General features: G+C 46.8%; 20 protein-coding genes and 1 long non-coding RNA gene across 58 annotated transcripts; 8 read left to right on the top strand and 13 right to left on the bottom strand.

Annotated features, from left to right (window-relative positions):
* The first annotated feature begins 3,176 nt into the window (after positions 1-3,176).
* ptpn23a (protein tyrosine phosphatase, non-receptor type 23, a) lies at positions 3,177-17,306 on the top strand. 3 transcript variants are annotated; one of them, XM_086036969.1, is made up of 25 exons: positions 3,177-3,421; positions 5,872-5,946; positions 6,013-6,140; positions 6,278-6,354; positions 7,158-7,207; positions 7,279-7,410; positions 7,484-7,564; positions 7,636-7,767; positions 7,865-7,912; positions 8,011-8,067; positions 8,130-8,188; positions 8,267-8,346; positions 8,850-8,964; positions 9,044-9,109; positions 9,183-9,328; positions 9,768-10,079; positions 10,156-10,310; positions 10,422-10,753; positions 10,972-13,564; positions 13,955-14,139; positions 14,240-14,344; positions 15,331-15,469; positions 15,547-15,660; positions 15,737-15,760; positions 16,606-16,741. In XM_086036969.1, exons 1-24 carry the CDS (start codon positions 3,338-3,340, stop codon positions 15,746-15,748), a joined length of 5,277 nt encoding a protein of 1,758 aa, XP_085893095.1. In that variant the 5' UTR covers positions 3,177-3,337; the 3' UTR covers positions 15,749-15,760; positions 16,606-16,741. The 3 variants fall into 3 exon arrangements, with proteins under 3 accessions (XP_085893095.1, XP_085893093.1, XP_085893094.1); XM_086036967.1 differs by lacking the exon at positions 15,737-15,760 and having other exon boundaries at positions 16,606-17,306; XM_086036968.1 differs by having other exon boundaries at positions 15,737-16,757.
* Positions 17,307-17,653: 347 nt separating this feature from the next.
* On the bottom strand, positions 17,654-34,690 carry scap (SREBF chaperone). Of its 7 annotated transcripts, none has more exons than XM_086036976.1 (23): positions 34,469-34,690; positions 30,385-30,594; positions 29,945-30,065; positions 29,317-29,474; positions 28,733-28,953; positions 28,342-28,447; positions 28,053-28,225; positions 27,284-27,410; positions 26,245-26,357; positions 25,534-25,628; positions 25,348-25,446; positions 25,070-25,279; positions 24,619-24,989; positions 24,407-24,556; positions 23,429-23,621; positions 23,221-23,336; positions 22,280-22,739; positions 22,115-22,197; positions 21,966-22,048; positions 20,695-20,861; positions 20,545-20,625; positions 20,267-20,473; positions 17,654-20,061 (listed from the first exon to the last, which is right to left on the bottom strand). In XM_086036976.1, exons 2-23 carry the CDS (start codon positions 30,504-30,506, stop codon positions 19,816-19,818), a joined length of 3,702 nt encoding a protein of 1,233 aa, XP_085893102.1. In that variant the 5' UTR covers positions 30,507-30,594; positions 34,469-34,690; the 3' UTR covers positions 17,654-19,815. The 7 variants fall into 7 exon arrangements, with proteins under 7 accessions (XP_085893102.1, XP_085893101.1, XP_085893099.1 ...); XM_086036975.1 differs by having other exon boundaries at positions 30,385-30,591; XM_086036973.1 differs by lacking the exon at positions 34,469-34,690 and adding an exon at positions 32,339-33,291.
* A 360-nt stretch (positions 34,691-35,050) lies between these two features.
* elp6 (elongator acetyltransferase complex subunit 6) lies at positions 35,051-40,427 on the bottom strand. Of its 4 annotated transcripts, none has more exons than XM_086039171.1 (8): positions 40,288-40,427; positions 39,930-40,019; positions 39,146-39,224; positions 38,947-39,017; positions 38,035-38,159; positions 36,868-37,069; positions 36,659-36,811; positions 35,051-36,051 (listed from the first exon to the last, which is right to left on the bottom strand). In XM_086039171.1, the coding sequence occupies exons 2-8, from the start codon at positions 39,981-39,983 to the stop codon at positions 35,929-35,931; spliced, it is 807 nt and encodes a 268-aa protein (XP_085895297.1). In that variant the 5' UTR covers positions 39,984-40,019; positions 40,288-40,427; the 3' UTR covers positions 35,051-35,928. The 4 variants fall into 4 exon arrangements, with proteins under 4 accessions (XP_085895297.1, XP_085895301.1, XP_085895298.1 ...); XM_086039175.1 differs by lacking the exon at positions 40,288-40,427 and adding an exon at positions 36,390-36,463 and having other exon boundaries at positions 39,930-40,224; XM_086039172.1 differs by lacking the exon at positions 40,288-40,427 and adding an exon at positions 40,186-40,222.
* Positions 40,428-43,723: 3,296 nt separating this feature from the next.
* LOC147142896 (chondroitin sulfate proteoglycan 5-like) lies at positions 43,724-61,027 on the bottom strand. 7 transcript variants are annotated; one of them, XM_086037715.1, is made up of 7 exons: positions 60,620-61,026; positions 56,553-57,408; positions 53,496-53,684; positions 49,793-49,946; positions 47,067-47,123; positions 45,932-46,021; positions 44,302-44,451 (listed from the first exon to the last, which is right to left on the bottom strand). In XM_086037715.1, the coding sequence occupies exons 1-6, from the start codon at positions 60,819-60,821 to the stop codon at positions 45,935-45,937; spliced, it is 1,545 nt and encodes a 514-aa protein (XP_085893841.1). In that variant the 5' UTR covers positions 60,822-61,026; the 3' UTR covers positions 44,302-44,451; positions 45,932-45,934. The 7 variants fall into 7 exon arrangements, with proteins under 7 accessions (XP_085893838.1, XP_085893842.1, XP_085893839.1 ...); XM_086037712.1 differs by lacking the exon at positions 45,932-46,021 and having other exon boundaries at positions 43,724-44,451; positions 60,620-61,025; XM_086037716.1 differs by lacking the exon at positions 45,932-46,021 and having other exon boundaries at positions 43,724-44,451; positions 49,871-49,946; positions 60,620-61,025.
* A 2,558-nt stretch (positions 61,028-63,585) lies between these two features.
* Positions 63,586-77,763, bottom strand: LOC147142895 (SWI/SNF complex subunit SMARCC1-like). 3 transcript variants are annotated; one of them, XM_086038330.1, is made up of 28 exons: positions 77,504-77,763; positions 76,021-76,140; positions 75,854-75,939; positions 75,685-75,766; positions 75,189-75,281; positions 75,032-75,104; positions 74,890-74,959; positions 74,741-74,816; positions 73,384-73,509; positions 72,327-72,421; positions 71,760-71,890; positions 71,607-71,669; positions 71,493-71,530; positions 71,291-71,412; positions 71,142-71,213; positions 70,651-70,764; positions 70,289-70,442; positions 70,085-70,192; positions 69,641-69,700; positions 69,278-69,536; positions 69,037-69,198; positions 67,527-67,582; positions 67,125-67,278; positions 66,498-66,676; positions 66,298-66,432; positions 65,521-65,839; positions 65,321-65,446; positions 63,586-64,999 (listed from the first exon to the last, which is right to left on the bottom strand). In XM_086038330.1, exons 1-28 carry the CDS (start codon positions 77,675-77,677, stop codon positions 64,908-64,910), a joined length of 3,339 nt encoding a protein of 1,112 aa, XP_085894456.1. In that variant the 5' UTR covers positions 77,678-77,763; the 3' UTR covers positions 63,586-64,907. The 3 variants fall into 3 exon arrangements, with proteins under 3 accessions (XP_085894456.1, XP_085894455.1, XP_085894454.1); XM_086038329.1 differs by having other exon boundaries at positions 72,327-72,448; positions 77,504-77,762; XM_086038328.1 differs by having other exon boundaries at positions 70,085-70,442; positions 72,327-72,448.
* A 1,484-nt stretch (positions 77,764-79,247) lies between these two features.
* On the bottom strand, positions 79,248-87,190 carry cmtm6 (CKLF-like MARVEL transmembrane domain containing 6). The gene is made up of 5 exons (XM_086038337.1): positions 86,936-87,190; positions 85,235-85,358; positions 82,489-82,665; positions 81,761-81,859; positions 79,248-80,538 (listed from the first exon to the last, which is right to left on the bottom strand). The coding sequence occupies exons 2-5, from the start codon at positions 85,349-85,351 to the stop codon at positions 80,353-80,355; spliced, it is 579 nt and encodes a 192-aa protein (XP_085894463.1). The 5' UTR covers positions 85,352-85,358; positions 86,936-87,190; the 3' UTR covers positions 79,248-80,352.
* A 422-nt stretch (positions 87,191-87,612) lies between these two features.
* On the top strand, positions 87,613-106,792 carry cpne4a (copine IVa). 4 transcript variants are annotated; one of them, XM_086038332.1, is made up of 16 exons: positions 87,647-87,817; positions 91,714-91,910; positions 92,655-92,837; positions 92,922-92,993; positions 93,623-93,697; positions 93,834-93,917; positions 94,005-94,094; positions 95,363-95,461; positions 98,215-98,301; positions 100,211-100,270; positions 101,037-101,170; positions 101,303-101,357; positions 101,626-101,677; positions 102,745-102,878; positions 103,058-103,294; positions 103,579-106,792. In XM_086038332.1, exons 2-16 carry the CDS (start codon positions 91,737-91,739, stop codon positions 103,705-103,707), a joined length of 1,665 nt encoding a protein of 554 aa, XP_085894458.1. In that variant the 5' UTR covers positions 87,647-87,817; positions 91,714-91,736; the 3' UTR covers positions 103,708-106,792. The 4 variants fall into 4 exon arrangements, with proteins under 4 accessions (XP_085894462.1, XP_085894457.1, XP_085894459.1 ...); XM_086038331.1 differs by having other exon boundaries at positions 87,645-87,817; positions 93,834-94,094; XM_086038336.1 differs by lacking the exons at positions 103,058-103,294; positions 103,579-106,792 and adding an exon at positions 101,880-101,979 and having other exon boundaries at positions 87,613-87,817; positions 93,834-94,094.
* Positions 106,793-117,359: 10,567 nt separating this feature from the next.
* Positions 117,360-123,220, bottom strand: cmtm7 (CKLF-like MARVEL transmembrane domain containing 7). The gene is made up of 5 exons (XM_086038849.1): positions 122,934-123,220; positions 121,669-121,845; positions 120,851-120,949; positions 120,469-120,550; positions 117,360-120,275 (listed from the first exon to the last, which is right to left on the bottom strand). The coding sequence occupies exons 1-5, from the start codon at positions 123,042-123,044 to the stop codon at positions 120,262-120,264; spliced, it is 483 nt and encodes a 160-aa protein (XP_085894975.1). The 5' UTR covers positions 123,045-123,220; the 3' UTR covers positions 117,360-120,261.
* Positions 123,221-123,399: 179 nt separating this feature from the next.
* On the bottom strand, positions 123,400-128,104 carry siglec15l (sialic acid binding Ig-like lectin 15, like). Of its 3 annotated transcripts, none has more exons than XM_086038846.1 (7): positions 127,728-128,104; positions 126,458-126,832; positions 125,864-126,241; positions 125,750-125,791; positions 125,092-125,184; positions 124,324-124,377; positions 123,400-124,049 (listed from the first exon to the last, which is right to left on the bottom strand). In XM_086038846.1, exons 1-7 carry the CDS (start codon positions 127,867-127,869, stop codon positions 124,018-124,020), a joined length of 1,116 nt encoding a protein of 371 aa, XP_085894972.1. In that variant the 5' UTR covers positions 127,870-128,104; the 3' UTR covers positions 123,400-124,017. The 3 variants fall into 3 exon arrangements, with proteins under 3 accessions (XP_085894972.1, XP_085894973.1, XP_085894974.1); XM_086038847.1 differs by having other exon boundaries at positions 125,092-125,181; XM_086038848.1 differs by lacking the exon at positions 127,728-128,104 and adding an exon at positions 127,380-127,718.
* On the top strand, positions 127,868-128,917 carry LOC147142890 (sialic acid-binding Ig-like lectin 15). The gene is given in 7 exon segments (XM_086037763.1): positions 127,868-127,874; positions 128,176-128,239; positions 128,241-128,335; positions 128,338-128,441; positions 128,496-128,600; positions 128,602-128,805; positions 128,807-128,917. Coding segments are annotated over 7 exon segments (690 nt in total).
* A 116-nt stretch (positions 128,918-129,033) lies between these two features.
* Positions 129,034-133,755, bottom strand: LOC147142889 (IgGFc-binding protein-like). Of its 2 annotated transcripts, XM_086038842.1 has the most exons (6): positions 133,660-133,755; positions 133,125-133,171; positions 132,520-132,587; positions 131,101-131,852; positions 130,522-130,918; positions 129,034-129,703 (listed from the first exon to the last, which is right to left on the bottom strand). In XM_086038842.1, the coding sequence occupies exons 3-6, from the start codon at positions 132,584-132,586 to the stop codon at positions 129,285-129,287; spliced, it is 1,635 nt and encodes a 544-aa protein (XP_085894968.1). In that variant the 5' UTR covers position 132,587; positions 133,125-133,171; positions 133,660-133,755; the 3' UTR covers positions 129,034-129,284. The 2 variants fall into 2 exon arrangements, with proteins under 2 accessions (XP_085894968.1, XP_085894969.1); XM_086038843.1 differs by lacking the exon at positions 133,660-133,755 and having other exon boundaries at positions 133,125-133,203.
* Positions 133,756-134,592: 837 nt separating this feature from the next.
* Positions 134,593-155,342, top strand: LOC147142887 (sodium bicarbonate cotransporter 3-like). Of its 4 annotated transcripts, none has more exons than XM_086038841.1 (25): positions 134,593-134,821; positions 136,498-136,573; positions 136,653-136,790; positions 137,269-137,407; positions 137,520-137,680; positions 138,696-138,884; positions 139,444-139,553; positions 140,035-140,192; positions 141,094-141,181; positions 141,248-141,394; positions 141,661-141,764; positions 143,132-143,306; positions 143,419-143,552; positions 148,724-148,969; positions 149,636-149,744; positions 149,847-150,008; positions 150,213-150,326; positions 150,662-150,823; positions 151,819-152,070; positions 152,157-152,225; positions 153,221-153,394; positions 153,456-153,629; positions 153,755-153,849; positions 153,975-154,082; positions 154,508-155,342. In XM_086038841.1, exons 1-25 carry the CDS (start codon positions 134,777-134,779, stop codon positions 154,581-154,583), a joined length of 3,405 nt encoding a protein of 1,134 aa, XP_085894967.1. In that variant the 5' UTR covers positions 134,593-134,776; the 3' UTR covers positions 154,584-155,342. The 4 variants fall into 4 exon arrangements, with proteins under 4 accessions (XP_085894967.1, XP_085894965.1, XP_085894966.1 ...); XM_086038840.1 differs by having other exon boundaries at positions 134,594-134,821; positions 139,441-139,553; XM_086038839.1 differs by having other exon boundaries at positions 149,636-150,008.
* LOC147142888 (complement C1q tumor necrosis factor-related protein 4-like) lies at positions 144,558-147,643 on the bottom strand. Its single transcript, XM_086038845.1, has 8 exons — positions 147,475-147,643; positions 147,327-147,377; positions 146,778-146,906; positions 146,433-146,712; positions 145,975-146,063; positions 145,854-145,904; positions 145,646-145,774; positions 144,558-144,888 (listed from the first exon to the last, which is right to left on the bottom strand). Exons 1-8 carry the CDS (start codon positions 147,608-147,610, stop codon positions 144,605-144,607), a joined length of 1,149 nt encoding a protein of 382 aa, XP_085894971.1. The 5' UTR covers positions 147,611-147,643; the 3' UTR covers positions 144,558-144,604.
* A 196-nt stretch (positions 155,343-155,538) lies between the features above and the next one.
* pik3r4 (phosphoinositide-3-kinase, regulatory subunit 4) lies at positions 155,539-170,196 on the top strand. Of its 3 annotated transcripts, XM_086037396.1 has the most exons (20): positions 155,539-155,702; positions 156,785-157,507; positions 158,223-158,356; positions 158,414-158,621; positions 159,980-160,369; positions 160,460-160,597; positions 161,308-161,529; positions 162,209-162,382; positions 163,406-163,551; positions 163,654-163,857; positions 164,656-164,857; positions 165,153-165,256; positions 165,344-165,569; positions 166,522-166,852; positions 167,324-167,535; positions 167,642-167,773; positions 167,859-167,959; positions 168,521-168,609; positions 168,710-168,830; positions 169,745-170,196. In XM_086037396.1, the coding sequence occupies exons 2-20, from the start codon at positions 156,790-156,792 to the stop codon at positions 169,913-169,915; spliced, it is 4,023 nt and encodes a 1,340-aa protein (XP_085893522.1). In that variant the 5' UTR covers positions 155,539-155,702; positions 156,785-156,789; the 3' UTR covers positions 169,916-170,196. The 3 variants fall into 3 exon arrangements, with proteins under 3 accessions (XP_085893522.1, XP_085893521.1, XP_085893523.1); XM_086037395.1 differs by having other exon boundaries at positions 165,153-165,569; XM_086037397.1 differs by lacking the exon at positions 169,745-170,196 and having other exon boundaries at positions 165,153-165,569; positions 167,642-167,778; positions 168,710-168,831.
* Positions 170,197-170,548: 352 nt separating this feature from the next.
* On the bottom strand, positions 170,549-208,704 carry col6a4a (collagen, type VI, alpha 4a). 2 transcript variants are annotated; one of them, XM_086037393.1, is made up of 41 exons: positions 208,678-208,704; positions 199,060-199,150; positions 196,361-196,969; positions 192,843-193,430; positions 190,739-191,311; positions 189,218-189,838; positions 188,319-188,879; positions 187,685-188,242; positions 186,815-187,393; positions 186,075-186,653; positions 185,110-185,471; positions 184,668-184,746; positions 184,433-184,578; positions 184,225-184,317; positions 184,077-184,130; positions 183,457-183,528; positions 183,355-183,381; positions 183,235-183,279; positions 183,090-183,143; positions 182,934-182,996; positions 182,795-182,860; positions 182,471-182,524; positions 182,319-182,354; positions 182,146-182,208; positions 182,003-182,065; positions 181,859-181,921; positions 181,735-181,797; positions 181,338-181,388; positions 180,908-180,943; positions 180,751-180,813; positions 177,226-177,288; positions 176,650-176,685; positions 176,516-176,552; positions 176,381-176,392; positions 175,071-175,564; positions 174,019-174,109; positions 172,306-172,956; positions 171,743-171,827; positions 171,556-171,662; positions 171,260-171,304; positions 170,549-171,190 (listed from the first exon to the last, which is right to left on the bottom strand). In XM_086037393.1, the coding sequence occupies exons 2-41, from the start codon at positions 199,133-199,135 to the stop codon at positions 171,024-171,026; spliced, it is 8,085 nt and encodes a 2,694-aa protein (XP_085893519.1). In that variant the 5' UTR covers positions 199,136-199,150; positions 208,678-208,704; the 3' UTR covers positions 170,549-171,023. The 2 variants fall into 2 exon arrangements, with proteins under 2 accessions (XP_085893519.1, XP_085893520.1); XM_086037394.1 differs by lacking the exon at positions 196,361-196,969 and having other exon boundaries at positions 208,678-208,700.
* Positions 177,756-204,848, top strand: LOC147142885 (uncharacterized). Its single transcript, XR_015087772.1, has 6 exons — positions 177,756-177,916; positions 178,105-178,187; positions 199,075-199,166; positions 202,403-202,568; positions 203,198-203,291; positions 204,116-204,848. It is a non-coding gene; the product is annotated as an uncharacterized LOC147142885 (long non-coding RNA).
* A 1,286-nt stretch (positions 208,705-209,990) lies between the features above and the next one.
* Positions 209,991-216,387, top strand: rpp25l (ribonuclease P/MRP 25 subunit-like). 4 transcript variants are annotated; one of them, XR_015087964.1, is made up of 3 exons: positions 209,991-210,106; positions 211,028-212,482; positions 216,242-216,387. XR_015087964.1 is itself a non-coding variant. In XM_086039153.1 (2 exons), exon 2 carries the CDS (start codon positions 211,028-211,030, stop codon positions 211,622-211,624), a length of 597 nt encoding a protein of 198 aa, XP_085895279.1. In that variant the 5' UTR covers positions 209,991-210,106; the 3' UTR covers positions 211,625-214,013. The 4 variants fall into 4 exon arrangements, 1 of the variants encoding a protein (XP_085895279.1); XR_015087963.1 differs by lacking the exon at positions 216,242-216,387 and adding an exon at positions 214,405-215,129; XR_015087965.1 differs by lacking the exon at positions 216,242-216,387 and adding an exon at positions 214,400-215,129.
* Positions 214,287-215,879, bottom strand: LOC147142883 (transcription factor HES-2-like). Its single transcript, XM_086039154.1, has 3 exons — positions 215,817-215,879; positions 215,629-215,715; positions 214,287-214,730 (listed from the first exon to the last, which is right to left on the bottom strand). The coding sequence occupies exons 1-3, from the start codon at positions 215,859-215,861 to the stop codon at positions 214,401-214,403; spliced, it is 462 nt and encodes a 153-aa protein (XP_085895280.1). The 5' UTR covers positions 215,862-215,879; the 3' UTR covers positions 214,287-214,400.
* Positions 216,388-219,444: 3,057 nt separating the features above from the next.
* On the bottom strand, positions 219,445-221,268 carry LOC147142881 (uncharacterized). The gene is made up of 4 exons (XM_086038363.1): positions 221,170-221,268; positions 220,912-221,049; positions 219,707-220,410; positions 219,445-219,633 (listed from the first exon to the last, which is right to left on the bottom strand). The coding sequence occupies exons 1-3, from the start codon at positions 221,212-221,214 to the stop codon at positions 219,916-219,918; spliced, it is 678 nt and encodes a 225-aa protein (XP_085894489.1). The 5' UTR covers positions 221,215-221,268; the 3' UTR covers positions 219,445-219,633; positions 219,707-219,915.
* Positions 221,269-224,300: 3,032 nt separating this feature from the next.
* Positions 224,301-227,570, top strand: zp3d.2 (zona pellucida glycoprotein 3d tandem duplicate 2). The gene is made up of 9 exons (XM_086037856.1): positions 224,301-224,961; positions 225,579-225,694; positions 225,776-225,879; positions 226,019-226,193; positions 226,277-226,382; positions 226,462-226,547; positions 226,712-226,785; positions 226,907-227,215; positions 227,347-227,570. Exons 1-9 carry the CDS (start codon positions 224,458-224,460, stop codon positions 227,550-227,552), a joined length of 1,680 nt encoding a protein of 559 aa, XP_085893982.1. The 5' UTR covers positions 224,301-224,457; the 3' UTR covers positions 227,553-227,570.
* Positions 227,571-227,581: 11 nt separating this feature from the next.
* Positions 227,582-243,626, bottom strand: fli1rs (Fli-1 proto-oncogene, ETS transcription factor-related sequence). 4 transcript variants are annotated; one of them, XM_086037857.1, is made up of 10 exons: positions 243,423-243,624; positions 236,212-236,390; positions 234,974-235,143; positions 233,790-233,993; positions 233,511-233,603; positions 232,283-232,342; positions 232,149-232,208; positions 231,199-231,246; positions 230,920-231,006; positions 227,582-229,033 (listed from the first exon to the last, which is right to left on the bottom strand). In XM_086037857.1, exons 1-10 carry the CDS (start codon positions 243,438-243,440, stop codon positions 228,486-228,488), a joined length of 1,467 nt encoding a protein of 488 aa, XP_085893983.1. In that variant the 5' UTR covers positions 243,441-243,624; the 3' UTR covers positions 227,582-228,485. The 4 variants fall into 4 exon arrangements, with proteins under 4 accessions (XP_085893983.1, XP_085893986.1, XP_085893984.1 ...); XM_086037860.1 differs by lacking the exon at positions 233,790-233,993 and having other exon boundaries at positions 243,423-243,626; XM_086037858.1 differs by lacking the exon at positions 230,920-231,006 and having other exon boundaries at positions 243,423-243,620.
* Between the last annotated feature and the right edge of the window lie 2,183 nt (positions 243,627-245,809).

Genomic DNA, 245,809 nt, shown 5'->3' with positions numbered 1-245,809 from the left:
GCCGCCATCATCACGCAGACTGCGCCGCTCTCTGGTATGCTAATGAGGCCAGCGCCGCCGTCGGCTAACTCGGCCGAGTGGCGCTTAAAACCGACGATACTCTTGTCGCCGCGGTTACCTTGGCAACCGCCGCGCGTCGTATTTGGTAGCGCAACAGGACGTCGAGCGTATCGATGAGGTCGAGCCGGCGATTAATTGATCAAGTGTCGATTGGGAGCGTTCATCGATCGTGTCGGCGAGGTGTCGATCGGGCCCGTTAAGTGCTCAAGGGTGACGATGAGGTGTCGATCAGGCCAGTTCATCGCTCGTTCATCAATGAGGTGCTGATCAGGCGATAAAGTGTTTGTTACGCCTATTAATCGATCAAGAGAATCGATGGGATGTCAGTCAGGAGTTTTAATCGATAAAGGGCGACGATAAGGTGTCGCTCAGGCCCGTCAATCAAACGGTAGATTCAAAGATGTGGCTTGTTTATCGTTTCGAGTGTCGAGGAGGTCTCGATTAGAAGTCGTATTCGATCAAGACTGTCAACGTGACGCGCGATCAGGCCCGTACCCGTTTCCGTTTGCGACTGTTGTCTGGACACGAAAATCTACATCGCCCGGTGATTCGGGATGATCAGGATGTCGCATCTGCTCAAGCGGGTCACCTTGGGCCGGAGCCCAGCTGAGGGCGAGACCTTCCTCCAATGCCAAAAGCTGCCGCGCGTGCGCTTGTACGATAAGATCAATGGGAAAACATGGGAAGATGAAAAAGGATGTGAGCTCAACCTCCCACAGAAGAGCGACATCTTCCTGTGCGCGATCGGCTTGCGTATCCACGGCAACCTGCAACCACACGTGCTGCCTTGCAGCTACACTCTCCTATTCCTTATCATAAAGCACACGCATGAACTAGCCAGGCCGCTACTCGCATTAGATGGTAGTCATTGAGTGCGTCGCAAATTTGAGATGAATCTCCATACCGGTCGATTAAGGACGGGTTCATTTGAAAGAGGAACCGTTCGGTCATTGATTGATTCATTCTTTCAAGAGGGATGACGCAATCAGCTTCTTGTCGTCCATTTGCTTCCAAGATATATTTCCAGCCAACCTAAGACGCCGCAAGACGTAATCTCGATGTATTCGAACAGAGGAACGCTTCAAATCGTTTCGATTTGATGAACGCGCATCTTTTAAATCAAAGCCAATTTTCCGATTCGTTCTGAAATGTGGGTGTGCGCGCCCCTGGGGGTACGTGGAGGTGAGATTTGAACATATATTTCAAAAGTAGCACGGACGCAGAAAAGGAGCTGGATCACAGCAGTTGCCACCAAGAATGATGAAGTCCAAGTGGCTCACGTGATCAGCGATTCATCATCGAATTGATATTCGAACATGCTTTTATTTAAAATTAGCTTCACGGTTTGGGAACTGATCTGTACAATGATCCCAAAGGAGGAGACTTTGTTGATAAAGATTTGTATGTATGTTTATCATGATTTTTTTTTCTATCTTTTTATTTTCAAATAGTTTTAGAGCTACCACTACAAATGGAATTTAATAAATCAGACAGTGATGGCGCTGCACTCTATTTTTAAGTCTTAATTTTAATCCAAAATGTTAGAGGGTACTCAGGTAAAAAAAAAAAAAAATGCACAGGGAGTAGCTACATGGAAAAGCCACTGCACCGCTTGATCGTGTGATGGCTTATGAAGTGATGTAAATTATGTTGAAAAAACAAAACACGTTTCAGACTTGCACGGCACAAAAGAATTGCATTTTATATGTACGGGAATGAAATATTGTGACCAAGGTGCTGTTTGTCTGCCTTGACACTGTGAGGTGAATACGTAAACGTCAGCGTGACAGCGAGAAGATCAAGTAACCATGGCAACAGCCCTGGGAAACATCTCTGCAATGACTCTTCTTTCACTTTCTTGCTCGCCTCTCCTCATCATCGTCTTCAGTCTGGTGAACTGGCTCACTAGTACGAGTCCTTTTCTCTGTCTTTCTTTCACATTCCTGCATCTTGTTTCTGTGCATGTCTCCCTCCATCTTGTTTGCTGTCATCCTCCTTAGCGGGCCGTCTTCTTCTTCTTCTTCTTCCTCCTCCTCCTCCTCAGTCTGTCTCCTGCGTGTGTGTGCGTGTGCGTGTGCGCGCGCCCACCTGTGGCTGCATCAGCATCCTGAGCTGTGGTCGCCATGGTAACGGGATGTTTCTGGAGACGTCTGCCACTGAGTCGCCGTCGCGTCTGCACCAGCGCACAGCGACCTCCAGTGGCGAGAAAAAGAAGACAAGCCACGTGAGGCACTTTCATGTGTGTGGAATCCACTGCTTGCCAACCTTTCTTGAGCCAAGAAAGTCGAAAATCATAACGTTACACTCTTCACTTGGAAAAATATCACTTTATTCTGGTCAAATAAGAATCCCAACAAAATACAACGGTATTCTTGTAAAGTAAGGCACCTTTATACTTACAAAATCCAATTTTATTCTCCTGGTATTCAAAATTGTTATCTTGACAAAATACAACTTCCTTCTTGTCGAATTACAACTTTGTGCCTGACGAAAGCTGACTTTATTCATGTAAACTTCAAACTTTTTATTCCATAAAAATCTGACTTTATTCTGGTGGATTACAGATTTTAATCCTGACAAAATCCGATTTTATTCTCGAAGGTTACTCTTTTTCATTTCGGGAAAAGCCATCCTTCTTCTTGTATTCAAGGCATTCAGGAGTACAGTTGGTAGTTGATGTTTAATTGGCGTTGGGGCCCTTGGGAAAATTTCTTGGACCAAAAAGGTTTGGGAGCCTTATCGCCTCATCGATGTGTATTTCTAGAAAGTTGCATCATCATCACGCACTCCCGTGTATGCTCAACTGCAAGTGACGCACTGAAGAAGAATCAATCAATCTTTACGATGATGCGCGTTCAATAAAGCTTTATCTTAGCAATGCATTATGCAGCACATTGAATTATCATTGGCCATATCATCAGATTTATGTTGTGTTTCAAAAGACATTTATTGTCTCCTTGTGCAACCCAAGAACGCGACAGAATGAACACAATATATTACGTATCACTTGCTGCGGTCCCAAGGTCCAGAACGCAAGAAAAGCTCCGGTTGAAATATCGACTACATTTCCCACAATCCCAAGCGCATGTTACTCCTTGGCTTTAAACGTGACGCGTGACGTCGACGCACTTCCGGTTCAAGCGTGGACGGCTCCATGACACAGTTGTTTGGGGAAAAGAACCGAGTGCGTCTTTGAGAGCCGCCTGCCTCCGTCATCCCGAGGCCGACATCGAGCGACATCCTCGCGGCCTTGAGGGCACCGCCAGCAGCCGCCGCGATGGAGGCGGTCCCCCGCATGCCCATGATATGGCTCGACCTGAAGGAAGCGGGAGACTTCCAGTTCAACTCGGCCGTCAGGCAGGTGAGCTGGGCGGGGACCCGTGGCGAGCGAGCGAGTTGGGCAGCAACTGGCCCCAAAGTGGCCGTAAACAATACAGCTTTGACCGGAACCGAGCCAAGCGGCGGAGTTTGTCCGGCTCAACATCCGAGAGAAGTTACCAGAAGGCCGAACTGCTCGGCTAGCATCAGCCTGCCTTTTGTTTGCTATGGATAGCTTCGTATTAGCCAAGCGCTTGACCGAGCCTTCGGTGTCATCTGCTGATGGCTAACGAAAAAGCTAACACGGCTAATAAGCGGACTCAAGGGGACCAGCACGGGCCGGTACGGCCCAGCTGGACCGGCTCTGATCCGGCCGAGTTAACGTCAACTGTCACATGACTCAAAGCGGCGACGCCATGACAACAACAGCTAGCAAGTAGCAACAAGTGGCCATGAAAACACAACAAGTTTGTACGTGAATTTCGGTTAGTAGACCTTCAAAAAGTCTCTCTCGTCAAATAAAAAACAAAATCAAATAAAAATACAAATTGTGTTGAAAAAAAGTGTCGAATTCAGCTTTTATCGGTCTCCTTCCTCTTGTAGATAAAGTTCTTTACCTTTGATCGCTTCCTCGTTTTTCAGAAACATTATAAACACGTCGCCATCACTAAAACCAAATGGACAAAAGTCAACAATTCCCCAACCAACGTGCGGTCGGACTTAATCGGGCGCAAAGCAAAAAATTCACCTAATTTGTCCAAAAATGATTCATTCATCTTTTCTCGATCAATCACTGCCAGCGACGTTTCCAGAAAGAACAATGAAATGCTCATCCACTAGATGCCCATGAATCAATTGATCTCCTTTTCTCGCTGACACGTTTGTTTGGTGGTGTCTTGTGAGTTTTCCTGATCTAAAATGTGACGATGAAGGATGTGAAACACTGTGTTCCATCATCTATTGGCACTAGAGCTGTGCAGCGCATTAATGAAAGGCCATTTGATACATATTTCGATACGTATCGTTTCAAGGATGCTTTTAAAGCAGAATGATTCAACTGGATTGAGCAGGGTTATGATATGATTGGTTATGCTACAGCTCAGTTGGAGAGGGCACGATGTAATGTGTCTTCTTGTTGTCATACACATGAATGACCTTGGCACTACTTTCAATGTGGCATTTCTTCCATTGATGTATCGCTCCAATAAAAGACCATTCGCTACATGCCTCGATATATTTTAAAGTGAACGTTTCGGATTGGTTCAAATTAAAACCGGGCTCTCCACTAACTGGGAGCACTGGTTGCTTGCACCGGCACGGGATTAGGGAGCACCCTTTTTGGAACCATATTTGCCGATGTCTTAATCGGCGTACCGATGGTCGTAAAGGCTGACGGTGACTCAAGATGTGATATTTGGAAAATATTTTACTGCAACAAGCAGTGGCTGATAAAACAGCTTGATTGTTTTATGTCATTTTCCAAGATGTAATCCCAAAAACACAAAGGCTTTGCTTTTATGTGAACATTTTGTTCAGCTGACAGGGGCCCGCCGTTATAGTGCAGGGAGAGTAATTGTTCACAGGCCGGGCATTGCCATTTAAAGCCATTCACATTCAAAGTCATAGTACAATGTAGATGGGAAGGATGGCGATCCTGGGCGGACAAAATACCTGCACCTCACATGCTCATTTGGTATTGGTATTGTTTAATGACGCAATATGTATTTTGATGTGATTCATCAGTGGGATAGTCTGTAGAAAACTCCATTCGTCAGGTATTTGATCAATTCGGTCCTTTTTTGTCGTATTGATGTGTCCGAACGGCGTTCGGTGACGTCTGCGTGTTCCTCTCGTACGGTTGCGACGTGTTGAAATGTTGTTGAACGTTGTGCGACGTGGTCTCTTGTGATGTGTTTGCATACTTTGAGAGCGTCTCGCTCATTTTGACATGACGAGAATGTTCTGTGACGTGCTTGTCTCTCTCTGACGCGTCTTTGGGAATGTTGGCACCTTCTTGGATGCTACGTTCAAGAATGGCTTGTAAGTTGCTCACTTTTTCGGTTTAGAAAATGCTTCATTTTAGTTTAGATTCTATTAGTTGTAGTCTTTTTGAATATATGGAGTATTTGTCGAGTACAAGACAAAAAAAAAAGGGTAACTAGGCAATAAAGTAAAGTATAATTGAGTGACTTCTGTAGCTACGAATGTACAGCAATACCAAAATAAAAACATTTCAAATAAACCCTGAAATCTCCTCTTATGATCTTGATTGACGAAGAACGCAAACGAAGCGGGCGCTGCCACTATAGTTTAATAAGCCTGGGACGCGGTTTCACTTTTTGTTTTTCATAAGCATGTGTCATTTTTGTTACCAAAAAGGTTTTTTTAAATGTGAGTTATTTCCTGTTTTTTCGCTAACTCCAAAAACCTTGTCGCGAATGTGTTGTCCAACGTGTAAGGATAGCTGCCTGCCGTTTGTCTGGTGTCTTGCAGTACATCTTGAAGAACTACAACGAGAATCCCGACAACTACAACGAGCAGCTGAAGAAACTGGAGACGCTGCGGCAGGTGGGCTGGCGCTCGCGTGAGCGCGGCCGGACGCAGCGCCTGAAACGTGTTTGCGTGTTTCGCCAGAGCGCCGTGAACGTCACCAGAGACTTTGAGGGATGCAGCACGTTGAGGAAGTACTTTGGTCAGCTTCATTACCTCCAGGGCCGCGTTCCCATGTCGGCGGGACAGGAGGCCGCTGTGGCCATCTCATGGTACACACACACACACACAAAGTTGTGTCACATCATTTTCCCCCCGAGACAACAACAGACTGACTCAGTCAAGCGACGCAACAACAGCTGATAAAGCTGCTGCATTATGTCAACTGTGTGTGTGCGCGCGCGCGCAGGACTGAGATCTTCTCTGGTAAAACGGTGAGCCATGATGACATCTGCTACGAGCAGGCGTGTATTCTCTACAATCTTGGTGAGTTGAATACGTTTGGTTGTCTGCTTGACACAATTTTCACTGCTAAAAAAAAAAAAAACCACGTTGCTCATTTCTCCATTCAAGAAGTAGTCACCATTTTGATTCATTCTCAGGCTTTGACCAATAGGCAGTGCAAAGACTTTCTTGGAATCTTTGTTTCTTCTTTGTTTCTTCTTCTTCTTCTGAAGCCTTTTTGTGGGTGTCCTTTTTTTTCTTCTGAAAGCTCACCAATGTTTGCAATTGTTTGTATCCTAGTGAAAATGCGTTCCCCCCCAAACTTAACCCTTGACACCAGTTTGACCGATGGACACAAAATTGGTTGGACGTGTCTTAACAGACCAGGATGAACCCCAAAGTTTCAAGCAACAATGACTGAAATTCAACAGGAAGTCGGCAATTTTGGTTTGAAGCGGCCATTTTGGATGACCTCCTTGTAGGGGAGTCAGCCAGGAGAAATGTTTCATTTGCCATACCTTTTATTTTTATTGTTTTAACCTCCGTCATGGGGACAACACTTGATGTGTCATAGTTTGATGATCATTTTCAACCACAATCGCCTTTATTGGCCAACTATGTTCAAACACACGGACAATTTGTCACGAGCACTTGGAGCCACTCTAGAATTACAGCAAGCAAGCCACACTGTCCCCAAACACACTTTTTGGACATAAACCAAAGCACAGAGAGCCACGAAGCAACAGAAAGTGTCCGGTAGCCACCCCTGGCCATTTGTTGGATTTCATTGAAGAAAATGTTGGGGGGAAAAAAACCCAAAACAAATCCTCTGTGTTGACTTGCAGGCGCTCTGCATTCCATGTTGGGAGCCATGGACAACCGCGTGTCTGAGGAGGTATGATGCATCCAAACACATGAACCAACACACACACACACACACACACGCTCACACTGTTGGGGTTGCAGGGCATGAAGGTGTCATGCACGCACTTCCAGTGCTCAGCAGGAGCTTTCTCCTACCTGAGTGACCATTTCAGTCACAACTTCAGCGTCGACATGAGTCACCAGATCCTCAACCTCAACATCAACCTCATGCTGGTAGGAAACGCACGCACACGCATGCACTCACTCACTGTCGTAAAACCTTTGTGTGTGTGTGTGTGTGTGTCAGGGTCAGGCTCAGGAGTGTCTTCTGGAAAAATCCATGCTGGACAACAGGAAGAGCTTCCTGGTGGCTCGCATCAGCGCTCAGGTGGGCGTGTCCACGCTCAGTCCTTCCAATGTCGCGACGTCACGGCCGCTAAGCGCCTGCGCTGCCCCCAGGTGGTGGATTACTACAAGGAAGCCTGCCGGGCTCTGGAGAACTCTGAGACGGCCTCCATGCTGGGGAAGATCCAGAAGGACTGGAAGAAGCTGGTCCAGATGAAGATCTACTACTTTGCCGCTATCGCGCACGTGAGTGTGAAAGCGCACGCCGTGCTCGTTTGTGTGTGTGTGTGTGTGCGCGCGAGAGATCCCGATCAACACACAACTCATTGTCGCTCCTCAACAGTTCCACATGTGCAAGCAAGCCGAGGAGCAGCAAAAGTACGGCGAGCAGGTAGGCGTGCACCTACGCCACAAACGGTTGCAGGCCATACCTACGTACTCGATTGTGTTTGTGTCTGAGAGCGCCTGGTGGTTTGTGTTTGTGCGCAGCTGGCGTACCTTCAAAGCGCCTTGGACAAACTGGCTGAGGCGATCAAGCTGGCCAAGGTACCCAATTTGTCAGCGCCGAATCACACCGGCGCTCTTACGAGACATGTTTGTGTGCCCAGGGTCAGCCGGACACGGTGCAGGAGGCCCTGCATTTCACCATGGATGTCATTGGCGGCAAGTAAGAAAGGCTTTTTCAAAACTCCTCCAGTCTTTTCGGTTTGCCCAGTTTACTCTTAACTGACTGACCTACTTGTAGATACAACTCTGCCAAAAAGGACAATGACTTCATCTATCACGAGTCCATTCCTTCTCTGGAAACATTGACGTCCGTCAAAGGTAACACGGAAGCCGCCAATGTGCGCCGTAGCCAGTTAGCACAGTGCGCTAATAGGGCTGGGCCAAAACACGCATATTATTTGCTTTCGCTAGGAGGGGGCAAAATGATCAAAAATCTGATTTTTCTGAAAGAAAATCTGAAATTTTAGTGTGACTGCTTTCTAGATGAAGCTACTCTTCAGATGGTAGAAATGTCACAAAGCCCAAAATAAGGCACTTGCTTGATATGGCTACACAGGAGGTATTTTTCTCTGGATTTTGGCCAAGCGGCTGAATTTCTTAAAACTGTGCTAGAGAATCATTACTAGAAAATGCAAAAAGGTTGAATCAACAATCGATGTTGAAAAAAACAAAAAAAAAAAACAATCATCAGGTACAATATTGTCTTTGTCTTTCAAAATCTGTCAAAATGCTGTAAAATTGCTCCAGGCTCGTGATCAGCGTGAATGGCTGCCATTGACTGAGTGAAGAACATAATGACAAAAGTTCCCTAACGTGTGCAGGCGCCCCCCTGGTCAAAGCGCTGCCCGTCAACCCCACGGACCCGAGTGTCACCGGACCGGACCTCTTTGCCAAGCTGGTGCCCATGGCGGCCCATGAATCCGCCTCCCTCTACAGGTGCACACCAACACCGTTAGCACACCAACACTGTTAGCACTTTAACACATGAGCTCCCACACAATGTTTGTGTTTTCAGCGAGGAGAAAGCCAAGCTGCTGAGAGACATCATGACCAAGATCGAAAGCAAGAACGACATACTGGAGTGAGCGGCGTGCACGTGTGATGATGGCGTGTCGCTAATTGCTAAGCTAACACGTGTCTTCTCTTCCCTGCAGGCAATTCATGGACTCTCTGGACGTGGAGGCTGAGTCCGTAGACAACCTAGACATGTACAACCACATCCCGCCGGTGCTGATGGCAAAGTGTGCTGCTCTTAGCGTGCGACCTGACACCGTCAAGAGTCTGGTCCAGTCCATGCAAGGTGCGTAATGCGCCTGTAGACCAATTACTCCCTACTTACCTTAGCTTTGGGTCAATTAAAAAGTCCGATATGATTGTGACGTAAGTACGACCCTGCACGAATGAAGTAGTCTTTTTGAAACTGCATGTTATTGCAGGAATAAAGTCCAAACTTTTTTGCATCGAGAGAAAGTACACTATGTCGTCTTGTACAGATCACAACTTCTTGGAAAACAAGGTTATTCTCAACATTCACTTTTTTTTCCTCCAAAAGTGATGTCATTGTAATGTTAACAAAATGTGCAACTTTTGAATTCTTCAGGAATTTCAGGTCACACCCGGCAGTTACATTTAATTGACGTTAGAATGATGTGTTCCTCTGAAAAAGTTCTCCCTCTTGGGTCCCTGGACCCAAAAGGTTGGGTCAAAGACTATCCTCAATTTTGTGTTCTATGCCTCAGTCCTCTCGGGCATCTTCACCGAAGTGGAGTCGTCCCTGAGAGAGATCCGAGACGTTCTGGACTCAGACGAGGTGGCCGAACGGACCCTTTCGGAATCGGGCGGCTCAGCCGAGGCCCGCCCGGCCGCACACGTTCAGCTTCTAGCAGAGTTCCGCAGGGATCTGGAGAAATACATGGAGGCCCACGAGAAGGCCAGCTTCACCAACACGGAGCTCCACCGGGCGATGAACCTGCACATCAGCAACCTGCGTCTGCTGGGCGGACCGCTGGAGAGCCTGAGAGACACCCTCCCGCAGCCTCAACTTAGCGAAGGTAAAAATGGGCATGAGGGACTCGTTGCACTTCAGTCTGAGCAAAAGTAGCGACGACATTGTGCTGTGTTGAGCAGAGGACATGGCCGGGCTGCAGTGCATGAAGCGCATCCTGGGGAAGGTTCAGGAAATGAAGGACCAGAGAGGCAATTTGGAGAAACAACTGCGGGACCTCATCGAGCAGGATGACATCACTTCCACCCTGGTCACCACCGAGAAAGCCGGCATAAGGGTATGTCTTTTTGTTCCGGGCCTTATACGGTGAGGCACCAAACCAGGAAGAACATTGCTGTACCCAGTACCAGACCTCACAGAAACTCACAACCACACCTTATACTTCCAGGACGTGTTTGAGGAGCAGCTGAAAAAGTACGAGCCGGTGAAGGTCTACATTGACCAGAATCTGTCAGCCCAAGAGAACATTCTGAAGGCTCTGACCGAGACCTACGTTCAATACGCATCGGTCCGCAAGAGCCTGATCGAGACGGAGCAGCAGTGGACCGGCATGGTGGAGGGCCTGGTGGGCTCGTACGAGGCCTACGAGGACCTGATGAAGAAGTCGCAGGAGGGCAAGGAGTTCTACGATGACTTGGAGGCCAAAGCCTCACGTCTGCTGGAGAGAGTAAGGACTTTGTGCCAGAGCAGGATGGAGGAGAGGAAGCACTTCCTTGAGAGGTAGGTTTTCTACTTCGGTTTACGTTGCAACTACTCAAACTATCGCATATCGTCGCTGTCCTGTGAAAAACACTTATCTCCAATTTTGGAAACTTTTTTCATTTTCATTTTCATTTTAATGTGATGACTCAGTTAAAAATAAGTGAATGGGAAAAAAAATGGAGAGAAGTGTTTTTCACACGACTGCCACGATATTCATAACTCTACTCTCCTTGTAGAGAGGTCAACAAGAAGCCTCCAGCGAGACCCACAGCAGCAAAGCCGTCCTTGAAGCCCAAATCTCAGGATGAAGACTCCAGTCTGGAGGATCCGGAGTTAGCCCAAATTAATGCCGCCATCTTGGCCTTATCAGAAGACAAGCCAGAGGCGCTCCGCAGCCTCCCACCGGACATTCCTTCGCTTGCCACCTCTGCGGCTCATCAGCCAGGTCCAGAAGCATTCCTCCCCCCGGGTGCCAACCTGGGCAGCAGCAGTAGCAGCTCGTTGCCTTGGCCTGGTCCCTCAGCTGCCGGTCTTCCTCGCTTCCCGGCCAATCTCCCGCCACCTGAGCTTCTTGCTCGGATTGCTAATTTTCCAACATCTGGTACTCTGCCCATACCAGGACCCATGGCGTGTAGACCTATTCCGCACGTGGCCCCCCAGATGCCCCCACAACAGGCGGCTTACAGGCCTCAAGTCCCCCAAGCCGGCCCAGTTTGTCCTGCCCCAGTCCGGCCTTCAACCACCACTGTGGACACAATTCAAGCACCTATACCCAGCTACACTCCGACACCCCACTACCCCGGTCCACCTTCAGCTTCTCCTGCCTACACCGGACCCCCCGTCCCACCCTCAGTTTCTACTGCCTACACTGGATCCCCACAGATGGGTGCCACTGCCTACCCCCAGTTTGTGCCTCAAATGGCACAGCAGAAGCAGTTGCAGCATCAGTACCCACTCCCCATGGGGCAACCCCTGTCCTCTGGCTACCAAGCTGGACCGAGAGGGCTTCCGACCCCTCACCTTCCGATGCAGGCCTACCCACACGGATACATGCCTCCGCAGCCTGGCGCCCCTCCACATCTTGGCCCCCGTCCACAGCCCGGCACCCATCCGCAGCTTGGCCCCCCTCCCCAGCCAGGCACCCACCCGCAGCTTGGCGCCCCTCCGCAACTTGGCCCCCCCCTGCAGCCTGGTGTCCCTCCACAGCTTGGTGCCCCACCAAGGCCTGCCACCCCTCCACAGTACCCACAAGTGTTCCCAGGTCACAGGCAACCACAGCAAAATGGCTATACAGCTCCCCCCCAGATACCCCAAGGCTACCAGGCCCCTCAGAACTACAGCCCCCAGCAGCACCCCCAGGTGTTGCCAGGCCCCATGCCAAGTCCACCTCGGGGCCTGATGCCTCCACAAAATGCCCCTCTCCAACTCCCACCTACATCCCAGACCATACCACCTGTTTCTCAACCTTACCTCCCTCACCAACACCTCCCAATGCCACCCGGTGCCCAGCAACTGGGACCCCACCCACAAATACCAAGTGGCCCCAGGGGGCCGCTGCCTCCTGCCAGCCAGACAGTTCACCCCCCACATCACGCGCAAATGCCTCCTGCTTCACAAGCTCATCTGCTTCCTGGTCCTCAGGGTCATCTTCCAAGGGCTCCCATAGGCCACATCCCCCCCACGTCCCTTGCCCCACAGCACCACCCCCACCCTGGACAGCCTCCCATTTCAAACATGACTCAGCCGCCCATGTCCATGCCCAGTCACACCCATGTCCAAGCCCACCACACTGGGGGCGGTTGCTACCCTGGAGGTCTACCCATGATGCCTCAGCAGCCCCTGGCGCCACAGTCCATCGCTCCCCAACAGCCGCAACCCTCTCATAGCGTCGCCCACGCGCAGCCTTCTATGTACCCATTAGCTCCAGGCACTACTCATGTGCCCACAAGTGCCCCACTGCCGACACCTGCCCTTGGTCCACATGGTCTACATCCTCACATGCCTCCCCAGCACATGCTCCAACCTTGTCCTGGAGGTCCTCCAGTAGGACAACCAGGACAGCCAAACCATCCTCCCTCCCCGTCGCCTGCACACTCTACATCCCCCACACCTGGACCGTCGCCTCTGGCTCTGACGCCCCAACAGAGACCCACAGTTTCCCCCAACATGGGCGGCACACTGCCGCCAACAATTCAGTCTCCCTCGGCTGTCTGTCCTTCCTCCACTTCTCTGTTCCAGCTTCAGAGCGCCAGCAACCACGACCTTCTGTCCTCCAGTCCGGAGAGTCAGCCGGGAGGCACCAAGTCCCCCGCCAATGTCCTCCAGCCCATTAAAGCAGACCCCCAGGAAGGGGAGCGTCGCAAGAAGGACTCCCAGGGCATTCTTCTGATCAAAGGCGATCCGTACGCAGCTCCGGAGCTCGTAGCCCGCCTCCATACTGAGTTGGAAGCTTTCCGAGCGCGGGCAGAGTCCCTGGAGGAGCCTTCAGACGGCGAGAAGGGGATGTCAGTGCTGGAGATGTACTGGAAGGATCTTCAGGAGCAGCAGGAAAGGGACGCCCGGCAGCTATCAATCGCCATCGCCCGCTGCTACACCATGAAGAACCGGCACCAGGACGTCATGCCCTACGATCTCAACCGCGTGCTGCTGCAGTCAGGCAAAGACGACTACATCAACGCCAGCTACATCAAAGACTTGTCACCGTTTTGCCCGCAAATCATTGCCACGCAGGCGCCACTCACAGGCACCGCCGCCGACTTCTGGTTAATGGTCTATGAACAGAAGGTCTCCTTGGTGGTCATGCTGGTGTCAGAGCAAGAAGTGGAGAAGGTAACCGCCATGACTATTTTTTTTGTTGGCCTTAAAAAACAAACTCCTTCTCACACCTTGATTGATCTAATTAATCCAGATTGAGCTATTTTGTGGCATCTTGGTGCCAAGGAACTATGTTAAAGAGAGTGGAGGAGCTTCATTAAGTCTTAATGTAAAAGTATTCCATTGGCACCATCTTGTGGATTCCCGGTGCCAGGAAACTGTGATTGTGAAGCAGTGTTGAAAAGTCAAGTTGGCAACGCTGACTGCTTTTTGTAAACTAGCTCCTCTCTTGTTAGTGTAAGCAGTGCACATCAGCAGAGATGCTGGCAAAAAAATTGTCCAGACCTCGTTCTTTGTGTTTTCATACGAGTCTGCTTTGTGACGCCGTTGCTCCTTCCCTGCTAGGGAAAAGTGTTGCGCTACTTCCCGACGGAGCGTGGCCAACAGCTGTCTCAGGGTCCCATCAAGCTCAGCCTGACCACACTCAAGACCACGGCTACCCACGTGGAGCGCATGATCTGCCTGCAGTACCATGAGCAGAGCCTGAAGCGCACCGTGGTCCACCTGCAGTTTACTTCCTGGCCAGAGCTGTACGAGCACTCGCTCCCAGTGCTGACTTGGCTGCAGTTTGTTCTGTGATGCATGATTTTTATTTTTTTATTTCCCCCCCCCCCCCCCCCCCCCCACCAGGGGGCTTCCCGAAAGCAAGAGCAACCTGCTGCACTTCATCCAGGAGGTCCATGGACACTACCTGCACCAGAGACCAATGCACATGCCTGTGGTGGTCCACTGCAGGTCAGACAACAAATCCAATACAGACATACCTTACTTGGAAACGTAGACATATGTACGGAGATGTTCGAGACACAAGTGTGAAGTTTTTAGACCCTAGACGTAAGGAACCAGTCCCTAGAGGAGGAAATGTACCAATACAAGTGGTTTTAGTCCCGAGTGAATGTGCTAGACCTTAGACATAAGGTATTAGTCCCAAGTGATTGTTCTCGTGCGAGTCAAGAGCAAAGTAACTAGTACCGAGAGTCTAGTCACAAAGGTTTTGACCCCTTCCCAAAGGACGGTCACATCCCAATTGAATATACTCATCCCAAAAGAGGTACTAGTTGCTACTCCCTGGAGAAGAGTCGTAAGGGACGGAACTAGTCCCAAGAGAGAAGGTACTAGCAGGGATGAGAATTTTGCGCTGATCGCTGGATATCTGACTTTTTCGGATCAAAATGAGATTATTCTCGCAAATCACTGGAGATTTTTTTTTTTCTTGACCCACACAAGAAGGTAAGTCTCAAACAGTCATTTGAGAATTGTAGTTGACGCTATTACACAATATGTAATGGGTTTTTTTTGTTTTTTTTATTGTGCACTTGACAAGTACTCCATATATTGAAAAAAATAATACTAAAACTAATAAAAACCAAAAAATGAAGCAATTTTGGAAAAAATGAAAACAAACCTGCATTAAAAAACTAGGTATAATGATTTTTTTAAAAATAAAAGTCCAAATGAATTAAAATTGATCATGAAAAATACCAAACTATTGTAACCCTGTTCATGAGAGAAGGTAATAGTCCCCAGATAAGGTTCTAGTCCCATAAAAGAAGGCTGTAGTCCCCAGAGAGGGTACTAGTCCTGAGAGAAGTTGTAGCCTTGGGAAATGTTCCTAACATCAATGTTCATGAGTAGGCTAGTGTTTGTAGTCCAACACTCATTGGCGAAAGTCTCAACCAGAACATGCTGACCCTGTCTGTTTCTGTCTGTCTGTGCCCTAGTTCTGGCGTTGGTCGCACTGGGGCCTTCTGTCTGCTGTACGCGGCAGTGCAGGAGCTGGAGGCGGGCAACGGCATTGTGGACCTGCGAGCCCTGGTCCAGAAGATGCGGCAGCAGAGAAAAAACATGCTGCAGGAGAAGGTATGACGCCGTCCTGAAAGGTGGCCTGGCTGTTGGGCTTAAGTAACCGAGCGCCCGCGCTTTCTTGTCCAATGCAGCTGCACCTCAAGTTCTGCTATGAGGCTGTGTCGAAACACGCCGAGCAGATCTTGCTTCTACACGGTGTCTCCGTGGTGACCTACAACAGGAACGCCACTACGGCCGCCTCCAAGGTGATGACAATTACACGTTGAAACAAGCAAATGCATGCAGTTTACACAGAGATGTTTGTTTGGATCTACTCCACAGAGAAGTTTCTAGTCCCAAGAGAAGGTACTTGTCCCAAGTGAAGGTTCTAGTCATAAGAGAATAGTCTTGTCCCAAATGAAGATTCAAGTGCCGAGATAAGATTCTTGACCAGAGAGAAGAGTCTTCACCTGAGAAAGAAAGTACTTGTGTCAACAAAATGGTCTCTAAGCCCAAGTGAAGGCTGTAGTCCAGAAAGAAGTTTGAGAGAAGGTGCTAGTTTAGAGAGAAAGTTCTTGTCCCAAGAGCAGGTTGTAATTCCAAGGGAAGGCTTTACAGTAAGTACCAAAGAATGGTCTAGTCCGGAAGAGAAGGTTCTACTCCTGAGAAAGGCTCTCAGTCCAGAGAGAAGGTTAAGTGCCAGTAGAATGCTCTAGTGCCAAGGGAAGGTTCTATTCTGAAAAATGTTCTAGTCAAGGGAAAAAATAGTCAAGTCAAATTTATTTATGTAGCCCTTAATCACGGGAAAGTCTCAAAGGGCTTCACATATGCACCAGATCATAACCCCCTTAAAAATTCTAGTCCCAAGGTGTAATGTTCTATTCCTAAGATAAGGTTCTGGTCCAGAGGTACGGCAATAGGCACAAAGGAATGTAGTTTTCCCAAGAGAAGGTACTTTTGTTGTCAAAGACTGTTCTCGTTCCGAGAAACGGTACCGAGTCGCTAGAGTCAAAAGTGAAAGCCGTAATGCGGAGGTAAGATTCTCAACCCGCAGGAAGGTGGTACTCCCTAAAGAAGGTTATAGTCAAGCGAGAAGATTCTAGTCTTCGGGGTATGGTCCAAAGTGAAGATTCTTGTGCCGAGAGAATGGTGTGGTCCCACAATGGTTTACAGCAGTAGTTGCCACGGTGACTTCCTGGTCTTGTTTGCAGTCGTACACCCGCCAGGATTCCCAGCAGGACCTGGTTCTGGGTGGTGACATGCCCATCAGCTCCATCCAGGCCACCATCGCCAAGCTCAGTGTACCGCCCTCCGGCGACCCGGACCTGGATGACGGCGGCGACGACGACGACGACGATGATCCACCCCGCTCCTTTTCGCCGTCCATTCACTCGCCAAGTGACGCCTGCCCCCCTCTGGAGCCTGTCGCTTTGCCGGGCTCACCCTTGTCACCCCTGTTGCCCCCCGACAGTTTGGGCTCGCCCCCTGCCGTTATGTCCCCTCCGCCACCCAATGGCCTAGATGCGGCATCGCCGCCACCAGAGACGGCCACCCCGCCGCCGACCTCGTCTTTGGAGCTGCTGGCCTCGCTGGCCCCCGAGGCCTTCTCCATGGAGGGCGGTGGCGGCGGGGGGGCCAAGCAACGGGTGACCAAGCAGAGTTTCCTGCAGCCAGTGGAAGGCCAGGGTCTCCATGGGACGCGGGCGGCCGAGAGCGCAGACCCCCTCAGTGGTCTGGACCCCCTGTGGAGCCTCAACAAACCCTAAAACAAGTCACACACACACAACAAATATCTCCGCATGCACCGCCGTCATTATTCACATGGTGGCGCTTTAAGTTGACCAATCAAGCGACTGTATTTGTATATATTTACGTTTCACTAATAATTAAAAATAAATTGAGTTAGATGTCACGTCTCATCAAAGCGAATGTTCAAAAATGAGCATGACGTTCACTATGGGTCAGAAAGTTTGCCCGCTCAGCCAGCCAGCCAGCCAGCGAGGGAGGGACGGGGGGCGCGGGGGACAGCATTTACTGCCTCTATTCACTGAAGCGGTTTTTGTCTGTTTGCGGATCCCCGGGATCCCTGGCACCACCACAACTTTGTAAGTCGCACCTACAACTTTAGTATCTCACGAGCGCGACTTTGTGCTTTTGTGTTTCGCAAGCACAACACAGTAAATTGCATGCGTGCTTTTTATCTCACAAGTTCAACTTGGTCGCACCTGCAACTCAATAAGTTGTTCTTGGGCAAGTAAGTCAATTGAGAAATCTCAAAGTGTCTTTATTGGAAAATTAGTAAAAAGTTTGTTACAAAACAAGTCAATAAGTTATGTCACTATTTAAGCGCACACAGCCAGCCAAGGGGGTTGGGGGGGGGCCTCTATGCAATAACAGCATTAATTTGTTGGGCCCCTCACATTTGTCTGACGTTACATGGAGGAGAAAAAAAAAAAACATTGACAAAATGTGCTAGCACAAAAGTGCCTAAAGTAAGTTGGCGTGTGAAACGCGACCATAAAATACATTCTTATTCTACGTTTGCTTTGTTTGGTCCAGAAAATCCACACGAGTTCAGCAGTGAAACTTTAACACATGGGGGAACATTTCATTTTTAAAAAGGACATGGGGTATCGTCTTGATATTTCATTAAAAAAAAAAAAAATGGTGCAAATGTCTATGTAATAGTTCCTTTAGTAAACCATAAGCTTTTCATTTAGCTCGCAAAATAAGTTTAACCGAAAGTTGAATTGTAGTTAATCAATTTAAATTATTGGTTTAATATTTTATAATTGTATTTAATAAATGTAAATTGTTGGTTTCGTATTTTTAGTATAAACAATACATAAATTAATAAAAATGAAAAATGTAGATGAATGCTAGAAATACCAATGCACTTAGCCTACCCCTGCGCTAAAGTGACGAAGAAGCAAAGCGGGGGTGAGTCAATGTGACCTCTTCAAGTTTCGACTGCACGTCATTTGTCGCAGAAACGTGTGTACTGCAGCTTCCAGTTGAGCAACATCCTGCCCCGGCCGCAAACCGGGAGAAAAATCTGCTGTGTGCGAGATGCCTTGCTAAGTTGCAGTTGCAAGATACGGACGGGGCCAAGTTACCAAGTTTCACGCGTGAGATATGAGCGCCGCATGGGCAACTTGGCAAGTTTGAAGTATTTCGCCATTGCACCTGACATAAGAGTCCTGAGTACGGAAAGGTAGCAGTGTGACTTAACGCCAGGTTTCACGCTAACCTAACTTACGAACTTGCATGTGTGACTTGGCAAATTCACGCACAGCTTGGTAAGTCACGCGCCCCCCCCAACCCTTTTTTTTTCTTATATATCTCGCATGTGCAACTTTGCAAGTTTCGTACCTTACGCGCAACTCAGTAACTTGAACCCGCATCTTATGTATTTTGCACGCACGCCTTGTAAGTCGCACCCCCACCTATGTTGCGTGCAAGTTGGTCCTCCGCCTTTCGTATCATGCACATATAACTTCGGATCTTGCGAGTGCAACTCAATGTGTAAAGCAAACATGCGCCTTAAGTAACTTGCGTCAGTTGCGCCCGTGCCGGAAGATCTTTTGCCATTGCAGTTGGTCTTTACCGCGGGGCCGCGCGTAAGGACGACGGCGCGCAAGCTTGCCCGTATTTGTGAAGCAACGAAAGGCTTTTGCCGCTGGTTGGCGTGGCGGTGGTGTTAGCGCTCTGAAATCGACACGACAAAACACTCCGTCCTCGCGCCTGGGCAACACAAACGATTAAATGGGTTTGTCCTGTCCGCGTCATCTCTAGTGATTTGTCCGTATAGTCACACGCGGTGATGACATACTCAGCTTTGCGTTCAATAGCGATTGAAAGCCGTTCATTTAGTGGCCGCATATGCCACTCTTTTGTGCAGTTGAACACATCGTTTTGGTCATCGAGCTCCATTTGTTCCATCGTTGTCATTTTGTTGCGTAACGAACGAGGCCATGAAGTGCAGCGGAAACGCCACCCCGCGGTGTGCTAACCGATAGCGGCCGTAGCGACCGCGGCGCGCTTTCCGAACAATGCGCGTGGGTTCTGCGGGAGGATAAAGACAAACTGTATGGAGAGGCTTTGAGTTGTCCATGCAACTTATACGTGGCGCAAGTCTGTTTTCTAGCTACTAGACGCAAGGCAAAACTAAATGACCATGTCTCCCAGGTTTCAAAAGAAAGAACTCAAGTACCTCGAATAAATAATTGATGTATACAACACAACAGCGCCCCCCGGAGGTGTACATAATTGGCAGCAGGTCATATGTTCGCACACGATGCGAACGAGGCAGCAGGGTTTTTGTCGTTTTGTTTTGTTTGAGTGACAGTTTGCGCCTTCCAATGAGGGTGGGCGGTTCAAGCAGCATACAGGGCGTTAAATCAAAGATGGGATCACAGACCTCAGTCCAATTTCTCCAGAACCGACGGTACGAAAACCAGACTGAGCTCGCTGCCAAAGTCGCATACGATGGCGGCGTTGTTGAGGACTAGGAGCTGCCTCACGCCCTGACCGTCGCTACTTGGACCCAAGTAGACCGTCTGGATCAAGTCGCCGTAGTTCAAGTCCCAGAAGGAGACGCAGCCCAGACCGCCAGTCACCAGAAGGGAATCTGAGATCAGGCCCAGGCTGGAACCGCAGCCGGCCTCCTGGGAAGGAGAACATTTATTCAAAGTCAAAGGAAGCCCGCGTGCAGTCGCACAGGGTCACCAATGCACACAGAGCCACGCAGCGGGTGACGCCCACACACGCAAACTGTCAAACGTCCACAAACACACACCAGACAGGACACGCACACAAACTGACAAGGGCAAAATGACTCTCTCACACATTCTGTCACATGGTCACACACACCTGCTGTATACAGTATAGTTTAATGCCAGTGCTGCGGTCCCAGACGCAGATGAGGTCGTCCAAACCCGAGCTGATGATGCAGAGCGGCGTGCACACCAGCGAGGTGACGTCGCCGCGGTGACCGTAAACATGGCTGACGCGGTTGCCCGTCAAGACGTCCCACAGGCAGATGGCGCCGTCCTGGCCGCCACTCGCCAGGACCATGGTCTGAGGAAACAAGGGGGGGACATCGCTAACGAGGGCGTGAGCGCACGCACTTCAAAGAAACAGGAAGTGACCTCATCGATGTAGACGGCGGTGATGCCTGCCGAGTGGCCCTGCAGCGTGAAGAGGCAGCACGAGTCTTCCAGGCGATAAACCTGAGCGCATGCAAAACATTGGGTACGTCGCGCCATCTTAGTCGCTCGCTTTGGCGGGCGCGGCCTTACCCGCACGGTGTGGTCGTGGCTGCCGGTGACCACCCTGCCGGCGGCGGCCCTCAGCACCGCGATGGGCTTCTGGTGGGCGCACTGCACCGAGCGCGTCAGCTGGCAGCTTATGGCGTCCTCGCTGCTGCGGCAGGGCGACGTGGGGACGCCACCCCGGCAGGGCGTGCCTGAAACGACCAGGGGAGAAAAGAAAGGAGTCATCCCAAAATCCAAACACACGACAAAATTGCGAATATCCGATGCGTTAAGAAACACCTTAACTTTCGATAAATGTGAACATTCTTCTTGTGTTTGAATTCGTCACACTTTCCCATCATTGGCGAGCTATTTTGTGCGCTACTCGTTGTCCTTGGGGCTAAATAATATTAGAAAAACATAATAGTACTGCTCCGTGCGTAACTGCTCAGGCCTCCCCTCTCTGCCCAGAAGGAGATTCCATGGTCTTCAAAGCCGGTTTACTTGACTGCAAGCAGCCAATCCTATTGTGTCCTGCACAGAAGGACTTCAACTCAGCGGTTTAGCGGTTATGGAAAGCTCGGCTTTTTGAAACCACTTTTTTAAGCGGCAAACCGGAATCCGGCCCATGGCTACTCTTACACGTAGTCCAACTTTTGTTAATGCTGACTGACTAGGACAATCATGAGTTGCTCTCAATAGCTTCAGAGTTGCTCAAAGTAGCCGCAGAGTAGCCAAGAAAAGCTTTTCGGTCGGCAACGCGAGCGTCACAGTTGCAAAAGGTTGCCTGGGAGTTGGTAACATTACTTTTTCATTTTGTACTTTTTGTGTTTTTTTTTTTTTTTTTTTTTACTGGCACAAACTGGCTTTCATATTTTTCCATTTTTTTGCATCTTGCGTGTCGAGGAAAGCTCTAATTACAACTAGTAACAGAATTTCTAATTATAACGCCTGGATAAATAAAGATTTGTAAAATACATCACTTTGCGATCCTAATAAAGTAAACACTCCATTAGGGGGAACTAAGCTAAGCTTCCTTTTTTTTTTTTTTTTGCATGGTTACATTGGATGTGCTCACACGGCTCTAAACGTTTGTGGAATAAGAATGAAAGAATTCATCAAGAATTCACTTTAAAAATGTTCATCTTAGTACCGATTGCTCGCGAATGCGAAGATGTGATTCGGCTGCTGCTGCGCGCAGGCTCACACAAATGCTCGGGGCGGGCTTGCGCAAAGCTTGCTGACGGATCGGTTTTAGCGCGTTTAGAAAACTGACGGCGAAGAATGTCAACGCATAAGAGGTGACACAGCCTCACCTCGATACTGGAGCAGCGCCAGAGGTTTGTTGACGTCCACGCTGAAGAAGTCCAGAGAGCCGCTCAGACGCGCCGCCACGATTCTGACAAAGACCAGCCACGCGTCAGCCGAAGGTGTTGAAAAGTTTGAAAAAGGTGCAGCACACCACCTGTTGTTGAGGAAGGCCAGCGCCGTGATGCCCGACGCGCCTTCGCTGCTGCAGCGCAGGCGCCCGTCGCTGGTGTCCCACAGCTACAAACACCGCACACAGCGTTACACGGCGACACAAGCGCGCTTGCACGCACTCACGACAAACACACACAAACACACACACCTCCAGTTTTCCGTTGCTCCGCCCAGCAGCGATGAGATTTCCTCTGAGCTCCAGCGCCCACACCGAGCCGGCGCCCAAGTCCGTCGCGTCGAAGGCGTCCCCCAAGCTGGGGCGGCCGCGGGGCGGTGCGGCGGACGGCGGCGAAGACGACGACGGGGAGAAGAAGTTGGGCGGCGAGGGCGGCTTGTGCGCCATGTAGGCGTCCGCCACCAGCTCGCCGTAGTCGAAACCGTCCCTGGCGGGCCGCGCGGCGCGGGGGCAGGTGGGCGCGCAGGTGAAGTTGGTTTCGATGAGCGGCGTCAGGTCCGGCTGGTCGTTGAAGAGCGGCGGCCGGCCGGGCGCGGTCCGGTGCCTCACCTGGTAGCTCTCGTCCTCAGAGGGGCTGTCGCCGCTCAGGGAGGGGTCGGGAGCCTCGGAGCCAAAATTTTCCCAGCAGTCCCTGCTGCTGTTCCGCCTCAGCCTGGAGGGGGGGGAGGGGTGGGGGAGGTGACGGGGGGGTGGGGGGTGGGGGGGGCAAGCCACATGCTGAGTGGCCGCAAAGGCAGGCGGCTAAGATGCGTGGCAACTGGTGTGGCATCAAAGGGGGCAAATGAATTGCGTCAAAGTTGGCATCCACGCTTGGTTGCGCCTGAAGTGGCATCCTAGATGACCTCCAAAGCGGCAACTAGCGTGGACACTAAGATGGCATCTACAGCAAAGTTTACAACTGAAGTGGCGGTCAGAGACGGCCATTAAGTTGGTGGCTAGTAGAGAAGCTAAGATGGCATCTAAGGTGACATCAAAGTCTCACATGTTAGTCAATAAATAACACGCGGGCAGTAAATGACGGACGGCATCTAAGATGGCGGCTAGCATAGGATGCACAGTGGCAACAAAGTGAGCATCTGGCTGGCAGCCAAGACGTAACGCGGCGGGCCGAAGAAAACGCGGGCCAGTCTTACCCGTGCTTGGGGATGACAGTCAGGCAGTCTCCCGTCTGGGCATCCCAGACGCGAATCTGTCCGGCCAAGCAGCAGCTGGCCAGCAGCATCCCGTCGCTGGCCAGGCACTCAATGTCCTGCAAGACGTCAAAGCGTCGAGATGAAATTCTGCAGGCGGGGCGGCGCGGCGGAGGAGGAGGACGCGCGGCCAAGCGCCGCTCTTGCCCACCATGCCGTGGCCCCGCAACAGGAGCGGCGAGATCTCGCTGACGGGCGGCCAGTATCCGTAGCCGTCGCACGGCCGGTCCCCGCGGCGCCGGCGCCCGCCGTTCTGGCCGTAGTTCCTCGGGCACAGAAGGCGGTAGAGGCAGAGGAGGAGCAGAACCAGCAGCACGCCGGCCGCCAGGCCCAGCGCCGCCACCCTGCACCCGAGGACACAAACGCATTCGTGGGCTCCATCAATAGGCCGGACGGCGGCTTCATTTTACACCCGTCCCTTGCACGTGTGCGCTTCTTTCGTCACAAAATCACATTTTCAAGCTTTTTCCTTGAAACGTATCCAAGGTGTTTGTTTCAAAAAAGCATGCCCAGGTTGACCATTCAACGGTTCTGCCCGTCACTCTCCATCGTCGCTCGGGATTAGGGAGGGACCAATTATCGGCTGGGACGATTATCGGCGCCTATATTTGGAGTTTTGACGCATATCGGCATCGACCTTTTTAAAAATCCGACGGCCGATAATAAATCGAATAAATCAACACAAAGGTGTGTGAAAGTTGAATATGACATTTTTGAAATGTGGGAGCAATTCATTTACTGTAGAAAACTCCATGGAGCTAGCTCCCTGAACCTTTTGTTAGAATTTTATAACAAAGATGTATATTGTCAAACATTTATTGTAATAATAATTTAAAAAAATAAATATTTAAACATTTCAACGTTATGCAAATCGGAAAAATTGTCCAGTAAATGTATGCCGTTTCAACAAAGTTTTATTTTTTTTAGATTTTGACGCCAATATTTTCCTTTTGCTGAAAGTGAACATCGGCACCAAATATGGGCCATCGGCCTACTCGACTACCGATAATGGGTATCGGCCCTGAAGAAAAAACGTATCTCTGGCAGACGCAGAGGGCGCAGAGGGAGTCCTGCTGGGGATCGTGTAACAAGCTGCAGTCATATGAGTGGCGTGCGCGACGCTACTAACTTGTAGAGCGTCAGGTCCGTCTGGAGATCCGCCGCCACCTTGGGAATGGGCGGCCGAGGGTGCAGCGTGTCCTGAGGGTGGCGGCCCTCGACGGCTTCCTGAGGGCTCAGGTGAATGGTGACGGGGATGACAGGCAAAACGCTGATGTACCTGAAACGCGGCATGCGGGAAGTCAAGACGAGCTCGCCCGCAGTCGGTGGCGGCGTACTCGCCTCTTGGCCAACGTGATGTTGTAGTAGCTGAAGAGCGAAGGCCAGTGCCGGAAGGAGAGTCTCCTCCATCCCTCCTCGTCTTCGGCGCCCCAGGTGATCTGGGGTACGGCCGGCGGGGACCGGGGCAGGGAGCCCGCCGGGCCCGGCGCTCGGTTGTCAGGCAAAGGCGTCGGGTCCGGCGCCAGGCGGTCCCTGAGGGTGCTGGTGGGGTCTCCTCCGCGGAAGACGGACGCCGCCTCCAGGTGGGGCGTCAGACCTCCGCCTCCGTCGTCTCCCAGGGGACTTTGCTCCGACACTTGCGCAGCCAGGTAGGTGCGCACCCCGGCCGGGTCGGTATAGACCAGGATGCCGATCCAGATCACCGTGCTGACCTGCAAAGCAGGCGGCGGCGGCGGCGACGACAACGGTGACACGCGGTTGGACCGGTGGTCAATTGAAGCCGTCTTCTTACCATAATGATGCGCTGAGCCAGGCGCGTGCGCGCCAGGAAGTAGACCAGTCGAAGCCTCTTGGGGGGTCGTAGGTTCCTGGCGGAGGTCTGCAGGGTGATGGTGTGAGGGAGGGGCCGCGGGGGAGGAGGCGCCGACCGCGTTCGCAGAGGGGAGGGCTTGGCCGCCGGCAGGCTGTCCTCGGCGCGCATGTGCCCGTGCAGGTCCACCAGCTGCGAGGGTGTTTTCGCCCATGACTGACGAGCGTGACGCAATGTCTTCTTACTTTCAGGTTACGCACCTCCATGCGGCGGATGTCGATGGACAGCACGGTGGTGAAGAAGAACATCTGGAGGAAAAAGTCGGAGACCAGGCCCACCACGGCAAAAAGGCAGAACTCCTACGAGCATCGGCGCCGTGCGGGCGGTCGGTCGGTCAAAAAGCTTCCACAAGACGGCGGCTGTTGAAATGCACAAAGGCTGCAGACCTGGATGGCTGGCACCAGGGTGAAGTAACCAATGAGGATGATGCACAGCTCGGTGGCCATGTTCTTCATGATGGACCAGCTCTCGTTACTCAGGCCTGCGGGGATACGATCCAAAGACAAAGCGCAGCACATCTAAATCACATCTCATGAGCGCCTTCGGTCATTCAAAGCCTGCCCCTGCTGCCGTGCACGACTTACACTACAAACACGGAGAAAAGTTCAGTCGCTGTTGCCAGGACGGAGGGCCACTTTCAGTGACTCTTTTTCAAATACATTTTGAAAACGCCACCAGCTGCTGAAAAGCATGCTAAGAAACAGAAAACGTGAGCGCGGTCATTTTCGCCCAGTTTTGCCGATGATCAAACTGCGGAAGGCAGTTTTCAAGTCGTTGAAGTTGCCCGACAAAAAGTGTCCGTTTTTAAATCGGGATTGACCGATTATCGGCCCGGCCAATATTCGTCAAATTGACGAGCTTTTTTTTTTTTTTTTATTTACAAATTTGATGGCCGGTAACTTCACAGAAAACACTTATCCTACGATTTATCTATTCATTATACGATTTTTTTAGCGTCAGGAGAAACAAAGCTTGTTGTGACTAATCCCATCGTCATTTGCTTTTTTTGGGAGTAGGAGCAATCGCTCCAAATGGGGAATTGAGGTTTTGTGTGAGAAAAAGATCATTTGCAGGCAATTTTGCCCAGCCCTGCGTACCTTGAGCAATGCGCAGCTTGACCTCCAGATCAACCGGCGTGGACACCACAGACTGGGTGAGGACCAAGACGTTCTCCACGCCAATCACCACCACCAGGTATGGAAAGATCTCCCTGTCGCAACAAAAGACACGTCCATTCAAGAGCGATCCACTAACCGTTATTTTCACCGTCGATCAATAGGTCGATTTTTTTTTTTTTTGGGGCAGATTGTGTTTCCATCTCTTTGATCGGATGAGAGGACATCAATCCAAATTGTCGTCGCAGAAAACGCACAAAGAGAAATTGATTATGATTCGTTCCTGCTTCGGTCCGTAAATATACCGAAGCAAGAGCGCTCGGGTCACGTGATCGGTTGTGTCGCGATGCGTATGACTTGGCGGGAAAGCGTGTTTGGAAAGGGAGGAGAAGCGCGCAAACGGGTCCACGCTGGCGGTCGGTCCGAGTCCGCCAAACGACGCGGGGGACAAAGTTAACCTGAACGCGGGTGCCGCACTCCCGAGACGCGGCCAGGTAAGGAACAAAAATCCAACAGCGTCGTGTACCTTGCGGTCGGTCCCACAGACGTAATGTTTTGATTTCACCCGTCACCACGCTGTGCGTGCGTCCGTTGTTTGGGTTTGATCATTTTGCTTCGTTTGGCGCCCGCTCGTGACGTGAAGATTTCGTTCTCGACGCCGATCGGCCGTCGGTGACCAGGGACGGTCGATGAATTATGCGGGGCGGAAGGCGGTGGCGGTTAGGCCATGCCCAACTCCGCAAACGCACGCACACGCACACCCTTTCCTCGCTGTGCGCGCAGTGGCGTGTGTGCGCGTTTGGGCCAATGGCGGACAAGCGCGGATGTTTGGCTCAATTGTTGGACGGCCCTCGTCACGCCACGCCATCTGCTTTCCAGGCATTCTCACATGATTGGACGGACGTGCAGCGTCAATATCAGGATAGCAGACCGCTAGTAAACATTGACACAAATCACTGCGCCTAGGCCACTGATAAGCCCTTTGTGTGTGTGCGCGCGCGCGCGTGTGTGTGCGGCATACCCTCCGTTGAGAGTGGGCGTGAGGCCAAAGAGCGTGCACAGGCCGACCGACATGAGCAGCGAGCTCAGCACGGTAACCACAGCTGCCAGAGCCAGACCCCACTTGGACTTGACCATGTCGATTTTACCTGCGGGGGGGAGGGGGGAGGGGGGTGGGGTTGAAAAAGACATGTTAATGCTGGCAGCTGTAGCGCGCCTGTCCACTTACACAGGGTTAAACTCAACAAGCAAGTCAATCTGGAGTAAATCTTACCCGACTAGTTCTACAAACGTCTGCGAGCAAGACATTGACGTCAACTGTGATGTAACAGTAGGACTGGTTTACGTAAGCCCAAAGCAACACCCGGTTACTCCACCCGTGACATGGCCATTTTCTGAGATTTGTGGCTAGTTGTTTTTTTCAAAACATGTTGGAGTTTAAAAAGAAAGAAAAAAAAAAAAAAAGTAACTAAATATAGCCAGAGAGTTGCGTGTTACGTGTGTTACGTGCGCATTTGGGAGCTCTCTTCAATGGTGCAACAATGACAATGACAAAAGTACGTATGTCTCTCCTTTACTACAAGGAGGTGTTGTTCACGTTCCTCATCATCAAACAAAGTTAATCGTCTTCAAGTGGTGTACTTTGGCAAGTGAGCTTGTCCTGGCAGCTCGCGGCGGCGGCCAAGCGCGGGAGATTATCCTCCCCGCCAGCAGCAGCAGCAGCAGCCCGCCACCCAAAAGGCCACCAAGACGCGCGCGAGCAAAGGAGAGCGGCGGAAGCGGACACTGACGTGTGGAGAAGTAGATGTAGGCGAAGAGGATGATGTAGGTGGTGACCAGCGGGATGAGCTCGGCCACGCCGATCTCCTCCTTGAAGTGCACGTGGACCATGCGCTCGCTCCGCAGGCTGCAGTTGGTGGACGGGTGCAGCTGCTTCAGACGAGCGCCGAGGCCGCCCAGGAACCTAAGCGGGCGGTTTTTTTGCTCAACAGTTGCCAGTTTACCGAGCCGTTGCCTTCCCATGGCGCCCGCTTGGTCCTCCAACTAACGTTACAGTCGCTCTAGTACAACAAAGGTCACCTGGCGTCGTAGCCGGACAGCACCAGGCTGACGGTGTACGTCACCACCCGCTTCCTGTTGTAGTGACTCGCGCCCGTCAGCTTCCCTGGAACGCCGAACAGGAGGTCTGCAACGCAAAGGCACAAAAAGCCGGATCGCGCACGGACAATCGCATAGGAATAAGAACGCATCAACAGCATTCAAACCAAAACCTAACACGCCCACCAAACAAACACTCACAAAATGACAAAAACAAAACACACACAAACAAAAACATTAGACAAACATAACACACATGCACCAGACAAAATACACACAAATACGCAGAGAAGAAGAAAAAAAAACCCAAAAACACATGCAAACGACACAAAAATGAATCGATTTGAAAACAAACGCGCGCGCAAAAGCGCACCTCTGAGCGTGGCCGAGGTGTGCAGGCCTTTGGGCTCGTGCTTCTGGACGGTCTTCAAGGGGTTGGCGTCGGCGTCAAACAGCTCGCGTTGGTTCTGCCAGTAGTTGGCGGGCGAGAGCAGCAGGCAGCCGTGCTCGGGCAGCAGCGAGCGCATCCGCCGCAAACCCGGCAGCAGGTCGGCCACCCGCAGGCACAGCGACTCCAGACTGCGGACGCCCGAGCTGCCCGGCGGGACCAAAAGGGATTCATTTGCACATTTTATGACGGAACTACCGCCGTACCTTGATGGACGACTTTCGTTCGGTCAAACTCGAGAAATGCCAGGAATGCCTTCGCTGAAGCCAGGTTGGCCCACGCATGAACGGTTAGTCTGGGCGAGTTTGTGCCTACTACAGCTCCTTGCCAGTGTTCTCATTTGGTGTTTGTGTGTTTGACTATTTCTTCTATTCAATAAACAGCTGAAAGTGTATCGGAGACGAGGTGAGGAGAAGATTTTTTTTTTTTTTTTTAAATGGCCCCAGCGACAGCTCCTGTCTCAAAGAAGTCGCGAGTCAAGGTAGCCCCGCCTAAGACGCGTGGCCAACCTGTCGGCGTGCACGTGGTTGCGGATCTCGTCCAGCAGGCCGAAGACTCGCCCCAGCGGCGAGCGAAAGACGTCCGCCGGCACCAGGCTGCTGTCCCATGGCGACACCGCCGCCTTCACCAACACTTGCTGGATGTACGCCACCGGAGCTCCCTGGTACTGCGCCAACAGCAACATGTCACTCAACTAAAAACGCTACCTCGCCCACACCTCTTCTTCTTCCCGACACTATCAGCAGTTATCCTGGGCTAGTCGCCGGGTGTGGGGAAAACTGCCCGTAAATGCCACAAGGTGGCGGCAAAACACTACTTCTCTATTAGACAGGACTAAATGTTTCATTTGTTTCTTGACCTCGCTCGCATCTGAAATTATCTTTCCCTCTTGAAATGAATAGAAATACTGATCATACTGTTCATCCATTACAGCCCGCTCGCCCCCCCCAAAAAAATAATGGTAATGTCTTTTTAATGAGGAAAAACAGCACTCTATAAAATAAAATAGAATAGAACAGAATACTCTACTTTGTAAAAACACACTTTCTCCTTCAAAGCACATTGTCACCACTCCTTTCTTTACAGAGGATAAAGAATATATGACTGTGATTACTGTCTAGTCAAAAGTGTGGATACCCAGTCAGGCCGTTCTCCGATGTCTCCTTGAGGCTCGTGAGAAGGGACGCTGTAGTCCCGCACGCTTGTGCTGAACTCCACAGGACCCGTGCCCGGGAGGGGGAGCCTCAGTAACGGATAGCTGCCAGAAAGTGTGGGGGGGCATAAAGGGGGACATGTATTCTGAATGAGTTAACGCCTTCAATTAAAGTACAGCATTTCCCCGCGGAGCCCTGCCACAGATTGCCAAAGCTCCAAGAAACTTGGCCCCGGCCCAAAGTTGAATGGCCTAATAGATGTTGGCAAAGGCTTGCGCACAAAAACACGTTGTGATGCATTTATATGATTTTCCCCCCACGAGAAACCATAACGGCCATGCTGCCCGTGATGAACAGGACTTTGACGCCACTGGTGTGCGTGCGTGCGTGCGTGTGTGTGTGTGTGTGTGTGTGTGTACGCACCAGCAGGTGAGGATGCTGACCGAGGTGAAGAGGATGATGGGCACCGGGTAGGTGGCACACAGCAGTCCGTGGCGGTAGAAGGCCGCCGAGATCTTCTCCCGAAGATGCTCGCGCAGCATCATGGCGGCGGCGGCGGGCGGCGTCAACTCCCGGCCACCGGGGGGCGCCGGGCGCCCACCCAGCAGTCGCCGCGGGACATTCAGGTTCCTGCTGAGCAAAAAAGAAGATTGATCCTTGATATGAATATGCATGGGAAGTCCCCATTTGCTACAAATCACTAACATTGATTTATTGAGCCATGTTTAGTATCTACAGCACCGAGCGACCTTGCGTGCTCAACTGCGCATGCCGTGTGGTTGCGTTGTGTTGGTTGCGCATCCCGTTTATGCAGCAAAAACGTGAGGTAGGCGTCAACCTTTGGTTGATTGTCAGTAATTAGCATGAGACGCTGGTTAAAATGTTCCACTGGCACGTCAAACTGGCTAAAAGCACCACAGAGTGACACAAGTGAAAATTCTGAGGACTTGATGGATGATTGTGTCGTGTCAAACACAGCGTGAATAAACAAACAAACAATGTGACAAACTAATTGACAGATGAGGTAACGCATACAACATAGATGGGACAAGTTCGCCGTAATTCGAGTTGTAGTTAGTTTTATAAACGTCAGATGCGGTTTCAGTTCGGTTTTTTGGGGTTTAGTTTTCGTTAACTAAAATAACCTTGGTTACAGCACAATGCTAACACAACACTCTTGCCACTATGCAACTTCTAAAACACTTGCAAAAAAAAAAAACTACCCGCTAACTAACACGTCTCGCTTGCTAACGTATGGGCTAACATCCTGCTAACACAATACATGTACTTACCAACAACACACTTGCACAATATATGTGCTAACGCAGCCGCTAACATATCGGCTAACAGAATCGACATGCTTGGATACATGCTAACGCAAGATAATAATTTGTATTTGTTGAGCCAAATAAGGCCTTTGAGAACAGATTTCCCATTTGCTTCAGTGGCTTGCCCAAGCTCACTCGGGTATGGTAACGTAGCGCGGCCAACGGCACTTTGCGCGTACACTTGTCTCGCCTCGCCGGCATCAACAGAAACTCTGGAGGGAGTTCCCTTCAGGAGCGCCAAGCAGGCATGTTGCTATTAATAGATGACACAGTCATCACAACATGGCCACCTCAATAGCCTCCTTTCAGGTGTGTTTGCTTGGCGCGCACGTGGAAGCCGGCGTGCTCGTGTCCACATTCCTCATTAGACAAAAGGCCGTGAGAATGAACCTTCGCCACCGCCGTGCGTTGAAGGGCCTGCTGGGGGGGGGGGGGGGGGTTCAAAGTTCAAAGTGCGTCCCCGCTGACATACAGCACGCACATGCGAATTATTGCCGGCAAAGCGAACGTTTGAAGAACCCCTCCGGTTTATATCCTGTGGCCACTTTCTTGGCGAGCGAGCGAGCGGCCATTGTGTTGAAATGGCTTCAGTTGTGGACACAGCCGTGCAAGGCAGCAACAAAAATAAACACCAACAACAAAGTCGCACAAACACCATCCCACCAACGTCAAGCACAAAACACACAGAAAGCTACAAAGTTTCATTCGATTGTTCATCAGAATCAATGACAAATTTGGACGATTGCAGGTATGCGGATGAACCAGGTCAACAAACAGTGTCATGAAAATCTCCAGAGCAAAAAAAATAAAACAAATTTAAATCAACAGGATAAGAAGAACATTTCCAATTAAGCTTTTCCAAAATCATTCAGCCCTAGTAATTATTCCAAATTAATCGCCCAGACCTAACAGCGCAAATAAATATGAACAAGAAAGCTGCATGAACACATCGACACACACACACAATTAGTCAACATAAGCAACATGAAATAAAGAGCATATGAATATTACAAAGTGAGTGGGTGGGCATGTAAGAAGAAGCATCGTACCTCTTGTCAAACGCGCTCCCTAAAACGGCAGCGCTGAAGCCATGCGCAGGTTTCAGCAGCATGACAATTCATGCGGTCATCAAAGTAATTGAAGGGCGTTGCGCATGCGAGTGCGAGTCTGCTCCTCCTGTCATCGGATGTGCTGCCGCAAGTGAGGCAACGCTCCGCACACACTTCCTTCCTTCCATCTATCAATCATTAATCATCCAACGACATGTGGAACTCACTGTGCACAAGATCTACACTCCGACACACACAAACTGGATCGCAACTCTCACCCAAATTTGCTGACACACACATACTCAAATATTCTCTCACATGCACAAATGCACTCTTTCGCTCTCACACGCGAGCCCTCACGAGCACACGTTCACTGGCACTCACTTTCACTGTCACACCACTCTTACACCTGCACACTCGCTCACATTCACCAACACACACATTTACACCACTCTAATTCGCTCTCCCACAAAAACAAACACGCGCATCCCCTCACTCACCGATGCACATTCACTCCGCTCTCTCTTACACACACACACAAATTATCTCTCATGCAGACATAATTACTGACCCATATTCACTCCACTATCTCACTCTTTGACACACACTCAGTGTCAAATTCTCTCGCTCGCAAGACACATTCGCAGACTTACATTCACAGTTTCACACCACTCTCTCTCTCACACACACACTGACACACATGGGCTGCTAAACTCACACACAAGACCTCTCTCTCGCACGCACCACACACATACTGTATACTGTATAGACTCTCTTTCTCACTCACACCCAAATTCTTTCTCTTGCTCTCATCGACCGCCTCACACACAAACGCCCTCTCTTCTTACACACAAACTCACTTTCACTCTAGTGAGAGTGGGATGACTAGATCTCGGCGTAGAAGGGCACATGGATTGGATAGATGTATCGTGTTTTCACTCATGTTCAGAACCCGTTTGGCTTCATTTGTCAGGAATTACACAACCCATAAATCCTTTTTAATGCTAGCTTTAGTGTGCAGCGCAAAGCTAACCTGAGCTTTATTTAACCTCCAGCAGGTTATTACTGTGACGTCAAGCATGTACTTAATCGCGAAGTTTCCGGCCATCATTAACGAGCAAGTAGACAGTTCCTTCTTATTCGCTTGAGTTACAACAACAACAGGACCGGAGGTAACAGGGGGTTGCAGAACACAAACAAAAACAAATGAAACGATAAGTTCACACGCAGGAGGCTGCAGCCGTGCGACTCATGCTAATGCTGACGTTATAACCCAATATGTGTATTTTGCACCCCTTCCGTGTCTTAACTCGTCAAACACTGTCATGATACGATGTCACCGCGCACATCTTAATGCTAATGATAGGAACAATGTCAAAAAGAAATCAAAAATGTATGAAAGAGTGCGTCTCGTGTGAGAAAGTTTGCCTCCTGACGTGGGTTAGCATTAGCCTGTTAGCTCCTCAGGGGATGCTACAATATCCCTTTAAGTCACATTAAGTAGCGTTACCTGGGGGCAAATCTAATTCACGACTATTTAAGGGATGAATAAAGTGGATCTGTCCATTCATCTGCCAGCTAGGTTAGCATTGGTAGGCTAGGAAGCTGTTAGCATCCTTCGCCTCAACTCATCACATGGACGAATGGTACAGCTAGAACACAATGAGTACATTGACAAATACATTTCACGAAAAACAGCGTCAATATTTATGTTAAAATTATGCGGATGAATACGCAGCTCATGGGTGACAATGTCGCGTTGTACCTAAAAATACTAAGTTGTTTTTTAACAAATAGGTTTGCCACACACGTTAAAGTGCTGCTTTTCAGAATCATTTACAGGGTGTCCATAAATTACATGTTTGCCCATTTATTACAAAAGCAAATAAATAGACACATCAGTGGAAAATTATTGATATATAACTTACCTCGTGAAATACACCTCTGTATGGGCACCATTAGTTGCACAAATCATAAATTAATAAATATAACATTAAAATGGAAAGATACTTTGCAGACATCCCGTATAACGTGACTAAAAGATATGTTTTAATGACTTGGTTGTGTCCTCTGAATTACAACAACGCACTCGTAGCTAAGCAGCAAGCAGCTCGAAGCTTCAACACTTGCCTGGACAAACGTCACGGTTTCCCCGCAGCAGCCTCCGCCGTGCTCCTCCTCCTCCTCCTTCGCCTGGATGCCTGGAAGTGTCAAGTGGTCGGGGAGAGCGGCTAAATGTTTCCTGGCATGTTTTTCTCCCCTTTCATTTCTTTTTTTCCCCCTTTGACGTGGTCCACAAGGAGGACCTGCACAACCTGAGAATCCTCAACAGCGTGATGCGAGCTTGTTCAGCCTACTTCTTCACGGCATCAGCGACAGGACCGCTGACGCCCACAGCGACCTTCTCGTGGTCGATCGGTGTCACTACAATTTTTTTTTTTTTTAAATAACATGGGTTTTTTTCGACGGATAAGTTACTCTTAAGGTGTGGTAGTAATATCACACTTGGGGTATATGAAAGAATTACTTTCTAAATACATTTCAGCTGAATCTAACGTTTTAGTAACATTTTTCATAAAAGTACAATATCATGCAAGGCTTAATAAATATGGCTTATCAGTTCATTAAAATATTTAAAGATCTCAAATATTCATATTTTGATGACTGTAGTTTACAGTTAAGAGCCCAAACACATAATCGCAAGAAATAAGATTTTTCAAACTAGGATGTTTAATATCTCAGTAAGCACAGCTGGCAAAAGTACTTACACTCTCTACTTAAATAGAAGTACAGATACTTGTGAAAAAATGTTTCAAGTAGTAATTATTGAACTTCTTTACTTAAGTAAAAACAAAGTACAGACTGAAAGATACAAAAGTTTAAAAAAAAAACAGTCAACTACAAAAACGTTTTGATAACATACACGAGGAAAAAAAATCTGCACATAAAATCTTTTCTCATCTATTCAAACTCACATTCATTACAATTTCTTTATTTCTTTTGGTACTTTTGAGACTCTTACCCCAAAAATACTCTTGAGATTTTACAATGAACTTCATAATTGTATTAAGTAGATGGTAAGCTGTTTGAAGAAATGCATTTTTGTCAAGCTCCCCCACCTTTTGTTAATAAATTACCGACCAGCAGACAATGTTCGCGTCAACAGCAAAATACTGGATGTGAACTTGCTGACAGGGTGGACACGATTGACTAGAGCCAGCTTTTTATGAGCACACGGTGGCCATTGGCTTGTCAACACCAGTCAGTTAGCAAGCTGACTGTATACTGCTTAAAAAATAGAATACAATATAATATAATACCGGTATACAAATATACTGGTTGAAATGTCCCAGAAAGCATCAGAAGGTTGCTGAAAAACGTTTGTAATATCATTCCACGTCTAGATTCTTCCAGCATAATGAGGATACATGAACATCCTCTGTGAGGCATAAAATAATTCTTGTCATAGTCCTTGTAGAAGTCCTAAAGGAAGGAGCAACCAGACGTGCACTAAGAACCACCAATCGTCTCGTCTGCTTCATCCGTCCCCTTTCCCAATCCCTCGCGAGGAAGGCGTTGACGTGCCGAGACTAGAGAACAGTGCTGGAAGTCCCCGGAGCGAAGAAGGAGGCCCCTTTGTCGTGGACTTTGTACTGAAAAGTCATTTTCTTCTGTTGACCGCCAGCTTGTCTCCTCCGGTCGCACATCTCCACCTGAAAAGGGACGCCAACCTATCATTGTCTATTAGAGCACAAGTGGTGCGCATGTACAATGACGCTGACTATTCTTGCTGCTTTTATTGACATTATAGTTTAGAGTATCTTTCATTTATTCATTCCAGTTGTGAAAGTGTTACATTTACTCTCATCTAATATATTCAAACATGTAAGTTACATACAATGCTGCTGACTGTTCTTGCCGCTGTTCATTCCTTTTTCCATCTATTAATTCCTGTAGTTGTCACTACACTACTGATAGTCTTTTTCATTATCAACTGTTTATAGCATGTCTTTTATATACAGTATGTGTCGTTTTTTTTAAAGATACATACATTGCTGCTGACTATTCAGGTTAACTTCAGTATCGTCTCCACTTAGGTTATGCCGCTTGTATATCGTCGCTGTCCTGAGAAAAACATGTATGTCCAATTTTGTCATTTTTAGAAACTATGGAAATAATCACATCGGCAAAGAGTCTATCGGCAAATATCAACCTTTCTTTTCACAATTACTTACAGATTTTTGCGAGTGTTCGTGTATTTGCGTGGTATCTGGAAAACTTGAATACGTTGTGATGTAACATAGCTGTACGAGCGCTCACCTGACCGTGAATGTCCCTGCAATATCCCGTCGGCAGACTTCGTACATGAAGAGCGAGGCTGCACCGGTGAGTCAAACCCCTCAGCAGCCTCTCCGAGCCGTCGTCGTCGGCGTCGTCTTCTCCGTCGCAGCGCAGCAGCATCACCACATTGCCCTGCCGCCAAAGTCAAGATGGCATCCGGAATCTTCTCCTGGGAGTCACGGGCTCACCTTCAGTCGTGAGCAGACGGCGGCGCGGCAGTAATGGCCGAAGTCCAGCACGGCGTCCACGCTGACGCCCAGACTCAGCAGCGCGCTCACGTCGTCCACCAGCAGCACGGGGGGCCCGCGCCCGCCGTCCTCTGCGCCCCTGGAATGATTGACACTCGAGGAAACAAACTGGAAGAGACTTCGCAGGCCCGCCCCGGGATTCCTGCACAAAGAAGTGAGCGATAAAATCAAAGTTTATTGCTCGGGACATTTTTTTTTTAAAGGGACACTTTTCTAATTTTGCAATTTTCAGACGTAAAATGTTAATATTTTGCCTATCGTGAAAACTTCAGTATTTTTCTGTACAATTAACATCTTTCAAAATGCATTTTGCCACTTGCTGTCGGCTGAAAACGTCATCACGTGTGCTCAGGGCTCAGGTAACGACCAATCGCGGTTCAGCTTGCGAACGTCACGTAACCAAAGAGAAAAAAGGCGGTTATCCGTACAATGGCGCATTCTCATAGAAAACATGAAATTGTCTGGGTGACCCCAAACCTTTAAACGATCGTCGATAACTCACGATAGTCGTAGCAGAATAAATTCCCAAGTCTACAAAACTGACCCAAAACATAACAAATGACTTTATCAGGGGAGAAAAAGTGGAAGCTCTTAGACTGGCCCAGTCAATCACCAGAGCTTAATCCAAGAGAGCATGCATTTCACCTCCTGAAGGGGAGACTGAAGGGAGAAACAAACAAGAACTGAGAGAGGCTGCAGAAAAGGCCTGGAAAAGCATTTAGAACAAAGAAGGCAACAGTCGGGAGAAGTCGACGGGTCGCAGGCTTCATGCAGGTAAGGATCACGACGCCAAATATTCTTCACTTCACAGAAGCATAATGTCTGTTCCAATACTTTTGCTCACTTGAAAAGTGGGTGACTTGTGACTAAAGGTGCTGTGCCATGAGTTGCTTAACACAATCTGGATGTAAATAGCATGAAATCAAAGATGGATTTCTGAACTTTCTTCTCACATTCATCTTTGGATCTGAAAGCCAAATGTCTTCAGTCTACAGCAAAAAACAAAGGAATTGACCTTGCCATTCCAAAACTTCTGGAGGAGACGATTTGTTTTCAATAAGCAAAGCAAATCTGATTTTAGTGGGGGAAAAAAGGAGGGGGTTTCACCTGAGAAAATCCATGGCCTCACTTGCTGTTCTAGCATCATGAGGACTGAGGATGGACAAGGATTCGTTGAGTCCTTCGAGGACCACCAGCTGACCTTTCTCCTTTGCCTGAGACAGACTCACACCCTCAACACATACCATGAAACATATTAGCTTTCTATTCTGCAAGTGCAGCTCCGAATATTTTGGCCATCTCATTCAGTTTAATGTAGCACAATAATTAGCGTATTATTAAATAATTACTCAATCAAAAGTCAACAGGATTACCTTAAAAAAAAAAAAAAAAAGTAATTCACAATTGAACTTCCAGTGAATACTATTTACAGTTAGAAAAGGAACATAAATGCTCCAAACTGGCAAATGGACAATGTCTGTACTTTTTGATTTACAAGTAAGGATGCAAACAAGTGCAAGGGCAATGTGAACGCCTTTCGAAAGAGCCCACTGTTGTACGGAATGCAGTTTAAAGAAATAAACGTAATCTCCACCAGAGATGGGCAACCGAATGCAAACAACTGTCGACGGATCTTGTGAAGAAGAAAAAATGTTGTCCCTTGTGTACTTTTGCACTTTTCTGCCACTCTTTGGTTCCTAGTACGAAATGCGTCACGTTACGCCAAACTAATCGCTATCGTTCAAGTGTGTTTATGTTACCCGTAGTTTGTTCAATGTGTGTCACAATCAACTGTCGCATTAAATTTAAATTCCACGTTAACATGAAAACGGGACTTGTGTGTGAAACAGTAACATCCCCGTTAGTTCCACTGAACGCTAAGCAAAGGTGTTCACTATCTGCTGTCTCAACAGTACACATGAGCATGTCCTTCCTAGTAATTACATGATCGCTGGATCACATTTTCATCAAATGGTGTTGAATACAAAACAAATGTGTTCTGGTATGTATGTCAAGTACCATTCTTTGGCTAACTGCACTGTAGTGACTCAATGACTGCGCCAGAGCCACGAAACACACCTGACAGCCAGCTGAAAGAAAACGCAACATGACGTTTTGGTGAATTATCAACGTTGTGAGGCTTATTATTCATGCGTTTGTCTTCTGTGCTGTCACGTCATGTCATATCATTCACATGTGCTGTACGTGTTGTGGTAACCTCTGAGGTAGAATCCCAGGAAGTGGTGCATGAGGAAGGAGGCATCACTTTGCCTGTCAGACAGCAGCACAAACTCTCCCTGACAACAGCAAAACAAGAACATGTGTTAGCAGCCTTCATTTATAACGATAAGCAGTTAGACTCACTGTAATTCTGCATTTTTTTCACATTTTGGGATGAATTGCTGTTGTCAAAGTATTTTTACTGCAACATACTGTTTGCTAGTGATGAGACTAATTGTGCCGAGACGTCGACGTGTGTGTCGACGGTCGTGAAATCTAGGGAGCAATTTATGAAGCACTTATCAAAGTAATTTGTTATTAAGTCACTCCATACCAAATGATCCCCCCCACCCCCTAAAAAAAACCTAATGATGTGGGCATAGGTAGTAATGTCCACATGAGTTTTGGTGGAGGAAAAAGCGTAATGGCCATAAAATCCAAAATACTGCGACGATTGTTTTGATATTTTCAGAGGTTGCAAAGGGCATAAGTAGAGGTGTGCATGGGAATTTTGATAACGACCGCTCCTTTTCTGGCATTAACAGTTTTAATTAAGCGTTTGAGACTGATCCCCTAAACATGAATTTGAATTGAGTCATACTATTCAAAATCAACAGTAGAGTAAAAATTTGCCCCCCTGTGGCTGCATGTGACCGAACAAGATTGTATTACGTGTTTGATTTTTGTCACAGTAACTTGGGAATTGCTTGAAAGTTCAGCATTAAGACTTGAGACGTTATGACTTGCACATGTGCGACTTGCTGCCACTTTAGACCTCTTACCGTGCTGAAGTGTTCCGGGCTGACGTTCAAGATGCTATTGAGCTCTGCAAACATCGTTAGCCAAACCAGCGGCTAACTAGCCAGCAGGAGCTACACGTCACAAACACACAAATAGTAGCTTAAATCTCACACCAGCGCAGTCCTCAATACTACTTAGCCTCAACGCTTCATCTTGCCATCACTAGTTCATAGAAAAAGTCAACATTATCATACATTTCATTAGCAGAAGCGTCACGACGCTAACCGCTGAGCTGACCTGAGATAGCGACGTGCGACCAAAGACACAATCCGACATGCTGCTCTCACTCTTGGTATAGAAATTGCCTCCTTTATTCACTCAAGTATTACAAATACTCACTTTTCATGGCTTCTGTGCGTCTGCTGTTTACTTGAAATGACACAAATAAACATACTTTAAAAACACAACACGTAAAATAAGTCTGTGCTACGTGAATGAAGAGTGTTGCATCTGTATTGAAGAGAAGATCTTTGTGGTGATTGTAACCCGACAGCTGTAATACTACGGTGTACTGCAGTTATTAATATTTGGCGTAGTGACATTTTTTTATTATCAAATAAATAAGATGACAGACATGATAGAGAAAACATTACATTTCACAAATAGAGAGCGAAATAACATGCGTGTGCAATGTGATGCACAGTCAGCAGGGAGCAGTGTTGAGACATGCCTCAAACAGGTCCAGCTTGTTAATGCTGGTTATGTGGCTCGTAAATGCTAATTAAGTCAACTATAAAAGGCGTGAAATATATATATATTTTCCCTTTAATTAGCAGTTTTGCTAATCAATGACTTGTACTAGCAGCACCAAGTGTGCCTCGACCGCCTACGTCTCCCGCGTAGGTGACGTAAGCATATTGCCTGAATGTTAACGTTCATTTGTCCAGCCCAGCAAAGCTTTTTGGACACTCTCGGTGGTTCGCAAAAACTTGAAAAACTCAGATTCTCAGTTTTGCGACTCAATGCGTTTTAATGAGGGGCAAAATGAAAATTTGGACTCAGAAACTGCGATGCAAAACCAATAATTTAGAGCGCTGACTATACATTGAGATTATCAGTCAAAATTTCCGGCAAGGTTTCTCATTCAACAGCATGAGCAATAAGCAAAAATACTTGCATGGTGTCAAAATGCACATTTTCTCTTCAAGCAGTCAAAATGAAAGTGAATATATCCATCCATCCATCCATTATTGATACCGCTTATCCTCACAAGGGTCGCGGGGCGTGCTGGCGCCTATCCCAGCTGTCTTTGGGCAGTAGGCGGGGGACACCCCGAATTGGTTGCCAGCCAATCGCAGGGCACACAAAGACAAACATCCGCACTCACAATCACACCTAGGGGCAATTTAGAGAGTCCAATCAACTTACCATGCATGTTTTTGGAATGTGGGAGGAAACCGGAGTACCCGGAGGAAGCCCACGCAGGCACGGGGAGAACATGCAAACTCCACACAGGGAGGCCGGGGCCGGGATCGAACCCGCGACCTCTGAACTGTGAGGCGAACGTGCTAACCAGTCGACCACTGTGCTGCCCAAGTGAATATATATATATCTTTTTTATGTGTATTTGATTTAAAAAAATGTTTCTGTAGTGTTTGAGTTGACCACATGCAAAATAATTTGCCATTATACATTTTAAACCGTTTTTACATTTACATTTTGCAAGCAGATTTGGGACGAAAATGACTCTGAACACACCCCACACCGCAGGATAATCACTCTGGTTCATCTTTCGAGACATCGTGCCTTTGGTGACTTTCATCACGAGGGATGGAAATGCTCAAATTTGGCCCGTTTGTGAGGATGTCTTGCGCGTGCGTGTGCATGTGTGCATGCGTGCGTGTGTGTGTGTGTAGCATATTAATATGTTCTTTTCTTCTTCTGTGTTCAGCCGGGATTTAGACAGCTCCTCATTGGCTGACAATGTGGTGGAATGATGTTGTTAGCATGCAGGAGGAAGTGCTGTGATTGGCTGGCTACCACACGCACACTCACACGCACTCACGTGCACTTGCACTATGCAGGCGTGCATGGATGCATAAGTGATGCATGCATGTGTGCAGGATGGCCACTCACACACGCATACGCACACGCACGCTTGCAATCACGCGCAAATCCCCACGCACACATGTACTATGCAAGCATGCATATGCATAAGTCATGCATGCAGGTGTGCAGGATACACACGCGCGCACACCCACATCATTAGTGCTGACTCAGGTTCCATGCCGGGTTTCTGGAATATTTGTTCAATGATTTTCTGTATCTCATCTTGTCAGTTTCTCATCATCTCCTCATTTCAGCTTCGCAGCAGCTCATCCTAGTGTAAGCGGTGCAGCACCACATACAAACAGAACACGCAAGATAAGAGAATCCAACATTTTCGATGTAAACGCTATAATGATCAACCAAACCATCGATTTTGGTCTGAGAAAAGTCTGCTAGCTTAATGCTAACATACAATGTGAAACGGTCATTCTAAAAGTTCAAACAACTGCTACTTGAGCACACATGGAGCATCAACACCTGCATTCAAGAATAGTCGCAGGCATACTTGATATTGTCTGTGTCCTGTGGGGAGTTGAGTCGGGGAAAACTTTTGCCTCTTTTTTTGCCGTTAATTACGCTGACTCTCTACCAGTAGACCTCATTGCTGCCTGGAATGTTGTGGCACAAGGTGGTACTACACCGTAGGCGTGCGATTCAAATTCACATTTGCCTGAATGCTGTGCCAATCCATGAAAAGAGAAAACAAAGATTGCTTGAAAACATGCGATATGGTGCGTGTGTGTGTGTGGTGTGTTGTGGGAGTGTGCGCGCGCGCGCGCGTGTGTCCCAGACAGACACTCCCCCACCCTGCCTGTTGTGCTCTGTTGGTCATGTGATGGCCACTTGTTGCCATGGCAGCTCGACTACTTTGCTTCACTTGTTTCAACTCGCATCCTCTACAGTGTGTGTGCGTGCGCACGCGTGTGCGTGTGTGAGTAACCGTTGTGTTTGTTTCCTTCACACTACAAAAGTCTTTTCTTGGTCTTCAGACTAAAGTGTTCCTTACGCACCCCCATCCAGACCCCCTTCGCCTTCTTTATTTATTTGAGGGGACACAAGGGCACCTCGCCCGCCAGTCACCAGCACCCCCCCCCCCCCTCCGTCTCCCCCCACTATAGCAGCGCCCTGGGAAGCAGCGGCGACAATAGCGTCTTTTAACGCTTTCATTTCGCCGCCGTCCACAAGAGACCACGCACAAAGAACGCCAGCCTCTTGTGTGTGTGCGCATGTGTAGTACACGCAAGTATACTAAGTATGGTGGGATGTAGGTTGACTACAAGTGCGTGTGCGTGTGCGTGTGTGAGTGTGTGTCATTGTATGTTTTGAAAGGAGCGTGTGAAGCTGCCAGATGCTTTGTGCACATATGAATGTAAGTGTGCATGTGAGCACTATTATACCACTTCAACTGAATGCTGCTATAGATGGTGTGTGTGTGTGTGTGTGTGTGTGCATATGCAAATATGTTGGGAAAGAAGCTCAGGAAACAACAACACATTGTGTGTGTGGGTGTGCGTGTGTGCGCACCGTGACCATTTTCTCATCAGCAACGTTTTTTTCACCTTCCCAATGCCGAATCCCTTCAAGAATTCTTTGAAAGCGAAAATGGATCCATTTGTGTGGTGCGTTTTGCATGAGCAAATTGCTGCGCATGGCAAGTATGGCCATGCATGTAAGTGACGTACGTCGAGAGAAGCTCGTCAACAGACGACAGACGGCCAGACAGCGGTCATGTTAAAAAGGTTTTATTTCAACAAGTGTCGGAATCTCGTTTGTTGTTCTCGTTGGTTGAAAGAGTAGAAAATCAAAAGAGTCAAAGTACATCAAAGGATTAGAAATCACATCAAAGAAAACAAGACACGTCGTGTTTGAAGTCGATCCGTCGATCTGATTTGTTTGCAATATTTATAAACACTCACTGGATTAGTCAACAAACATCAAAACCTCTCAGTAGCTTTTTCTTTTGACCACGTTTACACACGCTGGAAGTCTGGAAATCTTTTTACAAAATACAACGATGCAGGCAGGGATGTGTGTGTGTGCGTGTGTGTGTGTGCGTGTGGGGGTGTGTGCGAGTGTGTGCGTCTGTGCGCGTGCGCATATGTATACACGTGTGCAGTGAAAGAGGTAAGGGGCAGTCAAGTGACAGCAACAAGGTAGTGAAGTGATGAAGGGGCAACAGGAAGGGGGCGGGCTCGGACGGCAGTGTTGGCGCGGCTGCTCGCCCAAGCCGGCGGGCGGGCGTTTGGGGCGATGGGCGGCGGTCAGTGTGTTGGTGAAAAAGTGTATTTTTCACATCATGTTGTTCTGCAGAGAGTTGACCTCTGAGTCGTCGTCGCCCAGCAGCTTGTGGTTGTCGTGCTTGGGCGTCAGCGCGTTGTGGATGTTCAGGGCGTCGTCTTCCTTGGGCGGGGCCTTCAGCGGCTCCTCCAGCTTGTTCTGGGAATTGGGATCATCCTGACCGACGACGACGAGACGAGACGAGACGAGAGGGACCGAGTGGGGAAGGCACAACGTCAAGTTAGCGCAGGGACGGCAGGTACCGAAGTCACACCTTATCATGCCAAGCTTGCAAGGTCATGCGTCCTGTCCAGCGCGAGATCCGCGCCGCCGCCTCACACGTGCAACGTCGCGTGATAATGCGACAAAGTCGCGGAACGTGTAACACAGTGGTCGCGTCCTTGTCGTCATTACGCAACTTGCAACGTGTTACAATCGCTCAATGACACCATTTGTGTTACGTACCCAAAGTGGAAGACCTGTTATCCCATAGAACCTAACCACAGAACGTGTGTAAGCCATGTAACGTGTCATTCATTGCATGATGTTACGCCTTATGTAGCAATTGGCGAGACCCGTTATGCCATATCATGTGCAATGTCACGTATGTCAATCCTGCAACGTGAAACATCCTGCGGCGCTTGGAACGTTGTCATGAGCACCTTTGGGACTTCTAATGTGACGTCATGACGTTACAAGCATTCAATGACGTTACGCGTGTGTAACTTGTGTAAAGCCACGGTCAGCTACAAGTCACGCAGCGTGCGTAGCGTCATGTAACGCCGGTAATGTCATCACGAACCTCTTCGTCATCAAGTAATGCTGTGCAACGCCCGTGGAACGCCCGCGTAGCGCGTAGACTGTGACAATGCACGCATCGCCGCGGAAAGACGTCATGAAGCCCTTTGTGGTTTGGCGACTTGTACTCTGGTCGTGTGTTACAATTGTTCAATGATGTTACGCGCCGGTATGTAACAAGCGTGACAACATGTGACGCACGTATCGCTATGAATTGCGTGTAACCCGGCGTCACGTAATATAACGCGTGCAGCGCATCTACTGGTACGCAACAAGTCAACGTCGCGTAACATCGCGTGACGCGTGTAACTCGATTCAAAGCCGGTATGGTGAGGCAACGTCGACACGTAACACGGCTAATGTCACGTTAGGTAACTTGTGTCATGTCATGTCACGCGTCCAGTCTTGTCCCTGTTTGTGGCATGTTGTTCTGCCGTTGGAAAAGGCGAACGTCCTGAATAGAATCAAACAAAGATCCCCCACCCCACCCCACCCCACCCCACCCCACCTCAGCCTCCCTCCCTCCCTCAGCCCATTGGGACAAACCAGGAGGCACATGCACATCCACATGCAGCAACGTTAGCACCCGCAACCCAAATACTCAGCACTTTGAAAATATGGTCTCATGCAAAACCCCAGCCGTACCCCACCGCCAACACTGTTTGGCCCCCCCCCCCCGAGCGAAGACCCCTTGGGCTCTTTTGCGGGTACCACCATCACAATGTTTGAGGGACTGTTTTGTCTTGACTTTCACCAGCAGTAGCAGCACACACACATCCTCCCTCACACACACACCGACGGACCACATAGTGCTGATGTGAGTGTTGCGTGTGTGTCATGTGGCAAAAAGTGGATTTACCGGCTAGATCGTAACTTCGGGCAGGACGTGCGGGTACGTGACTTCCATGGTTACGGGGTACGAGCCTTCTTTCCTCCCGTCAGCATGAAACTGGAAAATGTTTGGGGGGGGTTTTGTTTTGTTTTGTTTTGTTTTGTGGGGTTTGGTGGCGGTGCATGTGGGCGGTGGTGGCGGCGGGGTGGGGGGTTGGGGGGGACGGGTGGGACGTATGGACCGGGTTGGGCGGCAGGGTGGGAGGCACAGAATCACGAGGACTTTCCGGTGTTCTTTTTTTTTTTTGGAGGGGGGAGGTGGGGAACAGAGATAACAACAACGTTTCGATGGAGATGATGATGAAGGCACACGCACACTTTGGGCAGAGCGACGACTCCCCCGCCCCCACCCCCATTTGAACCAAGTTGGATTTATTTATGTTCGATTGGATGCTGACTATTTTATTGGGCAATAATAATATGTTATGTGTTATTATTGATGACGATGGTGATGATGACTTGGAGGTGTTGGCATCCTGCACGCTTGCTACGCAATTCCTTTCACTTCCGTCTTTCACACTGCCCACTTCCCATCTGACTTCCTACTCGCTTCCTTCTGACTTTCTGGAAAACATTTCTGCTTGCTTCCTTGACTGCCCGTTCCACCTTAACGTCCAACGCTTACTTCCTGCCATGCTCACTCTCTGCTCACAGTCTTCTTTCTACTCACTTCCTGCTTACTCTCTGTTAAGTTCCCGCTTTTCTCTCACTTCATGCTCACTGTCAGGTTACTATCCACTCACTTTCTTCTTACGTCCTTCCTTTGTACTCCCTTCTTTCTCCCTGTTCATTTCCCACTCACTTTCTCCTTCCTCCCTGCTCACTTCTTGACCATTTCCATCTTGTCATTTCATTATTAACTCATTCCATCCCAATGACACATTTATATGTCATTTCACAGAGGGGCTGAAAAAGTCTGCTACTGAATGAGTGAAGGTATTTTTGTGTGCGTGTATTGGTGCAGTGACAGCCGAGGCGATTTATTGATTGATTTTGTTGTTGAATGTTTGATTGGCAGGTCTGTTTCAGCAGGTGTGATGGGGCAGGGCTAACTGACAGCGTAGCGGGACGGGGGGGGGTTCGTAGGGGTTTTATGGTCTTACCTCGCAGTCGGACTCCTCTTTGGTCTTACACTCCCACGTGTATCTGCTCATGGTTTTCTGAGGGGAGGGGGGGGGGTCGAAAGGTTACACTCCTCAAAGGCAGAAAGGCATCGTTGTCATGGCGACGGAGCAAGAGAGAAAAGGTGTGGCGCTTACAGCCAGAAGGACGAGGCAGACAGGAAGTGAAGAAAGAGGTAATCGGCTAATGCTATGCTAATTAAGTTAATGTTAGCTGACGATAATTCATGTAGTTGATTAGATTTTATTTCAACGAGAAAAACGTGTCGCTCATGTTTTATTGTTTGTGGTTATATTTATTGTATATGCAGTTTGCATTTGAGCTTCTGACGCTAACAATGAAAACACATTTGTTTGTTTTTACAAATGTGACAAACACAATGTCTGTGTGATGCTAGTCAGGTGAATTAGCTATAGCACAACTAGCTGGCCTCTGTGTTCAATTTTCAATCCAAATGGGGTTGCATAAACTCTTTTAAATGGGAAATGACAACATTTGTTAGCAATGAAACCCATTCAATGAATTATATTTTTTGTGGTTCAGGGATTAAGTGCGGCTTTTATTTGACAATGGTGCGACTTGTTGGGGAATGTTATGAGGGAGATGCGATGAAGATCATTTTTTCCCCAGTTGTCTTTGTGTGTGAGAGTTGTGAAAATGTTCATTTTTGCTTTTGCTTGGGAAGTTAGCAGGGAACAAAATCAGCTATGGGTGGTTAGTGGGTGATACCACTTCTCCCAAAATGAAGGGGGAAAAAAAACCCCAAAAGCTATGAAGTTGTCGCGCTAAGATGACCTAACACTTGTGGCTACCAACCACCAGAGGTGGCAAATCCAGGTCCAGAAAGTAGAACCCCTGCCACAGTTTGGCTTTAGCCACAGCCGTTTCTACTCAAGGAGCTCATTTACCTGTCGGTTGAGTAGAAGCCAAACTGTGGCAGGGTTTTGACTTTCTGGACCTGAATTTGACACCTCTGCCAAACCGTCCTCACTGAATGCCCTAAAAAACAACAAAAAAAAACATTCGAAAGAGAACATGCTACCATGTTTTTTTTTTCCTGATCCCATCATGCTAAGATAATGCTATACTAGCAGCTAACCCTGCTACTGTTTTCATGTGTGAATGTAAAGTTGTGAAAATGTCCTTTGTTGAGTTTGCTTTGAAAAGTTAGCAGAAAACAAAAGTATCAATAGGCTGTTAGAGGTGGTACCACTTCTACTAAAATGCAGACAAAACAAAAAAAATCACACCAATAGTTGTAACGCAAAGCTAAGCTAAGATAACCCATGCGGCTACCAAATGAGCTCGCTGAATGGCGTGAACAAAACATTCCAAAAAGAACATGAGAACATGTTAGCATGACTTGTTTTTTATTCTGACGCCATCCTGCGGTCCCATCATGCTAAGCTAATGCTATGCTAACCATGCTACTGTTAGTGGAATCTCAGCGTGGTCTTGCATCTCAGATGTTTATCCTGATAGGCCCCATAAAATAATGTCACCCGGCCCCTCCCCTTGCCCCGCCCATTTTCAGGATAAACAAGACAGTTTGTTAGCGTAGCAGGGCTGCAGTGGCGGGCATGGCCACCAGGTGGCGCATGTCCGACCATGACTTACCGAGCAGAGAGGCAAGCAGAGAGCGCAGGTCGGAGAGAAAGATGGCTACGGCGGCAAGGAGTAGAGGATTGAAGGAAGGGGGCAGGGCTTGACTGTGTTATAATTGGTTGTGATGCTACGCTACGTAAACTGTTTTAGGATACACATTTATCCATTTATTGGGGTGAAATTTGAGAAATTGCATCACCAAGTCAACAAATGACATTTGTCAACTCATTTACGTGTGATGCATGACGTAGCCAAACACAAATACCCCCCAAATCCCATTTCAAGAATTGAGCTGAACATTATTTTCTGAAGAAATGCTGCTAACACTGTCAGATGGTGCTAATCTGCGCTAACACTGCAGCTCCGCTCACCATTTTACGTTGACCTGGGAGTGCTTTGGGCCAAAGAACTTTCTCCAGCCAAGATGATCATGTCGTTGGCTAAGAAACTTGGTGTGGAGGATTATGTAAATTAGCCCCACTGTGATGTCACAATGTTGCAAAATTTGGAATGGCTTGCTCATAAGCATATTTGGACAAATAGATGAACTCAAGATTTACTTGGACCCCTTTAATGAAAGATGGCTATGCACTACAGCAGCGGCCTTGATTGATCGTTGCCTGGTTGTCAACCTGACACAATTGCACAAATGTTTCACTTGGGGGTCTACTCACTTTTGTTGCCAGCAGAGTTTGCTTGGCTATGTGTTGAATTACTTTGACTGGATAGTAAATGACAGCTTTCCAAGCTGTGCAGCGGCTCCTTTAAAATGCAGCTAAGTGTCATTTCTCCAGCGTTGGAATCAGATGTATCTTTTTTTAAACGGGTGGAGTGTTGTCACTTTTTACGTGAACAACTTTGTACCTGATCAGCTTTATTCATTCACTAGTCAGCCGCCATCCTCCTGATCAAACTCCTGCAGGCCTCCCCCCCCCCGCCCCTTCACCATCCATCCCCTTTCTCCCGCCTTCCCCCTGGCCTCAGACTGAGTCTCTCTACTTGGGGATACTCATGCCCATGCGTCAGGGGAGGAGGGGGTGCGTAAAGGGGGGAGGAGTCAGATGCAGAAAAAGGGAAGAAGAGAGCGGCGGGAGCACGTTACCTGACAGATAATGTTATCATAGTAAGCCAATGCACGGGCATGGGGGGCGTTAGGAGGGGTGTCGCACAGTTTCCTTACGTTTGGGTGGGAGCCCTCAGCGATGGTGGACAGGGAGAAATTATCATTGTGAGCCTCCGACGTGGGCCGGTACTTACTGCAGGGCGGCACACACCAACCAGGAAGAAGAAGATGAGGAAGAAAAGAGGAAGGGAAGAGAGCCAGAGAGAAGAAGCAAACTTTTCACCTGCGATGCAAACATCAACATTCAAAGAACCACTAGCGAACCACCTAAAAAAATACTCAGCGCTACAAGTGCCACCATGGTGACCGACGTCAAAATGCAGTCGTTGTCGTAGGTCTAAGCGTTTGTGAAAATGATACGATCGCAAGTCACTGGAACGTTAGGCAAAGTTTGAACATTAACACTGAAACGGAACACTAGTTAGCACGACTCAAAAGTGAACTCCAACTCCACTGGAGTGAGTCAAAGTAGCGCACTTTGACAATCAGTGCACTAGCGGAGCAAATCAGTCGGCCTAAGCCTCCGTGTGGCCCGAAGCAAACTTTGACCTTGGAAGAACCCCCATTTCCGATTCTGTCAAAACACTTGTATCTCAATTCATCGCCCACCATTGAAATAGGTGAAAATGCCATTAGGCCATTCCAGAACACCCCACCTCCGCCCTCCAAAGATCATATTAATCAGCACTCTCTAACATTCTGGAATGGCCATCTTGGCCACCGGGCCCTGCAAAATTCCAAATGTGCAAGAGTCAGCACTAATCTCGAACTCCTCTGCAATAATATTCGCTGAGGAGAGCAAATTTGATGGCAATGACTTTGGTGATGTTCTATTCCTACATGTGTTTGCTCCACCTTTTGTGTGTCTTTAAATCTTCACAACTCGCCAAAAGACATTTTTATTCTTTGGCTTTTGACTCAGCATGACACTCGGAATTGTTTCCGTGTTTGATGGTGTTTACTGTTTTTCTGTGGTTGTTTTTTAAGTGTTCTATAAATCAAGTTGAGTTGAGCCTCGAAATCTGTTGCTTAGTGTCGATGCTATCGGCTAGCCCGCCAATAGCTTTTTCCATGACGTGTTAGCATTAAGCTAGCAGGGGCATTTGTAAAGCAAAGTTGTTTGGTCGTTTTAAATACGCATAAGATGTATATGGTTTGTTCTACGTGTGGTTTGACGGATGACAGCTCAACTGGGAGGAACAGCTTGAAGCTTTTATTTTAAAGGAGCGTTGTGCCAAACTATTGCTGATTATCAAGTGAGACGTGTTGGGTTCAATTTCTTTCCTCTCGCTTCCTTCTCGCCTCCTTCTTCCTTCCTGCTCACTCGCTCCTCAATTCTCCTGCTCCCTACTGCCTTCGCGCTTCCATCTTACCTCCTGCTGGCTTGCTACTCTTTGCCTTCATGCTCCCTTAACGTGGTGCCCTCTCCTCTCCATCTTTCATCTTCCTCTTCGTCCGACTCTCGACGAGACTGTCGTTTCTCCATCCACCCCGCATTCCCCCCTTCCTCCCCGCATCGCCCCCCTCCCTCTCTCAAAGTTGCACAGCTGCATGTAGGTCAGCCCCACCCACCCCTCACCCCCCCCCCCCCCCACCACCCTCTCCGACTGCCCTACTTTCAGCTGGATGCGGCGAAGCCATGACGTCATCTTTTCTCTTTGTCAAAATGTCTCCTGGCTTGTTAGCGGCGTCTCCTCGCCTTCATCACCTTCATCATCATTGTCATCATGTTATACCCCCCCACCCCAGCGGTCTAAAAATATCCCCCCTAGCGTGGGAGCTGGCGTCGGCGACCGAGCGCTTTGCCACTTCACATTTGCATGTTCGATTCCAGCGAGCTGCCGCCTGGTCGCCATGGAGACGGCTGCTAAAACACTCGGCCAAGCATCCGCCCCCGCCTGCACAGAGGCTCCCCCCCCCCCGATCGTCTCAACTCCCCCCAATCTCACTGTCACCTCCCTGCATTTTACATTCAGTCCTCCTCCTCCTCCTCCTCACCTCGCCATCTTCCTCTCACATCTCGCCAACGTGAACTAGAAGACGGGGACGCCATTTTAGCACCTGGCCGTCTTCCGACATTTCCGCTATACAGAGCGTGCGTCGAGACGGATACTTTCTTGCCATCCGCCATGTTATTCGTTGGCACTGACGCCTATTGACCAATTAAGTGCACTTAAGTGGATTTCGCGGGTATCTCTACTTCAGTATTTATTTTTCCGGTGACTTTTTACTTTTAACCTGAACTTTGTAATCCGCATACAGCTGAAGTGTACTTTTGTCGTTTGGTTTGCATGTTTTGTTACTCAGCTCATAATATTAGCCAAACTATGGAAACTCATTTCAAAAATCAAGCCATTGTTACTTACTGGAGCTCTGAAACAACAAGCAGAGATTTTTTTTTTTGCATTTTGTTAAGTTAGCAAAATGGACACTGTCCCAGTAGGGCTGCGAAGTGATCAGACGGTGGTCAATTCGTGGAGCGTCGAGTTCAAAGCAAACACGGTGAAGCGGCATTTAATGCTTATGCCGCAGCCAAAAGGAAAAAGCGGCCAACAGACGTGAAGTCGGGCCCAAGGTGTGAATGCTTTGGAGTCCAGGTTAAAAAGTCTGCTTTTATGATTGAGCGCTTTGAAAGCGGAAGTCAACCCCAAAAACGTCTTGACACTAAAATGCCGGCCCACCGGTTGAAGCTGATGAATATCGCGTTTGCGGAATATGGGCTAAGCGTTCCAATCCAGCCGTTTTTGTCCATGCTCAGCTGTTTTCTGAAGCTGAGCCATGATTGGGTGATGCGCAACGGTGATGTCATTTGCAAGTGACAAAATGGCCGCCCCCCCGTCATGACGAAAAACGTCTGGCTTGTGCTGCTTCGCTCATATTCCACAAAGGCAACATTCTGGAGCATGCGCTCTTTTCAACATATTATTGGAAAGAACATTTTTAAAGCATTTTTCAGCCATCCATTTTTAAATTGCTTTTCTTTCCTTTCTATCTTTTGTTTTGAAATGACTTTAGTTGTTTTGTTTTGAAATGTTGTACTTTTAATCATGTAAAGCACACTGAGTTACCTTGCGTATGAAATGATATAATATAAAATATAAACAAAATATATTTCAAAACAGCTGCCTTTCCTTGCCTACATTATTTTTTTACAAATACTTTTGACTACATTTCAGAGTCTGTACGTTTCCAGTTTGACTCATGACTCAGTACCTTTTGGCCGAGCCTGAGCTATTGGCTGAATATTTTGGTGCTGTGTCTGTCTGCAATGCTGTCATATTCCACAAGATGTTGCTCAAGCTTTGGCTAAGAGCAAAGTAGTCTTCGGTGCTTCACACGTTGCGAAGCGACGACACACACACACACACCCCCACACACACACCGGCACCATTCCAAGAGGCAAGGAATCATCCGTAGGACATCGAGCCAGTCCAAACGGCCCCTGCGCACATTTAGCCCGCAGAAACGGAGGCCTTAGCGCCAGCCAATGGGCAGTCGTCGTGAAATTGCGACTCCTTCTTCTGCAAAAGGATCCAAATGGACTCAGGCCACTTTGATTGGCTCAAACGTTCGTTCGCCGGGGTGAGTCCTTCCTCCCCAATGTTGGATATTTGACTCAGGTCTCGGTCCCGGCGCTATTCGCCAGTCTTTTGTATTTGGTGTGTTGAGGCGGCCGCCTCACCTGCGTCTGCGCAGCTTCTTGTTCTCCGTCTTGAGTACGTGAAGCTTCTTGGCGAAGCAGACCACCATCATGAAGAGCAGCAGCAGCACGGCGGCCGACGCGCCCACCGCCAGACACGTGACCTGGAACTCCGTCACCACCGCCTCGCAGCGGGCGCCCTTGTGCCAGATGTAGTCCTGGACGTTGCACCTGCAGGGAGGACGCATGCTCACGCACAGGAGACACATCTGCCTCAGCGCCGCCGCGTTACCGCGACGACAGATCGGAGCGTGTCGCGCCGCCGTTTTGCGTCATGTGTCACGCTAACTAAGTGAGTTCTTTTGGCGCCGCGCTGACTAGCAGCGAGGTTGATTGGCACCCTGGCCGACATTGTTGCGCTGATGACACGCTTCGAATACGGCACACTGACGCGATCCGTTGTGTTACCGTGACAACGGCCTAAGCGTGTTACACTGAGTATTCTTACATTGGCGTCGGGTTGACATTTGCAGCGTGTGCCACAAAATGCAAACTGCGTTGCATCAACGTGAAAACTGTTACCATGGTGACGGGTCGCGCAAGCATGACGTTGATTGCGTCGTTGTTGGGGGTCATGAGGTTACCATGACAACGTGTACTAACGCTGGAGCACAGCTGGGCATTTTACTCAAAAGTTGCGCTCCGTTTATATCGCCTTCCGCCTCCAGCCGCCGTCCGTCTATCCGCCGTTTAATAATAATAAAGTGATACGTTTTAAACGGGTTTGCGTTCGTGCTTCTGGCGACCAACTTTGAAAAATTTGGACAAACTCCCCCGGACGATATTTCAAACGGAAGCCTGACCTCGGCAGGACTAAACGCGTCTCCTTTTAGGACCTGTTAGGAACTTTTCGGACCTTTATGGACCTTTGAGAACCTCGGCCGCAACCAACGGGAAACAGAAGCCTTGCCGCGAAAATAGACGATTACATGCGCGGAAAAAATGCGCTTCCGCCTATGCTTTGTCCCACAATTTTTTGGGGTTTTTTTTTTGTTAAGTTTCCCATCTGTGGTTTATCGCCTACAAAATGGCCGTCCGTCATAGGCATTGGAATGCCCAGCTCTGCGCTGGCTGTAGTAAGTTAGAGTGTTACCGCGACGACATAAGGACTGCGTTATCTTGCCCTTACCAATGATGCCGCGTCTACGCTGAAAGCGAGCGTGCCACCGTGACGTTTGGCGCGATAGCGACACCATCTTATTGCGACCGCGGTCACAGGTTTAGCATGTTACACCCATGTCGGCGACGTTCCACTGACAAAATGTAGTCGATGGCGAGTGTGTTACCGCGGCACGTCCCACTCGATTGACGGCGAGCGTCACCGCGACGCTCATTGAGTACGCGACGTGTTACCATGACGACGCCTTTCGGCGTTCGTGTGGTCGACTACAGAGTCGCTGACAAAGAAGGTTTATGTAAGAGTGGCGGTGGTGGCCAGGGGCTGGCAAGTAGAAAGTGAGGAGGGCGGGGGAGGTGGGGATGTGCTGGTTGTCATGGCAACTCGGCCCGAGCAGCAGATTCTTTCTCATTCCGTCACATGCAGGAAAAAAAAAATACATTTGACGTGTTTCTTCCACTTCATCTCCGCCCCTCGGGCCATCTCGTTGCTGCTGCCCCCCCCCGTCTGTCCTCCCCTCTGTCGGCCTCCCCGTCAGCCTTCGCCCCCGCCGCCCCGCCCTGTGACCGCCATTACATCAATCCGGACTGTAATAAATATATTGAGAGAGGTGCGTTCCAAATAAGAGTGACTGTTAACTAAAAATGACGAAATAGCTTTGTTTTGTTGCCACTAAAACACTCGCTATGTGTGTGTGTGTGTGTGTGTGTGTGTGTGTGTCCGTCTCCAGTGGAACGCGTCAGACATCTTTGGCAAAAACAAAGTGTGTGTGTGTGTGTGCGCGCGTCTTTTGTCGTAACCTCTCTGGCAGTCGTAACTCTCCTGTGTCTTTGACCTGTGAACTCATTGACTGGAAGTGAACCCTGACACGCACAAACTGCCTCAATGTGTGTGCGTCGTGTGTGTGTGTGTGTGTGTGTGTGGCCGTGTCCATGCAGATGGTTTTATTATTGCGCCTGTTTCCATGAAATGTAAAATGGATACACACTGCATGCAAACTTAATTATATCAAGCTGCCGGACACACACACACACACACACCCGCGCGCGCAAACACGCACACACGCGAGTGTGCTGGCAATGCTGTAAAGTTGTGACTCATTGAATTTGTACTCCACCTCTGCGTGTTTCTCATCTGTTGATGCTTTCCTCGTCTTGTCTTTCTCTTCCTGTCTAAAGTCAAAGGCCTGACTTTGACGTCTCGCGTGTGAATGACTGAATCCTCCGCAGGCGCGCGCACACGCATCGCATGTATGTGGCACGTCCGATGGCCCACATATGTCACGCGCACGGTGGGCCCCGTGTTACACTTTTGATGTCACATGTAGCAATTCACATGTATGTCAGGCATTTGGCAAGTGTATGCGCATGTGACGTGTTGGATGTGAAATGTATTAGCAATGTCGCGTGCATGATGTCACATCTACAGTACATCAAACGTATGACTTGACGTAGAGTATATCACGTGTATGTGAAATGCGTCGCGTGCAGTAAACGCGCAACATTGCACATTCAAACACGAAAACGTTCCAAGCTAACCGTATCATTTGGCCAAGGGAAAGGTCTGCTAGCTTAATGCTAACATCGAGACATGAGAAAGGTCGCAGAGGGGCTAGCAGCAACGTCATACGACACACGAAGCGGCAACACACGTCGGCTTTGCGGGAACGAGGAGCGGAGCTCGGTCGGACTCTTCTTCTCGCATTTAAATACGCCGCATCTCTTCCGGCGGATCTCGGCGCCGCCCGGCAAGTTGCGGTGCAACGTGGCGCGACACTCGAGGCCAGTAAGCCTAAATTCGGACAAAAACGGTCTGGCTTGTGCAAATGTGCGAAATGGCGGCGGGACAGGAAGGAGGAAGCGCCACACGTGATCGGTACGTTCTGCGTACGTCGCTTGTATGAGGAGAGGCGCGCGCGTTACCTGCAAAACGTTCCGGCATCTTCCAGCAGGTAACACTGTCCTCCGTTGTAGCAGAAGTTGGGGTCCACGTCGCATGGGGAGCGGCAAGTGGCGTTGACCATCCGGTAGCCCGGGCGGCAGCCGCCCGTCCCGTCAGAGCCGTCGGCCGGGGGGGCGCGCCGGGGGCCGTTTGGCAGGTAAGAGGCGGGGGCCGCCAACTTGGGGCGAGGCCGAGGCCCGCCGCCGTCGGCGTACTCGTCGGCGGTGGGCGACACCCCGTCCTCGTACGGGGTCAGGTAGTCGTAGCTGTCCGGCATGGCCCAGGACGTCGGGTCGCCGCCCTGCAGCTCGTGGGCCAGCGAGGAGGTGGGAGGCGGAGCCAAGTCCAGGTGACGTCCGCGGGAGGCCGGATCGAAAAAGTCCACGCTGAGGACGTCGGGCTGGGCGGCGGCGGCGGTGGCCGCGGGCGGCGGGGCGGCGCCGGCCGCTCGGTCCAGGTCCAACACCGAGGCGTCTTTGCCGTTGATCCACGGCGGCTCGCTCCGCGCCTCCGCGACGTCAGCCGGCAGACGGTTGCCCGGCAACAGCAGCTCCGTCTCCGCCGAATCAAGGCTGATCTGAGAGGGCCAGGGCGCGCCGCCCACTTCCGGCACCGCCGTTTCTCCAAGCATGCCGCTGCTCAGCTCCGCCTCCTCCTCCTCGCCGCCGGCGCGGGGCACGCGGCCCGCCCGGGCCGTCGCAGTGTCGATGGAAGCGCTCGGTCCGGTTCCCATGGTGACGGCACGGCCGACGTCGGCGGGAACCTCCCGCTCGCCGAGCGGGGCGGTGCCGTTGAGGGCGGCGGCCACCTCGGTGGCGTTGGTCGCCGTGACGACTCCTGTCAACACACACAAATAGGAAGTGAACTCTCGCACGGACGCACGATACGCACGCGCGCGACCCGGGTTGACATCACATGACGCCTGAGGCATTATGGGATGGATTAAAGGAGTAGTTGACCAAAGCGCTCCAAATCCCGACAGTCCAGATTAAAGATTAGCAAGGACGCCATCATCAGCTTCAACACGCGCACACGCGCACACACACACATACTCACATTACGTACACAACCGCACACATCTGAGCAAGATATTTAGCACACGTTCAAAACGTTCATTTTACTCGTACTGATTGCAAACATGCTGTACAATATGAATGCACGCTATGTACTTTGTACGTGGGCGGCATGCACATGTACAATATGTGCATATGTCTGTGCATATACAGTATGTGTATATGAAGTATGCCGTTTGCAACTGCTGTAACATGAGATCCAAGTTGTGGAAGGAGGACCAATGTTCTTCCTTCAACTTTGGCTCTTTGTCAGCTTCCAAAAATGTTTTGGGTGCGGCGGAGACGCGAACGTCGTTAACACAAAGCGGGCCCCCCCCCCACTAACGCGTTTGCTCTTTTTGGGTTTTCGAAGCGCGCGAGCACGACGGCGCGGCCTTTCTCCATCCGGCTGGATCAGCAGCATCCGTTGCCATGGAAACGCATCCTTCACATCCCAACGCGCGCACACAGAACGGAGCGGAACATCCGCTCCGCGCTGTCGGACGAGCTTTCGGACCTCTTTGCAGTCGTTTTCCACGTCCTCATTGAGGTCATTCACGGGTTAAATCCTCGCAGACGTCCCACAATCCACTGCTGGAAACTGCAGAGCAGCTTGCGACACACGATGCTCGATCGAGGATACCCGCACAACAATTGTGTCACAATCCATATCCTGCATGAACCCTCTAACGTTTCCCAATGGGACTTATTTACTACAAATAACGCATCTCTGCTTATCTATCCATGTCGGCCACGTATAGTGCCTGCCTAGCAAAACAATTCAGCTACTACTAAGTTGTGCGCCCAGGCAACCGTTGCCAGTCACACAACAGAATAATTGGTGAACATTTGAGAGGAAACTGGAAGGCGATCTGGATTTCATTGCCCTGCGTACGCTTTTCATGACATTGAACACGAGGCCAAATCGCAATAACCACGCTCGATGCGGACTTGTCGACTCTTTGTCGTACGAGAAAACAATATCGTAATTTGTCATTTTGATATGTTGATAACAAGGTATCAATACACTACAATATTGTGATATATTTCATGCTTGTATCTCAATACTGTCCGATCGTAGATCAATAGTCACACACGACATGACTACGTTGATACTTGATGTTAGTATACTGATACCGTATCATCCAAGACAACAGTGTGTTGTGTAATAGTGATATTTGATCACAGTGTATCAATGCTGTACTGTAGTGACATCACAATGTTTATACTTGTTGCAATTGCTCCCTTCTTTTTTCTCTTCGCCGGAGCGACGGCATATCTGAAAAATCAACTAAGTGACGGCTCGTAACGTGACAAAATGTGTCGACTTGTAAGTCGAGGAACCGGTGGGTCGATCTGCATGATTGTAGTTTTGCATTTGCGCTTTGAATGAACAAGGGTGCACTGAGCACACTCCTCCATCACAACTACACACAGGCGCACCAAGAGGGATGCAGTTTCCACGGCAACGGCCCGCTTCCTGCAGCAGGATGCGGATACGACCGCTCGGAGTTCACCGGGTTCCTTTGCGGCGCGACCAGAAGAAGGAGGCGAGCCCAGACAGGTGTGGGAATGACACGCACGCACGCACGCACGCACGCACACCTGAATGACACGCTCCAACCTTGAGTCACATTATTGTATGACCTACATAGCTTAGCATGAGCTTAGCTTAGTGTTTTAATCAATTCACATTCACATACACACATTGAGTCACATTGACATATTGAGTCACCCCAAGAGGCACATACTAATTCAATTACGGAGTCCAACACTAAATCACTTACAGCGTCAAATACTGAGCCAGTTCCAGTGTCACATACTCCATCACAGTCCAAGTCATATACTAAATCAAGTTATTGGGTCACTTGAGCCACATACCAAGTTACTTAAGTCATATACACTTGATCATCACTTACTGTGGTACATACTAAATCATCATCATATTGAATCACATTCACACAAATCATCTATTGAGTCATTACAGAGTCACTTACACTTACATATTAAGTCAATTACTAAGTCAGAAATAAAAATGTTTACCTCAACACAATCAGTCGCTCAGTCGCAAACTAAAACACTTACTGAGTCACTGGATTCCTGCACTGAATCACAAACTGAGTCACATACCGAGTTACTTACTGAGTCACATACTCAGCCACCAGGCAAGCCGCATACTTAATCACTTACTGATTCACATGAGTACTGAGTCACATAGACAACCACTGATTTAGTTCTTCTGAAGTCAAATACTAAGTCACTTATATATACTTATAATGCCATATGTACAGACAGGTACACATATACACACACACACGCGCGCGCACGCACACACTAAATCACTTACCAAGTCACACAGAGTTACGTAATGAGACACTTAACCAGTCACATTATAGAACTTACTGATTCATAATAGATAGCGTCAAGGGTCACTGACAAAATCACTTACTGAATAATTTAGTGAGTCAAATCACATTAAATCAGTAAGGGCAGACGCATGTCGAATTGAAATAGAAAAACGATCAACTGAAAAAAAACAACAGTAAACAAGTTCAGCATGCTGAGGCTGTCGGCGTCTCGTGCACGCGCGTGTGGTTATTTGTCATGCATGCGCGCCGCCGGCTTGGCGGACAAAGAGCCCGTCGTCGCGCTTTTGTGTGTATCAGAATGTCCGTGCGCGCCCCCCTCCCCTCATGCATTATTCATGCTCACGCTAATCTGCGCCTCGCCTCTTTGTGCCGCGCGCGTGCACGCCGACACCCATCTGCGTCCCGCAGCCGCCTCGCGAGCGCGCGTGCGCGCGCGCGCGAGCCACGCTGACCTGATTTCAAGTGTACTAATAAGTGAACATCTGTCTGGTCACGTGACCTCGTTCCCCAGTGCGTGTGCGTGCGCGTGCCGCCCGACGCAAACACTGTGTCCCGCGCGCGACCACGTTGACAAGGCGCGGACGCGCGCACGCGGGCCGCAGCGGCGTGCGCGTGAGTCTTCCTTACCGTGCACGGAGATGAAGTGCAACAGCAGCAGCAGCGGCGGGAGCGCGCGCGCCATCCGCGTGCCTCGGCGGCAGCCTCCCGTGCACGAGGTGGTCTCCATGCTCGGCGTGCACGCGCGGTCCACAGCACAGGAACGTGCGCGTGAAGAAGACGAAGAAAATGAAGAAGAGGAGGAAGAGGAGTCTTCTTCACTCAGCAGCATCGCCCCTCGGTTGGGTTCGGTTCGGTTCGGTTCGGTTCGGCTCGGCTCACGGCTCCATCACCTCCAGCCGCGAGCGGTGATGCGTTCAGGGACTTCCCTCGGTCCGATCCGGCTCGGCTCTCTCACAGTGGCGGGAATGAAAGTAGAAGACAAGCAGAGAGAGGAGCGAAGTGAGAGCGAGTGAGAGAGGCAGGGGCGGAGAGGGACGAGAGGAGGGGGTCGGGGGGCGTTGGTTCCCCCCTTTCTCCTCCTCCTCCCCCTCCTTTCATATCTTCCTCATCCGCCCTCCTCCCCTTCTCAAAACTTCCTAAACATGAGTGACAGCTTCGTCACTTCCATTTTTGTTGGGCAGCGTTGACTCCGCTATTCGGCTGATTTTTGGAGGGAAGTCTAGCCTCTAAAATTCACTTACCTGATGGCTGTTTTCAAGTACTGCCAAATACTGTAGTAGTATTCTACAAGGAATCACATGATACGGAGCAATCCTTCACAATATCAGAGACAGTATAGCTGGCTTTACGAGCGACCCGGGTTTAATCGATTTTTTTGTCCTGAGTTGTGAGAATCTTCCAAATTTTCAAATATTTGTCGAATTTAATCGATATTAAAAATACATTAGAAAAGTATGAGTGCCGCAATACATTAGTGATTTATCATTAATAGACTTTGAATGAAAGAGTCCACGGTACCTTATACTTTTACTTCTTTCTTTTACTTCTTATAAGACGACGCACCTTTTGTATTGATTTTCATGTAGTTTATTACACACTGTCTGCATAATATTATGTTATAGTTTCAGTTAAAAAAAAACCCGGGCATATTCTGTCCCCTTCGTGACTGACATTATTGCATCTTACGGTCTCAATTAGTTGTGAAACTCCCCTTCATTTGTGTATTACACTGCCCCCTGGTGGTCACAGCACACGCAGCAGAAGGAGCAGCACAACGTGAAGCATGAAATCATAAATCGCAAGCCGTTACATTCTTTATGCATTTTATAAAGCACATTATCATCGAGTGAGTGACATTTTCCTCATTCAAAACACATGACCAATATTTGTGTTGGCCTTTGTGGCGGCACTGGAATGGACGAATGGCATTTCTGTTCATTTCAATGGGGAAAGACGATTTGAGACACGCGTTTTAGGTTACACACTTGGTCACGAAATGAAACCGTAAATCAAGGCACCACTGTGTAGACGTAGAACCGCACAATATCGATCTGTCCCGCGGACAATCATGACCACACTACAAAGACCAAAACAATACACACGCATCGTGGAGTGCAGGTGTCACTATCTGCTCTGGAGTGTGTGTGCACGTGCTGGTGTTGTGATGGCAAACGCGCGCGCGCGCGCACACGCACTCGCCCCACACCGCCCCCACCCCCACCCCGGGTGTGTGTTACTTCGTGTTGTTTCTTTTCCGTTGTGTTTGCTAACCAGAGCAGAATTAATTCTTGCTTGCACCCCCTCCCTCCACACGTCTGATGCCCCTCCCCCTCCTAAAACCACTAACCATAAACACACAAACATGCTCACACACTAAGACACGTTCAATAGTAAAAAAAACCAAAACAAAACAAAAAGTCACATTCGAATAGTGTACTGTCTTACTAGCGAGGACAAAGAGCATACAGCATAGTACATGGACAGAAAAAAAGGCTCAAATGCCTTTATGGACAGTGGAAAACTGTTGGTAACTTTAAGAGTCTTTCTAGTGCAGCGCAGTCGTTTACTAGTAAGGTTTTACTGCATTAGTAGTGGCAAAAAAACATTACTCGTAAAACTGTTATTTTAGTAGTGCACTAAAGGAGGGTAAACAACCGTTGTAAATGCTCGTAGGTGCAGATTAATGACGGGTGTGGGCCATACGTCAGCCCAACCAGGCCATACTTAGACCCCCTCCCCCCCCCATCCCCCGTGTGGTAGGTGTCACACCCAAAAGAAAACAATCCACCCCCCCGGGACTCTTCAAAACGTCGTTGAGGTCAACGTGTCGCTCGTAAAAAAGATCAGCCATCAAACGCCTCGGATTATCTTCACCAGTCCACCATTTTGTTATCATCTCATGTGGCAGCTGGTCACACAACAATAATTGTTCAATCTAGATCAAAGTTGACTCCTTTACAAGTATTTTTTATTTTATTTATGACACTGATATGTAACAAATCAATTTAATGAGATATTTTTTTTTTTTAAAGTAAGAAAGCCTTAACATGATGGCAACAAATATTACAAGACTCTTGATAAAGAGTTAATGCTTATTGTGTTGGGATTTCATGTAAAATTTAAAAAACATGTAGGGAACAAACAATTAGCAGTTTTATCATCAATTTTATATATTAAAAAAAATGCCGATGCAGCTGCTCGCAGTATACTATACTTTTTGTAACAACCCCGCAGCGACCCCACCCCAAACACAATTTTTAGTGGAGTTTTATCAGTGTTTTGGGGTTAAAAACTTTTTTCCGTCGCCCCCGTGCATTTTAATTGCCCCCAAATATAAATCGATTTTTGCCATTTGTCTATGCCCCTCCGCTGTAAATTCCATAAGTACATGCATTTAAACTTTTTTCTTCTTTTCTCTTCCTCAGCTATAAACGATCTGTTTTAAAGTCTAATGAGCACAAAAAGCTGCCTATTCAATATATACTACAGCCAACACGTCATACAAGAATTATGGTCGTGATTAAAAAAACGAATCTTTTTTTTTTTTTGTGAGCTGACAGGACATTCAAAGATGTTAAAAGACTCGTGGCAGGTGCGTCTGTAGAAAAACATTTTATTGGCCAGCGTGTAGGTCCACGTAGCAAACAGACCGGATACAAAAATCAAAGGAAATGCTACAAAGAATACAACAAGTTCATCTACACAAAAAACTCCTTTAAAAATAGCAATAGTAGCGATTAAAGATCATATATGCGACAGTGGCGAAACAAACAGGATTGCTAGCCTGTCCGCGACGGCGTGCTGTGATCTCACGAGGACGTCTCACCAAAACAAAACAAATAAACCCGCAACAGGAAATAGAGGTAGTAGGAGGCTAAAGGTTCTACAAGAGAAGCCAGAGGAAGGTTCTAGAAGAGGTAGCCAGCCAGGAGGAGGAGGAGGAGGAGGAGGAAGAGGAGGTAGCAGAGATGCTAACAGTGCTAGCTGTTCAGTCACTTTGTGTGTGGACCGCACTTAACTCATACGAACTCTTATGTCATTTACAAAAGAATAAAGTTCATATTAGTGGGGTTGCTAATTGTCAACCGCCGCGCACACACGGTATGAGCGGAAACGTTTCGAATGTTTGTCCAACACGGTCGACCAATCAAAGCGCAGGAGGGTGAATGAGGGGGCGGGGCTAGCGAGGTAGGCAGCGTTAGGAGCAGAAGAGTTAGAGGGGGCGGGGCTTAGGCGCTAGAGCGAGACGTCACAGTCGCACCGACATAGACAGCCGGGGTGTGTGTGTGTTTGTGTGTGCGTGCGTGAGCGTGTATTTGTGTGTGCGTGTCAGCTCCAGTGTGAACCTCAGTTTTGTGTGCGTGTGTACGTGCATGTGGAGGGGCCGAGCGCAGATGTTTGATTCCGTCATCTTTGTTTTGGTTAACGGGTGCGGGAAAATAGGAAAGGCTCACAATGGTCAACACACTCAAACATTCAGTGTCGTGTGACACGCACGCACGCACGCACAAAGCCACCTCCACATTCACACATTCGATTCAAGTTTGACACACACCCACACACACACACAAAGTCTAAGTGTGACATGCAAGCGCACACACACACACACACATTCAGTGTAAGTTTGATGCGAGGTAGACACTCGCCAGGTTGGAGGTGGTAACTTTGTACAGTGTTTATCTGTAGCTTCCATCAGGCCCGACTCAGCAGAAACAGTGTATATAAAGTGTGCGTACGTGTATCAACGTGTATGTGTGTCGCCCTTGCCACTGAACAGAGCCCTGAGTGTGTGTTTGATGTATTCCAAGATGTTTGTCAAGTGGTGGCGTTGATGAGTAGCAAAGGCCAATAAAAGAGGCTGCAAGTGGGTGTGGGTGCGTGTGTGCGTGCGTGCGTGCGTGTAGAGGGCGGGGTCTCAGTTGTCTGCTGCACGGCCACCAGAGGGTGCCGGAGGGCCGACTGGGAGCGGGGGCACGGCCTCAGGCTGTGCGGGCGCTGGTCCTGGGTCTGGGGGAAGAAATGCAGTGAGTTCAAGTTGACAATGTGAGGGGTGGGGGGGGGGGTTGGGTGTCACATGACCACAGACAAATCACACTGACGCTGAATGGGGGGGACATGCGGTATGTCAACATGTTATAATGGCACATTGGCGACACGTCGACCGACATGTGATGACTGTGGACATGTTGCATGCTGACATCTCATGACAAGGGACACATGTAATTTGGGGGAATATGTCATATATGAGGACGTCACGTGACATGTCTGGAAATCACTTGACGGAGGACAACAACAAGTCACATGAGTGAGGGCTGATATATTACGCACACATGCCATTGGGGGCTCCCGGGTGGCGCGGGGGCATCATGGGAGGCATCCCGCCAGGTGGGGGACCGGCGGCGGGGGGGCCGGCCATCATTCGTCCAGGCAGCGGTTGTCCCGGGCCCATGGGAGCTGTGTGGGAAAAGAAAAGAAAAATGTCTCACGTGTGACACGGGAAGGTGCGACTAAGGGTCGGTCAGCCTCACCCGTTTGACCCGGGTGGAGGGGCGCCATGGGGTGGTGGCCCAAAGGGGGGTAACCGGGGTGCAAGGCGGCACCTGGCGGGGGTCCTCCGTGGTGAGGCGGCGGGGCTCCGTGGTGGGGAGGCGGGCCGCCGGGATGCAGGCCCGGCGGTCCCGGGTGGGGCCCGGGGGCGTGGCCCTGGCCCTGGCCCTGAGCCTGGGCGGCGGCCACGGCGGCCGCCTGCTGCTCCATCTGCTGGCGAGCCTTCATCTCGGCGTACTTGAGCTGCTCCATGTGGAAGGCCTGACGCTCGGTCAACAGCTGCTGACGCTGAAGCTCCAGCTGAAACGACGACACCGCCGTGTGACCAACGACATATTTGCCAGAAAGAGTCTGACGCCGGGTGTCTAAAATGTTGCCTGCCGCGCCGCCGCACCCGTCACAAGACCACGTGAGGCAAGTGACGCTTCACATTTGGTGACTGGAGCGCGTCGCTGAAGTTGCTCCAGCGGCTCAGGAGCAAATGTAAACAAATCCTTAAAAAGAACTTTGTACTGCTCTCACTCTGGAGAACAGCAGCACAGGAATGCAGCAACACGCAAGCACGCGAACAGAAGGGACGCCCGCTCACATGCGCGCGCGCGCGTGCACGAGGAGGTGTCATCCTCAGCACTTTATCTTATTCGATGGACTCTCACACTCTTCTAGTTAACATTGTTTGGCAGCACATTCAGCCTGAAATGTTAACAACACAAGCGCACGCGGCAGAATGAAGTTGAAGAGACGCTTGAGAGACTTACAGCCTCCTTTTCGCGGTCCATGATCGTTTCGAGCTCCTCAAAGTGCCTCAGCTTGATCTCCAACTTCTTCATCTGAGTCTCCACCAGCAGCGCCACCAGCGACTTGATCTTCCTCTCCTCCACGGCCGCCAGGTGCTGACCACAACGCCACATTCAAAATATTTCCAACGCCGCTACTACTTTCTGCTGCAATGTGTCACCTTGGCCTTGGTGGCGGCAGACGCCAGGGCGGCGGCCGCCGCTGTGGCGATGTTCCCTTCGCCCATGTCGTGCTCCAGCTTTTTCCTCTTCTCCTCTCCTTCCTCCGCGCCGCCTTTCTCGTCCTTCTCCTTCTCCTGTTCCGAGGACGACGTCTCCATGGACTCGTCTTCATCTTTGTCTGGCAGGAGGGAAAACAGGCAAGGTCACAAGAGTGGAAACTATCGAAAGGCAGCAGACGCATCACCAGGGACTTGTCCGGCCTAAGACATGTCCGCAGCCATGTGACAGGACATGTCACACTACCGTGGACACGTCGAATATGTCAGTGGACATCGCGTGACCAGCCGGGCATGACGGCAGACATGTTAAATATGACAGAGGACCCGTCACGTGACCGCAAACCCATGACCGGTCACGCTGCGAAACCATTGGACACGCTGGATTAATAATGAGCACGTCACATACCAGTTAACGTGTCGCAGGTCACATCGCATGACAGTGGACATGCCATGCGACCAGACGTGTCACATGACAGCCAAAGTGTCGCAACAGCACGAAGGTAACGTAACCGAGGACGCGTCACGGGACTCGAGACCGCGAGTCAAGAAAACAAGAAGCCGACCAACCGGCAGGCGCGCCCTTGGCCTCGTGTCCATCTTCGCTCTCGTCCTCTCGCTCCGACACCTCCCCGGACTCCTTCTTCACCTTCTCAGGAGCCTCCATCTTGTCGCTTTTCTCAGCGGACTCGCTGGGCTTCTCCGCCTCGTCCTTGGACTCGGCCTGTGGGAGTTTGCGCAGCGCATACAACACGCAGATGTATTTTCCCAACAAGCAAAAGTGACGTCATTGATGTCAAACAAGGTAAATAGTGCGACGGTGCAGTGCGACTCCATTTTGAGGACAATCATTCAAGTGCGAGCGTGGCTTTCATTGGACGCGGTCCCACTCCACTCGCTTTGTCCGTCAGCTATTTTTTTCCACACGCACCAAGAGAGGACGTCAATACATCAGAAATGTCATGTGGTCACCTTGTCTCCCTGCTGGGAGTCCGTGTCCGTCTCTGTCTTGTCGCCATCTGTGGCCTCTGCAGGGGACGGAAAAAAAAAAAAAAAAAAAAGTTCTGCGTCACATTGAAGTAATACTCGTGTTCACACTAAAAAGAAAAAAAAAACACCCCCAGAAAACAGTTGTACACTTCCCATAAAAAAGAGACACTGCATATTTCTAGGGAAAAAAAGTTGTACTCTTCTAGGAGAAAATATATTTTATAGAAAGAAGTTGGTTGTTTGGGGAAAAGCACATTGCCTAGAACAAAGTATACTTTCATGAAAAAAGTTTTATGTAAGTGAAAAGGTTATATATAGCAATTGTACATTTTCTAGTAAAAAGCCATGTATTTTCTGGAAATGTGTACATTTAAAAAAAAAACAACAACAACTGTCTATTATCTGGAAAAAATATTTTTGTTAAAAACCAGCTGCATATTTTCAATTTGCCTATGTAGCGTTTAAAGTGTGTCATGCATACACGTTTCGAGGGCGTAGAGAAGGATGAAGCATGTGACCTTTAATCAGGAATAACATGAGGAAAAAAAAAACATCTAAAGTGAGATTTAATCGAGAATAACATATGACCATGATGATGAAGATGATGGCAGTGGGGGGAAAAGATGATGTGCGATGACCCATTTTCCTGAAGCCCCTCCCCCACGTGTTCCCTTACCCCATCTGCTCTGTAGTTTTAATCTACTGGTTAACGTGGCAAATGTGAACCAACACGCACACACATCTGACAAACAATTGCACTGCTACAATCTGCAGCCCTCTAGTGGTTGCATGAATAAAAATAAAAGCAACAGATTTGGACTAACTACTTCAATGAAATTGCTTTAGGCATTTCAAACAGTAAGCATTATTGTATAAAACTTTACTTATTATTAACAATCCACATAAATATTCAAGCAAAAAAAAAAAAGAAGTGTTGTGCTTATTTAAGTTGGTTCAGTTGCTTATCATTTGCTAGTCTTCTTCCTGTTTACATTCTTGTGAGCAATGAGAGAAGACGCTTAATGATACATTTGGTGATCTAGCGTAGAGAAAATGTATTTTGGCTTCTGCTGTTTAAAACTGCTAATGTGTTTTAAAAAATAAATTAAAAAAAAACACCTGGGTTTTCTAATCAAACATGTTTTTGCATTCAAGATAAAACTTTGTACAATTCTGTCTGTCAGGGGTGGGTAAAAAACATTGGTTCTTTAATCCGGTTCACTGAGAATTTACATTATTATTAGGAGTCCTGTAACAGACCTTTTTGCATTCATATGTCCAATTTCGTCTAAAATTAGATCATTCTAAGTTATATAATTTTAAAAAAAAGACTGAATGAGTAAAAGTTCATTTATTAATAAAATAAAATGTATGCTAATTAATTTTTTTATTTTTAACATCTGTCATTTTTTTTCAAGTATCCTGATACGAATAACCCAAATCATTTTGGTCACACGAATGTTGATGGCGTTTTGTCTTGTGTGTGACCCACCCGTCTTCTCTGGCTCCTCGGGGGCGGTGCCAGCGATGCCGCTGCTCTCCAGTCCGAAGGCGGGGTCCACCTTGCCCGTGTTCCTGGCCGCCTCTTGCACCTTCTTCACGTGAGCCTCAACCAGTTCGGCGGGAACCTCCTCACGCACCCGCGAGAACTCCTCTGCGCGAACCAAACGTGGCGCTTGCGCATAAGAACGTCGACGAGACGGCGTACGAGATTTTCTGTCGGCCGTTGTTACCGAGCGCGGCCCTGGCGGCGGCGGAGGCCACCCTGGGGTCCACCACGGAGGCCAGGAAGGCGACGGTGCTCATGACGGGGTTTCCGGACTGGCTGAAGGGGATGGGCTGGTAGGCCAGCGGGCCCAGCGACGACTCCGAGCTCTCCAGGTAGGGGTCCTCGATGGGCAGGCGCAGGAAGTGCAGGATGCACTCGTCTTGCGTGCGGGAGCCCACGTGCTCCGACACTTTGTTCCAGTCATCTTTGTACATCTCCAGAGCCTGCCGAGGAAAGACACAAACAAACAAACAAACAAAAAAACCACGCTTCTGGGCTTAGGGGAACTTGTAGAGAAATGTGAAAAATGTGAATGTGCGGGACTGACCTCCAGCAGGAGCAAAGTCTCCTGCTCGGTCCACTCTCGAGAGGACACCACCGATTTACCCTGAAAGCGGCCCAACATAAACAAATGATCAACGCGAGCTTATTTGTTTACTTTGCTTTTAAATATCTTGAACTGTTTTGTTTAAATGTTGCACTTTTAATTTTGCGAATCACATTGAGTAGTCACCTTGCGTACGAAATGCACAATGTGAATAAAGCTTGCCTTATTTGCTCACGTGGCAACATTATACACCAATTACATATGAGTTAAATTGAAGCAGTCCACCAAGACTTGGGAAGAAAATGCCGCCACATTGCGGATTACACGTCAAATCAAATCGAATGTTAAGCCTTGTAATAGCTGCAATTCAGCTCACAGACGAGGAAGCCTTGGTGGGGCTCCAGGCTCATGTCATTGACATGCGTGTAAACGAGCATTTCAGACCTTTGAGTTCCTCTTGTACTGGTCGGTGCGGAGGCCGAAGTTCTGGAGGTCGATGGCTTTGTCTTTCATCTTGTCGGGGAAGTTGGCCATCTGCTGTGGCGGTGGAATCTGCGACATTGAAGGGGACACACGCACGCGCGCACACACAAGGTCACGCCGTTGCCTCTCGCCGCCTCCACCTGCGTCCCGCTCCAACACCCTTACCGGCGGAGGTCTGTGGTTGAGGGGCATGAGGCCAGAGGGCGTGTCGGCCAGCACGGTGAAGTGGGGGGTGGGCGGGGGTCCCATGGGCAAAGGTCTACTGTCGGAGTCCACCTGGTAGTTCACCAAGCCCCACTGCTCCAGGAAAGCGTGAGCCCTGCACGCCATAAGACACTTGTTGGCATTGACTAACAAATATCAGGGACGCACATACAAATGCTTTGACTATTCACATACAATTAACTTATTACTTGTATTGTTTTCTTTTCTTGTAGAAACAACTCTCCGTGTCAATGGATTTTACCCTTTAAAAAAAAATGAAAGGCCTGTTCTGTAACATTCCGGGACTTGTACTTTTGCCTCACCTCATGATGGCACACACGTCCCCCGTCAGGTTTCTGCGGCAGGAGGTGGACGTGAGGTACTCTTGGGGGTTGAGGCGGTAAGTGTCGATCATGAAGTTGCGGTAGGCCAGGTATCTGTTTGGGAGCGTGAGAACAGAAACATGAGCAGACAAATGGCTGCTTTTACTCTCTAGATAAATGCAATCATTTTCTCTCCCCAAAAAAGGCTATTTGTCAAATAGAACTTTTTGGGGTTTTTGGGGTGACGACACTCATAAAATTGTACTTTTCTCTCACTTTAGTCCTATAGCATTTACATTTTTTCTCCATCTAAAATGTATTTAAAAAAAAAAAAAAAAAGTTATATAATAAAAAAAACAACAACTTTCCTTTATTCTCGTGTCATTAATACTCGTTTTCAACAAACAAATGGGACTAAATCCTCAAAAATATGACTTAAGGAAATGAGCCTGCATGCAGAGGCTGTCTTGTGCTCATGTTTCAGCGCTCACATTTCTGGAGTTTTGGACTTGTTCTTCCCATTGAAGAACTCCGGCAGGGCTCTCCTCTCGATCTCGTGGATGCTGAAAGGGGAGGAGACGGCGGTTGAGGCGTTGAGAAAAGTCCAAGGTGGGCGAGGTCCTGGGCATCGCCGACTCACCAGTTGTAGTCGAACCAGGCACTGTAGCTGGGGATGATGATGTGGTGCGTCTGCTCCGTCACGTTGTCCTCACCAGCGTCCATCAGGCGGCTCATCTCCGCTTTGCTCTGGTCCTCGTCCTCCTGGTTGCACAGTCAACATTTTGGTCTTTAGGACATTTGAATAGCATTTCCCTTCGGCGTTTTCAAAAATAAAACCTTACCTTCCCGCCAGAGAGGCGAGAGTCATCATCCATGTCATCTACAGAGAGCACAAACAAGCTTATCAATATTTTTAGTATGTTGTGAAGTGACGCGTTTGGGTTGCTGTCACATACCCACGTCGGCGCCGTTGTCCCCTTTGAGAGGCGTGCTCTCAGCGTCCTTCTTTGAATGATGAGCTGTTTGGAAACAAGACAGCACTGTGTGTCAAGAAGGCAATCACGCAAAACAACAACCCCAAAAAACCACCAAGCCATTTTGGAACGTACAATTCTTGGAAAGGCTTCCCTCCTCGATGCTAGCGCCAGCAGACGAGTCGTCCAGGTCCTTGGTGACGTCATCCTCCGTGTCCTCCTCTTCGCCGCGGTGCCCTCGCCGCTTCCAGTAATGTCCCTGGCTCCTGAGTCAGGAAATAGACGTCAGTATCTCAGATGATTTGATTTGCTAAATGATAGACATTTAATACGGGCGCCTGTGCTATAATGAATACCGTACATTAGATCTGCTCTCTAAACCACTGCAAGTCAATGGACTGATCTTCAGAAAGTGACAACCTACAAATACCGCTCACTCACACACATACTAAGATATTTGAGAAACAGATATGCCAAGAAAATGGTGGCAAAGTCCCACAAACGGAACAGATCATAAAGCATCAACACCATCCGTCTAGCATGTACGTTACAGCGGTAGCTGTCATGAAATGCGGTATATCAATAAAGTTGTGTTGTATTCAACGGCGGTGCCATTTGCGTGTGATTCCACAGCAAAACTGGGTTTATTTCCATTCCATGTCCATGGCTGACATGGCGCATGCAGCCCGGCGTGTTCCTTACCCCTTCTTTCCGCCTTTCTTGCGGGACTCGGCGGGCGTGCTGGGCGGCGAGGGCGAGCGCCTTCTCTTCTTGCCGGCCGAGTTGGCCTTGCGCTCCTTGCGATCGGGCGTACGGGAAGACGACTGATCAGACAAACGCCCGTGCAGCGCGGAGGGAGCGAGGGATGGAGGATGAGATAAAAGAGTGGCAGAATGAGAGGATGGAACGTTCACACACACCAGGGGGGGGGAGCAACAGGAGGGGAGGAGGCGGGGCAGGGGATGCAGTGGCGTGGACCCACGAGCAGGGTTCCTGTCTACTGTCACTACTTCTTTGATTATTCACTTAATTGTGATTCATTATTTAACAAAACAAATACAAACTTGTTAAAAAGGTATGCCTACATTTTTTTATGTTTGTATTTTTTTAGTTATGATTAATTACTTATAATGATTGGATAAATGGATTCAAAAAAAGGTCAATTTGTTTTTAAATCCTTAAATGTTTTTACTGTAATCATTATAATTCAATTCGCAATTAAATGTTACATGTAAATGCAAAACTGTTTATTTTTCAAGATTTGGCATTCTATTGCTTACCCACTAATGGATGAGACAAACGAAGAAAAAAAGCAAACATGTAAAATATTTAAAAATAAGCAAATAGTATAATTTGCTTCACTTACATACTTATATGAAATAAAAGAATACAAAAAAACCCAAAAAGTAATTTATAATGGGCCAATTTTAGAAAAACCTATGCTAAATGAGTGCAACAATAGAGGCCTCTTAACATCGTTGCTGTTTTGAGACTGTGTGTGCGCATGTAAACATTGATCGCACCCTCTCCGTAATTTTAAGTGCGTGAGCACATTGAAGAACTTTTTGTCAACACTAACAGGAAACCCTGTGGTGCTTTGGAAGAAGAGAAAAGGTGTGAGGAAGGATGACGACAGACAATACAGACAGCAACCAGACGGACAGGGCGGCTTCATGCAAGACGACATTTCACAAGCATCCCACACAAGAAACAACAAGCAAAGAAAAAGCAAAGTGTTCCATTTTGGTCACACATTTACCTCCTCCTCTCTGAGGAAGACCTTCTGGCGGAAGCTGATGGTCTTTTTGTTGTCGTCCACCTCGTAGTCTTCCTCATTCATCCACTCGTTGAAGGCGTCCGTGTCCAGGACCCACCTGGCATGGACCTGAGAGGTAGGCGCCATAGTGGCATTCTCATTATTATGGCACACATGTAGCCCAACATACTGGGAACACGCGGGGCTTGGAACTAGGGCTGAACAATTAATTGAATTTAAACTCAACATCGCAACATAGTAGAATACACTTTTTAATCCGACATTTTTTTTTAATCCGACATTTTTCAGTTGGCAAGCTTTTTTTCTTTTAATGCATCTTATTTTATTTAACTTACTGACGCCACACTTGTTCAATTAATCAGATTTCTAAAAAACTGGTTTTGGTAAAAAAAAAAAAAAACGATTTTCACAATGAAAGCAAATGTTTTGTTTTGATCAAAGGCAACCAGTCTGCTTTCATGCAGGATAACAGAAATCATATTTACTGTTGACAAGCTGAATTGAAGAAGCATTTGGACAATTTTAAATAGAGAGTGAATGACGAATTAATTTGATTAGTTGTCAATTAATAATTGCACCTCTACATTAATGTAAAATGAATCCGATATTGTTTTTGTAATACAGATTGATTTATGACTCATGTTGGTTAAAAAATACATAGGAAGAGGACCTTGAAAAAAATAATTGCAATTGGAAAAATACAAAATCGTCATGACATTATTTTTCAAAATTGTTCAGCCTTACTTGGAACAGAGAGAAGCTCGTTTTCAAAAGCACAGCGAGTGTTGCCAACTTAGAGGCTTTTATAACCCTCCTGGGGCTTTTTTTTTTTTTTAAAGTGGCAAGCGAAAAAACACAATATGAGTGGAATCATTTTCACACCGTTTTGCGGTATGGCGGGAAAGGAGCCGTGCGGGATAATGACGCAGAACGTTGCCTAAAGACATTGTGTTCATTCAAAGTGTACTTTGCAAAAGCAGTGATCAATCCATGTCAGAAGCTTTTGCCTCGAGGTATTGTACGTCCAAGCTCCAAATATTTTGCAGAGCTCGCCATGCCTCACCCAAGGGGGTTTACACATTACTCTTCAGAGATGGCTTTTTACAAAAAAAAAAAAAAAACGGACTTTTGAGTGACCAGACTTCACACATTTGGCCAGCCTCAGTTCACATTTGTTACCTCGCAGTGAAAATCTGTTGCGCTTTGTGCTCGCATTTGGAGTTCTTTGTGCACGTATTTGGCCAAATGTGGTTTTGTTATCATACAGTGCTATATTGATTTGAGAGCGCAGTGAATGGTCATTGTAATTTTTTTCGAAAGATGTCATCGTCACGCTCACCTTCCACGGTCGGTCGGCACTGGGCGGCTCCTCCACATCGCCGTCCACCTCGCCGGCGGCCATCCAGGTGTCGTAGCTGATGAGAAGAAACTTAAGAGTCAAAACGTGTGGACATTTGTGAGCTTCCACAAGGCCTCCTACATGCTCACCTGTCTGGGTAGAGACCCCAGTGGACCAGAACCTGCTTGTCTTTCCTCATGACGGGACGCAGCCACTCCTCTGCAACACAACGTTTCAAAATAAAGGATTTAGAAAAAAAACAGACAAAAAGACACCTTGAGGACTGCTAACCTTCGTCTTGCTGCTGTGATGGAGACGGGAAAATGAGGTGTGTGGCCTTGGACTTGTCCTCAGTGATGGAACCCTAAAGGAAGAGCAGGAGAAAAGTTCTAGAAGGGGCAAAAAAAAAAATGAGGGTGTAGATGCCATGCGGTCATCTGACACTCACCTGGTGTCTCTTAATGGTGTCTTTGAGCTTGCTGGCTTGCTTGGCTTCCATGTCAGGAGACAAGAAGACAGTGGGTCGGGTCAGGCAGTTGTTCTGGAAAGAAAAAAAAAAAAAAAATGTTATTAAAAAGACAACAGCTTGATTTTGTTTTTGTTACAATTATGAGTTAGGGCAGAGCAATAAAAATCTCAGATTTTTTTCACAAAGATCAGATTTTAATTTCCCTGGTTTTGTTTCCAGCAAAATGACCAACAATTTAACATATTTGCTGTTTGGAAGCAGATACTCCGAGAGAAGAGTTCAAACGTGGATAAATGACTGCTTTTGCAATGTATAACCAGGCACCGTGTCTTTGGCAAAGTTCAGTGCCATCGACTTTTCGATTGCCTTCTGCTGGGGTTGAATGAAATTAAATCAAATAAGAATGATTCCGACAAACAAACTGGAATCAATCGAGGCCACCAATTAAACGTCCAGTCCTATCACAAGTACATACCTGCACCAAATTTTTCTCTACGTTCAAGAACATCTCCACATTCCTGTCCATACGGGAAGGGTTCTGCAGGTCAAAGCGCCGCCTGCGGATGGCAGTAGACAGCATACGTGACGAGTGGATTTGCACCTTTTTTAGGATGTACAGTTGAACATTGAGAGCATGAACTCACCAGCCCTGCTCGCTCTTGAACTTGTAGACGGAGCCCAGGATGTGGCAGAGAGCGCCCCCAGCCTTCATGTCTAGGAAACACTTGGCCTTGGCGGAGAAAATTAACAGTGAGGACATAAAACAGGAGCAGCCGTCTTACACAGGAAAGATGGTGGTAAGAGGTGCTACCGGCAGCTTGGTGAGAGCGGGATTGTTGACTTTGCGTCCAAATGAGTCCTCCTGAAACTGAAGCAGCTGCACCACCAGGCCAGCCAGAGACTTGCTGGAGGGCGAGTCATTCTGGACGTACTAACAACACACACATTTTACATTGAAGAACAGTACCCACTCTCATGGAACACGTGAAAAATGAAATACAGAGAGCACTCCTTTTTCACTTGAAGAAACCCCTGTGTAGTCCGCCGTGAACAAAAGCATGTGAGGCACGCAGGGCGACGCGGTATTTCATTTTTGGTCTGAACCTAGAAACAACAGGAAGACTTGCTCACACGGTTCTCCAGTTAAGAGGTGAAGCGTGCTTGCTTGAGGGTGTTTATTTGTCACTCGCAGGTAAGATTTACTGTAAAACGGACAATAAAAAATGGAACCTTGCATTTAAATGCCAAAATGTTCAATTGTCAAAAAGGTTCAACTGAAATGTTTGCTCGCAGTCATCATATGGTCAGAACATACATACAGAGCATACAGCAATTCTCACAAGCATATAGTATATATACACACAACTATACAGTAATATAGTTTTCTACTCTGTAGGAACAACAACAACTGTTTGGTTTACAGTGTTAGCTGGGGTCTTTCTCTGCCCTTTCTTATTGATTATGATAGAGCCTTTAAATTAGACCTCAGTGCTGCCCAGTATGTCTGACGTCAAAGTGCCCTCGGGATTGCATTGTGAACGTTAAAACTCAACTGTTTATGATGTTCAGTAAGGTGGCATTGGCAATGTGAGCATGATCAACTTTGATGTCAATTTTAGTGGACAGCAGGGAGCGTTGCTACTTAAAATGTCAGCTTGCTGAGATGTCTGAAAACGGGTGCATTAATTGTGCTCCATTCTTATTCCCTACCTTATTCTAATTCCCTTTTAAACAGAAAGATTTTATTCTCATTGATGCATTGTTAAGTACATAGACAATACTTGATGTGGACACGTTGTCATTTGAGCTCGACAGCTATGAAGCAGGTGTGACAGTCAGAAATTATATTAATTATAATATTAAGCATAAATTGCGACTTTTAGTCTAATATGAATTATTTATTGCTTTGGTTATTACATGTTATTAGTCAATGTTTCTTGCAACGTGAGGCGTAAACGGACAGTTTGAGACTTTCCACCCCAGGTTCTATGGTGTAAACGTTAAGTTTATATGAACATTAGCAAGAGCATGTTAGCGGGTTAGCTGAACCGTGTATGACAATTGTACGACAAAAAGTGCATCGTTAAAAGCCGCTCCAAGTGTGAGCAATGCTAAGCAGCAATGCACAGAATGCCGGCATTAGCAGTCACCCACAGACAGCAGGAAAAAAAAAGTTGACCCACACAGTTGACGACTTTTGAATAAGCTCGCGACGGTCCTCCATTGTCAGCGCGCCGCGGGCCTCCATTGGAATCAATGGGGCGACATGCTAATGCTAAGCTAAACTAGCTCACCTTCTTGTAGTGCTTGCCGATCCACAGACGAACTGTCTCCAGTTGGGATATGGTCTCGGAACTCTCCCAGAATTTGGCGGACGGGCCTCCGTCTTTCTTACGCCCCACCGCAGTACCGCCGCCTCCGACGGGGCCGGTGGTCGGCCCGCTAGCCGTGGTCGCCGCCGTCGCCATTGTGTGTTTTTGTTCGCTGCGTTTGTCTTTCTCCTCCGCCGCTTTGCTGCAAGCAGCCGCTGCGCCGTTACTGCGCAGGCGCAGATGCCCTTACGTTTAAAGCTCTCGCGAGTTGCGAGATTTGCTTCATTGTGGGAAATGTAGTTCTTTACAATAAGCGACAGCCAGACAGACAGACAGCCAGACAGACAGCCAGACAGACAGCCAGACAGGTAGATAGATAGATAGATAGATAGATAGATAGATAGATAGATAGATAGATAGATAGATAGATAGATAGATAGATAGATAGATAGATAGATACTTTATTCATCATCCCGTGTGGAAAATTAGATTGTCACAGCGGCAATATTCACAATTACCCCCCATGAAAGGAGCAAACAGTGAAGTGAAAAGAAAAAAAATACAGTCAGCATTTGAGGGGAATCCAAGGAAAATTTGCATTCTAGGCAAGAAAAAATAGTAGACAGACGTTTCAAAGAGTTGCCGTGGCAAATAATAATCGTACATATAGTCCAATTATGCCACCGCAGTAGCAATACAACTTGTGCAAAGTATTGTGGTGAGAGTAATGTATTGTATAATGACATGGTGATGAATTATAATACACCCAGCAGCCTATGTATTTTTCATGCAAAAGCCGCATGTTAATATGCATTAATGTAGGCAGCTAGGACATTGCGCGTTGAAGTCAATTGGAATGTACAGCTAAGGCGATATGAATGTAAATGGTTTAATTAAATAGTGTACATGTGAAAAATGTCTACATCATTGCACAATGTTCAAGAGTATTTTCGTCACACCCAGTGGGGAATTGTTGCACTGTATAAAGGGGTACTGAATGGTATAATAAAAGCCGCTACGAAAGTGAAAGGTTGTTACCGCAGCAACAAAGGTGACAAAGTCTGTTTGAGGAAAAAGCGACTTTGCTGCTGCAGTGTCATAGCGAGGATGTGAATGATTGTCCAAGATTGAGAGAAGTTTTGCCCAGTGATCTCTTGTCCCTCATTGAGTCAAACGTCTCCATCTTCAGTCACATGACGTCGCCAGACGTCTTAATGATTTTATTTATTCTATTTGCGTCCCCGGCATTATGCTGCTGAAAATGCACCACTCGCCACTGTTATGATCAAATAAGAATACTGCAACAGCAAAGAATCATTTCAAGTGAGGAAACAAACTACGAATTAAAAAAAAAACAAACTCTTGCATCGCACAAATAAAAACAAAACATAATAATGAATCTTACGGCTTATCTTATTTTGGCTGTTTCCCAGCGTACTTGCGGTTTTATGTTAATGATTAAATGGATGTTTCAGACGGTGTTCCCACAAGGGGGCACAAGTCTAACCGCTTTCTGATTGTGTCGTTTCATCATTTGCAATCTGGGGATACTATTCAATTTGAATAAATAGATCTTTGTTGGAACCAATCAGACAGAGCAGCTGAGACGTTGAATTATTATTTTGGGGGGGAAACGACACACAATCACTAATGTACCATTTGAGTGATTGCCAAGAAGGTCGAAATCAGTGGTTAAACGTTTGGTTTAGAATGATAAAAGCACACATTCAATCTTAAACCTCTTTCATTTCGCATCATAACTTTATACAACAAAACATGAAGACATCTCAGCACTTTGACACATAGATTCAAGTTTTCAAGAGTTGAAGTAAAGTTGCACACATTTCAACCAAGCAATGCATCATAAGAAGATTTAGGGGGAAACAACTTTCTGGAATCATCTGTTAGTAACAATATCAAGAACAACATCATACATTTGATAGTCTCCTTTGTCATCAATTCCAGCCGACATAAAAATTAAGAGTAAAGGTTAATTATGAGTAGTGGCCGATATGTTTCATACGTGCATTTGCTTGTTATTGTTTGATGCCGTTTGGGTGATGGCAGCAAACAAGGAAAAAAAGATAAGATTTAACATCAGCGTTCTGTTCTTAGAAGCTACCTGCAGAATATTTACAGACTAGATTAAAGGGGACATATTATGGACAATTGATTACATCACGTATGCAAACGTTTGTGTTTGCAGTGACTGTCCAGCAATCAAGATTGAAACGACAATCAACCAAGGAAATCTTTTATCTGAATATTTCTGAAAATGTGACTGTGAGAGAGAGACGTTTACTCACGCCCAGTTCCCAATTTCTTAGCCAAGGGCTCGGCAGCTTGGCTAAAAAAGTGCCAGAGCAAAAGAACCGCTTGGATGCGGTGGGAGAGGCTCCGCCATAGCAAAGTGGACTTGCGGTGTTGTTAGCACATATTTGCGCAATTTAGCCAGCACCACGGCAATGCCGTTGACATAGGTGCGGAAGGTACGTTTATTTGGCCAGGGCATGCGCCGAAACTCCACATCAGCTGACAAGTGTAATTTGGTAGCTTGCTGATGTAATGCTGCGGTCCTAATGAAATGTCATCACTCTGAGCAGCACTTTAAACACTTGTTCAGGCACGCGGGGAATCTTTTAAATTGTCAAAAATAATCCGTAATATGTCTCCTTTGAGTGGAAAGGTTTATTTCCTGAGTGGATGGCCTCAGTAGTACAAAGACAGGAAGTCAGGCCAGCTATGGGAGACCAGTGCGCCTCCTAAAGTGTCAAATGTTTGACCTTTCCTGGCGCACTCAAAGCACAGAAAACAAACAAAACCAAACACAATCATTCTGCCGCTGTGCCGTCCGTGTTGAGTTTTGCCGTCTCTGCGGGAGCCTCCAGGTCAGCTCCCGCCGATTGGGTGACGTTAGTAGGCTGCGCCTTGTCCCCTTTGGCAAAGGGAAGCCCGTGCGTCTTCCAAAACTGGAAAAGGTCGCCCATGAACGCCAACGTGGCCAGGAAGCCAAATGCCTGCCACAGGAAACGTTTCAAAACATCAAAGACAGAAGTCGGGAAGGAAACATTAAGCTAGGGAGTGAAATAAGGTGGTGGGCAAGGACACGAGGAGGAATTGCAGCATGAAAACGAGGTAGAGAAGGAAATAACGTGGTTAGTGAATGGAGGTGGTGAGGAAGGACACAAGGAAGTAGGGAGAGACAGTGAGGTGGGAAGGGGCAACATGGAAGTTGGGTATGAGAGAAGGTAGTAGGAGAATAACTCAGGAAGTAGGGAATAAAAGAGGGAAGGACAAAAAATAAAAAGGTAGTGAGTGAAAGAAGGTGGTAGGGAAGAAATATCAAAACAAGAAAGAATGACATGGGGAAAGAGCAGGACGTAGGGAAAGATCCAAGAAGAGGGATAAAGTAAGAAGGAATTAGGGTAGGGAAGAACAGAAAAAAGTAACGAAGGAAACAATATGCCGCAAAGAGTGTCGTGAGTGACTAAATATGGTAGCGGAGGACACAAATAGGAAGTAGGTAGAGAAACGAGGTATGGAAGGCAACGTGGAAGTCGAGGATAAATGGACAGGAAGAAAATCAGAAGATGGGGTTTTTTTTCCCCCAAAGAAGGGAAGGAAACAACAAAGTAGGGAGTGGAAAAAGGTGGTAGAGAATGAAATGAAGAAGTAAATGGGAAAGGGTAGGAGGAGATAGGGAAGGACACAAGAAGGTGGATGGAGAAAGAAGGATGCATGGAAGGCCGGAAGGAAGAAGGGAAGGAAACAACGAGGTAGGGAATGAAAGAAGATGTTCGGCAAGGGCACGCGTAGGAAATGGGGAAAGAAAAAGGAGGGAGGGTAGGAAAAAGAAAGTAGGGAAGGAAACAAGACAGGGGGTGTAGGAAGGTGGTAGGGAAGGAAATCAGGAAGTAGGGAAGGAAACCAGGAGTCAAAACATGAAAGAAGGAAATGGGGAAGATTAGGAGGAGGTAGGGAAGGACACAAGAAGCGGGACAACGAAAGAAGGAAAGAGGGAAGAAAAGAAGGAGTTAGGGAGTGGAAAGGAAATAGGGAAGGAAACAGGGTGGGAACTGGAAGATGGAAACAGCAATGGGGTGAAGGAGGCGCGGAAGGACAGAGAAGGAAGCAGGGAAGGCAGCAAGATTGCACTGTAGGTCAAGACGAGGATGCGCCGAAGGAAACGAGCGCACGGGGAAGGAAAGGAAGGAAAGAATGAAGGGAGTGTTTCCGCACCACAGCACTTTTCTCCAGAGCGGTGCCGCCGTTGATGGCAGCAAACACGATGGAGGCGATGAGGAAAAAGAAGGCGATGGTCATCGTGTACACAAAGTCCTGCAGCACAACAATGACAACAATCAGCATCGGCGTCGCTTCATTGCCATCGATGCGCTGCTATCATCGCGATCACAAGGGCCTCCATATTTGTGCACTCAAGCCACGCGGGAATTGGTCACGACACGTAAGCAAAGGCAAAGAGGACGGGACGCGAAAGCTGGCAAGAATATGATCAGCTTGACGGCGGGGTTGCCAACTCAGCATTTTGTCCGCAAAGACGACTTCCCGTACTGCCTGGGAGGCCCTGGTTGTGCTCGCGTGATGTCTCCGTGGCCTGTCACAGCAACGCCACAACATTTGACCGCGTTGCCACATTCGTACCATTGATGAAACTTGTTGTCCTTTCCTCCTTGAACAGCAGGAAGAACTTGACGGAATGTTGAGCGACACCTTCTGATGGCAACTGGATTATTTCGATCACGATTGCAGTCCACGGCGGGCCTCCGATTCAGAAGTTTCATTGGTTCCGTGACCAAGATCGGAAGTCCGTTTACGCACGTCCGATACTTTTTGTTTGGCTTGTTTGCGTGCCGTGAGAGTTTTAGCATCTAAGTCCTTCGGCTCGATAACGCTTGTGAAATGACTTGTCCATTGCAACATTGCCATAAGAACAAAGCGGGGCTTACCAAAGTGGGCCAGCAGGTGATGCCCACCCTGTGGCGCAGGCTGGTGAAGAGGAGGATGAGGAGCAGTGCGGTGAAGAAGAACGACGTGCAGCTGACAAACTCAAAGAACTCCAGAGCTGTGCAGTTGATGCAGACCGGGACCACCTCCTCCAGGACGAACGCCACCAGCGACAGCAGCTGGCAAGGTAGGGCGCAGGCCGGCAGGTGAGACCGCAGTCATCCACTGCGCCGCCTTCCAAATGATGACGCTTTTCTCTCATTTTAGAAACAGGCCATGCAAATCGTTTCAACTGCAAGTCATCAATTGGTAGACAATACTAGCAACCTTTCTTTCTTTTAAATGTGGAGTCTCTGACTGATCAGATAATCAGCAAGGTCACGAGCACAAGCAGCTGGAGAACGATCCTAATCATTTGAATCAGGCGTGCGTTGCAGCAGGGAGAGATGGAAAACAGACAAGACGCCGGCCCTCGAGGAACAGGATTGAAGACCCCTTTGCTTGAGAAAAGGTTATAGTCCCGAGAGAAGGTTCGAGGCTAATCCAGCGAGCATCTTTGCGTGCCAAGAAATTTCTAACCCCAAGACAAAGGGAAAGGAGAAGGTTCTAGTGCCGAGAGAAGCTGCTCATCCAAAACAGAGGTTACAGGCCCAAGGCAAGGTCTAATGCCAACAGAAGGTTGCAGTCCCTAGGTAAGGTTCTAGGCCAGAGTTGAGGTTCTCCTCCCGAGGGAGAGCGCTTTCAGTCCAGAGAGAGGGTAAGATACTCATCCAAAGCAAAGGTTCTAGTTCAGAAAGAAGCTTCTATTCTCATCCAATTGCTTCCACAATAAGGTTGTCACCCCCAGAGAATGTTCTTGTACCCCAAAAAGATTCTCGGCTCAGTTGAATTCAAGTCCCGAGATAAAGGCTTTTACCCACAGAGAAGATACTCGTCCTCGGTTATTGTCCCGAGATAAGGTTCTTGTCTCGGGAGAAGGTTCTACTCTTGGGAAAAGGTTGCAGTCACCAAAGAAAGTTGTAGTCCCAACAAGGTTCTCATCCCAAGGGAAGGATCCTGTCTCAAGAGGAGGTTCTGGACACAAGCTAAGGTGCTAGACCCAAGAGAAGAAAAAATATGCGCCTCGACTCAACAGGTTGGACCAGCCGACCTGGAAAAGTCGTGAGGACAACTTCATCATTCATAATTCACTTGAGTAGATCCTCTGGGGTGGTTTCCCGCCTTCTGCGCTAAACATTGCGATAGTCCAGCGGCGATGTGCTAACGGAGGTTTGTGCTAACGGAGATGTGCTAATGGCAGCGCTTTCACTTCCCGCTGGGCACTTCCTGACAAGAGGCCGCAGGAGGAAGGGCGAGTCGCGGCCACGGCCACCGAAACCCTACTTCAGTGTTTTCTGTCCGCTTGTGCTACCAATTTCTCATTTGTGCCGATGACACTCAAACGTCTACGGGTCCTCGCACACTACACTCAACCCTTTGGAAGCCCTTGCACGTCTTGGAAAGTACTGACAAAGTACACTGAACCTTCGAAGATTCCACGCGCAATACACCGAACCTTCTGGTGGTCCTCACAAATACCTCACCCATATCCTGAAGAATCCAGAAGTCTTCACGCACCGTATTGTATCTTGTGGATGTCTTTATATCAAACATCGAAGATTTCAAAATACTCACAGACTACATAGAATGCTACAGGAATCCCCTTACATTACGCAGAGCCTCTAGAAGCCCTCACAAACTACACCAAATGTTCTGGAAGTCCTCAAACAATACAGAACCGCCTAAGCGAGCTCACAACTACGAAACTGAGGTTTCTAAAAGTCCTCACACTGAAGCTTCAAAGGTCTTCACACATTACGCATCACATACTACACTGAACCTTCTAAAAGAGCTCACAAAAAACACGGAACTTTTTACAAGTCCGCACACACCACACTGAAGCTTTGAAAGTCCTCACACACAACATTGAACTTTCTACAAGTACTCACACACTACGCTAAACCCTGTGGAAAAAGTCACACACCACACTGAAATCTAGAAGTCCTTACACACTGCACTGAACCTTCGAAAAGTCCTCACATCCAACACCAAACCTTCTCGACAACCTAACACGCTACAATCATACCTCTAAAAGACATCACACACACCGCACAGAACCTTGTCAATGTAGTCACACATTCCACTCAAGCTTCTAGAAGTCCTCACACACTACAAACCCCGAGGAGGCGCTTCCGTGACGACGCGTCTGTCACTATGAAATATTTCTTATTCTATCGATTATTCCACAGGTTAATCGAATTGGACAAGCTTTTATTTTGCATTAAAGTATACAAAATCCTTTTTTCCCCGATCACAGTTTATCAACCACTGATTGTTGTTAATTGTGTATTATTTAGTTGTACAAATAAACAAATACAAATGTAAGCAATATCACATGACAGGGATTGAGGATGAACTCACCAACCTTTTTGAAACGGATTCAGTTACTGGTTCAGTGATTGTTTTCCAAAGTAAAAGCAAATCTTTGCCAATGTCTTATTTTGATCAAACACACATCAATATCTGCTTTCATGAAGGACTACAGAAATCGGAGAATAATTCCCGTTTGGACAATTTGAAGTTAAACAATGGCTCAAAACGATTACTCGACTATTTAAATAGTTGTTGATTAATTAGATAATCAATTGGTTCTCAATGAATTTTAACACCATCATCAATTGTAAGGACTAATCCGGACAGCCCACTCACCACTTCCAAGACTTTGACGATGAAGCGCACTTTGTCTGGAGATTGTGACGGCACCAGGCAACATGCGGCGTTTGGGTTTGGCATCGTCGTCGAGGAATAAACTTCTTCTGCGGCCATGATGAAGCTGAGAGACATGACACACGTACATACATGCGTGCACACACGCAGACACACACAAAGGTCATCAACGAGACATTTTCACGCCACCATCACAAAATACAACAAACACTTTTTATTTCAAATTCAAATACATGCTGCCACAGCACACGCATTAAAATTTGGATTATGAGTGCACTCATACAAAATCACATAAAATATTTGTTATAAATGTATTAAATAATTGCAAAGTTTCTACACGTGTGGAAGTTGTTGTTGTTGTTTTTTTAAAGAAATTATAGACCAACCAAGTGTTGAATATGGCTTGCTTTTTTTGATGACTCCATGTTAATGGTTTGAACAAACATGACGTTTTTGGGGTCTCCTGAAAAGTGATAACTTTGGAGGTCCGAGGATTCTGCCTGATGCAGCGATATGCACAAACTCAAAGAAAATATTTGCAATTTAGGCAATAAATCAGTGCAAATATTTTATACGCACGACATTGTAGCAAATATTTGTATCACATGCACTAAAAATAAGCAAAGACAAAGAATAACGTGATAGAATCCGACATTCCAAAAGGAGCAGCCTGAACCTGGGCAGTTAAGCGAATTGGAACAATAAATGAGGTGATAAGCGTATTCACATTGAAAGCAGCGGTTCAAACCCTTGCAGGACAGTACGTTCAAATGTTTTTCTATTTCCATGACTTCCTTTTTGGAAAAATTGTGTCCAGCCGACGTGGATCGTTTCAACCTTAGACTATTTACTGTCCACATGTCCTCAATTTCCCTCACAGGAGGAACCGCCCATCATTTAAACCCGACATTCCTGAATATCTTTTGTAAATCTTTTCTTCCACCGTGATGATGTTGTCACATTTGAGTCATTATGGTCACCTTACGTTACTACACGACCCAGCAACTAATTTGATGTTCTCGAACACTTTCTACAGTGTGACTGTTGTCCTCACGTCTCGCTGTCGTAGTACTACCGCAATAGTCAAACTGTGACTATTAAGCCATTTACACCGAGAGAAGGCGATTGTTGACTTCATTCCGATTCAAACAAACCGTCATTAGATAACCAATAGTTGTACTAATATCTAATTTAACAGATATTTCAAAGTGTATGTGTTGACTTGGCCGGCAGCTGTAAAACTAGATCTGCTAGTGCTGCTACAACTACGAAACTGACGCTTAAAGTGAAGGTAAACAAGCGAGCGTGCGACAAGTTGTCCACTTGCTCAAACTAATTTTTGATCTCAGCCCACATAACCAACGAAGGCGATTACTGACTACTAATTTAAATGTGGTTGAAATTCGCCATTAGATTACCAATTGTCTCAATGAATTGGAATTACATCGATTGTTCACGTCGGTTAGCAGGTGCAAAACAAGCCGAACGCACTTTAGGACAAAGACGTTTTCATGGGTGATGTATTGGTGAACATTAAAAACAACGTTGAAAATTGCAGTGTAAGACACAGTTCGGCGCAAACTTTCCGTCGATGTGTTCGTACCTGCTCGTAAAACCTGCCTAACGTGTGCGCATGAGCAATTTTCTTAAAAGATTTCACTTGAATCAACAACTTCGACTCACCACAGTGGTTTGTTGGTGCGAACAACGAGCAGTCCTGCAGTTTTCCTCCAAAAAAGTGACGATAAGTGAACTTCCGCGTTTCCTTTTTTACTTGGCCCGAGCGCCAAGTGAAAATGGCTGAACACAAACACAACTTCCGGTACGTAGGAGCGTTTCGATTCCGCGTTATCTATGTGGATATGCCACCACGACTATCAGCTGTACGAAACGTGTCGATACTAGGGGTCCATGCACACCGCTGCGAGGGCCAATTTCAAAATAAAAGACTGGCAAAGGACTGACGTCAACGTATTCATTGGGAGCTTTTATTTTGGTCGGTGGCCTTCGCAGTGTGATGGCGGCCTGTTACGTTGTGCATAGTATGAACGATTGTTGTTGTTGTGGCTGGCGTGAAGATGGTGCGCGGTTGGAAAAAAAAACTCAAGCATTTGACTAGGTTTTTACTTTTGGGATTTTACTTACTAGTGAAAGCGGGGGTCCAACTTAAAACAAAAAAATAACTTAGAATATTAAAAATATTGGGGGGGAAATGGTGACGACGCGGACCTGCGGGTGTCGAACCGCGATTATGCGGGGGTCCACACGGTACCTGTCGACTGCGAGGCAGGATTCGGTTGGTGCAGTTTCTGTGACAGCCTACCAGGGGGCGTCCACACACCGCCGCAGCACCGACCCCCCTCGTGCGCGGGCGCGCGTGTGTGTGCGTGAGTGCGGGCTTTCCCCTCGTTTAAGGCGCGCGCGCGGCGACGGGAGGCTTTAGAAGAAGCAGAAGAGGAGGAGGAAGAGGATGAAGGTGTGCAGCGCCGATGTCAGTTGAGACCCCAAAAGCCGAAACTTTGTGACGCCTTCCTCCATTTTTCCCCACGCATCTGATCGCTGAAGGTAAAAACAAAAACAAAAACAAAAACGCCTAAACTGCGCCTGACATTCCTACACTTGCACCATCTTCATCCTCTTGTCTTCCTCATCCTCTTCCTCACGAAGAAACAAGCACTCTTTCCTTTCCTGTCAGTGCTTTTGCATGTACAGTATTGAGGAATGAATGTGAATGAGTATGGCAAGCCATTTCATGATTTATTCGATACGATCAATATCAAGTGTAAGGTCCATGCACTAGTAAGCTCTTTGTCCTCAAGAGTAAAACAATTTGATGCACCAGTGGACCGACTGTGTATGACAAGTAACATTTTTGCCATTAATACTTCCACTTTTGGCTTACTAGTCTATAATTAAACCTTACTAGTGCATTACCGTGCCGCACTAGTAGTCCATGCCCGTGATACCAAAATGCCCACTAGTAGTTTTGCCTCACACACCAACATGTAGTTCTTTATGACAAAGTTGTCCCATTTTTGTGTAGAAATACATGAAGTGGAAAAATGTGTTATTCTACTAGTGCGCCATACTCTTTTTACGAGTGTGCTGAATCGTTTTACTTGTGAGGACAACGGGCATATCAGTTCATGGATCTTAAGCTAGCTTTCCATCAAGCCGTTTGAGCGTTTATTTGATACTCTTGATATGCTGCATAGGGTCCATGTACTCGTATGCGCTTCGTCAGCACTTGCAAGACAATTCAGTGCACTAGTAACATGACGATGTCTTAATAGTCATGCTTTACCCACTATGTGTGCCACCTTAGGCCTACTAGTACACAATTGAACGTTACTACTAAACTACTCTGCTGCATAAGTAACACAACCAGACCCCTCTAGTAGGCAGGTGTTACACACTAGTAGCCCCCTGGACCCTGTAGTTTTGTCTCACTAGTAGCATAGCATAGTTGCCCTTCTAGTGTGCAGAAATGTCACATAGGAGTGGAGTGCAGTAGCTAGAAAAAAAACAACAGTTATTCGACTAGTGCACTCAGTTTTCTTACTATTGTGGACAAAGAGCACATGGAAGCTGTTTGAGTATTTATTTGATATCACAGACTTTGCACATAGCATTCAGCTAGCCTACATACTGCAGCATTGCTTTAGAACTCGGCAAGCGAAAAGCTAATGCTCGTAGTTTTGGAACATTTACATGCGTACTTACCGAATATGGCACTTGGCTTCGACTTTCCGAACATTTAGCCTCGGTTCGCCTTTCCGCAGCAACTTGTACACTAGGTTATATGAAAATGGTGTAGCGTTTGGCTAGTAGGCCTACATACTGTACATACGTTCCATTTTATGATACTATTTATATGCTGGTCACAGCTTGATGTTGCTCACATGACCTGCCATGGTCAGGAAGTGGCTCAGGTGACAGTGTGTGCTACTTTATTGATCCACACGCTAACGACAGACTAGCGCTGGGCGAAGGCCACTTCTACGATTGTCTTCATCGTCCCGATAGCCGCAAAGACGATAGAGTTTTGTCGTATTCAATTTCTGCTTCCGGTCAGTGTCTTTCAGGTCACTGCGTTCACATGTTGTCTTTCACGTGAACAGATGGTAATTTTACTGATTTATTCAGAAAAAGCTTTGGCCTCAGATTTCTTCTTAGACAGAAGATTTACAGTACAGAGAAAAAACAAGTAGGCTTCGCAACACACCAATTAACGTTCGTTTGAAATGGTTATCAACATTTACAGACTTACTGGACTTAATGACAGGAGTGCATACAATTTTAGTCAATTATCCCGGCGAGTATCAGTCGCACTGGGCACGTAAACGGCAATCGGTCCATCCAGCCGCGGCGCTGAGCCGACGCCGCTGGTGGCAAAAATCCGGACAAATGTCCCTTGATCAAGGAGCAAATCGCCATCGGATGAGATCGGCCGACTTTGCGTGCGCGGTGCACAGCGGCGTGTACTCTGTGAGTTAACAAGAAAAACACGTATAAGAAAGTGGTGCGCAAAAGCAGGGTAGCCACAGAATTGATGTGCACTGCTATTTGTCGCATGTGTTGAGGCACATGCACGTTGATTACCACACGGGCACTCACCTAAAATGGGAACGGCTTTGCAACTCAGGGATGCTGCGCTTTGGAGCGAAGGGTGGCTGGCAGCTCTGGAGGAAACTTTGTGGTTGGGATGCGAGTGTTAACAGAGAAAATGTTTGCTCACATATGTATGTTGAGAAACAGTAGCTCCCCCTGGCGTTAAAACTAAGAAGTGCAATAGACTCAGGCCAAACTTGCAGTGTGGGCCATGTTCTATTTTATTTCTTTTAATTCTTGTGTGCCAATCAAAAATGGCCCATGGGCCACGGTTGGCCCACGGGCCGTAGTTTGGACACCAGTGGCCTAAGGTATACAAAGTAGATTTGGATTCTTGTTGGTGGCGTCATTGTATGAAAAAAAACCCCACATTGTCCATGTTTAACAGTCAGCCGTTTTCCCTGCTCGGGAACAACTGGGGTCATGCTAGGCATGAAGGCAATTAGCTCTATCTGAACTACAAGTAGCTAGCTATCGCCACTTAACACTCTCCCACCACAGCTTCTCGAAGTAATACTCGCCCTCCACGGCAGGCAAAAAAAAAGCTACACTCGACATAAGTATCACTATTGACACTGTGTTGGGGAATTGCATTGTCCAACGAGTTGAGCAGCTAATTATTTGATGCGATTAGGAGGTTCGCTTCCATGTTTATCCTCTCGAATGCCAAGCGCGACAAAGGGTCTGGACGTGACGAGTTCAAACGTTTACCCACAATCCTTTTGGGAGGTGTTGAATGACAACAATAATTAGCCATGTGGTTTGCGATGTCACCGGCGCTCTTTAATCCGCGGCGGGATGTCGGCGCTCCGCCTGCGGGGGCGTTCATCCGCCGCTTGACTGCTCAGCCGCCGCAAAGCCTCAGCGGGCCGCCACCGACGCTCCCAGCATGCACCTGCTCGGCTCACGCTCGTAAACACGCACGCGTTCGTGAACCTCGGCGCCTTGACGCTTTCGTCCTCCAGGCTCACCTTGAGGGCAAGAAATCCGCTGCTTTTCAGCAACGCCGCCACCATCTTGTACTTTTTGACTCTCGACTGTGGCTCGACGTCATCCCATCGGGGAACATTCACGTCACCCACCGGGAAAAGAGAAAATCAAGGAAAACTGAAAAGTTCTTGAATGAGAATGAAAGAGTGGTACAAACTGACAAGTGTGAGACTTACAAGGGGATGAATGTTGAAAATTGATTGAAGAATGATGAAACCGGTATGGAGCGGCATGAAGAGTAGTCAGGAATGATAAGGAGTGTGACCACTGACTCATAAACAGAGCGAGAGTGATGAGGAATAAAGACGAATGACAAAGTTATAAAAATGATCGAGAATGGTCAAAATGGCCGAAGTGGAGTGACGGGAATAAGAGGGGTGGATCTCGGTGAAAAGTCCTGAGCAATAAGACGTCGAAAAGAGAAAACAAAAGGGACAACGCTGAGGAAACAGGACAAAAACAGGTGGATTTTACCACTCATATTCCACAAACACAAAAGCAATGAGAATGCCGTGTTTCAACTAGTGCGGCTGCATTCTTGTAAAAAAAAAACCAATTGGGGGTGACTTCCCCCTTTCAAGAGTGATGAAGAAAGACTGGACAAGAGTGTGCCAGTCAAGGTCAGGACATATAGAGACAAAAAACTATCGCGACTGTTTGCCAGTCGGTGGTGTTGTGCGTAAACTGAGCTGCAATGTGGCAGGAAGTTGTCACTTCCTGTGCAGCGTCTGATGACTTACTTGCATGATGATGTTTGTGCCATGCACACACACACACACCCCAACTCATCTCTCTCACGCACACACACACACACGCTGGAGATATGGGCGGTTGAGGTGACACGGGCCTTCCCCACGCAGACTTCCTGCGCGGTCCCGCCAGCATGATGAGCGACATCTACGAGTCGGCGTGCGACTCGTTGGGTCTGCTGGAGTCTGCGTGCCTGACCAAAGTGGAGCTGAGGCTGACGTGTAAAGGCATCAGCGACCGCGACGCTCTCTCCAAACCCGACCCTTGCATCGTGCTCAACATGCAGTCGCACGGGCGGTGGATGGAGGTGCGTCGCCACGCCAACCGCATCACGCGCACATGCACCGACGTGTTTGTTGCCCCGCTTCACAGTTCCAGTGGGTCCGATCGTTTCTTTGACTTGTTTTCGCTTCTCCTTGACTGGCTTCTTCAGGTTTTTTTTTGGTAGCGTACACGGCTTGACTTGCTTTTTGACTGGTTGTCGAGTAGGATTTTGGTGCCTTTTTGGACATGGATTTTTATTTAGTTTTGACTTTTTTTTTTTTTTTTTTGATGTAATGTGTCTTTCTGCCTGGTTTTGTCTTGATTTGAACTTATTTCGTGTTGTTTCAGTTTCGATTGACATGGTTTATGACTTAATTTGTTTGATTTTGACGTGGTTTTTGACTTAATTGACTTTTTTTGAAGCATGTTTTTGACATGTTTTCCGACTTGGATTTTGCCTTTGTTTCTGACGTTTATTTGGGTTTTTGACTTTTCTAAACTGGGTTCTTGGTGTTGTGTTTGACTTGTTTATGGGCATGTTTTGAAGGTGCTCTTTGATAATAATTACTTGACTTAGTATTTTTTTAATTTGTGGTTTTTAACCATTTTTTGACTTGATGTTCATCAACTAGGTTTCAGACTTGGTTCAAAACGTGTTGTTTTGATTGTGGACTTGGTTTTGACTTGCTTTGAACCGTTGTTTTTTTTTTGACTCCAATGTTGTATTTGTTTGTTGCCGTGTTTTCCACCGATGGGATCAACGTGAGACCCTTTTGCGGGCCCGCAGGTGGACCGCACGGAGGTGATGCGCAGCTGCGTCAACCCGTCCTACTCCAAAGTCTTCACGCTGGACTTTTACTTTGAAGAGGTGCAGCGCTTGCGCTTCGAGCTGTACGACATCAACAACAGCAACTTCAACGGGCTGAAGGATGCCGACTTCCTGGGTGCCGTGGAGTGCACGCTGGGGCAGGTAGCCGGCCGGCCGGCTCCTTTCTCTTCTCGGATCATTTTTAACGGGGCGGACGCCAATTCTTATGCTCGTGTGTGCGCGCAGATCATTTCTCAGAGGAAACTGTCCAAAGCTCTGCTGAGGCCAGGAGGCAACGTGGGAAAAACCATCATCACGGTGAAGGGCTTTTAATGGCATACAACACGATTCACACCGACGCCAAACGTCGACGTCAAAATCAACAACCGACAACGTTGACGACTTTATTCGAAAAGCGCATTTCATTTTTCATTTTCATGTTTTATTTTCACCGAGGTGAAGGTGACGATAGTGGTGATAATGGTGACGATGATGGTGAAAATGACGATGATGATGAAGGTCATAATGATGAAGATAAAGAAGATGATGTTAATGACAATGATGGTGGTGATGGTAAAAATGATGAAGATGATGATGATAAAAAGATGAGGAAGATGACAATCAAGAAAATAACGATGAAAGTGACGATCGTGACAATTTTGCCGACGATGATGTTGATGAAGATGATGACAATGAGGACAAGATGATGAAGATGATAATGACCCTTCTGATGATGACGACATAGATGATGAAGAATACGATGATGATGATGACAATTGTGATGATGATGCTGAAGAAGACGATGAAGAATTTGGTGATAATTAACGTGATTATGGGTAGCAGCTTGTTCTCTGCATGTTTTGTACTTGGCATCGTTGCTACATAATGAGGCCCTCATCACAAGCGTGTGCGTGTGCGTGCGCGTGTATGTGTGCGCGTGCGTTCAGATCACAGCAGAGGAGCTGACTGGGAATGACGACTACATCGAGCTTTCCTTCAGTGCCAGGAAGCTGGATGACAAGGTATCCGCACATGGACACACAAACATGCAAACACACACACACAAGCATATACGCGCATACACACATAGATACAAAGATATGAGGGGCATTTAGGGACACGTGTGCATGTGCGTGCGCGTGCGTGCGTGTCACTCAGGACTTCTTCAGTAAGTCGGATCCCTTCCTGGAAATCTATCGTCTGAATGAGGACGCCACACTGCAGCTGGTCTACAGGACAGAGGCAGGAAGTCACGGCAACGCACACACTCCACACCTAACAGCCGCGCGCCCGCCGCGGCGTCACGCGTCTTTTTGTTGCTCTTGTCAGACGGTGATGAACAACTTGAATCCTGTCTGGAAAACATTCAAAGTCTCCCTCAACTCACTCTGTAACGGGGACCACGAGCGCAAACTGCAGGTACGCCGACGCACGTGCGCGCGCGCGCGCGCACGCAGCAAAAACACAACAAACATACACACACGAAGATGCACGAATACATATGTACAGTAAGTACGTACACACACAAACATACAAACTAGCAAAGACTAATACAACATCCAGTGTGCACACACTCACAAACACGTGCTGTAAAAACACACACACGCACGCAATTCCCGTCCACGCGGTGATGTCATCACGCCTGGTACGTGCGTGCAGATTTGTAACACGCGTGTGGCTTCGCACGTAAACAAGCCCATCAATGGATATCGGGTGGAGTTTGTGTGGTTTCCGTGGTTACGCTGTCATTCCTTGTCAGCACTTTGCCGAGTGACGATTGAGTGTGTGAAAAATGGAAGTGGGCAAAAGTGCCGTTGGAAGACAGTCGAGTGGATTAGAAAAGGGGGAGGAAAAAAAGAAAGAGGAGGGGGAGGAGAGCGTGCGCGCCGGGGGCTGCTGGCTAATTGACTGGCTTGATGTCCTCGTCACATTGACGGCTCGCTAACACGCCGCCGCCGCCGCCGCCGCCGCCGCTCACCTGCACAAAAGGGAACGTGCTCTTCTCTCACTTCTTTCCTTCACTCCTTCCTTCCATTTTCCATCCTTGTCACGCTTCCTCCCTTCCTAGCCACTTTCCGTCATTCAGCATCTTCACTTCTTTCTAGTCTTTCATTCTTGCCTTCCTGAATATTTTCGTTCCTTGCTTTGTTTGCTCCTTCGTTGGTTCCTTTCCTTCCTTCATTCCTCCCTACGCTTCCTTCTCCTTTTCTTTTCTCCATTCCGTCTTCTCTTTGTCTCATTTCCTTTCTTCCGTCATCAAATAATGATAGAAATGTCTTGTTTCATCCGCCCCCTTCCGTCCTTCTTTTGCGCACTCTTCCATCTGTCCATCTTTTCTTTCTTTCTTTCATTCTTTCTTTTTAGCGTATAGCCAATTCTCATTCTCCCCCCTTCATTTCTTATTCACTCTGCTTCCTTCTTTCTTTTCCTTCCTTTGGCCTCCTTCCTTCCTGGGTGGTCTCACAGTCACACACGCAACTACACGCGAACATAGGCACGCGCGCACACTCGTCATCTAATTGGCTTGTGTAGCTAAATGATGACATGACTTCTTTTCCTCTTCGATGAAACCTCGCAAAAACACAAAAGACAGTTGCTAATCCGAAGCTAATGTGCTAATAATAGTTAATAAGATGCTAATGAAGGTGTGTGTGTGTGTGCGTGCGTGCGGCTGTGTAACCACTTAGTGCACAGTGTGGGACTGGGACTCGAACGGGAAGCACGACTACATCGGAGAGTTCGAGGCCACCTTCCAAGAGATGCGGGGTGCCATTGACGGACGACAGGTACCCCAAAGCACTCACGCCCACAAATAGCACAAGCTGGCACCGTCAAGAATTTGGCTGTCAAATGACCGACGTCCGTGCTGCCGTTTGACAAAGCAGCGAGCGCAATGCATTTTCACAGCATGTACGTATTTCGGATGACAGTAGTTCCAACTGCAGTGACATAGAAGTCGGTCGGACTGAGTGGCATCCCGGTTACCGGCCGCCCCGCCATACATCCTCGGCCACTATTTGGACATTTCTTGCATTTGACTGAAATGGTCGAGCTTCTTGTGCTTCTAAAGCCGATCGCAAACGCATCCAGCAACATCCGCGCACCACTGTTTGCCTGTCTGTGCCATCTGAAAATAGAAAATCAAAGTTCCGCGTGGACGGCTCATTTTGAGCTGTTGTAAAGTTTGACCAATCTGGTCTTCCCATCTTTGTGTCTAGTCGTGTATTTGCCGAAACAGATCGCTGTGGTTCCTTTTAATACAAGCCGCTTAGATACCTGTCGTGTTGGGAAAATGAAGCTTCAAATTTGCTTCATGAACCAGTCATTGTATTTTTTTTAATTCATCTAAATGTCACTGTTGGTTTATGAAATGGCAAGACAGTGTGCTTTCCGCCCAAGGTTGAACAGAGAGTGCCATCTAGAGGAGTCACAAAATACAACAACTGCGTCGCGAAGCAAATTGGAAGTTTCATTTGCCCATCACTAGCCATTGATAAAGAAGCGGGATGTATTTTCTGGAAAGCGGTGGAGATATTGCATGTGTATATATACTGTATGTGTATATAAGTAAGCATTTTGTAAATGTAAATGAGGTAAGTTATGTGGCAGGTGGCGAGCATGTGTTTAAAGCAGCAGACGTGATGAGCGAGCAAAGTCGCGTCCGTACGTTGACTCAAGAAGAAGAGCAGATGTTTTCTGTCTCTGGAGATGATAGCGCGATTCCTCTGAGTGGCGGGGGTCGTTTGTTCACAACTTTGCGCTGCGCCGTGAAAGAGGAGGGAAAAAAAAACAAAAAAAAAACTCCCGGAGGAGCCCCAAAAAATCTCAGGCGAGTCCAAAGCGTGAAAACTCGTGATCCGTCTTCAACTTGAGCTGCAGAAGCAATTTAACGGATCAGCGAGTCACACAAGTAGACAGTGACAGCTCCGCGCTGACAACTGGACAAGTTCCGATTCTCATGGCCACACCATGAGAAGCTCTGAGGTCGTGAGATGACAAAGCTGCGATCGTCCGGGACCACGAGGCGATAAAACGATGAGAGCGCGAGGCCGCGAGGCTCGGGCACCGCCGTACACCGAGCCCTCGAGACTCTCACGAGACCGACGCCTAAAGCGCTAACGCGAAAAGGTTATGGGACCAAAAGGCTTGGAAACAACGAGACAACTGAGCTACGACATTATGAGACTGTGATGACATGAGGCTAATGGGACCACGAGAGACTACGAGGCTACCGCCGCGATACCTTGAGACCGTGGATAAGATCCTGAGACCGTCAGGTTACGGCACCATGAGACTCTGAGAGCATCCAACGAGGTTCTGACACCACGAGGCCACGAGACTTTGATTCCGTAAAGCCATCAGCCCAACAAGACTACGAGACCACAAAACGACGTTAACACGAGACCAGGAGGCTGTGCGACTGCATAACCGTGAGCCACCTACGATACCACGAGGCCACGAGATCACGACCACAAGACTACGAGGCGATGACCACACCGCACCGTGAGGCTTTGAGAATATGAGACTCTTCAACTACAGGGCCATATTGTGCCCAGTAAGCTATGAAGCAATGAGGCCACGAATGATAGCTTGAAGTTATGGGACCGTGAGGCTCCGAGACAATGAGATCACGAGCTCGGAAACTATGAAGCAATGACGCCAGGCTATGAGACCACAAGATGATGGATGTGATCGTGAGACAATGAGGCCGTGAGGTTATGATATTTGAAACGACGAGACCATGACAGAAGGTCAACATGAGACCGAGACACCACAAGGCTATGAGACTTTGCCGCCGCAATCAGACGCCGACAGTGTCTGATCCGCCTTCCTTTGAATGCCGAGCTAAACCTAAGCCGTGTGGCCGCTAGCAGGCTAAAGTAGCTCAGATGATGCTGAACTAGCCGAACCTGAGCCGCTAATTGAAGCTTCCAGCAAGAGACGGGAAATGCCAATTAGCTGGTAACAGCCAGCCTGGAAAGACGCCCCTCCCTCCCTCCCTCCCGCACGCACGCACACGCACACGAAGCCGTCCGCCATACAGGAAGGAAGCGATGCTAATTAAAGCTAATGGACGTGTTGCCAAAATGACCAAAACGTGACGCCCAAAAGGTAGCTTCAAAAATCCAAATAAGCTAGCTGGTTGCTTCACCGAAAGTCTTTGATGTCACATACAGGTTGCTAGCATGCTAACAATTGGCCGCTCCTCATCCCCTTCCCTGTCTTCCTCCTCCTCCTCCTCTTTCTATTTGTCCATTTTCCTCCTCCTCGTTCCCTTCCTCCTCGACACTCTTCTTTGTCCTCCATTGTTCATTGGTTGTCCGTCTTGGTCCTCCTCTTCTATTGTTCATTTGTTGGCCTTCTACCCCCTCCTCCTCGTGGCATATTAAGCGGCTCGGTGACACACGCACGCGCACACACTACATCGCAATGTCCCAAAACAAAAGACCCACACAGAAATAATGAGCATTCAGCTGGAAGCAGGAGCTTTTTTTCAGGTTTGCAAATTGGTCATGTGATTGTGTGTGTGTGTGTGTAGGTGCAGTGGCCTTGTATAAACTCCAAATACAAAGTGAAGAAGAAGAGTTACAAGAACTCTGGCATCGTCATCCTCAACCAGTGCAAGGTCAACAATACTCGTCCTCTCTTTGCACCTGTCCTGCCTTCTTCTTTTGGCCGTTCGTTCGTCTTGCCTCTGTCCAAGCCAAGATTTGAACCCGTGACCTTTTGAATGTCACCGACTGGCGAGCAGTCGGCTTGTTTGTCTCCATCGGCCGCGAACGTGAGCGCCGATGCTTGGCGCTCTCACCGAGCAGGTGAAGAAGCGCGATGGATGAGGCGGCGCCGTGCGGACGGAACCGGAGCGGCCGGCGGACGGAACCGGAGCAGCCGGCGGACGGAACCGGAGCAGCCGGCGGACGGAACCGGAGCAGCCGTCGACCTTAATGAGGCCAACAACTGAGCGCTGCGAATCAAAGAACGCCTTTTGCGAATGGGCCTCCAGTCATTAGCCAACGGGGAACGAGTGAACGATTCCAAACATGGGGAATCGTTCCCCCAATTGGCCAATGGCCAAATAGGGAATTTTGCGGTCTTTCCTTCCGTCTTTTCGTTTTCATTTCTGGCCACACCCACTCTCATCTTTTTTCAGGCCTTCTTTCATTCCTTTCCTGCTTTTCCTTCACTTGGTTTACGCTTTCATTCTGTCATCAATTTCTTCTTTCATCGGTTGACTTGCCCTTCTTTTGCCCTCCTGCCTTTGTTGCCTCGCGACATGGCTTGTTTTCGTTCCATCGTTCTTCTCTCCCCCTTCCTCGTCCATCCTTTCTTTTCTTCTCTTTTACTTCGCGCTTTCTTAGCATTTTCATCCCTTCCTTCTTTGTGTCCCTTCAAATGTTTCCTTTGTCTTTTCATGTTTTTTCTTCCTTTCTCTCTTTTCTCCCATTGCTTGTTTTTCTCCCTTGTCTCATCCATCCCTTCTTCTCATATTCCTCAAGGCCTACCACTACTCTTTCCCTCCGTTTTGGCGTCTTTTTCAAATGATGTCCTTTTCCTTTCTCTCATCACTTTTTTCTTTCCTTTCGTTCATCCCGCCTTCTTTCTGTCCCTTCAGCTTTTCTTTTTCCTTCTGTCCTTTCTTTCAATCCTTCCATCTTACACTTGTTCTTTCATTGTTTCTCACCTCACCTTCTTTCTCTCTCATCCCTTCATTTCCCTCTTTCTTTTCCTTCTTTCCTCCGTTCTTTTTCTGTTTTCATCAGCTTTTTTCGTCGTTTTACTTTTTGTGCCTTCTTCTTCCTCTCTTTTCCCCTTCTTCTATTCATTATTCCTTGCAACACGTTCGGCTTTCCCTCTCTCTCTCTCTTTTCCTTCTTTCCTCGCCTTTGTCATCCTTTCTTTCCATCCTTTTGTTCCCTTCTCATCTTCTTGCTTTGCCGTCGTCTTCTTCCCGTCTTTCCTTTATCCTCCATTTGTCCTCACCACACCCCTCTTTTCTTTCTCCCCTTCTTCTTTTCTCTCCTTGTCTCATTCCCTGCACTCTCTTTCGCGTCTTCTTTTCTTCTATCGGTTATTCCCCTCCTTTCATTCATCCTTTCTCCCTTGCAAGCCCACCAGACTTCTTTTATCTCAACTCTGCATTTGTTATTTTTTTCCCCCTTTTTGTCCGTTGATCCTATGTTCCCGTCTTGCCTTCCTCTCAGCTCTGGTCCATCTGAACGTGTCAGAGCAGTCAGGGGGGCTGTGGCCTCCCAAGGACCCCCCCCCCCCCTCACACACACACACACGCACTCGCTACTTCCCTTCTTTCCATCTTTCTTCTTTTTCATGGTCGTTTTGTCATAAAATGGACATAAACGTGGCATGCAAGGAGGTCACAAGTTACTTCAATATAGCACAAGCGGAAGAGAAATCCCAGGATTCTCCCACACCAGAACAGCAATGTGCATGAAGCGCGTACATCCTCATCAAACGAGTCCACTGATGATCAAAGTTTGGAAATCCTTCGAACATGATATTCTTTTTTGCGTTCACAGATCATCAAGATGCATTCCTTCCTGGATTACATCATGGGGGGCTGCCAGATCCAATTTACCGTGAGCGCGCGCACGCACGCGCACGCACGCACGCACGCACACACACACACACACGCACGCACACGCACACACCTCAAGTCGCATCCAGGTCAGCGTCCTGCTTCTTATTCCATCAAGAGGAAGCGGCACCCGGCTTCTCGGAGTGGTCCTGATGATGTTGCTGCGGCAACGGTAACCAAGGCAACACCAACCCGCCACACCGCTGTCCCACTTAGCGACCGCGACGGACCCCGGCCGAGGTTGCACCGGTCCCGCCGGTCAGCATCGTGCGTCGCACTTAGCGTCGAGGATGGAGAATGCTCGGATGTCGTCATGGCAACGCAGCAAACAGGAAGTGCCCCCGGTGGATTCATTTAGCTGATTGGCTGAAAGGGACGGCGTTTTAAATGTAAAACAGGAAGCGAACAATTCAAGGATCTTTCTCATCAAGTCGAGGGAGTCACATCTCATGACACGTTACGCAGGTCCAGCGCCGCACGTGACGCTTCACGTCACTCGTTCCATGTCGCGCATGCACAGCGCAATGACACGCATCAGGTCTCACATTTTCCCACGTCACACATCGTACGTTTCGCCTCACTCGTCGCTCGTCATCCCAACAAAGCGCATCGCGGCACGCAACATGTCACACGTACTGTAACACTGTATCACCCAGCGCATGTACCGCACTGTGTCTTTACATTTCACGCGTCACGTCACGGGGTTAAAAATGTCACGTCACTTCCATGTCACACACGTGGTCCCGGCGTCTGCCTCCGTCCGTCAGGTGGCCATCGACTTCACGGCGTCCAATGGCGACCCCCGCAACAGCTGCTCTCTGCACTACATTCACCCCTACCGACCCAACGAGTACCTGAAGGCGCTGGTGGCTGTGGGTGAGATCTGCCAGGACTACGACAGGTGGGCCTCCGCCACCCGACCAAGCGCCTGAGCTTTTAAGTGCGCCGTCCTTGGCCAAAAAGGGGGCAGTGCGTCGCTGAGTTCAGCTGGCGGACCGCCAACAACGCTCGCGCTCTTTCTCTCTCGTTTCAGCGACAAAATGTTCCCAGCGTTCGGCTTTGGCGCTCGCATCCCGCCGGACTACAAGGTATATCCCAAAGCATGCCGATTGACAGGAATAATGGAAATTAGCATCGACGTGAGGGTGATTAGAAGCCTTCGAACAACTGCGACGCAGACGGAGAAGCAAGGGATGCAAACACAGCAATAGTCAGGCAAATATTGTCTCTGGAAGAAGAAAGGTCAAAAAGATGAAAAAGTCATGTTGACGCTTGAACTTTCCTTTTGTTGAAGCACACGTCAAAGACACTTTACGTCCGTCCAATCACCTTACTTCTCCTCTACCTCCCCTCCAGGTCTCCCATGACTTTGCGGTGAATTTTAACGAGGAGAACCCCGAGTGTGCAGGTAAGTGCTTTGAAGTTCACTCACTCACTTATTTAGAGAAAGAAAGAAGCAACTCATACAAGAAGCGCACACAGAATAATGTGTCGTGAGGATGAGACTGATGATGACGAGTCGCGATGACAATGATGGCAATGATGAAGATGACAATGCTAATAATGAGATGGTCAACAAGGAACGTGATGATGGCGACAATGATGTGTAGGTAATGACGATGATGACGACAATAAGGAGGATGATAAAGGGATCATCACGAGGAGAACGATACTGAGGATGACAAGTCTGTGGATGAGAACAGAATAATGGTGAGAGCCATGATTATGATAAGAATGATGATGATGATGAGAATCCTGATGCGATCAGGATAATGCGATGATAACAAGGAGTATAATCATGATGATGAGGATGAGCGTAATTAGGATTAAGGAGGATGATAATCGGAATGATAACAAGGAGAGTCAAGACGCTGACTAGGAGGATAACGATGAGAATAAGAATGATGATGGCGATGAGACGCGTGATCATATGATGAAGGTGACGACAGGATGATTAGGATCGCGAGAAGAATGATGTCGATGACAAGAAGGGCGCGGAGAACGTGGAGAATGGCGAGGATGAGAACGGTGACAATAACGTGATGATGAACTGCTAGCGATGCGATGTTGACAATCATCATAAGAACGATGATGAGAATCATGATTTTTAGACCGGTTTTGTTGTTGGTGAATTTTCCGCCTCAGTGATAATGAGGTTGTCAGAGCTGTCACCAAGCTAACCGCTGACGCCGCCCTGCAGCTAAAGGTCACGCGCTGATGCGCTAATTAAGACAGCGAGCGTTCCCTCGGCGAGCGTTCCTTCACATCAGAGACGCCCCGCGGCATGCTAGGACATGGAGCGCCTCACTCTCACTTTGATTGACCACAAACGGGGGTCACAAAATTCCTTTTGCATCGCTCGATTCATTCACCAAGTTTGGCCTGCGAACGAGCGAGACGAGGCCAATGCGGAAGTGGTGAACATTGTCGTGCGCTTCTCATGTTGGTTCTCGTGTTTGTTTCATGTCCGTTCAGGCATCCAGGGTGTGGTGGAGGCCTACCAGGCCTGCCTTCCCAAACTTCAACTCTATGGCCCCACCAACATAGCTCCCATCATACACAAAGTGGCCAACTCCGCTTCGCAGGAGGTTCACACCAAAGAGGCCATGGTAGGTAGATAACATGGTTGCTAATTTGTCAGCTGACATGAGCGGGGGTTCCACCCCTCCCATACACTTCAAACTCATTTGAGGTACTTTCAAGCCAATGCAATACTGTACAAGAGACTTCAGTATGCGCTGCGCAGCCTGAGGCTTGTTTGTTTTGTTGCTGCGCTTGTTTACGCCAGCAATACTTCATCCTTTTGATCCTGACGGACGGCGTGATCACCGACATGGCGGACACACGTGAGGCCATCGTGCAGGCGTCTCACCTTCCCATGTCCGTCATCATCGTGGGCGTGGGAAACGCAGACTTTGGAGACATGCAGATGCTGGACGGAGACGACGGGATCCTCAGGTCGCCCAGAGGGGAGCCCGTACTCAGAGACATCGTACAGTTTGTGCCGTTCAGGAACTTCAAGCATGTGAGTGTCACGCGACCACAGCATTAGGAGGAGGAGGCTGATGAAAATGATGGGGTTGATGAGGAGGGCAATGACGGTGATAACGATGATGAGGATGAGGATACGATGAGAATAAGGATCATGATGATGGAAATGAGGATGATGGGAAAAGAAACATTTTCGCTGACCGTCTACTGCTTCTTGCCACCCTCAGTCACTCACATTAGACCACCTTCGTGGTACACCTTTGATGGTAAACAACAATAATAATAAGTGGAGTTTGTATGCTTGTTTGCCGCCCCCAGGCCTCGCCGGCAGCCCTGGCTAAGAGCGTGCTAGCCGAGGTTCCCAACCAGGTGGTGGACTACTACAACAGCAGAGGCATCAAACCCAAAGTGGCCAGCCAGTACACCTCCAGAACCTTTGGACCCTGAGGGGTTCGGCCCGCTGCCGCCAACATGGCTGCCGCGTATCTGAAAAGCACAACTTGTTTTTTTGTTTTGATGTGAATGTCCAACTGCAACTGGATTTTTTGTTTGTGTTTGTTCATGAAGGGGGGGGACTTCCTGTGTAGTGTATACTTTGGGAGCATGTGATTGGTTAGCTTGTGTGTTAGCCTAACTAGCACTTAGTCACAAATTGTAGCGCCCCCTAATTGTGATGGATAAGTGTTAGCACATTCTTTAAACACTTTGCATAATCACAGCGCAGACTCAGCATAGTGTTCCCTTTTCACATAAATGCTAACTTCCAACCATGACTGCTCTTGACTGCTAATGACCACTGACTACCGCTAATGACAGCTAATAACAGCTAACAACCATTAGTTCCAGCAGACTATAGCTAAATGGCTAACGATCACGAGTAACTGCTTACGACCGGTAGTGACAGCTAACTGTTGGTAGTGACCGCCAACAACCGGTACCAACCTCTAGTCACTGCTAAGTGCCGCGACCAACTGCTAGTAATCGCTAGTGACCACTGGTGACCACTAACACTTGCTAACGACCACTAAGTATACAGTAGCTAGCAACTGCGCGTAATGGCTAATGACTGCTAAGGGCCACCCACTTATGACCTCCGCTGTCGCTCGCTCATCTTAGCGCCTTCTCGCTAACAACAACCAATGACAGTTAATGACAATGAACAACAACTAACGACCACTAAGCACGGCTTACAATGGCTAGTATTTATTTATTTATTTAACCTTGATTTATCCAGGTAAGGCAATTGCCAACCTAGCTGCAGACAGCGGAGTAAGACCAGGCAAAATAAAAGCAAATACAAACGCTGTACTTTACATCAACAACAAACTCTATAAAGTGATCATCCACATAACATGAAGCATATAAAGGACTTAATACTAATACAATCATCAATAACCAGACAAAATCTTCATCTCCAATCAAAAGACACCATAGCTGCCCTCACACTGGCACCTCGCATACAGGAGAGGCAAGAGTTTTAATTCCCTCCCTTGTTGTTTGAAGCTTAGCTGATTAGTAGATGAGAGCGGAGCGAAAGACTGAAGTCTCCTTTGACCAGTATGACTGCGCCGGGATCCCCGATGAGATCGCAATCGCAGCATGCATGATGTCTCTCACATTTTACTACAGGCATGAGATAGAAAGAAAACAGCTACTCTAGCATTCAGCTGATAATTTGTCCGCTGGCGAGTAACACACACACAGAAAGATTGGTTAGAATTTCCTTGTGTCATCAAGTCGCGTCTCTTGCTTCACTTGACTTTTTTGCGCGGACTTTCATTCCTCTTCAAATCTGCTCCGGGACGCATTTGTCTCCAAGCGGTCTCGCTCCACGCAGCCGTACCGTTGCAGACGTAGCTGATACTCTCCGCTCACAAAAACAAAAACGGGGCTGCTCATTAAGGTGTAGGGGGGGAAAAAGCCGGCTGCGGCCATACCATCGCAGTCAACCGGGCAACAGTCCAATAGCGACGACACTCTCCGCTCTCATTCGCAGCAGTTGCTGCAAGAAGGCGGCAAACAGCCATTTTAACAACCATATTAGGATTACCACTAACTACTGCTCGTGACCGCAGACAATTGCTAGTCACAACTAACGGTCGCTAGTGACTGCTAACAACCGCTAACTACTGCTAGTAACCGCTAAAGACCGCTAGTGACCATTAATAACTGTCAGAGACAGCCAATGATTCTTAGTGACAACTAGCGATCAATAACAACCACTAACAACCACAAAGTACCAGATGCTCAAAAGCACTAACAAACACTAGTGATCACTAACCACCCTAACTACCTCTAACGACCGCTAAGGCCGAATAATAGCCGCTGTGCACACACTCATCTTACCATATTCTCACTAACAACAGCTAACTAACAACCGCTGATGGCCTACAATGACTGCTAGCAACCTCTAGGGGACACTTTAAACTTAGCGTCTTTGTTTTAAATCGACGCTAACAACGGATTCTAGTTACTACAAAAAAACACCAATGACTGCTAATTAGGGCAGCAAGATATTGGAAAAACATGCGATATGTCGATATTTAACATGTACCCAAAGAAATGACATTTTTACTATCCAATGAAACAAGTACACTTTTTTCATGTGGCAATATAAGCAAGCTCAATGTGTTCTTATCTTATTAATTCTAACGCCCCTAGATACTGTCCAACTACTGGGTGGCAATGCACATTTAACTTTGCATCTGACCGGTCAAATTCAGATAAAAGCATACAATTCCATAAGAAAATTATTGCATGTCTTTGCGAGATGAATATTGCATAGGCCATTGTCGCGATATCGATATTTTTTCCAATATATTGTGCAGCCCTAATGCTAATGACTGAAAACGACAACTAGAGACGACTATCGACTGCATAACAACAGCTGAAGACTCCTAAGGACCGCCAGCGCACACACTAATCTTACCGTCTTCTTTTCACTCAAATGAATGCTAGCTAGCTGTAGTATCTTTAGCATCTGTCATGCATGCCAGGCAGAGGAAAGTGTTGCACTGTGAGCGAGCACACTGATGTGTTGTCTGGAAGTTTAGTGCACGTGATAACAAGCACACAGATTGTGTTTGGATGTTTTTTGCTAAGTTACTGTAGCTAGTGGCATCAAAACGTCATGCACGAGACTGTGTGTTTTTTGCATGTAATAAGATATCCGCTAGCATGCTAGGTCAGAACGTCTCCTACTAGCATTTTATGAAATGTCTGCCAGCGTGATATGACGTAGGCCTAACATGTGCTAGCATGCTAGATCAAAACATATCCACGAGCATTTTATGTAAGGATGGTTTTTTTCTGACCGACACCAGTCAAAGTATTCACTTTTGAGAACTCACCGATGCAGCGTACCGATACCACTAGTATTTTTGATACATAAAATTGCAATTACCGCAATGATAGATAATTGAAAACAAAGACCTTTCCTTCTTTCTAACGGTTCTGGTTTCACCAGTTGCTATTGTTAGGTTACCCAGTGAGTTAAATATATATAGTTCAATAAATCCAGTTGGAGCTAGAACTTGTATTGGGGCATTTTACTGAACCACAGTGGGAAACTCTTGCACAAATATAAAATATAGGTACATAAGTACAAAGAAATAGGCAACAGGTGAGTATAGCACAATGTACAATAAAGACAGGTACATAAATTAACTATGTTACCTGTACTGCCTTCAAGGGAAAAATATACCTGATTATTGCACTGAATGATACCATTCTCGTAAATGTGTAAATATATGCATGAAATACTGTAATTCAGGACGTCATCATAGCGTACAAATAGCAAATAAATGTATGTATTTTGCTGGCAACACACTAATAACACACTCAAAGTATTAATAAAAACTTCATAAACGTACTATATATGTATATATATATATATGTATATATATATATATATATATATATATATATATATATATATATATATATATATATACATACACACACACGTTGCATCTTAATGGATGCAGAAGGATGCAATTCACTCAGAAAAAAGTTCGGTCAGCCATGCATGTAATTTAGTTTGCGATAGAAGGGCCACTTTAGCTATTGTGGTTGGTATCAACATCCGGATACAGCGATTAAAATGGATATCGGTACTCACCCGTCCCTAATTTTATGCGTGTTAGAGCATTATGGCATAACGTCTGCTAGCATGCCAGCATTTTATGGAATGTCAATAGTGAGCTATGTCAAAACTTCAAAATCTTTAGCATTTGATGATTAGGCCTACTAGCGTGCTATGTCAAAGCATATCTGCAAGCATTTTATGACATCATGCCTGCTAGTGTGCTAGGCCACTACCATGCTATGACAAAAATGGCTGCTAACATGTTATGACTTAACATATGTTTTGCATTTTATTCGGGTAATGGCTGGACGGATGACAGAACATCTGCTAGCATGCTAGGTCGAAACATGCGGTACTAGCGTACTGTGAAACCATAGCCACTAGCATTTTCATAAAATGACCTCTTAGATGCTATGACGTAATGTACTGTGTGTACTAGCAATTCTGCTAGCGTTTTATCACGCAACGTTTTGGATGCTAACAGGATTGTTATGACGTAACATCTATTAGCATGCTGGGTCATAATATTCACTAGCATTTCATGCTATATGCTATATATTTTATGATATGCTACAACATGTCTGCTAGCAAAGTGTTTTGCTAGCATGACATCAAGTGTAAATTTCCAAGCACAATTTTCTTAATCTAGAACAAAAGTTAGATTACAATGGAAACCGCCGTGTTTACTTCCATTTGATGTGTTTGGATCCTTTGTCTTCCTGGCGGCCATTTTGAAGCCTCTCGTCCTTCTTGACGTGTGACTGTTTGATACAAGATGGCGGATGAGTCACGTGACCGAATGATGACAATTAAACTTTTATTACTGTCAAGATCAAGCAGAGTTTGCGTCTTACTTTCACCATCCCATGCGCCTCAGTGGGCCCTTTCACACTATAATGAAACTCGTGCGTTTACCTTAATAAAACTCACACTTTCGCTGTAGAACTTATGAGCGTACTTAAATTAACCTTTGAACTGACTTATTAGCACGCACTTTCACCATAAAACTCATAAGCATACCTTAAAAAAAAACTCAAGAGTGTACCTTACTAAAACTCATGTGTACCTTAACGAAAGTCATGGGCGTACCTTTGAACTGATTCATTGTCAGGCCCTTTCGATCTAAACCTCATGAGCATACCTTTATCCGGGCTTGTCAGCGGGCCCTTTTACAGTAAAACTCACAATTTTACCTCCCTATCACAGTAAAATTCATGAGCATACCTAACTCAGCGTAACTTTATACTGTCTCATTAGCATGTCCTTTCACAGTAAAATTCATGAGCGTATCTTTGAATTGTCGTACCTCCTTTGGAGAGTCAAACTCACCAGCATACCTCTGAAACCCCCTCCTCAGCAGGCCCGTTTCTAAATCAAATTCTCAAACGCACCTCACTTTCACAGTAAAACTCATCTGGCCCTTTCACAATAAAACCGAGCAGCAAAGAAAGATAGGGGGATAAAATGGGAATATTTTTGTCTTCAGCGTCCTCGGAATGAAACAAGCGGGGTTCAAAGTTCTTCTCTTGCAGCAGGGCTGCATCCATCTTGCCGTCTTCCCGCCTCTCTACAGACGTCAAATTTAATTGCCGATGCCGGCGGCGAGGTCACACACACCACAGACGGGAAAACTACCTTGATACGACCTTCGCTACATAAAATCGACATTATTGTGGGAAAGGGAGCCATGTGATTAGGTGGCATGAAGTGGTGACGCCGATGTGTGCGTGTTGAACAGGACCACCAACTTTTTCCTTTAAAAAATTACAACTTTATGCATGCAAGATTACGATTTTTAAAACAATTAAAAGGAAAAAAATAAATATGGTTACAGGATTTCTTGGCTTTAAATTGGAAAAAAATGTTTTTTGTGCGTTTATAATAGCTTGTCTCTGTCTGAGATATATATTTTTTCAAATAAGATTTTTTTTCCCTACAGTATATACAGTAGTATTTACTACAGTATTTGGGGGAGGAAAATCCTTGGAGAAAAAAGAAACTCAGACTAAAACACATTTTCTCAAAGAAAAAAAAAAAATTGTTTCTTGAATAATAAAACTTATTTTCATGAAAAACTATGACTACAATTTTTTTCTTGCAAAATTTGTTTTTATTTTGTTCCTTTTTTATAAAATATGACCAAAAAAATTACCTTTTCTCATCCGCAACTTTTAAAATATAGCTTTTGTGAAAAAAGCTTTGATTTTGTTGTACTAAATATTTTTTTATTTTGTTTTCATTAAGATTGCTAATAAAATATAAAAAGAAATGATCATTTTTTAAGTTTCTGATTTGATCGTTTCAATTCTCATTCTTGTTACTAAATATTTCTTTATTTGTCATTGTTTATGTAATTCTTATTTGTATGTTATTTCTTTTAATATATAAATATTATTACATACAAATATTGAAAATAATTCTGTATTTAATTGCTGTTTTAATTCGTATCATTCATTTCATTGTTTTTTTTAAATGAATTTCTCAAAAGAAAAGGTTCTGAAAGATTAAAAACATAAATGAGAAGCTTATCACACACAAACATGAAAGAAAGACAAAGAAAGAGATCAAATGAGGTTTTGGTGCTGCCACAAATAAAAAGACAACCTGATTAATTGACTTGATTGGGGTGTCATTGAGTTAATTAGACCTGAATTCTTTCTTGTTCTTTTTTTTTTTAAACTTCTCCTCAAAACGAGAACGCAACATGGCCACCGGGCAAAATGTGACATCGGCATGTGGGTCACTCCTCAGGACACTTCATTAGGGACACACAGGAAAATAGTCACACAGAGTATGTTTTAGAGTATTGATGTGATTAGCTGGTGTTCCTAATGGAATGTCTAGAGGTGGAACGTTATTTATTTATTTATTTATTTTTGTGGTGGCGCCACCTGGCGACAGACAGGCGTCATTCGATCGAGGTCACGTCGGCCCCGGGGGGCTCGGTGGAACTTTTTCCGTCACGGTTGAGGGACAAAATATCTTTGAAGAATTTTCTTCTTCTCCGCCTCCTCTCAAGCCAATCTCTCTCTGGGGCAGATTGCTTCTGTCTGGATTGGCAGCGGTGCTGATGCAAGTGGCGGCAAGCGGCCAGCGCGGGAACTTAATGACTGGGGTCCACTTCCGGTTTTTGACGTTGAACACGTGATAAAACGTTGAAAAGTGTCTGTTGTCATTTATTTCAACATTTGCCTCAGTCTTTGCTTGAACGCGCGGAAAAAAGGTCAGAAACTGCAGCAGGGAACGGAGGGGACAAACTTGCTCTCGCACACACCCCGGAAACGCACTCAAACAGCTGAAATACTCTCATACGCACAACTAAAACCCTCTCACGCTCGCGAATGAAATGCTCTTATGCTCTTCTACTGAAAAGCTTTTAGTCTTACTAGTGAAATACTCTCACACGCTACTGAAACGCTCTCACATGCTACTACTACTGAATTGTTCTCATGCTCACAAGTGAAATACTCTCATGCACACTACTTAAACATTCTCACACGCTAATACTGAATCTCTCGTTGCAAACTACTGAAATGCTCTCATACACACTACTGAAAAGCTCTCGGTTATCAGGCTGCTGAAATGCTCTGAAGCAGCACACTACTGAAATGCTCTCACACTACTGAAACCCTCTCATCACTCTATTGAAACACTCTTGCACACGACTGGAATGCTCTCATGCACACGACAGAAATTCTTTCATATGCACTACTGAAACACTCTCACATGAAAAGTACTCTCATACAGACTACTTAAATGTTATTACACGCTACCACTGAATCTCTCACATTCAAACTACTGAAATGCTCTCAGCCACACTGCTGAAGTGCTCTGAAGCACACTACTGAAAAGCTCTCACACACTACTGAAACTCATACACTGTGCTGAAATACTCTCACACACAACTGAAATGCTCTTATACACTACTACTGAAATTCTTCTACACAAATTTGTGAAATGCTCTTAGACATGATCAAAACACACCCACACGTGACTGAAATACTCTCACACACTACTGGAATGCTTTCATTCACATGACACTCTCATTCACACTACTGAAATGCTCTCATGCTCACTACAGAAACACTCTTGTACACTACTGAAACACTTTCATAAACACTACTGAAGCGCGCTCATTCACGTTAGTGAAATGCTTTTTTGCACGCAACTGAAACACTCTTGTTACGTACTACCGATACACTCTCCTACACAAAACTGAAAAGCTCCACACTACCGAAATGCTCTCACATGCACAAATGAAACGCTCTCATGCTAATTAGCAAAACGCTGCCGGCCACAGCTCACGTTCTGCCGCTTTAAGGAAAATGCACGTACAATTACTACCGTATTTTCGATTCATTTTATGCTTGCAAGTTAAAATGCGTTTAGGATATGTTTGTGTTTGAATCATCTTAAATGTGTGTGTGTGTGGGAGGGCTAAAACGATGGCGACGAGTTTTCACCAATTGCGGGTGGGTCGACCGCAACCACCCGATACTGTGACGTTCGGGGGGGAAAGTTTGTAGCGTTGGGAGCGTGAGAGCAAAAAATACTTGAAGTCGAGACTTATTGACTCCCAAAAGCGCCGGCAACTCGGACCGCTCCGAAAAGCATCGGAGCGAGTCATCGGGCTGATTAGGAAATGCTGAAACCTCCTCTCGGCCGCTACTTGTGATTAATGACACGAGACCGTGTGATGTCCTCAAACAAAATAGCGAGGAAAAGTCTGGCGCAGGGACACAAGGCTAAACGCCTCCTCTTTAATATCGCCTCACACACTTTAATTACTGCACACACCGGCACTCTCACTCTATAACTGTGCGTATGCGTGCGCCGTGTACTTGTGTGTGCGCGGCTGATGCTGTTGCCATGACAACGGGAGCGGAGACTCTTCTTCTCCACTGTTTGCTGTCTGACCAACCTGAAAAACATTACTAAAACATCAATGTAGCCCTTCCTTCATTTTCTTTCGATCAAAAACCACTAACTGCGAATATCATCATGCGCTGTTTCATCATCGATGAGACGGACAGATAGACGGACAGATAGATGGATAGACAGCTGGATAGATGGATAGATAGATAGATAGATAGATAGATAGATAGATAGATAGATAGATAGATAGATAGATAGATAGATAGATAGATAGATAGATAGATAGATAGATAGATAGATAGATAGATAGATAGATAGATAGATAGATAGATAGATAGATAGATAGATAGATGGATAGACAGACAGACAGAGCCAATCAACTGCTTGGTCTTGACTGTAGTTCACTTGGATTGTTAGTACAGTGACTTGCTACACTGTACTAACAACTGTCTCTGTCTGATTGTTAGCACACTGATAGTTTGTACCCTGACTGAATGTAAGTAGACTGGCAGTACGCACACTGATTGTGAGTACCGTGTACTGAGTCCACTTGTCCCCAAAGCAAGCGGACTGCAACAAAGTCCCAAATGATGAGCGAAGCAACAAACAAAAACAAACAGATGGTGGCATTATCAATGAATGAACGCGTGAATAAAATATGGGGGCGATGGGCAGCGAAAATATGTCAACTTGTGTTTGGCTCCTCATCAAAGCGAAGGAAAGAAATTAAGAATAATACAACGCTGTTGTTTTTTCCAGCCGTGACATTATTCTTTGATGCTTGTTTTTTTTTTTTCTCTTCTGGTGTGGACTTATTTGCATATATTTACATGGATATGCGTCCGCTAAAATTCCGCTTGTAGTTAGCGCCGAACGTGACATCGCTGATCCTCTTCATCATCACCATCGTGATCATCATTACGCTTTGTGACTTCGCTCACTATAAGAAACTCATTTTTCTTCTCAAGTGAAGAAGAAGCGGGGGAGTGATGGAGACCATCAGACAATCAAAGTACACAGTCAGCAATCATCATCATCATTATGGTGATGATTATTATTATCCCTTATTTAGGATGTGCATACTGTGGAGCTACTTTTAAATGCAACAAAAATCATCCAGTGGACTTCCACTTGTTCGTAATTAGCATAGCAGATAGACGCATTCTTGAGTCTGCGCGTGTGTGCGTGTTTGTGTGTGCGCTGACTCGTTAGGAGACAATCATGAACAGCACCAAGCTCATTACATTAAAACAAACAAACACACTCCAGAGACTCAAAGAAGGTTCTGCCGAATGCTAATACATGCTAACACACACACACACACACACACACACTGGCCTATTTACAAAAGAATGGAAGTGAGTTAATAACAATAATAATAATAATAATAATAATGATGATGATTATTATTATTGTTATTACAGAAATAATTAAAAATAAATGATCGGTTTTGTATTGATCAGAATTGTAAAACAAATAACAATAACAATTTAGATGATTGATAGCATCAATTAGTGAAGCTATGTGTCTTTCTCACACTGGACACACAGAGAGATATAAACTTATTTTGTTAATCATCGTGATATCATTATATAACTCAAATATCACAGTGATGCTGCGCCAGTATCATCATCAGTACAGTATTGTTAGGATAGTACCTCCGTATTATCATGTTGCTCTCATCACCATACTATCAGTTCAGTATCATCATCACATCAGTCCAATAATGTCATGATATCACTCCAGAATCATCAAAAAATCAGTCCAGTATCATCATGATGTAACTCCAACAGCATCATTATATTACGCCGATATCAGTATAACATCATGCCAGCGTCAAAAGCAGTTTCATTCAAATTTTATCATATCACTCCAGTATCGTCATAACATGTGTCTGGTATCATCATGATATCACCCTATTGTCATCATTTTACACTGCAGCACACACCATGGTATCAAGCTTGCATAGTCGTGATTTCATTCCAATCGTCGCTCATCATAGCAAGCCAACATCTCCGTGCTATTATTCCAGTATCATTATGATATCAATCCAGTATCATCATGATATCAAGCGAATTTCATCATTTTGATGTCAACATCGTGGACTATATAATGCCACGACCACATAATATCACTCCGGTATCATCTAATATCACTCCAAGACCAGCAAGACTAACTTGAATGGTTTTGCATCACATTTGTTGGGTTACCGTTATGAATATGAATATAATGTCGAACTATTTAAAAACAAAAAAAGAGTCATGCAGATGTGACATATATGAGACGCCACTGCTCCCCGCCCCCCCGTCCTCTTATTTCCAACTGGCTGTAGCTCCGCCCCGCTGGGATGTCGTCGAAATCCCATCAGCATAATGATAGTTCTGTGGTTACCATGGCAACGCGGCAGCACCAAAACCCGAATGCGATAGCTCTCATATTGGCCAGTACTTCACACGCAACAACCTCCAGCACTGAACCCTGATGGATGACACCCCGTCCCATTAGACACAGACACACATGCATGCACACGCAAACACGCATTCTATTGGTGCTTGCCCACAAGGGAAGAAATGGATTTGCTGCTTTAATGCTCCTGGCTTCAAATGGGTCCAACTGCCATTCATGTGCACTTGACTTATGCAATATATCCTCGCTGTCCTACATGTGAAAGATAAGATACATGTACACATATATGTACATGTGACATACACAACATGTGGAACATGTTGACATTTGTCACATGTGCAACATATGTAACATGTCTACCTAACGTGCAACATGCGTAAAATGAGTAATAGGCGCAACGTGCCTGACACGTAGAACACGTGTAGCATTTCTAACGCGAGCGACACGTGTGTGATGCCTTTGTACTAAACATTTATCGCATGCAACATGTGGAACATGCCTAATGGGTGACACGTCTGACACATAACAGTTGTACCGTTTGCAACATCCAGTATATAACTTGCCACAAAACGTGTCCCATTCATGAACACGTATCATGCTACACGTTTGTAACATGCTAATGCTAATGTAACGTGATGTTTGTGAAACGCACGCGGCAAACGGAGTCATCGCATATTTGAGAAGCTCCGCCTCCTTTCAAATGTCAAGTTAGCTCAAATTAGTGGCCTCAGACCTAATGTTTGTTCTAACGCGTCTTATGTTTTTCTCATGGTTCCGGTGGCCCAAATGGCTCTGACACCTCCATTGGTTCGAAAGGTTCTGATGGTGTGTTCAGGGAAGTTTGTTTCACATGCTTACATCATGTCTGCCCAGCATGCTAGCGGGCCATGACGTGACTTTGTGCTTGGCGGCGGTCATAAGCCGCAAGCTTTGAGTCTTCATTAGCCTGTTGCCGGTGATTCACCAACAGCCGTCACAAGTTTGGAGCTAACAAGCAGCACCGTTCATGTCTTCGTCATCATCGTCATCGTCATCATCATCATCATCATCATCATCACCCGTCACTGATTACAACATCTCACTTTTGTGCATGAACGTGCATGTTTGTTTGTGTGTGTTTGTGCGCGCAAATTTTTCCCCTCATTAAGAATCCTCACGAAACTAACCTTTGAACTCTTGACAAGGCGAGTGTGGATCTCAGAACTTCAGATCACATCATCCGCTGACACGTATGAAGATGACGACGCTCGCGTTACGGGCTTCACGCTGCGATGTTAAAAGCAGAACAATAAACATGTAATTGTACTTAAGCGTGTTGCATAGACCCAGATGGGAGTGCAAGTTGCCATGGCAACCATTTCCTCACCTGTCATCTGTGCAGCGGAGGCCGAGCAACCGATCAGAGAGCAGCTTTTCAGGGACGCCGGTGTCAGGTGAAGGGGTGGGACTAACGCGGCTTTGTTGTCATGGATACGCCTCCCGATGGACAGGTGATGTCACTAAACGTTTTTTTCCCCAAAAAACTGGTGCTAAGGAGGTGTGATGTCACATGAGTGTTCCATGGCTCCAGGTTTCCGCTGTGGCAGCTCGGCTACTTCCTGTTTGGCAATCGCAACATGTTGTCGTGGCAACAGCCTGACGTTTGCTTTCTGGTGACAGGCCTCTCGTTTGGTCCGTTACTTCACTGCGTCGAGACTTCAAGGCAAAGGTTCAAGTTAATGTGGGCATATACGTCAAGCGTGTGTGTGTGTGGGCCTGTGAGTGTGTTTGTGTGTGTATGCGGTATGTCAGTGTGCATACCTGAGTTTGTGTGTTTGTCTGGTTGCATGTCTGCTTGAGTGTGTATGTCCTTGTATGCGCTTATGTTTGTGTGTATGGTTATGGTGTGTGTTGAAGTGTGCGTGTGTTTTATGTATGCCTACGTGTGGTTGTGTGTTCCACTCTGTGTAATCTTGTGTCTATTTTTGTGTTTGTGTGCTTGGTTGCTTATGCGTGTGTTCAAGGGTGTTTCGAGCCCTGTTTTTATTTGTGCGTTTGCGCCAAAGGTTCTTCACCTGTCGAGAAAGTGTACGTTTGTGTGTCCGTGTTTTTGTATGTGTTGAGCAGGGGAAAATATTTCCCATGATTCATCATTTATGTGAAACATTGCTGCGCCTTTATCGCGTGGCGTGACTTTACAGGTGGTCAGCGAGGAGTTAAACAGTTGTATTCGGCCTGACACAAGCTGAGCAAACGGACGTTATCTGATCGCCAATCAGCTTACAAGCTTGATTGCAAGCTTGTTCAACAGTGACCTCTGTCGGCCAGATGGTGTGAGTACAGGAGTCATTCTGTGGCTTTTTTTTTATATACCAAAAGTGGCTTTATTGTGACTTCCTTCACTGCACAATAATTATTTGGTGAAATGCTGTCATCTAAATGCCTCATGTAGAATTGTCTCATAGCTACATTTCGCTAAATCAATTATTTTATTCAAAGCTGACATGTTTATTACTGTGGTTAGGATTTCCCCCTAACGATTGGTTTCATTAGCAAAGAGTAAATCATTCAGTCCAATTGTTGTATGTTCCTTAAGATTGACTGGCGACCAGTAGGGGGTGATCCCCACCTCTCGCCAAAACTCAACTCTGTCATGCTCCAGCTAAATAGGACAAGTGCGATTACATGCAAAAGGATGGATACTTGCACAGGTGTAGTCGTATGACATCACTGGTCAGATAGGAGTCACGCATCGGTGCAACGATGGTTTAATTGACAACATGCAGCGCATCACAATATCAAACTTCAAAAAAACCTTAAAAGCATAATAATAATAATACGTAAATAATATGCCTTTGTCTCAGGCTAGCTCACTGCCTAGCCGCTACAGAGCTAACTGCTCCATTGAGTGGCACATTAATTAAGGCACTTTGGGAAAAGATGAAGCTATGACAAGAGCAATTGTGTTGGGCTTTTTAAGACCACGTGTGCACAAAAACTAAACAATGATAATAATTAGCATTAAATACAAAACAAAAACAAAAAAAGACTTTGCAGCAGGATTCCAACATTCATTGGATGACGGGATATAAATAGGTGCGATATGGTAGAATACAATCACAGTTTTTAATCCATCTTATTTTTCTTAGGATACAATTGTCAGTCTGGAAAGTTTGAAATTATCAACAGCTTGGCAGGAAATGCTAAATTCTTCCGCTTTCCAGCCAACTACAACTAGCTTCCTTTGCAGCAAACTTTGATGCATGTGCAAACAATGAAACATTCAGTCATAAAGAAAAGTTCATATTACTCATAAAAACAAGTTTCACGTTTTTTTTCTTCAAAAAGTGTAAAACCAGCATAATAAGAAATGATTTGTATACAGCACTTGCTAACAGCTAGCCTGTGCAATTACACTGAACGACAACAAGCTACGTGCCTAATGTTGCCATTTGAACATGAACTTGTAAGGGCAGTCTAATATTTCAATTCATGTTTCAAAGGCCATCAATTTGTCTTGTTAAGGAAACAAAAAGAAATTAGAAGGGGCCCTCGCACCCACTTTTCCCCATGGAAAATCCTCAAAAATTATCAAACTTTTTATTATTTTCCAGGGTGCACTATTGAGGGAAGTTGCTGAAAATGTCTGCTTTAGATCAAAATGACTGACTTCCTGTTGAATTTTGACTTTTTCCATCTGTCCTGTTTTGATAGAGCCAATTTTGTGTACATTGATGAGAACCGGGGCAGATGTTTTTTTTTTTTCTTTCCGGTCAACACTACTGAGGGATTTGGCTCTAAACCAAAATGGGTGACTTCCTATTCAATTTCAGGCATGGGTGCTTGAAACCTTTTCATGCGTTTTGTTATGACAGACATGTCCAGCAAATTTCATGGTGATCGGTGGAACCGTTGTCAGGGCTGACTTCAAATTTGATGACTGGCCAAACTGACTTGAGAAAGGCTGCTTCAAACTAAAATGTCCCACTTCCTGTTCAATTTGTGTCATGGGTCCTTGAGATAGCTGATAGACATCTCCACCCAATTTAGTGCACGGTATTTTGATCAAACTGGTGTTGAGGGCTTATTTTTTCCCCCCAACATTCGATGGAGCGCTACTTAGGGAGTTTTGTATTTGTGCGGTTATGTTGGGGACCCCTAAAATACAAGTTTTACACCAATTTCCACACACTTTCTTTGACCGTCACCCCCCCACCCCCCCAACAAGCAATTCATTTGGCCTAAGAATAATTATAATAACATAAAAACAGTGACTTATAGAGAGCCTTCGACAAATGATTTGACATAAAAGTCAGTGACAGCATGAGCTTGGTCACAGAGTTGCACATGCAGGTCACATGATAATTGCTGGCACACAAACATGACTGAGATTGAATATACGTAAACGTCCAAGGTGTTGTTCTTGTCAACAGTCTTTTGGCTTGAGTGTGTATGTGCTTTCACATTTTTGTAATAATAATCACCATAATCATCATCGTTGTGTAAACTTCAACTTCTCGGTGGTACGTACGTTTAAAGACTAGCACCGTGCACGCTGGCCCACCTGTTGCCGTGACAACAGCTTGCGTGTGCATGTCACCCGTAGGAAGGTAATCGTTGGCACACTGACACATTAGACTGGCCTAGAGTAAGTTAGCATGCGTGCATGCTAACATTTCCTTAGCCTAGCGTGGCTGATGGTGGTGGTTCAGCCTCTGATCTGTTTGCGAGGTTAGCATGCTTCATGCTAACACTTCTTTAGCCAAGCGTGGCTGACGATGAAAAGTGGTTCAGCAATTGTCTGTTTGCAAATTTTAGCACATTGAGCGCTAATACCTTATCAGCTTAGTGTTGCGTAACACTGATGATGAAGATGATGGTGGTTGAGCATTACGTCCACCCGCAAGATTAGCATACTAAGTGCTAAAACTGTTTAGCCTAGCATGGCTGATGACAAGGATGTGCTAAAGCATTGCGTTCTTGGCAAGCAAGGTTAGCGAGCTAAAAGCTAACAGTTCTCCCTAGCATAGCGCAGGTGACGATGCTGAAGGTGGTTCAGCAATCAGCATTGCATTGCATTTGTTTGCAATGTTAGCATTCGGAATGCTAACACTTCTTTAGCCTAGCATGGCTTCTGATGCGGAAAGTGCTTCAGAATCTGAACACTTTACTCTCGCGCTGTGCGTGAATTATGAACATGATGGTGGTTCGGCATCATGTCTGTTTGTGAGGTTAGCATGCTAAAGGCTATTTCAATACTGTAAACTGAAAAATTAAACAAAGGAGTAAAAAACAAGCAGGTTGTTATGGCACACAGCAGACAACAGAGGGTGTCGCTCTCTCGCCATTAAGAAAGCAACAATAAAGCCATATTTTCATCAAGCAGCAAGAATGATGGCAAATGTAGTCAGGAAATTGACTATCTATTGTTCGCACCTGTTGTTGTTGTGGGGTAACATTGAAGTGAAGGTGACTCTCTGAAGCACTGCCAATATTCTCACTTTCTTTCCTTTTTTCTTTTTAAAGTACGCAGACTGCTTCTGGATCAGCTCCTCAGCTCCCAACACTCATCCAACAGCGTCGACTTGTCGGCTGGTTGCGAGGCAGAAAAGTGAGCCGGTTCCAGAGGCAGCCAATCATGTTTCTGGCCACGACTACACGGCAGCGCCTGCACGCATGAAATGACATTCATGTGACTACCACGTTACTTTTTTAACACACTGCTCGTACTGCTTGAAGGAGGATGCTAATGAGGGACCTCAAAGACAAAACGGCGCCGCCGTCTCACCCACTCTCAAAAGCAATCGGGTGACTCACTAATAACAACCAAGATTAATAATAACAATAACATCATTAAATACCAGTGTGGTGTGGTCCACAGGAGACACTGTACGATGTCCACAAGCTGACCGCCATCAGGAAGGTTGTGATAAAACCAAACACCTGATAACACGACACACAAACAAACCACTAATGCAAATATGACAACAAACACAGAACACACAAACACGTACGACAACAACACACACGACAAGACACAAATATGACAACCCACACGCGATAACGACCCAAAAATATGACAACAAACAAACACATGCAACAGCACACAAAAATTTCATAACACACACAGACACACACACACACACACAGAGCAGTAATCGTCCGTGGCAACAACCACGACATCACACAGACAACAACAAAGACAACGACACGCAAATATGACAAGAAGAGTGTTGTACTTACAGATGCTGCCACCAGGGCAGACACTCCTCCACTCTTCACCACCGCCACAATGGAGCCGATGCAGATGAGCACCGTACCCAAAGAGTAGTGGAAGAATTCCTAACAGAAGATGGAGGGAGGAAAGAAAGAAAGAAAGAAAAAAGAGGACACAAAGGAGAGCAAAGAAAAACAAAGTATGAGCACGAAATGTAGATTAAGGAGGAAGAGAAGGACAACAGGCGGAAGAGGAGGAGCAATGAGGAGGACAAGGAGCACAGGAAAGAGGGGAAGAAAAAGAGGGGCAAGATGAGGAGAAGAGAAAGAGGAGGAAGGAGGAGGAATATGGTGAAAGGGAGAAGATGGAAGAGGAAGAATAGAAGAGCAGAAGGGTCAGGTGGGCAAGGAGGAAGGAAACGGAGGCGAGTATGAGAAGAACGAAGGAAGATGAGAGGAAAGGGATCGGGACAAGGAACAGGAAAAAAGAAGAGAAGAAGGAGGAACAATAGGAGAGGGAGCAAGGGGTGGAAGAAGAGTAGGAGGAGGATCAGGATGGAGAAAGAAGATAAGAAGCGTGAGGAGGACCAGGATGGAGAAAGAAGATAAGAAGCGTGAGGAGAAAGCGGACGAGGAGGAGGAGAAGGAGGAAGAGAAGAGTCAAAGGAAGAAAAGATGGAAGAGGAGGAGAAGGAGAAGTAAAAGGAAGAACAGGTAGAAGAAGAGAATGAAAAGTTGGAGGTGAAAAAGAGGAGGAGGAAAACGGCAGAAAAAGGAGGAGAAGGATGAGGATGACGTGCTGTCCGAAATTCATGTGCGGCGCCATGAGGGCGGGCGTGGCTTACGGTGAGCGGCCAATTGATGCAGCCCATCTTGGCCTGCAGGCGGCACAAGTGCATGAGGAAGAAGAGCAGGAGCACTACCAGGAACCACACGGCCACCACCTCAAAGTACTGGAACGCCGCCCAGTTGGGCCAGCCCCGCGCACAGTGCACGCACAGGAAGGTGACCAGCAGCGCCACCTGGCGGCGACACAAAAACACGCGCACACGTCACTTGGTGAAATCACATCGTCGGCTACCATTCTTCACGCGAGGGATGGCTAACCTGACAATGTGCACGGTGTGGTGAAATGGCGTTATCGATTTACGTGGAGAAAACTCAACATATTAGGGGCGAAAAGCAAGAATGTGTGCATTTTATTGTATTTATTTCTGAAATTTGTACTGGCCCAGACAAGCCAGAGTCCTAAAGTTTGTGGTGGCCCAACACAGTGCCATACTGGCCCGGGGCCATATTAACGCCCAAAAATTCTTTACAATAATACGTTTGATACAGCTCCACTAGTCTAAACACGGCATTCTCATTAATATCGCCTTTTTCCTTCCTTCCACTTCCATTCGCATACTCATACTTGCACATTCTGCTCTCTGCATTTCTGTGCAGATGCTAAAGTCCATTTCATTGTTTCAGTACATGTAATGGCATAAAATTGAATCAAATGGACATTTGATCACCAGATAGCAGTACGCGGTGTTACAATGAGGCCTCGAGTTGTGCACCTTGCTATTTTTACATTTATTTTAACCTTCACTATCCAGGTGAGGCAATTGAGAACAGTTTCTGAATTGCCATGCAGAGTGAGAAAATTTTAACATGATCAGTGTATTTATGTAGATAAAAAAAAGATCTTAATCAATAAATAACAACATAATGTTGAAGACAATTTGCACATTTTTTCAGAAGTGTGTATCAAACTGGTAGAGCTTCACATTAAGCGTGAGGCACACAAAAGTACCCAGAAGCAACTCTCGGCTTCAAAAAGGTTAGCGACCGATGTGAGCGTGTGCGTGTGTGTGCGTGCGTGCGTGCGTGCGTGCGTGCGTGCGTGTGTGGGGGGTGTGTGCGTGTGCGTGCGCGTGCGCGTGTAACCACACCCACAGTGCCACCTCGTGTCCGCACTGCCCCCCCCCCCCTCATCATCCGCCCCTGTTGACTAGATGCTAGCGTTGTTGTTAGCACGTCAGCTAAAGGCGTCATTTTGCCGGTGAGCGCAGTTGTTGTCCTGTAATTGTTGTTGTTGTAGTGTAGTTGTTGTGCGGCGTCTGACCATCTGGGCCATCTTGAGCAGTCCCGGGATGGTTCGGATGTATCCCAGGTTGAAGACGCCGTCGGACGCGGAAGTCCTGCCGGTGCTGGTCGGGCTGACCGTGTGAGACATCTTAACCTGCCTACTAAAAGTACACTTACGAACTACTTGACCACGAAAGGAGAAAACAAAAATCCTGTTGGTGTCGTTAAAGACGCTTCAGTGCGGAAGGGCGCCAAAACACACGCCCAGCTCTCATGCACAATTGCACACTTCCGCTGACGTTTCACAACAAAAGCACAGTCACACGCGCAGTCCAGTGATGTCTTTCACAATAAAAGACCAGGCGATGAGGGGAGAAACTTGGGTGGTACGAACGAGGACATTTCACTAATGTTGATTCAAATTCGTTTTTAAAAATCATATGAAGCATGAATGAAACTGTTTAATGACATGAATACAAAAATGTGTGCAGTGTTTCATGAAGTTGATGTTACTCACTTTTATTATATTATTGACAAGTACCGAACTTTGCACCCCAAGTCAAGTAGCAGATTCAACCCTGAACGCAGTCAACAAAACAGAAACAAAAGAGTTGTGTACTTTAAAACTACAAAAATTATGAAAGACTACAAAAAAGACTACAGAAAGACTATGAGCTCAAGAATACAAACGACTAGAAAAACACTACACTCTCTATATAGGGCTGAAGACTAAACAGACTACAAATATGAGATGAGACTCAATAAATTATATTTTTTTTAAATACACAAAACTTAAAAAAATATTCAAAAGTACAAACAGACAAGACAAAAAATACAATTAAAAAAAATTACAAAGCGCTCCAAAAACCCCAAAAAGATTTGTAAAAGACGAGACTACATAAAGTCTATAAAAACATTATAAAATGACTAAAGACTAAAAAGAGTACAAAACGACTCCAATAATACTGCACATAAAGATGAAAAACGACTAAAAAAAAAAAAAGACAACAAAGACAAAACAAACAAGTCAAACCTCTGCAAACAGCATTTTTGTTTTGATTCCGCCAGTGCAGAACAGAAGCTTGGAGATGAACGCATAACTCCTAAGATGATGAAGATGACTAATCAAGTGCCGCAGTCGAGTACAATGTATCTGAAAAGACAAAGTTGGACATCTGGCATCTACAAAAGACTAGGGGGGGAAAAACTACAAAAGACTTCAAAAAGACTAAATAGCCCGCACTATAAAAATACAAAGATTGTAAAAAGTATAATGACTACAAAAGATTACAAAATACAAGAAGAGATGACAGCAGACTACAATATGACTGACAAAGACCACAAAGGACCCGTGTTTTTTAAAACCTTTCAAAATAAAATGACTGATTGATTAACTAATGGCAGAAAATGGTGATCTTGACTCTAACCTTGTTCTTGATATGCATGAGCACGTGTGGACGTTTTGTCTGGCATGCCTTCACCTGTAACAACATGCACACTAAGTACACATACTACACGAGCGGTTATACATGCTTGATGCAAAATATTATACTGTATACCAAAAATAGGACTTAATACACATAGTATATTGCAGTGCCGTGCAAAGGGGCGGGGGGGCACTTGGTATTCGCCGGGGTTCAACAACACAACCCCCTTTTGCATGCGTGTCAACCATGTCGATGAGAAGGACCATCAATCTGCACCACCCTCCCCCCCAAAATCATGCAATATATATTTTAATGAGGAAAAAAAGGCACTCTATAATATTGTAGTTTATAGAAATATACAGTAATGACTTTAAATAGAACGAAAAATAATTCATCAATTTCTGTCACATGCATCATTTGACTGGCTTTTGCCCTGCTCCTTCTGGTGTGCCTGTCATGACCACCTGAGGGCAGTATAGGACTGATAGAAGGACGCACCGACAATGGTCATTCTTCGCAGAGGATAAAGAATATGTGACTGTCTACAGGGCCCTCTATTTCTGCCATGTACTGTCGTATTGTCTGTCTGCACCGCTTGTGTTCAATCTGTTGCTGTAAGGGTTACAACAAACATTCACTCATTGTTTCTTGCTTGGTTTCAAACTGCTGCGTAAGAGTCAAGTCTTTGTCGAGTTTAGCCAAGTCAAAGCAAAATAAATCGGTCGAACGGTGGCTCATACTGTATCTCGGAATTCTAGTCGTACTCACTGGCATCAGGAAGAGCAACAGTGGCGTAAACAGTCTGCAGCCCAACGGCGCCGCCGGCTGGATCAAGAGAGGAATGCAGGACGAGGTCCTCTGCTTCACACCAACATATGCGCACACACTCAAACACATTGTTCATGTGTTCATGTTCATACTCAATATTCATGTTGTCATGTTCGTGTGTTCATGGTCATTATGTTTATATTTTATATGGTGCAGTGTTCATGAATTAATGTTAATATGCTGATGTGTTCATGTTCATGTATTTGCCAGTTGGTGGTATCTTTTTGGCTTGTATTGGCCAAAAATTGACCTCTCATACACACACCATAAGAAACCTCTCACACGCACTAAAAACCTTTCACACTCACTAAAAACACTATCACACGCGCACACATACACTAAAAAAGGTACTCACATAACAAAAGGTCTCGCCTCAAGAAAAAGACTCTCACACTCACACTAAAGAAACTCTCACCTGCAACAAAAAAAACTTTCACACACCCACAAAAAAAATCTCACACTAATGTGTGATGCGTTTGTATATTCATGTGCATACATTCATGTTTTCATGTTCAATTTTAATGTATTGATGCGTTCATGTATTTACAGTAGGAGTTCATGTGCCTGAATGTAATCGTATGTTCATGCGTTCACTCACGTGCTTGACTGTTTTGTTGAATGTGAGCATCGCGATTTCCAGCTGAGCGAGAAAAATCATGGTCAACAATCAATGTCACATGACACAGCCCCTCTGACGACGTCAACGCCTCACCTCTCCGCTTCTGTCGGTGGACGCCGCCGCAGCCGACGACGCACGTGGCCAGCGTCAGCAGTGCCGCAACTACCCCACCGCAAACCAGGGCCGCGTCCCTCACCACATTCGCCGGCCGGTACGTTTGCTCGTCCCGCCCCAATATGTTCTCCACCCTGCAGGTGAGCTCTTCCTGCCGCTCGTACGGGACGGAGCTGTTCAGGTACCAATCCGACAGCCAGGTCTTCACATTCTCCTCCAGCGTTGTGGCTATCGGCTGCCCGGAGGCCGAGAGCCAGGTGATTTTGGGCGGCGGTTGACCTTCCGCCACACACTGCAGCCTCTTGGGGGCGCTGGAGTTGCCGGTGACCAATGACAGGCTCAGGATTGCGGGCCTCACTGAAAGCAGAAGAAGAAAAAGCAACTAGGCAAATGACTAGGTTGTGTTTGGAACGCTGCATTTCTAAAAAGAATTGCTGACTTGCCAACAAATGAAAAAAAAACGCGCTTCCATAAAGCAACAGATCACTCCAAAATAGCTCTTCAGCATTCACACAAATAAGCACACCCCCTTATGACCAAACAGGAAGTCCACTCAATGAGTTCAATGTTTACCTTGTACCTTCAGCACCAACTTTTTGTTCTGCGGCCTTCTCCCATCCAGGGCCACTTTGCAGAAGTACGCGCCCTCATGCTTGACCGTAACATCTCTGATGCAAAGCGACGCCGTCCCCTGGCGGAGGTCGCCCGCCAACAGGAAGCCCTCCGTGCCGAGGCAGTTCGCGGGTGCGGCCGACGAGTTGTTCTTTACTTCACATTGGAAAAATGGGCTATTGGTTTCACTTCTGCCGATCCAGCTCACCTTGATGCTGCCGGCGTAGCGGTCCTGCGTGGGATGAGTGAAGGAGCATCCCAGGATGGCGTCTTGTCCTCGCAACACATTGATCACGTCAGCGGATCTCACAGTCAATGCGGATGATGGCAAACTTCCTGTACCGGCACCAGACGTAGCAAGCACTCAAACTCTGTATCAAAAGTACAGTGGTCCCCCTCCTTCCACGTCCATGTGCCAAACGGTTCTCACATCAACATGCTAATGTCACGAAATGTTTCCACATCATTATGCAAATGTTAACATGCTAACGTACCTGCTGAGTGCTTCCCCGTTAACATGCTAATGTAGCTAACAGCCTTCACAGCAACATGCTTGTGGCTACCCGCTTTCTGATCAACATGTTAATGTTGTCATGCTAATGCAGCTACCTCCTTCTACTGAAAAATCTAAGACGGCGCCTTTGAGTTGTACTGACAGCTGCCCTAATTCTCTCATTAATTTGTACTTTTCCACCCTCTTTTGTGCATACTGTAAACCTGTTGTAGACTGTTTTCAGCATTATTGGACATAAATATCAGCGCGTTTTTTTAAAACTACAGTTTCTTGTTGACTTTTAAACCCAGCTTGTAGCAACCGCATGTGATGCCATGCACGATGTGATCGTGAGATTACATTTTCAGTGTCCCAACCATCGACACCTACCGTATGATTTTGGCGCCTTCGTTCTGGTTGTTGGCTTCAATGTTGCTCCGACAACAACAGGGAATACAATTCGATCCATGATTGTATTATTCATTTAAATATTGTCTTATTTTATGTACAACACTTTGTTACATTTGCGGTTGTTGCTAAAGTGCTATACACAGTAAATAAAGTTGAGTTGAGTTCCGTGTCACTAACTTAACATGTTAACATTCTAATGTCGCTAACAGCTTCCACGTCAACATGCTAACGTCAGCAAGTATTTTCACATCATAACCAGGAAGTAGGACCGTGAAGAGGTTGGTCAAAGCAATTTGGAACATTGTGTTGGAATGACGCACAACTCACCTGTGATCACCAGCAGCAGAACACACACAAGCACATACACACGCATGTTGAACAGACACACAAGCACACGCAAGCGTGTCGAACCGCATAAACACACATCAACGCTGGGCCACCACAGCAATTCAGGAAGGAAACGAGTCATGGGGCGCTGACTGGGTCACACGCAACCGCGCACGCACACACACACACCAATAGCAAATAATAGCAAACTGTAAAAAAAGAAATAAAAATACCTTACCTTGAGTGTGAGGTTTTGGGTGAGACTTGGAGAGTTTTTTGTTTTTGTTTGTGAGTTTATCGGGTTAATGTGGTAGGCGAGAGGTTTTTGTCACGTTAAAGATTTTTAGGGTTGGTGTGAGAGTTTTTTTTTTTTTTTGTTACAGGTAAGATAAATGTTACTTTATTTTTGCCCTTTGTGCCTCATAACTTCCTTTAACATTCTTTGTAGTGCTACCCTGCACCTTCAGCCACCTGCCGCTTTCCCATCGTGCTTCAGTGCAGGTGCGCTGGCGTCTACCGCTGCACTGGTTAAGTCCCCGTCTGCGAGCCCGGGCCCCAGCAGGACCCGCGGTGCCGATTAGAGCGTGACCCCCGCCTGCATTATCTCTCCCTGCCCTGGGGGACAGTGCGTGCTATTGCTGTGGGCTGGAGGTGGAGGGAAGGGATCCCAAGAGCGTGGCGGACAACCAGGGGGTCCAGCTGAGGGTCCCCTGGGTGAGTCCTCAACAAGGGGTCCTCTTGAAGAGTTTGGTGCTCCTCACATTATAGTTTCCCGCCGCAGCGCCGTCCAACATCCTGTTCCTGCAGGTGGAGGCCAGCAAAGGCTTAAGCTATACGACCGAGTGGCGCGTGGCAGGCTCGCCGACGCCCGACGATCTGGTGGCTAGGCCCCGAGCACCCGCTGGACGGTTCTACGGCAGACCCGCTGAGTCTGGGTGGCGACCTCGTTGTTAGCCGGCTGCAGGATGCCAAACCCGGATGGCAGGTCACATGCTCTGCCTCCAACTCGCTCGGCAAAGACAAAGCCACCCTGTACCTGTTTCCCCCTCCGACACCCTCACCCAAGGATGGAGCCCCGCCCCCATATCCTGCTGCTGTTGATTCTTTCTCTGGGGTCCAAGGTAATCATTATGCTGCTGGGGATTGGCTTGTGGCTGCTGGTGCCTGCAGGGGCACTCTGGTGGAGGTGACCTCACCGTTTGACCATTTAGATTGAAGACCAATAAAGTACCGATGTTATGTTTGCTGTCACCTGCTGGTCACTTCATTCATTCTTATCAGCTTGTTATTTTCAAGAAGACGCCTACAAAACAACATTGTATTGCTAGCAAAGCTTGTTAGAGCTAACAACAATACACTATAACATATTTATCATTCATTCATTAGTCATTAGCATGAGTCAAAGAATACAGCGACCCTGCTAAGAACGAGCATGGCTAGTGCTGTGCTTATTACTATTACGTATATTATTATTTAGTGTGAGGTTACAGCTTTTTAAGTGCTACGTGTTAGTCAGTCACAACCATTGTAAAGCATGCTCGTTTCGTTTGTTAGCTTCTAGTGCGTGGGAAAGAGACGCGGTTCTCGGTAGCAGATGGGATGGACCTCCTGGCAGCAGTCCTCACGGCTCCAGCCAAAGTCTTGACCCGGCTCCAGACTGATGGTCACACACCGGCCCCCGTGTGTGCCCTCAGGCTGCGTCCCCTGCCAGTTGCTGACTGTAAATGGCGCCCTGTCCATCCAGTACCAGGCGCCGGTTAACGTGCTGCGACGCAAGCCGATCCAAGCCCGCCTCGGGACCTCGTCCCCGGTATACTCCCGCTGGACTTTGGCCTGGACGTGGTCTCGGAGTGGAGGAGAGGACAAGCTGACCAGATGGAGATTCTGGTCTCGGCAGAACTTGACCGACTCCTGCCAGCCCAGAGCCTTGGAGCCAATTTCCAAAACGTCAGGTGACAGCACACAGCCTCTGTAATCTGACGAGGAGAGCGTTTGAGTATAATGTGAGAGAGCTGTTTAGAAGTTTTCGCGTTTGAGTGAGTAACTTTTTAGGTAGCATATTTCAAGCTTTTTAGTAGGCAGAGCGAGAGTTTTGTTGAAGGATTTGTCCCATATTAGAATCAGTCTGCTAATTACTGACTCTAGATGGATGGCTTTGTATGTTTCAGTAGCGCATTTGACAGTGTTTCAGCTGTGAGTGTGTTTTATTAGTTGTATGTGAGTGTTTCAGTAGTTTGAGTACAGTATTTCAAAGTGTCTTTAGCCTTAAAATAGTTGTGTGAGAGCGTATCAGTAGTGTGTGAGAGCATTTCAGTAGTTAATATGAGAGTGCGTTAGTAGTGGTTGTGAGAGTTTTCACCACCTCGTGTGAGAGCGTTTCAGTAGTGAGTGTGAGTAAAATATTTTTCAGTCGTTTTATGTTGCAGTGTTTCTGTTGTGCACGTGAGAGTTTTGCAGGAGTGTGTGAGGGAGTGTTTTAGTAGTATTTGTGAGAGCGTTTAAGCAGTGGGTGTGAGAGTTTTTCAGTTGCGTTTGTGAAAGGATTTCAGTACCTTATGGCAGATTTTTGATTCAGTCCTTTGTTTCAGAGTATTTCAGTAGTTTGTGTGAGAGTAATAAAACATTTTCTACTAGCTTGTGAGTCTTTCAGTCGTGTGCGTGAGAGTGTCACAGTGTGTGAGCGAGAGCATTTCAGTAGTCAAAATCAGAGAAACAGGTTTCTGTTGTGTTTGTAAAGAGCACTTGTTAGTAACTGTTTTTGTCAGAGATAATGCTGAACATCCAATGTTGTCACCTGAGATTTGACTGACGGCGGATGCCGGATTGCCAAAAAGGGCGTTGCCCTTCTTTCCCATACAGTAGACGGCCATCTTGTTCGAGGTATGCCAAATGGCGTTGTTGTCCAGGGTGAGATTCACCACCGCGGAGACGTAGTCCGTCCCCGTGAGCGTTCGCCAGGCGGGCTCCTCCGGTGGGCCGCCACCCAGGCGGACCCCCGCGGTGTGCTCCTTGTGGACCAGGATGACGGCAAAGTTATGCACGTCCGGTATGGCGTTGACCACGTAGCAGGAGGCCAACTCCGACTGCGGGATGAGTGGCAGGAGCAGACCGGGCCGGCGGAGGACGGCCATACCGTGGACCTCCAGCAGAGGCCAGCCCGGGTACGAGGAGTCCACCGAGGAAGAGTCCTCCTGGGACACATAATGGTCAGGAGTGGGCGCTGGAGATCTACATGGACATTTTTTCAACCTGCCTTTGAGGGTAAAAAGAGGGTGTGTGTGTGTGTGTGTGTGTGGGGGTGTGTGGGGGTGTGTGGGTGTGGGGGTGCGTGCGTGTGTGGGTGTGCGTGTGTGTGTGTGTGTGTGTGTGTTACCTGGGACAGGAATACAGTAGTTTGGTCCTCTGAGTCTTGGGACAGCAGCGGTGGAACTAAGAAGGCCATTTTGTTATTTGGTTTGGGGCTCAATGTGGCGTAGAGCATGGAGCAGCTGCAGTTTCGTGTGGCGGCACACGGGTGCCCAAAGAGAACGGCCACTGGGTGTTTGGCCCTCACCAGCCGCCAGGCCTGGTCGGCATCCAGCCAGAACTGAGCGGCGTGGTGAGGCTCCAGCTCCACTTCCCTGGTAATGTTGCCTTCCCCTTCCAGACTGACTGTGTTGACTTTCTCCGCATTGACCACGATCAGCCTGAAGGGGGCGTAATCGGTCACGTAGGCGTCGAGCAGGTCGGCGGGTCGGCTGGTGCCCTGGATTTCGGGAACCGGCGGGACATGGTACTCGGTGCCCAGAGCGTCCACAGGAAGAACCCGAGCACTCTGCACGCTGCCCGCCTTGACGCTGACGGCGTGGACCGTGACCTGGCGGGTGCTGTTCACCCGGAACACCTTGTTGGAGACGTCCTCCCGGCCGAGCTCAGTGTTGCCATAGAAGAAGAAGCGTCGCGTCTGAGCGGCAGCCAAAGTCTCCGTGTGGATTTGTTCCCAGATCGCCACCGTGACTCGTGTGTTGTCAAGCAAAGCCGTCACATGCACCTGGTTGTGAGGTTCCTCGGGGTAAAAGTAGGCCACGTTTTCTGGAAAGACCACCAAGAAGTGGGACCCAGAGGTGATCTGGGCTTCTGCGCATCCTGGAAAAGAGCCGGCCCAAGGCATAAGCCAAGTGAGCGCCTACTTAAAGCCCGACGACCACTAGGGAGTCCCCAAGAGCAATTTGCAGGCAACGGAGTTTGGAGTATGGTCAACCGCTGCTATGCATACAGGCAAAACCAAATTTAGAGTTGCAAGCCTTCAGTGTAGTATCTGGGTGCCACGACCGTATCGGGCAGCACGGAAATCTACTGGAGATGTAATTAACAAGAAGAAGCGGCAGATAATGTTAGGTGGTAGTTTCCCTCTTTAACAGCAAGAGAGTAGTACAGCGGCTAAGAAATACTCTTAAAAGTATGTTGTAATTCTTTGTGAATTCTTTTTTTAAATTTGTTTAAAGCATGTGGGAGGGGAAAACTACATTGAAAATGTTTTGATGTGCTCTCACAATATCACAGATTTTCTTTTATTTTCATTTGAAGTTATTTTTACGTATCTAGGTGATATTGCTGCTCTACAAATCATTTTAATACTAGGTGCATGAATGATTAGCAGTAATTATTGGCAGGAATAGAGGGCCCTATCATACATTTTTTTCTTACGGTTTCACGAAGATGATCAATGATCAAGAGAAACAAATCAAATCCAACTTTTTCACCGTGGATGTTGTCATAGCAACGCAGACTCAAGCGAAGTGTTTGGACTCACTTGTTTCTGTCGTCCCCTTCAGCACAAGAAGCAGCACTGCAGAATACAGGTGGCCCTTCGCCAGCATCCTGACGAGCCAAAGCGTTGACTTTCAGTGATACACTTCTTACAATGTCACAAGGTTTTGCTATTGTGCACTTTTCTGAGCACAGACTTCTCACAGCCTCCATACTATGGTTGACCCCCCGCACACTCGTGGGTGCCTAACCATGGATTTACCAATTTGAAGATTTTTTTTTCAATATTTATTTGAAACATTTTCAAATAGTCTTCATTATTATTATTTTTTCAATACATTTACACTCAATTATACAAGGATTTATGCTATGCATGGGCTGCCTGGTCACTTTGTCTTCACTTAAGCTAATATGCCAACAACCCACACTAGCACAGGAAGAACATGCTAATTCCACACAGAAATGCCAAAGTCAATATTCAAACCCTGGAGTTCAGATGTGAGAGGCAATCATGCGAACCACTGTTCCACAGTGCTGTATTCATCAAACAGTTGATTTTACATCTCGTCTCCTTTAGTATCAGTTGCTATGCAGTTTCCTGTCACACTTCCTGTTTAAAATGCGTCAAAAGCCACATTGTGGTCTTACCTTCTCTTTGGTCGTGGTTGCTTCCACTTTCGAACGTCCGTGCAGCTCTTGCCAACAAACCAACAAACACAGAAGCGCGCATTTGTTAGTCAAAGCAGGACATTTGCATGGCATTGAGGTGACTCTTCAACACGTTTCGACACGACGCTCAAGGCTCGTTTTGATGAACAAAGATCACCATTAACACTCTTCTTTCTAATGGTTAAAGCTCTTTCAATCGAATTGAATGCATTGACTATGAATGTGATACGATATAGTTTTACACACACATATTCACATAGTATATGTGTCGAGTCAAACTAGCGGTCACATCTCGGCGCTTGTGAGACTTGCTCTTTGAAGCCGAGCCGGTAATTGTGTGCTGGGTGCTGTGCTGCGGTGCTATAATGAAGTGTGAGTAGTAGTAAAGCAGCTTTGAACACACAACAATGGCGTATGTTCAGATATAATCTCCAAGGCAGCAGAGAGAGCACTATTATGAAGGTGCTAAATACAGATAAGCTCTTCAAACAGCAAAACTGCATCAGTCACTTACATCACATCAATGACTGTTGATTTAGGGCTCAGTGGCGGCAGCATTGTTACTTCATTCGTTTTATAAGATCTTTGTCATTGTCATTGATGATCAGGGGGCGGATGGCAGCACAAGGCAGCACAGGCGGCCTAGAGGTTAGCAAGTCTGCCTCTCATTTCTGAAGTTCTGGGTTTGACTCTGGGCACCGGCTTTCCTGTGTGGCTTTTGCATGTCCTCACAGTGCTTGTGTGGGCTTTGCTTCCCATGCTTTTGCGTACCCTGACATTGACTGCATGGCGACCAATCCAACAATCGTTTATATGTGCCCTGAAATTGACTGGCGACCAATCCATTGCTTCCGCATACAGTATGTGCCCTGACATTGGCCATCAGGGTTTCATGGTTTTTGGATTTTCATTAGAGTTTTTTTTTTTTTCTTCACCCTGACTCTTTTAAAGTCAGTTAGTTTTAATTAGTTTTTACAGCAGCTTTGTCAGTTTTTAATTTTTATATCTTTAAAATACTTCGTTTTAGTTTTAATTAGTTTAGTAATGGTTTTTGTTTCTTTTAAATATAGGGAATATTTGTCGAGTGCGAGGTAAAAAAATAGGTCTCTAAATATGGTGTAATAAAGTAAAGTAACTTCAATTCTCAAACAACTGTTTTTAATTAAAATTCGTTGTTCTGTATCGCCTTAGGGAAATAAATACATTTAAAATGAATCCCAAAAGCTCATGTTTGATAATAATTGACAAAATTATTATTTTTTAAAGCATTCCCGCTTTTATTTGACTGCCTTCACGAATTTCTTTTTTTTTTTTCAATGAGTTATTTCGTTAGTTAGGGTTAGATTTAGCATTAAACTATGAGAACCTTAAACCCTACTACGGGAAAGAGAAAATGGACGGATGACTCAGTAATTGTTTCATTTGTAGCTCCTTTTCTCCCATCAGTAGTGGACCATTTCTTTGCCTTCTTTACTGCGAATGGCACAGAGCCACTCGAACCAGGGGGCGTTTCTAGAAGCTGCTGTTGTTGATACTGTGTAGGTAGAATGTGAGGCAGCGGAGGAGAGAACGAACAACTTTTGTCGACCTTTCTTTATCAGCCTTCAACGTCCCCAGAGTGGAATTTGAAAATGGCACAAGACGTGAGCGAGCAGATGAGGCCGCTGCTGACATCAGTAAGTTCGTTGTTATCATTAATTAGCTAGCTAGCTGCTCTCATCCCGTCCAAGATGCGCCAAAGTCGGCGGTACTCGCTCTCCAGTGTCCATCGCTATAAAGTCTCAGATAAGTTCGTGTGTGTAGAGGGGAGAATGTTTGTAAAGAGCACTTGAATAGTCAACTTTAAACAACAAGAGTCTACTGTACTTCAAGTTGACTTTGTTTCCAGGAAGTGAACTTGGCTCGCGCGCATCCCTGTAGTTCCGAAGTCCCACAAGAGAAGTGCAACTCCTAAAAATCTCTAAAACACAGTCTCGGCTTGACATTGACGTGTCTAGTAAGCATGCAACCGGCATCTGGACTCGCTCACCTTCCATTCGGCTCGCATCACGTCTATCATGCGGGATTGTATCGTCACCAAGACGAAATTCCATCATTTGGTTTTTACTTCTGCTAAGTGTCTGATACATGAAATTTTAAATGGACATTGGTGGGGAGCAAACCTGGACTTTAACCGCAAGTTATAATTGAAAAACAAATATGACAAAAGTACTCATGCACTGTACTTAAGTAGAAGTAAAACAAAAAACTCGTAAAAGTAGTATAGTGCTGATTCAACTACTGTACTTAAGTAAGTCAACAAGTACAGTGTGTGAAATCTGCTATTTTGACCAAATGAGGGGGAGCTCCATTTATTCAGGCCGTAACCCTGTCCAATAGAAAAGTAGTGCTTTACAGCCATCTTTTGGCATACATAGGCAATTATAAACCGTTTTTAGGTGGGACAACTATTCCTCGATGGCTAGGTCCCTGCTCCTAGCAAACTTAAGTCTTCTCTTCTCTCTTTTCTAAACGTTTTGATTGCACATGGTCAACCGTTTAATGTTTCAGTATTTATTGCGAAACTTGCTGTTCTCTAACAAGGAGCTGAACAGCACAATTCACAACGATTTTGTTTTAGGATTATGATTTCCAGTGGTGCCCACTTCTATGCCTTTCTGTGACTCCTCCAGTCTCTTTGTATCACTGTTGCAAACTGCTGATGACACCCTTTGCTCAGTGGCAACTTAAGTTTGGTAAGGAAGTATTCATACTTGATTACTTCCCAGTCCACTGCTCTTGAATAGTACTTAAAGACAAGTGTGTGTGACATTATTTGGTTGCTCAGATGTATGCACTAACGCATACTGTGCAGTGCATTTGTTGTGGCATCCCCTGTTGACTTGCTTACGTCAGCAAGGCGGTCTCTGATGGCGTGGCGCGGCGCGGCGCGGCGTGGCGTTGCGTGGGATAGTGCGGTCGGTGCCCTCCCAGTGGCCCGTTAAAGGAGCCTAGAAGGAGTTCAATGTTCCTCACAGCCGCCTCACTTTGAAGTGTGGGGCTGAGGTGATTGATTGCCATGGTGATGCCGTGGCACTACACAATGATGAATGAATGAACGGATGTTGCTTTTCTTCTCTTTTGCACAACTGCTGTTGTTTAGGAGTTCCTCCCATTCAGCCCTCGCAGAAGATTGATGGCATCTGTGTGTTGCCCATCATTTATACCAGCAGTCCTCAATCTTTTGTGCATCATGGACTGCTTTCACAGAACGCCTCTTTCAGCAAAGCTGTTAAATGATTTTTTTAGCTCATTTTTGTCATTTCTGTGTATACGTAATTATTGAGAGTGTTTGTGTGTGTGCATGTTGCAGGAGGAGGAAGCAGTGCTGGACCGAGGAAACACAAGCTCCACACTTTACACCAACTTTGAGGCGGAGGAGCTGGAGAGTGAGTGTTTGACGGTCATGTTCTTCTCTTGAAGGACGAAGGATTCTATTTTGACACGTCGGTCATGTTTGGCGGTCAGGTCACAGGGCGCTGTACGTTGGCATCCGCGTCCCTTTGGGCCGACAGAATCGACGGCGCCACCGCCACCGAGGACACAGACACGAGCGGCCGAGGCAGGATCGCCCGCATGAGGATGCCTGCGAGTCACCTTCTCATGGTAGGCCTGGGTGATGTTAGTTCAGTTCAATCCATTTTTTTTCCCACAAAAATTGAATTGTTGAATTTAATCGACTTTTTCCCACATTTGCCAACATAAAAAGGAATGACATTATTCAAAACAAGTTCTGCACTTTATTTTCTATGGTCGTTGCTTTATTTCATGTGATGCCAAACAAGATTCGATTTTTTTTTTTCCCGGCATTTTTTTGGGGTGAGTTTGAGAGGTTTATTGGTTTGTAAAAAAATATTGTGTGTTTGTGTGAGCTTTTTTTTTGGGTGGTGTGAGTTAATTATGGTGTGTATATTTTTTCAATGTTGATGCAAAAGATTATTTTTCCAAATCGTTCAGCCCTACCCTTTGCCAAACTCATCTTTGATCATTTATGAGCGACCCAAGTGAAGATTGGCAGTAAACGTAGAAAACGAATGGATGGATGCATGGCTTAATTAGCCAGTCCTAACCTCTTCCCCTCTAGACACGCCCTCGCAGAGAGTACAGTTCATCTTAGGCATGGAGGACGACGACGAGGAGCATGTCCCTCACCAACTCTTCACCGAGCTGGACGAGCTGACGTTCAGGGACGGCGAAGTCTTGGAGTGGAAGGAGACGGCCAGGCGAGGACGCTGCGACGCCGCTTCCGATCGCTGCGTGCCATCTTGAATGAGGCTTCTCATGTGCTGCGGGCTTGTGTCTGGTGTGTGCGCGTGTGTATGCATGTGTGGGCAGGTGGTTGAAGTTTGAGGAGGATGTGGAGGACGGCGGCGAGCGTTGGAGTAAACCTTACGTGGCCACCCTGTCGCTGCACAGCCTGTTTGAGCTGCGCTCGTGCATCATGAAAGGCACCGTGGTACTGGACATGCGCGCCAACGGCATTGAGCAGATCGCAGGTCGGCGCGCCGTCACGACACCCACACGCACAAATAGCCACAAATTCCTCAAGTGGAAAAATGGATGCTACTTTGGCTAGCATCTTTCTTATGCCAACACATAACTCCAGTACTAAAGTGGCCACGGCGGTGTAAGGCTAAAGACCACGCAATGGCTGTCACTACTGACTGTAAATAAACTAAAAAAGAATATAAAATATATATATATATATATATATATATATATATATATATATAATGGCGGCACGGTGGTTGACTGGTTAGCACGTCCGCCTCACAGTTCAGAGGTCGTGGGTTCGATCCCGGCCCCGGCCTCCCTGTGTGGAGTTTGCATGTTCTCCCCGTGCCTGCGTGGGTTTTCTCCGGGTACTCCGGTTTCCTCCCACATTCCAAAAACATACATGGTAAGTTGATTGGACTGTCTAAATTGCCCCTAGGTGTGATTGTGAGTGCAGATGTTTGTCTTTCTGTGCCCTGCGATTGGCTGGCAACCAATTCGGGGTGTCCCCCGCCTACTGCCCAAAGACAGCGGGATAGCCAGCACGCCCCGCGACCCTTGTGAGGAGAAGCACTATAGATAATGGATGGATATATATATATATATATATATATATATATATATATATATATATATAGTTTTTGCTTTTCCGCCTCCTCTCGATAACATTCATGGCCGGCAACGGGGAACTCTAAAGCAGCCGTGACAGTCCGAAGTCCCGGACCACACGCTGGCTGTGAAGTCCGTTTTTTTTTTCCTTCTTTTCTCTTCTCCCACGTTCACCTTCCTCCAAGCACACTCATGGCTGACAATGAGACGTTCTGAAGTTGCTGAATTCTAAAGCCAAACCTGAGATAAGTGGGTGATCACCGTACTCAAGTAAAGTAAAATCACCTGAAAAATGGATTTAAGTACGGTACCGTCAGGAAGCATTTAAACTCCGTTGCTTCACACCACAGTCCTCCACTTGTTGCTGGGCAGAACCGTTGAGGAACAACAACAACTGCTGTTTTTCAGACATGGTGATTGACATCATGGTGGCGTCCGGTCAGCTGGACCAGCACGTCCAAGGCAAGGTGAGGGAAGTCATCTTGAAGCGCCACCACCATCAGAACGAGAAAAGGCTGAGCAAGCGCATCCCGCTGGTGCGATCCCTCGCTGATGTCGGCAAAAAGTATTCTGACCCTCATCTGCTGGAGCACAATGGTGAGCGGCTGTCTTCATGATACAGTTGATGAACCTTTTAGATTAGACTTGATTCATTTGAATGTTTTTTCAATAGTTATATCTGTCCCAAGTGCTACTTAGATGCACAGAGCAGCAACACCTATAAACAGAGCATACACCAATATTTACAGACATATTCCCTCTGCTCTGTTGGAGCAATCATTACTAGAGCTTAGTTGGGGGCTTCCTCTGCCTCGCAAGCCTCCGGCATGTCGTGGCGAAAAGTAGTACTACACTGAAGGCATGCAACTCTGACTTCAGACTTGCCCGTACACTGCAAAAACCTATAAAACTCCATCCATTTTCTATGCCACTTATCCATCCAATTTTGGCAAAAGGGCAAACTGTATCCTAGACTGGTTGCTCCTTAAAAAAAACAATGGCTTCAAAAAAGAGGAGCATACAATGAACCGTGATATAGCGGGGCAACGCCGTATTTATCTGAAAAGTATATTTTCCCTAACATGCTTTCAAGCCCAAAAGAAACAGGAAGTGGCGGCCACCTAATGTGATGTGAAGCTTCTCGTTGCTCCAGCAGGTCTTCTGGCATCCCCTCAGTCGGCTCCTGGGAACCTGGACGCCAATAAGGGGGCGGAAGGGGGCGTCAATGCAGGTAGTCGTGAAAACAGCGCGGTGGACTTCAGCAAGGTGAAACACCCTTTGCGTCTACAGTGAGCGCCCAAAAAATCTGCCGGGAATTGACACTCACCCCACGTTTTAAAAAGGTTTATCATTATCTCGAGATGCCGCGGGATCAACAGGACGGCAAAGCACAACTTTTGTATCGTAAATGAAACGCCTCAACTCACTCCACTGTAATATTCGCAGCATTCTTTTAACTGCTCTTTCTTCACACTTGGTCATTAGAAACGCATTTATTCATTTTTTACTTACTTATCTAATTGAATAGTTGCTTAATGAACTACTTATGTAATATACCTAATTAAAGAATTGGTTATTTGATTCATTGTGAATCAAAAAATATACACAATGGACCCCCGCACACATGCAGTTTGGCAACCACGGATTCACAGATTTTAAAAATAGATTTTTTGTCCTATTTAGCTTTTTCACTGTTATATGCAGGATTTCACTGGGTGTTCACCGCAGCCTGTCCCGTGTGCTTCAGGTGGACATGAACTTCATGAGGAAGATTCCTCCTGGTGCCGAAGCCTCCAACGTGCTGGTGGGGGAAGTGGACTTCCTTGAAAAGCCCATCGTTGCATTCGTTCGCCTGGCGCCCGCCGTGCTCCTCTCCGGGCTCACCCAGGTGCCCGTGCCCACCAGGTGAGCTCGCTCTCCTTCCGGATGGAAGGTCACATGACTTGAGTCGAGTCGCCAATTGTAGGACAAATGAAGGACTTGACTTGAACCATATGCAGTTTTTTCCTGATTACCGTTGAAAATCAGCATTGAGAAGATAGTCAGCCATTTGCGGCTGGCTTTCTCGTCCGATCGCAGATCAGGACTCAGCCTATCACGGCCTAACAGAACAGAAATTCATAGAACGCCATTTATCTTAATATGCAAATGAAGATGCATCCTTAGCATCAACAAGGTACCGTAATTTAACTTGCTATAACACAGCTAATTAGTTTACAGTTTATTTTTGAAATGTAATCACCACAGCATGTGAAACGTAACCTTTAATCTAATAACAGCAAGGGCGATTGTCATTTGTTTCACTGTAAACTGAATTAAAATTTTTAATTCAATATGCTAAAAAAAAAAAGTCCATTTATTTTGTTTCATAGTCAGAAATTAATCTGGATGCACTTACAGTACCTTTGTAGCTGACGCGCTTCTTTCTGCACAGAAGCATTGCAGCCATTCATGTTTAACAAAACAGTCTAATGTAGAGTATGTAACGGAACTCACTCAGAATTGTTTAAAAAATATTGAGACTTCCAACCTTGAGTCAACACAACACCACACACCTCCTGCACAGTTTTACAACTGCACAGTCAAGAAAGTTAGTAAATGTGCTGTCACGCTATTTTCAACGCGTTGAATTGGTTAATAATGCGTAAAAATAACAGGCGACATGACAACAGGCCAATAGACTCGATTTGTGAAGAAATATGACATTGACCATATTTGGGCATATGAGGTTTACGCCCAACAGCGACAATATGTCCTGTACATGCATGTAATTGTGCAAACGTGACTTTCCACCTTCGCCAATCAGGTTCCTCTTCCTTCTGCTTGGTCCGTTCGGAAAAGGTCCGCAGTACCACGAGATCGGACGATCCATGGCCACGCTGATGACAGATGAGGTGCGAGGTGAGAAGCTCACCTGAGTTAAAAGCAGTCTTGAAAATGTTTGCGTGGGTCTGTTGAAGATCTTCCACAATGTGGCCTACAAGGCCAAGGATGGCAAAGACCTGCTCTCAGGACTGGACGAGTTCCTGGATCAAGTGACCGTGCTCCCGCCGGGCGAATGGGACCCCAGCATCCGGATCGAACCGCCCAAGAATGTCCCCTCTCAGGTTTGTAAACACACAGGCTAAATGCTAATGCTAACAACGACAACTGTTGTATAAATGTTTGATATCCTGGTTAGGGTTTCAACGTAGGGCTCCAAGTCTGGGTTAGGGTTTCAAAGTAAGATTTCAAACAAGTGTGATGTTTCCCAGCTAGGATTAGAGCTTCAAAATAGGGCTTCAAGTCAGTGTTCCAAATTAAGGTTTTGAAGTAGGTTAACTGGCTGGCTGGTAAAATGCTAAAGCTAACAACGCCAACATTGACTCTGCAGGAGAAGCGGAAGATTCCTTCTGCCCCAAATGGCTCCATCCACAGCTCTGACATCATCAAGGGGGCGGAGCATGACATTGGCCCAGAGCTGCAGAGGACTGGAAGGTTGGCGCTTCAGTGCATCACACGACACAGAATTTGGGGAAAACAGAAATGGTATAAAGAAAAGGCTATACAGTGATCCCTCGCTACTTTGCGCTTCAACTTTCGCGCCCTCGGTGCATCGCGGATTTTTCCGAAGCATTCGTAACAAATGAAAAATGAAACAACACAGCCATGTCGGCAGCTATTTTGCAGAGAGACGCATTGTTTCAAAGATATGAGTTGACTCGGAGGCTTTGTACATACCCGCAGGCGCTCATAAAAGGCGGTGACCGCTTCCCAGCGCGAGCTCGACCAACGATTTAATTTTTCCACTCGTGTACTCTATGTGAGCTGACTAGGTACGCACCATCGCAGCCTCTCGCTAGTCTCGTCCACTATTCAAATGTGCCGTTGATTTAGTCCGAGTCAAGCCGGATACTTTCTCCTCCGTATTTATGATGATGTGTTTGCCCTCATAAAGTTTTGTAAAAATCAGACAGTACAGTACAACAGCTGTGTTTATAAGTCGTGAGCGCAGCGCGCTCCCGGCCGGCCAGCGGCACGGACACGACTTAGACATCGGCAAATAAAGTGTGAAAATGTTTGTTAGCTTTGTCTTAGGTTGTCTTAAAACAGTTTACTTTAACTACAATCCCGCTTTGCATTTAATCCAAAGGACTTTATTGATGTTATTGTGCAAAGATAAAGTTAATGCATAATCCCCTTCGGCGGCCGTTGCTTCTTGTTCGTTTTTAAATGAAGTAGGAGGCAACAAAGGGAAGAAGTAGAAAAAGCAGGAAAAGAAGAAGAAGAAGAAGAAGCGGCCGTTTTTACTTTCACTTTTCACGACGACGACAAGAGTTTTAAAGTGCAGGATTGCATAAATTACACTATGGCATTCTAGTTAAGGTAAGTCAATTTTATAATAAAAATGAAAATTTTAACATAGGCTTTAGCAAACGTTCCGTCATGGTCGTCAGCTGCCGCGGTCGAAGCTCAATTCTTATCACAGCCTGCAGCTTGGTATTTATTCCTCATTTTTTTATTTTTAAAGTTAAATTGATTATTTAGTATTTAGAAGTATTTAGAAGTGTGGGAACCATGTCGGGGGTTCGCAACAGTGTAACAGAGGCGCAAATCCCCCCAGAATAAAACTTTACAATATATATCATATAAAATAATCATAATAATAACAATAATAACTCCGACGCTACTTTGGGTTTTTTCGGTTATCGCGCCGGGTTCTGGCCCCCCATTAACCGCAATAAATGAGGGATCAGTGTACCTCCACATTGAGTGCTGAGTCCTCCTCATCTGTTTTCATCTGCCATTATCTTCAAACGTATTTTGAGAAAAAGCAAATGACTTTCTGTCCATATGTGTGCCAGGCTGTTTGGCGGTCTGGTCAAGGACATTCAGAGAAAGGCTCCTTTTCTGCTCAGTGACCTGACAGATGCCATCAGCCTGCAGTGCTTGGCGTCCATCCTCTTCCTCTACTGCGCCTGCATGTCGCCCGTCATCACCTTCGGAGGCCTGCTGGGAGAAGCCACCCGAGGAAACATTGTAAGAACCACAGACCCACCACCTAACTCTCCATAAGAGGGCTTCCGCATGGAGAAGCCCGCGGTGACATCATCTTTCGGAGACATCCTTTTTGTCTGTCTGTCTGCGGCAGAGCGCCATCGAATCTCTGTTTGGGGCATCGCTGACAGGCGTGACCTACTCTTTGTTTGCGGGTCAGCCTCTCACTATCTTGGGCAGCACTGGGCCCGTCCTGGTCTTTGAGAAAATCCTCTTCAAGTTCTGCTGGTAAGTCGGGTCCGGGTGATGTTTTGGGAAGCGAGTCGGATTTAATCGCTGCTGCCTCCCCCACTTTTATGTTCGAGATGACACAATTCTGAAGGCTCCTCTCTTCTTCTCGCTGGGCGTGATTATTGGCTTACTTCCGTTTTCTCAGGGATTAAATGCTTTGTAACATTTATTTAAACCAAGATTTTCAGATCTGCTGTCAGTTCATTATATACACCATTCTAATTGGGTCCAGAGCAGGAAGCGCCACAAATTTAGAATTTCATATGCAGGATTTAAAACCCTGGTCAGACGTTTGTGGTGTTAGCATGAAGGCCGGTGTTAGTTGTTTGCAGAGCTGGGCGGAGCCAGAATGTGGCTAATGGGTGGGCCTTGAAAAATCAGGGCGGGCCTGAATATTCCTCTCACTGTCCCGACACATCGTATATTCAAGTAAATAATGAATAATGTGAAGTTCAGATCTTCCTTAGACAAGCACAATTATACCATTCTTAATGTTCAATATAATTAAAAAAAAAAAAACCACAACCAAACACAAATTCAAAAATAATTTCATTAATTGAATATAAATTTCAATGTATATATTTTTTTTATGAGTCTCACTGGGCGTGCGGTCTGTCAATGTGGGTAGGCCCACCCATGGCGCCGCCCCTGGCGCTCCGCCTATATGACGAATGCCCGTTTTGCTGACGATTGACGGAAAAATGTTAAAATAGATGGACTAAGCATTGATGCAAGTCCACCATTCGTCAGTAGTCCGTCATTAATCTATTTTTTTCGCTCAATTTGTCGTAAAATGCCCAGTTCAAGGCTAGGATCAGTCAGATGCGTCTGGCCTTTACAAGCTGATCACCCTCCATATCTCTAGGGGGAGCCCTTGCACTATTAATAATCTCAGGTAAGTACAGCAAACAATTACTTTGTAGCGAGTTTGTGGTGCTGGGACGATGATAATGTCCTCTAAAGGGCTCCCACCACATGAAGTACAAGTCCAAAGACAAAAGATCAACTTATGGACTTTTATTGAATATTTGGTGAGTCTGGCGTGACGCTCACTGGGTGAAGAGCAGGAATCCGCTGAAGGTGCTGTGGTGGTTGCTGTTGTCCCAGATCTGCGTGTTGTGCCACAGATGCAGCGAGAGCTTGTCGCCCTGCTCCAGCAGCAGGGTGGCGCCGTTGGACGCCGTGTCGCTGCCCTCGCCCGACGGCTGCTCGTGGGCGATGAGCTGCACCCTGTCGTCGTTCTTGTACAGCACGGCGCTCATGGTGAAGTCGGTGGGCGCGTTGGCGGTAAAGCGGACGTAGTAGACGCCGCGTACGGGCGCCGTGAAATACCCTGGGGGAGATAAGCAAGCATGAAGAAACATTTTCACAGGAATCAGCGGCGGTGCATTAGTAATTGATCCCCCCCCAACAAAAAATGCTTTATAACTAGCTACAGAGAAGCTCCTCAACTCACTTCAATGTAATGATGTGGTGGTGACAAAGCACTACTTTTGTCTAAATGTAGCCCCCCCAACTCACTTCAACATACTTCATTGGCACCAAGATGCCACAAGATGGTGGAAAAGCACTACTTTTGTCTGAATGTAGCTCTGCAATTTTCAACATAATTGGCACCAAAATGCCACAAAATAGTGAGCGAGCAAAATGTGTCATCTTCCAAAGGGCTTCTCCTGTCCAGGGTCGCGGGGAGCTGCTGGGGCCTATCCCAGCTGACTGGGCGAAAGGCAGACTACACCCCGAACTGGTCGCAGGGCACACACAGACACCGTCACTGAGCGGGAACCCATCCCACGCTGCCCGCACACAACTCAGGCGTATGTAGCACTATACCATCAGTGACTCTGAGTGAGCAGTCATCTTATCAAAATGAAACCCTTCAACTTCAACATAGTTCCAAGATGTAACAAGATTTACATTTGCCTAAATGACCATTTTTCTAATCACCGGGTGGAGCACCCAAAATGTGAATTGAAGCGACTGTTGGGAATAAATGAATACAATTCCAGTGAACAAATAGAGTGTGGGTTGTAATTAAAAAAAAAAAAAAAAAAGAAGAACGGGAAGGAGGAAGGAAGGTGACCACTGACCTGTCTCCGGGTTGTACGCCTCACCAACGTTAGTGAGGACGTCCTTGAAGAGGAGCTTCTTCATTCCGGACGTGGTCTTTTGGAGGCCGTTCCCGCCCAGAGCGGCCGCAAACGCCACCTTTGGCACATCTAGAGCAAAGCGCCAAAACACACTCGGCGAGTCATTCGGGGGATCTTTTTCACAAAGCAGGATGACCGAGAGACTGACTTCTCATAGTCTTCAGCTCTGTCTCGCTGGCCTCCATCCGTTCTCGGAGTTCTGCCGACACACAACGATTAGTTCCGCTTTGAACACCGCGAGTACGTCTTGACATTTGTTTGACCTATACCTGTGTTTTCCGTTTGGAGCTGTGTCATCGAAACCCGAAGGCTTTTTATCTCCGTCTCGATGTCGAACTCCACTGGAGCTTCATCAATCCTTCAGAGGCAACATGCAAAACACGCAGCTTATCTTTTTTTTCCCACAAAAATATGATTTCTAATTTGAATAAAAAAATATTCGCCTTTGTTTATAGAACGAATAGATTTAAAAACAGGTTTAGCTTTTTGTGACCCCCAATGCCCCGATGGAATTTACTTCACCATTTCCGCCGTTTTTCCAACTGCATCAACCTCCACATAGATAATAAACGATATTTTTTAAAGATAATCAAAGGCGCCATTGCCGGCTAATCGACTACAAGCATTAACCGTCGTGGTGAAGTCAATGTATGGACTATTCGGTTCAACCCCAACTAGTACATGGACATGAAGGATATCAAATAAGTGCTGCAAGGGCTTTCCGTACAGTGGGAAAACAAGGAATCCGCTGAATGTGCTGTGGTGGTTGCTGTTGTCCCAGATGTGCGTGTTGTGCCACAGCACCATCTTCAGCTTGTCGCCCTGCTCCAGCAGCAGGGCGGCGCCGTTGGACGCCGTGTCGCTGCCCTCGCCCGACGGCTGCTCGTGGGCGATGAGCTGGATCTCGGCGTCGTTCTTGTACATCACGGCGCTCATGGTGAAGTCGGTGGGCGCGTTGGCGGTGAAGCGGACGTAGTAGACGCCGCGAATGGGTGCGGTGAACTCGCCTGGAGGACGCGGCCCACGTTGTTGACCATCACCATGTCTCAGGGCGGCGACTGTGCAGGCTTACCCGTCTGGGCGTTGTAAGCACCGCCGACATTGGTCAGGACGTCCCTATAGATCAGATCTTTGTTTCCGGACGTCGTCTTCTGGGCGCCGTTTCCCCCCAGAGAGGCAGCAAAGGCGATCTTTGGAGTTTCTGTTCAAGTCAGGGTTCAAGTTTGGGTTAATATGGAAGACAGTGTCAAAGCAGCTACATTCCACACATTGCGCTGGCCATCCTTGATGGCTTTTTTTTTCCTGGCTTCAAGTGGCGGGCAACGGGCCGCCACAAGCAGAGAGCAAAATTGAACACTGTCCAAGAGCGTTTGTGTGAAAAGAAATTGGAAATGAATGCATGCAATTATCTAAATACACAAAGTGGCAACTTCTTTCACATTGTATGCGCAAACCCGTCTTGTGTGACACGGCATTGTGCAGCCTGCGTAAATTCTGTTGGAGGACATTCTTCTGATATACCACTGACGCGCCAATATTTAATCTCCCTCACAGGGTGGATCAAATCTCTGTGTTTGTCCGTATGCCGATTTTCTGGGAAGGCAGCATGAACCGGGTTCACCTCGGACTGCGTTCAGCTCTTTCTCGGCCCTCTCCAGACGCTGCATCATGGCTGTTTCCACAAAGACACACAAGTCAAAGTGATGAGCATGCGCAGACCGCCCGGTTAGCGACGTGTCACAGTAGCAACTTGTTGGGGCCGGCGTCACCTCGTCGGTCGGCCTTCATCTCCTCCAAAGTCGCCCGGATGCCGTCCAGCTCGGCCCGGCGGTCCGGCGGCCGAGCAGGGCCGCACCACGCAACCGCCGCCGTTAGCAACAGCACAACTGCGACACGCACAAACATGATGGCGGAACGGAGATCGGAGGGCGGCGTTGCTGACTTTTGTAGGGAGACGAGCCGCGGTCTTTGCACCGGCGGCATTGGACTCGTGCTCGTCAATATTGACTTTGATAAGAGGAGAACATTTGCCGTCGTACCGGTGGATATACAACAGGGGGCCTCAATGCTTTTCCTCTACCTGTTCTCCATCTCCCTGCTGCAACACACCTGATTCAAATGATCAGATAATCAATCAGCTTCACACACCTCGCTGATTGTGTTGCTGCAGGGAGAGATGGAAAACGGGCATGCCCTCGAGGAGCGGGACTGAAGAACGCTGATGCACAGTACAACGTACACACCAGGACGCGATCAGGACTTTGCCCGACAACAATGGATGCAGGCAAGGTCCAGTTCATCAGAAGTCTGCTATTGGTTGCTTTTGTTTGAGTATGAAGAGCTGTCATGTCAAGGTTAGGGTCATCAATTTGAAATAACAAACTTAGCCAATGAACTTTTCCAGTCAAAAGCAGTCAAAAGCCCATTTCACTCTGGCCACATGAGCTGCATTTTTCACCGCCTTTTCGCAGGCTCTGGTGCTAATGTCACTACGCATCGAATCATCTGAATGCACGTGAACTTGACTGACAGGCAATCAAACAGGCACAGCAGCGACATGGAGGAACCTGAACGCGAACGTCTTATTTCTTGTCTTATTTACTATTTCTGATTTTGATATGTTCCCAAGATATCAATCAATCAAGACCACGGTTGAATCTACCTCTGTTTGGTCGGAGTACCGTGCATCTTTTTTACATCATGTCATCGCCTGCGGTTGTCTAAGGTGATGGCAGAAGCCACGACCACAGAGTGACGTTCAACACCTTGGGCTGAGTCTATTTTCGTGCCCTGTGCAAGTTTGTATTTTCGCAGACTCGTGCGAGCAGGCGCAGCGTGGCGCATTTTAAAAAGGGCATTTTGCGCCGTTGTGGGTTGGAACAGAGCTGAAATGATTCACCGCCAATTGAAGTGACTCCTCTCCTTCCCTTTAAGTGATAGTCCTTGACATGTTGTCCCGCGTGCTAAGTGCAGAGTGAAAAGGGCTTAACGAGGTATTGTGCCAAATGTGCTCCTCAGTGACTACGGCCTGTGCTACTTGTCCCTGCGGACCAGCATCGGGCTGTGGACCGCCTTCATGTGCCTGCTCCTGGTGGCCACGGACGCCAGCTCGCTGGTCTGCTACATCACGCGCTTCACCGAGGAGGCCTTCGCCGCCCTCATCTGCTTCATCTTCATCTACGAGGCCCTGGAGAAACTGCTGCACCTGGCTCACGTCTACCCCGTCAACAATGACAACCACCTGGACAATTTGACCTTCTACACGTAAGTCACACACCGGAACTCAACTCAAGCGATCCTGCCTAGGCCAGGGCGATTTATGGATTTCATTACATGGTTTTTTTCCACAGCTTTCATAATTTGAAGCACTGTTAAGTAAGACTCCCGTTTTCTACTCGTGCGCATTAGTTGTTCTGGTATGCGCTGAATTGACTTACTGACTCTAACGCGAACCATGAACGACCAATCACGGCTGACCTGCTTTCTGAAGCTGAGCCGCGATTGGTCGTCGCGAGCCGTCGCGATGTCTTTTTCAGTCGACAGAAGACAAAATGGCCGCCCCCAGAGCTGGCTAAAAACGAGTGCGTTTTTTGCTGCTTAACTTATATTCCACAAACGTCAAATTCATCAGAATGCCGCCTTTCAACCAGTGGGCCTGCTGGGAACACATTCTTGAAAAAATAGGTTTGGGTTGATTTTCACTTTAAGATGGATCAAGCAGCGGCTTTTCATACATAAATCGTGATCGTGAAAAAAAAAAAAAAAAAGAGAGAAAATCAGCAAAAGTCGGAAAACTAATTTTGTAGGGGGGAGAGGGGCTGTGTTTATTTGAAGGCCTTGTCGCTTAGCCCTATTCCTCCCAATCACCGAGGTTCTCGCATCACTTGGCATTTGCCGTCCTCGACCCGGCTTGTCGCGTTTGTGCCGCAGTTGCGAATGTTCTCAACCCGCCAACGCTTCGGCCGAGACGCATCGCATTTGGACGAGCTGGGGCTACAACTCGTCGGCCGGCATCCCGTGGGAGCAGCTTAGTGTGAAGGTGACGCGAATCCTCCGCAACATCTCGTATGTGCACTTGACGCGGAATCGGGAGACACGAGGAGAACCGATTCCGGCGGCCGAGCTTCTCTTTCTCTTGCAGCGCTGTCAGACGTTGCGCGGTGAATTTGTGGGCTCGGCTTGCGGCCGCAGCGGTCCCTTCGTCCCCGACGTCCTCCTCTGGTCCGTCATTCTCTTCTTTGCAACCTTCTTAATGTCGACCTTCCTCAAAGGCTTCAAGAACAAGAGATTCTTCCCCACCAAGGTGGGTTTCACTTCCTGCCAGCCACAGGCTTCCCACACCCAAGATTTAGAATTTAAGAAGCCTTTGGGATTAAAGGTGAAATGCGTTTGACGACCAAGAAGAGTCCAGTGGCCTTCATTGGACTTTTGCAGAGTAGCAGGACTTGGATGAGCGACAATCCACACAGGCATAAAGGAAAGTCAAGTTAAAAGCTTTGTCGCGCAGGTGCGATCGACCATCAGTGACTTTGCCGTCTTCCTGACCATCATGTTAATGGTGCTGATGGATTATCTGGTGGGAATCCCGTCTCCCAAACTCAGTGTCCCGGACCGCTTCCAGGTAACACGGAGTTCCAGACTGTGGGATCAAAAAAAAAAAAAAAAAATGCTGGGATATTGGGATTATCGGAATGAATCGGAAGGTTTCACATAACTCTTATAACCAATGAACAATGGCGAAAAGGACAATCAGTGTTAACGTCCTCCCCCCCAAAACTGCTATGCCAGAGGTGACCGATTCAATTCAATGAACTGCAAATTCTGCCGCCGATACCCGCAACATGCAGGAAGCATGAACGGTGCTGATATTACTGGCACTAGTTTCACGGTTCAAACGCAGTTCCTGCATTTGTTGTTCCTGTATTAATCAGTGATATGCGATGTGCTGTGTTTCAGCCCACTTCCGACAATCGTGGTTGGCTCATCTCGCCACTGGGTCCCAACCCTTGGTGGTCGCTGCTGGCCGCCGCCATTCCCGCTCTGCTCGGCACCATCCTTATCTTTATGGACCAGCAGATCACCGCTGTCATCGTCAACAGGAAGGAAAACAAGCTGACGGTAGGGCCCCGCCCACCACGCAAGCGCCATTGTTGCAAAATTTCCATGGGAAGTGAAGCTCGGGGGGGTTTGGAAATATTGTCAACCTGCTGTTCCTGAAAATAGCGAAAATCTGCGAGTAATTGGCACCCACCCCAAAAGGTTTGTAACTGCCAATGTACGCCACATGATGGGGGAAAAGCACTTAAAGTGAAAATCAAGCCCCGACCCCCCAAAAAAAACAATTCCAATAATATATTCTATACGCCTCCACACGGCATTCTCATTGCGTTTGTGTTTGCGGAGTGCGAGTCAAGTAGTAAAATCCACCCCTTTCTAGCCATCTCAGGGGCGGCCATTTTGTCACTTGCTGTCGACTGAAAATGACATCACAGCTGCTCAGCGGCTCAGGGAACGGCCAATCACGGCTCACCTGTTTTCTGAACCCGAGCCATGATTGGTTGTTACCTAAGCCCCGAGCAACTGTGACGTCATTTTCAGTTGGGAGCAAGTGACAAAATGGCCGCCCTCTGAGATGAACAAAAACAGATGGATTTGACCTCTTAACTCCACAGACGCACCCCACAGACACAAACGCAATCAGAATGCCGTGTTTAGACTAGTGGGGTTGCATAGAACATAGTCGTTAAAAGAAAAGTTTGCTTTAAAACAGAGAGGATCTTCAAGCATCAACACCATGCATCACCAAGCGCAAATATTTACGGCGGTGCGCTAGATTCCATATTGAAAACTTTCCATCGACGCCGATGGGATTTAACTGGGAATCGGGGGTCGTTTAATGGAAAGGTATCACATTTACACGTCATTCCAAAAAACACTTGTGCAGTAAATGCTTTATCCCTGTTGACGGTTAAAATTGCAGCAAAGAGCCAGCCTTCCATAAATTGCCGTTGGTTCAAATGGAAGGTTTCCGACTTTGCAAATTGCCCCCATTTTGCAACCGCGGCCATCACGTGCGCCGCTTAACCCGCCCGGTGGGCGTGCGCTTCCTCCAGAAAGGCTGCGGCTACCATCTGGACCTGCTGGTGGTGTCGCTGATGATCGCGGTGTGCTCCGTCATGGGCCTGCCCTGGTTCGTGGCGGCGACCGTGCTCTCCATCTCACACGTCAACAGCCTGAAGCTGGAGTCCACGTGCGCGGCCCCGGGCGAGCAGCCCAAGTTCCTTGGCGTCCGCGAGCAGCGCGCCACCGGCTTCATGATCTTCCTCCTCATGGGCTGCTCCGTCTTCATGACGTCCGTCCTCAAGGTGAGCGGCACGCCGTGCGTCTGAGCTCATGTTTCCTCTGCTCAGCTGGCTTGGCCGTTTTTACTTCCTCCTTTGCTTGTCCTCAGTTCATCCCGATGCCCGTCCTGTATGGCGTCTTCCTCTACATGGGCGTGTCTTCACTCCAAGGCAGTCAGGTGCGTGCTTTAGTCCGTCTCTCACAGGGCTAACGCCGCACCTAGAGTTGTACGGGTGTGGCAAGGCAACCCTGACAAAATATGGTCTTCTCTCAGGTCAAACGCTTCCAACATGACTGCTTTTGCAACATATAAACATACACTACAGTTGGTCTCCGGCAATGTTCCGCGCAAATAATTCCGTGATTGCCTTTGTCCGGGCTCCTTTCTAGTCAGAGCAAAACAACATGAAAATGATTCATGTTGTCTGTTTTTCAGCGGGAATTCTAGTTGCAAGTCGCCCTGACAAACAAACACGAATGAGTACAAATCATAAAATGGACCCGCCCTTTGTCCAAGGTTTCTACAATAGTCATAGTTTTTTTTTTTTTTTCTATTTACTCTTCTTTTTATTTTGTTTTGACTTTTGGTTTTTAAATTCAGTTCAGTTAGTTTCTTATTTTTTAGAGTGGGTTTGTTCATCTTTATTTGTTTTTTTTCTTCAAAAATTCTTCATTTTAGTTTAGTTTTTATTAGTTTGAGTATTAGTTTTATTTTTTTAATATATAGAGTATTTGTCAAGTGCAACATTTTTAAAAAGTCACAAAATATTGTGTTAACATAAATTTGACATATGTGTTGTATTGTGAAATTAAACTACAATTCCCACGACTGTTCAATCTTCCTTCTTAGGCATGACCCAACTGTAATACCGCAATACTATATATATCGCGGTAATAATAATAGTAATAATCATTTTGCAATAAAGGCCTAAAGCTAATCTATGAAATCAATTGACAGTGACAAAAATGAAGAACATTTTTGCTATAATTATCATTAGCTTTACTCATTTCAATCAACGTAAAATGTAGTTTGTTAGTTTTGTTTTTTCCAAAAGCATTCTCATTTTTATTTTAGCTCATGAGCAAAAAACGTTTTTCCAATTTCAGTTCTTTCATTAGTTTTTGTCAACTATAATGACCCATCCCCAAGTCTCACTTGTCGGTCTCGTGCAGCTCTTCGACCGCATCCAACTGTTGGCCATGGCGGCCAAGCATCAGCCGGACCTTATCTACCTTCGCTACGTGCCGTTGAGGAAGGTTCATGCCTTCACTGCCGTGCAGCTCTCCTGTCTGATCGCCCTGTGGCTCATCAAAACCTCTTCTATCGCCGTCGTCTTCCCAATGATGGTCAGATAAAGGCCAGCTGGCGCGTCAGTGTCACGCCGCCGCCTCACACTGTGCCTTGCAGGTTCTGGCGCTGGTCTTCATCCGCAAGCTTCTGGACTTTGGCTTCAGCAAGCGAGAGCTGAGTTGGCTGGATGACCTCATACCGGAGAGCAAGAAGAAGAAGGATGATGATAAGAAGAAGAAAAGGGAGAAGGAAGTCAGTGGGCCCACGTCGCCGTGTGACCTCGTGACTACAGTAGGTGACCGCAACGCCATGCGGCCCGTCACGATGTGTCCAAGTCATGTGACCGGAACACACGACTGTTAAATACACTACCAAGTGACCTGCAGTCCAGCAGCCTTTTCTGTCCCATTTCCCAGGATGCCGAGTGGAATTTGAAGGTGGTGGTGGATAACTCTGCGTTTGACGACGATGCAAAAGTCGCCAAGATCCCCGTGCAAAGTGTGAAACAACGGTGAGTCAGCCTCAGAAACAGCACGTGTGTGTGTGTGTGTGTGTGTGTGGGTGCGTGTGTGTGTGTGTGTGATGTCCCCACACTCACGCCTAAACGTGTGTTCATGTGTGCGTATGTGTGGGTAGGAAAGACCCATCCGAGATGAACATCTCATGTGAGATTGGTAAAAGTGGCTTCTGGAAGTCTCTTTCGGTGACAGCGGACGCCAACAAAGTTCTTAAGCCAAGCAGCAGGTCAGCTTGTGTCATGATGATGTTATTGATGATGTCGTTCGGTGTTGTTATTGGTGAATGGCATTATTATGAAAGTGCGCAGTTATGATCGAGAGAACGCTGTCTAACGACAATAAACTAGCAGTGCTAGAAAGGCTAAGCTACCATTAGCACAGTAAACAAGCCAATGTTAGCATACTCCATCGCTTCTTGCTGTTAATTACACTGCAGCATGTCGTACTACACTGAAGGAATTCTACATTTGGAGTCATCTGCATACTGTAAAAAGCCTCAACAAAAACAATAGCTCAGAAATGTGCATTGTAGTGCGGTGTGTTGAGGATGAACTGCAACATAGCTTATTCTATGTCATTGATGTTTTGGAGGATGTAATTGACGATGGCACACATTGACGATGTTGTTGTTGTCACTGTTCCCCCCCACAGTCAGGAGCCTGTGCCCAGCGTGAACGTGGCGTTTGAAGAGGACGTGCGCGTCCCTGACTTCGAAACGGCGCTATAACGCACAGGTGCACGTCGACACCACTAGAGGGTGCCACTGTGCCTCCTGAGTCAAAGTTGAAGCGGACTAGGACTTGGCTTCTCCTCTCCTTGACTACCAAAGTGCGACTTGGTTTTTAAATTCACGTTTTATGGTGAAATATGTTTGTATCATTCCGCAAAAAAGACTTTCATATTTTCTCCTTTCACCGTTATAAGATCATTTTATTTAGATATCCACTGTATAGGTAGATATTGTAGAGATAACGAGTGTATCAAGAAATCACATTTATTATATCTTTTCATGACATAACGCTTAAGCAAACGACACTTTGTTACAATGTGAAGTTGTCGGTGTAAAATTTGTTTAACCAGGCACGTTAGCCTAACCTTAACCCCCTGCAACTCATCTTGTGCATACCTTCGTGCTTAGGTTACTATACAGGTATATTGCACAGTGTTAAGGTTTAGTTAAACAATCAGTACTCCACTTTCGTCATGTGATGTCTCAAACTTTCTCAATGGTTCATTGATAATCATGAATACATCACTTGTTAAGTTTGTAGTGAAATACTGTACAAAATGTACATTGATGTATATTGACACTGAGTGATTTGGGCTTCCTGGTTCTGTGACTGAATTCGATCGAGACTTTTTACTTTGAAAGCACAATATTGTCATTTCCTGATTACTGTGGTGTCCTTTTTACTCCAATTGTTTCCATACAAAAATCTTTTCGATGAATGAACATGTCATAAGAATAAAGGTTATTCACCAATCATCATTGTGATTTACTCTCTTATCTATCTTGACCCTAGACCGACCGTAAGCTACAATCACAATTGTATCTTATTCGGTGCTGTGGCCGGTGAGCGTAGGTAATGGTTTCTAATATTTTTTTTATTCAGAGATCTTATTTGGAGGTCGAGTTGTAAAGTTCACCGTATTTACCTTGCATAGGGTGGCTACCGAGTGACGAATCATTCTGACCCGGAAGCACAACAACAGCTGCTCGACACCGTCTATGCGCTTCATCTCGTTTGTTTCCTTAAAGGTTTCTTTATTATAAATATCTTTTCTCGTCCCAATTGAGTTTGTTAAAGAACTCCCGCAGCGACTACTTGAGCCTCGCCATCCGCAGGTAACACGACTCTCCGCCATTTCCTGCCATTTTTACACGGACGGTTTGGGTGTTTGGCTAATAATGGTTAGCCGGCAAGCTAACGAGATGCTAACGTGATGTCATGTGACGGCTCTTTAGAATTTAAACATGCTAACGTGTGTGCAAATATCGCTCATAAGTACCACAGTGAGAAAACACGAAATTGAAATATTGGAAATATTGGGATGAAGTCACATGACGACGTCAGATGGTAAACACTAAAAGAGTTATACAAGTAAACTGCATGGAAAACCTTCATTAGTATGATTTATCCTTGATATCCAGTAAAGTTCCGTGTACTAGTGCGCGCTTTGTACTCACTAGTAGGACAATTCAAGGACTTGTATAACGACTAAGAAAAGTATTAGTAACCTTTTTCCAAGACCGGTGCCAGGACTAGTATGCAACTAAACTTTAATAGTAACCTACTGTACCTCCCTAGTAACATTACACTACCAGGCAAAACCATTGGGCATGTGTCACGCACTAGTAGCCTCCTGCACCCCACTAGTAGCACCAAAGGGCCTGCTTGTAGTTTTCCACTTTACATAAAGCCGTTTGACAATATTCACTATCCTTGATGTCCAGCTTTGTGTACTCACAAGGACAACATTGGCATACTAGTTGGATAGTTACGTGTTGCTGTACTAGTAAGGCAAAACTGTGCACTAGTGGCGGGTCTGTTAACTCGTAGCATTTTACAATGTCACTAGTAGTACTGTTAGCACACAGTTATCTACCAGTGCATAGATTTGCCTTACTAGTTGCATGTTGTTCTCCAATATAACTTAATTCATGTCACGTAATAGTACGCTCTCCATACGCACTAGTAGGACAACAAATGGTCAAATTGGGTTTTTTTTGGGTTTGTTAGCATTAAGCTAAGCTCACTTTCCTTAGGCAAAGCATTGTGGTTGTTTTAAACATGTAAGTCGATTAGTTGTATGTTTTGTTTGATGGTAAATTTCAGCTGGGATTGGTATTGAACAGCTTGAAGGCTCTTTTTTGAATTGAAAGTGTTTTACAGTGGTTTACTAACAGTTCCTTTTGACCCCCGTCAGAGGCGATGGGCAACCAGTTGGCGGGCATCGCCCCGTCGCAGATCTTGTCGGTGGACAGCTACTTCTCGGACATCCACGATCACGAGTACGACAAGAGCCTGGGCAGCACGCGCTTCTTCAAGGTGGCGCGCGCCAAGCACCGTGAGGGCATGGTGGTGGTCAAGGTGTTTGCCATCCAGGACCCGTCGCTGCCGCTCACCAGCTACAAGCAGGAGCTGGAGGAGCTGAAGATCCGCCTGCACTCCTGCCACAACTGCCTGCCCTTCCAGAAGACCTCGCTGACGGAGAAGGCCGCCATCCTCTTCCGCCAGTACGTGCGCGACAACCTGTACGACCGCATCAGCACGCGGCCCTTCCTCAACAACGTGGAGAAGCGCTGGCTGGCCTTCCAGATCCTCACCGCCGTGGACCAGGCGCACAAGGCGGGCGTGCGGCACGGCGACATCAAGACGGAGAACGTGATGGTGACCAGCTGGAACTGGGTGCTGCTCAGCGATTTCGCCAGCTTCAAGCCCACCTACCTTCCCGAAGACAACCCCGCCGACTTCAACTACTTCTTCGACACTTCCCGCCGCCGCACGTGCTACATCGCGCCGGAGCGCTTCGTGGACGGCAGCATGTTCACCGCTGAGAGCGACCAGAACACGCCGCTGGTGGACCTGAGCAGCAGCAACCAGAGGAGCAGAGGCGAGCTCAAGCAGGCCATGGACATCTTCTCTGCAGGTGGGCGGCTTTGCACGAGTGCTGCGCAATTCATCGAAATGCAGTCACCGTTACGATCATTTACGCTCCACCATTGGCATAATCGTAATAAAACATTATTCATCTGCATTTATTTCCAACGCACTATGTTTGTTTACACATTTGCACCTTTTTTTTTCTTTCTAATAACTAACGATTTTAGACATTTGGTTTGATCCAAAAGGAACCTACATAATTATAGGCTTTCAAAGAAATGTATTTGTCTTTCTATTTTTTACATGTAAACATTTTCTTGTTTTGTACCCAATAATAAGCGACCGTTTGAATGATTGTGATTTCAGTCATTCCCTGTGATGAATATTTTTTTTCATCATCGAGCAACCATAGTTGCAAAACGTTGCAAAACAGGTGGGAACTTGACGGACGGATGAAGCGGTTCAACTTTTGTAACGTTTACATCATGTTCCCGGCGGTCACGTCAATCACCTTTCAGGCCACCCTGGACAAAACAGGATGGCCGTGAGACAACGCGGACGGACGGGGGGATGGGGAATTGTAACGGGCAGTGATTGGTGCCGTGGTCAGATTTTTAAAACCGTTTGAAAAAAGTTTGCCGCCACGGTCACGGTGCAAATGAGAAACCTAGTCAGTCGTAGTAAGACGCACCGAAACCTGGCAGTCCGTAGTTGGTCGTAACAAAAGCTGGAGGCAGGCATGTTGTCTTTGTTTTTCTCAGGCTGCGTGATCGCTGAGCTGTTCACGGAGGGCGTCCCGCTCTTTGATCTGTCCCAGCTGCTGGCGTACCGCAAAGGACACTTCCAGACGGAGCAGGTCCTGGAGAAGATCGAGGACCGCAGCATCCGAGAGCTGGTGAGGCCCGCGTTGCCACGGAAACCCGCACAGACATCTCAATTGCGTGTCCCTCAGGTGGCTCAGATGGTACAGCGGGAACCGGAGCGGCGCTTGGCGGCCGAGGACTACCTGAAGCAGCAGCGAGGAAAAGCCTTCCCCGATATCTTCTACACCTTCCTGCTGCCCTACATGGCACAGTTCGCCAAAGACACTTTCCAGTCGGCCGACGAGAGAGTGCTGGTTATACGCAAAGACCTGGACAACATCCTGCACAACCTCAGAGGTGACCGCGTCGCCAAAGCGCATCTTCCTTCTCCTAGCCCGCTGTCGTCAAAGTGCCTGCTGGTCAGCGGCGAGCGCTCGCACCTCACGGAGAGAAAGGCTTATGGTGGCGCATACACGCGCGAGGGGCCAGCGCGGCCAGCGCTTGGGCGGCCGCGGAGCGTTCACGCGTTGATCGGACGCGCCCGCTCCTGGTGGGCGGATCAATCCAAATGTCGAGCCGATATCCATCGACAAATTTGATACAGTCCTTTCCGTTTTGGCTCTTGTCTACACTGCTGCGCTTTCTTCAAACAGGCGATAGCCGGTCGGTCCGACGCGCTCGCAAAAACCCGTCGCCAAAATCTTTCTTCTACGCAGGGTGGCTTGTGTTCTTTAGCTTTTAGGCTTTGGGGATCGGTTCAATTTTTTCACTGAATTTATTGTGTTTTCACCAATTAGTATTGGCTTTTTTGATGATGTTTTTTTCATGCAGAGAAAAGAAGGGCATTCGGGGATGTTTCTTTTTCGTATTGATTCCGTGAAGGCAAGTCAAGTTTCGTTGTGTAGCACAAGACAATTCAAAGTGCTTTACATAAAACATCCAAAGCATGACAGAAAGAGAAATAAAACAGTAAGAATTGCAAAAATCAAAAGACAGATTGTATTTGTCAAATAATTGGTTTGGCTCAAGTGTTTCATAACATTCGTTGCGGAGTGACCATCTTGAACAATTTGTTTGTTCAAGTAAGTAAAAATCCAGAAAAGAAGTGCAATGAAGTGAGGACCGAATTGAATTTTTGTGTAGTTTGGGAACAGTCCCTGGAAAAAAAACCAAAAACAAGTTTTCCGATGATCGCTTTGCGCACTGTTTATTTAGAACAGAAACAGCCGAGACATGACTATGTAAGTATTTTCTATTTACCAATCAACTTTGTCATTTAGTCCTAGAAAAAGGAAACCCCTCATAAAAGCGCACGAAGCCCATGAAACTTAATTGAGGTTTAGCAATTCGATGATGCATTGACCTCAATTCGAGAAAAGTATCAAAAGTAGTCAGTATTGGCGATGACTGGCCCTGCCCTGTGGTTACTCAAATATGGAGTGTTGCACACCTCCAGTTGTCACGACATTTTAGAGCGCAGATTTTTTATGACTTTGAAGCTGTGTTATAGATACCCAAGGTTTTTTTTTTGTTGTTGTGTTGTTTTTTCTAAGTGATTTAAATTTGGGAGCCTTGTTTACAACACTCACGTCTGTGGTGTGTGCCATTTACCAGAACACAGGAATTGAATCGATGCTTTGAGTCGGCAAGTATGTCAATGTCGCTTAACGTAACGGGCGGCGTTGGGCCGGCGCGCTGGCGTGTCTTTGACGCAGGCTCCCCGAGTTCCTCTCAGGATGCGGGCGAGGGGGCGGTGAGCGCCAAGGAGCGGCAGGGCCTGACGGTGTTGGCATCGGTCATCGCGTCCTGCCTGCAGACGCTGCACTCGTGCGACTCCAAGCTGGCGGCGCTGGAGCTGGTCCTCCACCTGGCGCCGCGTCTGGGCGTGGACATCCTGCTGGACCGCATCACGCCCTACCTGCTGCACTTCTGCAACGACCCGGTGCCGCGCGCGCGGGCCCAGGCTGTGCGCACCCTCACCAAGGTGCTGGCGCTGGTCAAGGAGGTGCCGCGCAACGACGTCAATATCTACCCGGAGTACATCCTGCCGGGCATCGCCCACTTGGCGCAGGACGACGCCACCATCGTCCGATTGGCGTACGCGGGTAAGCTGCTGCCTTGTTCAGAGGTTTCGACAAAATTGCCTTTGGAGTTGGGCCTTGCCGATGCATGAAGAATGTGGCCGTTGTCGTCAGAGAACGTGGCGCACCTGGCAGAGAGCGCCCTGCGCTTCCTGGAGTTGGTGCAGGAGAACAACGTAAGCACAGAGAACGACGCCGGCGGCGGCGAGGAGGCGGAGGAAACGCTGCACCCGAACGACAACTATGACTCAGGTTGGTGCACGTCCCCCGCCGCACTAAGAGATTAGAAAGAAAACCGAAGACAAGCGCGTTAAAGGGCAACGATCAAAAGACGATCTCCAAGCAGCCGGATGCTCCTGTAACTTGAGATGCACCCGTGATTCCGAAATCCAAGAGCCACGAAGCACCTGCAGGAGGAAACGGATTGCATGTTGAGGAATGGGATGAAACGAGCGGTAGGCAAAAGAGCCCAGAAAAAGCTCCAAAGAAATGAAAGGGGAACTCCAAGGTCAAAGTGCATCAGTGTCAGATCGCCAAAGTGGACTTCATCCACGACCAAGGAGGACGCCGCCCGCTGTTCAAAACGAGTCGTGAAAGACAAGCCGCGGAAACACGTCCAAACGGATGATTTTTCAGTGCTTTCTTAATTTTGTTACGGCGCTGCACGGCTCACCTGTTTCCTGAATCTGAGCCATGATCGGTTGTTACCTGAGCAACTGCGATGTCATTTTTCAGTTGACAGAAAGGGAGCAAAGGGCCGCCCACTGGGATGGACAAAAGCGAGTGCATCTTCCCGCTTAACTCCTATTCCGCAGAAACCAATGTCAATCAGAATGCCGCGTTTAGACCAGCGGGGCTTCATACAACGCTTTCTTTCTTGGGGCCGGCTCGGCGATAACGTCGGTGATCAAGCGATGCTGTGCAAATGAAATGAAATGAATGGAATGGACGTGAATGTGCAGAGCTGCAGGCGCTCCACGAGATGGTGCAGCAGAAGGTGGTGACGCTGCTGAGCGACTCTGAGAACGTGGTGAAGCAGTCGCTGATGGAGAACGGCATCACGCGACTCTGCGTCTTCTTCGGCCGGCAGAAGGCCAACGACGTGCTGCTCTCGCACATGATCACCTTCCTTAACGACAAGAACGACTGGCACCTGCGTGGCGCCTTCTTCGACAGCATCGTCGGTGAGAAACCGGCTCCCGTCCGTCTCCATCCAAATGCTAACCTGGGGCTTCGCAAATGCATCGGTTGTCACGATCCGAGATTGGTATCGGCCATCGGTCCGATATCGGCCCAAAAAACGCTATCGGTTTCTATCGGTCTACGTCCCAAATCTCCGATATTAACTCTCTATACAAGCAGTCCATTCCGGATTCCGTTCCCATCATATACTGAATGTCAAAAATGTATTCTGAATGTACTGAAGTCAATTTGAATTCTTTTGCACCAAATGCCATGGCACTGATTTATTTTTTGCTAGTCCATCCCAACCACTCAAAAAACCCCCTGTAAATATGTTTATGATGTGAGTGAGAAAAAATAGCACACAGATATGCAGATAGAATATCATGGAGACAGTCAAAACTCCTCACTAAGCCACAGTAATATTAGTTCTTCTTTCCAGAGGATAAAGAATATATGCCTGTGAGTATTGTTATATTATCCTTCTACATGTCTTGCTCTACCGTTGGTGATCAAATATCCCTAGCTTCGTATGTTTATTTTGTAAGCTCACCGGCCGCAATATTTTTGTTTAAAATGATATGTCATCATCATTGATTGCAAATGACTTTCCCGGTATCTGACTCTCCCGGGAGATGCCCCGCTCGCCTTCACGTTGTCTTTGTGTGTGACGGCGCGCAGGAGTGGCAGCGTACGTGGGCTGGCAGAGCTCGGCCATCTTGAAGCCGCTCCTCCAGCAGGGCCTGAGCGACACGGAGGAGTTTGTCATCTACAAAGCTCTGAACGCGCTGACCTGCATGTGCCAGCTGGGCCTGCTGCAGAAGCCGCACATCTACGAGTTTGTCGCGGACATCGGTAAGCTCGCATCTCGCCTTGACCTCGGCCCCGCGCCGTGTGCCGTGTTCAAAACGTGGACGGTTCGAAGCCCCGCCCCGTTTATCGTCTATTTTCATAAATGTCTATCTGATGAACCTGACACCTACCCATGTGAAAATCCGCAGTGCCTTCCTAGTCCCGCAATGGTGAAATTTGCAATTCTAGAGAGACCAGAATTTAAAAAAGAAGTTGAATTCCAACCACCCTTTTCATACCTTTGTGCACACAAAAAAACAAAAACAAATTGCCAACATGAAATACAGCGCTGCACATATTGGAGTATTAGTGTAGATGCATGTTTCTTTAGGGGGCGGGGTCTAAGTGAGACGGGGCGTGACGGCACCAAGCCTCCTTGTGAGCGTCTGAGTGTGAGCCGTGGCCCACGGCGGCTCCGGCGTCAATGTGCAAATTGTGTTTGTGGCTCGCTTTGTTTCACAGAATAATGCGGCCTTCCGGCCCTTTACATTTTCAATATTCGTTGCATTAGTTTAGCAGTTTTTTTCCTGAAGGTTAAGTTGTTACGTTATTTGCTTAAATGTAAAGTCATTGTAAGACAATTTTAATCATGACAATGAATTATTATATCATTATTTGACATGTACAATAATCCCCTGCTACCTGCCTCATTTGTCCAATTGCCCATATATGTTACAAGATGGCAGAAAAACAAAACTTTCCTCTTCGACAAGGCTTTGATCTGTCTACTCGAAGCATGTCCCGCCCCTCACATACTGTAGACATAGTTGCATGGCACCGAGCGCAAAGCCCTACCTCCATGTTAAACAGGGCGTTGGCGTGAGTTTTGCTTTGAATAACAGAGAATAGATTGAAAAGAAAAATGCTACAAAGTGACTCCGCAACTCACGTCCAAGCAAGGAATGCTGCACCGTACGGTAGATTTGATCTATTTTATGAATCAAACGTGTCCCAAAAATTTGCCAATGACTCGGCGATTTCCGCAATTGTGGGTGTCCTTTCACCGGACTTGCTGGCTTGCCGCAGCTCCGTTCCTGTGCCACCCCAACCTGTGGATCCGTTACGGCGCGGTGGGCTTCATCACGGCGGTGGCGCAGCACCTCAACGTGGCCGACGTCTACTGCAAGCTGATGCCGCACCTCAACCCCTTCGTCACGCAGCCCATCATCCAGGTGAGCGAGCGAGCGAGCGAGCGAGCATCCAGGCGAGCCAGCGAGCCCGCCCCGGCCGCGCGATGGGCCATCCCGGCTAAGACGCGCCGGCTGCGTCCGCAGATCGACAAGGAGCTGGTCCTGCTGAGCGTCCTGAAGGAGCCGCTGAGCCGCTCCATCTTTGACTACGCGCTGCGCTCCAAAGACATCGCCAGCCTCTTCCGCCACCTGCTGCTGCGGCAGAAGAAGCGCGCCGGCTCCATCCCGGAGTGCCCGCCGCCCGAGGACCCCGCCATCGCTCAGCTGCTCAAGAAGCTGCTCTCACAGGTGAGTAGCCGGAATCAGATCAAATCACTTGTTGATCATCTGTTTACTATAAAAGTGACACATACAAGAAGAGAATCAAAGCTCCAAAATGCAAACAATGTCATTTCATCTCATCAAAGACAGCCAGCCAGCCAGCTTCATGCGATCATATCATGTGAAACGCTGTCAATGGGCTAACGTAAATTAGCATAGACATTACGGACATTATAAAGCTTCAAACGCCTCCTTTTGTATCACTCACAAATGTACGTAGGACGCAGAGAAGTTTTCGTTTTGTATAAATGGCAGTCGGCGGATAGCAGTGGCAGCTCCACTTGCGCATTTTTTTTTCAAGATAGGACCTTGTGCATGTCCAATTTTTGGGGGTCTGAGCTTAATGCTAACACACGATGTAAAACACCATTGACAGGCGAGCAAAATGAGCATCATGATTGTTTTATCTAAGTCACGACTGATAGAGATTTTTTTTAGACCGATGCCAGTATTTGGCAGAATACAATTCCAAAAACGGATGAATCAGCTGATTTAATTTGCGAGTTGAATAACTTGTGTTTTTGGTCCCTTAACATTTTGAACAACAAAATATGAATGACAGGCAGAACATATGACCATTTTACAATATTTTTCCGTCCATCGCAACAGAGAGCAAAATTGGACTCATAGTCTGAAAAATCCAGTAAAAGCGTAACCGGATAATATTCGGCGGCTCCCCTGATGATGATGACTCACCGGCCGACACGATGCGACGGGCGAGCGACATTAGCGAGCGCTTGTGCTGTGTTGTTGGGCCGCGCGCAGGGAATGACGGAGGCGGAGGAAGACAAGCTGCTGGCGCTGCGGGACTTCATGCTCAAGTCCAACAAGGCCAAAGCCAACATGGGGGAGCAGATCCACCTGGGGGACGCGGCCCAGACCGGCGTGGTCGATCTCGCCGTGCTGGGCATCACCGGACGCCAGGTGGACCTGGCCAAGCCCAAAGGCGAGGCGGAGGACAAGCGAGGTGAGGGACGAAGACACAAATCTCACTCAAATGATGTTTGTGGACCTCAACTGCAGGAGAGAAGCCTCCGACTCATTTCCACCAAAGTTCCCACTGAGCTTAGAGGGTCACACAGAAACCGGAAGAGGCGGAAAAGTCGACAGCTACCGACAATTTCATGCGTACAATGAACGCGTTGGGAATTTTGCCCTTCTGCAGAAAACAGCAACTTGCTCAACATGCTGAAAGTGAAAAGCTGAACATAAGTTTAGAAAAGGTCAACTATAGTTCACTTTGTTTTTTTTGTCTCGCGCAGCGAGGAAGCACACCAAGCAGGACTCCATGAACGAGGAATGGAAGAGCATGTTTGGATCTCAGGAGCCCTCCTCCGCCGCCGCCGCCGCCACGCAGGCAAACACGGTAGTGCTCAACAATCCGGACAAAGAATCTCGTTGCCATGTAGGAACATGTTTAAAAAACACGCTTACAAGGACAAATGCCCTGCAGGTGCCCGACGGGCCGTCGAGCCAATCCCGCAAGAACGCGTCGGCGGCGGCGGCGGCGTCCGCGCAGCAGTCGGCGCCGAGCGGCCTGGCCTACCGCCGCCGCGTCCACACGTGCAAGGCGGAGCTGCAGCAGCTGGTGCAGCAGAAACGCGACCAGTGCAGCGCCGAGCGCATGGCCAAGCAGATGATGGAGAGCGCCGAGTGGGAGAGTCGCCCGCCGCCGCCCGGTAACGCTGCCTCGCAACTCTTGTCGAGCTAAGTTTAAAAAAAAAAAAAAAAAAAAAAAAAAAAAGGGGGCACACACACAAGTTGAATGACGAGGGTGCTGCGCTCGTGATCTGCCTTCTGCTACTCTATGGCATTTCTGCACACTAGTAGAACAACCACTTGTCGTTAGTGAGACATAACTGTGCACTAGTTGCTGTGTGCTACAAATACGGCTAGTGACAGTCTACTAGTTCACATCCAGTGTTTGCGTTGTAGTGCTAGTAGCACGCGCGGCTTGGCTTTACTAGTTTTTTTTTTCTTTTTCCGCTACTGTCTTCAACTGCTAGTGAAGCCAAAAATGTCCACTAGTTGACATAGTTGCACTAACTGGTGAAGTGTTACTTGTTCACTGCTAGAATGTCACTTGTACGCTAGTACTATTAGCGCACCGTTTTGCCTCACTCGTAACGTAGTACATGTTGTACTAGTTGACCCCAGTCGTTCTTCTTTTAGGGGGCGGCAAGAAAGTCGTGTATAGCAGAACTAGTAGAACAACTAGGGCGCACGTGTAGTGGTGAGATGTGTTTTTTCCACCTCTGGCCCATTTCTGCACACTCGAAAAAGTGTCATTCTTTTGCCACTCTTGACTTCAACTACTGTATGCGTGCCATTTCTGCGCAGCGGGAGAACAACCGTTATAACCGCAGCGGGAGAACAACCGTTATAACCGAACAACGTTATTACTAGTGAGGTAAAATTGGTATCCGTGTGGTGTGCGCTAGATGTCAACTGGTAGAATGTGACTAGTAGTAATAGTAGCACATAGTTGTCAACAAGCGCACACTTTTGCCTCAGGTATTTGTTCTACTGGCGCCGGATTGTCCGTCCTGCAGTGAGGACAAAGAGCGTCCGAGCGCGCTAGTGGCATGTGGAATGAAGTCTCCAACAGCTTTGCGTGTTGGCGCCTTTCAGGGTGGCACCCCAAGGGGCTGCTGGTGGCCCACCTGCACGAGCACAAAGCGGCGGTCAACCGCATCCGGGTGTCGGACGAGCACGCCATCTTCGCCACGGCGTCCAACGACGGCGCCGTCAAAGTGTGGGACAGTCAGAAGATGGAGGGCAAGACCACCACCACCAGGTCGGTGCTGACGTACTCGCGCATCGGCGGCCACGCCAAGACGCTGACCTTCTGCCAGGGCTCGCATTACTTGGCCGTGGCGTCCGACAACGGCGCCATCCAGCTGCTGGCGGTGGAAGCCAGCAAACCGCCCAAATCGCCCAAAGTGCAACCCTTCCAGACCAGGTGACTTCAATGGCCATTACTGTCGGTCTTGCCATTTTTATTTCTATCTATTGATGGTGTCGAATGGTTTTTCTATTATGGATTGAGGTAAGAAAGTAAATAGATCCATAAAAGTCAATACATTTGAATCAACCGCTTTTTGGAGTATTTTTGAAATGAGATTTAATAAGCTAAATTGAATGAACTACCACTTCCTTGATAAAAGGATCAAATGTGAATGTAGTTTGTGAACGAGTTCCTAAAATACGCCTTTGCTCTTATTTTCAAGATTATTCATGAAGAAATCATCTCATGTAAAACGATATATATTACTGTTTTGTCACGGTAAAACAGATCATTTGTCATTTCAGTGTATAGAACCAGGCAAAATGGCGGTTGAAAGATTGGGAAAACAAACGGCTGTAACGAATGCAATCCAAAGAGTAAGTCGAGCTGAGCTGTTGATTTTGCGGCGCCGCCGCTTGCGCGCAGGTCTCTGGACCTGAAGGAGGACGGCTGCGCGGTGGACATCCACCATTTCAACTCTGGCGCTCAGGCCGTGCTGGCGTACGCCACCGTCAACGGCTCGCTGGTGGGCTGGGACCTTCGCTCCAACTGCAACGCTTGGACGCTTCGCCACGACCTGCGCCTGGGACTCATCACCTCCTTCAGCGTGGACATGCACCAATGCTGGCTTTGCCTGGGTAAGCGCGCCGGTCCCGGGCGCCGCTGGGGTCCCGGTGCCGCTGGGGTCCCGGTGCCGCTGGGTTCCCGGCGCCCAAGCCTAATGGTGAGCCCTACCCTCCGCAGGTACGAGCAGCGGCACCATGGCATGCTGGGATATGCGCTTCCAGCTGCCCATCTCCAACCACACGCATCCGGCGCGCGCGCGCATCCGACGCCTGCTCATGCACCCGCTCTACCAGTCGTCGGTCATCGCCGGTACGGTGAGCCGGCCGCCGTCCTTTGCGTCTTTGGCTCGCTTGCCGTTGACTTCCCGGTCACCCGACTGGCTTGCGCCGCGCAGCCGTGCAGGGCAACAACGAGGTGTCCATGTGGGACATGGAGACGGGCGATCGTAAGTTCACGCTGTGGGCCAGTTCGGCGCCGCCGCTGTCAGAGTTGCAGGTGAGAAGCAGGAACGTTTCCATGCCTTGTCCGAACTGCTTTTCCTCACTCGGGTGGCGGGCGGCACGAAAAGAATAACTAGAGCTGCGAGCAGCGGTTCGCCATTTGCTAATGTGCATGCGGCATCTCTTTTTGCGACCTATCCTCCATCTGAAGCGGAAATGCATGACTTACAGTATGTTGCTCTCTGCTTTGGCCAAATCCATAAAAATGTTTCTTTGATGCCGTTTTGTGGCATCTTGGTGCCAAGGAACTACGTTGTAGCGAGTTGAAGAGCTTCATTTGGACAACAAAAAGTCAAGCACCTTGTGGCATATATAGGCTAATGTCAAGCTTTTTTTCTTTTTTTTTTCGTCGTGGCTTTTCACTTTTCGTGGCAGGCCTCGGTCCCGACAAAAAAACCCGAAATACTTTCCTTGGTTCATAGGAAAGCAGTAATACTTCTTTGTCGTGGTTGCGAAGCAGTAACATCCGCGCCATCTCCAGCACGCTCGCGCTCCTGCTGCATTTTTCAAATTTGAGTCTCGGGCTCTCACGCTTTGTCCACGTCCTTTGTCGCAGCCGTCGCCTCACAGCGTGCACGGGATCTACTGCAGTCCGGCGGACGGCAATCCTCTGCTGCTGACCGCCGGCTCCGACATGAGGATCAGGTGTGACAAGCGCATTTATCATGCTGAGTGTTTTGACCCATCAAACAAGGCCGTGTCTTCAGTTGAAATTGAAAGCCGCTGTGACATTTGTGCTCGGCAGGTTCTGGGATCTGGTGTACCCGGAGAGGTCGTACATCGTGGCGGGCGGCGCCAACGATTCGCTGCACTGCCCGTCCGTCCTGTACAGCAGGAAGATCATTGAAGGCACAGAGGTGGTGCAGGTAAGCCGAGCCGAGCGACGTGAATGAACCGATGCGTTTCCTGCTTCAACTCCAATTGCTGTTTAGTCAAGCACTTTTCGTCGTCATGCTGCCACATTTTCAAACATGATGTTTGTCGGAGGAAAGTGGCCGCCGGGCTTCACGCGGGTTGCAAAAGACGCGCGCGAGTACTGGAAGAGTCACAGAAAGGCATTGAAGCAGAAATGCGCCGGTTGTGAATTTGGCGCTCCTGCGCCTTGTTGGGGAAGAATATTTCTGAAACATGGAACAATTCAAAAAGCCCAATGATGCCTCTTTTCCATTGAACCCCGAAACAGCCTGCTTCCGCCATACGTAGTGACAACGGAACCATTGGCCAGAACCTCTTGCGAGCCGCTTCTCGAGCGCGGGCGCAATTAATTTTTACGATTTATTGTGCATGATTTCCATCCGGCATTTTTTCCCATAACGCCACAGGGTATGCATATTGAGCAAATAGCTTACAAGTACATTTGGATGTATTTAAATACATTGAAACGTACTTGCATACACATTGAACTGTATTTGGAAATACGCTTAAGCGTATTTTCCAGTCCGAAATGTTTGCGTGCTGTATGCTGCCTTTGAATGCCTTGGCGGCAGCCAGTGACCGGCTGTGTCTCGCTCGCTTAAACTCGGAAATGGATTTTTCATCTGCGTCAAAGTTTGATGGGCTCTAATTTACGACATTGCCACATCGTGCAACTGTGATTCATTTATTTTGAATCACTGCATAACCAGGAAAGTCTTTAAAAAAAAAAAAAAAACGCAGGTCATCTTGAGTACAGTAGTACTTCATTACTTGCACCCCCACTGAAACGTAGTCGCAGAAGCACGCACAGACTTGCTGATTGCCCCGGGGCGTCCGCCTGTCTTTGTCCCGACGCCCGTCGCAGGAGATCCACAGCAAGCAGAAGAGCGGCGCCGCCGAGGACTCGCCGCGACGGGGCCCCGAGTCGCTTCCCGTGGGACACCATGACATCATCACCGACATCGCCACCTTCCAGACCACGCAAGGATTCATCGTCACCTCGTCCAGGGATGGAATCATCAAAGTGTGGAAGTGAAGTCGTGCGCGCAAACATTCTCCCCCTCTCGTTCTTCCTGTCACTCGCGCGCTCTCTCTAACAAGATTCTGCTGGTTTCTATGGAAACGTGCAGACTCCTCCTCATTCCCTGTAATTACCCGTCAGGGTGAGCCCTTATTGGCCTATGATGAGGATAAATGAGAAAACCTTGATGTCACTCTGATGTCATCTTGTACATATTGTTGTATAGTTTGATCATGTGATGCTGAGAAGTCATGTGACCTGTGCCTGCTCAATAAACGCTGATGTCATAGTTGTCATCCTGACTGTGAATTAACAGCTCCCACTTGCTTCCAAAAATGTTGGATAATACGCGTTCATTTTGTTAGCATGCTAGCATTAGCCACGACTAGGGAACCTGAGACCTGCGAGCAACACACAAATTGATCAATGGCGGTGGTTTTATTCTTTTATTTTTTTACACCAATCAAACCATCGATGCGGGTATCCTTTTTGTTTCTCAAGTATTACGGAATATTTCATCTCATATTATTATTTTTTTGTATTCTTGTGTGACACTGAAGTGATTAACTATACAATGAACACTGGCCGGTTACATCATGGACCATCGTTCGCATCCCTGCTATATCAAAAACATTTTTGGGGAGGGGGGGGGGGGGGGGGGCCTTCGAAGTACAGAAAAGTCCACATTGAGAGTTATGTGCCTTCAGTGTAGTACCATGTTGTGCCACAACATTTTGGGCAGCACTGAGCTCTAAGGAGATTTTTAAAAAAAAGGAAGAGTGAGAAAAACAGGCTTGTTTGTATGTGTTGCTGCTCGGTGTGGGTTTAATTACACGATGTAAATCGATGCTAATGGTGTTTTGCATTGTACGCTAGCATTAAGATGGACCAAATTACGGTTTGGCTGAATGTTTAAATTATACTATGTTTAATTCTACTTTGGTTTATAAGTCAGTTTTTCACAGTTTTGGTTTTAAGTTTTTATGCGAACCCGGATTTTCACCTTTTACATGAAAAAAATGAATGAATGTTGGTCATGTGACACGAGCACCTAAAGATGAAAAACAATCAAGTTGAGAAGATTTCGAGTTGAAAAGAGTCCCACTGGGCCGCCGCGCTCCCTTCAGGCCACGCAGGCATCCTGGCAGGCCTGCAGGCTGCTGAAGCGGTTGGCGTTTCCGCCGCATCCGCCGTACCAGAAGCGATCGCACTGCCGCCGCTCGCTGTCGTAGAACCACATCATGGCGTAGTCCCGGCACTCGCCCGCATCCTCGCCCAGTAGGCAGGGGTCTGCCGAGAGGCGTGCGGCACGTCAGCCGTCGGCCGGTTACGAGCGCGGAGCGCATTTGAGCGCTTTACCTGTGGAGCTGGCGTCCGTCGACTGCGGCATCGGCGCGTCGTCGTCTACCGTGTTTGCCGTGTGATCGAGAAATCAAATCACAATCCCGTCATTAACTTCCAATAGAATACGGTCGACATTTGCACATATGTACATATACGCACGTGTGTGTATGTATGTGTATATATAAAAAATCTAAGATAAGATTGTCCCCTATTATGCACATAGTGTACAGATATAGGGGTCACTTTATTTTTGGGGCGAGTAAGCGTGTTGTAAGATGAGTTTGAAATGATGTTCTGTGATCCTTGCTAACCTTCTGAGCTCAACATGCGGACGGCGTCCGTCTGTCCGGTTTGCTCCTGCAGCTGGTCGCTTGGCTCTTCCTGCGCCTGGTCGGCAAACTCCTCCACATACCCTTGACTGGACGCCACACCGGTCACGTGACCAACATGATGATGACGACGATGACAACGATGATGATGTAATTGGCTTACGCTTACCCGTCAACGAGGATCTGTCCACCGTCTTGACCCGTCTGCTGGCAGATCCGCTTCAAAGATGGCAGTGGGTAAGTGGTGAAGCCCTCTGTAACACACACACACACACACACACACACACACGGCATGATGGCAGCTAATCGGCTAGCGTATCTTTACTTAAACTTGTTAACAAAATAGAAGGTCCATTTTTCTTGAAAGACTATTTCTTTCCATTCTTTTGAGTCAGGAGTCTACAGCAAATGTGAAAAATATGGCAAATGATTGTTTTTGTGCGTTAGTTAAAAACAGTGGACCCCAGCTATTTGCGGGGATGGAAACAGCCTGCGAAAAAAAATTACGATTTTTAAAAAAAAACAGATTGACTGCCAATAAGCATCTGTCCACCATCTTGACCCGTTTCATAGTCTTCCATGAAAACTAAAAAAAAAAAAAAAAAAGTAATTTTTTAAAAATACATGCGGTGTCCCACTGAAAAAAAAAAAGTGAGATTTCCGATGGCTAATTCAAAGTAGAACAGGCGGATTGAAATGGAAATGGTTTGAGCGGTCGGCGTCGCGTCTCACTGTCCAATGCGGCCATGAAGACCCTGAAGAACCTCAGCACGTAGTCTCGCTCTTCCTGCTCAAGTCGTCCCAAGTGCAGCAGGTGCTGCTGCGTGGGCTCGCTGGCCATGGCCTCCACCTGTCGGCGGTCGTAGCGCTCGCCCACCGTCACCACGAACAGCGCCACCCCCTGGCACTTGGCCTTCATGGCGCTGGCGAGCAGCACTTGGCGGTCCTCGGGCGCCGTGCTGGTGCCCACCACCGCCAGCACCACCTTCCTCCTGCGGGCGTGGCCGGCCGTCATGGCCTCCCTCAGGCCCAGTTCCAGGGCGTGGCCCAGGGCCGAAGACCCGCCCTCTTGGCGCATGTTGCTCAGCAGGTGCGACCTCATGAGCCGCCCGTCCTGGTAAGCCCGCAGGCCGAACTCCAGCTTGGTGCCTCGGGCGCCGCTCTGCTGTACCACGGCCACGCGGGCGCGGGTGTCGGCCCGGCCGGGCTGGGGGCTGATGGCCAGTTGCTCCACCACGGAGCCCAAAAGCTGCCGGGCGCCGACGTACTCGTCGGCCTGCATCTCGCGCGAGCCGTCCACCAGCAGCACCACGTCGGCCTCCACTTCCTGCGGCGCCGGCGACTCCTGGATGAACGCGCACTCCTGCAAACGCCGGCAGGGGTCTGCGCAAACACACACAAATGCTTCCTGACGCCCAAATCATCTTTCCTGGTTGAAACGATTGAGAATGCCAGCAGTCTGTGCCAGCCTCCCACAAAAACAAACAAAACACATTTGTGCTATTTTTTGAACAAGACAAAGAGCGTTCAATGATATTGTGCTGTACAAAAACATAGAGTCATGACATCAGTGTAAAGAATGAATCTGTTTTTGCCACAGGTTTTGCTTCGGTTTAGTTGTAAAAGTAAACTTAGTTGATCTGCACGGAAGAGAGCTTGTGCGTATTTTTCCAATATCTGTCTACATGTGTCGGGCCATCGTTTATGTTCAAGTATCCATTGCTGATAAAAACGAGACTGCGGATGCAACGTTAGAATGTCAATAGCCTTTTGCATTGTTTGTTAGCATCACGCTAAGAGGACAAAGCTATGTGGTTGTTTTAGGTATACAATAAATGTCATTCTTTTTGTAGTTTTTGAAACCTACTGTTATTTCTGTACTTTCAAATGTTTTTAAAGTATTCTGTAAATGTACGTCAATGTACGTTCTTTTCGTAATTTTTTTGCAAGCTACTTTTGTTTTCTCTGCTTTGCTTCCAAATGGCGTGAGCTGTCATGTTTGTAAATTCTGATAGGTGCTGTGTCTGTGCTTGTGTGTATATGAAATGTGCTATAGAAAGATCAACATCAACTGGGAGTGCTTATAGCTAGAAGCCTCTTTTACTATCAATTGTCCAATATTTGCCAAACCACTGCTTGCGCTGAAATGGATCAAAGCTGAGTTGACTGCCACGATCACATTGCATCTTTTGCCCGCAAGTCAAAGCAAAAGCAAAAAAAAAATAAATAAATAATAATAATTTGAACGGCGGCTCGTACCTCGAAAAAAAACTTGCCAAAAAGTCTGGCTAGCCCCCCTGAAGGCCCAGGAGCCAAATGCACGAGTCGCCACTTGCTTTTGATGACCACAACAAATGTTAACAGCACGGCTAACAGCTTAAGCTAATGTGCTAACGTGATGGCTCTATGGCTCTGCTTAGCCCTGCTAACGCCACGGCTGCTTACCGTAACAGATGGCGCAGTTCTTCACCTTCCTCAGGTCGGCAGCGGCGTCCCTCCCCAGCACGATGAAGATGGAGTTTCCTGTGTCGTCCAGCTGGAAGGAAACACTTGCTCAGACTCACTCTGACAAAAACTGCAACTAACGCATGATAGGTAGAATCTGCGACCAGGCAACTCTGCGTGGTGCCAATGGTTCGTATATTTGGCCAAGGCTTCACTGTACCTGAAAAGTCTATTGTGGTAGAGGAACAAAGGGTTTGTACAGTGGAATAGTGAAAATCTGCAAGTAATTCACACCCCCTCCAAAAAGGTTTACTATTTCCTATAGGTGTCAAAGCATGTCAGCAAAGCAATAGACCAGGCGCCTCAACTCACTTCAGCATAGTTCCCTGACACGAGGATGGTGGCAAAGCACTTCTTTTGGCTAAATGAAGCTCAGCGACTCACTTGAGCATAGTTCCTTGGCACCAAGATGCTCCGGGATGGCATCCAAGCCCTACTTCTAATGGTAAGAAGTTTCTCTTTTCACCTCAACATAGTTCCTAAGATACTAGAAGATGGCGAAAAAGCACTTCAGTTGTCAGAGAGAAGTTCCTCAACTCGAAGTAACATTGTTCCTTTCCTCGAAGATGGCAGCAAAGCACTACTTTTATCAAAATGAAGCTCAGCGACTCACTTGAGCATAGTTCCTTGGCACCAAGATGCTCCGGGATGGCATCCAAGCCCTACTTCTAATGATAAGAAGTTTCTCTTTTCACCTCAACATAGTTCCTAAGATACTAGAAGATGGCGAAAAAGCACTTCAGTTGTCAGAGAGAAGTTCCTCAACTCGAAGTAACATTGTTCCTTTCCTCGAAGATGGCAGCAAAGCACTACTTTTATCAAAATGAAGCTCCTCGACTCACTTCAACATAGTTCCTAGGCACGAAGATGACACCTGAGAAATACTTGAGTCACTTAGCAGCGAAAGAATCACGTGACAACGCGCGGCGTTGAATAGATAGACCCCCCCCCCCCCCAAAATAGTGCGGCTTGGGTGCTTCCCGGCGACTTGCCTCCATGGCGCGGCTGATGACGGGGGCGTTCCTCATGGAGACGACGGCCGGCACCACGTCCAGGGCGCGGTACTCCATGACGGCCGTGACCACGTCGCTGACGTCCTGCGCCGGCCCGTTGGAGAAGAACACGGCCACCTTCCTCATCATGGCGCCCGAGCGCACGCGCTTGAGCACGTTGCGCGCCACGAAGCGCATGGCGGCGCCCAGCTGCCGCCGGTTGGACGTGCGCTCCAGCGCCACGTTCCTCACGGCCTCCAGCAGCTGCGTCTTTCGCCGGTAGTCGTGGAAGCGCACCAGGTACTTGGTGTGGGCGCTGTAGGCCACCACGGCCACGCGGGCCCCCGTGGGGCAGTTGCTCTCGGCCACGGTCACGTCCTCCAGGAGCGAGAGCAGGGCCGCGCGCTGCCGCTCGAAGGCCGCCGGCGTCACGTCCTCCGACATGTCCAGCGCCACCACCAGCTCCGTCGGGAGAGCCGGGCAAGAGCCCAAGTCTGAACAGCCACCGACGACAAGATGGCCGTCAAAGGGCCGGGCTTCATTCGTTTGCTCATTCGTTTCTTCACTCGTTCACGGTGGGCCATTTGTTCGTTTATTCACTCATTCGTTCGCCCGGTCAATTTTCATTCTCGCTTGCTCATTAATTCGCTCATGCTTTCCATTTCTACATTCGGCCACTGAAATGATTTTTTCTTCATTCATTCACTTATTCACATGGCTCATCCGTTCATTTGGACATTTATCCTTTCACTCATTTATTCATTTGCTCATTTACTTTGTCATTCACATTGTCATTGGTCGAGCTTAAACTCCTTCACTTATTCGAATTCATTCATTGATGAATTCCTTCACCTATTCACATCGGTTCATTTCGTAATTTGTTCCTTTACTAATTCATTTACTCAGTCATTCATTTGTTCATTCACATTCGTGATCTCCTTTCTTTATCCATTCACACACTGGCATTGATTTGTTCATTCATTCGTTCGTTTTCTCTAACTTGTTCCTCCATTCATTCATTTTTCCACAAAATGATTCGCTCATTCATTCACTCACTCACTCACTCACTCACTCACTCTCATTCCTGAATTTATTCATTCACACTTTGGCCTGCATTTGTTCAGTCATTCGATGATAAATTCATTCGTGAAATCAGTCACATTCATTCTTCTTTTCTTCAACGTGTTCATTCATTGACACATTCATTCATCTATTCATCCATTCAATCGTTCATTGCTCCCGATCCCAAATGAAGATGGCCACTGCAACGGGACGGTTGACCGCTCGGACAGGAAGTGACATGTACGTACCCGCGGAGCAAGCTGGAAGAGAGCACAAACGCACACAGTGAGAGTGAGAGAGAGCGAGAGCGAGAGCGAGAGCGAGAGAAGCTTAACAGCTGATTGGATGACAAAACGACACGGGCTCGCCGATATTGGACTCACCGCAGTTGTCTCGGATGAACGTGATCAGCTCGCACTCCTTCGCAGCAGCAGCAACAACAACAACAACAACAACAACACGTTTGAATGCAACAATTACAACACACCCGATGAACAAGTTGAATGAATGAACTTACCGTCTTCCCTTTCCCTCCAGCAGGACCTCGTGGGCCCTGTGGGTGCCAAAGAAAGACAACAATCGTTCATGAAGTCATTTATTTTCTTTCATTGCTTTATTCGACCCGTCATTCAATTTGTTTTTTTCCCCCCATTGGTTGATTTAGTCATTTAATAAGTCATTCTCTTTTTTCGCTCAAGATTTCATTCATCCACTTTTTCTTTCATTTATTCTTCCATTCACTATCATTCTTTCATTCATTCCATTTTTTTTATACCTGTTGTCATTCTTTCCTTCTTCAATTCATTCACTTATTCAATCATGATTTCACTCACAATTCAACTTCTGCCATTCATTCATATTTTTATTCATTTATTCTGTCAGTCACTCTTTCCTTAGCTTTTCATTCGGTCATTCTTGATTCCTTTATTCACTTTTTTCTATTCATTCATGAATTCATTCACTCACTCACTCATTCATCAAGTCATTCATGTATGAATTGTTTCGTTCATTCGTCTTTCCTTCCTTTGTTTTAGTTTGAATTCAACCACTGTCGATATGTCAAAGGGGGGGGGCGGGAGGATCAGTCTCTCACCTTGTGTCCCTCGTAACCTGGCTCTCCGGGTTGACCCGCGTTTCCAGTACGACCCGAGTTACCCTGCATGGGGCGCACAGCAAAGTAAAACATGAATTCAACAATTATTTAACCCATTCGGGCTTTTTCATCTTCGTGCTGGGCAAAGCACAAATTTGATCAATTCATTAGATTTTATGATGACATGACAATATACATTTTTTGTAGCTTCCTTAGTTGAAAACTGACATGCAGTGCTTACACTAATGTAGCCCAAGATGGTTAAAAATGTATATAGTTATTAAAAGAAATATTGCTGTTATATATGCAGTGCAGTTAAAATGATTGAAGCAGTCGTTGGCTTTTGTGATATGACAATAGCTTATTCATGCATATCAAGTTGAAGTTTGTTAAAACTGTACGAGAATGTGCGCAGTTGTCCTTTTTTGTTTCTTATTGTTCACCACCGAACTTGCACATGTCAATCTTTTATATTTGTGTTGTCATTGGATGATGCATTTGTAATGTCCAATTAGGTAGTGGTGGGCGTAGTCATGCATGCAAAGTTCGAGAGGTCAGTCGTAGTCAATCATTCGCTATTGTGCGCTGAAAGGTGAAAAGGACGTCGTTGCCGTGTGATGAAAAAGAGTCCCTGAAACAAGTGGACGCAGAGTCTGTTGTTCGTTTTGGACTGTTTGTATGCTGTTTTAACGTGAGTACCTGATGTATAATTTTTTTATCCTGCTCAGACGGAATGTTTTGTGCATAAAATGTAAATGTCAATCGCGGTTAGCGATGTCGCACGCCAACGCTAATGCTAGCGTTTTAGTTTCCTTTTGTATGTAAAATATGGAGGTTTAAAATGGTTTTGAAACTTAAGAGAGACTTTTTGATCGACAGTGGACCATGGAAGCTCTCTTTGGACCCTCTCACCAACGTCATGCCGTGGGGATATAAAGTTGTCTACCTTGAACTGAAGACTTGTGAGTACCATCCAAAACACAGTGCACGTGCCAAGTTATTTTTGCTTACTCTGCAAGTGAAGGGAACAGGACTTTTTTGTTTGTTTGTTTGTTTGTAAGCTCACAACGCACCTGAGCAACATCAGGCCTGCAGCGGAAAAACTGAGCTATAGTTTATTTGACAAAAGACTATTTGAGTTGAATGTGTGGAACACCAAAATGTTTTTCATTTATTTGTGTGTTTAATGTTTTTATTTTACTAAAAGTTCCTACTGTTTGTATTTAAACTTACTGAGTTGTGTTCTCTGCTATTGTACATTGATTCTCAAGTTACGTTGATTATTCTTAGTAGGATATAAAGGTAATGTAATTGCATTTTTCCTGCAAAGTGGAGGCACCTAATTTAGAATTTACTAGACGGGTCCAGAATTATTCTTTTATTGTATCAACTGTTCACCAAGTTAACTTATTTGGTTGTAAAAGTACCTAGGACCCCGCTCATAGTACTACCACCGCATTAACAAGCGCGTTAATACCTTAGCTCAGGGATGCTCAATACGGCGACCGAGATCTACCAGTCGATCGCAAAGGTAGTATCGGTAGATCGCGTGACATTTGTAATGGCTGCCGCCTGTAGTTTGAAATACGAAGCCCTTATTTTGAAAATGTCATACCGGAAGTTGCGTCTTACAGAATCTCCGTACACTTTACGCAGGGACTGAGAAGCACTTGTAGCGGCATTCACCATGCGCGTTGCTTACTTTTTCCTCGTCGTTCCTCGTTGTTTTGCCAAAGCCGAGTGAATATACAAAGTTCATGTAACAAGTTTGTTGACGCGTCACATTTTTGACAGTAAGGATTATCTCTGGGAGAAGACTGCCGTTGGTTGAAAGCAGGCCAAAGTGGTCAGCGTTATTTTGCGTCGTCTATCGTGATTAGCTTTGACGCTAAGCAAAGCTATGTTGTTTTATGTTGTATGTCTGAACTTTTAGTTCTATGGTGTGTTGGCTGAGCAATAAGCATCTGTAAAAGGAACTGGAGTCTCGCATCCAATCAATGGGTGGCATAACATTAAAAAAAATTGATGTTCATAGTTAATTATGTTGCGTTGTGCAACATTGGCTCATGCGGTTATGCAAGGTACATCAACATACAGTCTAAATAAAGAATCCAAAATATATTTTAAAATATGTTTTGCATTTTCATCGTGGGTAGGACCTACCCACTACAAATATGCAAAACATACTCTACCTGGAAGGTAGATCATTTTGACTTGGTCAAGTAGCTCGCTTGCTGAAAAAGTGTGAGCACCCCTGCCTTAGCTACATGAGACAGGTGTGACACTAACAACATGGCTGCAAACGGAGAGAAGCGAGTTTACAAAAGCGCAGTCAGTGATGCCAACTTAACCATTTGGTCGCTACGTTTAACCCGTTTTCGGACTATTTTCACAAAAGTCACTAGCAACTTCATTTCTTGCTAAGAAACAGACATGAGAAAAAAAAAAAATACTGTTTTGTGTATGATAGGGCTGGGCGATATAAGTGTTTCATATTGGTCAATATCAATATATATTGAATTTTTTTCTTTTTTTAAACTATTGAAAATAATGACCCGAAGAAAAATACATTTAGGTTATTTTATTTTAACATAATTCTTAACCTTTAATAAGAGGTCAATGTAACTATGAAAGAGCGAAATAAACTGGTCGATATAAAGATGGGATAAACTCCACTTTAAAGATAATGTGCTTAGATGGGCTGAGAAATGTTTGAAAAACTGTCACAATCAAAGTATTTCATGTCAGTCAATATTGATCATGATTTTGTTTGAAACCTTTTCCTTTAAATAACATGAATTGTTTTTTGTACATCGTTATGTAGTGTAATGCGCAGTTTGTCCTCCATCAGTGCATTGTAAATGCGTATTTGCATTAGGTCTACCCCAAAGCAGTTGTTGACACACATATTAGCCTTCATTCAACGTTCATCCAATGGAAGTGAACCAATACTCTCTCGCAGTGCGTGGCCCAAGCGTCTTAGGACTATTTTATCTTTTTAGCGGACTCATTATCGCCATAGTCCATTCATATTTGACTTGCTTGATTTTACCTTGAGTGCGATGCCGGTGTCGGATAAGGCTAACTACTGCTAGCATCTCAAAGACAAGAACTCCTCAACTTGTACACCACGGCTCCATCCGGGGCTGTTTAATAGGGTTATCATGCATAATATCATTTAATTGTAAGAGTTGTACTCAGTCGAGTGGTCATTTATTTGAGCAAAGTCACGGCGGCGCTCGCTTGCTGGACGCGAGCGTAGCGCACGGCCGCCGGGCCCTCGCGCGAGAGTGCTCCGTTGAGTTAACAGCTTCTTTTTGTTGGTTTAAACGCTTCCTCCTCGTTGGTTTAAAAGCTGCTTCTTCTTTGGTTTAAACGCTTCTTCTTCATGTTTGGAGGCGGAAGCGCGCTGGCCTACATCACGCAGCATATTTATCCACTTTTGACCCGAGGTATGTGCATCCAAGCTACAAATGTATGCATGCATGCATGTGTGGGTGCGTGCAGGTTTCTGTGGTGACTCACCCCGCGACCTTGGTTGCCTTTGCGCCCCGGTAGACCTTTAGGACCCTGCAGGCCGCTCTCGCCCTGGGAGCAGAAAAGTGGCCGTGGCCTCTTAGAACTTTCTCAGGCGTCTTTTCACTTTAAAAGACTTTCTCTTAGTGAAGATAAATGCACTCACCACTAAACCGGGATAACCGGGGAAGCCTGGATCTCCCTACACACACAAGAAGAACACACACAAGAACCCCCCCGCCACACACACACACACACACACACACAACATGCATATGCATACACACAAAAATATGCACAAACAAACACGTGTACAAAAACACGCTCACACCAAAAAACAAATGAAAACACACATTTAACACAGAGGCACAAACAAACACACAAGACAAAAGATGCATGAACCCGCACGGCAACTCATATCAACAAACGAATGACCACAGCAACGAAAACACACACGTGAACAAGCGCACACAGACAAGCGCGCGTCAACAGGCCCACGAAACGTACATGAAAGAAGACACACACGCACAGCCCGAGGTCAACATGAGTTGGTGAGTTGGCGTGTGCGTAATCTCGCGGGAATGTCGCCTGGTCACCTTGATCCCTTTGGCTCCAGCTGGTCCGTATCCGTCTCTGCCGTCCTGACCCTGGAGGAGGTATCAACAGTTTACACGACGAGTACACAAAGCGCAGCTGCACTCTGACATGTGACACATGACGCACGTAAACACCGCGCCGCGTCATTTGAGATGGCGCTTGTTCTCATTAGGGTCACGTTATGGTCAACCGGACCTGGCTGATTTGGGGCCGCGCCCATCGCCAACCAATGTCAGAGCAGGTCGAGACCAACCAGCATTCACGCGCACAAGTCAAACGTTTGCATGCTGTTGAACTCACATCGCGACATCTCGTCACTCAATCGCAATGATTGGCAGCGGATGCTAATGTTTAGGAAGTTAGCCTGTGGAGCTCACTTCCTCTACAAACACTCACCGGCGCCCCCCGTGGTCCCGCCGTCCCCTGCACGCCTCGCACGCCCGGATCTCCAGGTTGTCCCTTGAATGACCAACATTGTCGTTGCCACGGTGATGTCAACAGGAAGCTGTCATTGGCTCACCTTCTGACCGTTACCACCGCGTCTTCCCGTGGAGCCCGCCCCTCCTGGTGAGCCCGGCCCCCCCTGCCGGCAGAATATTTGTCAGCGCGCAACTTTGACGGCGTGGCCCTGTTGCCATGGCGGTGGCTCAGCTGGTTTGCTCACCTGTGGCCCAGGAAGTCCAGGGATCCCTCTTGGTCCAGGTTGACCTCTGACCCCTCTGGTGCCCTAAACGCGCACCACCAAACATCAGTGAACAAAAACATGAAGGTTTTGAACGCCGGCATCACTTCCTGTGTGTTGCTCACCTGAGGACCTGAGGCACCAGGACTTCCTGACACGCCAGGATCCCCAGGAGATCCTGCAGCACCCTGGGGAGGACACACACGCGTGCACACGCGCACACACGGTTGTCGGTATAAGTGTGGTGACATTAAACGGAGTGTAGGTAGACTGTACGCTAGTCGGGGTTGTCTCCCACCTTTTCCCCGAGGGATCCCCGTCTTCCATCGGGACCCTGACGCACAACGCGCGCGCACACACACACACACACACACACACACACACTCGGCGTGAGAGGAAGTGAGCGGACACCGGCAAGGTGGTCATCGTCTGAAGGCAAAAATCACTCACAGCGTTCCCGGGTACGCCGCCATCTCCGGCCCTCCCGTCTTGTCCTGGTTCTCCCTGTGCACAAGAAGGCAAGGAAAGAGGAAGGTGCAGAACGAAGGACAGAAAGAAGCAAAAAAGGATGCAGGAAAGGAGGGAATGAATGAAGTGATGAAGGAAGTAAAGGATAAAGTCAGGTGGCAAGGAAAAGAAGGAAGGAAGGAGGCAAACAATGAAGGAAGGAAAATGGGAAGAAAAGGAAGGAGGGGAAGGCAAAGGGTGGAACATGACCATCCACATGTCATTACGATGATCTCAGCAGCAATGTTGCATTGTGGGATTGCTGACCGGTAATCCGGGATTTCCAACGTCTCCCTTGGGTCCCGGCACAGCGTTGTCTCGTCCTGGTTCTCCCTGACAAAACGCAAGAAGGCGGGTCACGTAACCAGCGGGCTGTGCGGTCTTTGCAAGGAGACGCTCGACTCACCGGATCTCCTCTCAGGCCTCGCTGTCCCTTGAAGCCCGCCTCCCCTCGGATGCCGGGAATGCCCTGAGAGACGGACAACGGTACGTACGCCTGTCAATCATCTGGCAGGAGGTCAGAGGTCAACATGCCCACACACGCAAACGACGTATAAATTACCGGATTTCCGGGATGTCCTCGCTCTCCTCGACTACCAGCTTGTCCTGACAAGCCCTGCACGTGCAAACACAAGAAGAGGCGTCATCGCACTTGATGATGATGATGATGATAGCCATGATGATGGCGAGGACATCCGAGTGCCTACCTGCTCTCCGTTGACACCGTCCAGTCCGACTTCTCCGTCGTCGCCCTGCCAAAACAGTCATGTGACATCCATCAACGTCAACCGCCTGCTAAAGGACGTCATGTCATTAATATCACTTACCCGATTACCTCGCAGGCCTCGGTAGCCCTGAACACAAAACACACCGGTGAGGCTCAACATGTACCATCATGCGGTTGTGACGCGCGCACACACAGTGAATACCTTTGACCCTCGGAGTCCAGCGCAGCCTTGGACACCCTGAGGTCCACTGGGTCCAGGACCACCACGCTCACCCTGAAACATTTCCACACCGCAGCTGAACCCTCAGCACCGTGAGCAAGGATGCAAAGGAGGCAAAGAAAAAAGCAACAGGGGAAGAGAGGAAGGGCAGAAGAAAGGAAAAAAGGATGAGGTACGGAAAGGAAAAAAAAAGGAGAAAGGAGAAAAGGAAGGACAGCTGGAAGAAACTAATGAAGGATCATTACTTCCATGCATACTTTGAGGCAGGGGAAAATGAAGCAACAAAGGAAATGTAAAAGAGTGAAGGATATCAAGAAATGTCAGGAAAGGAAAGAAGGAAAAAAGAATGAAGGGAGGAAGAAACAAGAAAATAAAAAAAGGACAGAGGAAAGGTACAGACCAAGGGAAAAGCAGAGAAGCAGGAAGGAAATGAAGAAAGAAAGGAAGAAGGAACTAAAGAAGGAAAGACTGAAAAAAGAAGGAAGGAAGAAAGATAGGGAAGAAAGAAGTGATTGAAAAAAAGAAACGAGGCAGGAAGGACAGAGGGAAGAAAGGAAAGGAAGGAAAAAAGGAAAGGGGTGAAGAACGATGAGTTTACTTACGGGTACGCCCTCCTCTCCTGGGAATCCAGGGTAACCTACTTGTCCTGACACACCCTAATAAAAGGTAAAACACATCACGTCAAAGAGGGGATGATGATGATGGTGATGATGATGATGGTGATGATGAAGACGACAACGATGCTGTAACCTTTGAGCCTAGGGCACCCCGAGATCCGCGGACGCCTTCGTGTCCTGAACATTTGCACATGACGTCGCAGCACTCGCGATTGGACACCGTGTCCTATCAAAACACACCACGGACCAGTCAGTCGGCGCAGTCCACGTCGTCGTCGACATGTGAGCGAGTAGCTTTAGCCAGCCTTAGCATTTAGCTGCGCCCCTGCGAATGAACTCACGATCTGCTTGAGCACGGTGCTGCCCACGCTCTGCATGCCAATGCTGAGGGGGACTTTGTAACCGAAGCCTCGGCCGAACTCCAACATCTGCAGCTGCGCCAGGTCCGGCGCCCCCTCCAGGCCCACCATCAGCAGCGCGTCCACACCTGCAGGAAGTCCACCGCTCGTTTACTTCCATATGCCGGACAGCTTAAAAACATACCTTGACTTGAGCTTTTTTTTTTTTTTTTTTTACCAGACTTTTGCAGCCGTTCTGACTCGTACTCCAATGCGACTACATCTTCATCTAGTCCGTCCGAGAAGATGACCAGAACCTGAAGGAGGACAACACGATTGTTTGAGCTGAAATCGAATCATTTTCAGAGCTTCCCCCATGATTATTTTTCGGGTTGCCAGGCTTGTGCACACTATACAAAAATCTACTCTGCTTTCATGAAAAAAAAAAACAAATGGCAGACTATCTTCAAAATGCATACTTTCAAATATAAACAGGCAAGTCTTTCAAGTCACATAATTCAAGTCTATGTCACGGTAAATCTTTCGTAAGTTTAGCCCAGCTTGTACTGAGCCCTAAACTCAGCAACTTCAGTCCGTCTCACGTCGAGTCATATGACTGGAGTCGCTCACCTCTGGTTTCAGTACATGAGCCCTCGCCAAGATTAAGACTCGCGACTTACCTTCACGCCGCCCCGGGAGTCGGCCTTAAACTTCTCCCCAAAGGACCTGAGCATGGCACTGTTGAGGCGCGTGGGAACGTCCAAATTCAAAGTCATGACCTTGGTCACCACATCATCGTTGGGGTCGTAGGGTTTGAACTTGAAGTCATAAAGAGATCGTCCGTCCTGGCCCACCAGCCTGTAACCGATTTTGGTCTTGATCGGGGCGGGCCCGATGCAGCACGGTCCCTGGATGGTGGAGGCGTAATGGACGATCTCGGGCAAGAAAGCCCTGAGCTTGTTATGGCCGCTGACCAACATCTCACCGGGACGCCCGCTTCTTTGAGAAATGTCGAAGCCCATGGCGATGTCCACGCTGCAGCCTGAAACCACGTTTGTTAGGCAAAAAGGACAAACAAGTCAGGATCGTGATTGTGTCTGAAGAAAATCAAAGGTATGAAGAGAGAATGACGAATGGAAGAAAGACAGACAAAAGAATAGCAGGGACAAAAGGAAGGAAAGGAAAAGAAGGAAAATCCAAATGAAGGAAAAAGAAAAAGAAAAGGAAGGGGAAGAAGGAAGCAAAGCAAAGAAGCAACACGGGAAGGAAGCAAGGAAAGGAAGTGAAAAGAAAGGAAGGAAGGTGGGAATGGAGAGAAGGAAGGAGGAAAGGAAAGGGAGGAATGGAAGAAAGAAACAAGGTGGGAACATTGGGAAAAGAAGGAAGGAAGAAACGAAAAATGAAGGAAGGGAGGATTGAAGGAAGGAAGGTAAAAGAAATGGAGGAGCCAAGGAGAGAATGAAAAAAGAAAGAAACCAAGAAAAGAAGGGATTAAAGAAAGATGGAAGGACGCAGGAAAAGATGGAACAAGAAAGGGACAAAAGAAGGAAGGAAAAGGCTAGGTTGGAAGCAAAGAAATAAGCAGGGAAACAAAGAAGAAAGACGAGTCCAAACAAGAAACGCATGCACGCACGCACGCACGCACTTGTCTGCTCCTTGGCGGGTTTGGATTTACAGATGGTGTTCACCACCTTTTGTCTGATCTTGTCCAAACTGTCAAAGTTCTCGACAGTGAAGAGTCTGTCGTGGGTGCCCGTGATCTGCAGGAGCTGCAGGTCGTGCACGTTACCAATGCCGATGGCGAACACCTCCACCCCGAGGGCCTTGAGGCGATCCGCAGCGTCCTGCACCTCATCCTGGGACTCGCCGTCCGTGATCAGCACCAAGTTTCGGGAGACGCCGGACGCCCTGCGGCAGCCGTTCGATTCCTCAAAGTGACCCCTAATGGCATCCAGGGCGCGTCCGATCAGGGTCCCGCCGCCGCGCTGGTTCATGTCCATGATGCGCTTGGTCACCGACTCGTAAGTGAAGAACTGGTTGAGGTAGAACTCGTGCTGGAAAATGTCACTGAATTGTGCCAGTCCAACGCGAACTAAATCCTGGCTGACTTTGAAGCTGGCCACCAGCTGCGTGGTGAACGTCTTCATGATGGTGTAGTCCTGAGTGCTGATGCTGTCCGATTGATCGAGCAGGAAGATCAGATCGGCTTTCTGCTTCTCGCAGGCTGGAAAAGCCGAGAGCACACGGTTGAAGAATATTCCGCATCATACTTGTACAAGATCATGTTCATCTTTTCGTGATCACATCGTCTGATTGGTGGCGCCGTCTATGTCCAACTGGAAGTACATGTGATGTCGTGGTGAAATGCTCTTGTGTGTCTCCTACCTGGTTTTGTGGAGTTGCAGAGAACATGTGTGATGTTCTTGTGCAAAGTTTCCAGCGCGGCAAAATTGTCCACGTAGAAGACTCGGCTTGAGTCGTGACCGGCCATGATCTCCAGCTGCTCCCTGATGGCGCCCTCCACTCCGATGCTGAGGACGCCGATGCCTTTCTCTTGCAGTGCGACGGAAGGTTGACGCAGATTATTCCGATCCGTGGCGTCGCCGTCTGTGATCACCATCAGAATCTGAGGCACATTGAGCGCGGCCCGACCGCCGTATTCGGCATTGAAAAAGGACAAGGCGTATTCCAAGGCCTTTCCTGTGTAGGTGTCCCCATACGGAGACTTGAGGGCTGATATTGCTTGAAGAACATCTCGCTTGGACTCGTATTGGTTGAGAGTGAAAACTGATTTGGGGTCTGACGAGTACAGAATGACTCCAAAGCGAGTGAGGTCTTTACCGACCGTCGTCTGGCTGACCATGGATGACATGAACTTCTGCATGCTTTTGAACTTCTCCAAGGTGATGCTGGTGGAGCCGTCCACCAGGAAGATGATGTCTGCCTTCTCTGTCTTCTTGCATTCTGGTGAAGGAGAAAAGAATGACCTTGACTTCCTGCAATAACCGGCAGAGTACAGCGAACCCCCGCTATATTGCGGTTCAGCTTTCACGCCGCCGCTCTATTGCTGATTTTTAAGCAATCGTTTTAGTTCTGGGTGCTTACAGAGTAGGGGCAAGTATGAATAAATCATGAAAATCTGTTGTTGTTTTTTTCTTTTTTTATATACGGTCTCTTTTTTTGTATAGTCTCCACGATAAACGGGAGATTCGCTGTACTGGAATTGTGATCAGAGTGTTAACAAGGATAAATGACCTCTATCTGGATCACAGATCTCCAAAGCCACCTGGCTCTCCAAGTCCTTCAGAGCATCAAAGTCCCTCTCGGCGTAGACTCGCTCTGGTGATCCACTGATCTCCAGTAGCTGGGTGGTGTTGGCGTCCACCACCCCAATGGCGTAGACCACCACCCCCTTGCGCCTCAGGGCCGCAGCGGGAATTTTGACATTGTCCTGAGCTTCTCCGTCGGTGACCACCACCATCCTCTGCCTGACGCCAGGGCGCCCGCCTTGGGACGTGTCAAAGTATGGCGATAAAACCGCGATGGCTTCTCCCGTGTCCGTACCTCCTCCGATCTGTTGCATGCCATCGATGGCTCGCAACATTTGGTCTTTGGTGAAATGGCGGTTGAGAGGGAACACCAGTTGCTGGATGGTGCTGAACTGCATGACGCCCACGTGCACGTCGTTCTGCCCGATGTTGGACTTGCCGACAACAGATTTCATGAAGTCCTTCATTTTTTCGTAGTCCTGTGGATAAATGCTCCCAGAGCTGTCAATCAAGAACAGGAGGTCTCCGGGTACGTCTTTACATACTGCAGAAAGACAACATAGAAAATGAGCCACTCCTTTCAGTAAGGAAAAGTGATATTTGGGGAGGAATAATCTCACCATCTGTGGTGCAGATGTCAGTGATGATGTCATCCTTGATGGGGTTCAGAGCATCAAAATTATTGACAAAGAATGTCTTCTTGGGGTCCCCGGATATCTCATGAAGTTCGGCCATGTCGGCGTTCTTCACTCCGATGGCGTAGATCGTGACGCCCTGAGCTCGTAGCTTCTCCGCGGGCCCCTTGACCTCGTCCGTGGATTTCCCATCAGTGATGACTACCAGGTATTCCGGCACCTTCTGACCTCGAGTGGCCACGGCCCGATCAAACTGCGGGCCCATGAACTTCAGCGCCCTTCCGGTTTCTGTCCCGCCCCCCACCTGCGCAATGGCCTCCACCGCCTTCTCCAGGCTTTTGGCATCCGCATAGGCCGTCAGATCAAATTCCAAATTTGGGGCATCTGCGAACTTGGCGACGCCCAAGCGGACGTGCTGCGGCCCGATGCGGAAGTTACTGATGAACTCGATGATGAACTTCTTCATGTCGTAAAAGTCGGTGGGGTAGATGCTTCCGGAGTGGTCGATCAGGAAGAAGATGTCTGCTTCATCGGTTTGCAAGCAGCCTAGAGGACAATACAACAGAACGCATTGCATTTTGCAGATTGTTTTTTTTTTCTACTCTAGCTGTGTTGGGAATTGTTCACTCAACCCTACTTTCTGCGAACGATATATGGATGAGAATATACATAGAGTGCAGTGATTCTCACAGTGTGGTACTTGTGCACAGTACCCTCTAGTGGGAGGTGATAGAATCACTGGATTAATTGTGTATAATGTTACACTGGCTTTGACCTTTTTTGAGTATTCGCTATATGGTGCACTATTAGTGGTTTTATGGAGTGATTCCGAACACAGCCACTGCAATGTTGACGTTTTATTGGCTAGGTGCGGCGATGCAAACCTTCCTTGATGCTACTTCTTCTCATATTGATGCTGACCGCTTGCCGTAGGATGTTGTGGCAAACAATGTTCTGCAGCTTCTGCTCCACCACCTGCAGTTTGGTGAAACTGTCCACGGCGAAGAGGTGCTTGCTCGGAGGGTAGGACGCCATCTGCAGTAGCTGGGCATGGTTGGCGTTCTTGACGCCCACCGTGTAGATGGTGACGCCCGCCCGACGGAGGGCCACCGCAGCGTTGCTCACGTCGTCTTGGGATTTCCCGTCGGTGATCACCACCGCCACCTGCTGGACGCCCTTGTCCTTCCTGCTCCCTCTGTCTTTGGTGAACACGTGCTCCCGCGTGAAATTGAGGGCGACTCCCGTATTTGTGCCGCCGCCGCGGTATGGCATTATTTTGATGAAACTCAGCAACTCGCTCTTGTCGTCAAAAGTGTTGAGGTAGACCTGTGCTTTGGCTTTGTCGCTGTACATCACGATGCCCACTCGCACCTTGGTTGGAGCCACGTCCAGTCCGCTAACAACCGAGTGCAGGAACGTGCGTACCAGCTGGAAGTTTGGGGTTCCGATGCTGCCGGACTCATCGATGATGAACACGATGTCCGCCAGTTTGGCTCCTTTACATTCTGTGGAAGAAGCAACAAAAAACTGAATTATCTTAGTGATCCCTAAGTTTGAATGGTATGAAAGTGGAATTCGTTACGCTGGCAACAAAAGGGAGGACACCCCCCGGGTAAAAATGACCAAAGTAGGCCCAATTTGCCATTTCCAGTTTCCTGTGTCACATGACTCGTTAGTGTTACAAGGTCTCGGGATGCAGGTGTGTTAAATTTGGTGTTATCGCCCTCGCACTTTCATAGTAGACTTGCACTGAAATGGTTGGTGCTCGCTATTTTCAATTTTCACAGTCACTGCGAAAGTACAACAAAATTCAGTTTGACACTCGTGACCAAAGAGTTAAGCCACAGACAAAAAAAATCCTTAGCTCTCTTTGAACCTTCAACAAAATCTTTTTCTCAGTCTGACAACCCGTTGTGACATAAGGTTAACCCCACCAACAAAAGCTTGAGTGAGGCTGCGTGCACTTGAGTGTCAGGAATTTGATTCTTGACCCTGTGACTCTGTCCAAGTTTATTTGAGCAAAACACTGAAGCCCCATTTGCTCCTGATTCTGCATTAACATTTATAACACTCACTCGCATCGTACTGTACAAACGCGTACAGCAGCATACATACAAATGTAAAGTGCACAAAACACAACAGTTACAGTACCTATACTTTTACACGTAGTTGTGAAGTAAGCTGCCTACATCCAGCGTTTGGGTGCCTGAAGCTCATTTAACCACTCTACTCGTAAATTGTGGCACTTCTAAGACAAGTTACCGGTGTACTAGTAAAAGACCAGTCACCGTTTACCCTCCCATGGAAAGCGCCAGACCATTTTTATTGTACATCATGTCAAGGACCAAGATTGATGCTTCAACGGCCAGAATGCAAAGGACAAAAGAAGAAAAGCGTCTTTTTACCTCCTGTAAGATTGGTCTGCAGCTCCTGGTCTTCAAAGGTAGCTTTCAGAGAGGGAAGGATGTTGACGGTGGACTGGTAGACCAAGGAAGGACTGGAAGCTACGACCCGCGTCTGCGGCAAGGACGCACCGAGGTTTAGACCCACCACCTTGATGCCCTGGGCTTTGAGTAAGCGGGACTGCTTGAAGACGTCATCGTCGGACTCTTTCCCACTCAAAATAACCAGGAACTGTCGGACGCCTTGGTCCGCCCGGCTTCCCGCCTGGCTGGTAAAGAAGTTGGAGCTGGCGTACTCCAAGGCTGCGCCCAGGTTGCGCGGCTCGTTCGGCTGCAGTTTACGCTGGCGGAAGCGGCGGACGGCGGCGCTGGTCTCATCGTTGGTCTGGTGAGTATTCAGACGAAACTCCACCTTGGTGTCTTGACCGTACTGAGCCAGGCCGAGACGGTGCATGGACAGTCCGAAGTTCAGCTGGTTGGTCAGTCGGACCAGGAGGCTTCGGACCTGCTGAAACTCGGCTTGACTCAAGCCGCTGTCCACCAGGACGAAGATGTCCGAAAACTTTTCGGACAAAGCTGAAAAGCACAATCGATTTTTAAGCAATTGTGCATTAAGATAAGATAAGATAAGAATGCCTTTATTGACAATACAGTACAGTAATAATGAAAACTTCATTCCTTTTTTTTTTTATTTATTTTTTTTTTTTTAATTAACCCTAACCCAGGAAACTCAATGCATCATACGCTCTCAAACTAAGCCGTAGCATGTCAGGTCAAATCGTAATCCCACTGAATCCAACCCAATTGAATCATGCCATTTTACAATGAACCGTCCTTAAACCGTATCCTACCCCATGTATTGAGTCATATCGAATTGTCTTTCATTGGAGAGAGGCACACATTTGCAGTTGCAGAAGGAGGTAGGTTGGTATGTCGAACAAGAGACACCAAGATGTGAAAAGTGAAGGAAAAAAACTCTATTTGGAAGGCTGAGCTCATGCTAATTAAGATATCAGCTATCCTGCTAACATTCCATCCTGTTAGTTTTGGCCATTCAAAGCTAAAATGCAGACAAGTTCAGGATGCGTTTTCAACTTCGAAGAGCAGAACATGACCTCCTTCCAACCTCCCACAGCAGCACACATATTGTTTACTGCTCTTATGAGGTGTCCAGGAACTGGCAGTAATAATCCCTGCTTTGCTAAAAGCAGATCTGGCATCTTGCAGCTTTCAGACTTTTAATATCTATCTGGGGATTCATTACTGTGGAAACTTCCCACAGCAAACACGCATCAGAGTAAATTCTGCTCTTCCACTGAATTGTTCGTGCTGTGTGTTGTGGCTGGCGTCACTCATCATTTCTAGCTTGTTTTGGTCTCCATTGTTGTGGCATCAAACGAGACTACATGTTGCGTAACCGTCACGCAACATGAATTGTTCATTTGAGCTCTACACCGGGTCTTCATCATCAATTCAAATTCCACAAAGTCAGCGGGTCGCAATTAGAATAAATAGCTGTATGGAGAACATTTGGAGGCCATAAATAGAAACAATCAAATGAGAAACGACAAGTACGGCGCTAACTTCTCATACTGCGTGACCAGTTGTATGGAAAGCCATTTGAGCATTTATTCTATATCCCCGATATCCATCTTAAGGCCCTTGAAGTAGTACACTTTTTCTTCACTAATCATCCAAGTAGAACAACTACTGTCTTACTGGTAAGACTTTTTTTCCACTCCCAGTGTCCATTTTGCAATCAAACTTGACTAGTTAACTACTGTGCCTTAAGATGGACATCAAGGATAGTGAAGAAATGTGTCAACGGCCTTCCATAAATGCCTACTTGTTGGGTCTAGCAGTGTTACTAGTGCAGCATAGTAGCCTAACTGGTAAGGATGATCATTTTCATTAGTTTGCGTACAGACGCACTCACATCTTTGAAATCAAAACCGATTGTACGATTCGAATCGGTTTCCGGTACACGCCTGTCAATGAACTTTCCGTACACGTAGTCTGACACCGTCCGGCAAACTAGTTAATTGCACGCCGTTCGTAACCTGGAATCCTAAACCCGGGAGCCCCTGTGTGTGCTTCCGCCACTCACCTTGCCGTTGGTTGTCCATGGAAGTGCACACGGTTTGCAGCAGACCCTCGCTCAGTCTCTGAAGAGCCTGGAAGCTGTCGATATAGAATCGGAAGTTGTCGGCCGGTCGGTTGGCGATGGCCTCCAGCTCGGCCATGTTGGCTTGTCCCACTCCCACGGCGTAGACGATGACCCCGTGTTGTCTGAGGCGGCGAGCCGCCTCCACCACGTCGTCGGCGGAGTCCCCATCCGTGATGACCACGGCGATCTGGGGCACCCTCCGATTCGCTCGGCTTCCGGCACTTTCCGTGAAGAACTGCGTCCGTATGAAGTCGATGGCCTTGCCCGTCTCCGTGCCTCCCGTCCGGTAGGGGAACTTGTCCAGTTCGGCCAGCACGGACTTCTTGTCCATGTGATCTTTCAACAAGAACTCTCGAAAAGGTTCGTCGGCGTATTGCGCCAAACCCACGCGGACCTTGTCAGGGCCGATGTCGAAACCGGACACCACGGATCGGAGAAACCCTCTGACCTCCTGGAAATTGGAAATGCCGATGCTGGAAGAACCGTCCACCAGGAAGACCACATCAGCTATGGTGGCTTTGGCACATTCTGGGGGAGGAGAGAACAAAGTTAGCGCTTTTCATTATCATCCATCCATTTTCTAGACTGCTTATCATCATTCGCCTCGCAGCCAAGCTGGAGCCTATCCCAGCTGACTTTGGGCAACGAGTGGCGTACACCCTGGACTGGTCACCTCCCAATCGCACGGCACATCACGGGGTCATTCCAGAATTGGAGGACGTTCTCTGTCCCGTCACTAAATGACATTTCAAATCATCTATACAAAAAATACTGAAAAAAAAGCACTTCATGAGACAAAATGAAACGGCAGCTGTAGTAAAAGTGATTCCTATCAATATTATTGAAAATACTAAATAAAGTTGTGCCTTGAGATGCACTTTTAATTTGTTCCGTGACCACACTCCTGACTTCAAACACTTCCATCTCAAATGCCTTCAATCCATTCCAGCATCACCCCAAATGGCAACGTTTTTGCAATGTGTTTTGGGGAAGAAAAAGAGCACTCTACCTAAACGTGTCGTCATTTTCGAAGGAAATAGAATGTCAGGAATTAAACGGCTTATATAATCATTCGTTGCAGCTCTTTCTGGTGTGCATCACTTGGCCAACAAGTAACACCATAATACAATCATGAAGGTACAAATGATGAAGAGTTTCACAACTACTATAAGTGAAGTGTTAGTTTTTTGCAGAGGATAAAGAATAAACACTTGTGAGTAGAGGCGGGCGATATATATCGTCATCGATATCATCGTCAATCTTGCTTTCACGATGCGTAATTGTACATTATGGAGTATTAATACTACCTCGAAAATCATAACGAGTCAGTCGACGGCCGCAAAGTATGAGGAAATGCTGAAACCCTCATTCGGCAAATCAGGTTGCATTGATGGCAGAGGAGCGGGAAGTAATAATCATTCGACGAATCGGCGGGCAGGACCCAGTCACGTGAGTCTATCCGCCCTGCAGCCTCTCTGTTTCAAGTATGGAGGAGTGTCCAGCGGGGAATAATAGCAAGGTGCCAGTCCACGACGTACGTAGTCGGTAAATGGTTTGACCTTGACAAAACTGACGTCGGCGGGAATAACATTTCCTAAACGGTCACCGTGAAGAGCAATTCTGTTGCACCACGAGCCATATGGATTACGAGGAAAACCTGGCGACCGCGCAAGCATGCTAAACAAAAGCTTAAACACACACACACTCAGAAAACGGTCGCCGAGTTGAACCAACAAATATAAACGCACGCACGCACACGGCCAGTACTTTAGCGAGCAAGTCAAACGTGACAGCCTGGAAGTTCGGTTAACATTCAGTTTGCACGCTTGTAGTCCGCATCATTCATAACTAGCCTGTATTCCCGAGGCATGTTGTTGCACAAACTACGACGGCTTATTAGTGTGACGCCAGGCTGCACCCAAACATGAATCAAGTCACAAGTCGACATATCGCAGCGATGGATGAGTGGGAAAATGCACTTTAAATATTGTCCTAGAATATCATTGTTTTGCAGAAGCTGTATTTAGACATTTAAGAGATGTTGTTCACAAACGCTGCCTATCCACAATTGGTCCGCGAAGCAAGTGCAGATTGAATATTATTTGTAGAAGATTGTCAAATTATCGTTGTCGAGTTTTTAGAAAAAATATCTCGATTTTTTTTTTTTTTTGTCCATATCGCCCACCCCTACTTGTGAGCATTGTTAGATTTTCTGTCTACATGTGTCGCTGTACTGATTGTGTTTGTTTCTTCTTTGTCTTCTTCCGCTTCGCCTTTGTTTGTGTTCGTTTCTTATGGCGCTTTTACGGCTTTGTGTTAGCATTAAGATAGTGAAGTTATGTAGTTGTTTTAAATGGGCAAAGTGTAATTCTCTTTGTTTCATGTTTATTTTGACACGAAACAAAATAGTCCGAACGACGGCTCGTATTTCCAAAGACTCCTAAGTCGGGTCACTCGTATCTCAAGGCACCACTGTAGGTTTTGAACATTTTTGCTCTTGTCCCTCCCTCTTAATGGCCAACTTAACTTATCAAACATGAAAGACAACATTTTAAAAATCTTTTGTTTTAGTATGACTTTATCAAAATGAATTCCTTGTAGTTTCATCAACATACACGCGACCCTGTTCCCAAATGTTTTTGCCATGTAGAGGAAGAGAAAAAAGTGAGCTACACGACTCAGCAGAAATAACATGATCAAGCTGCTCTGGCCACGGGTAGCCCGAAGGTAAGTGCTTTCTTCGATTTGTCACCGTTTTCATCCGGAGTACGCTATGTCAGCCTAACCGACGCGGCCCTTTTCTTCCTATGATCAGAAGAACAAAACAAAACCTCTCGCCAATGTACCCTTCAAAATAGGCATCCCTTTTTAATGAAATGTTCCCGTTGACAGCATTTTCGGCCTACAGCACAAGTTAACTCTCTTTGAAAGGCTGTCGTAGAATGAAGTCATTTAAGTCAAATTTCGTATGAGGAGACGTTCGTAAGTAGAGGTACCGTTGTATACTGCACACATGACCTTTGTGGCGTGAGTGGAATGGCTACAGAAGTGCTAATCATCACTTGCCGTCTTATGCCCGACCAAATTCCTTTGCTTGTGTTTCAGCGCCACAACAACTGGAGCAGAGTTCCCTTACGAGTACGAGCCAGCACTGCATTTACACGAACACATTTACTGTCATCTTGCCTGTTGCATGTTGATGGGTGGCCTACAATCTGTTCAGCATTTAAAATTGCTTCTGGGTTTTTCGGGGGGGGGTTTGTACAATGGATTGTCAGTCGATTTATATTTTTCCATATTTCATGCCAAGAACTTTGAAAGACAGAGTTAGCATCCGTAGGTAGAATTGTCTTTGGAGAGTGCGACGCGGACCACCCAACGTTTTGTGTCAACTTGTCGTCAATGGCACGTTTTTGGTCCGATGTGCACCCCGAGCCATGCGGCGCGACGCACGTTACCTTGAGACTGCTGCAGAAGTTGCCGTTTGACCTCCTCCACGGTGGTGCACAAGGTTTGGGCGATGCTCTGAGAAATTCCCTGCAGCGCGGCAAAGTCGGACACGCTGTAGACGTGCTGACTGTGCGGTTCGCTGGCGATCTCCCTCAGCTGATCTTCATCGGCGTCTTTAATCCCGATGGCGTACAAGACGATTCCTTTCCTCTTCAGCCCCGCGGCGTGAGACTCCACGTCATCTTGCGATTTTCCGTCCGTAATGACCACGGCGATCTGGGGCACATTCTGGTCCGCCCTGCTCCCGGCCTCTTCCACAAAATGCTTACTCAGCATAAAGTCCAGGCCTTGACCCGTGTGAGTGCCGCCCCCCATGTAGGGTAGCGTGCTGACGTACCGCAGGATGTCGGCCTTCTTCTGGAAGCTGTTGAGCAGGAACTCGGTTCTCGGTGCGGTGCTGTACTGGACCAAAGCCATGCGGACCCGCTCGGGGCCCACGTCGAAGCTGTTGACCAGCGTGGACAAAAACCGGCGGATCTGCTCAAAATTCTCTGCGCCGATGCTCCACGAGCCGTCCACCATGAAGACCAGGTCGGCCACGGCTTCTTGGGTGCACACTGACAACGGGGGTTGGGCTCGGGTCACCGAGGGCCTACGTGGCCGAGCGGCAGTTTTGGACGGCGAGCCGGTCGGACAGCGAGTGCTTTGCTAGCGCGGGTGACATGTGGAAAGCTGTTTCGGCATTTATTCCATGGAGTTACTCTCCATCTCAAGATCCATAAGGCACGTCCTTGAAGACGGATAACAAGGGTGTGAAATAAATGCTCAAATAGCTTTCCATAGTAGACGAAGAAGAAGACAAATCTGCAGTGACCGCGAGTGCAAAAGCGTGAAGAACATCCAAGCTGCGTGGCCTTCAACGCACGTGGACTCTTTACGGCTGTGTCCATTGGCAGTCACCCGCAAAAGTCCAAAGGAGGAAACTGGACTCTTCTTGGATGTTGAAGACATTCGACCTTTAATCCAGAAGGCTTCTTCTAAATCTTTGTCGTGGAATTCCCCCTATTGACGTCTCTGGTGGGTATGTCTCCCGGGGCGGTCACAAGGACCGAAAAAGCCTTTTGAATTAAAGTTCGTCGACAGCCAAGAAGAGTCCAGTTACCCTGGGATCTGTCGAGACCTCCTTGAACCTTCCACATGTCTTCAGCAAGCACTGCCATGGAATCTTTTAGACTTTGAGTATTTTTCTACACGTCATGACTCCTCCTTAAACACCTCCAAGAAGATCCTCGCATTGAGACAACGGGCCCGATTTACTCAGATCCCAAATTGCGACGACATATTTTGCGCTGACTCTGAGGCTGAACGCAACTGAGGTCGACCTTGGCGAGAAAAAAATGACAGTTGGGCAACTCTTTGCTGCACGCAAAGCAGTCAAGTACTGAACATGGATGTGCTGGATTTGCAACCCTGTATTTGAGTTGTGCCGCACAATTTTTTTATTGAACCACAAAAACATGATGCGATTGCCAGAGATGAAGCAGACCACTGGAACCAGTCACTGATTTGGGCAACAAAGACTCTGCTCTTTGCTTTCTCGCCATTGGTGCCATTTCCATGTGAAGCGATGGAATTGGGAGCGTTTGTGGCAAACTTAGCGTGGAGATTTCGCTACGATTGTTCGTTATGACCCCTTTGGATCATACACAGCTTGCGCGGTCCAAGAATGCGTGTGTTTACGATTACAGTGGACTCCTTTTCCCAGGGGGGAGCAAGTTGCACATGAATGGCGTCCGTCTCCTGCGCCGATCATATTTGGGAAGCCAGTAACTGCATAAAAGCCATGTTGGGTTTGATTTGATTAGTCCCGAGTGTGTCGGAATTGGATGTATTTGCAAATGCCGGTAAACAGTGAGTAACTTGGGAAAGCACGCCCCAAAAACTGTCTTGGGAAAGGCCGGCATAAATTGTCAAAGTCTGCCGAAATGATCCAGATGCGCAGCTGAGCGGAGTTTTGTCATAAGCGGGGAACAGTAGCTTGACGCCTTCTTGTGACTGCTTCCAAGTCAGCAATTCAGAGGCTCCAAGATTGCATTTGTCCCAATGCTTTTTCGTTTCTGGCATTGCAAACGGGCGGAAAAGATTTGTTCTCCCCGTCATCTCTCATCTCGCTTACGGCCCCAGCTCGCCACTATCACCGCAGTCATTCTTCCATGCCGCCGTAGGCCCGACTTTCAGACGCGGTATTTCAAATCAGCCACTGCAGTTGGGCTCGAGTTTGATCAATCTCACTACTGCCGCCTAATGAATCTATTTGCTTCTCCCCTCCCCGGTATTTTGTGCGTTGGGCTAGAAGTGCGTCGCGCAGCTATTTGTTTTGTTGCGCAGCCTGTTTTTCACTTTTGCTCCAAGATCGAGAATAGGCAAGATCAGATCATCACCTCGCTAACGTCTTCCAATTTTCAACACGCTCTCTCGTCACTGAGCAAAGATGACCAGGATGTTAATGGTGGGCGGGAAGCATGTGAGGCGTTAGTGCGTGAACGAGCGCGCGCGCACACTCACACTGTGATGTTAGTACAGGTGATGTTCTTCGTGAGCATGAGTAAGATGCCAGATGTGTGTGCGCGCGTGTGTGCGAGCGATAGCAAGCCGACGTCCCGCTGGAATGCAGCGGAGTGAGGTCATACCCCATAATGGCACCCACCTGTCCTCTGTGCAGCATTGCCGTGGAAACAGACGGCCACCATGAGAACGAGCAGAAGACTCCGCCCCTCCGCCATGACGATTTCTTTCTCCTGCAACGAGAAGGCGGTAAGTGGCCACGTTGCCGTCGTCGATATGAAACAGGCGCAAAGTTTGCGATCCAGCCCATCACATCTGGCGACCAGTCCATTATTTCTTTAGATGTGCCCTCAAGTTGATTGCAGATTGTTACATTGTTTGTTTTTATGTGCTCTGCCGATGACGGGCGACCGGTGCATTGTTTGCCTTTGGGCTAACGTTATTTTTGTGCGCAGCCAAAGTCTTTTGGTATTTTTGTAGACGGCCGCAGTTCGAAATGGCCTTGACGCGCCGTTGTGGGAGTGAACACGTCCGACTTGATTCCAAAACAATCGGAGCGGCTCTCCCCGTTTGCTTTCAAGTCAGTTGACATGGTGGAGGCTTAACGAACTTGCTCGTGTCCGTGCAGGAGATGGGCGCGCAAAGAACATTTAGTGTCAAAGGAACAGCAAGACGATTTCCACTTGCAGATGTCTATTGTTCGTCCTGACATCGACCGGCGACCAGTCCGGGGTGCGGCTGGCCTTTCGCCCGCAGCCAACTCGCCACCCACATTAGGACGCAACGCTGGAGAACGGCGCTCAGCGCGTCCGCCTCACGGTTTAGGCAAGGCAAGGCGGTTTTATTCCTGTAAAACATTTCATACGCAAAGCAACTCAATGTGCTTCACACGGGCAAAGACAAAACACCTCCGAGCATTTACAAACACAACCGTTAACAACATTTCAAAAGCAAAGTAGAGAAAACAAAAGCAAGCGACAAAACTACAACATTTAAGCACACTAGCAGAAAACTTTAAAAACATTTCAAAGTAAAGAAATAAAAGTTGGTTTCTGAAATATCTAAAAGAATTTTTATTTGATTTTTTTTAAAGAGAGATTTAGAATTGTCTAGAGGACCTGAATCAAAGGTATGAGAAAAAGGCGAAGTTTTCCCCCTGGATTTCAAAGCATTTACACTCGGGGCTGACTTCACTTCTGTTGAAGTCGTCACGAGGCTCTTTTGTTTGAATCTCAGCAAATTTGCACCTTCTGATTACATTCATTCTTGATGATGATGATGATGATGATGATGATGATGCTGCCGCCGCCGCCGCCGCCGCTGATGAACGATTGTTTGTGTTCGCGAGGAGGCCAAAGTCACTTCCTGTTCTATTTGAGAGAGAGCAGCCGCCCGCTATCAGACAAAGAAAGACTCGGCCCATCTGCTTGCGTTTAAGTCGACGGCTGTGCTTCCTGCAAAGTGGCGCTGGCGGCCACATCAAGCGGCAAATGGCGGACGCACTCTTTGGAATGCGCCCTGCGTAAAGCGCTTGCGAGAGGAAGGCCGAGAAAAAGAAGACGCTCCGGATGAGCGCCACAAGAACATCGAGTTGCCAGAAAGGCCGGTGGCGGCTGGACTGGCGGTCGAGACTTGTCTTTTTTTTTTCTGGATGCGCCTCGACACTGACGAGCTCACTCGTGAACTGGCTCACTAAGTCTCGACTTGAGCGCGTATCCAAAGGTCAACCGGGATAGTCTGCGGCTCAGCCTCTCACGCGAGAGCTTGAGGAGGACAAGCGAGCAGTAAAGAAAATGAATGGATTCGGGGGAAACTTTATTCACAGCTGCAGATAAATTCTCCCACGAATGCCAATAAACATTCTTGATGAGCCGTATTAATTGATGCGCTGGATGGATGTGTGCGGTTAGCTTGCCAAAGGAAGAGTGGTGAGCCTTTGAAAAGTTAATGGCGCTTGTTGTACTTTGTATTTATTACAGTTGAGAACTTACAGATGGGACTGAGACGTTCATGAATCAGCTTGACATTGCTGGAATGCGTGTGCGTGCTTGCGTGTGTGTGTGTGTGTGTGTGTGCGCGTGTAGCTGGCTCGCACACAATGTGCGTACCAGCCAGGTCCAACAGTGTGAGAGGAATGTGAGGATGTGGAAGAGTAAAGAAGTCACCACCTTAAATAAGTCTCCGTCCGTGTGGAGAAGATGTTGGAGTGATAGCGGTCGATCCAGTATGTCGTGCGTCTCTGCCATGTGCACGTGTGTGCGTGTACACGAAGGTGTGTGCATTGGTTTCGGGTCTGCGTACGATCACGGTCCCGGCCGGCCGGACCTCCCCCAAGGAAAGGGGCCCCCGCTAATGTGAAGCATGTGATGCTAATCACAGTGAGAAAACCGGAGTGACTTTGTTTACGTCCTATCATCAAATCTCCTTCTTTGTTGAAGGTCGTGCTGCAATGCTCGGGGGGGATTTTGGGGGTTGGCCTGGAGCGCCCGATTGGATGTCGGTGACATCATCTGAAAAGTCGGAGGCGCGCTTGAGGGGTCAAAGGGCACGGCAATAAAGCAGCAGAAACACTCTCCCCGTTTGACAGATTCTTGATCATGTTCTTGGTCCTGTTCTTTTTAGTTTGTGTTTCTTGTTGTTACTGCTTCTGTTCTTAGTCCTGTTTTTCTTGTCGCTCTTGTTCTGATTCTTGTTCTTCGTGCTGTTCCTGCTTATGTTGTTGTGCTTTGTGGTTTTTTTTGTTCCGGCTCCTATTCCGTTTCTCGTGTTCTTTCTCTCGCTCTGGTTGATGCTCTCCGTTTTCTTCACGTGGCCATTCCTCTTCTTTTGCTCTTGGTCTTTGTTTTTGTTCCTGGTCCCGTTCTTTGACATTTTATAGATCGTAGTTCTTTCACTTGTTCCTGTTCCTATTCTGGCTGTTTGTTCTTGTTTTTTTCCTCATACTATTGTTCCTGTTCTTCTTATCCTTCTTGTTCCTGTTCTTCTTTTCTTTCGTTCTCATTATGTTTCCTCTTCTAGCTCTTTGCTGTTGCTCCTGTTCTTGTTCTTTCTCTTTAGTTGCTTTTGGTCCTGTTCCGAGTCTCGTTCTCGTTGCTGTTCCTCATCCTATTCTTTTTCTTTAGTTGCTTTTGGTCCTGTTCCGAGTCTCGTTCTCGTTGCTGTTCCTCATCCTATTCTTTTTCTTGAGTTATTATTCTTATGTCCTTGTTCCTGTTGTTCTTCTGGTTGTTGGTAATGTGTCTGTTCATATGCGTGCCCTTATTCCTGTTGCGGTGGTATTACGTAAAGTGTTAGTGTTGGTTCTTAGAAAGCCATTATTAGAATAAACAGTTACTCAAGTGAAATCCATTTGGGGAAGAACCAGCGGCAGAACAGAGCCAGCTGGAGCCAGCTGGGACTGGGGCCGCCGTCGTCACCGACTTGAATCCAGAAACCTGACAAATGTCAACCTTTTTTTTTTTTTCTTTTTTTTTTTTAATGAGCAGAAGCCTTCCAGCTGCTCTCGTCTGCTCAAACCCTCCAGGAGACTCAGACGGAGAACCGAGCTTGGACCGGGCCCACGTCGGAGTACCATCTGGAGAACAGATGTGGTCTTGGCCACTTCCTGCACATCTCATCCGACACTGAGCGCCACATTTTCGCCTAGTTACTGTAAGGACAAGTGATTTACTGACACACACCAAAGTCCTGCCGCGCCTTGGCTCGCTTGTGATGCTTATGGACTTAGGATGGCTTATGAAGTCAACTCAACTTCACGCACAAAAGAGTCCTGACCGGGCGAACCAGCCAGACCCAACTCAGCATGGCCGAAAATACGACCATCAATCTTCATCTTGGCCCACTCATTTAACCCCTAAGGCCTCTCTATCACTATGACTACATTCATGTTTTTATACTTATTATCATTAATAATAATACATTCTTACTATGACTACATGATTATAAGGAATACTCTGATATTATAGGAATACAGTACAATAAAGTTCCTGTAGAGCGAAAAGAAATGTCTTGTAAATTTGACACACAGTAGTCGTTAACAACCGTGCCCAATTTGAATGATTTAAAAAAAAAAAAAAAAATCACCATATATCTAAAATGAGGCTTCACAATTGTGAAAGGTCAAGCCACTTTGTCCGCTCGCTGTGGGCATGTCCATGAAATGCGCAACAACAAGGCACTCTAAAGCGGCGACCCCAGTGCAAAATCCGTGTACACGCGCCGGCACTCACGTCGGATTTTAAAAATGGTTAATTACTGCGCTCTTGTGTCTTTTCTCCAAGACATGCGAGCACTCACGGCTGACGAGGCACTCTAAATTGACAACGCCATCTCCAAGCCCCGGTCCACATGCTGGCTGTCAATGTTGACTTTGAGGTATTTTTTATTCCCCCCCCTCCTTATTCTTGCTCCTTTCTCTATGTCATGCACACACTCGCATCTAACAACGAGGCGCTCTAAAGCGGTCATGCCAGCGGGCTATCCGAAAAGGGTGTTAGCATAGCCAACTGCTGTAGCTAACTGCACATCATGGCTAATGCAAATGAAGGCACTCGAGTTCTTTTCTAGTAGGGGAAGTGCAACTCATGCCGGTCTCCTAAGTTGCACACTTTGGGCGTAATTTATACAGGTGGAAACACCTTTTCAAACATGTACGCCGTACATCGCTGGTTTCTGTTAACGTGACAGCAGCCATTCGAAAATGATGTGTAGGATTATATACAATACAATGCAATTTTATTTGTATAGCGCATTCATCTAAGAGCTGTTTGTTTATAAACTTGTATTTAGGCATCGTTTTTATTGAACTTTTATGTGCAATATTTTTGAATAGAATCATCAAGTAAAGCTTGACCACCACTGGTACTGTATGTATAATAATATGAATCAAGTCAATTTATGATTAATGATTGTGCTTTGTTAAAGACAAAAAAAAATTCTTGACGATAAGTTTGGTGGATCAAACAAGAACAGAAATGCATTCCTAGTGTAAATAAGAGTGGACGTGACTGATTGCTGCCGTCGGGAATGTCGGTCGGTCGGTCGGTCGGCCGAGACGCGCCCACACACGTTTGTCGGTGCTCGGCCTGCTTTGCCTTATTTGGTCAACGTCGACGCCAACAACGGCCACATTCCTGCTGGGGCCTTCAGGACCTTCTAGATAGAACATCTCCAGGAAATTCCTCTTCTTGGGTTTCCAGAGCGCAGGAAGCCAGACGGAATGCTGAGCTGCGACGGCGTCGTCCAGCATTTCTCCAAAGACACCCCGAAAAACAACATCAACACGCCCCGCCCACTTTGAGTGGACGCCAACCTTACAATTATTTCTACTTTTTTCGAGAATAATATTTATAGAACGGTATCGTTCTGTTTTGAGAGCCTCCAGTGTCAAGTGCGACATGAGAGCCAAGAGCAGGGTAACAAACCCATTTTTTGTCGTGGGCCACATCGTAGTTATGGTGTCCCTCAGGGGGCCAGGATGACTGTGAAAATCATGTCAACACACTGTATCATCGCCTCATTGCATACAGTACATGATTGGCCTTGCATTGGACTGTTGTTATACTGTACGTATTGTTTTGTTTGCAACAAACAGACTTTGAGAAATCAGAAATCGTGGAAAATAGCAACAGCCAATAAGTTAGCGATACAATTATTGCTTCATTTATGTCTAAAAGGGATTTGGTGAAAGGAACTGCTGGTAATAATAAATATTTTTGAAGAAATGTTATACCCAAAAGAAAAATAAACATTCAGCTCATATTCTCAAATTGGTCTATTGGCGGATTTTGATTTTTTTGCGAACCTATCCTTCCTTATTCTCTGAAAAACCCAACTATTCGCAAAGCCCTGTCAAATGCAGAAGTCTTTTGTTGGCGCCACCTTGTGGCATCACTTAAAATGTTGTGTAGTCACGTGGGTCGTGTTTGTCTTCTGCTTCTTTTGATTGACAGGAAGTAGAAATCGACTGATGGATTAATTCAATCTCTATTTCCATCCATCCATGATCCAATCTGTTTCTCCTCACCAGGGTCACGGGCATGTCGGAGCTTTTCGCAGACTTGAGCTTTTTCCAATTTCGCTTACTTTTAATTCATTTTCAAGTGACTTTGTGACGTTTGATGAGCTTTTTATTTTTTAAATTGCTTAATTTTACTTTTATTTGGATTATGTCAATAAAAACTCAACCAAAGAGACATTTATAAACAAAAATGTAGTCCTTTGGACAAACAACCATCCACAAATCAATACCAAAAGGGGGGATGGATTTTGCTGCTTAATTCATATTCCACAAACACGACATTAATCAAAATGCCGTCTTTCGACGAGTGGGCTTGCACGCAACATATTCCTGGAAAGAAATCTTTTTGGTTGACTTCCTCTTTAATAAGTGGAAAAAAACGTCGATTTTTTTTTTTTTTTTTTTTATAACTGTAGGTACATAATTTTTTTTTATGTTTTATTGTATGTAATAAAATAAGCATTTTATAAAAAGTATGTTGTAAATGTAAAAAGGCTTATCCAACAAATTTATTTGACGATGTACAATGAATTCACAAAATAGTAAACACAAATGAATATTGTTTTTGAGCAAACTATGTGTCCAAATGTTTATTTATCCATAATTGGTGGAGTTCATAATACGAATATGAACGGAAACAATACGTCTTTGGTATGACGGATGAAATAAAAAGAGAGCTCTCGAGTTATCAAGTGGAAGTTCTTTTGCGCATTTGCGTGTGTGTGGTCTGTTTACATTTGACACACAAAACATTTGGTGTGTGTATGTTTTAGGTTTTTTTTAGTTTTTAAGTGAAGAGTTTCGTCTGGTCATCATTCACAAATACTTGAAGTGATGGTGTGTTGCCATGTAGGCATCTCTTTTTCCATTTCTACTTCCTTCAATTGGAAGAACTTGACTGAGTGATTCAATTTGATGAAAACAATGTATTATAATAATAATAACTTTGTATATTGTCGCTGTCATGTGAAAAACACTTATCTCCATTTTTTTTTTCATTGTCTTATTTTTACATGAATCATGTCCCTGCGTTACAGACATTGCATCAAGGTAAACATTTTAAAAGTTTCCAAAATTGGAGATTAGTGTGACAGCGACGATATGGTGTCTTTCAAATGATGCAAGGACACTTCACTTATTTTTCATTATTATTATAGGAAGTGATGTTGCTCGCCCCCTGCTGTACTCGGAACGTCCACAGCGTTTCTTAATGTCAGTAGCCAAAATAATTACGGTACTGTGCATTTAAAATCAACCAAGATGGTGTATTTATGAAAATAAGATAAAACAATCATTTAATTAATATTTTTGTATACATACAAAATTCAATTGACAAAGATGATTGGTTGTTTCCTTTCGTTTTCATGAACTGGAATAACCTTGAGACACGCTGCCCAGGGTTTGTATCCTGCACTTTTTTGTTTTCCAATGATGTGGGTGTCGAACACTCTAAGGGGCGGGTGCCACTTCTGGCGCCGATCTTAATCGGAGCTTTTGATTGGTTGACACGGAAACTTCTCATCTACTTTGACTTTCTTCACCGTTTCGCATGACCTCCGAACGCCACGGCCCGCCGCAAACAACCGCACCCTCATGAACACACACAACTTATACATCATCCCGTATTATAAGCATGCACTGTACTAATTAGGGGTTTAGCTGAGCTTTTTTTTTTTTTCAGGGATTCTGTCTCCGTTGAAAGAGGGGAGAGGAAATACAGCCAAAAAAGCTGATTTGAATGATTTTCAATGTTTCGTCATCATGCGTCATGGCCACCACAGAGGAGACGTAGCAGAAAAACATCTCATTATTTTCCCAATAACTCACACATAATAACACATTCACTCCCGCTGCCTACGGTGTGGTCAATTTGTAGACAGGTGTGTGCTTGCTTGCTCCCTCTCTCTCTCGCCCTCTCTCGCAAAGTCACTAGTTAGTTTATACCTTTTTTGCACTTGAAGTGAGGGAAAGTGGAAAAGCCCTACACTGACTGCAATGGTATGTGGTTTTTTTTTCTGATTCTATCAACCACACTGGCCAGAATGAAGGTTCACACTTTTTTAACGCACTGTCGATTATTGCTTGGAGCCCAACTTTAAAGCTTTGAATTTGGAGTGATCAAATGTTTTTATGAAGTATACAAGCACTCCCCTACAGTGGCATGTAAAGTTCAAATTGGGGGCCAGTAAGGCGGTGGCACCAGGCATCCACCTGAGAGAGGGCATCCACAGCCCTCCCCAAAAAAAAGCCTTCTGCTCGCCAATTGAAGTCAGACAGAAATTTGTTCCGCACAACAAAAAAACATCTTTAAAATATTGAGAAAAATAAATCCGCTCATACGTGAATCTGCTGGTGCCAATAAAAAACAGAAATACACTTTAACTAGGGATTTTCAATGCCACTTTTTTTCTTACGAGCCCACTACAAATATTCACTCTTTAAGTACTCACCGATGCTGAGTACCGATAACTCTCGTACATTCACTACAAAAAATTTCATTTCAAACAATGAGAAAAAATTGGGACTGGAGCCTTTTCTTTCTGACGCAGATAATGATTTGCTCATGTGTCACACTTGTGCAGCATGGCGCCAAGTACTGAAGATGAGGACGTACTAAATCTCTTTTTGCCTTAAGTATCGGCGGCTGGAATCGGCAGCGTCCGCGAGTACAGATAACCTTCAGATAAGGCCGCCATTGACCCCAGTCTCGGTACTCGCCCATCCCAAATTTGAATGAGGGAAAACGGCTCTACAATAATGCGTCAATTACCCTTGGCCTCTTGATCATTACAACGTTCCGTGGGCCAGATTCGTGAGGCCCCCGGGCCGTACACCCTGACGTAGTCTATGTAAAAGTCAAACATGTGCGCGTTCTGTATATAAAACTTAAACATGTACAAGTGAAAACATATGAGCTGCCCCGGCAGGAATTTACTGGCCTCTGTTGCCTCAAAAACTATGGAGGCTCATTTGGGCCAAATTTTGGCAGAAGATCAGATGTATGTGCAAGAGCACATTCTGTTAGGTTTTTCACAAAGGTTTTGCTGTTCCATCACACCCTTATAGTTATTTGAAGCGTCTCCTGCAGAATAATACGTGCAATCAAAAAATGAATGGATACGAGTGAAGTCGAGCAAGCGTCAATTTGAGACATTTGAAATGTTTCGAGTCGCACAACATCGATGCAGCAAATGAAAAGATGCCAAACACGGCGATGAAAAGTCCAACTCGCAAACATTTGCAGACGTGTGGGGGTCAGTGGTGTGAGGCGTCGTGCCAGAACCCCCCTCCCCCCGACACGTCCTTCTGGTTCCACTTTTTTGACTCTGTTTGCACTTAATCTCCTTTTATCATCAAAAAGATTGTTGATTTTCATATTTACATAAAGCACCTTTCAAGTGGTTGGAACTTGCGATGAAAGAATGTCGCTCCTCATATTTCCAGAGAAACATTCCATCCATCCTTGTGTGCCCCCGCATGGATGTTATTCATTTACATATTTTTGTCTTGAGTGTTCTTAAGTAAACTTAATCCGCAAGATTTGTTTGATCACAATCAGGAAATCAATCAACATCTCAAAGAAACACTTAAGTACACATGTCAAGCACCTGACTGGCTTTTTTTTTTTCACTCCATTCAGTTCATCTATGACCTTTGTCATTCTCATCCTCACTGTCAACTCCAACACACTCGCAACATTGAAGTCATGCGCACACAACGGAGAAAAAGAGAGACACTTACAAGTCACAGCTCGGACATCCACCGCACGCCAAATGCTGCGTTAGCGCGGCCTTTTAGGGAGGTGTAGCCTGGGTCCTACAGGACACGCCCCTCAAAGACCACTCCCCTCCTTCACACACACACAAAAGTTTTCTTACACACAATAACGACTGTAAAGCGAAGAAGAAGAAAAGTCTTTTTCACGTATGTGCTTGCATGCAATTGTGGCTCATTTGGACAAAGTCCTGGATAGAATTTCCAATGAGTCCTCGAAATGTCTGACTTCCTATTCCATTTCAGGCAGCGGTCCTTGAGACTTTTTCGTGTGTCCTCTCTTGATAAATATGTCCACCCGATATTATGTCCATCGATGAAACTAGTGTCCATTTTTGAAACTTTCCATGGGACATCATTGAGAGAATTTGCCCAGAGTGGCTGCATTAAACCAAAATGGCTGACTTCCTATTTAATTCAAGACATGGGTGCTTGAGACATTTTCACGCGTCCAGTTACAATAGACACGTCCCCCCCAATCACATGTCAAATGGTGAAACTAGTATCGGAGGCAAACCTCTTTCCTAACTTTCCAGGGGGCTGTACCGAGCCAATTTAGGGAGGGGCAATGCAGGGAAACCTCAAAAGTACCCACTGTACATTTTCACTAGGATACATCTTGTGTTTGCAAAAAGTACAAAACACTTTCCAGGCATGTTGAGACACCCCAAAAAGACCATTCACTCATTCAATCATTGCCTTGTCAGCGTAATAATAAACACAATGATTACAAGAGGGCCTTCACACAGCCTGCTGCTCCGAGCCAGGACTAAACAATTGAAGCTGCTGCAAGCAGCGCTAAACAGCCCCTCACACTCTCACGCTGGTCGGGGTGAAAGTTGTCCGGGATACGTGCTTCAAATTTGGTAGCAATCGCACTAAACCTTTCGCTTGCGTTTGTCTTTGAAGGACCCCTGGAAATGGACAAATGGATTCTAACGGGGCTGATTCAAGTCAGTGTTACAATTGTCTGGGATTTGTCACGTTATAATTAGATAGAGATGGCCAAAACAGAGACTTTTGGGGAATGGGTCCTTTAAGGCGTTTATGTGTTTGTGATCAACATTAAGTAGAAACCACATTTCATGTTTCTAAATCAAACTGACTTTGCGGATTGAGTTGAAAAAAGAGGAAAAAGTCCAAAGTTGACTTGTTCAACCTGTCTACATAAACGTTCATCGCAGAAACAACATGTACCAGTCACTACTTGCGCGCTTTTATCTACATCATCAGTCATTCAATCGCTCGCATGCGCGCACAGAGCCACGCCCCCTAAATACGCTCCGGCGAAGAAGGCGGTTTGCGACACTCGTTTTTGCTTTACGGCAGCCTGAGAGACACACCAAACATGTGAAGGAAAATATCGAAAAGAAAGAAAACGACCATACGATTCCAAGTAAGTAAACGCTTCACATTCTGCGCGAGCATGCAACGTGTACCTCGTGCGCTAGCGTGGATGTGATGTTGCTTTCGCGACAGTGGCCAGTGGAATAACAAGTCACGTCTTGTGCTAGCATTAGCCTAGCCTCGCACGTTGGTTCCTTTGTAAATTAAAGGAATGTTACGTTACGAATGAGTTAGCCAATCGGCTTAGTAAAAACAATTTGAGTTGGTCTGGCTACCTTTGGCCACATAAGGTAGCTTTGTAATGACTTCACGTACCTGCTAGCAACGATGTTCATTGCAAATGTGTTACACTTTTGCCACCTTCGCCATTAAATGTGACATTTTATTCACGGAACGACTACATCGAAACCATTTCCAGAACCAGCGACACGCTGGCTTCCATTCGGCGTGCACTTATTTGATTTGTGATTCTTTTTTGTACATGACAATGTACAATCCACAACTCCTCAACGATGCTACAATATGGAACTTCATGTTCGCATTATATTGTACGAAAATGACGACATGGTGGTATCATTTAACATAATATATTACAATGATCTTAACGTAATGTAGCACATTTCAATGTTACCTATGGTAACAGTCACAATATGACTTCTTACCTTTGTTACTATAGGTTGCATTTCGATGTGTCAAAATTAATCGACCAGATCAGATTCATTGAAATGTTTTTGATCGTTAAAAAATAATGATAGTGATCATTGAAATAATTGTGAACATAACGTGACCAAACCCAGAAAACGGGTGAGCAGTGACGTTCCCAAGGACACTTTGACATCAATTTTAGCTGACAGCAGGGGGCGGTGTTGCATGAAATGGCAACCTCCTTGGATGGTTGAAAACTGCCTAATCCATTTTAGTGCCTTGCAACAAATGATTGAAGTTAATAGTGTATTATGTGTGTTTGCAGATGGAGAACTACAGTAAGGCTCGCAGCACGGAGCAGCCGTCCGTGTGTCCGTTCAGCCTTGTCCCCGACACGCCCGAGGTGCGCGTCAAAGACGGCAGCAAGATCCGCAACCTGCTCCGCTACGCCCTGAGCCGCATGGAAGCCAAGCCCCGGGCGGACAAAGACGGAGGAGGGGGAGAAGTGGACGAGGGTCCGGCCAGCCCGCCCGGCCGCCCCCTCTGCCGTCAGCTGGTGTTCACGGCGAGCGGCAAGGGCGTGTCGAAAGCCATCACGTGCGCCGAGGTGGTTAAGCGACGCGTCCGGGGCCTCCATCAGCTCACCTCGCTGGCCAGCGCCACGCTGACGGACGTGTGGGAGCCCCTGGAGGCGGCCGTCGGACTGGACAGCATCACCGTTAGCAGGAAGATGCCCGTCATCTGGATTCTCCTCTCCAAGGACCCTCTGGACCAGAGCCTGCCCGGGTACCAGGCGCCCGGACGCTGCGACAACCTGTGGACTCGTGATGAACAGGGGGAGGTGGGGGCATACAAGAGGAAGAGGGGCGGGGGTGGAAGAGGAAGGGCCGGAGGGCGTCGAGACTTGAAAGCACCCAGCTGATAAAAAGCAACAGTGGTTTGACTGTGTTTGGAATAAGATTGCAAAGGGGGGAGGATTTTCCATAGGAAGTCAAGATCAGGAATTTGGGGAAATACAGTGGTGCCTTGACTTACAAGTGCCCTAACTTATGAGTTTTTCGAGATTCGAACTGTGGCTTTTTTTAGGGGGGTTGTTTTTTGTTTTGTGTTGGGAAGCCAACATTTGAGTCAAGGGAGCTTCACACTCCACCACCAGATGGCGGCATTGAACCCGAGTGGGAAGTCAGCTCAAAAACGTTCTCTACATATGTTCTGTGCGGCGCCACTAGTCTAAACATGGCATTGCGTTTGTGTGATATGAAATAAGCCGCAAAATCTTCCAGTTTTTATCCATCAAAGGGGACAGACGTTTTGCCACGTGCTGATGACTGGAAATCTCACTGTTGCAAAGACCTCACGTAACAACTCAGCTTGCGAACGTCACGTGACCAAACTTGGAAAACAGGATAAAAACGGGTGGGTTTTTGCTGCTTAATTCATATTCCACAAATGCAATATTGATCAGAATAGCGTGTTTGGACTAGTGCGGTCGCATAGAACATATTTCATATTTATTGTAAAAAAAAAAAAGGGTTACACTAGGAGAAACAAAACGCGACAGCGATCTGACAAGGACTGAAGCAAAAGTAGGAACTTTAAAGTACAGGCATACTGGCGAGACACACAAGGTGGGAAGGAGCTGATTGGCTAGCGCGAGGGGGTGGAATGCACACAAGTGGACACAATCAGCATTGACGAGACACAGAAATACTGAGCAAACAAAACAGACCAAACGTGACACGTTTTACAAACATCGCCAGTGCTAATGCTAGCAGTCAAGGTAAAATCTTTCTGACATGCTATTACAAAGTTAGCATTGAGTTTCGGGAGTGATATTCAAACACCGGTGTTCAAATGTGATCAACATGGGTAGGAGGACAATTGAAATGAAAGCAGGAACTGTATTGGCCACCTGTTGTGTGCGCTTTGCGAGTTGTGCAAAATGTACTGAAACGTTGAAGACTTGTGCATAAAGTTGAGAGAAAGTCACATTAAGTTAACTTGTACAGGTTGCAGTGTATTTTAAGTTGGTACTGAATTTTCACCGCAAAGCCCAGTACAGTATACCCTTTAACGTTTTGTGAGCGGTGCATATTCATCACGACCACTACAGAACTCATTTGTGGGAAATTCTAGCCAAAAAAAAGAAGCGAAAATCCATCCAGTTGGTTAAAAAGGTGGTTCATGTCTTTCAGTTTCATGTGATGTGCAGCCATGAGCCGGACAAATCCAAAACCTTGAGTTACGTTTGAATTCACAGCAGTGATTGGACTAAGTTGTGCTACGAGTACAACTACTGTTACGAGGGCTCCCTCTAGTGGTATGCGAAAGGATTGATTCAATAAATCTTCAAACTGCTGAAAGCGAAATCTACGTTAATGACAATAAATACAGCACAGTATATTTGTTAAGTACAGTTTAGTGTGTGTTTAAAATTTTAGTACAATTTATTTTTCATTTAATCAGTTTAAAATAGGTACAATTTACAGAAATTGATCAATATCAATCATTGATCATTTTTAGGAATATGGAAGTATCGTGTATGGAAAGTTGGCAAATGAACCACTGAAGTCAGGTCAGGGGTAAAACAAATGTAAACCCCCAGAATTAACATTGAATAAACTGTATGGTCATCGGGACAACAAAGTCAAAATGCAGTATAAATTCCGAAACGGTATGATTATTTTTCATTTGATTTTGTTTAATGTTGTAAATACTAAAAGCATTTCTAGTGTTGTGTGTACATTGGTATTGTTTTCTCAATGCTGCTTTGTTTCCGTAGAAAGAACTCATCGTTTTTAGTGACTCGTGGGAGCCAACCGCGACGTGTTTACGAGCCGTTAAATGTCATTTGCAAGCGTGAGTGCATGGCCAGGGGACGTTTCCCATTTTCACACATACACGCGCGTGTCCGTGGATTGAAGTGCAAACGAGGACGAGCCGAAAGTGAGAAGACGAGAGAATGAACCTTAAAACATTTGTTTACACACTTCCAATGATTGCTGCCGCCGCCATTTTGTAGCCCCCGCGTTGCTTTGTATCATTTCATGTCAGTATATTTTTTAAAATGTTCTTTTTACTTTATTATTCAAGCAATTAACGAATTTGGAAACGTGTGCTTCGCGATAGTCGTCATTTTATACGAGTTGATAAATTTGCCTTAGTTAAAAAATATATATAACGTGATACTCTTGGCTTCTGGCACGTATCAGAATTGTGTGAACTGTTCACCAAATTGGATGTGTGTGTGTTAGCCAACGTTTTGTATAAATTGAGAAATGTTTTTTTTAATTATATTTCATAAGATGACATTTGAAACGTGTCGGGTGTATGTATGGCCACCGGTTTTGAGTAAATCAACTCGTCTTTACATCATTGCCAGCGTGTGTGTGTGTGTGTGTGTATATATATATATATATATATATATATATATATATACATATACATACATACATACATACATACATACATACATACATACACACACACACAACAATAAAATGAGAACATGGCAACTGATGTTAATATTTTCCCCCATTTTGTTTATTTACACACATGACATTTAAATAAATTAAAAGGTGCAAACATGCGTTGTATAAACAACGTCACAGTGGATTTTGGTCCTTAATAAAATGACAGTATATACACGTGCATTTGTACATTCTATTGCACTGACATCGTCCCCCTCATGTTGGAGATCAGGACCACGGTCTCCACAAGCCCCCCGCCATGCTGGGCCTCTTTTGGGGCGCCGTATTGCCAAGGAGGCTCCTGGAGGCACCCCCGAGAGCTGGAGGGGGGCACGAAGACCAAGAAGAAGACGAAGACGACTGAGAGAAGGAGTCCACGAGGGCCACGCTTTCACCCTCGAATCGTAGGAAGTGGACAGCCCTGTGCAGGCAGGAGGAGAAGCCATGTTGGTAGGGGTGCAGCACGTGCTTGGCCTGCTCTTTGTTGGCGTGTTGCTGCAGGAACAAGACCGTGTGCTCCAGGATCTCCGCTTTCTCCAACCTGCGCCCGCCAGATAACTGTCAGACACACCAGGCAGCAGCACACACACGGTTTTAGAAGCACACGCAAGCACGCGCACGCACGCACACACACACACACACACACACACACTTTTAAACAAGCGTTACACTTGACTTTTTTTCATATGGTCAATGCGTTCACTTTCTACTACAGTTACTGTTGATGGTTACAAGTCATCTTTACAGTTCTACCGAAGTAGTTCTCAAACTTTACCGTCTCAAAAAATACTTGGCCATTCAGATAGCCTACCACCTTAATGACCAACATTTATAAAAGATTCAATGCAAATGTATGTTCTTAAAATTTGAATACACATGTGCTGTACTTATTAAGTGTTCGGTACTGGAATTAAAAAGAAAAAAGAACAGTTGAAGCTCCTGTAGCATTATGCAGTTACAAACGTTATGTGAGTAATTGTTTTGCATACCACTACGGGGCGCTGTGGACCACACTTTGCGAATCAGTGACACAGCGAAATAAAATGTCATTTGAAATCTTTAGAAGAGGGCTGGCCAATCTACTCGCTTTCTAATGCAGCTTTCCCATTCTAAATGTGGAATTAAAAAAAATCGACCTGACCCCACCTCCCAAAAGGGTTCAAATGTATATCTAAAAATATATAAAAATGGAAAAAAAACAGAAAAACTACAGAAAATACTCAGACTTACAAGAAATCAAAATGTAAAACAATTACCACATAATAATCTTGATTTAAAAAATGACGAAACAAAAAAATGAAGAAATGTAGATCTGTAATCATAATTGAAAATTAAAGTTACAAAAAATGAAAAGGCACTGGCAGAAAAAAAAATACGTGAAAAAAATGAACCTGTTTTTTCCATGTACATATTAACTTTAGTTAGTGCAAAAGTCTCATATAAGCGTGATATTTACTTGTGGTGTAAGCAAAAGAGTTTTGAGGTTCTCCAAGCTTCTGTTTATTCTTTCTCTCCGTCGTCTTTCCACCAGAGGTTTTAAGTTCTGCGGAAGACAAACAGCATCAACATTTTTCATCTTTCTGTCCCCACGCGTGCTCCAATAATGACGACGACGACGACGATAATAATGAGCCATGCACGTACCTTCCTGTCTGTGTTTGCACGCTGGCAATGCTGAGGCATCTTCATGACTGCAATCCAACAGAGTCAAAGTTGAATGTGGTGCCTCGGGCCTCACGAGACCTCTAAAAAACTCACCTTAGGCTCCACCCACCCATGCACTCGCCACACTCATCTTTCAAATGATCGAATTGGATGTCATATTCATCTATGAACGGTGCATTCATTTTTTTCGGAGGTAAAACTTAACCTGTTTGTCTGACTTTTTCCAACATTGCTACATAAGTTATTGACCAACACGTTCCTTTGTCTTTGTGAAAAAAATATGAAATGTGCACACACGTTCAGATCCGAATTCGGATTTTGTATTCCTTCCCGCACTGTCATCCGACTCGTAATAGTTGTCTTATTCATTCATGTTTAACACTTTTTGGTGCATGTGCCAACAGGAGCCTTGGCTAATCCACAGGCAGGCGCGTGCAGGACATTCCCTTTCCATGCAGACCCCCCGCCCCCCGCGCGACACGCGCCCCCTTGAGAGGTGAGAGCAGCTCGTGTTATATTAACGTATGTGAGGGGGAAAAGAGGATGGGGGGCGGGGGGGTGTTGGCATCAAGCATCCGGCTAAGCACAGACACTTGGTGTGTGAAAACACACTTCCAAGAGGAAGTCGCCACAACTGAAGCAGTTTTGCGCTCACAAAACGCGACCATAAACGACGTTGCAATTAGCCCTAGCTGTTGTGGATTCCTTTTAAAGTCTTCAAGTGACAACGTTGCCTTTTGCGCATGCATGCATTCGTGAATTGACGCCAAACGTGTTAGCCAAACACGCGCAGGCTCACGCACACACACACACACACACACAGAGTCTCCCCCGTGCATGTTTTGTACACTCACATGCATTTTTCAATTGAATGAAATGATCCCAACCAAACCGTGTGCGTCACGCGCACCAAAGGCGGCAATGACCAACAATACTGTGTTGTGTATTTCATTTCAAGTCTAGACTTCCTTCCAACTTGATCTCATCATGTCATTCAAGCGAGAAGGCCGCCTTTCGGGAATAAGCGCATGCACCGAAAGTGTAAACACGCGCACGCATACATAATGTGGGACAGCAGCACACGTTTCCCACGCGGGAGTCGGGAGAACGTTTCCCCGCGCTCTCCAACACCGAATGACAATTGATGAGTGACAGTCCCTAACAAAATGATGTCCTCTTTTCAATGCTTTCATGAGACGTTTTTTGTTTGTGGGTGCATTTGATTGGAAATTGCCCGCACGCGCGGCGAACTTGTCTCATGGCGCCCAGTGGAATGACGCCTGCATGCATGCGTGCGTGTCTTGGTCGTCCAAGTGCGAATGAATGAACGCGTGAGCGAATGAAGCCGTTGCTGCATTTTGTTGGGCCCCTCACACCTCCCCACGCGGCGAGAAGCGGCCCCTTGCATGCGTGCGAAGGCAACGTTCGGCTCCTCAGCCATCGGCCTGCCCGCCTTCATTTATGGCTTCCGGCACTTGAGGAATGAGAAGGGCCGCCGAGTGCCGTTCCCACGGGACACACTTTGATTGTCCGCGCACGTCAAGGTGTGGAAAACGCCTTCCAGCACGCACTCGCCATATGCGCCACAATTTGCATTCGTGTGGGAAAAGCATCTTAGCAACCCTGCGACCGCCGAACCCACATCCCCCCCCCCCCACTAACTTTTGTCCGCAAGGAGAAAGATCCAGAAAAACTCCTGGAACACAAGTTATTGACAATTCGGATTCACTTTCATAACATTTTCAAGACAAATATTGAACGACAGTGTTTTCCTCTGCTTCAGAAAGGAGTCGTGTAAATACTTCCTTTGGCTGATGTTACTTTCTTTGTTATTTACATTTCTGGCAACTTTCACGATAACGCTACATTTTCTGAATAAAATGTGTAGTTGGGTACATTTCCCCTAAACATCTTTGTCAGCCGTTAGGCCGACTATCAAATAAAATGAGAAGAAATTGTTCATGAACGTCATGTAGTGAATGTTGTATCATATTGCAATATATTTGTTATCTTCTCATGAAGACCGAGGATCTCCCGATCCTTATGTCCAGGGGCGATCAGGAATTTGGGGGAAAGGAATTTTCCCGTCTATTTCCATGCAGGACGGCCGCCAGGACCCCCGACAAACTCTGAAGACATTTTCTTTTTCACTTAACAGGGATTTCAAGATCACAAAATGACTTTTGGATACTTATGCAGGCAGCTAATGTCAGAAATAATACTCTAGAAACGGACTCACTTCTATCAAAGTTATTTTCCCTGAATTGTGTTTTTCTCAAATCTCCCTTTCGGGTACTTTTTGCCAGAGGCAAATATCGCGATACTACTCGGCTCGCCCTCAAAGGCACGTGGAGGAGGTGCAAGGACCTCCCGTGTCTCTTTTTTAATGGGGAGCGCGCGTGTGTGTGTGTGTGTGTGTGTGTGCGTGTAGCTGGTGCGACTGCAGTGCATTCGACAAGTGTGCACATCCCTGCTCAAAGGACAGGCTTTCCACCACATTTCTTTGGTGACATTTTCTTATGTTCCACTGAAACCAAGGTTTAGGTTTTGCTTCAAAAACAAGTTTTGGGAAAAGGCATGTTAGGTGCGAAAAAAGCAACCTGATACTTACTAGCATGCACTTGGCACACGCACGCACACAGCACTTGAATTGGTGGCGGGTGTTGACTGACTTCCGTTCAACATGCGTGCGTTTCAAAGTGTTTGGTTCATTTTGAACTTAAAACATTTGGATTTGAAGGAATGAGGCTGTGCACACTTGTGGAAGCACAGTTGTGTTAATATCTTACCTCTTGGAAGGAAAAAAAAAAAAAAAAATCCCCCGGTTGCGGTTAACCCTAACCTTGGTACATTTAATGGTGGGAAAATATGTTGGTCTCATTTTTAAATGCCACAAAAAGTTGGATTTTGGGCAAGGGTGTGTAAACCCTTGATAATGTAGGGACAAAAGTATTGGGATTGCTCACATGGTCTATGAATGACTTGGGCCATCTGTTTGTTTGAAAAATCACATGTGGCCCTTGAACTTCACTTAGCCCATCTCCGCCATAGTGTATGAGAGTGTTTGCATAATTCAAAGTAAGTACCTGCTTAAAGAGCAAGTCAACCCAAACATTTTTTTCAAGAATATGCAGGCCCACAACAAGGCATTGTGACGAATAGCGCGTTTGCGGAGTAAGAGTTGACCCAGCCCTCTTTAGCCATCTCCGGGGGCGGCCATTTGCTCACACTTTGTCCACTGGAAATCATATCAAAGTTGCTCAGGGCTCCGGAAACGACCAGCTCATCTTCAGAAAACAGGAGAGCTGTGATTGGTTGTTACCTGAGCAACTTTGATGTCATTTTCAGCCGACAGAAGTGACAGAACGGCCGCCCTGGCATGGCTAAAAATGAGTGGATTAACTCTTATTCTTCATCAGAATGCCTCGTTTCAACTCGTGGGCCTGCACACAACATAATCTTGAAAAAAAGTATGTTGTTTGGGTTGACTTCCCCTTAACTTAAAAGGCATGAAGCGCTTGATGTCTCTCTTGGGACATGAAGCCTTTCAGGCAGAGGCCAGGAGGTGGCAGGCCACACCCACAACACACCACACCTGCCGTTTGATTTGAATGGAATGTTTATTTGTGGGAAGGGAAAAATAAACAACAACAACAACAACGATAGAGGCTCACCATAGGGAGACATGCTGGACAATAAGTTAGTGTGCAAAATATACAAGTTATATATTATCATTAGGATGGATCACAGAGGTTGTTGATGACTCATGGACATGAGGGCGGGGCCTTTAAAGCAGCTGCAAATGAGACGGGACACTTGATTATGATCCACACCCTTGTTACTGTGCGTGTGCGTGCGCGACAGCTCACCTCTGAGGTGGACACATGGTGGGCGCCAGCGTCCAGCTCCCATCCCAAGCGGCACTATAAACACATCTATAGTGGGTCGGGGGGGGGGGGGGTCACATATATACACGGCAGCGTACAAATGACGTCTTCAAACTATTTACACCATCAACTTGACAGATAATGTATACATGGGGGGAGGGGGGCGGGGCGGCTGAAAGTTTGCGCCCGCCTTAGGGCCACGGCCTCCACACGCTCTGGCCCAGCGAGGGGCCCTCTGGCGGGGGGCTCTCCATGCACGTCCCCAGCCAGTTTTGCCCCCGCGCGGGGGCGGCGGCGGGGGGGGGCTGAGCCGCCGCTCGCCGGTTGTGCTTGGACTTGTGTCTCAGCAGGTGGAGGATGGAGGAGGAGGAGGAGGAGGAGGAGGAGGAGGAGGAGGAGGAGGAAGGTGAGAAGGAGCGTTGGGTGAAGGAGGTGTCCAGGGCGAGCCACAGGCCTTTGCCCTCGGGCCCCAGGAAGCGGGCGGCCCTCTGCAGGCAGCTGTGGAAGCCGTCTTGGAAGGAGTGCCGCTGCGGTTGCGGCTGCGGCTGCGGCTGCGGCTGCGGCTGCGGCGACGGCGACGGCGGCGGGGGCGGCCGCGGGCCACTTGCCGCTTTGCTGCTCTTGTGCAGGAACAGGACCGTGTGCTCCAAAATCTCCGTCTTCTCCACACGACGCTGGGCTGCACCCTAGAGCAACACACGTATGTTGGTTGATTACTCTTAATCGAATATCAGACAAACATTTTCGATCTCGTCCTCATGACAGTGGAACCTGTGGCGCAGTTGATTTTTTTTTTTTTTTGGGGGGGGGGGGGGCAGTGTAAACCGTTCAATCACTGACATCGCACCCCTCCGCATAATGTGGTCTTCAACGTGAATGTTTCACGGGACGTGGAAGCCAGAGCACCTGTACAAAACCCTTTTGAGATTTGAACCCATCATGCGGAACCTTGCCACTGCGAGGCAGATGTGCCAACCAAGGTCACCCGCTGTCTTTTTTGGGGACGAATGACGCTAACGTGCATGCTTTTGACCCGTGAAAGGAGAACATGCAAACTCCGAACAGGAGGGAAGGCCTGAAACGAGATTTGAACCCAGAACAGTGAGGTAGACGTGCATGGTCGCCGTGGTGTTTCCCTCGATGTAACTCATTTGAGCGAATATTGCTTTACTTTTCAAACTTTTTACCTCCGTCTCCTGCTGCTGCTTTTGCGGCTGTTGCGGCTGTTGCGGCTGTTGCGGCTCCTGCATCAACATGCACCTCAAACGCTCCAGACTGTGGTTCATTCTCTCACGTCGACGCTTCTCCACTTGGGATTTTATAAACTGGAAAAAGTTCAAAAGAAGAAGTGAACTAGAATGCTTAAGTAAACTTGAAATTCTTTGAAAACGAGAGTTACTTAAAAGACCTTGTAAAAACGAAAAAGGACTGTGTTGCTTGTTTACCTTTCTGTCGCGGTTTGGATCCTCTGCCTCATGCATGAGCTTCATGATTCGATGTTCCGATTGTAGACTTCCTCCGGGATGCAAAAGTTGTCAGGAAAAGGATGGGAAGGCGCCTGGTGGCTTGTTTTATATCCTCCCTGTCCGCCCTAGCCCCACCCACTTCCCCGACAGCCAATCACATGCCACCTTGGCAACTCCGTTCTCAGTGGGTGTCGTGTTGCTCAGACGTGACTTTTTAGAATTGAGCTCCCTCTAATGATCTCACCGTTTAGTGCAATAAATCGATCGGCTGTATAAATAAGATAAGATAAGATGAGATAAAGGAACCCAGAGTCCAAAATGTTGCCCGCCGATAGTGGCCTCATGCATGTCGGACACATTCTGTCCGACATGCCCCCCCGGGGGCTCTCGGACGGACACGGCGGGAGAGGAAGATCCGACAAACAAACTCGGGTTCGATGACGTATTCGGTTCAGCTGCAGAGCAAAGGCCGACGCCTTCTTAGAACGTTGCCCGCCAGAGCCGCCTCAAGTCGGACACGCGCGCTGAGCTCGGCCGTTACAAACGCGGGTTCTTTTTTCAGGTTCACAGCGAAGTACATTTGTCCTTTTTTTAAAATTGAATTGTATTTTTATTACGACAATGTATAAATGTATCTCGGCGTGTATTAAGAAACATCAGTTGTGAACCGGAGAGAAATGCTCAGCACATCTTAAAATAATGGCCTAAGTCATATTTTGGACCACCCCCCAAAAAAAAAAAAAAAAAAAGAAATCCTTTGTCAAACAGATCATTCAACAATACCGCTGAGATGATTAATATAGTAAGAAGAATTTTGGTTCATTTTTTCGTGTGTGTGCCGTACTAGAGAATGACAGAATATTCCAAATAAATTCAGATTTTTGAACCAAAACGTCTCCAAATTAACATTTGAATACAAACCAAATGAGATGAAGGAAAATTGTCCTGATTGATTAATGCATTTTTCCAGCTACGAATAAGCATTCAGACGGACATGTAGCAACAGGTCGCCTTTGCATTTGTCCCTTGGCGTGTGCGTGCGTGCGTGCGTGCGTGCGTGCGGGGCCACTTAACCCGAACACGTTTGCATCCACCAAACGCACGCGTGCCATCTGCATGTGCATGTGCGTGTGTGCCGCGTGCTGGCGCTCGAAATGTGCACGCGTGCGTGCGAAGCCCTTTGAAGTGCACGCGCAGCACAGCGCAGCCGCGGGAGGGGAGAGCGACGCCACCGTAGCAAAGAAGCGCCCCGAGGGAGGCCGAGGTGTGACAGTGGGAGAGTGACCAGCAGACGCTTCTCGCCGTGGGAGGTGCGACTGCGGGTTCGCGCTTGGATCCAAATGACGTGCACGCGTCATTCCACGGGGCGCCCGCCGCGCGCGCGCTCACTCGCACGCACGCACGCACGCACGCACGCACGCGAAGGCAATAGAGTTGAGGATATTCGGGAGAAATCAACAACATTGCCTTGCTTGAAAACAAATCTCATTCAGTGGTCGTTCGCGCAATGCGTCGCTGTCCTGTGAAAAACACACCAAAAACCTTTTTTTTTTTTTTTCATCTTCACATTAATGCGATGTCTGTAACGCGTTAAGTGTTATTCACATGACAACGACGAATGTGTTCTTTGCCAAGGAAATGCTCCCGCATATGATGATCTTGTTTAAGAGCCCCAAGGCGTGGAAGCAACCTTCTCGTAGTGGGAAACTCGCCATATATTTTGTATACCTGCATGTGTTTTGACTTCCAACACTTTCGGCGTCACGACTCGTGCATGCACGCGCAAAAGACAGCCTTATCGCTTGAATTACCTCATTTGCTGGAGATTTAGACGTCCGTATTTTAAATAAACTTGAGATAATTACGTTGTACACTATTTTTAGTGCGCGTAAAACAATTTAACGCACGTTTTACGCACAGGTTTTGGTTGTCATTTATTGTATTTAAAAAAACGATTTCATGAGATATATGTAATTGGAGATTTATACGTCAAGACGAAACTAGACTTTCAAATGCAGTTCAATCCAGTAGTATATTGTGGTTTGGGTTTAGTGTGCCGTATCACACTTTTACGCACAGCTTTTGCCTCTTTGAAGTGTTTTGGTCACACAGTGATGTGAGTCTGATCTTCACGCTGTGTAGCCGGATCCTTGACGCCAACCCCCAAATACCCCCTCTTTTTTCCTCACATGCTAATAAAGCACGAGCTGCGCTCACCTCTCGGGGGCGCGTGTCGCGCGAGTGGGGGGCGTTGGGTGTGTGTGTGTGTGTGGGGGGGGGGCGTTTTGCTACGTCCACGTGCCTGCGGATTAGCGAAGGGTCCTGTTGCACATGCATGAAAAAGTGTTAAGCATGAATCATTAAGACGACTATTAGAAGATGGATGAACGTGCAAACCTACACTAAGGGACACACGTCCCCATTTGGATCAGAACTTTCAGTAATTGAAATGAAAGCAACTTTATTCAAGATTAAAGTCTTGTTTTGGGAAGGGGGCGACTCAATATTACACTTACAGTACAGAGGACATAGTAATTAAATGAAAAACAACAACAAAAGTTCATATGTAATATGAAGAAATCTCCATAGCAGGCCCTCCAAGTGGTCCACCTCAGATCTTGTCCAGATCAGTCGGAGCAGATTCATCTGGCTGAAAGGAAAACAATTTACAAATAGAAGTAGGTTTGTTAGATATCAATGTTATATTCATCAAGATGTGATTTTACAAAATGGAATTAAAACAATCTAAGGCTGATTTTGTTGCTAAATTGTTGACCAGTTCAGTCTATACACAATGAAACGATGGTTTTAAACATAAAATATGTATGCGCACTATGTGACGTCACATCTTACGATTTCATTTCGTGATCTTCAACTCCCACATTTGGTTTGTACGGAAGAGGATTAGGGCCATTGGGGAGAAAAAACAAGGTTGGTAAGATTCTCAATTCTATTTCATAATTCTGACATTATTCTCAGAATTCTGACTTTAATGTCAGAATTCCGATTTTATAGTCAGAATAACCAATCTCCCCCCCCCCCCCCCAATCCTTTTCCGTAGGTTTGAATTTCACCCAATCAACGTTTTAAATGGAGGCACCTGGTTGTTATGTTATACAGCAAACAAGCAGGCAGGGGGCGCCATTCATCTCCGCGTTGCTTGTAATTTGAAGGCCACCGGCAAGACAAGCTGCTTCTCAGCAAAAACGTCGCTTAATTCAGGAGTAGAACTAATAGACATTTTCAGGGCCATTAAGTGCACTCGAAATGATGAATTTTCTATTCCTTACCTTTTTGTCGCTGTTTGCCTCCTGCAAAGGAGGGAAGCCGCCATTCCAGAGTGCCTTACTTCCATTCCCGGGTGCTTTAAGTCGAGCAAACCGTACGACGAGCAAGAATTTGCCAAGAGAAAGGTTGACTTTTCCGCAGGCTTACCTCAAACTACCCATGTTCGTCCACTCCAGGCTGCCGCCGCTGGAGAAGCTCCACTTGTACCCGGCCAAAGGCAGCGGCCTCGAGCCTTTACCTCGGCCCGTTCGAGAGCGCCTGTTCCCGGCGCGGCCTGGCTGGAGGCCGCCGGGTCAGTCGGCTCATCGCTCGGTGAGGACGTCGTGCAAAATGGACAAAATGCTCGTCCGGGTGCCCAAGAGCATCCTGGGCGGCGGGGAAATAAACCATCGTCTTAAACTGGGAACCTGTCAAGCAAAAAAATCGTCGAAGAATTATGTTTATTTTCTAAATGGACTGGACCAGTGTGGAACCAAGCGACAGGTGAGCCTTTAGTTTGTGATTTAAGTGACGCCATGAATTATTTTACACTCATTTCTGGTGAGCACAGTCTATAAATGAGCCCTTAAGGGATGACTTATTTCAACTTTGACCAAATCGTTACCATTATGAGGCTAACGCTAACAAATAGTATAACTTCCAATTAGCTTGGCTAACAATGCCAGGCAACGAAATGGCGTTGAGACCAAAAATCGTGATAGTTTGGTTTTTGCTGTTGTCAGTTCGATGAGGTCATTTTAACGTATACTGTATTTATCGAATGTTCGGTCCAGTGACATCAATATTGATATTTGTGTTTATTGACTAGTAATATTTGCCTGGTTTAATTATGGATTCTTGACGTCATCTATGTGCGACATAGCACACTCACCAAACCACGTCATTAGATACGCTTGAAAAATTTAAGAAACTTTTTTTCTGAATTGAACTGACTTGTTTTAACGAACATACATTATTAGATGACTATAGTGCTCTAAATTTACTTTTGTATTGATGTATTATTTCTGTATTTGTGAAAATGTATTGTAGGCGTGGTACTGTACATAACACGCATAATTTAGCATTTATCTTTTTTCCGTTAATTCACTTGTTTTGTGCAGATGATCAATGGACAAATGACTTATTCAAACACACTTCAGTACAACCCAGGGATGCACCAAGGGCCCATACGGAGAACCGCGCCCTTTGTGATTCCTGTTTCCTGCAATTACACCAGGTGACTGCCACAACATGGGTCCTGATCCAATGACATTATGCACAGTGTTATCAAAATTCTGACTTTCTCTGGTCTTCATAGGTATCAATATTCCTACAAAGTCGGCTACTTTCCTAAGATGCGCATGCGCCACATCTACAAAGCAATGAGGAACAGAGCCAATTTCATTCTGACACCACGGAACGGTAAACGCTGAGCAAATAACCAACTTGCCTCTTTTTAAATGACTTCCAAGAATCAAAATGAATGGGAAAAGTAAGACTGCTGTGTGAACTACAGATGGGCTCAATGTAAAGATGAATGTCTTTGTGCTGTAATCGGCAGCTCAGTGGGAAAGGCTTGCGCCGTCGGATCAGTACGTTCTCGGCGAGCCCATGTACTTTGAGGCCGAGGGTCCGTCCATGCCCCAGGACATGAGGCTGTACATCCACTCGTGTTATGCCACACCCAACAAGTCGCACACCTCCACGCCTCAATTTGCTGTTGTGAAGGACTTTGGGTAAAAAAAATAAACACTGATATTGTCAAACAGAATTGGATGTGTGCTTTTTAACAAACTGTCTTCCCCCAATGGCAACGAAGGTGCATGATTGAAAGCAAGTACAGTCGCTCCAGATTCATCCCATACAAGAACAACGTAGTCCGATTCTCCGTGGATGCTTTCTACTTCCAAGGAATGACGGACCAAGTCAGTTACTCTACACTTTGTTACCTATTCCAGTGTAAACTACTTGACCAACAGTGCATTACTAATTGATTTACGGCAGCTCTATATGCACTGCACCATGTCGGCGGAAAGCGACGTTCCCACTCCAACGGCAAAGTCCTGCAACTATGACGCAAACATGGGAAGGTCTGTTTTGTTTTTTTCCGCATTTTATGCCAGAAATCCTAAACGTTAAGAATAAATGCAATCATAATTTGATTATAAAAAATGTAATTCAGTCAAATGAATGAATATGAATACTATATTACATAGTACGACTACTAATATACAGTCATTTTTTTCCCCTTAAGATGGGTGGAGCTACATGGCTGGGACTGGGTGTGCGCCTGCTGTGACTCCAGCTGCGGCTCTGCTCCCACTGCCTGTGAGAAACGTAGCACCTGTTGTTTTTTTTTTTTTTTTTTTTTTCCTTTTGAAGTCTGCAATATTGTACCTTTTTTATCATGAATAACAATAACATGATCAGATGACTTTTCTTCTTCCAGTGAGCGAAGTCACCAGCAGCAGAGGGTGGAAAGTGCAGCCAAGAGGGCAACTCTTCAAAAACCACAAGCGCAAGCCGTTGCTCGTCACCACCACGACAGCAGCGGCTTCCGTTGTGAAGACCACCACGGAGCCCGTTCAAAGCATGACCACGCCGTGGCTCAAACCAATTGTGGCCGCCGATGATACAACAGAGCTGAAGTGGCCGTATGGAGGCCGAGGAGTGGAGTGGGTAGAAGAGGAGGTGGAGGGGAGTCAGCAGGTGAAAGGCGTTGCTGTTGTGGAGGAGGAAGCTCATCAAGCATTCGAAGGTATCACGCGTTCCCAGAGGAAATGCAAACCTCTCGAAACATTCTTACAAGACGGGCGGCGGGATGGACTTTGGACACGGCCGGTGTGCATGGTAAATGGAATCGTGATGGCCTTCGTGTGCTTTATCCAGAGCCCAAAGTGAAAGCTGTCAAACAAGCCGTGACCAAGATGCCGCCCACCTCCGCGGCGCCGACGCGGAAGACGAGCGCAGGGCCGACCAAGCCTGAAGTGATGGGTAAGCTGGTGGACTGGGAATGGGAGGAGGAGATGCTGAAGAAGGCTTCAGCTGTAGAACCTCGGCGAACTTTTGAAGATCTCTTCGAGTTTGACCAATAAAGCCTGACTTGGCAACCACAGGAGTCCCGTTGTTAGCTACAAGGAACATTTATTAACATGAGTAAATGTGGCGTCGCTACATGACGGAATATTCTGTACAATTTCTCTTACAAACGTCAAGTTTCTTTCGCTTACAAAAGCGCTCCGCCAACTAGCAAACAAAAGGTACTTGCAGTGGATATAAAAAGTCTGCTCACCCCGGTTCAAATGGCCGTTTTTCTGTGATATTGGGGGGGGGGGAAAAGAGACCGAGAAGTGAAGAAAAACAGTCCCAAAGCATGACGTGGCCGCCATATGCTTCACCGAAGGTAGCGTGTTCTTTTGGTGGTGGTGGCCTAAAAGTTCAATCTTGCACTCAGTGTTAGCACAAAACCTTAAAAAAAATCAAATGAAAATCCTACTAGAAGAGCTCAAGTTCATTTGGTGTTAATTGGAGGCCCTGGAAACGGTGGCAGGTTTGTTCCGGCTCCTATTTTAACGTGAATTTGAATGTGATTCATTCTCAACTCATCCACGTACCAGTTTTAAGAGGTTGAGCTGTAGTTCATTTTGACTTACTTCCCCTTTCTTAAAAGTGAAAAATCCAAATCCAGAAGCTCCAACTGAGTTGTACGTTGTAAGTCACAATGCTGGGAAAAGTATTGAAAATAGTCATACTGCTGTCATTTTTCATACGAGGGGAAAAAAACTGTCATTTGAACGGGTGCGTAGACTTTCCATATCGGCTGTACGTAAGGAAGAGAAACTTGGTTCCGTTACAACCGAACACAGTAAATACAGCATGGCATCAGTATATTCATAATATCCCGGGAAGAGTATACAACCGTCCGTTTGTCTCTTGTGTCCGTCCAACCTAGGTACATTATAATGCCCTTTTTGGGGGGGAAAAACCCCCCCACCCCAAATCATCTTTCCCTTTGGGCTTGTGTATGCTCAGTAGTATGAGCTCAGGTGGGAATGGGCGGCGGGATGTCTGTTCATGGCCGCGCCGGGGTAGATGGGGCTGCTGGGCGAGTTCCAGTACGTGGACGGCGGGCCGAAAAAGTTCCCGGGCGAGACGGGCATGGGCGGCGGGTGGCCCGTCATGAAGTTCATTTTGGGCTGGTGGCTGTGATAAGGCTGCACGTAGGACATCTCCGTCTGGTACTTGACCATGGCGCCGCCGCCGCCGCCGCCGCCGTCGGCCGCCGCCTGGTGACTCTGGTGCGTCTGCGAGATGCCCTGGAAGTCAAACTTGTAGGCGTAGCGCTTGCCGTGCACCTTGGTCATGATGTTCTTGTCATAGTAGTAGCGCAGGGCGCGGCTCAGCTTGTCGTAGTTCATGTTGGGCTTGCTCTTGCGCTCGCCCCAGCGCTTGGCCACCTCGTCGGGGTCGGTCATCTTGAACTCGCCGTTGGTGCCCTCCCAAGTGATGATGCTGGCGTTGTTGCTGTCCGACAGCAGCTCCAGCAGGAACTGCCACAGCTGGATCTGGCCTGAACCTGTCCAGAGGTAGGCTGTGATTCAGCAACAGCTTGTGTACTTTTACGCCACACAATGAAGAAAATATCAAAGCCAGATTTGGAGCGTTTTTGTCAAACTTGAACTTACTCCAACTCAAACTTATTCATGCAATTAGTGTCATGAAGTATATGGCGCACGAGCCACATCCTGCCGTTTCGTTCTCTAACTGTATGTGGCCCACTGAGACCTGCAGTATTCGTTGCCTTTATCTAGTAACTCTCCTTGACGTGAAATGTCTGCGCTTTTTTTCAATGGAAATGGGCGGAGTCGAGGCTTGAGCAGTTCTTCTTTGGTTATGAAGTTGTAGAGTAGACAACAACAATGGCCAGCAGATGGCAGCATTGGCTCGCTTGAATGAGATGATTGTCTCAATGGAATGTGGACGGAGTGGCGGATCTTTGGAAATACGTTACAAGCGCCTCATGATCGATCAAAGTGTTTGTCACATTAAATCTGCGACAAATAGTGAGATGATATTTAGAGGTAGAAGCAGTGATATAATGTACGTACACGCATGTATTTTATACAACTTTATTTTGAATGGCACGCACAGTTGCATACACGCTACTAAATACTACTACTATTAGTTGAACTAAACGTCATGCAAATAGTATGTCAAATGTAAAAATCAAACTGGGGATTTTTTTGCAAATTTTGCCATCAAAAGCACATTTTCGTTGTTTTAGGCAACACTGTCGCAAAAAAATATTGGCATAAAATTCACTGTTGCCGTAAAATATATCTTTTCACAAAAAGCTGATTTTCTGCACTTTTTTGGTCTAACAGGTGATTTGGGTGAAACCATCTTGTGTTACGGTGGATGGAATCAAGTAAAACCAAATTTTGTGACAAAAGAAGGGAGTCTAAACTTTCATTTGGTAGTTTCTGCGTTTTACATAAAAAAACAATGTGCTCTAAATTGGCTGGCACTCAAGGTTCTTTTTTTAACGGCTGGACTTGAGAGAGTTGAGGAACAAAAAAGTTTGATATACATATTTATTTGACTACTTTATCTAGATTGTCATGTGCAATGCCAACTTGGCGTAGACAACAGGGCCAAGAAGCAAAATAAAAGCAAATTCAAATACACGGATGACAAAATAAACAGTGTGATAAAAGCTGACATTGCATCATAGCACATAGTGAATGCAAGGCCTAAAACAGACAAAACACAGGTCGATCCCGCATTAATTCACCCCTGAATGAGCAACTTTGGATTTCCTTTACTTAGTGGGCCTGAACGCCAGGTGCGGGCCTTCATTGTTCCTCAGTTAAATGAAGGGCCCTTTTTTGCCAAGCCTGAAAACTCCTCAAATTATTTATCCTGCTGAAAGTTGACATTTTATGGAGGTCCAAAAAATTGTGTGGATATGTCTATCATAACAGGAAGCGTGAAAAAGTCTCAAGGACTCATGAGCAAAATTTAGCAGGAAGTCAGACATTTAACTTGGAAATAGCCATTTAAAGGGGTCAATTTGTCCATTCCTACAATCTATTTATTCATTTACTTTTGAACCAGCCCGTGACCTCAGTTTCACTTATGGACAGGAAATTGGTGGACATGTCTTATGGTCACAGGCCAAGGCCTACATATGAATAGGAAGTCGGCCATTTGAGTTTGATGTAGATGGAGGGGGAAAAAAAAAAAAAAAAAGGATTTGGAAAGAAATGGGTCCGCGGACATGATTACATTTCCAAATGAATTTTGGAGCAGATTACTAAGGAACCGATGACCAAACCAAGCCCCAAATGAATAAGGCCACAATGACATAAGCCCTTTTCAAGAGCAGCGTGGAGTAAACAAATGGGACCTTTTCACTGTGTGGCTCGGAGTCAGCTGATATATTCGTGGACAGTGACCTACCCACAGGCCTTTGGGCGCTGAGGTCAGGCCGCTTGTACCAACTTTGCCTGCCTGTGCGGTTCTTGGGCGAGCGGACGGCTTGGCCTTCTGTGAGGAAAACAGCAAGCAGGGCAAACGGTCACAGACGTCGCCTCCGCCGTCACTTGTGTGCCAGGCTCGCACTTTTTGTTTTGTTTTTTTGTTGTTTTTCTTCTTCCTCTCGTGTTGCCAACACAGACAGTGCAAAGGTCTCATTTGCGTCACCCAATTTTGTTCAACTGATTCCGCGAGTCTCCTTACCTGGGTTTGCTAGCCGGCTGCTTATGGGCCCTAATGTCTGATAGGGGTCTGTAAAGAGTAAGCACAAGACATTGAAGGGAACGGCGGCGCAAGCAGCCATACACTCGTGCATTTTAGAAATCAAATCAGACGTGCAGTACAAAACGCAACGTGGCGGGTCAGCGTTTGTGTGTTTTCAACGTCGTAAACATGATGGATTCATTCCAATTTGTGGTTTAGTGTTTTCAAGAACCAACAACACAAGAATATAAACACAGTACTCTGCCCCTCAAGTAGGGGTTGTCATGGCAACAGCTGCGGTTCAGTAATCGTTCACTATGAGGGGAAAAGTGTTGATTTGTTCTTTCTCCAATTATTTTTCATGGGTTTGGGAAAATCTGATTTTTATTTAATTTTTTTTAAAAACTTTGTGTTACTAATTACACTATTGACTAATAATGACATTTATACCCCTATTAAACTGAACAACGGTTCACAATAGGTGACAGTATTGCGCCTTTGTTTTCCACTTCCCGTTACGTTGGGAGGGTGAGCAGTGTTACTTAATTTTGATTGAATCATAGTCTCTCGACACTTGCGCGGCATTTAAAAATGTTAAAGTGTTCAGTAAGACATACCTGTGGCTTTATTCATTGTTTCACAGTGACAACAGAATTCGCTTAACCTTTTTCTGTCGGGGAAAAAATTGTTTTGAAGTTGGACCAATTAGAGGTGAACCAGTGTCACTCAGTGGTTTGTTTTCAAAGGTCTGCTGTGAAGATGTGCACACGCCTTCACGCCAGCCTCAATTTTTTGGATTGGTCTGCCGCCACTGGCGCGGTGTCCATCTTTTGGGTGCCTTCATGGCTACACTAGCTGCACCTCATTATGCTTTCCTGTCCGTCGTTTTTGTTTTGTTTGTTTTTTTTGGGGGGGGGGGGGGGGTTGTGTGTGTTTTTGATGAATCACACCTTGGCCGATTCTCGATACTGCTTCTGTCACTCTGCTGTGTTGGTGCTCCATGGTGGACCCTACCAAGAAAGAAGACGGCAGAAGTGTTGGCATGCGCGAGGGAATCGCGTCCGGTTCTGATGTTGTTTCTTACCTTTGGGCACGCTGTTTGTCGTCCAGCTGTTCCTGCGGCTAATCTCATCAAAACCGCTTTCTGCGCACAACGAGACAATGAGACTGATGAGTACGACGGATGAGGCGTGCGCTTGCAAAGCGTCAGCACAAAATCTTTTGAAGTGGCCATTGAAGCTCGAAGCGGAAGGAAGTCCGTAAATGGGCGAGCGAGACGATAAGAAGCCAGCAAGTCTGGAGATGACCCCGTAGTTTCTTGGGTGAGCTTTCTTTTGTTTGGGCCACCTCTGTCTCCAGCAGATTGTGAGTTGTGTCCCAGCGGTGCGACCTATGCGCCCCTTCTCCGCCCCCCCCGCCCCCTCGCCAAGCCCCGCCACCCCAACTTCCTGTGCCATCGCAGCTGCTTCCTGCCTGAAACGGCCTGTTGAGTTTGGGAGTCATCAGTTGAGGCCGGCGTTGTGCCAAGGAACGGCTTTCGACGCCAGAAGCTACGTAACACGCCTCTGAACTCTCGGCATTGTTTGGCGAAGCCTCGCTGGGTCCCGCTCGCGTTTGTTTGCCGTAAGATGAGAATTTGGAGGTTGAACTGAGAATGGATATGCCGGTTGGGATGAAGAATCGCGGTTGGACAATTCAGCGGGAGCTCTAAAGGTTGTTCAGGGTGTGACTTTGTTTTGGGTAACGACGGTTAAGCTTTAGCTGTCCTGTGGAATTGTCATGAATTTTTAATATATACTGATTAGCAACAGTGGCAGGTCCTGCATATTTTTTATTTTTTTTTCTCTTCTGTAGTTGGGAGGCTTACTGACATTGAACTTGAGCACGTCTGCTCTGTAAACAAACACAGCGGAGCTCAGTCTCTGGCCAGCGGCCGCCACGGCTAGCGATGTGCCACCGGAAGCACGTGAAGCGTCAACGCTGCTGAACTGCCACGTTCGGTCGGCCCTCGTTTTCACTGTCTGGATGGAATCGGTTTAATGCAAATATTTGGGTTATGCCAACGTATGAAAACATCCTGACTGAAAGTCGCCTGCGTTCAAGTAGAGGCCTCATAATGCCTTTAATGTATACTAAAAGCGCGTTTCGACGTGGGTTTACTCTGACAGTTTGAGCAAAGCATCCATCCAAATCTCCAGTTCGCACGTTGATTGTCGGCTTAAGAACTCAGTGGTGGGTTGCGGTTGGGTTTTCGGGCTTGTCGGTTGATCGACCGCATGCAAAAACGCCGGTAGCAAGTAGACGAGTCTCACCAGCTTTGACCTGCAGTCGAGGCTGCTGCGGCGGCGGCGGCGGCGGCGGCGTGTTGGTGGAGGCAGTCGTGGAGTACGAGAAAGTTGGACTACCTGCAGGAAAGAGCCAGACTCTCAAGGTTTTGTTCAATCCAATACAAATGGTTAGTTGTTGTTTTGACACAAAGCGACCGAGGCACAACAGAGAGAGAGAGATGGAAACATTATTTGTCGGGGGCCGCGAATATATGTGGTTGTCCAACTTCAAAATAGTCTGCGGCAGGAAGGGCGTGTCCTTACTCTGCCGGAGGTAATTGAGGTGCGAGAGCAGGATGTCGGCGTTGTAGGCGGACGTGAGGTGCATCATGTCCTCTTTGGTCAACTTGCACAGGGCCTTGCCGTCCAGCGCTTGGAAGAGCACGACGTCCACTTCCTCCAGGACGTACTCTTTGATGGCCCAGTCCAGCCACTGACGCACGTGGTCCTGCGTCCACACCTCGGGATCTGACCGCCGCCGGGGATGAGAGTCAAAGCGCGGATGAGAACGGCATCGAGCAGGGGGGGCGCATTTTGCGCGCAATTTGCCGCTGACGAAAGAAGTCGAGTCCTAATCGGGAGCGCTACTCGGAGGCGACCGGCGGAGGAGCTGTTGAGTCGGTCCACGCTCCTTGGCAGCATCGTTGGGAGAATAGATAGTCATCTATTTAAAATAAATAAATGGATGAATCCCAGTGGGGCAGCTCCAGGAGGCTTGTGCATAGTCATCGGTCAAAGACTACATTACATGCGAGAAGAGGAGAAAACAAAGACCCAAGTGGCTATGAATGCCACATAGTTTGATTATATGACTCAAAGTGGACTCACATTTAATATCTTGATCAAATGTTGATGTCCAGTACAAAAGATGTCACGGCAGGAAGGGGCGAGTCATTTCCAGGAGCGAAACAATGAGCGCACCTTTGAGTTGCCCGTAATGGTGCGCCGCGGACGCCGTCCTCACACGTCTTTGACGTGTTCCCAATTGTTACGAGGCGCACCGCTGTGAAGCAATATCCACGTATTATGACGCAATTACCGACTCCTCGGCGAGTCTCATCAGATTCCTCAGCGGCTTGAATGACTCATCGACGCGCTGGCCATCAACCAGCTTGGCGCAGTCTGTCGAGGTCCGTTTTCACAGTTGGTTCCCAAAAAATGAGCTCAAGCGGTCGCGCTAACCCAAAATGTGCTAGCTGTGCTATTTTAGCTAGTGGTTTGGAAATTGACTTTCAAATAAGTCATGTCGATAAAATTCCCTCCCTGGAGTTCCCGCGTTTGGCGTTGATTTGGATTTTTACACGGAACTGGAAGGATATATTAAGGAGATGAAAAACATCTTTACTACACCAAGCTTTTTGACGTCTAACTTGACTTAACGTCCACGGTTGTTGTGGGTCCGTATAGGAAGAGTCCCGGGATCGCGGGCCCGAGAGCGAAGCGCTCACCTGCCGGTACGATGACCCGCTTCTCCTCCGCGGCGCTGATGCTGGGCGGGGTGACGTCGGGCGGGCTGACGCGGGGCTCCGGGTACGAGGGCTGGTACGCCATCGGCACGGCGTCGTTGCTCATGTGCCGGGAGCGCTTCGTGACGCTGCAATCCACCGGCGACTCGTGGCTGCGACACACGACGGCGCACTCCAATGATGTTTGAGCACCGGTGTGTGTGTGTGTGTGTGTGTAATTCAAAGAACGCATTCATTTGCCGAAGCTTCTTCATTTCTAAGTTTATCTCATTGGGGGAAAAAAAAATCATCTCAAATTAATGGTAAATAAAGCTCTACTAATTTAGCTATAGTCGTATTTTATGCTTAACAACATATAGTATATTTACAATGAATACTTTAAAAAAATATTCAAATCAGTATGTTTCCAATTAATGAAAAAAATTCAAAGAACATTTTGTGGTTATTTGATAATCACTCCATAATTACTTAATTAATTATGGGGATCATAATCAAATTTTTACCCCTAGCATTAGTAGTTTTATTCGTTATTGAATTAAAATGGATAACAAAATCTAAAAATGCATTCATTGATGCTTAATTTCCCCTAGTCGGTGATAGTGAATAAGGCTTATCCTATTATTAATAAAATATTAAAATAAATGCAATATAAAAATGTATTCCTTCATCAATATTTGAATGAAATAAAAAGAGAAAAAAAATCCAAAAATGTATTCATGGATTGTTGATTTTCCTCATAGTTCATTACTGTATTGTCAAAAGCATATCGCTAATATTAATAAAATAATTTAAGCAAATTCATTACATCAAAAAATGCAACTTCTTTTGTAAAAATACACTTATGTACCTGCAATATTAATTGAAATTAATCATAAAAAAACTAATGTACCCTTCTAATGTACCCATTGATCAGTTATTTCCCCTATAGACCCTCAAATGTTTTTCTGTAGTTTTTTTCAATTTGATTCAAATCAATAACTTCAGATGAAAAATAAAAACCTAACATTTTGGAGTTCCCCCCCCCCCCCCCCCCCCCCCCCCATTGTGCTGTAATGACGTGTACGGTTTGAAACAAAATGGCCAAGTCGTGCCCGTAACAGTGATGCATTTGGAACGGGCTCAAGGAATATTTTTTAGTGAATGGAAAACCCCCGGACTGTGACAAAGCCCCCCCACCCCCCGCTCCCTGTCGGGTTCCCCCGTGGCCCGCCCTGACTCACTTGGTTCCGTTGACGTGCTCGCTCCTCTTCTGCGCGGAGGCGGCCGGCCAGTCGGGTTCGGCGGGCTCGGGGCTCTGCTTGAATCCGCCCGGCGACGTCATCTCCGTCTTCATGTGCATGACGGCGCTGTAGGGCGGCTCGTATATGGGCTGGTCCTCACTCACCACAGACAGCGCTTCCTATGCCACACGGACGGCGGACGCTCAGCTGGCTATTTTAACACGCATTGTTTCCATCGCCATTTGAATCACGCCCGGTGGTTCATTTGCCGGCGCGGTGTGTTCGAAGGATTACGCCAAAATTACGCCACCAATTCCCACAAGGATGGCTGGCATCAACCAAGAGACGAACCTTTTCATTCTCTCCATAAAAGTCGTCCAGAGCAAGTTGATTATAGTTAAAGCAGCACTGGGCAACAATTCGACCTTGATAAAACACTTCCACAACTCTTTTGATGAAACATTGACTTACAAGTAGTTGAATGGGACTTTTGTTTTATGCCCGTGGCCGGGGGGGGGGGGGGGGGGGGGGTCTGTATCGTTTTTACTGGAACTAAGCAACTTTGAGGAGGATGGGAGCAACCCTGGCACAAAATACAAATGTCCTGAATTGCCTTACGGCATACTCATTTCCTCCTTTCGCTATAAGGACGGAAGTGGATTTGAACGCCCACGCGCAATTACTGCTGTCATGGCAGAAGACCCAACACAAACAAACAAAACAAAAGTATTGTTTGAACAAAATTAGATTCATTGCCTCATCGCTATTCATCTTTCACACAGCCACTGGAAATAGAAATGTCATTCAGTCCAACTTGCCGACCAGCAAGAGCTCACGATTTCACCACGCTACGCGCTGCGCTGGCGCGCACGGCAAATGTGGTTTGGGCTTTTGTCAAAACACTACCGCTTTTGTCCACATAGCGCCGCCATAATCAACAAAAACTGACAAACTGACCAAAATGAACGAAAAAAACCCAAAGTTGATGAAACATTGTTTCTAACAAAAGAAAATGAAAATGTATTTTAAAAAAACATGACAAACTACATTTTACGTTTATAAGACAGCGAAAATGCCCTTTGTTTTCGTTAATATCATACGTGAGCTTTTAGGATTCATTTTAGGCACTGTGATGTCATTTTCAGTCCACAGCCGAGTAGCAAAATGGCCCCCCCGAGATGGATTTCTTGACGGGTGGATTTTTCTACTTAATTCGTATTCCACAAACGCAATTTTAATCCGAGTCCCATGTGGGCAGGCATAGAACATATTTGAAAGTAACCTTTTGGCTTGACCTCCTCTTTCAAACTCTCAACCAGTGTAAGGACCAAATCCACACTTTTACTTTCCAACCGTGTCTTTGTAATGCAAATGGTAGAGTCCTGTCCATCATTCTGCATGAACCAGGAAGTTGATAAGGAACAAAATGACTTTTTTTTTTTTTTTTTAAATGCGCTTTTTCACTTTCATTTCAGTAGCACTCTGTACAGTAACTTTTACAATGTGATCAATCTCCAGTCAATGTGTCTGCTTCAGAGTGTATTCTTTTTAAAAGTCACAATTATTACACTACCTCCACAATTTTAGCAACTGATTTTTCTTTTCTTTTTTCAATCGTTTCCCACTAAACCGCTGTCAGAAAAGATCTGACGAGTTGTCAATACAAACGCTTTTAAGTGTGAGATGACAAGTCTCTAAAAATCATCGCTCGTCTTTGACCATTTAAAGCGAGTCGTCGTGAGCTTTGGGTTTGCGGCGGCGGCGGCGGTGGGTGGCGTCCAACGGAGATTTAAGTCCCTTCAGCGCTTCTGCCAAAGCTTAAGATGGCACGAGGCCTTGCTGCGCCTGCGCGGAGACCGCAACAACTACGACGACGTCCGGAGCCTGAGAAGCGTGTTTGTTTAGAGGAGCCCAGCATTGTCTTTTGGGCCTCGCACGTCAGCGCCGTGCTTTTTCAGCAGCCGACAGGAAACCTGGCCGCCGCATGCGGCAGAACCTTTTGGCACAGGCCCATGCAGAGGAAGTTGAAAAGATGTGGGTCATTTGAAATCTGCAAAACACCCCGTGGTCAAGGCTGGTAGTGGCAGGGGAGAGGCGAGGTCATCGGGCAGCCAAACCGTTGTTGTTGTTGTTGTTGTTGTTGTTGTTTTTGTTGATGATTTTGCTCATCTTGTAGCTCTACGGTGACCACCGTTAACACCTTTTGTTGTGGCAACACGCGCACACAACAGCAAGCGTATCGCAATTCCAGTTAGCTAGCTGTTAGCTTGTGAGCTAACTCTCGTTGCGGCACGGCAACGCCCCGGCGATATACAAATGTCCCAGCTACCGGAGGCTATATGCGGATCTATTTTCATAGCTGAAATGTAGCGATGTGTTTGCAATTAGCCTCTTGGCTTGGGAGTTAGCCGGTGGCTAGCACGCTCTTGTTGCAACATGGAAAGCCCTGCAACTACTTGTTGTGATACGTATGCTGTATTCCAGCCACTGAAGGCTTCCAGCGGATATATTGTCACAGCTCAAACATGTAGGGATGTGTTTACAATTAGCCCGTTAGCTCGTGAGTTAGCCGCTGGCTAGTTGCGACGTGGAATATTCCATGGACGTTCGGTTGTTAAAAACGCCCGGCTACGTGTAGACAAGGCCTCAGTGTGCAGAAGTGAAAGGGCGGCCTGAAACTGGCACCAAACGGCCTGCGAGGCAACCAATCCTCAAAGCGTAGAGAGCAACTTTGTTGTTTTTCAGTAGTCGGCCTCTCGTCGCTCTCTCGCTAACCGCAAGCGATGCTGCGCAGAAGCAGCGCAGAAGCAGCGCGAATGCAACGGCCTCCCGGGACCGAGCGTAGCTGCCGCTGACTTGCCGTTTGAAAATCTGCGACGAGCGTTGCGTGTTGTTGTAAGAGAGCAACTTCCACACAAGTCAGCAGCGACGCATTGCATCACACAGTCTTGCCCAAAACTGAAACGCGGCCAGGCCAAAAGCCAAATTCTCAACCTTATGTTCAGTTGTACCTTGGTTTAGTTGCTCAACCGTGGTTGGAGCAAGTTTTTCAACATTTCTTTTTGACTTTTGCCTTTCAAATTTAGTGAGTATAAATTAGGTTTTAAAAAAATGCTTTGTATTCATTAGTTTAGTATTAGCTTTTGGTTTATATGTGTGTGTATGTATATAATGAATGTATGTATATATATATATAATGTATGTATGTGTAGGTGCGAGTGTGTATCTATGTGTGTATGTATGTATGTATGTATGTGTATGTATGTATGTATGTATATATGTATGTATATATGTATGTATATATATATGTATGTATGTATGTGTGTGTGTATATATATATATATATATATATATATATATATGTATGTATGTATGTATGTATGTATGTATGTATGTATGTATGTATGTATATGTGTGTGTGTGTGTGTGTGTATGTATATGAAACATAATCATCAATAATCAATCTATTTGTAATATGAATGCTAGTTTTCCTCTGGATGGTTGTATTTTATCTATACTCATATGTTTTCTCATTTTGAATTGGTAAAATAAAAAATGAAAATTGATGATCAATATCAGCTGATATGAAATCCGTCCACATTTTCCGCTGTATCGTCACCCAGCCCTATTTTCCAACGTCGCAGTGTCATGCAGTTAAAAGTTGAACATGTATTATTTTGCACTTCAATTTATTTTGACCCTAGACTAAAAAATCAGGGAGTTGTCTGTTTGATTTTGATTTTGGATGACTTGTTTCAAAAGTACTAGTGGTTTTGGTTATTTGGTATATCAGCGAGTACTCAAGATTTGAGTACTCGTACTGGTATCGGTCTGCGTATCGAAAGTGGTATGGAACATCCCTAGTTTCATGTTTTCAGGCAATAAATCTGATGCCGCCATAGGCATGCGGCGTTCTGCTGTGTCGTACAAAGTCGTCGCTGACAGCAACAATTGCTTTCGACGCAACAGGGTGGGAGAAGTGAGTGTCAGGTGTTAAACTTTGCAGCCCTCTTCTGCCTTTCCGCCATTTGGATAACTAGCTCCCAAGGGAAAATCGCTGTCTTGTTTGGACAACAGCAGCAACGTCAGACCAAAAGGCAAAATAGTGGTCTGAACGAACAATACAAAATGCTGTGATTTATTGATTTTTTTTTTTTAGGAATGCCATTTTTAGACGTGGAAAAAAATAATTGGCATAATCTTATGAGATTTTTTTTTTTTTTGGTAACGATACTAGCTGTCATTTTTCTGAAAATAAAGTTTGAACATTATGTGGAAAACGCTATCATTTTACAAACTTGTTTTAAAAACATTTTTCAATAAGTTATTTTACAAATGAGTGAAAACAGTACAAAAAATGGACGTAACCATTCCAAAGAAAACATTTTTTTTCTCGAGATAGTCAATTTTTTATGACAATAACATGTGTTATGAACATTTGTTGAAAATGTTCATGTCCAATAAGTTAGAATAATACATTTGTAATGTTAAAAGAAAAACGTCTTAATTTTTGAAAAGAAATATTGCACGAAAATGTTTAATTTATGAAAAGTTGATGCAAGAGAAGAGATCATGATTTGAGAATATGATGAAAAAACATACTTTATGATAAAAAAAAAACGTTTTAGGTGGATGAGAATTGAGATGAAATCCTACAAGAGAGAAAAACATCTTTCCCAAGTGTAAAGTCCAAACATTACGGACTCACCACACATGTACAGAAAAAGTATATTCATGAGAAGTCAAAACCTTGCGAGAATAATTTCGTAATTGTACAAATAAACATTTTTTTGGCAAAAATTGTCTGCGATAAGAATATTGTAACAAGCATAGTTGAAATTGAACAAGAATTAAAACTGTTTGTAACAGAAATGGATGTTTTTTTTGCCTAAATTTGAAACGTTATGAGTAAAGATGATTTCGAAACGTTAAAAGGATAACAAGTTGTATGTTTTTTCTGACAGAAAAGATGTAACGATAGTATGCTAAGAGTAAATATATTTGGAGAAGAAAAAAAGGACCTTTTTCACCTAAAGTTGAAATGCTCTGAGATTAGTTGCAATTGAATGACAAGAATAAAGTACAATTTTCTGAGATTTTTTTTTTTTTTTTTTTTGGAACTAAAATAGTCAAAATGCGATTTGACGACAAATACTTTTTTTTAAATGCAAATAAAGATGTTTTTGTCAAAGAATTGATTTTGGAATTGAATGGTGGAAACGTTACCAGATTAATTTGTATTTTTTTGTGAGGCGTAAATGTAAACATATGACAACAATGACATAGGCAAAAATGTTTTACACAAACGTAGTTGTACTTAAAAAAAAAAAAAAAGGATGATACAATTAAAACATTACAAGAATAGGAGCAATGTTAGAAGAATGAAATGAGAATTTTACAAAATGTTAATGTTTCATGCAATTTTTCAGCAACTTGATCCAATCTTAAAACAAATTTGATATCTTAGCTAATATAGTTGCCATATTTTGCTTGTGTGAAGCACACTAAATTACCTTGTGTTTGATGAAATGTATAAATAAAGCTGCCTTGCCTAGTTTGCCTGTTTTTTTTTTTTTGTAGCTATAAGTTCATGAGAGGTCATGTTGACTTGGGTCACATTTTTAGAACTAGAAAACAATTGAAAGACAGATCAGTTTTTTGGGGGGTACAAAACTGTGCTATACTCTTGGCTGTCAGGATTAAAGTAGCCCGCAGCAGATTATTTTAAACTCCACAAAATCCACATCCTTTTGTGGTTTTAATTGTAGCCGCCATGCTATCCATTTATTGAGTTGTTTGCAAGCGGTAGCAGTATATGTCCTCTGACGAAGTTGTGCAAAGGTTGTGAGCCTGTCTGAGGCCCAAAAAAAAAAAAAAAAAAAAGCAGAAGTAAAAGTTGACTTGAGCTGATTTTGCAAACAGTGTGTTTTTTTTTCCCCAACCCTCTGCTGAAACGTCTCTCGACCAAAGCTTTTTATTTGACAGGAGAGCCTTTGTAGTTGTTTGCTTCTTTTTGCACTTCAAAAAAATATGTTTTAAACTCTGTGTCTCTATGGTCCGGGCAGCCGGAAATATGTGCGGAAAGTCTGAGGTTTAAGACAGGAAGCCTGCAGAGTTGCGATAACGACACCTGACGAGTGCTCCCGTTTGCAGCTATAAATTAGACTTAAAATAAACCCCACCAAACACACGCACGCGCACACACACACACAATCGACGCGAGAGAAAACTTGGAGCGGGCCATTGTGTGCAAACGAATGTGCATGTGACACTTCTTTTTTTTTTTTTTTTTTTTTTGAACACGAAGACCCACTCGAGCGAAAACGTCGTTGTAACGCTGAATGTCCAATTCGTTGATTTTGTCGCATTTGTGTTGTACGGCGCGAGACACGCCTTTACATTGAAAAGATCTCAAATATGACTTCCGCAATCTATACAGACGCCTTTTTGTCGAGTCAGACACTTTTAACCAAATAAAGCAAATACACAATGAAGTGTCGTTTTATAGGAGGATTTGAAACCTTTTTCGTTTGTTTGTTTAATTTGTTTTAATCGGGCGTCATTTCGTCGGTTTCGATGTCAAACGCGCACATCGTAGGCCGGTTTTAGCCTCACATCTCAGTCAAACAGTCACAGTAGTAATAGCATGATCGAAAGTCAAATACCGTTTTTTGGCCTCCCGGTCGCCACCCACGATGCCCTGAGGGACACCTGCCGCTCCATTGCAAGCAGCTTCGACCGACGCTCTCTCTAAATTGCGCTCGTCGCTCTTGACAAAAAGTCCACGCGTGGTGTCCGTGCCGGTTCGGTTCGGTTCGGTTCGGGTGCGGTGGCGTAGTATCAAAAAAAAAACAAACGCGCTGGTGAAATAAATACGCGCCAGAAGAACGAAAAGAGTAAAGGGCAAATAAAATGGGTGGGTTTTTTTCGTTTTTGTTTTTTTGCGCACGCTAATTGGTGGCCGGTTTGCTGGAGAGCGCGAGGGGGAAGAAAAAGATGCGGTGGTTAACTTGTGTTATTCTAGCGCCGACATACAACCACGAACGGGAAGGAAGAGGAAATTTTGTACAAGAAGGAAAGAGTGCAGGGCACTCTCTCACTCGCGGTGTGGGTGGAAGAAGGCTTCGCGTCGTGCGCGCGTGGAAAGTCCACGACTACAACAAGGCAACGAGCGAGCGAGCGAGCGAGCGAGCGAGCGAGCACGTCCTTACCTTGATGGTGCAGTCCATATTCGAAGCGGCGGCTTGCTCATTGAACGCGTCTCTTTCTCCTCTTTTTTTTTTTCTTCTCTTCACTTATTTGCGGGCTTCAATTGACGCGGAGGTGCATTGGCTCGATGGCGCAAACCATTGTAGTGCTCCTTTTTTTTTCTTTTTTTTTTTTTCTGCTCGCACACCATGAACCGGATGGCAAGCCCTCTCTCTCTTTTTCTCTCTCTCTCTCTTGCTCGCTCTCTTTTTCTAAAGTGGGAAGTGAAGTCACCCTTGCATTCAAACAACACTTTTCAGGCAAGGTGCCGCGTGACCTCCGTTTACATTGAAGATTTATTCTTGCCGTAAGTGAAATTTGCCCTGACTAATTGAATAAGATTCTGAGGAAAAAATGGACACCAACACTGTGGTAGTAGCAGTCACGAATTACAGTAAATCAATGCGGGGGGAAAAGTCTTTCTTGAATTAAAATGTCACATTACGAGAGCATTTTTATATGAGGGATGTAACCGTAATGGCAATATTAAAATTGCCGCGATATCGTCGTCATATTTTTATGGATATTAAGATACAAAACAATTTGATTTATATAGCGCATTTCATAACGGCTAGAGCTGTAACGAAGCACTTTACAAACAATGCAATAAATAGAACAAAAACAATAAAAGGCTGGGATACATGTATTAATAAATATAGACGTAAATAATATGTAAATATAAATAGTGAAGCCATTAAATTGACATATAAAACGCTATATACAATTGAGACCGACCGGAAAAGAGGTGTGAAAAAAAAATCTGCTCTGATCAAAAGCCAGAGAAAAGAAATGTGTCTTCAACCAGGTTTTCAAAATGGACAGAGAGGGGGCTTGCCTAACAACCAACGGGAGCTCATTCCAGAGGGAAGGACCGACAGTCCAAAAGGCTCCGTCCCCTCCGAGGCTCCTCTTGGTGCTCGGCACCTCGAGCGGCGCCTGGTCCGCACGCCTGAGGCTGCGCGCGTAGGGGTGGAACAGCGCGCAGAGGTACGCCGGGCGGGGCCAGCCCATTTCACGACTCGGAAACCAACAACGGGAGCATCTTAAAATGAACCCTAAAATGTGTGAAGGGAGGCCACGATTGGTGTTATGCGCTCCATCCTCCCAGCTCCACTTAGTAGGCGGGCAGCAGCGTTTTGGACCAACTGGAGACGTTTGAGGGAGGACTGGCCGACTCCCAAATATGGCGCATTACCCTAATCTAGCCGAGATGTAACAAAGGCATGCAGGAGGACTGTTTCTAAGTGCTGATGGGAAAGGAGGGGCTTTACCCTTAGTCAGCTGCCTAAGGTGAAAGAAGCTGGACTTTACAACAGCGCTGATTTGCTGCTCCGATTTAAGAACACTGTCCATTTTAAAACCCAGGATTGAGACTGTTGGCTTTAGATGTGAAGACGGGGGGGGGGGGCCCAGGTCAACCAGGTGGGACGCAGATGGGCCGCCGGGACCGAATACCATAACTTCTGTTTTCTTTTTCATTGAAATTTAGTGACATCCAATCTTTGATGTCCTCTAGGCAGGACAAAAGTGGTCTTAAGGAGGAATAAAGTTTCGATATTATGAATTTGACAAGAATAAAGTCCGAACCTTACTGTAAAAAAAAATATATATATATCTATATTTTATGACACTACATTTTATCATTTTATGATGCCAACGTGACCGGCCCAAAAAAGTGATCTAAGGAGGAAAAGTTTGGTAGAAAAAAAAAAAATCTTTCAAAAAACTAATCAGTAATAAGTCATAATGCAATGAGAATTTGCTTTTCATTTTAGAATAGCACAATATTGTAACAATTATAATTTGACTTTATTGAAGTAATTATTATGTTGAAGTTAGTTTTCACCAAAGTAAAGTTGAGGAAAATGTGACTTTTTTTTTTTTTTTTGAATTAAAGAAATGTGTAAAAAAAAAACAAAAAAATCCAGTCCAGTCCAGGGAGGGAATACCTGACGTCTGCTCTCTTCTCCAATTGTGAAAATAAAATAAGAGCTCGCGGCCCATGCAAGCGTGGCTTTGATTGTTAATTAACGTGACTATCTGGCCACCTTTCAAAGCACACAAGTGGCTTGTCACAGTAAAATATGTCTTGAGTGTTCCCAGAATAGCTGCTTGGATGTTTACGTGCGGCGTCATTTTCCAGGTGAGGGCTTTTGTTGCCTTGTGTTGATCCCAGCTTTCCTGTCAGACACAATGAAGGAACATTCCCCGCCCGGCAACGTCTTTTGCTTTGTGATCCTCTCCACGCCACTGAGTCACTCTGCCCGCCCGCCCGCCCGCCCGCCCGCCTCCAGCCGCGTTCGCACTGCGGAGACACTGCGGAATTGGAGCCTTCACTCATTTACGCTTA

The sequence above is a fragment of the Filicampus tigris genome, chromosome 8 (genome assembly GCF_054856515.1).
Source record: "Filicampus tigris isolate MCC_2025a chromosome 8, RoL_Ftig_1.0, whole genome shotgun sequence".
In the NCBI taxonomy this organism is placed as follows: domain Eukaryota; kingdom Metazoa; phylum Chordata; class Actinopteri; order Syngnathiformes; family Syngnathidae; genus Filicampus; species Filicampus tigris.
The sequence above is the reverse complement of the archived record's forward strand: the minus strand, read 5'-3'. Positions and strand labels throughout refer to the sequence as shown.

Coding starts and splice junctions, on each gene's coding strand:
- elp6 (XM_086039171.1), bottom strand. CDS start 39,983: ATGTTTGCAGAGCTCAATAGCATCTTGAACGTCAGCCCGGAACACTTC. Junction 39,018..39,145: donor CCTGGGATTCTACCTCAGAG/GTTACCACAACA, acceptor GTTTTCTTTCAG/CTGGCTGTCAGGTGTGTTTC. Junction 36,052..36,658: donor GCAGGGACATTCACGGTCAG/GTGAGCGCTCGT, acceptor GTCCCTTTTCAG/GTGGAGATGTGCGACCGGAG.
- LOC147142883 (XM_086039154.1), bottom strand. CDS start 215,861: ATGAAGATGCCTCAGCATTGCCAGCGTGCAAACACAGACAGGAAG. Junction 215,716..215,816: donor GTGCAAACACAGACAGGAAG/GTACGTGCATGG, acceptor TGTCTTCCGCAG/AACTTAAAACCTCTGGTGGA. Junction 214,731..215,628: donor CTCTTTTGCTTACACCACAA/GTAAATATCACG, acceptor TGTGTCTGACAG/TTATCTGGCGGGCGCAGGTT.
- LOC147142889 (XM_086038842.1), bottom strand. CDS start 132,586: ATGCTGGCGAAGGGCCACCTGTATTCTGCAGTGCTGCTTCTTGTGCTG. Junction 131,853..132,519: donor GAAGGGGACGACAGAAACAA/GTGAGTCCAAAC, acceptor GCTCTTTTCCAG/GATGCGCAGAAGCCCAGATC. Junction 129,704..130,521: donor CGCCGTCAGTCAAATCTCAG/GTGACAACATTG, acceptor TCTCCTCGTCAG/ATTACAGAGGCTGTGTGCTG.
- LOC147142888 (XM_086038845.1), bottom strand. CDS start 147,610: ATGTTTGTGCGTGTCGCAGTTGTGCTGTTGCTAACGGCGGCGGTTGCG. Junction 146,713..146,777: donor TGCTTACAACGCCCAGACGG/GTAAGCCTGCAC, acceptor CGCGTCCTCCAG/GCGAGTTCACCGCACCCATT. Junction 144,889..145,645: donor GGCGTACAACCCGGAGACAG/GTCAGTGGTCAC, acceptor TATCTCCCCCAG/GGTATTTCACGGCGCCCGTA.
- fli1rs (XM_086037857.1), bottom strand. Junction 235,144..236,211: donor GAGCACGTCAACGGAACCAA/GTGAGTCAGGGC, acceptor CGTGTGTCGCAG/CCACGAGTCGCCGGTGGATT. Junction 232,343..233,510: donor TCGACTGCAGGTCAAAGCTG/GTGAGACTCGTC, acceptor CGTTGTGCGCAG/AAAGCGGTTTTGATGAGATT.
- pik3r4 (XM_086037395.1), top strand. CDS start 156,790: ATGGGCAACCAGTTGGCGGGCATCGCCCCGTCGCAGATCTTGTCGGTG. Junction 160,370..160,459: donor CGTCCGATTGGCGTACGCGG/GTAAGCTGCTGC, acceptor CGTTGTCGTCAG/AGAACGTGGCGCACCTGGCA. Junction 163,552..163,653: donor TCACGCAGCCCATCATCCAG/GTGAGCGAGCGA, acceptor CTGCGTCCGCAG/ATCGACAAGGAGCTGGTCCT.
- ptpn23a (XM_086036967.1), top strand. CDS start 3,338: ATGGAGGCGGTCCCCCGCATGCCCATGATATGGCTCGACCTGAAGGAA. Junction 7,411..7,483: donor TCAACATCAACCTCATGCTG/GTAGGAAACGCA, acceptor TGTGTGTGTCAG/GGTCAGGCTCAGGAGTGTCT. Junction 10,080..10,155: donor GCAGCCTCAACTTAGCGAAG/GTAAAAATGGGC, acceptor TGTGTTGAGCAG/AGGACATGGCCGGGCTGCAG.
- LOC147142896 (XM_086037712.1), bottom strand. CDS start 60,821: ATGCTGCTGAGTGAAGAAGACTCCTCTTCCTCCTCTTCTTCATTTTCT. Junction 49,947..53,495: donor AAGAAGCTGCGCAGACGCAG/GTGAGGCGGCCG, acceptor GCCGCCCTGCAG/TAAGTACCGGCCCACGTCGG. Junction 44,452..47,066: donor AAGAGGAGTCCGACTGCGAG/GTAAGACCATAA, acceptor GTCGTCGGTCAG/GATGATCCCAATTCCCAGAA.
- col6a4a (XM_086037393.1), bottom strand. CDS start 199,135: ATGGCGGAGGGGCGGAGTCTTCTGCTCGTTCTCATGGTGGCCGTCTGT. Junction 188,880..189,217: donor AAGAAGTAGCATCAAGGAAG/GTTTGCATCGCC, acceptor ATTGTCCTCTAG/GCTGCTTGCAAACCGATGAA. Junction 182,066..182,145: donor CTGGTGCCTCAGGTCCTCAG/GTGAGCAACACA, acceptor GTGCGCGTTTAG/GGCACCAGAGGGGTCAGAGG.
- siglec15l (XM_086038846.1), bottom strand. CDS start 127,869: ATGACTCGTTTCCTTCCTGAATTGCTGTGGTGGCCCAGCGTTGATGTG. Junction 125,792..125,863: donor CCACCGACAGAAGCGGAGAG/GTGAGGCGTTGA, acceptor TTTCTCGCTCAG/CTGGAAATCGCGATGCTCAC. Junction 125,185..125,749: donor TCAACAAAACAGTCAAGCAC/GTGAGTGAACGC, acceptor GTTGGTGTGAAG/CAGAGGACCTCGTCCTGCAT.
- LOC147142881 (XM_086038363.1), bottom strand. CDS start 221,214: ATGAAGCTCATGCATGAGGCAGAGGATCCAAACCGCGACAGAAAG. Junction 221,050..221,169: donor ATCCAAACCGCGACAGAAAG/GTAAACAAGCAA, acceptor AACTTTTTCCAG/TTTATAAAATCCCAAGTGGA. Junction 220,411..220,911: donor AGCAGCAGCAGGAGACGGAG/GTAAAAAGTTTG, acceptor GTGTTGCTCTAG/GGTGCAGCCCAGCGTCGTGT.
- cmtm6 (XM_086038337.1), bottom strand. CDS start 85,351: ATGGCCGCAGAAGAAGTTTATTCCTCGACGACGATGCCAAACCCAAAC. Junction 81,860..82,488: donor TCACCTGCTGGCCCACTTTG/GTAAGCCCCGCT, acceptor GTTGTGCTGCAG/GACTTTGTGTACACGATGAC. Junction 80,539..81,760: donor CTCTGGAGAAAAGTGCTGTG/GTGCGGAAACAC, acceptor TTCCTGTGGCAG/GCATTTGGCTTCCTGGCCAC.
- rpp25l (XM_086039153.1), top strand. CDS start 211,028: ATGGAGAACTACAGTAAGGCTCGCAGCACGGAGCAGCCGTCCGTGTGT.
- LOC147142887 (XM_086038838.1), top strand. CDS start 134,777: ATGGCACAAGACGTGAGCGAGCAGATGAGGCCGCTGCTGACATCA. Junction 137,408..137,519: donor GAGTGGAAGGAGACGGCCAG/GCGAGGACGCTG, acceptor ATGTGTGGGCAG/GTGGTTGAAGTTTGAGGAGG. Junction 140,193..141,093: donor CAGGTGCCCGTGCCCACCAG/GTGAGCTCGCTC, acceptor TTCGCCAATCAG/GTTCCTCTTCCTTCTGCTTG.
- scap (XM_086036971.1), bottom strand. CDS start 32,400: ATGCTGCTGAAACCTGCGCATGGCTTCAGCGCTGCCGTTTTAGGGAGC. Junction 30,066..30,384: donor GTCAGCATCCTCACCTGCTG/GTGCGTACACAC, acceptor ACTTTCTGGCAG/CTATCCGTTACTGAGGCTCC. Junction 20,062..20,266: donor AACTATACTGTATACAGCAG/GTGTGTGTGACC, acceptor TCTCCTTCCCAG/GAGGCCGGCTGCGGTTCCAG.
- cmtm7 (XM_086038849.1), bottom strand. CDS start 123,044: ATGTCTCACACGGTCAGCCCGACCAGCACCGGCAGGACTTCCGCGTCC. Junction 121,846..122,933: donor TGCTCAAGATGGCCCAGATG/GTCAGACGCCGC, acceptor TGTCGCCGCCAG/GTGGCGCTGCTGGTCACCTT. Junction 120,551..120,850: donor CTGCCCTGGTGGCAGCATCT/GTAAGTACAACA, acceptor TCGTGTTATCAG/GTGTTTGGTTTTATCACAAC.
- cpne4a (XM_086038331.1), top strand. CDS start 91,737: ATGATGAGCGACATCTACGAGTCGGCGTGCGACTCGTTGGGTCTGCTG. Junction 91,911..92,654: donor CGCACGGGCGGTGGATGGAG/GTGCGTCGCCAC, acceptor GCGGGCCCGCAG/GTGGACCGCACGGAGGTGAT. Junction 101,171..101,302: donor ATCTGCCAGGACTACGACAG/GTGGGCCTCCGC, acceptor CTCTCGTTTCAG/CGACAAAATGTTCCCAGCGT.
- LOC147142895 (XM_086038328.1), bottom strand. CDS start 77,677: ATGGCGACGGCGGCGACCACGGCTAGCGGGCCGACCACCGGCCCCGTC. Junction 74,817..74,889: donor TGGGGTCTCTACCCAGACAG/GTGAGCATGTAG, acceptor TCTTCTCATCAG/CTACGACACCTGGATGGCCG. Junction 71,670..71,759: donor GGGAAGCCTTTCCAAGAATT/GTACGTTCCAAA, acceptor GTTTCCAAACAG/CTCATCATTCAAAGAAGGAC.
- zp3d.2 (XM_086037856.1), top strand. CDS start 224,458: ATGATGAATTTTCTATTCCTTACCTTTTTGTCGCTGTTTGCCTCCTGC. Junction 224,962..225,578: donor AGTGTGGAACCAAGCGACAG/GTGAGCCTTTAG, acceptor TGTTTTGTGCAG/ATGATCAATGGACAAATGAC. Junction 226,786..226,906: donor CGGCTCTGCTCCCACTGCCT/GTGAGAAACGTA, acceptor TTCTTCTTCCAG/TGAGCGAAGTCACCAGCAGC.